The sequence below is a fragment of the Paroedura picta genome, chromosome 7 (genome assembly GCF_049243985.1).
Source record: "Paroedura picta isolate Pp20150507F chromosome 7, Ppicta_v3.0, whole genome shotgun sequence".
In the NCBI taxonomy this organism is placed as follows: domain Eukaryota; kingdom Metazoa; phylum Chordata; class Lepidosauria; order Squamata; family Gekkonidae; genus Paroedura; species Paroedura picta.
In genome coordinates, this window is record NC_135375.1 from 18363535 (window position 1) to 18578572 (window position 215038).

Consider the following 215038-nt stretch of genomic DNA (forward strand, 5'->3'; position numbering starts at 1 on the left):
CTTTTGCAAAGCAGGGAGTGAACTGTGTTCTAGTCACAAAGTCTAGAAGTAGCTGGGCTGTTGCATGAGAGAAGATGAGTGGAGTAGAAGGGCACCCCATCCTACTCCAGGCTCAGTTTTCTAGTGGCTGTACCAGACTTCCAACCAAGGTATAATCCTTGAAGCAGCTTCATGTGTTGGGTTGGCTGCCATATGATTTTTCTACAAGGTGAGGCAGGAGCTATTGCGTTTTACTCCATGTCTGGCAGCAGCCATTTTGTGGTGGCATCCGCTACCCCTTCTCAAAATTTTTAAGGTGACTGCAGGCTTTAAAAAGTTGGAGACCACTACTCTAGAGCTCCCATTATCACAATGTGTGTATTCCAACATGAGGCGCAGTCCTGACAGAGCCTTTCTCTGAGAGATGAGTGCCACGGCTGGGGCTTATGGCAGACTTATTTAAACAGTATGTTTGGCTACAGATTTTGTGGTTATCTTTCACTGTGCTGTGGCTGTGTTTCTGGCAGGAGGCTGGGCAGCCGAGGAAATCTGGCTTTGTTTAGTTCCGTGGGAGTACTTAATACTTGCTTTTTTGCTGGCATTAGGAACCGCATATGGGCAGAGAAGGTATTAGACCAGCTAATCTCTACTTCTTCTCTGGCATAAACTCAGTACTCATAATTTCTGGCTCCCATGCCAGTACAGGTACTCTGGCACTGGGTAATACACAGGTGAACTGGCATCCCTCTGTGTTACACTGCCCTCAAGGTTTGATTGCCAGCCTAGGCAGTTTGCCTAAAGGCTTTGGGACTACACCCTGGATTAATTTAGCTATATAAGGATTATATAAGGATTATAGCACACAGAAGCTTGTGAATGATGTTTTGAAAGCTATCATAATTGTGAAACATCGCTGTCAAAAGAAACGTTGGGTGCCTGGCAATGTGACATACCGAGTAATAATAGCTGGCTTTGTATGGGAATGAGTACCTACTTCCACAATACTGGGGCATTCTTTTATTGTGTTGTTTTGCAGTAGTTTAGGGTGCTCCTCTTGTCAAATTTAGCCCCCATAAAAATACAATTCATTCCTGAGTTTGTGGGGCTTTATTTCCAAGCAACTGTGTATAATGCAGGTATCCCTGTTTTATCTCCTAGAGTTAGTAGTTTGACCCAGTCAATTTTTGTTGGGAAAAGATTGAGTGTCTACCTTGAGAGCCAGTTTGGTGTAGTGGTGTAGCACCACAGAGAGGAAGCTGGGCTAGAACCATTCTACGTAATATGTTTGTTTTCTACTCTCAGATCAGGGATTCCTAACCAGGCTCCCTGGGGCTCCATATCCTGCCTTAATGAAACTCAGCCGCAAGCCATTCCTAGCACTGCCATGAAAACAAGGAACTGGCTACTTCCATTGACCTGGGGGTATCATTCTCACATGGTTGCAGCCCCTGGGAAGGGAGAGGGGGTGAATGCTGGACAGCTACAGTATTTGCTGGCTTCCCCCCTGAAAAACATGCCTCCAAGTGTGGGGAGGGGTCGTCCTATACGCTGGGTGCACTTCAGTTGGGATAGACATAGCTGCCCATAGTGGCCTCCCAATGCCGGTCCACCTCATTCTACATACCATCCAGTATCGCGCGGTATCCAGCGAGGCCGCGGTGGGTCATCAGCGTGGCTGTGGTGAGCATCAGCAGCAAGACAGGGGTGCCAGCCTTTTCGGCGTGACCGGCCCATTCTGCTTGGTGGGAAGCAGCGGTGCTCCGGACCGCCCCTTGTCTACGCAGAGTTCGCACATGTGCATTTGCGCACTAGTGCCGGTCATAGGGAGATGCAGGGGCGGGCCGGAGGCGCTGAAGTCGCACTGCAGCCATACAATGGTGACAATGACAAGTACTGTAATGTAATGTAACAAACTCTATATTTTGAGTGGAAATGTTGGGGGGTCGTCTTATACGCCCGGTCGTCTTATACGACAAATATGGTACTTCTGCCTCAAACTGCCTCCTTTCTGTCCTTGCTCATCCTCTTCGGACATGGCAGGGAGGTATTGCCAGCTGACATCACTTCCAGCCTGGTTCTGGGGCTCCTTGAAGCCTGAACATTTTTTAGGGGCTCCTCCACAGTCAATAAGTTGGGGGGGGGCAGTTGAAAAAGGCTCTCTCACGGAGATTCTTATGTTTTTTTTTTTTAATGAAGATTTTGTAAAATGAAAATAGCTTTGGGAATGCGATCCCTATTTGCAATCTGATGAAGTCTCTTCAACCATCAGGACATGGCCTACTCATTTCCACTTTTTTCTGCCTCATGTCTAGGTCAAAGTTCATTCAAGGGAGGATGGGTTCAAACATAGTCCTTTGTATTAGGAGTAATAATTCAAGAAATGTTTGATCAATGCTGGTTACCATTTGAAGTGAACAAATACAGATCTTTGGGTCAGGAAGGAAAAGACGCCAGGCATTTCATAAACTTTACATACTATGTAACACACTCAGCCACAAAGCTCTTGTTCTCTTTACGCCCATTATCTGATATAGAATTTAAATATTTTTGAAAAATGGGAACCATCCCAAGAAATAAAAGCAGCCTATTTCCAAACCTGAAGGTTAACTCTGACTCCTGGCTCAGATTCCAGCAAATAAATCCCAGACTTTCTTTCAGGAATTGTTTAATCCTGGTCGAGTTGGTTTTAATCCAGGGCTGCCGTCTGTCAGACAACAAAAGAGAAGACCCTGAAATGGAATTTGACAAGCTAGAGGACAACAGCCTCCTACTGTGTCTTGGTGTTTATTTATTATATACCACATGCTCTTCCGATACAATTCCTGGGAACTGTAGACACAGCCTTGCACACTGGAGAGGGTGAAGCAAATTGATGGTGACCCTTTGGTGGAAGATGATGACACATGACTTCAATTATCCTAAACCTCAGTTCCCAGGGAACAGCAGCCAGACCAGGGAACTCTTCCCTGTCAACCTGTTGATGGCCATTATAATTCCGTGAAAATTCTTTGCAAGTGTCTTTGCTTATTATTGCTATGGTCATGCAGCATATTTCTTGTGTATTGTACTTTGTTTTACAAAGCCGCCCAACACATTCCTTATGCTATTCATCAAAGGCCTCGGTCTGTGTGCCTCCACCAGCTGAATGGATGTGGTCATTCGACAGGGCCTTTTTGGTTACAGCACCACAATTATGGAATAGTTTTTCCCAGGAGGTTTGCTTGGAGGCTGGAGCCATCTCGGCTGTCATGTCATCGGTAGACAAAAATATTTGTATTTCAGATGACTAAAGTGAGCACCTTTATTCTACGCCCTGGTGTTGATTGGGAAAGAAGTTATGTAGTACTGCTTGACAGGATCAGCCCTCTGATCTCTGCCATGATTTGTGATTGACCAGAGAAACGCCATGTTGGTTTGATGTGTGTAACCTTTTTAAACCTTTTTTACAACCCTGAACTATTTCACACTGCTTTGTGTATTCTCTCCTGCTGTGATACTTACTTGCAAATGTTGCTCTGTACTTTGTTATCTACAAAGAAGCTGATTCCACCAAGGACAGCTGGGCCAGAGATGGTCTGGCAGGAAGCCTGGGATGGCACCTGGAAGCGGTGGTCATTCCACCCTGGGAAAGAGAGGACATTTGGGTGGGAAGAATGCATTGATAACTGCTTGCTTGCCATGTATTGATCAGATTCAACTTCAGACGTTAGAGTGTTCAGATCTACTTCCGATAAAGCTTTCTATTAATCCAGAAGCCTAGTTGTGAGTCTGTCTGCCTTTGACACTGCTATGGTAGCGCTTTACTAAGCAAATGCTAACCTTTCCATGATGTTTGTGCAAGCTTCTCCCAGTGGTCTTAGCTATTATCCTGCTTCTCTTCATGATAGAACATCCTTTTATCTGATTGTGTTTTTTTTCTTTTTGGTCCATTGGCACATTTATTCAGATGTGCTCCATTTTGAAACTGATAACTAAGTGACTGCTATGTGGTGAAGTATTTATAGCACGATAAAATCATAGCTGTGGGTTGGTTTTGCTCAAGTGAGCTCAGTGCTTCTGCTATGGGTGTGTTTCGGCATTCAAATTACAGGTTTTCCTCATTGCGGAAAACTTTGTTTTGCTTTTAACATCTGTGCTTACGTGGTGTCTAAAGAACTGAGCATGCACATGAAAACTTACCCCCCCAAATTAAACTTGGTTGGTCTTACAGGTGTCACTGGACTCAAACTTTGTTCTCCTGCTTCACACCAACATGGCTACCCCCTCCTGAATGGCAACAGTGAGCTCAGGACAGACTATTGCTGCACAAGTGTCAGGGGCACCACCTGGTCAGCGCTTGTGCTGTAGCTGTGGACAAGCAACACACCTCGCTCCATTCCTGGATAGACTCAGCTCTTATTAATATTGTGGAGCAGCGGTCCCCAACCTTCTTGTAGTCAGGGACCACCTCTGAGGGTGGGAGAGAGCCGGCGGCCCGGCCACAGCAGCTGCACGTAAACGCGCACGCGCAGTTGCAGCACATGCACGTTTTCGCCACTAGGTGGCGCTAACGTGCATACGCAGAACAGCCGCACGTGCGCGTTTTCGCCAGCAGGGGCGCAAACATGCATGTGCGGCGGCTCCGCGCGTGCGCGTTTGCGTTGCTGGCGTGCCAGCGGCCGCGCCTGCCTCTTCCCCCCCTCGCTTCGGGGGGAGTGGAAGGCAGGCGTGGCCGCCCAGTACCATGGCCTTAACGGCCCGGTACCGGATCGCAGACCGGGGGTTGGAGACCTCTGTTGTGGAGAAACTGGGAAAATGTTGCTTCTTTTCCATTTTACCGAGACACAATTCCCAATATCTCTTGATACCCTCATCAGCAGCTGGTTTTCCCATGAGTCACTTAGAAAGCAGAAGGAGTTGGGCCTTGTGCTGGGTCTTGTTTCCCCAGGTGTTGGTATCGACCGTTAAGGCCATTTGTGGTCTGGGCCCAGTGTATCTGGGGGACCCTTTAATCCCCTATGTCCATTACAGGGCCTTGCACTCTGCGGATACAAATAGGTTGGTGACATCCTTGTGAGGTGTGCCTGGCTTCAATCAGGGCTCCTGCCTGGTGGAATGAGCTCCCAGAAGAGCTGAGGGCCCTGATAGATCTAGTTCATTTCCACAGGGCCTGTAAAATGGAGCTCTTCCACCTGGCATTTCGTTCAGGCCAGACTGAGCTGGAGGAAGGTCTCCCCTGCCCCTTGATAGCCTATTACATTGCCCCTGGATTGACTGCAGAAATTATTTGGGTTAAGGGATGGGGGGGGGGGTTCCTTTTAAATTAATGTTTTATGAATAAGGATATTATATTGTATTGCAGGGGTAGTCAACCTGTGGTCCTCCAGATTTTCATGGACTACAAATCCCATGAGCCCTTGCCATCGTTTGCTGGCAGGCTCATGGGAATTGTAGTCCATGAACATCTGGAGAACCACAGGTTGACTACCCCTGTTGTATTGGACTTTAGTGATTATTGTTAGCTGCCGTGAGCTAGCTGATGGTTTAGAAATCAGATAAATAAAGGACAAAGTCCTCTTCTATCTCTCTCTCATAATCTGGGCCACCATAAGAAACTGATTGGCAGATTTAGGACCGAGGTTGACACTTGTGGAACTCACTGTTATGAGATGGGATAATTGCTGCTGGTTTAGATTGATCTTAAAAAGGCCTGGGCCAATTCAGGAAGGACAGGTTTGTCACTGGAGTTTCTGGATTCAGAGCTGGAAGGCTTGTCAGGTGCTAGGGAGCAGGCAGGAGGTGGGGTGGTTTGTGGGCTTCCCTGACATGTCTGGCTTTTAGAAACTGGATGGCTGGCGTTCACGCTTCTTGTTTTTTTGGCTCAGAATTGGGAATTTATTGGAAAGGAAAGAACACCCTGCAGGAGAACAGAGCCGAGGGACTCTAGCTGTTGATCGCTAACATTTACAGGTTAAATTTGCAGACAGACGTTCATGAATACTTGAGCTAGAACAGGAACCCTGTATAGCTATAATAATCGTAATTGGGGTGGGGAGGAGAGAAGCAAGCCATTTTTACCATTGCTCAATTCTCTAGCTGGCTAATTAAATTAAGGCTGGACGACAGCCTAGTGAGAAAGGGGGAGAAAAGAGGCTATGGAGAGAGACCAACAGAACACGGCGCAAGAAAGTTGGCAAAGCCCAAGCAGTAGAAAAACCCCCAAGAGTAAGCGGTTGGCACAGGAGGAAAGGCAGGTGGTCAAAGGCTTTTGAAATGCCCCAGGACAGTAGGGAGACTGGCCTAGTGAGTTTCTTTTTTTTTAAAGTGTGAGGCAAGGATGCAAAGAATAGTGCCCCTTGAGACTGCTGTTCCCATCACTGTTTCACAGCTGCAGGAGAAGCTGGGATTGGAGGCATTTGCCCATCTCTGCAAAACTGAATGGTACATGGAGATTTAAAGGAGATCTAGAAGGAAGTGATTCCAAAAGGGCCAAATGTGAGTCCCTTAGGGCAGGGGTAATCAACCTGTGGTCCTCCAGATGCCCATGGACTGCAATTCCCATGAGCCCCTGCCAGCATTTGTAGTCCATTGGACAACAATGTAGTCCATTGGACAACAATGCTACAGCATTTGTAGTCCATTTGTAGTCACTGGCAGTCTTCAAGCAAAGGTTGGATACACACTTTTCTTGGATGCTTTAGGATGCTTAGGGCTGATCCTGCATTGAGCAGGGGGTTGGACTAGATGGCCTGTATGGCCCCTTCCAACTCTATGATTCTATGATTCTATGATTCTATGACATCTGGAGGACCACAGGTTGACTACCCCTGCCTTAGGGCACCTTTAGAGGTAGCCTTGTACCCTGTCAGTAGGAGCATAAGAAATGCATGGAAAACCTCAAATGAGTAGGGACCTTTTGTTAGACTTTGCCTGTAAGCACTTTTTCTCCTTGATTTGCTACCTGAGGTCTGGGTAGATGTTTTCGCTGTCCAACTAGGAGTGCCTAGGGCAAACAAAGGATCCACGGTGATAGCCAAGTGACCTTATCAGGGTTCTTTTGCCCAGTGTATGGATCCCAATTGATCCCAAAGCCTTTTAAAATTATGTATTTACTGCAGCAAATGGACACAGTGGAGTTCCCAAATCTGTGTGTGAACAATAGGAGTACATAGTGTTAAATACCCTTTTCTTGGAGGCTGGGAGAGATTATGCCCTTACGGGTCAGGCCAATAACCTGGGGTCTGTTCCCCTATGTCATCTCATGGGACCACCATGCAGCCTCCAAGCCTGCCCCTATAAACTGCTGACAAGGTCTAAAAAGCTGTTTGCATGCATTCTCCCTCAACCTCCAATTGTTATATAAGCAGTAGCGACAAATACTTCTTCCATTCTTCATCCAGCCTTGTGATAAGGATAGTTCGACTCCAGCTATAACAAACTTTGCTTCTGTGTGCGAGTTTATCAGAAACCACATTCACAGGGAATTCAACGGACAAGGAATTCCTTCAAGAAAGAATGGGGAAAATATAATCGACAGTTGAAAAGATTCAGTCTGTTTTGTTTGTGTGAGTTATGGATCTTAACATCTCACAGAAAACTGGGAGTTGGTGGGTTCTCCATCTTTGGCTGGATAGCCATCTGACGGAGAGGCTGATTCTGTGAAGGCTTAACGGGGTGGCAGGTTACAGTGGGTGAGCGATAGGGTTGGGAGTGTCCTGCATAGTGCAGGGGGTTGGACTAGATGACCCAGGAGGTCCCTTCCAACTCTATGGTTCTATGATGCTGAGTTGCTTATAATACTTGTACTGAGGAGTGCTGCCCAAGCTTCTCCACTAACATCACTGAAGAGATTGGTCCTAAACTGGCAAGGCCAGCCCTCCCACAGACAAGGTAGGGGTCTCTGTGTTCAGGAGGCCTCCCAGGTATGCAGAAAAATGTGACTTTGTACATCAATCAAATAAGGGGGGACCCCAAAATGTCCTGATGACTGCTTCAGGGGGTCATGCTCACAATAGCTAAACTTAGCTTGTGGCGCTTCCTTAATAAGTTGAAGTTAATAAGAATAAGAAGAATTAATAAGAATAGAAGAATTACTGAAGAGAGAAGACTCTATATAAGTCCAATTTGGATATTTTATTGCCATATTGGTTTCCCAGTGTGTCTGTATATTTTTCTATATCAGTGTTCTGGCAAGCATGCTAAAGATAACCAGCATCCATTCCCAGCTTGAGAGATTTTGAAGGGCGATGAACTTGCTTCAGTAATGCTTGTCACTCCCTAGCAGATGCTCAACATACTAGTAAATCGCTCTTGCAAATGCTGAACATAATATAAGGCATGTGATGTATTGGGGGACCCTAAATAAATGAGTAAATACAGGTTGTCCCTGATGTGGCCTACAATCATTTTAAAGAAAATGGTTACTTTTTTAACAAGCTGAGACCCTCTGCTTTTAAACTGCAGCATAAAAAGCAGAAATCAGCAGGAGAAACTTTTTCTATCATAGCATTTTTATTCCGGGAAAACTTTCCTGGTATGTTGATTCTGGCCATTTTGCAGCTGTTCACGCATGGCGCCTCTGGCTCTTTAAAAATTCTACATTGAAGAATTTACAGGTTGGAAATACCATAACAGCTGTTGCTACATTACTAGTCGACTTTTCAAAATGGGAAGGTAAATTAATTCTCCATATCAGAAGCAGGCAGTCTGTAACCCTTAATGTTTAATTGTGTGATTAGCCCGTTTATTTTTGGGAGAAGAGCTTCTAACAGTTACCCAACCATAATATTTAACAATTGTAGGAGAGGGGCAATTATAATGGATCCCAGTCGAATTTCTGTTGGCGTCCGTAGGATTGTAATCTGTTCATAACAGGGAGCATTCTATAAATATTAAAATACGTATTATACAAACTTGGGAAACTCCAGCTGTAATAATTAGAGATGTGACCATTGACAAAATTTGTCAGTATAGAGTTGTGCTACTGAAGAAAAGTGAGAGAAATATGTTTGAGGGAAAAGAAGGACTCCTAGAGGCAGCAACTGGGAACTGCAAGCATTTTGGGGAAGGAACGAAGAAACGGGTAACAGTGCCTGCAGACAAAAGGTTGAGGAGTGACAAGCCCCCACTAAAGTAACTCTCAGTAACTTCTGGCCATAATTCTCTCTCAGGTGAGTGTCACCTGTATGGTGAAAACCCAACGTATCTTGCATTGGAACTCAGTACAGGCTTAATGAGGAACACCACGGACTGTGATACTGTTTTGTTGAAATCAACCACAATTTCAGTTTGCCGCAACAGGCCTAAACTCTTTGCCCGCATGTTCGCCTCCCTCCTCTCTTCTCATGCATAGCGTGAAAACAAACTCTAGTTGCCCCTAACATTTGAATACAAACGCATGGGCATGGGCAAAGCAGAGATTGTTTGCCTTTCAGTTTAGCTTATTCTGTTTTTATACTTCCCATCCTGGAAACCGGCTCACAAACCAGGATTCTACGCTGGGGGTTCCTGTTGTGTCTGTAGACCTTCCGAGGACCGAGCTTGAGGTCCAAGGCAGGGGGGGGGGGCTCATAGTGTAATTCAGGGGTAGTCAACCTGTGGTCCTCCAGATGTTCATGGACTTCAATTCCCATGAGCCCCTGCCAGCATTTGCTGGCAGGGGCTCATGGGAATTGTAGTCCATGAACATCTGGAGGACCACAGGTTGACCACCCCTGGTGTAATTGACCAATATACGGCTAGGTCCTGTCTGCTGAATCAGAATCACAGGAAGCAGATCCAGTCAGTTTAAAATGAAATTGACCAATAGTTCACCGGTGGGGGGGGGGGAGAGATCTATTAGTTGCCTGTGAATATGTTGGAGATTTGAGGGGGGGGAGTTAGTCAGTTTTTAGTTCCTCTTGTACCATGCTGGGGTCCTAATAAAGAGCTCAGATCTCCAACGGTGTCCAGGTCTACTTCTGACGCCATGATCAACTTGAGTTTATTTCTGTCCTCTGCCTGAGGAAAGGAGGAGTGAAGAGAGATCATGCGGATAACAAACAGCCCCTGCCTTAGTAGACTTTAATGGCAACTTAGTGTGAGGGATGCATGCAGGCTTAGGCTCCATTTGAACACGACAAACCAGCCAGAATTATGTTCGTGAGGGAAACGAGCCTGGCTTATGCGTGGCCTTGCGTCCTCCCTCCCTCCCTCCTCCTTTCAGAGCTACCATTAAAATTGTCCGAGGTTAAATCAGCCTGTGTAGTGGTTAGAGCAGGGGTAGTCAAACTGAGGCTCTCCAGATGTCCATAGACTACAATTCCCATGAGCCCCTGCCAGAATTCGCTGGCAGGGGCTCATGGGAATTGTAGTCCATGGACATCTGGAGGGCCACAGTTTGACTCCCCCTGGGTTAGAGGGATGGACTAGAGCAGTGGTACCCAACCTTTTTGAGTCTCTGGGCACCCACAGAATTCCGATAGAACAAGGTAAACACAGCCAGAAAATGGCTACTGCAGGAAGCGGAGCCAGCCACAAAATGGCTGGCACACACCGAAGATCCTTGTGCTGGGATGACCCACAGGCTCCACTGTAGGCCTGAGACACCCAGGTTTGAATCCCTCCACCTTACCCTAAAATCTTGCTGAGTGACCTTGGGATGAAATGGAGGCAAGGAGAGTAAAGTAAGCCATTTTGGGTATCCATGGGGAAGAAAGACAAGATATAATTGGAATGAGCTGTTATGTCTGTGGGCAGTACGTGAATGTTATAAGGATATGAACTTGAGGCCTAGGCATGGATTCTAGGCCCTCTGTTGGGATTCACCAATAAGACTAAAGCCTCTTGTGGCGCAGAGTGGTAAGGCAGCAGAAATGCTGTCTGAAGCTGTCTGCCCATGAGGCTGGGAGTTCGATCCCAGCAGCCGGTTCATGGTTGACTCAGCCTCGGTAAAATGAGTACCCAGCTTGCTGGGGGGTAAATGGTAATGACTGGGGAAGGCACTGGCAAACCACCCCGTATTGAGTCTGCCAAGAAAACGCTAGAGGGCGTCACCCCAAAGGTCAGACATGACCTGGTGCTTGCAGAGGGGATACCTTTACCTTTACCTTTACATTAACCAATCATTTGATGGTTGTTATGGTCTAATCACAAGCATACGTTAACAACCAATGGTGTGTCTCAGGGTGTGGTTTAAGCAAGTATTTAAGGCCTAGCAGTTCTGCGTCTTGCTGCTCAGTTCAACAAATTTGCCTTGTTGTTTGGGACTGAAATATCTATGTTTGACTCAACCCTCAGACTGAATATGAGCAAATATACAAACGGAACTCCACAGGGTTGTGATGTCCCACTGCGGTTCCTTTAAACTGGGGTTTATTAATTTATTCTCTGTAACTGGTTTCATTAAGCATTTGGAGAAGAATTGTCACTCAAAAGCATATTCACTGGTCACTGATGTTTTAAGTTGTTTCTAATAAAAGTTAGATTTTAGTCCAGGAGCGCCTTAGAGACCAACAAGAGTTTCAGGGTTGTAAACTTGCAAGAGTAAAAAAATAAATAAATTTTTTTTTTGTTAAATGAGAGCTCTGGCTCAAGAGTTTATATCAGAAATATTTTTGGTCTCTAAGGTGCCACTGGACTCGAATCTAATTGTTTCACTGCAAACCAACACAGCTATCCACTTAAACTAATAAACGCATTATCTTGCTGTTATGCCCCATTCTCAACTTTTTTACTATTGAGGAACCTCTGAAACATTCTTCAGGCTTCAAGAAACCGCAGAAGTGGCACAATCATGCAGAATACAGTTAAATGTTTAACAAATTGTAAAAATATATGTAAACAATAATTCCCACGCATTCGGGAAACCCTTTTAGGGTCGTCAAGAAACCCCAGGGTTTCATGGAACCCTGGCTGAGAAAGCCTACCCTAATGGATCAATACCTAATTCGCTATTATATTCTGGATATTTCAGATTTCCAGAGGGACGTCCCCCTCCCTTTCTTTCCATATGTCATCTTTCAACAGGACATGCTTTTTGAAAATATATACACGAGAGCCGATCGCTTGATTTAGATTACAACGTTAATTGCAGGAGACAAATGGACAATGGATCCTGTGTCATAATTCATTTGCCCAATATTTACTCAGTTAATTTGTTCAGGACAGATTAAGTCAGGGCTGGAGAAGTGGGCCAAGGAAAAGTTGAGTGACAGGGGCATTCTCAAGGGGTCCGGCCTCTCGTCGGGGGAATTCGGCTCGGCTCTGAAAGAGACGCCTTCAGGGATCATGTATTTTGAATTCCCTGTGAATTAAGTGTCATCTCAGCTTGACCAGCTCTGGAAGAACATATTAACCTCCTCTTGTGATTTTTAGAAAACCATTCTAATTTAGCAAGTAATTAAGGGTCACATGTAGGATAAAGAGCTAGATAATCTTGGATTACGCGCAGGAAGCTTTGTTCCCAAGGCAACCCGGCGGAGGGGGGTGTTAATGCCGAGGTCAGTCAGTTAATGAACTGGGAATGGCGACTGGCTACAGAACATGTTAGAGGCATGGACATTGAAATAACAATTACATTGCCATTGAATGATTGGATCATGGGGAAACAAAAGCGTACAAAGCCCGTTGCCACAGGGGGGAAAAAAACCCTGATTGACAAAAAGGTTACAGTCCAAAGGGGAGAGATCTGCTGAGCCAGGTCAAGGGAAACTGAACGCTGTGACGCTGGATGAGGCTCATGTTTTGGAACACAACTCCCTTCATTCGTCATTCGTGGATTTTACTATAGCTTTGGCGTGAACATGGGGAGAAGGCATGCCTACGTAAGCCCTTGCTTTCTGGTGCCTTGAGCCCTGTGGGATCTTTCTTATCTTAAGGTGAGTTTTTTTTGGATGAAGGGTACAGTAAAGCAGTAGGTGTTTACGCCAAGGAGAGTAAATGAAGAAGAAAAGCTAGTTTTTTGTACCCTGCCGCTTATTACCCGAAAAAGTCTCAAAACGGCTTATGATCACCTACCCTTCCTCTCCCCACAACAGACACCTTGTGAGGTAGGTGAGGCTGAAAGAGCTCTGAGAGAACTGTGACTGGCCCAAGGTCACCCAGCTGGCTGTATGTGAAGGAGTGGGAAATAAAACCTGGTTTCTCCAGATTCTCCAGAGGCCACTGCCCTTAACCAGTACACCAAGAAGAGCCCTGCTGGATCCGACCAATGGTCCATCTAGCCCAGCATTCTGTCTTACACAATGGTCAACCAGTTCCCCTGGAGGGCCAACAAAAAATCTTAACAGGCTGAGGCCTTGTGGCACTGAGATTAAGAGGCTGACTGCCTTTGAACATGGAGGTTCCCTTTAGTCATGGCTAGTAGCCACTGATAGACCTCTCCTCTATGAATCTAATCCCCTTTTACCTAGAGGTCAGTTGTAATCCCAGGAGATGTCCTGTTACCACCTGGAGGTTGGCAACTGTATTCATCCCCCTCCCTTTAACTTATTCTCATTTGTTCTCATCATTCTGGAGCATATTCAGTCCTCATCAAGATTGTCTTTGTACATCTGCGTAAATTTACAAATTTGTGTTTTTCGGCATACTTGGGAAATCTGCAAATGCAACATGCCCTGCCTTGTCTGGAGCTGGGCCTGGCATTGTTGCCTCAGTGACTGCTCCATGGTGGACTAGATCAGGGGTAGTCAACCTGTGGTCCTCCAGATGTCCATGGACTACAGTTACCATGAGCCCCTGCCAGCGTTTGCTGGCAGGAGCTCATGGGAACTGTAATCCATGAACATCTGGAGGACCACAGGTTGACTACCCCTGGACTAGATGACCCATGAGGTCCCTTCCAACTCTATGATTCCAAGAGGCAGCCTCTTTATTAAATGTAGTGATTCCTAGATCCATTTACTTCATGTATACCCTGCTTTTCTCCCCAGTGGGGACCCAAAGTGCTCAAGTTGTCCTTCCCTCCTCTTTTTTATCCTCGCAAGAGCCCTCTGGGGTAGTTTAGGCTGAGAATGTGACTGGCCCAAGGTCACCCAGCAAGCTTCCACAGCAGACTGAGGATTCGAACAGAGTTTCCCAGTTCCTAGTTTGTCGCTTTAACTACTGCATGCTCTAACCCTTGCATACACTTTGGAAAGCCATGCATATATTTATCTTTGCTGCTTCATAAATTATAACAGGAGCCCTGTGGAATTGGTCCCCTTTGAGGCTTGAGTTCAGCACCTGTATGATGCTTGGGGCAGAGTGTAGTGAGGGGGCGGGGGGGGGGGGCAGGAGGCATTTGTATCCAGCAAATGGTGAAGGATGAAAGGGTCAAATCCCTTCCCCCTCAGTGCCATGGCCTCAATCCTGATTTGACCACAAAATGCTTAATATTTAAGTAAAAAATCCAAAACGTTCATTTTTGCCCTGGTGTCTACAGCAAATCGCCTCCATTAGCCACGTGGAAAATAAGAACATTACAGATTCCCTCTCCCCCCCCCCCCACAGCTAACAAAACTGCAAGATGGTTTACGTTGTGAAGCACGCTGTGTCCTGGGGATCACAAATGCCAAAAATGCTCTCAGAGAGGCTGGTTTGTCACAGACCGGGTTGTGTAATGGCCCTGGTCCGAATTGGAAAGTGGGACTGTCCATCAATTCCCAAACATTTGTCGACACAAAAATGACAGGGGTATCTTTGAGAAAACATTTAATTAAATCCCAGTGAAGGGGAAGACCGGTCGTGTAATTCAGAGAAGATTGTAATTTAATTATGTCCTCAGATGCTTACAAAGAGACCGAATTCCAGCTATTGGGCCACCCTAATTGCTTATAATTGGGCAAGACTGGAGAACAACTTGTATGCCGCTGGCAATTCCTTCAGGTCAGCCTCTAGCTGCAGTTCTCCTGTTGTGAAGAGCTTCATCCAGCAACTATTTTAACTGTGAAGACAGGCAAATGCTCAGGGTTGCAATCTCCAGGTGGCAGCTGGAAATCTCCCAGAATTACAACAGTTCTCCAAGTTTGAGATCAGTTCCCCAGGTGAAAATAGCTGCAAGATTTGTTGAGTGCATGATTCAAGAGCATAAGAAGGATATCGTACAGGAGCCATTGGATAATTATATTTAGCATTTTCAGATCAGGAATTTCCTGATATTTTTCAAATAGTCTCTTCTAGTGTCCTGACTGGCTCGAAAACCTTTGAGTACACTTTCTCCCTGATTGCCTCCAGAAGAACCAGCTGTTTTTCGTACCCCACTTTTCTCTAACCTAAGGAGTCTTAATGCAGCTTCTCCCCATAACAGACCCTGGTGAGGTAGGCGAGGCTGAGAGAGCCATGAGGGAACCATGACTGGCCCCAGGTTACCTAGCTGGCTGCATGTAGAGGAGTAGGGAACAAACTCAGTACTCCAGATTAGAGGCAGACGCTTTTGACCATTATACCAAGCTAACTTTTAGTCCGTTAGACAGTCAGGACTCGCTCTTTCCTCTCTTTCATTACAAAGTTTTTTTTTCAGTTTTCAGGAAAGCTATTCATTCTTTAAGATGGCAGTGCTGCACCCCATTGCATTGTTAAACTCTGCCCACACTTTGGAAGGTGAGGTTTTATTCAAGGTGTAAGCTTCCGTGTGCATTTGACAAAGTGAGCATGCACAGACATATACCTTGAATAAAACAATTGGTCTTAAATGTGCCTCTCACCTCCATCTTTGTTCTGCTACTTCAGACCAACACCTGAATCTAATCTGAAGCATGTAAAACAACACTGGAGCACAATCCATGTTTTAAATATGCATAAACTCTCTTGTTTGCAGTATAAAATCAAAGCATCTGTTTCCTTCTCTGCCATATAAATGATCAGGACTTGCATGTCAGGTTACCAACCTCCAGGGGGTAGCTGGAAATCTCCTGGGTATACAGGTCAAGGTCAACAGGTGACCTCCAGACAACAGAGATCTGTTACCCTGGAGAAAATGGCCACTTTGGAAGGTAGACTCTGTGGCATTATACCTTATTGCAGTCCCTCTGCTCCCTAAATCATTCCCCCCTCAGGTTCCATCCCCAAATATTTAGGCATTTCCCAGCCTAGAGCTGAGAATCCGACTTACATATGATTCATTAGGACTAGAGTTCACCTCTGCACTTTATTACAGCGGTGCTGAAGGTGTAGGGGTCTCCAGGAACCTCCAACCTTTCTGGAATTCTGATAGCACATGATAACCAGAGCCACAAAATGGCTGCTGCAGGAGGTGGAGCCAGCTACAAAATGGCAGCCAAATGCTTACCTTTCAGTCACCCTGTGAAGATCCTTGTGTACTGGTGGCAGCTGCTGCCAAAGCAACATTAAAAAAAATCTGCACTACCAGTTAAATCTCTTATGATCCAACAGATGCTACAGCTGGTCTTGCCCACCCTCTCAAAATCTTTGGAAGACCTCATGTTGGGAGCAACTGAACACGCCTTCTTCTAGAAGCTAAAGAATTCCATTCCATCCTTTGGTTTCTTGGAGTTTATGTCTTGGGGAAGCTATTCAAAGACCAGGTTGCTGCAGCCATTCACTTTGGTGGGTCCTGCATTAGATTCACCTCATTTGCATCAGTTAATCGTAACTCTGTAGTAACTCATTCATTAGGAAGTCTTGGTTTCCCCCACCCCCAGCCACCTAGCCCATAGGAGGAAATCCTCAATTTTCCATGACAATTAGAAAGAAAAGCAAGCACACCAGCTTCAAAGGCACCTGGAGACGAGGAGCTTCCAGGATGAAGGCATGAATAGAGAGTTACAAATGGCACAATAAACATTTAGCCCAAACACTTGGCGGTTGGCCAGCAGGCCTTCTGTGCCAAGTCAGATTATGAGAACGGATTCTTTAAATGGGTACTTTGCAATCAAAGTCCAATCAATTGCTCTGAGAAGAGACTGAGACAGATAACACAAGCTCTCCTGTCGAAGTTGCTGGCACTGTGGGTTGCTGTTTTATATTTGCGGTGATGCATTTTATGGCTTAGATCCAAAGTTGCATGAGCAGCGCTAAGTGAGAGGAAAGGACTCCTCCCTCTCTTCTGGCCCACTGCGGCTCTCCCCCACAGGCCTGCTACGAAGGGTAGAGTCTGTGGCCTTAGACCAGGGGTAGTCAAACTGCGGCCCTCCAGATGTCCATGGACTACAATTCCCAACGAACGCTGGCAGGGGGCTCATGGGAATTGTAGTCCATGGACATCTGGAGGGCCGCAGTTTGACTACCCCTGCCTTAGACCCTGCTGAGGCAGCTCCCTTCCCAAAATATCACTGTCTCTAGGCTCCAGCTCCAAATTTCCAGGAATTTTCTGACCGGGAGTCTGTTGCTCTATAGGAGACCCACCCCACAAGGTTGCATGCAATGAGGTGATGTAGGGACCTGAGGATCCCTGGTTCTGCAGCTCATCTCCAGGCGACAGAGTTCAGTTCCCCTGGAGAAAATAGCATTCTACGACACTGAGGTCTCTCCTGACCTCAAATCCTGCCCACTCCCTGTTCTACCCCCCCCCCCCAAATTTCTATGTATTTCCCAACTCAAAGCTGGCAGCTCTAGAAGGGGAACTGGTAAAAATTTCTCCCTCTCCACTAGTAAATACCAAGTTTGGCTCAAGCCCATATAGGGATGCCAACCTCCAGGTGGGACCTGGGGATCCCCTGGAATTATAGCTTATCTCCAGACTGCAGAGATTTATTTATTTTATTTCCCCACTTCTATGTTGCCCTTCCCCAGAGGGCTCAAGGTGGCTCACCACAGTCATAAATGACATAAAATCAATAAAATCGTCAGTCTTAAAAATGACTAATATCAAAAGCAAATCTCAGTGTTTCAGATAAGCCTCTTTCTCTTTTGATAGAGGGGGGCACATAAAGTGCGTCCATATCATTGGAGGTAGATGTTAACATGTACGTTGGGTACTTTAAGTAGATCTATCCCCCCTGGAGAAAATGAAGGTTTTGGAGGGTGAGCGCTGTAACATTGCACCCCACTGAAGTCCCTTTCCTGCCCAGGCTCCATCCCCAAATCTCTAGGACTTTCCCAGTCCTAGAGCCAGTTTGGTGTAGTGGTTAGGAGTGCAGACTTCTAATCTGGCGAGCCGGGTTCGATTCTGCGCTCCCCCACATGCATCCAGCTGGGTGACCTTGGGCTCGCCACGGCACTGATAAAACTGTTCTGACTGAGCAGTGATATCAGGGCTCTCTCAGCCTCACCCACCTCGCAGGGTGTCTGTTGTGGGGAGAGGAAAGGGAAGGCGACTGTAAGCCGCTTTGAGCCTCCTTCGGGGAGGGAAAAGCGGCATATAAGAACCAACTCTTCTTCTTCTTCAATCTAGAAACGCCTGGAGGATGTCAGAATAACCCCACAGATTCTTTTCAGAGTTCCATTATGGATAGAGGCATTTAATACACAGTATTCCCTTCTTAGACAATTATCAGCAGTTCCAAATTGTGTAGCAAACCACCCTTCCATTGCAGAGCTTGGCCAACAAGAATGAGAAACCAGAGCTTGGTTGCAGTTCTGTAAGTACTGCTTAAAGATCCATTTCCACACCCAACTAATCAGTTTACTGATTAAGCTCTTGGGGGATCACTATTCACCCAACTGGCTTAATAAAGCTATTTACAAACTACAGACAACCGGTCTGGATATTCCATTACTGATTGACCAAAAGGAAGCGGTTATTGCAAAGCGAATAATGCAGAGACTGGAAGACATGGATGCCTAGTTATTGGGATCCCCTTCTCACCTCGATTTTGGGACATCCCTATATCATATAAGAGCCTCTTGTGGCGCAGAGTAGTAGGGCAGCAGACATGCTGTCTGAAGCTCTGCCCATGAGGCTGGGAGTTCGATCCCAGCAGCCTTCTCAAGGTTGACTCAGCCTTCCATCCTTCCGAGGTCGGTAAAATGAGTACCCGGCTTGCTGGGGGGTAAATGGTAATGACTGGGGAAGGCACTGGCAAACCACCCCGTATTGAGTCTGCCATGAAAACGCTGGAGGACGTCACCCCAAGGGTCAGACATGACTCGGTGCTTGCACAGGGGATACCTTTACTGTTAGGTTTGTTCAACTTTGTTGTCCTTTAGTTACTTTAAGGAAATTAATTTTTTCTGTGTGGATGAGAAGCATTTGATTAATGTAATATCAGGTAATATAGACCCTGCATTTATTGTGATGATAATCAAGCTATTGTTCACTGTTCTAAATTATACTCATGATTTCATGAATTCTGTAACCCTTTAAATGTCTTTTTTTTTTTTTACTATGTTGTCTTATATATGCCAATAAAGGTCTTCTGATTCTAATCCTGTGTTAGATTTCTGGGGGGGGTTAGTGGGTTATACTAACCGCCATGGTTTTAAAAAGTTTTTAGGAGTCTGTTATTGTTATGGATGGATGTCCGGAGTTGTTTTAATGGGGTTTTAATGGGGCTTTTAATATGGCCAGTTGTAACCCGCCATGAGCCAGTTTGGGAGTGGCGGGCAATACGTCTAAACAACAAATAAATAAATTCTGAAACCAGTCTGGATCTGGCTAGCCAACACCCACGCACCCCCAATCCCCTGCTGATGCCCAAGGGGGAGTTGGCGACCCAGTCTTTTGGGTTCCTCTTATCTAAACGATTGCAGACAACAAACAACATTCAAATGAAGTCATCGGTTATCAATTAAATCCACATATTACTCATACAATAGAATTAAAATTTAGCTCACGTACCTGCTTGCCTTTGCAAGGACTGTTTGAACCCAAACGGACCTGCCTGGTACCTGGGCTCTCCTTTAGAATCTCTGCTCCATACCCTTCAGCCCACAGAAGCATGGTGGGTGGTCACTGAAGTCACGGCAGTGGTGGCACTGAAATCATGGAATGCCCTTTCCATCAGCCGTCCATCTGGCGCCTAGCCTTTACCACTTTAGATGCCCAATGAAAACTTGCTTGTTTTCTCAGGAGCTTTCGTTACTCTTGATTTGTACATCTCTGTCCTTGATTGTTTTTAACTCTGGGTTGTGCCAGCACTTTTGTGATAATGGATGTTCTACGGATCGATGCTTGTGTTCTGTGTAAACTTTCCCCTGTCTACATTGTTTTCCATCTTACAGGAGCATCCTCATAAGATTACCCAGGAGGTCCCTTCCAACTCTATGATTCTACGGCTCACAGAATATAGTTTCTGAGAACTGAACAGGAACAGCTGCAACTTCCCAGCCTTAGATGACAAGCCATGACGGAAGCTATTTTACATTGGTGTCCATTTAGAAGAAGAAGAAGAAGAGTTGGTTCTTATATGCCACGTTTCCCTACCCGAAGGAGGCTCATAGCGGCTTACATTCGCCTTCCCATTCCTCTCCCCACAACAGACATCCTGTGGGGTGGGTGAGGCTGAGAGAGCCCTGATATCACTGCCCGGTCAGAACAATTTTATCAGTGCCGTGGCAAGCCCAAGGTCACCCAGCTGGTTGCATGTGGGGGAGCGCAGAATCGAACCTGGCATGCCAGATTAGAAGTCCGCACTCCTCACCACTACACCAAACTGGCTCTCAGGCTCTGGCTCTTTAGGGTTGCCAACCTCTTGGTGGTGGCTGGAGATCTTCCTCTATTACGGCTGATTTCAGCTGAGATAGATCAGTTCGCTTGGAGAAAAAGGCCACACGGAAGTGGGCTTTAGGACATTATGCCCCACTGAGGTACCTTCCCTCCCCAAATTCCACCCTCCTCCGGCTCTACTCCTGGGACCTCCAGCTCTTTCCTGGCCTGGAGCTGGCAACCCGATGCCCGTTCCTCATTCTCACAATTGCAAAATGCTCACAAGACCAGGAACCCTTGTTCAAGCGTTGCAGAAAAGGGAGAGGAGAGCATTTGGAAAAATGGGTACAAACCAGGGGACCCAGAGACAAAATCAGTGGAAAAGGTACCCTTGCTGTTTCAGGTAAATGGAGAAAACCTTTTTTTCGTTGCCAGAAGCATGCAAAGAGAGCAACTGGGCCTGCTTCGCAACATCTGTATGCTGTCAAAGGCAGGAGTGTGTTTTTGGGACCAGGGGCTGGCGCTTCGCCTCCATCGCAGCTTCAAGCATGGAAAGAAAACCACGCTTCCAGGCTCCGTGTAGCTTCTCCCCCATTTTCCGGGGACATCAAAAGCCGGCCGTGCCCTATCCCTTACCTAATTCCACCACCCCCCAAAGCAACTGTGTTGAAAACATGTTCCCCGTCAGCCAGCCCCGGTCCCTTTTCTCCTCACACAAATACACACTTTCTGTACTTCTGGTTTTTGTTTGCAAGATTCCTTTCTCTCCCCTTTTCCCCCTCTCAATCCCCTCCCTCCCTCCCGCCTGCTTTCTTCCCTTCTTTTTGGGGCTAAACCCTCATTAACTCCACTCACTCTGTCTCGCTCTGTTTGCCCATGCTTAAGTAGCACTTAGATTTCCCCCCTTCTTCTCCCCCCCCCTCCGAAAAAAAGCAACCAATTAGCACCTCATCAGCTTCAATTAGAGGAGACAAAAGCTGTGTGGGGATAACTCAATGAGAGGGGGAGGCACAACATCATGTAATCGCTCAAGACAGCGTGGGCTATTCAGGGCTCCAAGAGAGCCGGGCCTATTCACCCTTTTCTTGCTTCCCAAGGGGTGCATTTAGGACGGCTTTTCTGGGAAGACAGGCCCCCCAGAAGTCTCAGAGGGCCTCATTCAGGCCCTACCTGTTTACAGCTCCGGGAGCAGAAGGGCCGAAACAATCCTATATTGTACGCTCCGTGCTTCCTTAAACCTAGGCCTCCGCACAAAAAAAAAAAACCCAACAACAACAGAGTTTTCGGTGGTCGGGACAAGTTAAAGGCCTCCTTTCTCCTCATTAAGTGCCCTCCTTGTACTGTCTTCTAATTACAGGGGAAGGACAACAATGTGTTTTCCCCCTAAAGGAGAGTTCTTTGGAGCAGTTAATTTGGTGACTGTACTAAATGCCTTTAAACATTAATTAGTGTGGAAGGAACCCTAATTTCCTGCACGGCTTTTCCCTTCCCCCCCCCCTCCACCCTTGTTTTCACATAGGCTTGGATGAATCTCCATAATGAAATTACCTCATTAATGCCTTTCTTCTTGCACAGGAACTCATTCAGGAGCTCCCATTTAAGTTTTAATTTGATGCTGTCAAAAGCAAAAAAAAAAAAAGGGGGGGGTGAGTCTTCATGGTTTGATTACTGCTTTCCCCTTTCCCCCCTGCCCCTACCCCTCTCTCTCTCTCTCTAGCGAGCGGACAGATTTAAATTATTAAGATGGAAAGTTATAATTGGATACAAGCAGCACTTCAGAGAATATTAGGAGCTTTCCAAGGCCGGCCTATGTAGTTTACCGACTATTAACTGCATACACCGTGTTAACTTGGTGGGTTTGCTTCTCTTCTAGAATTAAGTGCGCTTTCGGGTCTGGGAAGCGAAGAGGTGGTTTGGATAAACAAGAATTAAATAGACTTGCAATTAAATCAACGTGGCCTCCATGGGTTCCGACCCTCCTTTTGTCTCGGCCTCATCATTTGCAACTGTTGTTAAACTGGGGCGCCGTCTTCTGTTAGCCGACTCAAGGGCTGGCCTCCCGTTGAATGGGCGGCAAAGGACATAGCTGGCTAGTTCTAATGCCCTCCTGGACTTAGGGTGGCCCTGTTATCTCTGCTTAGAAAGAGATAATTTTATTTAAAGGAGGTATGTCCCGGCTTTCTGCTTCATGTCCTGACTGCCCGCATTAAAAAGATACCTAAAGAGGTAAACAGTAAATATAAAACTGCTCAATGGACAATACACCAGAGAGCGCCAAACTGCTCACTGACATCAGTAGCACCCATAAAAGAGCACTCACAGTTGGGAAGCAAATCTCAACAGTAAAAGGTAAAGGTAAAGGTATCCCCTGTGCAAGCACCAAGTCATGTCTGACCCTTGGGGTGATGCCCTCCAGCATTTTCATGGCAGACTCAATACGGGGTGGTTTGCCAGTGCCTTCCCCAGTCATTACCGTTTACCCCCCAGCAAGCAAGCTGAGTACTCATTTTACCGACCTCGGAAGGATGGAAGGCTGAGTCAACCTTGAGCCGGCTGCTGGGATTGAACTCCCAGCCTCATGGGCAAAGCTTTCAGGCAGTTGCCTTACCACTCTGCGCCACAAGAGGCTCTTATCTCAACAGAGCAACAGCCAATTTTCTGCCGAGGGCCTCTGGAGCAAATGTGTAAGAACATCCAAAGGTCCCCAAGGATGAAGGTAGACAGAGATCTTAAAGTCATTGAGAAGTCTTTGTTGCGGAGTTCTTCCATAAGTCAGGTAACAACGTATTTTGGCACCCCGATAAGTTCTTGTTGGGGTTGCCCTCAAGTTTCTTGTCCAGAGGGGAGGCTCAAAGAAGCGGGGGAAGATCGAAAAATGTGGTGACTACGGACCCATAGTATCACCAAGGCCCATTCCACACACAGTGGATAATGCACTTTCAGTGTGCTTTTGCAACTGGGTTTTCCAGTGCAGAACAGGAAAATCTACTTTGAAAGTGCATTGAAAGCACATTATCTAGCATGTGCAGAATGGGCCCAAGAGTTGGACACGACTGAATGGCTAACATCTTCATCATTATCATTCTTGTCCATGCTGTGGGACACATCCCTGTTTTAGATTTTACCTCTCCAGCGTGGTATAGTAGTTAAGAGCAGCAACCCCTAACCCAGCAAACCGGGTTTGATTCTCTGCTCCTCCACATGCAGCCAGTTGGGTGACCATGGGCAGTTCTGTTAAAGCTGTTCTTGGAGAACAATTCTGTCAGAGCTCTCTCAGCTTCACTCCCTCACAGGGTGTCTGTTGTGGGGAGAGGAAGGGAAGGCAATTGGAAGCTGCTCTGAGACTCCTTTGGGTAATGAGAAGCAGGATATAATAACCAAGTCTTCTTCTTCTTCCTTGTGTTAATGAAACCCCATGAGTCAGGCTTAATTTTCCTGTTCAGCTGATCTATTTGTCTATGTTGTTTGTAATATATCACACATAAAAGCTGTTTAAAAAGCGATACAAGTGATTTTAAAATGCAATGAAGAAAATCAAATGAATAGACTGACAGAATGGAAGTGCCCTGGATTTTGGGTCTGGAATGGACTCAGAAGGGAAATGGGAAATTTTGAGGATGGTTACTGGGGAAGATGGAGTTTCAGGGACATGTGATGTCACTTCCAGGTGAAATTCTAGGAATGTCCCCAGTTTCTATGGTCTTTGGAGATCAGGGAAATTCCTAGAGCAGCGTGGATGATGCGACATCACTTCTAGCTGAAAGGTTGATGGATGTGACGTCACTTCCAGGTGATGCTTTAGGAATCTAATCTTGATGATCTTGGCTAGAGAGATGCAGGGAGGAGTGTAACTAGCAGTGCTCTTCCCTCCCAGTTTTCCTCCCACTGCTCCCAGTAGCAAAGGCAGGACTGGGAGTGGAGAACGGGAGATTGCCCACTGTCACCAGGCCAATGGTAAACCTATGTAACTTTTTCAGATTGCACTGCAATAGCTTGATTAAGCATAAGACAAGTAAGTTCATGCATGTCCTTTGGATCCTTGATGGATCAAAGTAGCAGCCCATCTAGTTGTGTGTCCCTCAGTGAATACCATGCGCTCCAGAAGATTTACAGATTTACAGCATGAGCACAGAGGCCAAACAGCCCTCACTGTTGGCCCCACATTAACAAACATTCAGAATTTGTAAAAGGGAAAAATCATCCCTACTTTTTCATTCCAGGGCTAACAACAGTAGGGTGGGACCTTTTAATGTGCAAAACCATGCAGGTGTGTGCGTGCCTGTGGATGAAATTCTCTCTCCCCTCCCCATGCAGCTGTGGTGTAGTGGTTAAGAGCGGCAGTTTCTAATCTGGCCAGCCAGATTTGATTCCTTGCTCCTCCTCCACATGCAGGCAGCTGAATGACCTTGGGTTCATCACAGCCCCGATAGTGCTGCTCTCACAGAGCAGTAACATCAGAACTCTCTGAGTCCCACCTACCCCACAGGGTGTCTGTTGTGGGGAGAGGAAGGGAAGGCGACCATAAGCCGCTTTGAGACTCCTTTGGGTAGAGAAAAGCAAGGTATAAAAACCAGCTCTTCTTTCTTCATATGGAGCCAGAACAACAGCAGCTTAGCTTGAAAAGACGGTTGTAATCTTTCAAAGATACCCCAGTGCCTCAAGGCCTGTTCCAGCTGCTACAATTTTTTGTACTCTGGCTTCGTCTGTAGTGGGAGAGCAACAGCAGCTGTAGGATCACCTGCTTGTTGCTCCTGGTTTTCCCCAGCAGGCAGCTGCCTGATGCTTGGATCCTGACCTATGCTGTGCCAAAATCTTTAGCTCCAATCTTCCATTGTTGTGTTTATTCGTTGTCATTCCTGCTTCCTTCCTCGCTCGGTGCTCCACGCTGTCCTTGGGAACGCAACCACCGGAGTTTCCCGCATCCTAGAAAGGGTCTCTCGAAAGAGTTGGATGCCCTCCGAGGCCTTTCGATTCGCAGTCACGTGGCTCCAAAGAGTCTTGCCGCAATCTCTGTTTCTTCTTCGCCGGTATGAAAAAGAACGACCCTCTCTGCTTTTTAAAAACTTGACTCAACTAGCGCAGTGCATATTTTCCATATCGAATGGTGTTATCAAGAAACATAGGCTATAAATTCCTCCCAAAGCATATTTGTTAAGGCAAACCTGATAAGCTTTTGGCTGCAAGGCTATCGACCAATAAGTGAATCCATATGCACCTGGCATTTTTTTGGCAGCGTATACCAAACATGCTGCTTTTCAGGCCTTGACGTTGAAACAAGATACTGGCGCTGTTGAGGGGGGGGGGTCATATGCAGGCTGCAGCTTCTGGATGTGCAACTTCAATACTAAATGGGTAGGGAGGGAAGGTTGCATGGTATAGCCCAATCTTGTCTTATCTCAGAAGCTAAGCAGGGCAGTACTTGGAAGGGAGGCCTGGCTGAGGAAGGCAATGGTAAACCACTTCTGCTTCTCCCTTGCTGGAGTCGCCATAAATCTAAGTTAAGCAGGATTGGTACTTGCATGGGAGTTAAGCAGGGTCAGTACATGGGGGAGACCACCAAGCAATACTCTGTGGAGGAAGGAAACAACAAATCACCTCTGCTTCTGCCTCGCCCTGGAAGCCCCTTGCTGGGGTCACTATAAATCTAAGTTGAGCAGGATTGGTACTCGGATGGGAGTTAAGCAGAGTCAAGTACTTGGATGAGTCCACCAAGGAAAACTCTGCAGAGGAAGGAAACTGAAAGCTAACTCTGCTTCTTACTTGCCTTGAAAGCTCCTTGCTGGGGTCACCATAAATCTAAGCTGAGCAGGATTGGAACTTGTATGAGAGTTAAGCAGGGTCAGTACTTGGTGGGAGAGACCACCAAGGAATACTCTGTGGAAGAAAGGAAGCAACAAATCACTTCTGCTTCTTACTTGCCTTGGAAACTCCTTGGAAGCTCTATCTAAGCTAAGCAGGATTGGAACTTGCATGGGAGTTAAGCAGGGTCAGTACTTGGCAGAGACCACCAAGCAATACTCTGCAGAGGAAGGAAACACCATAAATTTGAGCTGAGCAGGATTGGTACTTGGATGGGAGTTAAGCAGGGGTGGGATTGTCATTCACACAATTGGGATTGCACGTCACATAAGCATGCACACACACATGCACATGAAAATGCTGAATCAGAATTTCCAGGGAATCTGGCACTATCAATTAGTTATCAAGTCCCACAGTGAAAAATCATAAGCTTTTTTCACTTGGCATAAAACCCTATACCTCTTGCGTTTCATTTGATGGCTTGACCATGCAGTTTGCCTCTTCTTTCTCTCTGTGCTGATAACGGCTGTCTATATCTGCCCGCAGGGAGCTCACGGACATGGTGACAGCCTGTCAAAAGACCTCTTAAACATCTAAGGCAGCCCCAAACTCCATACCTGTCATCAGTCAGCTCACATTTAGGAGTCTTGGAGGAGAATGAATTTTCTGTCTTCCCAAATCTACAACTTGCTAGTGCCATCTTGTGGACAAGGAAGGGATACAACCGTTCTGGAGGCATTCAGGTGCAATCAGGTGTCACATCAAACCAATACTAAGCTATCCTGGCTTGCTGCCATGTGGGTGTGAAGTGCTGTATGGCTGCTTCCAGCTTCCGGCAATCCCAAGGATGAATGACCCCCCAAATGTCCTTGCTTAAGTCTTGCAGGCGGAGGGCCGAGACTTCCTTGATAGAGTCTGTCCATCCCATGTCAGGTCTTCCTGTTTTCCTAGCACAGTTGTCTTTCCCAGTGACTCTTTTTCTTCTCCTAATGTGACTGAACTATGATAGTTTGGTTATTTGAACTTTTAGGGAGCGTTCAGGCTTGTTGCCTTACCCATAATCATATGGCACATGTCTTGCTTATCTCTCTTCTGCCTCCCTTTCTGGACAAACCAGGATAAGGAATGCCAGTTTAAAAACAACATGCTGGACAGACAGGATGGCATAGCATTCAGAAGGTTGGAGGGGGGCATGGCTCAGTGGAAGAGCATCTGCTTGGCATGCAGAGAGCTCCAGGGTAAATCCCGGGCACCTCCAGCTAGAAAAGTTCAGGTGATGCAAATAACCTCCGCGTGGGGACGTGGAGTGCAGCTGCCAGTCTGAGTAGACAATACTGACTTTGATGGGCCAAGGGTCTGACTCAGGATAAGGCAGCTCCATGTGCACTAAAACCTGGGGAACCAAACATGCTGCTTTCCAGGCCTTGACGTTGAAAGAAGATCCTGGCGCTGTTGGGGGAGGGGGGGTCATCTGGAACTGTTCATCCGGGTGAACAGCCTGAGTCATGGAAGGTCACTGGGTCAATTGGTGCTCATCTCTCTTTCAGGTTAACATACCTTGCAAGGTGGTTGTGAGGACAAAATGAAAGAGAGAAGAGGATAGAGTCATGAAAATAGTCAGCCATGAAATCCACCAGCAGTGGGGGGAAAGATGAATTCTCTCACAATTAAGGTGTTGTGTGTGTGTGTGTGTGTGTGTGTGTGTAGCGGGGAGAAATATGTAAGACCTTTTGATCCAGAAATTGAAACCAGAGAATATGTGGCACAGCCTTGCCATACATTCCTGCAGAGTTTTCTTTCCATTTTATTTACTAAAGCTAGGGCTTTCCACACCATCTTTCAATGGGGGTGTTATTGAATGGAATCTGCCCAGTGTTCTCCAAAGAACCATTTCTATCGAGTTTAAAATCGGGATATCCCATTCCCGCCTCATCCCCAGCAACCAGACGCTGTTTTGAGTTGCGGAGATAATGTGGTTCTTCATCCATGAAGCCCAAGATAAATATGAATGGGAGTTGGCTAGGATGCCGTTCCAAACACACCATCGTATCTGTGAATTTCGACATCACACGGAATGCCCAAATAGCTGATACATGGATTTCATCCCTGATTGGATCTCTTTGTTAAATAAAATATGGATGCCATTAAAGGTTTTTGTATTGCATTTTATTGTATTGTATTGTAAATAAAATAGATAGCGATAAGGAATTTTCCACATGCAAGGCCCTGATTCAAGTAACATCCAGTTGTCAGAATATAGGATGCTGTTCTGTCTTAAGGGCTTAGTCTAAAACAGCACACCTGAGGGGGTGGGCACGGTGGGGGGGAGAGCAGAATGTATGACAAGAGGATCGTAAGCATTTTCTGTGGTGGAGCTTAATTGTTAAGGAAATGGCCCTGTCAAAACACTCATCAGAGCTCAGATTAGATAGGGTTGCCAATCTCCAGGTGAGCACTGGAGATCTCCGGAAATTACAACGGTTCTCCAGATGACGGAGATCACTTCCCTGGGGGAAATGGCTGCTTTGGTGAGTGGACTCTAGAGCAGGGGTCGTCAACCTGTGGTCCTCCATATGTTCGTGGACTACAATTCCCATGAGCCCCTGCCAGCAAACACTGGCAGGGGCTCATGGGAATTGTAGTCCATTAACATATGGAGGACCACAGGTTGACGACCCCTGCTCTAGAGAATTAACTGTGTTTGTCTTTGTTAATGTAATAGTTTGTCCATGGACTACAATTCCCATGAGCAAGCCAGGGAGGAAATGCCCGCCGGGAGTCCCAGCTTGGATAAAAGGCTTGCAATGTATTTTTCACACCACTAGAGGTCACAAAAGAGCAATGTCAAGCACGCTGCTGTGAAAAGATTCTTTCTACCCTCATTGGCCTATGACTCACGCACAGCGATGGCCGATTTTGTAATCAGAACTATAATCAATTTTGTAGCCTGCCCTTCCTGGGTAGCTCAGGGTGAATAACGCCATGGTTTAAAAATAATTCAATCACATAATAAAAGCAGCCCCTAAGGCAGGGGTAGTCAAACTGCGGCCCTCCAGATGTCCATGGACTACAATTCCCAGGAGCCCCCTGCCAGCAAACGCTGGCAGGGGCTCCTGGGAATTGTAGTCCATGGACATTTGGAGGGCCGCAGTTTGACTACCCCTGCCTAAGGCAATAAAACGTGTGTGTGTGTGTATTTCCACCTGCTTTCTCGAAACCCCCAAAGCAGGGGCAGCAACGCCCAAGCAGCTGTCCCCCTGGCCCTGGTGCGGTGGTGGGGCAGTCTGGCATCCCTAATGCTGCTGACTCCTCCAGGGGAGCTGGTATCTGTAGCCTGGAGATCGTTTCAGAGGGCAGTCATACCGATCTACGGCAGAAGAGCGAGATTCGAGACCAGCAGCAGCTTTGTGAAATTCTTGCTGGTCTTTAAGGGGCTGCCGGCCTCACCTTTCACTCTTCTACACTCTGCAGACCAGCAGGACTCCAGACCCCACCTGGAAGCATGCCGTTTACATTGTCGACTTACTTGGTCCCAAGCCGGCTGAAATCCCAAGGGCTGCAGTCCTGGGGATACGTCACAGCTCTATATACTGGGATGAGCCCCCTGCGCCCATAACGCCTTTCCCGGCCCCAAGGATCTTTGCAGACTACCTGGCCCAGGAATGCCGCCTCATTAAAAGGCCCCTGGCACAATTGCGAGCGTTTCGCTGAAGGAGCCATTCACTCCTGAATGGCACAAATATTTGCACTCGAGTGTGGTCAGCAGATATCCTGGACAATGAAAGACCCCGTGGGAACCAAACGGGTATAAAAGAGAGGGGCGCCATGTATGGTGGGGGGGGGGAGACGCGAGTCATATGAAAATGACCGGAGAAGAGAGCGTCATCCCTGTCTTTCTGAGCACAGCAGGATGGCCCATTGAGAACGGAGGCTCATTAGCCTGAAAGGGTTGCACTAGAGGAAGAATCAAGTTGCCGGGTTGGCTTCGTTGTGGCCGCCGTGATTGCAGCTTGTCCCAGGCGGCTTTCGTTTCAAAGGCTGGCTGGGAGTGGTGCCCGCCCCTCAGGGATCAAAATACAAAGTCAAAAATAAGCCGAGGTCTCAGAGGTAGGTAATGCAAAGCAGAGAACGGCAAACTCTGTGAGAATGCAGGGATGCAGTGGTAACACCTAAACATGGGCAGAACGTGTGCAAATGTACCAGGAAGGACTACTCTGCTCTGGTTAGGCCTCACTTGGAGTCCTGTGTTCAGTTTGGGGCACCCCAGTTGAAGAGGGATGTTGACAAACTGGAGCGTGTCCAGAGAAGGGCAGCAAAGATGGTGAGGGGTTTGGAGACCAAGACGTATGAGGAAAGGTTGGGGGAGCTTGGTCTGTTTAGCGTAGAGAGGAGACGACTGAGAGGGGATCTGATAGCCATCCTCAAGTATGCCATATAGAGGATGGAGCAGAGTTGTTCTCTCTTGCCCCAAAAGGATGGACCAGAACCAATGGGTTGAAATTAATGCAAAAGAAATTCCGTCTAAACATCCGGAAGAAGTTCCTGACAGTTAGAGCGGTTTCTCAGTGGAACAGGCTTCCTCGGGAGGTGGTGGGTTCTCCTTCTTTGGAAAGTTTTAAACAGAGGCTGGATAGCCATCTGATGGAGAGGACGATTCTGTGAAGGCTTAAGGGGGTGGCAGGTGACAGTGGATGAGCGATAGGGTTGTGAGTGTCCTGCATTGTGCAGGGGGTTGGACTAGATGACCCCTGAGATCTCTTCCAACTCTATGATTCTATAATTGCATAATACAGAACCACCAAATGTAGAAAATTCCTTTTAATGTGATGTCATCGTTTGCAAAAGCCTGCTCTTAAACAGTTAGAATAAATTACTCCAGCTCCAACATACAGGTACCAGGCGGCACAAAACCCAACAGTTACAATATAGTAAAAAATGGGGAGTTACCGGACAGCCATTTCATCTTTATTTAGCAGCACTGCACCTGTATCAACTACCATTGCTGATGAACATATTTTGTCTGGCGACTGTGCTGTTGTTTGACTATATAGCAGGGGTAGTCAAACTGCGGCCCTCCAGATGTCCATGGACTACAATTCCCAGGAGCCCCTGCCAACGTTCGCTCATGGGAATTGTAGTCCATGGACATCTGGAGGGCCGCAGTTTGACTACCCCTGGTATATAGCATTGGTTGGGTTTTGAGCCATTTGGTAGCAATGCACTGGAACGGGAGACGTTTGTTGGAAAGGTATCAGCCCCTTCCCATTGTTGGGTAACAATGCTGCGAGAATCAAAAATAGTCAAGCAGGGCCCATTAAAAACAGCTGTCATGTTTGGCTGGAGAAGAGTCCGTTTATTTGAGTTCCGGTCATTTTATTTTAATTTTTCTAAGGTGCTGTTTTGGCACGCCGTCGTTTGGCAGCCTTGTGTTACGGGCCTTGTTTTGGAGTCTGGCACCCAGGAAACTGAAGTTGGCTTCCAGGCTCAGCTGAGCCAATTGATCTGAAGGCGCCGTCATTGTAAATTTAGGGGAGAGACATTTGTGTTGGGAAAGAGACAATGTAAGATTTATCGGCTTGTGCAAAAAATATTCTTGAGTATAATCTTCTGTGTGTTTTGCGACAACGTGGACGTTCCAGTCCGTTTACAGCAATCTTCTGTGACTTGCCAAGCAGCATGGACACACTGAGATGTGCTGATCGCATGCTCATAGACCACTACTGTGAAGTTATCTCATTTGACATGTCCAATTAACCCTGACGCTCCAGTTCTGTTTTCGGGACCTCTGGTTGGCTCTGCAACCCAAACCCCATTTTGTTGTTCATTGTGTGTCCCCTCCCCTGGTTGCTTGTATTGACTCACTCTGGGGAAAGCATCTGGAGTCCCAGGGAGAAAGGTGGGCTGGAAATCGGAAGGAAGGAAGGAAGGAAGGAAGGGAGTGAGGGAGTGAGGGAGGGAGGGAGGAAGGAAGGAAGGAAGGAAGGAAGGAAGGAAGGGAGGGAGGGAGGGAGGGAGGGAGGGAAGGAGGGAGGGAGGGAGGGAGGAAGGAAGGAAGGAAGGAAGGAAGGAAGGAATGCATTAAATACCCACAAAGCCACAGAAGCTAGCTAGGTGACCTACCTTACAGGGTTGTTGTACAGGTGGAGGACCTAAGGGCAAGCTGCTTTGGGTCACAGATGAAGTAATTGGAATAAATGAAACCCTTCCCTTCCCCTCCCTGCACTCTTAACCTGCACTGCCCCTGGCTCCCCTGATCTCATCAGATTTCAGAAGTGAAGTAGGGTCAGCCCTTCCCAGAGGTTGCGCTGAAAGGGGGTCGCACAGGGAAAAGAGCAAAAATGTTACCTGGGGACTAAGTCTTTGGGAGACAAACAAGCTCGGTTGTTTGTCTCCGTCCATTTGCCAACCTGACTCATCCTCCCGTGGTGTTTTCATCTCTCCCAGAGAGGGGAACTCTGCCCAGGACTGAACGCTGGAATCGCCTCCCAAATTCCTTTCAGGCTTAATCCGGAGCTGTGAAAAAAAACCCACCACCAAAGATCCAGTCTCACTTAAATCACAGCATACCGAGAAGTCCCAGGATGGGAGCCAGGAGCTGTGAAGAAATGAGGCACGACCTTTGCTGAAGGGCCGGAATCTTGCTAAGGATATCTATTTGGGGTGGGTGGGATTTAGGGTTGCCAGGTCCCCCTGGATACCTGTGGAGGATGGGGGAGGTAGGCCAGCCAGATGCTGTTTGGGAAACTGCTGGAGATTGGGGAGTGGAGCCTTGGGAGGACAGGGACCCCAGTGGGACACCATGGAATCAAGCCCCCCTTCCTATGAAGTCATTTTCTCCAGGGGAACTGATTTCTGTCGTGTGGAGATGAGCTGTAATGCCAGGGCTTGAGGGCATTGGATGCTACCCTGCAGAGGTCCCTTCCCTCCCCAGGCCCCATCCTCTCCAGGTATTTCCCAACCCAGAGTTGGCAAGCCCAGCCAACTATCAGAAGGTTCCAAGCCAGAGGTCCCTCCCTCCGGATGCCTCCTGGACTCTTCTGCAGCACCTGCCACCATGAGGAAGTGGAGGACAGCCAGGATTCACCGTTGGCTTCGGGGGAACAGATGCGGTTGGGTTTCAGTTCCCTGAGAAGGGAAAACCTGCTCCCTGTGCAGCGAGAGGCTGCCAAGCCCAGAAGGACAAGGAAGTCTTTGTTTATGCCAAGCAGCTGGTGCCTGTCTGTGACTTGCCAACAAGGCTTGCTTGGCCAGATAGCTGGTAAGAAGTGACTTGCAACTCCTTGTTCTTTTCTGCTAGAAGAAGAAGAGTTGGTTTTTATTTATACCCATCTTTTCACTTTCAGAAGGAGTCTCAAAGCAGCTTACAGTTGCTTTCCCTTTCCTCTCCCCACAACAGACACCCTGTGAGGGAGGCGAGGTTGACAGAGCCCTGAGTTTACTGAAGAAGAAGAGTTGGTTCGTATATGCCGCTTTTCTCTCCCAGAAGGAGGCTCAAAGCAGCTTCCAATCGCCTTCCCTCCCTCTCTCCACAACAGACACCCTGTGAGGCAGATGTGGCTGAGAGAGCTCTGATAGAACTGCTCTTGTGAGAACAGCTCTAGGAGGACTGTGACTGGTCCAAGGTCGCCCAGCTGATTGCATGCAGAGGAGGAGGAGGGAATCAAACCTGGCTTGCCAGATCATAAGCCACTGCTCTTCCCCACCACACCATGCTGGCTCTCGGCTTTCAAAATCCTTTGGGTAAACTGAGGAAGCTGCCTGATACCAAATCGGACCCCTGGTCCATCAAGGTCAGTGTTGTCTACTCTGACCGGCACCAGCTCTCCAGAGTCGCAGGGAGAGAGACCTTCCCCATCACCTCCTGCCTGGTCCTTTTAGCTGGAGTTGCCTGGAATTTAATCCTCAAGAGTCAAGCTAGCGCTGGGAAGCGCATTGGTGGACTCAAATGCTCTAAATCAGGGGTGGTCAAACCGTGGTCCTCCAGATGTCCATGGACTACAATTCCCATGAGCCCCTGCCAGCGAACGCTGGCAGGAGCTCATGGGAATTGTTGTCCATGGACATCTGGAGGACCACGGTTTGACCACCCCTGCTCTAGAGACTAATCCAGTAGTTAATCAGCTGTAGGACTGTGTGTCCAGATGTGTCTGTGTCTCTGCAGGCATGGCTGGATCCAGGGGAGGGGTCGGGCGGGGTGACTCTCTGATCCCTTCCAGACAGAGCTGCGTCTCTCCTCCAGGCCGTCCTCCCCCCCAGGCAAGAGCTGGACGGACGGATGCCATGAAGATTCTTGGAAGCCACGCACTGGGCTTTGACCTTGGGACTGCAGGAGGACTCTCGTGGCCTGGTGGTTAATGTGATGTGGCAGAAATCTGCAAAGAGTTTTCGCATGGCTCGGGAAGCAGAGGAGAAGGAGCCGTTCTGTTTGCAGAATGCTTTCCAGCTGTTGTTTGCTTTTCCGATTGCCTAGATCTAATTCGGAGTGTGCAATATCAGGCGCTGCTGGCCCTTTGAGAGGCAAATCACTGACAGATGTTCCTCTCCGCTGCTATGGACAGGACAGACATTTAAAGCGGTGACCCCAGAGAGCTTCACGGTCAAGGAAAGGGCAAAGCGGGGGGGATGCAGTGGGTGGGGGGACCAGCAAGTGGGAAAGACCTGGAGTAACCCAAGCTGAGTGGTACCCGGGCTGTGATAAGCTGGCACTGTGGGGTCACTCAACAATGGGCATTGGCTCACCCGTTGTCTTCTCAAGTTGGGGCCTGGGGATCTTTCTTTCTTTCTTTCTTTCTTTCTTTCTTTCTTTCTTTCTTTCTTTCTTTCTTTCTTTCTTTCTTTCTTTCTTTCTTTCTTTCTTTCTTTCTTTCTTTCTTTCTTTCTTTCTTTCTTTCTTTCTTTCTTTCTTTCATCTCTCTATCTCTATCTCTATCTTTATATACCGCCGCTCTCAAAAGTCTCACGGCGGTTTAGAGATTCATAAAAACAATAAAACCCCATAAACCCCCACTAAAACATAATTAAAACAATATCACAATGGCGGATAATAACCCACTCCCCTCCCCCTATCTAGCAAAAGTCTATTACTCTCTATCTGGGAGTGAGGGACTCTGGTTTGGAGCCCCTCTCCCCATTCTCGGGCTCTCAGAAACTGGGGAAATTGACCAGGCACCGAGAGGGATGAAACAGGAAGTAAATGTGATGTGCTGAGGTCACCTGGAAGTGACACAGGCACATTGGTGAGGTCAGGGGCCAATGCTCTGAGTTGGGGGCGAAACTCTACGGTAAGTAGCTAGTTCTACCATACAGTTTTTGCTGAAAAGCCAGAGCATCGCCTTGGGCATCGTCCATGTGCCAACATCACTTCCGGGTGACATCAGCACATTGTGTTAATTTCCGGCGCTCCTCCCCATGCTGGAATGTGCACCACCATTCCACCAGCAACTCAACTGTGAACAGCTGCCATTTAGCAAAATCTACATCCAGACTGACCCTCATTCTAAAAGGACTTGGTGGGCACCAGGAAAGGTGCTGACAGATCTACCTGTTGGGGAAGCTGGTGCTCACTAGGGATGCCAGCATCTCCCGGTGGTAGAGATCAGTCCCCCTGTAGAAAATGGCTGCTTTGGAGGGTGGACCCCATAGCATTATCCTCCAATGTGGTCCCTTCCTTGCCCCAAATCTCACCCACTCCCAAAATCTCCAGGTATTTCCCAACCCAGATAGCGATGCCACGCACCACGTGGGACCTGAAGATCCCCCAGTTTTACAGCTCATCTAAGCAACGAAGGTCAGCTCCCCTGGAGAAAATGGCTGTTTTGAAGGCGGGATTCCGTAGCCTTATACTCCACCCAGGTCCCTCCCCGTCCCAAATCCCGCCCACTCCTGGCTCCACCCCCAAAGCTTCCAGCTATTTCCCAACCCAGAACTGTCAACTCTACGACAAGTGATCTGACAACATGAGGTCTGTACTGTGGGTTTCCTCTGCTCGCAAAACCTGCTTTTATTATGAGTCCAATCCCCGGGCCCTTAAATTTTCTTGGATGCTTTAGGATGCTTAGGGCTGATCCTGCGTTGAGCAGGGGGTTGGACTAGATGGCCTGTATGGCCCCTTCCAACTCTAGGATTCTATGATTCTAAATTCTGTCTATTTGCTGAACTCTGAGCATGTGCCAACAGCCGCTTCCTACCCTCTCAGCCCTTGAAAGGTATAAGTCGGAAAGATAACAAACAAGGCAATGCGGGTGTTAAGAAAAAATAACTCTTTTTTAATTGCAAATACACGGCATAATCACATTCACTTTTACACCCTCTCTAGTACTTCATATAATTCTTATAAATAACTGTGTGCTGTTATAGCTTTCTAAATGTGCACAAAGCTGCAGAGCCATGGGCTTTTAAGAAAGACATGAAACGCAGGGGGGCAAAATCATGAGAAGTGTCATCGTGAACCCCCCATGGCTCATTTCCCGTGAAAGATGATCTGGAAAGTAAGAGCGGGAGAGCTTACTGGGGATTGCCGGGGCCGTTGCTCTGGTTCCACTCAATCCAAGCAGGAATGCAGAGATGGAATTCCTTGCAAATTGCCCGCATTGTTTGTTCCTGGCTGGCTCAGGCAGGGATTGCACCAAGATCTCCAGGGCTTACTTTAAGGCCATCTAATATTATGTCTTCCTTTTAGTGTTTGTTGATTCATTGCAAACGGGAGGTCTTCGGGTAAGAGCCCGTTCAGGTTTAGAGGGAAGCGTCCTCTCTCCTCCGACTCCAACTGCACAAGCTTTTTTTTTTTGTATCATAAAGTTTGAGTCTGGTGGCACTTTGAAGACCAACAAAGTTCGGTGGTGAGTAGAAGCTTTCATGTGCCTGCATGCTTCTTCAGATACATTGAAACAAGAAGCGTGCATGCACGTGCAAGTTTATAGGCAGCATTAAACTTTGCTTGTCTTAAACGGTGCAACTGGACTCAAACTTTGTTCTGGCACTTCAGACCAACACGGCTACAACCCCCTGAATCTATTTTTCACTTACTCAACTCAATCACTCAATTCACTCACTCAACTCACCCTCTCTCTCTCTCTTTTAAGATGGGTCATTATATTCAAATGAATTGGACTTCTTTTACTCATCGTGTTAGGTCAGCATAATGTATTGGGTCACATTTAACATGTTCTAGTAAATCTATTTTACTGCAAACACATTTGTGAGCAACAAATGCACTACACTAATAAGTGGACAGACCAGAACCAATGGGTTGAAGTTAATTCAAAAGAAATTCCGTCTCAACATCCGGAAGAAGTTCCCGACAGTCAAAGCGGTTCCTCAGGGGAACAGGCTTCTTCGGGAGGTGATGGGTTCTCCATCTTTAGAAATTTTTAAACAGAGGCTGGATAGCCATCTGACGGAGAGGCTGATTCTGTGAAGGCTCAAGGGGTGGCAGGTTACAGTGGAGGAGCGATAGGTTTGTGAGCGTCCTGCATAGTGCAGGGGGTTGGACTAGATGACCCAGGAGGTCCCTTCCTACTCTATGATTCTATGAGTGACTCGTGTTTAAGCAGTCGCAGCTGTTTTTTGACTCTGAGACCTTGAAAGGGATAGTGTCTCATATTTAACTTTTGATTAATGCACCAAAACTGGATCATAGTGACTTTTATCACAGAATAGAACATTGGGTGAATGCTGAATTAAATCCTGCATAATTTTAGGGTCAACTGGCACATTCTGTTTTCCAGATGACACAATATGTGCGCATACCAAAACTGAACTTTGTTGGCTGGGTGTTTGCGTGTGCCTTTAAATTGCTTGGCTATGATTTCAACTTCTCTTGATTACCGGGGGTAGGGCCAGTCCTGTGTTCTGTTTTGCTTTGCTGACCCAAGCGTGGCTTGACAAGCTCAGAAAACCAACCTCCCCAGCTGTTGGGGATGCATCAGAGCGCAAGGAAAACGCCACATGTTTGCTGTTTGAATTTGGAGACAGAGAAAATGGAGAGCTTTCCCCCTGGCGACCGTGACAGCCTCTGAGGTTGCAGGAAGCAGCTCTTTAGCCGTCTGATATACAGCAGAACTTTTACTGCCTCTCTGCAGGAGCGCACTTGGTTCTGCACATGTGTGGGTCTGGGCGCATTATGTGCCATCAAGCTGCTTCCCTAGCAATGAATAACCTCCAAAACGTCCTATCATGAATTGCCTTGCTGGGATCTTGCAAAGGGGGGGCCCTTGCGGCTTCCTTGATTGAGCCAACCCATCTCATGCTGGGTCTTCCTCTTTTCCTGCTGTTTTTCACTCTACCTAGCATTATTGCTTTTTCCAGTGACTCTGGTCTTCTCATGATTTGACCAAAGTACAATAGCCTCAGGTTAGTCGTTTTAGCTTCCAGGGAGAGTTTAGGCTCGATTTGATCTAGAACCCACTGACTGGTCTGCACATATATTTGCAAAGAAAGCAAATATTGTGGGGAAAAAACGCTCTAAGAACTCAGCAGTTTCCCAAAGGAAACTGGATCCTGTGGTGTCTCCACTGGATTTCTCACTGCTTGGGGAAGCAGGAAGCACTTCACCATCTGTGAAGTGCTTCCTGCCCTGACCTGCATGGCTCAAGCTAGCCAGGTTGGTCTCAGAAGCTAAGTAGAGTTGGTCCCTGCTAGTACTGGGATAGGAAACCAGGAGGAAATCCTTAAATTGCTAGGTCGAGGAAGGCAACCGCAAGCCACCTCTGAACATCTCTTGCTTTGAAACCCCTACAGGGTCCCCATAAGTCTGCCGAGACTTGAAAGCACTTTTTCTCACCATAAATAAAGGTAAAGGTATCCCCTGTGCAAGCACCGGGTCATGTCTGACCCTTGGGGTGACGCCCTCTAGCGTTTTCATGGCAGACTCAATACGGGGTGGTTTGCCAGTGCCTTCCCCAGTCATTACCGTTTACCCCCCAGCAAGCTGGGTACTCATTTTACTGACCTCGGAAGGATGGAAGGCTGAGTCAACCTTGAGCTGGTTGCTGGGATCGAACCCCCAGCCTCATGGGCAGAGCTTTCAGACTGCATGTCTGCTGCCTTACCGCTCGGCGCCACAAGAGGCTCCCTTTCACCATAAATACACTGACACAATTGTCAACATCCAGCAAAGGCAACTGATGTGCAAAAGGAGAGTTCCATGTGAACATCCACACTTGATCCGGTGTGTGCTTGTGAGTGGATTCAGTTTCTACCCATAAGGGACACATCCCTGCAACGTAAACCCTGCAGATCGTAACCGGTACCTGTTGGGGCAGATGGAATTTTGTAACACCTTCTTCTCCCACCCAATAAGTGATCAGTATTTTAGAGCTGACTCATTATATATTTGACAGGGGAATTCTCACACATAGCGGTCGGTAGGTTCTCTGTGTGAGAACCATACTGTCCACAGGTTCATTGCATATAAAATGAGAATAATTCATAGCTAGAAAATACAACCTGTACATTTGCTGTTTGATTGTGAAGACTAATACCTGGCCAGTTAAAATGCTTATCAGCTCCCTTTTTTGCTGAGCAACTGAGAAAGGCCTCATTTGTGATGGTTTGCAAATTGTTAAAGTTGGAAGCCTCAGAATGTAAGGCTCTCCAGATCCATGTGCAAGTACAGATTTAGGGCTACTTCTTATTCAGAAATGTACACCTGGATTGGGTTTACTGCCTGTAAATATCTCTGCAAGGAAGAAAATGGAGCAACCTGGACAATAAAATATATATATATATATATACCTTTATACAATATCAGTGCATTTCTAAAATAGCATGTTATCTTTAACACTGCAATCTACAATGCACTCAAGCCATTGTACTCAGACTTAATGCAGTTTACAGAGCACAGGACCCCAGCAAGTTAGGCAGATGCCAGCTGATCAGGCAAATTTCCTGCACTACACGCCCAAGAACACTGAGGCAAGAGAAGAAGCAGCATAGTATAGTTCTTCCAACAGAAGAAAACGAAATAGGCTTTTTGCCTTCTCATTTTCCTTGCTTGTGTGTTCCGGCATATCTCCCTGCAGTTTTCAACCTCAGGTTTTTATGTGGACACAAAGCCATGTAATATCGAATCACCCACTAGAGGGAGCAGAACACGAGTGGAACAAAATAAGAACTCTGATGCAACAGGAACACACACAAGCACGAAAATAAGGATGCAGAGAAGTCCAATGCTCTCTGGAATGCCGATAACTTTAGAGGATGCTAACGGATAGCAGAATGTTTACGTGGCAGAACGACCTGTGGGGAGGATGAAAAGAGAGGCTGTGTGTCTTCGTGGGCACCTATAGCTGCATTCACACAGCCCTTCTCCTGGAGAGCCTGCAAATTAGTATAAGGGACTTATAGACTTACTGAGGCAAGTGAAGGCTCAGCCTCAGAATACACTTTAGCACCGGTGCCCCTTGGTGACTCGTACCGTGAGCAAACATATAAGATTTATCTATGGTTGGACCTCGCCACTTCAGAATGCAGACAGGGGATGAAATGTTTCATTAAGAAAAAAACCCTCCCAACGTATTAGAAAAACTAGCACGGCTTTAAAAAGGCTAATATAAAACCTTTGCTTTCCTGTCTTCTAGATGCAAAGGTTTCTTAAATAAGAGGCATGGGGACATGCAGACATTCTGAAGTGGTGTATCCTAGCAGCATACACTGGGCAGGAATCTGTTGATTGTGTAGTTTGGCTCTACACTTCTCCTCATCTGCAAGGCTTAGGGAAAGGGACGGCTAGATTCAAGTCCAGCAGCTCCCTAGAGACCGTCATGGTCTTCAGGGTACATCTTTCCCAAGTTAAAGCTCTGATTCCCTAAAAATTATACCCAGAGTAGCCTGCAAGGGGCTACTCGGCTTAAATGTAACTCTTTTGCTGCAAACCAGCATAGCTACCCTCTGAAACCAGGAGAAGGAAGGTAGTAGTCCCGATGAAGTACACAAGCTTAGTTTCTGTTGATTCCATAGATGTAAACTGGGGTAGGCGTAAGTATGCTGGCTTAAGTGCCTTGTGGATCACCATCCTTTAAATGTGTATTCTTTCTCCCAACACCAGTTCTGTTTAACGTTGGCTTTCTCTGTGCGTTCTGGAGCTCTTTGACGTAGTCCTTTGCTTATAGTCTTCTCCAGATCCCAGATCCACCACGTCCTGATAGTTTGGGAATTCCTGAGGTAGTGGAAACTCTTCTGCTGACGAGTGAGTCCTGTGCCCAAACACCCTTTCTTGCAGCTCGGCAATGTCGTTCCGGATGTCTGCCATCATCAGCAACAGGAAGTCAAAGGAACCAGGCGGCCCCTGCAACAGGTCCCAAGCATTATAATCAAGTGACTAGTCCTTCGTGGCCCTGTGGACTTCACATTTTCAGAGCTCCACTTTCAAAGGGTGTCATCAAAGAAGCATGCAAAGACTATTTAATTTTTAAAAAGAAGGAGGAGAAGAAGAGTTGTTTTCTGTACCCATTTTTTCACTTTCAGAAGGAGTCTCAAAGCGGCTTATATTCTCCTTCCCTTTCTCTCACTCCAAGACACCCTGTGAGGGAGGAGAGGCTGAGAGAGCCCTGAGATTACTGAGGAAGAAGAGTTGGTTCTTAGATGCCACTACCTGAAGGAGTCTCACAACAGACATCCTGTGAGGTGGGTGAGGCTGAGAGAGCCCTGATATTACTGAAGAAGGTTCTTAGATGCCGCTTTTCTCTACCCAAAGGAGTCTCAAAGCAGCTTACAGTCGCCTTCCCTTTCTTCTCCCCACAACAGACACCTTGTGAGGTGGGTGAGGATAAGAGAGCCCTGATATTACTGAAGAAGAAGAAGAAGAGTTGGTTCTTCTATGCCGCTTTTCTCTACCCGAAGAAATCTCAAAGTGGCTTACATTCAACTTCCTCTCCCCACAATAGACACAGTGCTGTGGTGAGCCTTAAGTCACCCAGCTGGCTGCATGTGAAGTAGAAGTGGGGAATCAAACCCAGCTACCCAGATTAGAAGTCCACGCTCCTCACCACTACACCATGCTGGCTCCATGAAATAAAAGCCTGAAATAAAAATATCCTGACCTGAATCATCAGCGCTAGCCCTGTGCATATATTGACAGAATCATGGCTATTCATTTGACTCTGGCTTGCTAATGAATCCCCAGTAACCATCAGTCTCTGTAAGGGTTATGGGATCTGCCCATGTCAATTCCTGCCTGTCTGAAAAGAGATCAAAATTGAATAAGGTACTTACAGGGGACCCTTTTTCTCCTGGTGCGCCTCTCTCACCCTGTAACAAACACCGTTCTGTTAAACCTGCATGGAAGCACCACATGTAGACTTATTCCACAAAGAGAGTTTTGTTTGCATACGCAAGGATCTCTCGCCTTCAGGCCATGGGTTTTTGCATACAGCCGTCTCTCTAGGAAAGGGCTCTCATTCTCACGAAACAAACCCTGTTTCCTGCTGCTTGGCTACTTTTTCAGCCGAATCCTACAGCCAACGTGTTTCCGCCACAAACGTAACTGGGAAGCTAGTGGTATTCAGCTCAGTGGGACTTGCTTTCCAGAAAGGGAATTTAGCACTGCAGCCTTGATTTCATTTAAGTATCACATTTATTACTCCAATCTGCAACCCTTTTAGAATAATAGAGTTGGAAGGGACCTCATGGGTCATCTAGTCCAACCCCCTGCACTATCCAGGACACTCACAATCCTTTTGCTCATCCACTGCAACCTGCCACCCCCTTAAGCCTTCACAGAATCAGCCTCTCTGTCAGATGGCTATCCAGCCTCTATTTTGCAAGATTTCAGATCGCTAAAGCAGGCTTAGAGACTAGCAAGAGTTTCAGGGTATATGCTTTTGAGCATCAAAGTTCCCTTCACAAGACACAGCAGAGTGGAAATATAGATCCACTGATCCTAGTCAAAAGGCGTTCCTTAGTGTTTTACAAGAAATGAAAAGATCCTTTCTGGGGTGAGGGGGAATAAGATTAGTTTACTGACCTTTGCCCCGTCTCTCCCTGGTGCCCCCGGAGGGCCCTGTAAAACAGAAACAGAGTCCTCAAAATCACACAGTGTACAAGCAACAAGATCTCTCTGTCTCTCTGTCTCTCTCTGTCTCTCTCTGTCTCTCTCTGTCTCTCTCTGTCTCTCTCTGTCTCTCTCTGTATCTCTCTCTATCTCCATCTCTCTCTCTCTCTATTTCTCTCTCTCTCTCTCTCTCTCTCTCTCTCTCTCTCTCTCTCTTTATTGAATTGATATGGATAATTCCAGGGAGATACAATACTGACCACAGGGCCCCTCCTGCCTTGCTTGATATGGGATAAGTCTGGAGACGGCCCCATAGGCCCCATTGGTCCTCTAGGGCCCGGCAGACCTGAAGGTCCAGGAGAGCCAGGAAATCCAGGGTTCCCTTTTGGCCCCGGGGCCCCTGCAATCAAAAAGAAACAGTCAAATTGGTCAGGGGAGGTAGTCAGACAGTTTTGGATTAGACAGCGTTTTGTAGGTTGGTAAAAGCCAAGCGTTGTGAGTCGAAGTGAAAAGTAGGTTCAGCAAAAGCAGAGACTGAAAACAGGCATAAAGGACCCAAGTCTAATGAAGGCAAGAGTCTAAGTCTCATTAAGTTGCCATTAAGTCTCATCAATCCTACGGTGACCCTTTAGGGCAGGGGTAGTCAACCTGTGGTCCTCCAGATGTTCACAGACTACAATTCCCACGAACATCTGGAGGACCACAGGTTGACTACCCCTGCTTTAGGGTTTTCAAGGCACTTCTAGAGTTCCTCAAGGCCTGAACAAAATATTCAGTAGGTTGGAAAAGGCTGGCCTACAGCTTATTATCCTACTGGTCAGTCCGGCCCTGAATTGGTGACACCTGTGGCTGATGAACGGGGTTGTATGAAAGCAATACCTCTGATTTAATTCCCATCTCGCTCCAAGATCGATTGCTGGGAAATGCTAAAAGAGGCTCACACCTGGCTAGCTGGATTTGGATTAGTGCAGGACCTCTTGGAACCGAAAGCAGAGATACTTATTAGCTGGGCACAGCCCTCAATCCAGGAGGCCTGTTAATTGCAGCTGAGAAACTTTTCTTGCAGCCCCCCCCCCCCCAGCCCCTTTAAACCATTAATCACACAGTGAGCTGTAGCTTGGGATGTATGGCTGCTTTCAGTTAGGAGAGCAGAACTCAAGGCCTTCAGCACCCTGGACAGCTCATACAATGGAGGGGGGGGGGAGCAGATGGAAGACGTCAAGTTCTGAGGGCAACCCTGTCTGGTAAAGGAGATGTATGATGTGAAGCATTCGGCATTCCCATGCACTTCTCAAGGACCAGGTTCTTTACTGCAGTATGGAAATGCTCAAGGTGATGACACTGCCCATTTCTTCTTAACATCTTCTTGGAGAGCTGCATACATGGGCATGCACCGTACCTTGCAAACAGGGCTTCCGACTGGCCCTCCTTCTTGTTGGTGTTTTATAGTAACACATATTGCTCTCAAGCTTGACCTTTTTTGCCTTGCCAGCACCACAATTCAGTGGTTGAAAAGAATGCTTGGCATCGCTGTGTGCGTCTTCTCGTCATGGGCAAGGACTGTGTGCACTTGCTTGCTCTTTATACGTGTGTGGATAATTCTCATATTATATTCAGCCCGTGTACAGCTCATGGGTATTATTTGGGGCCTAGTCCCTGGTTTCAGTTGTAAAGTGAAGAGGGGCTGGTTCTTGTAACGTGTGAACAAGGCTACGGAACAAGGCTAAGAAACAGAAAGAGCCTTCAACTGCTAGCAGAGGACAATGACCAAAGAGGGTAGGACAGATCTCCCCAAACAGGGAATCTGGAGGGGGATGAACAGGGATGATTCTGGAGCCAAGGCGGTTGCTTCCCACCTAACCTCAGAAGGCAAGGGCACTAAAAGTGATTGCAATGATCAGGTAAACTCACATGGGGGTAGACAGTCCTTAAGGCAGGGGTGGTCAAACAGTGGCCCTCCATATGTCCATGAACTACAATTCCCATGAGCCCCTACCAGCTTTGCACCAGTACCATGTTTTGAATACATTCAACACTCAAAGCTGCCTTACACCTGGATGATGCTCTGCTGTTTTTTTCCAGACATTCTGCTAACCTCCCCTTAGGGGCAGGGCCGGTATTAGACTGTGCCCGAGCCATCATGTGATCAGCCCCTTCTGATATATTTCCGTTCCTTGAGATCTGCCTGATTCTAGACCGACCCTGTGTGGGAAATGAGGTTAGTTGTTAATTATTACCGCCGTTGTAATATTGTAGAGTTTTAGAGTTATTTAATGGGGAGATTGTTTTATACTGTTGATAGCTCTCTACTGCCGATATTGTTGTTTTATTGTTATGGATTGGATCCGCATTTTACATGCTTGTAAACCGCTGTGAGCCAGTTTGCTGAGTGTGGCGGTCATATAAATCCAAATAATGAATGAATGAATGAATGAATGAATGAATGAATGAATGAATGAATAATTTGATTGATGGTTGTTTCTGTGGGTAGCAGCTTCAGTCATTTCTGTTTTTAATGCTTTCTGCTCAGAGACTGTTTAAGACAGGGGTAGTCAAACTGCGGCCCTCCAGATGTCCATGGACTAAAATTCCCAGGAGCCCCCTGCCAGCATTTGCTGGCAGGGGGCTCCTGGGAATTGTAGTCCATGGACATCTGGAGGGCCGCAGTTTGACTACCCCTGGTTTAAGATATATATAATTTTTAACACTGCTGCTTTAAAATCTTTTCAAAGGCTACTGTTTTTTTTAATATGTATTTCCACTGACTGGTAAAACAGTAAGCTGCCTTGAGTGATAAATCTGATTGGGACTGAGAGATCTAAATGGCTGGGCTAACTGATAAGCCACTTAAATGACAGAACAATGCTTCTTAAAGGGGGAATCTCTTGCAAAACACAGGAGTACATTCCGCGTGTTCCACTTCATAACATTGTCCCCATGGAATCTTGTGCAGCCTTTAAGAAACAGATGCTGGTTATTAGCCATTTAATCTTGGAGAAAGGTGCTATGGCATGGTGGGAGGGCATCTGCTTGGCATGCAGAAGGTCCCTGTTTCAATCCCAGGCATCTCCGGTTAGTAGGGCCAAGCAGTTGGTGATGCAGAAGAGCTGAACTTGAGACCTCCAAGAGTGGCTGCCAGTCTGAATGGATGGTACTGAATGTAATGGACCAACAGTGACTCAGTAAAGGGCAGCTTCCTGTGTCTAAACTTCCTACTGCCCATCTGAACTAAGGGCCAAATTACATGAGTCGACTCCCACACATACCCAAGTCTGAGAGAGAAGTAGAAGAAGAAGAGTTGGCTTTTATACCATGCTTTACTATGCCCAAAGGAGTCTCAGTCGCCTTCCCTTTCCTCTCCCCACAATGGACACCCTGTGAGGGAGGTGGGGCTCAGAGGAGGAGCCAGGGAATCAAGCTAGGCTCGCCAGATTAGAAGCTGCCGCTCTTAGCCACCACGCCACACTGACATTCTTTCTTTTGATGCATCTGTGCATTTCCGATCTGGATTGGAACAGGGGTGCTGGGGAAGGGGGGCTCCAGCCTCCCCTGCCCCATCTTCCTGAAGTATTTAAGAGTGCAGGCAGCCCCTGAACCAGGAACTGTAGTGGGACCACATCCCAATGTACCCAAAAAATCTAAACAATATGACGAATGCTGACCATGTTGTGGCCCCACTACTGTTCTTGACTTTCCGTGTGCCCTCATCTTCTGATTAGTCCCTGAAACAGGCCAGAAATCTCCCTTGAGGTTGTTTTGGTTTGTCTTCACTATGCCAGAATCCTAATACAGATGGCTTGAATTTCTGTTCATGCCCATGGTCTGTCTATCACTGAGACCAGTTGGGTGTCGTGGTTAAAGGACTGGGCCTGGTGTCGTGGTTAAGAGCGGCGGCTTCTAATCTGGCGAGCTCGGTTTGATTCCCCACTCCTCCTTCACATGCAGCCAGCTGGGTGACCTTGGGCTAGTCACAGTCCCGTTAGAGCTGTTCTCACGGAGCAGTTCGGTCAGAGTTCTCGCAACCGCACCTACTTCACAGGAGAGAGGAAGGGAAGGCGATTGTAAGCCACTTTGAGACTCCTTCGAGCCATGAAAAGCAGGGTATAAAATCCAACTCTTCTTCTTGGGAGACTCAACCCTCTCTGCCATGAGTGAGCCACTGACTCTCAGTCTAACCAACATCACAGGGTTGTTGTAAAATCAAGTGGAATAATTCCGCCTTGTCCATCCTGAGCTCTTTGGCTCTCCCCGCCCTCAAACCTTCTTAAATCTAGGAGCAATCGGCTCTGTTGCCTTACCTGGAGGGCCTCGATCACCTGGCTGTCCCGGGGGCCCTGCTATGTAGGCATTGGATGCAAGCACCTTTTCGCCAGTGATCGGTTTGCTAAGGTCAGCAGCATTGTTCGGCAGCAAAGCAACCTGGAAAGAAGAGAGGAAAATGCAGCCTCAAAGGGCATTGATCCAAGGGGGTGAAATTTGGAAGAAGAAGAAGAAGAAGAAGAGTTGGTTCTTATATGCCGCTTTTCCCTACCCGAAGGAGGCTCAAAGCGGCTTACAGTCGCCTTCCCATTCCTCCCCCCACAACAGACACCCTGTGGGGTGGGTGAGGCTGAGAGAGCCCTGATATCACTGCCCGGTCAGAACAGTTTTATCAGTGCCGTGGCGAGCCCAAGGTCACCCAGCTGGCTGCATGTGGGGGAGCGCAGAATCGAACCCGGCTCGCCAGATTAGAAGTCTGCACTCCTCACCACTACACCAAGCTGGCTCTCCAAACTGGAACTCACAGTGGTTGTACAAAACTGCCTTCCCATCACAGCTGACATGGCGACCCCCATAGGGTTTTCTAGGCAAGAGGCAGGCAGAGACAGGTTGCCGTTGCTTACTTCTGCAGAGTGACTCTGGGCTTCCTTGGAGGTCTCCCATCCAAGTAGTAACCAGGGCTGACCCTGCTTAGCTTCTGAGACCTGACAAAACCAGGCTGCTCTGAGCCACCGTAGGTCAGGGTAGACCTGCATAAAGTCTCTCTGGAATATTCCCCCATCTAGGTTTTGAGTGTTGGACTGGCTGGCAATTGGGGAGAGGGAAGTACAGCCAGGGCAGTACAGCAGTGAAGTCAGCTGCCCAAGGAAGTGGGGAGCTCCCCCTCACCAGCAGTTTTCAAGCAGTGGCTGGACAGATCCTTATCCTGGATGCTTTAGGCTGGTCCTGCATTGAGCAGGGGGTTGGATTAGAGGACCTCTATGGTCACTTCCAACTCTAGGATTCTATGATTCTAAGCAGCAGCTGGACAGATCATGCTTTAGGCTGGTCCTGCGTTGAGCAGGGGGTTGGACTAGAGGACCTCTATGGTCCCTTCCAACTCTAGGATTCTATTATTCTAAGCAGCAGCTGGACAGATCCTTCTCCTGAATGCTTTAGGCCGATCCTACCTTGAGCAGGGGGTTGGACTATATGGCCTCCATGTACCCTTCCAACTCTACAATTCTATGTTCAGGATGGTTTTCATCTTCAAATCGTTGGAATGCTTGGAGCATGAGAAGACTTCCCCTCCCCCCCATGGCATGCACACAGATGCATTCTTAGCTGCACAGCCAACTCACTTATCTGTACCAGATAGCGCCGATGCTCTGACCAAGGTCACCCAGCTGCCAACCCCTTGAGTCAGCCTGGCCTGGAAGCACATGAAATGTGTGCACAGCCACCCACTCCCTCCCTCTCCCTCCTGGAAGCAAGCTCTTCAATATCTCTTGGAAAGAAGAATCTGCCTCTTGTGCCAAGCCTCGGCTTTGGACGCCGAGTGCGGTCCTCTTCAGCGGAAAGCAACAGCGGGCTCAGATTCGACTCCTGCCCCGTCCTGCTTTCTTCATTGTGGTGTGGAGCTGCTGTCTAAAATGACCTGCCTTTCATCATACCCTAATTTCCCCCCGTAAGGTTGCAAACCTTCATAAGGGACAGGCGCGAAGGGACGACGCAGAAGCAAGAGAGGATCCTTGCCTTGGTCGGCCATCTTGCACCGTAATCCCCCAAAAAATCAGAGTCCAGTAGCACCTTTAAGACCAACAAAGATTTATTCAAGGCATGAGCTTTCAAGTTTGAATAGATCTTTGTTGGTCTTAAAGGTCTACGGGACTCTGATTTTATTGTGCTGCTTCAGACCAACACGGCTACCCATTGGAACGTAATCCCAAAGATATTCTAAGAGGAAAGTTGCTGACTAGGCTGAGGGGTGGGATGCCCAGGGTCTGGCTTCAGTGCCGACTTCTAATTAGAGGCTTGCTGACGTTCGTCTAAGTGTTTGCATGTGCATGGGGGTACTCGCTTTTCCCACACATGGTGTTGCTTGCGCGGACGGATTGCTTGGCTCTTTATTTCTTTTGGCAAGGGGTTCCTTCAGCTTCGTTGAGCAACTCTGTCAAGGGAACGGTGGAAAAGGAGGAGGAAAACCAGAGGTTTTCGTTAACTGCCCACCTTTGGGGAATGCGATCCCTGTTTTTCTTCGTTTCCCCAGTGAGGAAAATGTTCGTGCCTGCCATGGAATTCCTGTGCGCTTCACTGAATCTTGCAAGCATTTTCTAGGACTGAAGTTCATTTCACACAAGAGGGCCCAGATCTACTAGGCATCACTGTGACCTTGCGTGAAGTCACCCAACGCTCCTGAGCAGCTCTGGGTATGCTGCAGGAAATGATGGGCAAGCGCTAGAAAACTTTCAAAGAACCTCAGGGATTTCCAGAACACTGTTTGGAAAACTACAGAATCCTAGAATCATAGAGTTGGAAGGGACCTCCTGGGTCATCTAGTTCAACTTCTAATCTGGCAAGCAGGGTTTGATTCCACGCTCTCCCACATGCAGCCAGCTGGGTGACCTTGGGCTTGCCACAGCACTGATAAAGCTGTTCTGACTGAGCAGTAATATCAGGGCTCTCTCTCAGCCTCACCTCCCTCACAGGGTGTCTGTTGCGGGGAGAGGAAAGGAAAGGTGATTCTAAGCCACTCTGAGACTCCTTTGGGTAGAGAAAAGCGGCATATAAGAACCAACTTCTTCAGTAATATCAGGGCTCTCTCACCTTCACCTCCCTCACAGGGTGCCTGGTGTGGGGAGAAGAAAGAGAACGCGATTGTAAGCCACTTTGAGACTCCATAAGATTCTCCCCCTCCTCCATTGAGCACAGGGTTGGACTAGATGGCCTGTATGGCCCCTTCCAACTCTATGTTTCTGTGGTTCTAAGGTTCCTGTTTTATAGCAGTAGATGCATTTCTGGCCATCAGTGCTATACAGTTTCCATTATTTAGTCATTTTTTAAAAAACACACACGCCAAGTGACTCTTGTACCTTCTGTTTCAGCTGCAACACTGTCTGCTTAATTTGGTAGAACTCCTTGCAGGAGGCACAGCAGGCCCCCTGTTTCACCACGTTATCGGTCTTCTCGGGAAACCCTGTTTGAAAAGGAAGAAGAAAAAGCTAATCATTAAAAAAAAAAAGACGGAAGGAAACAGAGCATAGAAAAGAGGGTGGCAAAGAAAACCGAGCACAGGGAAACCTTTGAAGTTTTCTTTCTGGCCTTTCAGTGAGAGGAAGAGGTGCCCCTGGTAGAAACAGCCTTTCTTGGTAGTGAATCACTGTGAAAGGCCAGACAAATCCCCAGCAAGAAACTGGCTTAAGAACAGCTGTTACCACTTAGCGAGTCTTAAATGCCTTTTTAAAAAACACCTTTTATATTTCAGGGGAGAGAAATGTGTGTACCTCTACACTTTTTTATCCGAGCTTTTACTGTACAGGAACAAGGACGGGTCCAGAAGTGATTTATAATCCCCCCTCCAAGGGCCAATTTTCACACGCTATAAATTGGGCCAATCTATATCCCATGCAAGGGGGCCTCTTGTTTTGCTCGCAATCTGCACAAAAGCCGCTTTTATCACCGTTGATTATTTTGATTGGAGGGGGGGGGATGCGTGGGGAGGCTCTCAGAGTGGAGTAAGGTTCAGAGACTTGTTTTCAAAGAAGATCCTTGTAATCTCCGGCAATGCAGTGCTGGAGCCTGCGGAATGTGGAGTGTGCCCTGAAAACAAGGAAGGTTGCACTGGTTCCAGCAATTGGGGACAAGAGTATACAATTACACATTCTTTTGTGGAACAAATTGGGAGTCCAGAGGCACCTTTAAGACCAGCAAAGTTTTCTTCAAGGCACAGGCTTTTGTGTGCATGCACACTTTGAGACGGTATGCATACACACAAGAGCTTATACCTTGAATAACACTTTTTAAAATTATTATTATTATTTATTATTGTTTGATTTCTAGCCTGCCACTCCCAAAGGCTCGTGGCGGGTTACAACACATATAAAATCCCCTATAAGTGGCAGATAAGAACCAACTCTCCTCCTCCTCTTCCTCCTCCTCCTCTCCAAGATGGGTGCAGGATGTGGCCAGATGAGAAACGAAATCACAGCTCAGGAGAAATAGAATGGCCCGCCCCTCAAAACTGTTCTGACTGGTAACCAACAGCAGTACCCAGTTTGCTGGGGGGTAAATGGTAATGACTGGGGAAGGCACTGGCAAACCACCCCGTATTGAGTCTGCCATGAAAACGCTAGAGGGCGTCACCCCAAGGGTCAGACATGACTCGGTGCTTGCACAGGGGATACCTTTACCTTTACCTTTATTCCACCTTGGAGGGATGAAAATGAGCTGCTCTTTCTTATTTCCTGGGGATTAGGGATCAGGCTAAATTCTGCCTTTACCACTCCAGAAGAACCACTGAGCTCGATTCAGGACAGTTCATGCTGGCACGAGCGTTATTAGTCTGTTAGGTAGCCTGGACTTTAGTTCTATTTTCAAACACAGCTACCCCTCTGGGCTTTGCTTGTTTGTCTAGGCTCCTTTCCCCCAAAGCCAGCCAGAGATACCAGCATCCTCTGATAAGAACACATCAGCTTGGTTGGGCAGTTTGCTCGCTTAGCATAAAGCACGAAGATCTGGCCTTGCTTATGCCGGGTGCTCTGGGCCGGAGGTAATTTGCGTGCATTCCCCCCCTTCCTTCCTCGGTGCTGTACAACTCATCATCTGTCTTCTATTATCTGCAGAATGTTCTTCTCGGACTATGTGGCTGCTGCACCGTCTTGGAAACACGCAAGACGACCCCTCAAGTCACAAAGATGCTACGCCACTCGGGCGCTCCCCCCCCCCGCAAAAAAAAAAATAAATCAAGAAAACACGCAACATCCTGAATCTGCAGATCAAAATTCAGTCTCTGAAAGCCAAAGGGAGGTGGGCGGACTTCGTGCCTTTGGAACTGAGGGATATGCGCAGGCTGATTCATTTCTCTCCAGCGCCGCTTGTTATCTTTGGAAACAGCCAAGATGTTAGGGAGAAGGGATATCAGGGCCTTATGGATGTTCTCTATAAAGGGAAATTAATCAGCTGATCAGTGTCAGTGACCTCATTCCGGGAAAGCTATTGCTCTCCAGCGCACCTCGAGACCTGGAAAGGTTGGAGGCCTGCAGGTCCTCATGTTTGACACAAGATGGCGCTCCTCTGTTGAGGGTTTCTGAATTGTTCACCAAGGTAAGAGTAGGAAGGTGTTGGGCATTGCATTTCAAAGCTAGGAGCCATTCACACATTGCCGTTTCTGCCTCCTATTCCCGGGGGATCCATGTCCACATGTGTTGCTCTTAGTGGTTTGTGTTCATGGTTTCCCCTGATAATCCCACCTTCTAGCTCCGCCTTTCTCAACTTTTTGACCATTGAGAAACCCCTGAAGCATTCTCCAGGCTTTGAGAAGCCTCAGAAGTGGCGTCATCGTGCAGAATATGGTTGGGAAGGAGAGCTGTGGACACGCCCACCCGGGGCCCCTCCCCTTCCCACCCTCTCCAGGCCCATCATTGGCCACTTGGGGTATGGGTCAACGTGACCATATATGGTCATATCACCCAATATCACCAACAATTTGCCGAGCTGGGTTATAAATGGGGAAGAGGATTTTCAGGATTCCAAATTTAGGGAAACCAAGGCGAACAAACCAGTCAGTCCTAGAGGAGATCAGCCCTGACTGCTCCTTAGAAGGCCAGATTCTGAAGATGAAGCTCAAATACTTTGGCCACCTCATGAGCAGGAAGGACTCCCTGGAGAAGAGCCTGATGCTGGGAGCGATTGAGGGCAAAAGAAGAAGGGGACGACAGAGAGTGAGGTGGCTGGATGGAGTCACTGAAGCAGTCGGTGTGAACTTAAATGGACTCTGGGGAATGGTAGAGGACAGGAAGGCCTGGAGGATCATTGTCCATGGGGTCGCGATCGGTCGTTCACGACTTCGCGCCTAACAACAACAACAACCTTCCTGCAAAGCTCCTGTCTCCTTGCACTTTTACGACATGCTAGGTAAAGTGTATGTAAGTCCATGGTTATGCATTAAGACAAATATTTAGAATCATAGAATCATAGAGTTGGAAGGGACCTCATGGGTCATCTAGTCCAACCTCCTGCACTATGCAGGACTGACGGGAAGATTTCTAGTTTGCTTCTGAGCCCCAGGGTCCCTATTACCGGTGGGCTTCGATTTAGTGCAGTCGGGCAGCTTCTGGGTCCGTGGCGGCTCACTAAAGCAAAGCCAGGCGAATACCTTTCTCTCCTTTGGTGCACGTCCTGCCGTCGTCTTCACGGATGAAGCCTGCGTGGCACTCGCATCGGTAGCTTCCGACGGTATTGATGCAGATGTGGGGGCAGGGGGGCTCTGTGCTCGTGGCGCACTCATCGATATCTGAGAGGGGCGGGTGATGGGTGGGGAGAACAAGAGGAGAAAGAGTGATCAGAAACAAACATTTCCCTCCAGGGCAGGAGCGGTCAACCTGTGGTCCTCCAGATATCCATGGACTACAATTCCCATGAGCCCCTGCCAGCATTTGCTGGCAGGGGCTCATGGGAATTGTAGTCCATGGACATCTGGAGGACCACAGGCTGACTACCCCTGCCCTAGGCGACTCAAGACCCAGCTTCCTGAACTCCCTGGAAGCATAAATATCAACAGGACAATGGAGCCCAGGTGTCACCTTTTTAAAAGCCACTAGAATTACAGGTTTTTTTGGGGGGGGAAGTTTCAGTCCAGTTCCATCTTTAAGACCAAGAAGTTTAATTCTGGGTATAAATTTTGTTTGCACACACACTTCTTCAGCCAGCGTGGTGTCGTGGCTGAGAGTGTCAACTGCTAATCTGGTGAGCCGGGTTTGATTCCCTGCTCCCCCACATGCAACCAGCTGGGTGACCTTGGGCTCGTCACAGCCCTGATGGTGCTGTTCCCGCAGAGCAGTCCGGTCATTTTGCTTTGCCAAAATTGTGCAAAATCCAAGTCCGGCCAGTTGCATATCTGAGTTTTATTATTTCGGTTGTAGGGCTTTGTCTTCCACTCACCCAGGCAATAGGGCTTCTCTCTGTTTCTGTGTCTTTCACGGTCGTACCGATAACCAGGGTAGCAGGTGCACAAAACACGCCCAAAGTTATCTGTGCATTGCTGTTCGCAAGGAGCCTCTGCACAGACGTCATAGTCTGGAAAGAGAGGGAGAGAAAGAGAAATGTGAAATGTGCTGAAAATATCAACTAGTGTACAGGTTGTTAAACAGCGGCTCATCAATTTGGTATTCGTCCTCACATTTTAATATCTGAAGTTATTAATCAAGGGAAGTTTGTTTTTTCTCAACGGCATGAATTCAACCAGGCAGCTTCCAAGATGGAACAATATTTTCATTTGCAGGGGATTGGGGGATGTTCCTACAAATGTCCTCTCAAATAGGGATTATAAAATAATACAGACTGGCCATGCTTGGCAAAGGGTGAAAGAAGAGGAAGAAGAGTTGTTTTTACGTGCCGCTTTTCTCTACCAGAAGGCATCTCAAAGCGGCTCACGTTTGCCTTCCCTTTCCTCTCCCCACAACAGACACCCTGTGAGGGAGGTGAGACTGAGAGAGCCCTGAGATTACTGAAGAAGAAGAGTTGGTTTTTATATGCCGCTTTTCCCTACCCGAAGGAGGCTCAAAGCGGCTTACAGTCCCTTCCCATTCCTCTTCCCACAACAGACACCCTGTGAGGGAGGTGAGGCTGAGAGAGCCCTGATATTACTGCTCAGTCAGAACAGCTTTATCTGTGCTGTGATGAGCCCAAGGTCACCCAGCTGGCTGCATGTGGAGGAAGAAGGGGGGAATCAAACCCAGCTGGTCATATTAGAAGTCCACACTCCTAACCACTGCACCAAGCTGGTATAGTGGGAGGAGACAAAGGTATGATCCTTTCAGCAGCTGCCAAGGCTCTCTAGCAACATCTGTCTCTGCCTCAGTGGTTACTGCTGCTTCTCAGCTGTTGTATTGTTGAGGCTTTCCTTAGAAGGGGGTTTCCACTGTTGTTTTCCATGGGGCTACTGGACTACAATTCCCTTTTTGAGCCATTAGCAGTGGCTGCCATCCACGTATTCCTTTTCTTCCCATGTGCAGCCACACAGTTTTAGAGGGTGGCACCGACGTTTACTTTCCCTGCATGGACCCACAGCTGGAATTAGCTTCTGGGCATGCAGCCTAAGCCCCATTGGTTTCAAATTAGCTGCAATCATGCGGCCTGTCCCTGACGTAAGTGCAGCCCGCTCTGTCAGAGTCTCCTCACCTTACAACTATTTCCTGCCCCGTTTCAGGGATCAGTTTTGCAGGGCTGATGATCCCCGAGTTTTTCTCGGTACAACCTGACTCACGGACGACGGAGCCAAACCTAGGTGTAATCGCTGAAGGGATTTGTCACCTGCTAAGTTTCCAATCCATATTTTCTGGTCCGGTCCCAGTTCATTATCAGGCTGGCGTTCGGGATGCCAAAGTTCCCAAAGGACTTTGTTGCTAGACCGGCACATCTGCCGACAATAAATCAACCTGATAAAATCAAGGTGAGTCCTTGTGCTGCCTTCAGCCTGCTTTGGCTCATATCAGCACCGCGTCAAGTTAAGTACATGCATCTGTCTTGGCAGGACCGTGCTCTTAATGGTATACGAGCGGCTCTCGACTGCCAAAGCGGGGAACAGATGACTCGTAAAACACTACTGTTCCAAGCAACACACAGTAAGTGTAAAGCCTTATTTGAGGAGGAGCCTCAGACTGGGGTCATTTGCATAAGGTAAAAAAAGGATGCAGAAAACGAGCGGCACAAATCTGCAATTTAGAGACAACACACACTTGGTTCTCTTAAAAATTATCTCGGGGGGCATTTTACTTTTTGTGCAGCGCTGTGAGTTCAAAATACTGAAATACTTACATCGGCCTTTCCCCGCAAGGTAGATTCAGGTGTTGGTCTGAAGCAACAGAACCAAATTTGGGTCCAGTGGCACCTTGGAGCGCAACAAAGTTTAAGCTTTTGTGTGCATGCATGCTTCTTCACAGGGTTCTTAAGGGTTCTACTGGACTCAAGCTCTCCCCTGCAAGGGTTGCAAAGTGGCTTACAAAACATGCTTCAATTGTTGTTGTTGTTGTTGTTGTTGTTGTTGTTGTTGTTGTTGTTGTTGTTGTTGTTGTTGTTGTTGTTAGGTGCAAAGTCGTGACCGACCCATCGCGACCCCATTGACAATGATCCTCTAGGCCTTCCTGTCCTCTACCATTCCCCGGAGTCCATTTAAGTTTGCACCGACTGCTTCAGGGACTCCATCCAGCCACCTCATTCTCTGTCGTCCCCTTCTTCTTTTGCCCTCGATCGCTCCCAGCATTAGGCTCTTCTCCAGGGAGTCCTTCCTTCTCATGAGGTGGCCGAAGTAATGTTAGGGGCATGCAAAAAATAAGTTAGGGGCATGCAAAAAAATGAAATGAAATGAAATGAAACGAAACGAAACATTTTGAGACTCCTGGTAGAGAAAAGGGGTATATAAGAACCAACTCTTCTTCTTCAGTAATCTCAGGGCTCTCTCAGCCTCTCCTCCCTCACAGGGTGTCTGTTGTGAGGAGGAAAGGGAAGGTGACTGTAAGCCACTTTGAGATTCCTTCAGGTAGAGAAAAGCGGCATATAAGAACCAACCATTCTTCAATTCTTCTTCTTCTTCTTTGGGAGGAGATGCTGAAAAATTACTTCATTTACTTTCAAAGAAGATGACTGTCTCCTAAAAGTACTATATAGACAAAAAGTAACTAATTTGTATGGAAATGTTAGATACCCTCCCACCCCCTGGAAAAAAAAATACTAGCCTTACATACAATGAAATATGTGGGTTCTCCAGTAGATTGTTTTCATTTGTATCTTGAGTAAAAAATACAGTTTGCCTGTGCCCTTTATAATGTGTATATCTCCAGTACTTGACATTACATTTTATGGCACACACATGGCCAGGCTCGGCAAACTAAAATTTATGTCAGGTCTGGCCCTCATAACATATGACTTCAACACCTCCGGTCAACTGTGTGGCAACTGTCAACAGCCAGGGAAATCTGAGGATCCCACACACATCTCCTGAAAAGTTGAAACGGTGGAAACAAAGTCCGAAAGGCCAGCAGGGCATGTTTGTGGGAAGAAAAAGAAAGAAACCAGGGAGCCTGTGGCACATTTATCGCTGACACATTTTAATTCTGGCACAAGTTTCAAGCCTCTTGTAAAATGGGCTCTTTGCACAAATGCCTGTGCTGGAGTGGAACGTTTGACGATAACACAACACTCCTCACAATCGTGAAACTCCAATCGTGGATGTGGACCTGTCTTTATTACCAGCCCAGGAAACCAGAGCTGCTGTAGTAGCCGGCACAGGAAAAAGGAAACAATTCAATCACGTACCTTCAGGGATGCATTGTCCAAGAACAAATTTATAACCCCTACAGCACTTTTTCCTGAAAGACAAAAGAGAGAGAGAGAGAGAGAGAGAGAGAGATAATAATTATACTTTAAAGCAGTTCAAACGTGTTATAGTTTAAGTAGACCAAACATCATTTCCTTCACCAGATGAGGTTAATAAACCTAGCAATTTATTTTACACTATTTATATTCCTTCCTCTTCTCCAGAGACGGAGGGAGCTTACCTTAGTGATAAGAACCATCAAAATGCAATAAAACATATACAACCCTAAACTTTTTAACCTTTCTTCATTTGGAACCCCCCCTATTCATTTTAGTTGTCCTTTTCTGCACCTTTCCCTGGTGCTAGAATATCCTTCTGGAGGTGCAATGACCCTGCATAAAGCTGTGGTGGGGCTCCACTGGGATTACTGAATCATAGAATCATAGAATCATAGAGTTGGAAGGGGCCATACAGGCCATCTAGTCCAACCCCCTGCTCAACGCAGGATTAGCCCAAAGCATCCTAAAGCATCCAAGAAAAGTGTGTATCCAACTTACAGTTCTGTACACAGTAGTCCCAGGGGAGCCCCACCACAGCTTTATGCAGGGTCATCATGATACAGGCTGACCTGTTTTCAATCACCTTCAGAATAATCAACAACAGCATCTACAGTGAGTTTATCTTCCATGACTCCAGTCTCTGTCCCAGGGAGCTACCACCAGGCCCCATCCACTTCTGTTTAGAGCTAGGATTTTGGACTCCAATGTGCATTCCTTTGCACTTGGCAGTGCTGAACCTCATTTTCCACACTGACACCCACTCAGCAGATCCCTCCGGAGCACCCCACCAGTCTCCCTTGGTTCTCACCACCCTGATCAACTTAGTGTCACCCGCAGACCTGGCCACTTCACGGCTCACTCTCAGCTCCAGATCATTAATGACCAAGATAAAAAGCACTGGAACTAGTCCTGTAGGATGGTGAGTAAATTTCCCCCAGGCCAGGCTGGATTCGGGAGATTTTTGGTAGTGGTGGGGGATCACTTAGGCATGAAATTGGAGCCACTGTGGATGGGCAGGTGGTTTTGAGTTCCTGCATTGTGCAGGGGGTTCGGATTGATGACCCTGGGGTTCCTTCCAAGTCAATAATCCTATGATTCTATATCCAAGAATCATGTATCCCGCTGATTATCCTCATCCCACCAAGTTTCTGGAAAGCCTACGTTCTCCTCTGACACTAGGTATTTTGAGGGCTTTAATCACTATTTGGTGATTATTTGGTGTAGTTTGGTGTAGTGGTTAGGAGTGCGGACTTCTAATCTGGCATGCTGGGTTTGATTCTGCACTCCCCCACATGCAGCCAGCTGGGTGACCTTGGGCTCACCACAGCACTGATTAAAACTGTTCTGACCAAGCAAGGATATCAAGGCTCTCTCAGCCTCACCCACCTCACAGGGTGTCTGTTGTGGGGAGAGGAAAGGGAAGGCGACTGTAAGCCGCTTTGAGCCTCCTTTGGGTAGGGAAAAGCGGCTTCCAATATAAGAACCAACCCCTCCCCCTCCCCCTTCTTCTGGAAATCCATAGACAACTTTAAAGAGGTGGACAGCTCTCTGTGACTACTACCCACATGACTAGGGAGAACTTCCAGTTTCAAAGGCAGTCAACCTCTGAATCCAAGTGCCAGAAGACAACACCAATCAACCTTCCAAAGCAGCCATTTTCTCCAGGGGGACTGATCTCTGGAGACTGGAGATCAGTTGTAATTCTGGGAAAGCTCCAGCTGTCACCTGGAGCCTGGCAACCCCACCAGACACCCTGTAGCTGGAGGAGGGAGCTCCCCCCCCCCCCCCAGCCAGGCTCACTAGCAGTTTCAGAGTCTGCTCAAGCTAGAGAAAGCATTCTCTGTGTGCTCCCCTGGTCACTTGTTGAAATGGTTTAAGAGTGTTGGCCTCTCACTGGAGAACTGGGCTTGATTCCCCACTCCTCCACATGCAACCAGCTGAGTTATCTCGGGCTAGTCACAGTTTTCTTAGGGCTGTTTTGGGGAGAGGAAGGCAAGGCAATTGTAAGCTGCTTTGAGACTCCTTTGGGTAGTGAAAAGCAAGGTATAAAAACCAACATTTGTTCTTCTTGAGTTTGATAAACATGATACTGATGGAGGGGGTGCAGAAGCACTGCCTGGGTCAAGAGAGCTTTGTACGGTGCAGATGTAGAGTGGAGGAGCTTGGAGCAACATCAGTTTTGTGGGAGACCAGCCACCCCTGTTCATTTGTTAAAAAATAAACTTGTTATTTCTGTGATAAAAGGAAGCCCTTCTTCTTTTAGCAATTTGGGACGGGGAGGAGGGAAGCCAGCGTGCTAGGCCGTGTTCTTCATTGCCTGCTGACCCCACCCTGCCTAATTTGACGAAGGATACTTGAAAGCTGGCTGACTGGAAAAACAAATTAACATTTCAGCTACTAGGACATGCAAGAGTCAACGCTGTAATTTCGCGTCCATAATTTAAAGGGAATGGAAAATAAACGAGAAGAAATGAATAACATATTTGAACCCCCAGGGGGGATCCACGTAGCAAGCAGTCCTGATGTTCTGGAAAAAGGCTCCTCTAGATGTGAGCAGGACTCTAAATGGTTTGAGATTTTTCATTCAGCACGAGATACGAAACGGTTCTGGGGGAGGGCGGGGGGGCGCCATGTGTTTCTAATACCCTGCATTCTGAAACATGTGTTTTTGTTTGTCCATTTCTGTTTTGCAGGGCGCATCCAGGAGAAAGCTGTGATGCATGGTCACATTTTTAAAGCACACATTAACTCGGTGCGTTACCTAGACTTCTGATAAGCAGGGCGCATTTTGGTTTCTTTTGTGAATTTCTGTAGGGAAGGGCGGCATGTAAATGAAAACTCAGGGTGTGTTTCACTCATATTCCCTGAAGAGTTGACTTCCATAGTATGCATGCAACTAAGCATGACCTGCCTTAGAGAAGGCCACTATCATGGCTCTGCATGGCTCTGGGCACATCATGCATGATGGGAAAGCAGCAAACCCTGAACACTGACTCATCCAGAAATACACAGCAAGGCAAACAATTTGGCACAGCTGTATTTCTGGATTAGGGGTGATGGAATCCTCAGAGCAGAGCTGATGGAAAGACGAAATGGATACCTACTTCCAGCAGTGGTTGATTAAGTGGAGGCAAGCTGAGAACAAGCCGAGGACCGTAGATCATGCAGGGAAGCAGTGGGCAGCCTCATTGAGAATGTTTTTAAATTACTTTGCTTTTAATTATTTGATATCTTCATTCGCGAGCCGCAAGGGAGTGGCGGGGAATAAATCTAATAATAATAATAATAATAATAATAATAATAATAATAATAATAATAATAATAATAATAATTCCTCTTTTTTAAAAAAACTTTTACTGGTAGGCTTTTTAAGATACAAACCAGACCAAGACAAAAACAAAAACCCAACAACCGAGAAAGTTTACAAATAGACAAGAAAGATGTAAAAGAAGAAATAAAGAAGCTTCCGATCTTATTTATGATGATTGTAAATCAAATTGTTATCTGTTACACTGTCGTAATAATATATCCCAAAACTCTAAAATATTCTCCCCCCCTATATTTTCATATTCACCCCTCCATTCCTCAAAATCACAAACCATCATTTCATTTTTTATTTCCATTACATAGAAAGTCCATAAAAGTTTTCCATCTATCTTTAAAAACTGCAATTGTCTCTTCTTTAGTTAAGGCAGTAAGTTTAGCCATTTCAGCCAGTCCTACCATCTTTATCCACCATTCTTTGCTTTTAATTATTTAATATCTTCATTCCTCGTGGCTCACTAGTGGCTCTCTCATCACACACAGCTTGGGCATGCCTGTGTTAATGGATTTAAAACCTTGTTCTCTCCATTTTGTGATGGTGAATGCATCGGCGGGGGGACCTCCAGCTTGTGGATGTAAACCAAAAACAACCTCTTAAGTTCAGCTTTGTCTAAAATTACATTTAAAGTGAATGGCTGATGTCCCACCCCCCCTTTTTTCTTTGCGTTTGCAGGTTTGCCGATTCCAGAACACTTTGCAGATGTGGTTAAATATATCAGATGTTTAAACTAAGAACTGGCCAATTCCTTTCTCCCCCTGGGGTCTCAGGACTGATTCATACATCATTTTTTAAAATACATACAGAGAAAAACTTGTACATTTTCTTTTCATTCTCAGCAAACTGGATCATCCTGCCTAGTATGTACGCTTGTGGCAAATGTGTGGTGGTGGTGGTGGTAGTGGTAGTAGTAGTAGTAGTAGTAGTAGTAGTAGTAGTAGTAGTAGTAGTAGAAGAAGAAGAAGAAGAAGAAGAACCACCTAACGACTACACCAAGCTGGCTCTCCCTAACGCACATGTATAGTGATCACTGGAGTATAGGAATAACCCCAGGTGTAAAATGGCCTTCAAATGTTGACATAAACATGAACACAGGAAACTGCCTTATACTGAGTCTGTTTGCCCCATGGTCCATCAAAGTCAGTATTGCCTACCCAGACTGGCAGCAGCTCTCCAGGGCTGAATCTGCATGGAGCTTTTATTCCTATCCAAGGTCGATTAAATCCCTGCTGTCTACACTGAATGCGATTTCCATTTTGAGTTTGGGCAATTTAAATTTTCCCTCTGCAACAAGCATGATTGATCCAGAGACCCTACCTTTCCCACGCAATATCCTGGAGTGGGTATAAGCCTCAATATTTGAAAAATTGGCATTAGTAAAGGTGCAGCGCTTCCCCGAACTAACTTGCTACCTCTAGCCTCCAACGCTGTAGAAAAGCCCTGATTGGCCAGGGCATCAGTTCAAAGGCTTCCGCATTGCAAGGCTTCCCTTAAAGGGGGACCCCTAATTTCTCTCAGCAGAAGCTCCAGACGCCCAACTTCTCTCGGCAGAGATTTCCCTTTTTGATTTATTGTCCCCTCCTCTGCTGTCTCCAATCCCCCCCCTTCAAGAAAAGAAAGAGGCTTCTGTTGTGCTTGGCTCCACCCCTCTGAGCTTCCCTAATCATGTGCAGAACACTTTTCTGTTTCAATTGGAGTGGGGGGGGGAATACAGGAAGACCCAAGTTCAAATTGATGTGAATTCAGCAGGATCCACAACGGAATAAACAAAGTAAGTGTAAAATCACCCCAGGTCTTCCACATCACCTGCTTCATGGTCCTTTCAAGTAGAGATACCAGGGACTGAACCTGGGACCATATACATGCCAAGCAAATGTTCTACCACTGAGTCACAGCCCCCTCCAAACAAGATCAGTCCAATTGAAGGAGGATTTCAATGCTGCTATTTCCCTCACCCATTTATTTTCAAATGTATATTCGCTCATATAACCTAGGCCCTCGAAGATGCTCACAAAAATACTCTACAAAATACAATAAAATCCTCTAGTGCCTGTTAAAACGATAAGAACAACATAACAACGGCAACCAAACCCTATTGCACCATTATAAACACAAAACGGGCCCGCGGAGCATAAAAATAAACAGCCAATTTCTGTTTTTTAAACAAACTTTATTAAGATGACGAACTACACTGAGAGCCACTTAATCTGCAGGAAGGCTTGAGCCAAAAGGAAAGACAGAGGATAGACAGATGTGTGGGATAACACGATGCATGCCTGCAGAATCCAACCATATAGGCCCAGTTCACGTGGTCAATTCTCCAGCCAAAATCCAGGAATCAAGCTATGTGCACTGGATACTATACGTGTGCCTGAGTCCTATGCAGCTCTGCAAACCTGGTGGGGTGGGCCCATGTTTGTTACTGATCCTGCTGTCCACAATACTCCAGGAAGCAAACAGGGTGATCTTGATAGGCTCGAGAAGTGGGCTAAACTGAATATAATGAAATCCAATTGGGACAAATGTAAACTCCTGCATTTAGGTAGGGAAAACCATCGGCACCAATATAGGATGGGGGAGACTTTCGGTTTGGAGACCAAGACGTATGAAGAAAGGTTGGGGGAGCTTGGGCTGTGCAGCCTAGAGAGGAGACAACCGAGAGGGGATCTGACAACCATCTTCAAGTATGCCATATAGAGGATGGAGCAGAGTTGTTCTCTCTTGCCCCGGAGGGACAGACCAGAATGAATGGGATGAAATTAATTCTATCTAAACATCCGGAAGAAGTTCCTGTCAGTTAGAGCGGTTCCTCAGTCGAACAGGCTTCCTCGGAAGGTGGTGGGTTCTCCATCTTTGGAACTTTTTAAACAAAGACTGGAGAGCCATCTGACAGAGAGGCTGATTCTGTGAACGCTCCAGGGGGTGGCAGGACACAGTGGATGAGCAATAGTGTTGTGAGTGTCCTGCATACTACAGGGGGTTGGACTAGATGACCTAGGAGGTCCCTTCCAACTCTATGATTCTATGAGGGTGTTTGTTTCTCATGCTAGAGGTTAAAGTCCAGGAGTCAAGGTAAGAGTCAAGCTACTAGGTTTGGTGCCTGCAGTACAAAAGTTTCGGTGCCATTTCAGAAAAGCAACTGAATCCCTCTCCCCCAGTGACTAAACGCAGCAGATGACTTGACTGCAGAAGGAGTTCATTTGACAAGTCACTGATTCAGATGCACAGGAATGATGGTGTGGCTGCCTTGAAATGAAACGCATCTATAGTTCTAAATTACAAGCCCTAAAATGACCTCCGGCATTTTTCCTGCCAATTACACATTGCAGTAGTGATTGTGGTGCTGGAGGGGGTTGTTAGCAGACAAGCCCCCATTGTCAGACCAGCAGAAACAGGTGGGCAGGTGGCCTCACATCAAATGACATGATGACAGGTCCAATGGGCTGCTACTGATCTCTTTAAATGGATCCAAAGAATAATCCTTATTGTCTTGACCCATTTAAGTAGTCCTGGAGTTCCTTCATGCACAGGAACCATTAAGCCAACTCTTAAGGTATTTCAAGTGAACCACTTCAAAAATGTGAAGTGCAAAAGGGACACATCTGTCAGGATGAAGCCAAAAGACTGCCATGCTCTGTTGTGTATGCAATTGAGCCCAAAATCAGGTTTGTTGCGAAAATAGTTCAAGTGATATTTCTGGAACTGGGGACAGAATAAGGCCATCCTGGCCACTTTCCTTTGGAGTACGGTGCCAAAAAGTACAACGATATAGGCTAGATATCAGGAAAAAAACTTTTCACAGTCAGAGTAGTTCAGCAGTGGAATCGGCTGACTAAGGAGGTGGTGAGCTCCCCCTCACTGGCAGTCTTCAAGCCAAGGTTGGATGCACACTTTTCTTGGATGCTTTAGGATGCTTAGGGCTGATCCTGCGTTGAGCAGGGGGTTGGACTAGATGGCCTGTATGGCCCCTTCCAACTCTGTGATTCTATGATTCTATGAAAAAAGAAACTGGCAAAGAATAAGTTCCATTCCTCTCCACTTTTACAAAAGCCACACATCTCAGTTTCCAAAAACCATAGGTAGCTGTGTAGCAGAGCAATCCTAAACAGACTGTACCCTTGTCATGAAGTTAATGGGTTTAAGCAGATATGGCTCTTGTTAGTCCATTTAGGACAGATTACATACAGTCCATTAAGCAACTGGGAAATCAAAGCAGAAATTCCAGCCAAGGTAATAATCCAGAATTGTTTCCATATGAAGGTTTCACTCTGTTCCCTGGGCAAATGGGAGCAGGTTCAGAGCCATACCTCCCTGAACACAATCAGTCCCATGTTCATTTTTGATGTCCCTTCAGGTCCGCTGCCCCCACCCCTGCCCCTGTGAACTTTTTACATTTAAGAAATATCAGCAGTAAGCATAGCATTGCAGCGGCATCACACTGTCATGATATGTCTGCTACCTATTTATTTTTAGAATGCCAGGGGGAAAACAGATTGTAAAGATGCAAAAAAAAATGATCTCAGAAAGAGATTGATCTGGACTGATGACCTATATCAGGGGCAGTCAAACTGTGGCCCTCCAGATGTCCATGGACTACAATTCCCAGAAGCCCCTGCCAGCGAATGCTGGCAGGGGCTTCTGGGAATTGTAGTTCATGGACATCTGGAGGGACGCAGTTTGACTACCCCTGATCTATATCCATCAGTACAGAAGTATGGGCACAATGAAAGCGTTCCAGACTGCAAACTGGACAGGGGAGGAGATGGGGGGTTAATTTTAATGAACTGCCACCTTTTATGTCTGGGGATTTTAAGGGTTGTTGTTTTATTCTTTTATTGTAAACCGCTGCGATTCTTTGCGAACAGTGGTATACAAGTTAAAATATAAACAAACAAACAAAATGTTTCAGCATCTCTCTCTCTCTGGGTCTCAGTTAATTACTCTCAGCATTCCACAATTAAGAAGGGCATATCTGCCCATCTGTCCCCAAAATGATACATTTATTTTCCTTCACTATGTTTCCTCCCAGAATTAAACCCAGACAAATGGTGATCATATGAACTCAGCTTGTTGTTCCAGTTTGGTTCTTGTATCTGTTTTATTATGCTTATATTAGGCTTTTATTATGCTTATATTATTTTATTATGCTTATATTATGCTTTTATTATGCTTAGAGCCAGTTTGGTGTAGTGGTTAGGAGTGCGGACTTCTAATCTGGCATGCCAGGTTCGATTCTGCGCTCCCCCACATGCAACCAGCTGGGTGACCTTGGGCTCGCCACGGCACTGATAAAGCTGTTCTGACCGAGCAGTGATATCAGGGCTCTCTCAGCCTCACCCACCCCACAGGGTGTCTGTTGTGGGGAGAGGAATGGGAAGGCGACTGTAAGCCGCTTTGAGCCTCCTTCGGGTAGGGAAAAGCGGCATATAAGAACCAACTCTTCTTCTTCTTCTTCATATAAGCTCATTTGTTCCTCACCCTCTACCTGTATGGTGACTTCCATATAAATGTATGTGAAAAATTGTGTGCATATGAAAGTATGTGCATACGAAAGCTCATACCTCAAATGAAACTTGGTGCCCCTGGATTTTTCTGGTCCACAGTTAGAGGAAATTAATGCAAAGACTTCATTTGCTCTCAATGATGTCCCTTGTTTTCACTGTCCAGCCAAATCAGTGTGGCACCTTTATGTCATTACACTAACTGTATGGTCCCTGACTGGTTGGGAGCGCATAGTCAATGGGAAACTCTAAATGAAGCACGAAAAACTAAGGAAAGGAACTTTCCGATCTCCCCAAAGGAACTTTTTGTCCCAGAATATTTTAGTTTTTTTGGTGTTGCACAGATCTTTATAAAGCCATTATGACATATTTTAAAGGACCATTTAGCTACCTAAGCCAACCAGTAAGGGACGGGCTATTAAAAAGTTATTACAGTATTATGTCCAAGCAATATAAATATATGATTTGGGCAACCTGACCTACAGGGGTTGATGGAAGGCCTTTCATGCAGCGGAATTTTAGGAACACCGTACAATAAAAATAAAGCTAACTTAGAATAAACTAGTAAACCATCCAGTGAACTAACAAGTCAAAACAATGCTTATTTATTTTAACCACACATTTCAAATGAAACCCCACTGGGGCCTTTCTCGCCTTGCCAAAAAGCTTATGTGGACAAATAGCGACCATCTGGGATGCAAGTTTGTCAAGTAACCCAGTAGCTAGCCGGAGTTCAGCAATAATTCACACACCAGAAGATTTAAACATTTCTTCCCATTTGGAACGGCGTGATTGAAAGCTGAAGCATTTTTTTTCCTTTGCTGGATGTTTCCTGGGATACGGACCAAAATTCTGAATCAACTACTGTCCTTCTTGGGTTACATTTCACCATTGTTTGAGTCAGGGGTCTGTGGAAGGACTGTCAGGAGACCAGCAGCTTCTCAAAACAGTTTACTGGCAACCATAAAGCTGAAGAATAAATACTTATTTACACAATGAGTGATTAAAACATAGGATTCGCTGCCAGAGAATGTCTTGATGGCCACAGGCATAGACAGCTTTATAAAGGGGTTGGACAGATTCATGGAGGACAGTTGTATCAGTGGCTATTAGCCATAGGGGCTCATGGGAACCTTCACATTCAGAGACTGTAAAAGTTCTGGATCCCGGAGCCAGGAAGCAACATCAGGGGAAGCCTCTGTGTCCTGATGTTGGCCCTCCAGAAGAACCAGTTGGCCTGCGTAAGATGGAATGCTGGACCAGATGGACCACTGGTCTGATCCAGCAGGGCTCTTGTTAAGTTCTTATGGGACCTACAGCTATTTCTCAAGTCGAAATCTGTCTTTCAGTTGTCACATGGTCTTTGTTAAGGCACAGCTATTTGCTACTCCCCATGTTCCTTCCATTATCACTGTGAATGAAGAGGAATTTGCAGTGGGAATGGAACATCGGCTGAGTCGGCTGAGAGAGGGCAGAACAGAAGTTCAAGTAAGTAAGTAAATAAATATATCCAAATTCCGGCACCTGATGGCCACCAATTCGAGACTTTTTTCAGCTGGCAATGGACATAAATCAGGAACTGACGTATCTTGATAATTCCACAGCAGGAGCTTTTACAAGTCACTGCTCACTGCTTCCCTTGTTTGAAACTGATTATGGACTACTCTGATGTATTTCCTTCACTGTTTCCCCCCTGGAATTAAACCCAAATAAATAGTGACCACATAAACTCAGTTAATCTCAATATTCCACAGTTAAGAAGGGTACATCTATGAACTGATTTATTTATTTCCTGCACTATGTTTCCCCTGGAATTAAACCCAAACAAATGGTGATCATATAAACTAAAGTTAGGGCCATTCCGCACCCCATTAATGTAGCATTATTCTTACCATATGACGACGCTACATTTTTGGGGTTTCACATGACGTCGCCAACCTCCCGCATCCGGACAGCAAAGCTAACGTCACATCTGTTTTTAAAGTGCTAGTTGGGGAATTGCATAAAGTGGATTTCCCAACCTAAAAAATGCGAGCTACAGAAGAGCAACCAGAAAGACACACACTAAAGAAATGTATGGAGGCAAAAAAGTGTTATTTCCGCCTCCAATGTCCCGCCCTCGCACCCTCCTCCCTCTCCCTTCTCCTGGGGACTTTTTTTTTTTTTAGAGCAAATTGCCTGGAACAACGAATAGGCATTCAATCATGCAGGCAAAGCCAAAAAGAATTTTTTCCCACAGTTGAAACACAAAGCATGCCTCGCTAAGGCCCCCCCTTCCCAAATCAGTAAAGAGATTAATGTCTAAGAGATTCAAGACTCATGAAAGGGGTGGCTTTCAAAAAGCACTATGCATGATTAGATGCATAGGTGTTTCAACAGAGAAGGATTGAATTAAAAAAAAATTAGTGGGCATCATGGGCCTTTTAAAATGTTGAGAAGGGGGACTGATTGCCTGGCTTGATTGACAGGTGGAAGAGAATCACATGTAAAGTTTGTTGCTCTCTTCCTCCATTTCAAGAAGGAATGTGGGGTGTAAGAAGCATGAAAACGTGACAGATGGAAATAAGACAGGAAGAAGGTGCAAAATGGCTGGAGGCATGATAATTTTTAGTGCTATGCCATTACGCTGGCGTAACGCTATTTTTTTCTATGTGCGGAAATGCCCTTATTATTTCAGTTTGGTCCTTGCATCTGTTAAGCACCCTTTGTTATGTTTATGCTAAACTGCTGCTCACCCTCCTCCTATATGCACGAAGTGGTAACCTCCATCTCGATGCATCCGACAAAGTGTGTGTGCACACAAAAGCTTATCCCTTGAATGAAACTTGGTTGGTCTTCAAGGTGCTCCTGGATGCCAACTTCCTTCTACAAACACAAGGTTATTCAGACAGTCCATAAATTCAGCCCAGCAAGGGGCATGCCTTTCTTTGCTTCAAGACAACCATCCATCTTGTCTACCTAATTTGAACATTTTTCAAAGAAGACGCCATTTCGCTTTTAAAAATGAGCCGGGCTGGAAATCCATCGAGCCTTCAAAACACGGAGAGACGATGCAAATGTTCTTTCCACCGTGTTCCAGCTCCCAATCAGTCCGAAAGCCAAGTTTCCTTCCAGGCCTGCAAGCAGACTATTTTGTGGATGGCTCTCAGTGTCCGCTGTTTGTCTAAACAAAAGGTGATGCAGAACAGCATTAATCACTGCCCGTCTGTCCGGCCTCTCTTGGATTTCTTAACTTCCCCGAGTCCCCGTTTGTGCCTCTGGTTTCACACACACACACACACACACACACACACACACACACACACACACACAAATGCAAGCTAGATAGAAAGCCATAAATTCCATTTCACTAACGAAGGAAGTGCCAGAGCAGGAATTCGGATCTCATTAGATGGCTGAGGCTCTCGGTTGCTAGGTCACCGGAGTCAAACAGTAACAAGTCGCTGGCGTGTTGTTAGATTTATTGAATCTGCTCTGGTCCAGTTTCATATGGACTCTTTCATCAACAAGATCACAGAAGAGCTGTGTAAGCAACAGCTAATAAATGCCCTTTCAAACTGAAATGAAAAGCAGACGACACCGAAGGGCACACTCGCGTCAACACGCAGGCCCCCGTCATGGAGTGGCACGAGGAATTCATACATGTGGGAAGCATAGTTTTGTTTCCCCAAATCAATGATAAACGTCTAATGCAGTCAAATCGCATTATCTAAAGTTATTGGGGGATTGTGTCATGAAAGTTATATGGAGCCCATGAGAATCCGTGGCAAGCAACAGAGTCTTGTTGAAGCCACGTTTGTCCTGAATCAAGACTGTGGTAATGCATACCAATTGAACACTTTGCATTCCCGTGTGTTTATGGAACTCCTCTGCTTGTAAAGAATTCTCCCTCTGCTTTGAAAGGAAGAAGCATTCTTCCTGCATTCTGCAGGAGGTTGGACTAGATGACCCTGGAGGAGCCTTCCGGTCCTATGATTCAATGATTTTAAGCAGTTCTGTGAGGCTGCAATGAGATGCCTCTATGAAGCAAGGTCTGTAGGATTAACACATATACCAAAGTTGATAAAAGTTATGGCAGGGGCAGTCCATGGAACCCCCCTTCTCCAACACAGAGTTCAAAAGCATTCTTATCCTGTCCACATTCTAGACCAGGGGTAGTCAAACTGCAGCCCTCCAGATGTCCATGGACTACAATTCCCAGAAGCCCCTGCCAGTATTCGCTTCTGGGAATTGTGGTCCATGGACATCTGGAGGGCCACAGTTTGACTACCCCTGGTCTAGACACCCTGCCTAAATCCCACCTTCCCAGTGTCCATCCTCAAATCTCCAGGTGTTTCCAAACCCGAAGCTGGCAACCCTAAAAGAAGGACAGAGGGGAAAGTATTCTAAATAAATAACACACAAGGTATCTGTATGCTTTCCACAGAAGGGCAAATAATGCATGATTTGGAAGGTGGGCTCTCTGACATTGGACCCCAATGAGGTTTCTGTCCTCCCTGGGATCCGTCCTCAAATCTCAAAGACTTTCCCAATCTGGATCCAGCCGCCCTACTCCCTCATCCGCTCCTGGTCGCCACTGGCAACTGGGCGACTCTCGCCACTTGGCTAGAAGGCCATCGAGGGAAGCCACCTTGTGTTCTGTGACTGAAGAAAGGGGAGCTCCACAAGACCACAAACCAATAAGCAATCTGGGCCAGGGATCACAGCATCCCTGGAACACGTTTCCCCGTCCATCGCGCTGGTCTGGCTCAATTTGGAAAAGCAAGCTGTGAGGCTATATCGTTTTGAAACGTTAACTAGAACATACCAAACCAATGAGGTCTGGTTAAAAATTTGTAGGGTTATTATTATTTTTTTTGCACATTTGCTAACATCAACAGCAGTAAGTGGGGCTGAGTTTTTAATGAGAGCCATCCGAACCCTCTATAAATGAAAAGTTAAGAAAACATTTCATGTGTGGCTCTTCATGTTTAAGTAGAGATCCAGATGTCTCTCTCTCTCTCTCTCTCCTGTTTCATTGTTTTAAGGGAGGGCATCATTAAAGCTGGACTATTTTGAAATTAAGTGTGGTGACTTAATAAACTGGACAATAGAGCTATGGAGGGAAGGGGAAACAAAGGAATGGGTAAGAGCTCTCTTTGAGCGAACAAACATTTCTTCTAAGGCCAGACGGAGATCTGTTTATTACTCAGGGGGAGGATCGCAACATATGCTGCACATCGAAAAGTCATTAAGAAGATGCTTGAGTACATCCCGGCCCTAAGAGATGATATTGTAGGAAGATAGCACGGCAGAGAATTATGGGGTGTTACTCAATTGTCGTGATGAAGACAGGGTTATATTTAGAGGTGAGCAACCACAGGGTGCATGTTAGGAAAAATGCTGGAGGAAAGAAATGGGGCCAGAGACAGCTTTTTTTCACTCTTTCTCACCTAATTCCACTCTATCCTGTTGCCCCCACAGCTCAAAAAAATTGGGTGGCTCCACCCCATTGATTTACTCTTTATTAAGAAGAGAAGAAGAAGAGTTGGTTCTTGTATGCTGCTTTTCTCTACCCGAAGGAGTCTCAAAGTGGCTTACAGTCACCTTCCCTTTCCTCTCCCCACAACAGACATCCTGTGAGGTGGGGGAGGCTGAGAGAGCCCTGATGTTATTGCTCAGTCAGGACAGCTTTACCAGTCCTGTGGTGAGCCCAAGGTCACCCAAGCTGGCTGCATGTGGGGGAGCCCGGAATCAAGCCCAGCTCGCCAGATTAGAAGTCGGCGCTCCTAACCACTACACCAAACTGGCTTTTTAGGGTTGTACCTGGAAGTGACATGGTGATGTTAGCAACATTATTGATGTCACATACTCCCCCTTTTCACCACCCAACCTTCCCACTGGAGAGGCCTTTCAACCCTATGAGCATCTAGGGGGAGAAAATCAAAACTGCACTCCTTCCCACCAATTAACATGGGACAAAATCCACCAGACATTCCCTTGTTAGGTTCCGTCAAGTTGTTTTCAACTCAAGGTGACTTTCTGAACAAAGGCCCACCATCCAACTCCGTCTACAGTCACGTCTTAAGTTTTTGTAAGGACAATCCACTTGCGTCTTTGACTCTCTCCATCCATCTTATTCTTTGTCCATCTCTTCTTCTGCTTCCTTCAATCTTACCAAGAATAATTTATTTTTTTCTAAGCTGATCATTTGCACGCGTGATGCACACTTTGCACAGAAAGTATGAGAATTTTCGTTTACAGATCCTGAATTCAAGAGAGCAGTTGGGCTGAATTCGGTCCAGAGTAGATCGATTTGTTCTTCCTGCAGTCCATGGTATGTTCAGTAATTGTCGTCAGGTCCATAATTCAAAAGCATCTATCTTCTTTCCCGCATACGTTACTGCAATAAATCTCCAAAAATATAGGACTCCTGGGGGTCTCTCGCTTAGAAATATGGAGCGTTCTGCTAGTGAAAGGCAATGAATCAGGGTTAGCATAACCTCCAGTTATGCCAGGTAGAGTCTGGATATCTCCATACAATAGAGATTTATTCATCAGGAGAAAATAGCTATATTGGAGTGTGTGCTCTATGGCAGGGGTAGTCAACCTGTGGTCCTCCAGATGTCCATGGACTACAATTCCCATGAATGCCATAGAGGTCCCTCTTTTCATCAAACCTTGTTGTTGTTATGTGCGAAGTCATGTCCGACCCATCGCGACCCCATGGACAATGATCCTCCAGGCCTTCCTGTCCTCTACCATTCCCCAGAGTCCATTTAAGTTTGCACCTACTGCTTCAGTGACTCCATCCAGCCACCTCATTCTCTGTCGTCCCCTTCTTCTTTTGCCCTCGATCGCTCCCAGCATTAGGCTCTTCTCCACCCTGCTCCACCCTAAAAATCTCCAGCTATTTCTCAATCAAGAGTTGGCAAGTCTAACTCCAGATGTGATTTAGAGATCTTCCAGGATGATCTCCAAACTACAGAAATCATTTCCCCTGGATAAAAGGGCTGCTTTAGAGGGCAGAGTTTATGGCATTATCCCCTGCTGAGGTCCCTCCTTTCCCCAAATAGGGTTGCAACTCTGGGCTGGCAAATCTCTCCTCCAGAGTGGCCGTTTCCTCCAGGTGTACTGCAGGAAACAGGCTCTGCAAGATGAAAGGCGTAACAACTCTCTGTGAAACAGAAATAAAGGCAGAGAGAGAGAGCGGAACAAGGACACCTAGACCAGCAAGAGAATGGGGAGCCAGCTTGGTGTAGCAGTTAAGAGTGTAGACTTCTAATCTGGAGAGCCAGGTTTGATTCCCCATTCCTCCACATGCAGCCAGCTGGGTGACCTTGGGCTCACCATGTCACTGATAAAGCTTTTCTGACCGAGCAGTAATATCAGGGGTCTCTCAGCCTCATCTTCCTCACAGGGCGTCTGTTGTGGGGAGAGGAAAGGGAAGGCAACTGCAAGCTGCTTTGAGACTCCTTCGGATAGAGAAAAGCGGCATATAAGTACTAAGTCTTCTCCTTCTTCTATCTCACAGGGTGTCTGTTGTGGGGAGAGAGGAAGAGAAGGCGATTGGAGGCTGTTCTGAGACTCCTTCGGGTAGAGAAACGTGGCCTGTAAGAACCCATTTTTCTTCTTCTTCAAAGGGTGCCAACTGGCTGGGGACAACCAAAAGGCTAGGTATGTATCAAAAGAAAGGGAACCATAAACAATCGCATAATTCATGTATCGTTGACTAGTTTTAATGTAAACCGCCCTGAGCCTTCAGGGAGGGCAGTATATAAATCTAAATTAAATAAATAAATAAATAAAATAAAGAAATGCATGACACCTGAAAGAATACATGGCAGAATCTACTACTTCTGACAATGCCCTGGCATCCCCCACACTCCCACTCCAAATCCCCAGACATTTCCCAACCCAGAGCTGTCAGTCCTGAGCTGAATAGATTCTGGCTGGTGCTTGTGTCATTTCTCGTTCCGTCGTTGCTAGTTTCTAGTTTTAATTTTGCTGCTAGCTTGGCTGATTTGCAAGTCGCCCTGATGGGACTCAGTGGAAGGCTCTCTCGAGCAGCATCATGATTTAAACAGGCAAACAAAACAAAAGAAATCCCACTTGATTAAATGCACACCGAGCAGGGCTGCAGTCAAAGAGCAGAACGATGCGCAGGCGATGGGCACGATGAGCGGATTGTTTTCCAGGCTGCGCTCGTCCAGGAATTTTTAAATGTCAACGCAAACCATGACAAGAGGCCAGTCCGACTCGCTTTAAAGACGTTGGCTGCCTTTCCGTTGGCAGGGATGATTCAGCCCGTTTCAAATGCTTCAGAAAGCCTGAGTCAGCCGTCCTAAAAATATACCGAGACAACAACTTGGAAATAACAAGCCATTCTTTAATAAACCAAGTATGTGCTAGGGTTCCTATAATCTGCTTTCTTGGCTTCGGGGAGGTCAACACAAATTCCACTGGGGGCCTTTGTGGGGGGAGGTCAAGTTTTATTTCCCAACCTCGAGTAATAGAGAGACATTTGAAGACAATTAAACACACATCATGCTCACACACACACACACACCCCATGACTAGAGGCAAGCAGCTGAGACTCAAAGGTGTTCACACTTAAAAGTGGCTGCAAAACCATTCAGAGAGCTCCATGCCAGCGTTGCCTTCTGCCAACACTTGACTTTCGACACCTGCTATGTTTTGTTACCCTGCCGAAACTGTTCCGGAAAGCCTGTAAAAATAGTTATTTGTGCAGCTGCGGTGGCTGAGGAGCCATAGGTGAGAGGCCTGGGGTGCTCAAGGGCAGGACTATGTTTATTTAATCCATTTGAACCCTGCGTTTCTCCCCAATGGGCAGCCAAAGTGGCTGACGTTGTTCTTCTCTCCTCCATTTTATCTTCACAACAACCCTGTGAGGTAGGTTAGGCTGAGAAAGCGTGACTGGCTCAGGGTCACCCAGAGAGATTCCGAAGAAGAAGAAGAAGAAGAAGAGGAAGAAGAAGAGGAAGAAGAAGAGGAAGAAGAAGAAGACGAAGAAGAAGAAGAAGAAGAAGAAGAAGAAGAAGACGAAGACGAAGACGAAGAAGAAGAAGACGACGAAGAAGACGAAGAAGACGAAGAAGACGAAGAAGACGACGAAGACGAAGACGAAGACGACGACTTGGTTTTTATTGTTCACTCCCTGTGGAGTCTCAAAGACCCTTACAATCACCTTCCCTTCTTCTGAGAGAGGGCTGAGAGAACTCTGATAGGGCAGCTCCATCAGAACAGCACCACCAGGGCTGTGACAAGTCCAAGGTCACCCAGCTGGTTGCATGTAGGGGAGTGGGGTATAAATTAGAAGCAGCTGCTCCTAACGACTATAGCAGCTGTTGATTGGAACCCAGATCTCCCGTATACAAGCCCAACATTCTTAATCACCACACCACAATGGCTCTCTAGAGCAGGGGTAGTCAACCTGTGGTCCTTCAGATATCCATGGACTACAATTCCCATGAGCCCATGCCAACAAATGCTGGCAGGGGCTCATGGGAATTGTAGTTCATGGGCATCTGGAGGACCACAGGTTGACTACCCCTGCTCTAGAGCGAGGCCACTGCATAGGGGAGGGGCTTTAGCCTCCTTCTAACACTTAAAACAGTCCTGGGGGACTTTAATTTGCCCAATTGGAAATCTGCATACAGAGCACTCTTAGCCTTGCCTTAATCTTGCGCTGGGCTTCAGATTAAGTCCTGATATCTATTTTCAAAGACAGAACTAGAAGAGAGCTTCTGAGCATGTGTAAAGCATCTTTCCCTTCCCACTTCACCATATAACTAAACTGTGCAAAAAGGTTGTAGGACCGCAATATTATTTTGTTTTGGTGGTGACGGAAAGCCCTTTCCGTCACCCCATAAAGTCACCCCATAAAGCCAACCTTGATGTAGGCTTTAAGAGCGGTGGCTTCTAATCTGGTGAGCCAGGTTTGATTCCCCACTCCTCCACAGACAACCAGCTGGATGACCTTGGGCTAATCGCAGTCTGGTTGGATCTGTTCTCACAGGGCAGTTCTCTCAGAGCTCTCCCTGCCTCACCTACCGCACAGGGTTTCGGTTGTGGGGAGAGGAAGGGAAGCTGATTGCAAGCCGCTTTGAGACACCTTTACATAGTGAAAAACAAGGTGCAAAAAAAATCAACTCTCTTTGTGGGTGGAGCTAGAAGTGGGCGGGATTTAGAGTAGGGCGGGGCGTCAGTGGAGGACCATGCCATAGAGTCCACCCTCCAAAGCAGCCATTTTCTCCAGGGGAACTGATCTCTGTAGTCTGGAGATGAGCTATGATTCCCGGGGATCCCCACGTCCCACCTGGAGGCTAGCACCTCTAGGAACATAACAAAGAACGTATGTGGGGGTATTCTCGGAGTCAGGGGCTACGCGGGGAGCATGGGCTTGTCCACGGACCACCCAGATGATCAATCTCTTTTCTTTAATCTACAACACAGGCAAACATTATGTAAATATTAGCGCCGTTCCTCAGCAAGGTCTTAAAACGTAAACAGAATTTATTGCAGGAATTATTCATGGTATTTACATCTGGAAGACGCAGGGAGCTGATGCGGTGCGATTCCCTATCCCAGGGGCAGTCAAACTGCGGCCCTCCAGATGTCCATGGACTACAATTCCCATGAGCACCTGCCAGCGAATGCTGGCAGGGGCTCATGGGAATTGTAGTCCATGGACATCTGGAGGGCCACAGTTTGACTGCCTCTGCGATCTGTTCAGCCTGCTCAGCTTCAAGATGACACGGGGGATGACTCTAAGCAGGTCTGCTCAGATGTAGGCCCCATTTCTTACTCGCAAGAAAGTGACTACAAGACTGCACCCCCCCACACACCCAGGACGCTCACGGATTCCTACTTCTCCGCTGGAGGCATGATTTAAGAAAGTCATACGTCCTTAAATGAAAGAATGGCCTTCGTTTTAGATTCTTCTCAACACAAATCACAGTGACTGAAATTGGACGGGGGGGGGGGGGGCTTGTGCTTTTAGGCATGTGGGAGATATTCTGAACACCATCCAAAACTTTAATTATAGATATGCACTCAGAAGACTAGGATTTGGACTTCTTGCATCTTGGAGGGACGTGTATTTTGGTTGGACCAGGTCTTTTTGAATGATTTGATGAACTTAGAATAAAACTGACCAGAAAATTTATCCAGGGGAGTATTTAATTGCTAGACATTACGGGCAGCGCACAATGTTCCTTCAAACGAGCATTTACTGAAAGGAAATACTTGAATGAAATAAGACAGTGGAGAGGAAGATGAACATTAGCAGAAGGTGAGTTCAAAATATGCCCTGAAAAAACATTAATTTACAGCCTCAGTTCAGCGCCTGCTAAAATGGCAATGGAAGTATGAAATTGGAGTTAATCTTCCAGATCTGAATTGGACATTCATAAAAAGAACCTGGCCCAGCCTTTCTGGAGCCTTTGCAAATGTCCAGAAATGTCCTGTTCTCCTGGAATTACAGCTGATCTACAGACAACGAAGGTTGCCAACTCTGGTTTCGGAAACACTTGGGAGGTTTGAGGATGAAACCCAAGAGAGGGGGGGGGGCTTTAGGAAGGGGGAGAAACCTCAGGAGGGTATAATGCCAAACTGTCCATGTTCCAAAGCAGCCATTTTCTAAAGGAGATGTGGGATAAATGTATTAAATAAATAGCAAGCTAACCCTAAAGTTTGGGGATCAGTTGTAATTCTGGGGAATCGCCAGCCCCCACCTGGAGGTTGGCAACTCTGTACACAGATCAGTTCTGGAGAAAACGACAGCTCTGGAGCATGGGCTGTATGGCGTTGTATCCAGATGAGGTCCCTTCCCTCCCCAAACCAAGACCAATCCAGGCTCTCCTCCCTCAAAACTCTATGAAATTTCCAGCCAAGTGTTGGCAGCCCTAAACTATAGCATTTCCAAAGGGAGATTTCACATTTCAGTTATTCCCCACAGAAAGCTTTCCCCTTCTGCCTAACTATGGGCTGACAGGGAGGCTACAGAAAAGCCCCTTCTTGTTTCTTATACTGCCGCCGCAACCCTTGCTGCTGGAGGGAAGACCCAGCCAAGCCATGCGTATCTCTTCTCCACCACTCTGAACATTTGAGACCTACAGCACAAGGTTGTTGTGAAGATGAAACTGCGTGCTATTGTGGGGGTTCTTTGCCTCCTGTTTCATCTGCACAACAACCCTGTGCAGTAGGCCTCAAGTGTTTCATCTCCACAACAACCTGGGTGGGAGGCCTCAATGGTTTCTTTTGCACCACAGCCCTGTCCACCCTCTAAATTAGTGGCTCTCAACCTTTCTGTGGTCAGTGACCGCCTCCGGGATGAGGGGAGAGCCGATGGCCCAGGCGCCGCGTGGCAGCTGTGCACAAACGCTCACGTGAAGTTACGTGCATGTGTGTTTTTGCCACCAGGGGTGCAAACACATGCGCAGTTTATTTATTTATTTATTTATTTATTTTATTTATTTATTTATTTATTTATCATACTTATATACCGCCCTCCCCGGAGGCTCAGGGCGGTTTACATCATAACAGAGAACAATACATAAAACAGTCTGTAACCATCAGGGGCGCAACGTGCATGCACGGCAACTATGCATGTGCGTTTGCGTCACCGGCGTGCCGGCGGCCGTGCCTGCCTCTTCCCCGAGCTTCTTGCTGGAGGGGAGGCAGGCACGGCTGCCGACAGCCCGGTCCAGTGACCTTCGCGGACCGGTATGGAGCCGCGGACCGGGGGTTGATGACCCCTGCTCTAAAGCAGCCATTTCTGTTTGGGAAGCTGATCTTTATAGTCTGGAGAAGAACAGTAATTCTAGGAGACCTCCAGGCCCCACCTGGAGGTTGGCTATTCCTGGACTGGAAATATTCCTTGAGGTTTAAAAGTGGGGCCTCAAAAGGGTTTAATGCCTCCATAGCCACCCAACCAGCTACATAGTAGGATGCTTTGGGCTGATCCTGCGTTGAGCAGGGGGTTGGACTAGATGGCCTGTATGGCCCCTTCCAATTCTATGATTCTATAGTGCCCTGGGCGTATTTCAGGTCAAGAAAATATCACAGAGAGTAGGTAAAGTAGCCAGATAGGTGTAGGTTCATGTTCTGGAATTCCACACTTGCTAGGTGTGCTTGAACCTGCCTTGGGTCAGGACTATGGTGCACAGAGAGACTTCCTCTTAGGGTTGCCAGCTTCCAAGGGAGAGCCAGCTTGGAGTAGTGGTTAGGAGTGCGGACTTCTAATCTGGCATGCCAGGGTTGATTCTGCACTCCCCCACATGCAGCCACCTGGGTGACCTTGGGCTCATCACGGCACTGATAAAGCTGTTCTGACCAAGCAGTAATATCAGGGCTCTCTCAGCCTTACCTCACAGGGTCTCTGTTGTGGGGAGAGGAAAGGAAATGTGATTCTAAGCCACTCTGAGACTCCTTTGGGTAGTGAAAAGTGGCATATAAGAACCTCCTCTTCTTCAAGTGAGGCCAAAAACCCACACCAAACCATGAGCTAGCACCCGTTACATTACAGCATGTAACGGGCTTTACTACTAGTCCATATATACAGCTGGAACAAAATGAGCTAGCTTGCAGAGTGTTGACAGATGGTCGGTTTTAGTCAAAAGATTTTCAGCAGTAAACCGAAGAGTGAGAAACTACGAAGCCAATCAGTAAGATCAGGCTGCCATTCACAGTGATCAAGCCAGACGCAAGGCACACTTAAAAGAGCTGTGGATGTTCAGTGTCATCGATATGTTTACCATTCTCATGCCAGGGGTCACCAAGGTGAGGCGGAGAGATAAGATCCCTGGCTTCTGACCTCCTGGAATGTGTGTTATGAAACTCTGAAAGTAATTAAGCTTATTGAATTGGGTCCTGTTTCATTATCAATAGTCATGTGTTAGCCTTTAAGGAGCATTTGGGTAAACCAGGTTTCCCTTTGATATACAAGGTTGGGGATATTGTTGGTTCTGAGGCACGCTGTTCGGTCTTTGTCTCTGGCATCCATATGTGCAAGAAAAACATTTAGCTTCAAAAGCAGAACAAGCAAACAAAAAGCCACAAATATTTGCATTATTTCTGATGGCTTTGGGGGGGGGGTTATTATTTATGCAAACTGCTGCAAAAGGATGCTTATCTGAAAAGAAACATTTGATCAATGTCTTCGTTATGTGTTTGCCACTGGCAATTTTTTCCCCTTCTGGACCCACCCACTCTACAAATTTCTATCAGATTTATCCTAGTTTATCAAGATTTCTTCCAAAGGATCCTGGGAAATGCACTTTAATGAGAGCTCTCTGCTCGGGGGTGGTAATACACTGCCCCCGAAATGGAGAGTTCTGTGTAGTTCACATGCAGGGGAAATGTCTACAAAAAGTTTTAAAGTATATAAATCCATTATCACCCAGAGTTCAGGATCCTGGTTGCCCTAAAGTATAAAGAGGAGATGGCAGGACAGAACTTTGGAAACAGAGTTATATACAGAAGGTCTTCAGCATCCGGTAATCTAGTAATACTAAACCAAGGGCTGATTTGGTTTGTTCAAGCTTGTCCGACTCCCCTCCTTATAGCAGCCTTTTGATCCCCCAGCATAGCCTTTTTGGTAGCCAAAGGGACCCCCCACCTCCTTTTTGACTAGTGGGAAAGCTGGCTGCATCCAACCCCAACTCTATATGGCAAATCAGGCCCCACAGCCTCACTATCATACTGTTTCTGTTTAAATAATAACGTGGGATTAAAAACAGATGGGCATTATTACGGAATATTCTGGGCATTAACGGCTGCACAGTTTTTGAAAACTCTGGCGAGAATTATCTGTTCAGTTGCAGTGACTTGGTTAGGAGAGGAATGCTTTTCTGAATCCCTTGTAGTCAATGGGTTCAGAAGGACGAAATTGTGCTTAGGATGGGGGTTGTCAGCTATTGGTTGGGAAATATATTGGGGGTGGAGCCTGGTGAGGACAGGGACCGGGAAAGGGAATTCAGCGGGGTACAATGCTATAGAGCAGGGGTAGTCAACCTGTGGTTCTCCAGAGGTTCATGGACTACAATTCCCATGAGCCCCTGCCAGCAGGTGCTGGCAGGGGCTCATGGGAATTGTAGTCCATGAACCTCTGGAGGACCACAGGTTGACTACCCCTGCTATAGAGGTCACCTTCCAAAGCAGCCATCTTCTCCAGTGGAACTAAACTCTTTTGGCTGGAAATCATTTGGAAATATAGATCTCTAGCTACCACCTAGTGCAGTGGTTCTCAGCCTTCCTAATGCCGCGACCCTTTAATACAAAAATCTAGGCCTGATTGGAACTATAAGCGGTCACGGAATATAATAATACACCAAGGCAAATCATTTCCACATGGTGTGTAAAGCAGTAATGGCAATCTCAATGCCACTTTGAAAACTATGGGGCTTACTATTAAGTAGAACTGCTTGGGATCGCTCCCCCTCTTCTCTTATTAACATTCTTGAACTAAACGAAGTGTCTTCGGACATCCATGCTGCCCACCCCCCTCCTGTGTGTCATTATGTGTCAGTCCAGATGGCCACACAGTACATTTACCATACCGGTAATAACGGGTCAGGTATAGTTATTTCTAAATAAGCAGTTCAAACATCACCCACTCAGTGGAATAATATAGGCTGTATATTTTCATTGCATGATCACACTCAAAACTTTTAACAACCTTACAGTCCATGCACACTGTCAGCAGATATTGCATAAAGGTAAAGGTAAAGGTATCCCCTGTGCAAGCACCGAGTCATGTCTGACCCTTGGGGTGACGCCCTCTAGCGTTTTCATGGCAGACTCAATATGGGGTGGTTTGCCAGTGCCTTCCCCAGTCATTACCGTTTACCCCCCAGCAAGCTGGGTACTCATTTTACCGACCTCAGAAGGATGGAAGGCTGAGTCAACCTTGAGCCGGCTGCTGGGATCGAACTCCCAACCTCATGGGCAAAGCTTTCAGGCGGCTGCCTTACCACTCTGCGCCACAAGAGGCTCTAGATATTGCATACCTGAAGTTAAATCTCCCAGAAAATGTCTCATTTTAGAAAAGGGTGCATTGCAAAGGGGTGTGGGGGAGATGTACATAAATATTTTTAATGGTGATATCCAGGTTATTTTTGTATACCGATTCTACTTAAAAATTTGTAGTTCTTTGGGGGTGTGGCTAAAGATGTCGTCCTGAGAGGGTGGCAGGGCATCTGCTCTGCTATCTCTGAAGCCTGACAGGGGTCAATTGTGCAAGCAATTGGCAGAAAAGAGGAGGGGTACGCAAACCCCACCTCACCTTTCTACCCAGGAAGTTCTTGGGGCCGTCTCCAATCCTTTAGGGAGTATATCTCCCTGGATTATAGGCTGTCAGCGTTCCAGGTCCAGAGGACGACTGCCATTTTCTACCTCGGACTTTCTTTTCTTTCTTTAATCTTAAAGTATCTGCTTCAACCCTACATGTTGATTTACCCCAAATGAACGCTTTGAACTGAGGGGAGGACATCGGCTGAGTTCCAAAACATCATTTACTGCAAGTATCTCTCGCTTTTTTTTTTCTCTGTCTCTCTTCCTGCATCAAAGCCCTTTGTTTCCCCCCTCCTCTTACTCTGCTCTGCCCGAAGCCACCTCGTTAAGAGGCAGGCTAATTCTCCTAACTAAGCAGAAGAAGGACTCAAATCAACTCGAATTAATTGGCAAAAGCTCTTATTGTAATTGTTTTGGTTTTCGAAGATAAGATAAGCTGTGAATGGGAAAATCTCACGAGAACTCTGTGCCAGCACGAGAATCTCTGCCTTCAATACGTCATATGCCTGTACCGGAACATTAGAGGATAAAACAGAGGACCTCTACTGGCCACTTGTAAAATTGTTTGGGGCCGTTTTTTTTTTAAAGTCAAAATCATGTCTATGTTAAAAAGATTGGCTCATCTAATAGAGATACAAACCCAAGATTACAAAGTATTTTTAGATGGATTGATCAAAAATATCTCCAAGGAGATCCAAGATGGCAAGGAAGAAGTCTTCAATAGGAATGATGGATCAATAACAGTGACTGATGACAGCTTTAAACAAGGTGGAAAACCAACAGCAGAAGAGAAATCTGAAATTCATATCTTCAAGGAGATCCAAGATGCCAAGGAAGACGTCTTTAACAGGAATAATGGATCAATAACAGTGGCTGATGACAGCTCTAAACAAGGTGGAAAACCAACAGTAGAAGAGAAATCTGAAATTCTGGAGACGGAAAATGGGATGCCGGAGTTCTGCAGCCCAGATAAGGACACCCTTTTTAAAAAGACATACAGCCATCTCAAAGCAACAGTGTACAAAAATCAATCAAAAGAAATATGGATCTGCAGTGAAAGTAACCGATTTAAAGGATCTCTCTGGGGGGGAAATTGTATTGATACTGGAGTCCAGGAGGTGCAACGGCCTCAAGATTTATCGATGCATATTCTGCGGGAAAGAGTACAACTGCACTTTCTACGCCAAAGGCCAATGGGACAGAATATAATTTTACGGGAACGACAAGATGTAGCAAGCCTCGAGATGAGACCCCCTTAAGAAGACCGAAAGCTCATATTGTTTTATGTTTAATGTTATACTGTATTCTATATTTCCATTTTTATGAAAAAGGGGAAGCAGTGTCTCTTTCTCTCTTGTTTTTTTTTGTCTCTTTTCTTTTGTAGGCATATAGGTAATATAATCATTAGTGCTGAAAATGTAAAATGGGGTTCCCGCCCCCTTATTTTTTCTTTCTTCTATTAGGGTATTGTCCTAGGACTAAAGCCTACACTGACTTGTAGAAAATGTTTAATGTTAAGCTTTCAACTTAAATCTGAAAATATATCTGTCAGGATGGTTCTTAGAATGGGTCAAGCATAAATTGTTTTGTAGATGTATCAGAACCAAGGATAAGGAGAAGCTATAGAAGACTGAAAGCTTATATTGTTCTATGTTTAATGTTAAGCATTTAATCTAAACCTGGAAATCTTATTATTCTCTGTATTAACTACATATACTGTATCCTACATTGCTATTTTTATGAAAAAGGGGAAGCAGTGCCTTTTTTCTCTCTTGTTTCTTTTTCTTAGTAGGCATATAGGTAATATAATCGTTAGCGTTGGAAATATAAAATGGGGCTTTCCCCCCTTATTATTATTTTTTTTTATTGGTGTATTGTTATAGGGCCAAAGCTCATATTGATCTGTAGAAAATGCAAAGCTCTCAACTTATACCTGTCAGGATGGCTCTTAGAATGGGTCAAGTATAAATGGTTTGTAGATGTATCTGTATTAAGGATAAGGAGAAATTATGAAATCCTTTTGTAATTTTTTTTCTTTGTACATCTTTAAGGCAAAGCCCTACTTTCCTCTCCCTTCATCAGGGTATTGATACAGGGCCAAAACTCATACTGTGCTATAAGAAATGTTTAATGTTAAGCATCTAACTCAAACCTAGAAATATCTGCTAGGATAGCTCTTAGATTGTATCAAGCAGTTAATGTGAGGTCTACGATCTCTCAAGTAAGTTGACTAATAATAACTTTTCTTTTGTATATCTAAACAGGCCTTTTTTTAATGTAGTGGAAATGTGGATGGCTCTTAGACTCATGGCTCTTAGAGTTTTGGGCAAAAGTTTATATCACTGTGGAGTCAGTGTGGGGTCGTATATTCTCAAATGATGATTATATTTCTATCTTTATGAAAATAAAAAAAATCATTATAAAAAAAAAAAAAAATTTGTAGTTCTTTGACCTTTTAATTTATCTGATTCCCTTAAATCAGTGGTCCGCAACCTTTTTAAGGCTGCGGACCGGTGGGGGGGGGGCGATCCGGCAGCCGCGCATGCATGTTTGCACCATGCGTGGCCGCAAATGCGCGTGCGCGGACCTGCCGCGCATGCGCGTTTGCGCCAGCGGCTGTGCTTCCCTCTCCCTCCGTTCCCGTCGTCTACCATTCGCCGGAGTCCATTTAAGCTGGCACCTACTGCTTCAGTGACTCCATCCAGCCACCTCATTCTCTATTGTCCCTAAATGGTGTTTTCCATTTACTGCCTACTCCAGTTTTTGTTTGTTTGTAATATTCTAACTGGAGGTTGGCAACCCCTAGGCTGCCAGACTAATCTCCATCACATTCCAATCTCCATAAGATGTTTGCAGTCATAAACAACTTTGTTTTTTTCGCGTCTGGATGATGTCTTCCATAAAAAAGGCAAGGGAGGATGAAATGGCTGTTTTCGTTTACATTCGTTAATGAAAACATGCAATATAGTTTAGGCTCATTGGGAACTGGCATCAAATGGTTTTGTGATGTATTAATTTTAAAGTCTCCAGGGACAGGGAGCTCTGTCTTGCTCCTGGTTTCTTCTTATGCACGATACTTAAAACCCCTTAGCGTTTTGGACCCAGTGACTTCCACCCCATATTGGAATTCTAGACAGCAAAAGGAAGGTCGGCTGTTTGTTCTTTTTTCAAAATGACAAAACCAAAGTTTCTTTTTTAGATGCTTCCTACAAAAATGTGCAGTCCGTCCCAAATGTGTAGGCAGGTTTTTGTTGCTGCGTTCGGACAGCTATGGAAAAGGGCTGTAAAACTGTTTAGATGTCCCTCATTAAAACTGGGCAGTAAAATTTCATATTTTGCTCTGTCCGTGTTTATCGTTAGCTGCCAAAGCATACAAGAGCCTCACAGTCTCCCCCTCCCCACCCTGCCACCCCCATCTTAATCTTCATCCTTGCAAGCCATCGATTAAGCCATTAGCCCTCAAGATGACTCCCTCTGAATAAACACATGTTGTAAACAGTCCCACTGATATCACAGAAAAGGGGACAGCACTTATTCCAAAGAAGTCAGAATGGCAGCAGCCACACAGCCTTTTAGGCCTACGCAAACTCATTCTTCATGGCCATATATTTCCATCTGCATAAGCTGCCTTGAGTCCTATCATCTGCGCTGCTACATTCCAGCTTGTCCATAATATCTCTGAAGAGAGATTCAGAGGGCATTTCCGCACCCTTTAAATGTAGTGAAATGCTTACCTTAAGGTAGTTGTTATATTCCAGCCTTCAACATGCAGCATCTGAACAATAACGGGTCAGCTGCATCATCTATTTTAAAGCGCTAGTTGATTGAATCCCCAAAAGTTGATTCCCCAACCTATGTGGCGCTTGCTAAGGGAGAGCAACCAGGAGGCAACCAGCAGAGGGAAGTTATGGAGGCTAAAATGCACTAAAGGCACCTGCCTCATCCCACCCTCGCACCCACCCCCTTCTCCCTTGTTCCCAGGGACAGGAACATACATCCCTTTAAAAATGCCTAACACCCTGCAGCAACGAATAGGCGGACAAGCGTGCAGGTGATACCAGAAATATTTTTTTCTCAGCGTTGTAGCACAAAGCATGCCTCTCTAAAGCACTCTCCCCCCCCCCAAAAAAAATATCAGGAACAAGATTAATTTTTGAAATTATCAAGATTGGTGATTCCATAAAAGGTAGTGTTCAAAAAGCACTATGCATCTATAATATGAACCTCGCCCTGTTTTCCCTGAGTAAACTTGAATCATATAAACCTAAATGGCGGAGAACTATTTTAAAAGGGCGGGGGGGAGAGCAATGTTTGATCTCTGAATACTAACAAGGTTGAACCATGGCTTAAACATAGGCATAACCGCATCGTGGCAAATGGAGCCAAAGAAAACCCTGCTTGAGGAGGAAGGAGTTCTTTCTACTGTTAGAAAGCTGGAAGCATTAAAATTGACCCCACAGGTAGCTGGCAACTCCTTTCCAGCAGTTTCAAATTTCAGGTGGTGTTTGTTATTCTTGTGCTTCTTACCTTGTTAGATCGCTTCAGTTAAGTTGAAAATTCTCTACAGCCCAATACAATTCAGAAATTAAGTCATGACTTCGCAAGAAAGAGTGGCTTGGGCCACCAGAGATTAAGGACACACACATGAAGCTAGCTTACGCTGAATCAGGTCATTGGTCTACCTAATTCAGTATTGTCCACGCAGATAGGCAGCAGAGGTGCCATGAATTGGGATTCATTCCCATGAATTCATTCCCATGAATTGGGAATTGCTGGCAGGGGCTCACGGGAATTGTAGTCCATGAACATTTGGAGGCCCACAGGTTGACTACCCCTGATCTAGAATAGGGATGCTCAACCAGTGTACCATTGTTGGTACAGTGTTGCATTGTTGTACTGCCTATATTATTTATACTGTTACATTGTTATACGGTTACACCCATCAGTTATTATTGTAAAGTTGTTCACATGTTTATAGATTGTTTTATGTACTGTTGTTGCTCTTATGTAAACAGCCCTGAACCCCCGGGGAGGGCGGTATATAAATATAATAAATAAATAAATAAATAAAATTGGTGCTCCCAAGGTGTACTACGGCATATTGAGGTGTGTTTTTTTTAATTAATTAATAATTTGGGCAGTTTGACTTGCTCCCTCCCAAAGTGGCCAATGATGGTTTAAGAGTTGGTGGGAAGGAGAGGGGCTTGGGCCATTCAAACCTTTGCTTGCAGAGGGGTCTGTCTGTCTGTCTGTCTATCTATCATGATTTTTAGCAAGCCACTCCTTCAAGCAGCTTGTCTCACTGGTAGTGGCTGGAGTCAAACAAGGTGAGCCTTTCGGTGGGCTTGGTGGTATCTTTGGGGAGGGGGTTGTTTTAACTCAGGGAGTTGGCAAAGGGGACTTCTGCGAACTATGAGATTTGGGTGTCTCAGGGAGTTTTAAAAAATACTTTTGTTTGGCATTTACCAGGATTTGGGCATGAGTGTGAATTCTGAATCACCCTCTCCGTCAGATGGCTATCCAGCTTCTGTTTAAAAATCTCCAAAGAAGGAGAACCCACCACCTCCCGAGGAAGCCTGTTCCACTGAGGAACCGCTCTGACCGACAGGAACTTCTTTTGGAGGTTTAGACGGAATTTCTTTTGAATTAATTTAATCCCATTGATTCTGGTGCATTCCTCCGGGGCAAGAGAGAACAACTCTGCTCCATCCTCTATATGGCACCCTTTTAAATACTTGAAGATGGTTATCAGATGTCTATCAATGGCTCCTAGCCATGGTGACCTAGAGAACCTCCACATTCAGAGGCACTAATCCTCTGAATCCCAGAGCCAGGGGGCAACATCAGGGGAAAGCATTGGCCTCTATGTCCTCTTGTTGACCCTCCAGAGGAACTGGTTGGCCACTGTGTGAGACAGGATGCTGGACTAGATGGACCACTGCTTTGATCCAGCAGAGCTCTTCTGATGTTCTTATCAGGGGAAGGCCTCAACCACTATGCCCTCTTGTTGGCTGTCCAAAGGAACTGGGGCAGGATCCATATGAGGCAGGATCCTGGACTAGTTGGAGCATTGGTCTGATCGAACAGGGCTGTTCTTACGTTCTTAAACCTAGGTACACCTTGCTGAGCACCATATTGAGAAAAAGATGGGTTAACAATAAGAAAAAATAATTCCTGGTGTGCATGTGAGCAGGTATATCTCCATATGTGTGGGTGGATCAGCAGTAGAGACTGCAGCTGTTTTCTGGATCAGAAACAGGTAGATATGAGTATAAAAAACACACTGCCCTAAGGAGCTACTGAAAAAAGCAGGTCTAATCAGTGTAATCTCTAAATTTGTGCACTGTACCATTTCCTGTAACTTCCAAGAAAGCAAAAATAATGTAAAAATACTTTAAAACTTGGAGCCATTTGGCAAAAAATTAGTTCAAGCATAGTAATTAATGATGTTTCCCCATTTTTATACAAATAGAGTGAGAATGATTAAATTCTGTGCTATGTAGTTTGTTTAAAAATAATTTGCTGTTGCCCAGTAGACAGGAAATTACAGAAGAATGTTTGTGTTTTTTTGGGGGGGAAATCTGAGAAATCATAAAGGACGTGAAGAAAATAAAACCCAAGATTTATGTGTTATGGAAACTAGACAATCCAGAGGACAGCCCTTTTAGCTGTTTTTAGGAAAGATGACTGATGATTAAAAGGTGGTCCAAGCAATAAAAGCACATCAGTTCATGAAAACGTTTCTGCATATTGTTTGGTGGATAAACTAATAGAGAGACTTGCTAAGGGGGAGAGTAGTTTCTTCCCCATAAATTGTTTTGATCCCTGACGAAAATAAGGTCTGTTCCAGATTTTCCTTTCTGTTTTAGTCATTCTGATCAATCGCTTTAGAGCAGGGGTGGGCAAACTGCGGCCCTCCAGATGTCCATGGACTACAATTCCCATGAGCCCCTACCAGCTCATGAGAATTGTAGTCCATGGACATCTGGAGGGCCATAGTTTGCCCACCCCTGCTCTAGCCAGAGTCTTGGAATATACCCCAATCAGCAATGGCCAGGGTCTTGGAATACACCCCAATCAGCTATGGCCGGAATCATGGAATGCACCCCAATCAGCAATGGCCGGAATCATGGAATACACCCCAATCAGCAATGGGCAGAGTCTTGGAATATACCCCAATCAGCAATGGCCGGAATCATGGAATACACCCCAATCAGCAATGGCTGGAATCATGGAATACACCCCAATCAGCAATGGCCAGAGTCTTGGACTACTGCAGTCTGAGCCAAAGCCAAGAGACCAGGGAGGGAGGTAAAGAGCAAGAAAACAGCAATGGGGTAAAGAAGAGCAAGCAAGAGACAAAGCAATGATGGGAGGGGGAGCAAAGAAGACAGGAGGGGGTAGTAGCAGCAGGGGTGGGATATTCTCTCATCTGATCTGAAGATAAATTAAAGATAATTTTTTATGAATGTTTGAAGACTTTATCAATCACAACTAGCTCTTCCTGGCAACTAACCTCCTCCTACCTCTATGTAACATTTAAGGAAATCTGTTCCAATATGAAGGAGGGTGCATCTAGACATACCTTCTCTCCCAGTGACTGCTGACAAGCTGAATTTAGTCGATCTTTGGGCTGACGTTGGATGGCTGTTTCTTAACTTTTGTATTTGTATGCTTCACAAATCTTGAGCATTGCTTTAACCCAATGTCAGCTACTCCCTCTTTTGTATCTTCAAACTAGCCAGTCCTTCCCGGCAATTACCCACCCACCCGTTTAGCCCAGATGGATATTCTGTTCACTATATCGGACAAAAGATTGAAGTGGGTAGCTGTGTTGGTCTGAAGCAGCACAATAAAATCAGAGTCCAGTAGCACCTTTAAGACCAGCAAAGATTTATTCAGGGTATGAGCTTTCAAGTGCATGCACTCAAAAGTGTCTGATGAAGAGTGCTTGAACTCGAAAGCTCACGCCCTGAATAAATCTTTGTTGGTCTTAAAGGTGCTACCAGACTCTGATTTTATTATATCTGACAAAGTGGTCTTAAAAGTGCCCCTGGACTCCAATTTTGTTCTGCTGCTTTAGACCAACATGGCAACACATTTCAGTCCAAAAAAAATGTGTTTCTTGTTGAAAACAGTCTAAACAAAAGACAGCTGTGTCCAAAACTACTGGCCGTTTGGTGCCATTTCAGACTACAAGGGAAGATTCATATGATGAACGTTTCTCGCCTTGTATCAAAGCTGTGGAAAGCCAGCTTGTTTGAGACCAGATCTGAGACCCACTGTCAGTTATCTATTATTTATATTTATGTTTTAAGTTCTATTTTATATGGCAGAATGTTTGAACGTGCAGTACACCATGTAGGCTGAAACTGTACAAACCAGAAACAGCTGTTAACTGTGATAGTTTGTTGTGTGGTTTTGCTCAGGAAAAAAGCAGCATATTGAATTTCACGGGAGAGCTAATGTGCTGTACTGATTAACATTTCGGGCCATGATTAGGGGAGTGCGGGCTCAAATACCTGCTTTCTGTGGAATTCACTAGGCTGGTTACTAGCATGATTGGCCAAACTTGGCTAACCAGCCCATTCTCTCAGCCATTTTAAGTTGCTGTGAGAGAGAGATAAAAGTCCTCCTGTGAGATCAAATACTTTGTCAGAGTAACCAGAATCTATTCAGATCTATTAAAATAATTTAGGCCTACCTAGGCTAGCCTGATCTTATAGTCACCTTCCCTTTCCTCTCCCCACAACAGAAACCATGTGAGGTGGGTGAGACTGAGAGAGCCCTGATATTTCTGCTTGGTCAGAGCAGCTTTATCAGTGCTGTGGCGAGCCCAAGGTCACCCAGCTGGTTGCATGTGGGGGAGTGCAGAATTGAACCTGGTATGCCAGATTAGAAGTCTGCACTCCTAACCACTACACCAAACTGGCTCTCCCTTGGAAGCGGGCAACCCTAAGAGGAAGTCTCTCTGTGTACCATAGTCCTGACCCAAGGCAGGTTCACGCACACCCAGGAAGTGTGGAATTCCAGAACATGATCCTACACTTATCTGGCTACCTTACCTTGCTGTGGCAAGTCCAAGGTCACCTAGCTGGCTGCACATGGGGGAGCACAGAATCAAACCCGGCTCGCCAGATTAGAAGTCTGAGCTCCCAACCACTACACCAAGCTGCCCCCATCCACTTGGGAGTTGCAGCTGGAGGCTCCTTGATTTAGAGGTGAGGTTTCTGAGTAAAACTTGAGACTTAGAATCATAGAGTTGGAAGGTGGCCATACAGGCTATCTAGTCCAACCCCCTGCTCAATGCAGGATCAGCCCTAAAGCAATTTAGGTATGCTACTCAGGATAAGGCACAACAGAAAGATGTTGCAATAGAAATTAAAAGGCATACGTCTAGCGCTAGAGTTTTGCTTTATCAAGGAAGACAGCAGCCCTTAACTGCATTCCACAGAATCACCTCTACTGTGGCCTTCCTCTCCCTTAAAACTAGGAGGTAAATAGGAGATGGGGATGAAAATTAAAACCAGACACTTAGATACAAGGAAACAAATGTTGTTCTCTGGTGGATGCTGACAGCAATATCGTGCCTTCCCTGCATGAGTGCATCTCCCATCGCCAGCACATCCTGCCACAGAAATGAGAAGTCTTGGCTGGTGACCCAAGTATTTTTGATGCGGAATGAAAGCCAAGGCTAACAATGAAGGTCCACGGGAGTCCTCTGCATATGGGGGAAGTAATGTGTCAAGCTGGGACCACAGGGGGACGACAAGGTTATCTTCCTATCTGGAATTAAGTTTCATTACAAATAAATGCAAAAAGAGTTTGCAAACGTGGCTCGTCCTCTAAATCAGCACTTGGCACTTTTGGAAATAAGTTACAGTATTTGCTGGCGTATAAGACTACTTTTTCCCCCTGAAAAATATGCCTCCAAGTGGGGGGGTCGTCTTATACGCCGGGTGCCCTTCAGTTGGGATAGACATAGCTTCCCATAGTGGCCCATAGTAGTGTAATGTAATGTAACAAAACTCTATATTTTGAGTGGAAATGTTGGGGGGTTGTCTTATACGCCCAGTCGTCTTATACGCCGGCAAATACGGTACTTAAAATGGCTGCCCACTGATCTTGAGGCAATTTAGCCTTTAAAAAAAAAACTCAGAAAAGGTCGAATTGCATTCTTAATCTTTTTCATCACCTATATGGTATTTTTAGTGGGCAGCGTGATTCATGCAATTTTAAAGTTAATCTCCATTGAAACTAGGCTGCTTCTCTTGTCGTATAGCAATGGTAGGTTCACCGCATGGATCAAAAAACCTGCACAACGGGGCCAACCCACAAGTGGGGTCCCAATTTCTGAAAACTCATGGTATCCTCACATCAAGCATCTTCCCTGCCCTATTCAGATTCGTTGGTTGCCTCTGGCAGCAGCACACAAATGAATGGGGGAAAATGTTAGAGGAAGAAGATGGCACGAGACTATAGGGGAATAAATGAAAACCGAAATCTGATGCATTTTCTGCAGGCATTCTGGATTGCCTAGGCAACCATCACTGCTTTTTTTGTGGTTTCCTAAGCAACCACAAATAGTTTGAGATCTCATTAGAAAGCAAAGAGATCTAGCAAGGATATTTTGGGGGCTTTTTAAAACCCTTTCTCCTTTTAATGTTATTATTTTCCTACAACAACCCATGTTAACCTCTCATGGGTATCCCCCCCCCCCCTTTCCCTGAAAGCCTAGCTGGTCTGCTTCACCCATGGAATTCACTGCTGCAGGACGTGGTGGCAGCTACAAGCATATGAAAACGTATGAAGCTGAGTGACATTGACATGTTGGGGTTATTGGGAGGGAGGGAGGATGACACTGGTTTTGGGGCAAAACTCTATGGTTTGCAGAAATTTTTACCATGGAGCTTTGGCCAAAAGCCAGGTCTTCGCCCCTGACATCTCCGATTTGCTGACGTCATTTCCAGAAGCTTTCCAGGTGAAGTCAGCACATTGGAAATCTCCTGGAAAGTGCTCCTCCCCATCCCCTACCACCAGCTGCTCTAGACCTGGCTATCCTGAGCCCGGGTAAGTCTAGGAGAAAGTCCCATCTCAGACAGGCAAAGTATAGTCCACCAAATGAAAGAAAGACACATTCTTTTGCTCAAAGATCTTCTCTGCCTCCATGAGCCCCTATGACCTCCAGAAAAAAAATCAGGCAGCCTCCAAGGTATGGGGGCATTATGAAGCATTTGATTAATATCATCTGTTATGGATAACCTTCCTCTCTTGGCAGGAGAAACCTTGTTAAAGAAACAAAAGAGAGGCTTCCTTTTTGTCTTATTAGCGAAAGCGCCTGATGATGAAAAATGTCATCCCACTAATAGGAAATTGGCATGCCAAATTCTCGCAGAAGCTTACAAGATGGTGTTCTGGGGCCAAGCAAGAACTAAGGGCTTGTGCTGAAGCTGGAAAAGGGAAAAGGGAAGAGGTGGGCGATTGGAACAAGCTCTCTTACTATGAAAGCAATGGGAAGGGGTTGCCTGGAAGCGCTCATAGTTGTAATCTTAACGGCAGGTTAGACAAATATTTGGTTGGATACTTGATACTGGAGGCAGCATCAGAGACCCAAGTCTCAGAATGTATTTCTTCCTCTACTACTTTGACCCTGTGTCAGCTTTTCCTTTTCTTTTTTTTTGTAGCAGAAATCCCTGCGCCGCACAACAAGCTAGGAGAAATACACGCTGCACGCAAAAAAAAAAAGGGAGCCACAGCAAATCACAAAATGTTGAAAACTCCTAAAGCTTAAAAGCCAGTAAGATTCAGCATTAGGGCTAGCACTGAGTTTTAGGGGTTTACTGCCTCTGAATAGGGAGGTTCACTTTACTCACCATGTCTATAGCCATTGATGGACATATCAATGACAGCCTGGTTGAAAGGGGCAGATTCTAATTCTGAGAACCGGGTTTGGTTCCTCACTCCTCTACATGCAGCCAGCCGGGTGACTCTGGGCCAATTACAGTTCTCTTAGAGCTCTCTCAGCCCCACCAACCTCACAGGGATAGGGGAGAGGAAGCGTTTGGAAGACACTTTTGGACTTTTTTTGGAAAAACAGGGTATAAAAGACCTGTTGTTGTTGTTCCATCCATTACTAACTCTCTTTAAAGGTGTATATTCTTGTGGCACATCCGCTGGCAGCAAATTCCGCAATTTAATTACTGGTGGAGCAAAGTAGTAGTAAAGGCAAGTAAAGTGGACTAAACGCTAGGGAGACCTTGCACCCTGGATCCACTCTGCCCCTCCCTGGGCAGTGGGGGGAAATATTGGGAGAAACAGGGGGGTCAGTGTTGAGTTTTGGTACATGCTATGCTATCACCTGGCATCATGGCACCAATGAGATGGCAAAACTCTTAGTCCCCAGCCGTGCAATCTCTTGCTGGTCCTAGTAAAAGCAATCTATAATAATACATATAAATTCCACTATGTGACAATTTAGAAAAACCACGTAACATAGAAGGATCAAACAAAATCCAAACCAGCAAAGCGTTAAAGCTTTTCACTGAAAAAGACCATGAGAGTTCACCTCCAAATGCCCTATCTTGACATCTTGCATCAAGTATCAGGAGGACAGAAGAGGTCAGGTAAGTGCCCGAAAGAATGCCCTAAGGAATGTAAGTCTTGGCACGATAACGGAGAAAGTCATCCGGTACATTCATTTTCCCTGTTTCTCTCATTGTAGGCACGCTCAGCAGGGCCCTCAGAAGATGCAAGGTCATGGGAAGGTGGAAGGATCAGGAGGAGGTGGTCCTTCAGATCTGGTCATAAGCTGTTTAGAGCTTTCTATATAATCCCCAGACTTCTGAACCATGCCCAGGAAGAAATGAAGCTGGCATACTGCTGCGATTATATGTACTTCCACAGGCGGGTTCCTGTTAAGGAGTTGATTTTTATACCCCCACTGTTCACTATCTGAAAGAGTCTCAAAGTGGCTTACAATCGCTTTCCCTTCCTCTCTCCACAGCAGACACCCTATGAGGTAGATGAGAGAGCTCTGACAGAATTGCTCTGTGAGAACAGCTCTAACAGGACTGTGACTAGGCCAGCGTTACCCAGCAGGCTGCAAGTGGAGGAGTGGGGAATCAAACCCAGCTTGCCAGATTAGAAGATGCTGCTATTAACCACTATACCAAGACTGTCTTTTCCTACAGTGGGGATGCCAGCGGGGGAGCGGGGTGCTCTCTAGGAGCTTTGTGGGAGTTCCTGGATGCACTGATGTTACAGCCCCCTGATGAGGAGGTCCTACACTTATCGGAATCCCAGAACAGCATCAGGCATGCTGATGTCACTTCCATGTGACGTCAGCACATCAAAGGTATCTAGGGGCAACACTCTGGCTCTTGGGAAAACTCTATGGTAATGATGTTAATTTACCATAGAGTTTTGCCCCAACACCAGAGCACCCCCCCCCCCAATGACCCCAGAATGCCAACGTCACTTCTTGGTGATGTCAGCATGCAGAACACTCATCCTGGTCCCGGTGAGCATGTGGGGGGGGGGGGGGGGGAGGATTGTCTCAAAAGCAGTTTTTTTTAGGGGGGGGGATTTCAGCCTTGTTTCTGAAAGCCTGAAGTGGGGGGAGCCATACCAAAATGGGGATTCCCCTGGCCCCAGCGGGGACCTGGCAGTCCTACCTGCAAGCTCTTCAACCCCTTCCTTAGCTTTTGCCTTTCCTTTTGCGTGAGACTAGAAAGTGCCACACGCCGACAAGCTCCTCATTTGCAATAACAGATGGGCGACGTCGGCAGCGTAGGAAACATTCAAGCTGTTTGTGCAGCAGGGCACAGCTGCATCATGTCTCTGGGCAACGATAAAGCAGGAGTTGTGATTCCATGCCAAACCGTGCAAACAACTCATATCAGCAAACACAAGTGAAAATGAACTGTAACCTACCCTCTAATTTTCTCCCTCTGTCAGTCTGATTAACGAACCGTTGCTGTTAGATATTTTCCTGTTGCAGCCAAGAGGATAGGTCCGCAAAGCTAGCACAGGAAAGAATTTGCAAATGCAACTTGTCCTAGCTGAACAATGATCACTCTGGCATAGTTACCATCCAGTAGTAGCCAGTTGTATTTCAGAACGAGGAGACCCGACGATGGGTGGTCTGGAAATGTTTGTAGAAATCAGTAAATGGGGCATAAGAAATAGTTCAGGGAATGAGTGGAAAGAAGCCAACACAATTAGCACATTAGCCTTAAAGTCTTCAGGGCATAAGAAGATCCCTAGGGAGAAGGCAAGAAACGCATGGAGCGTTGCTGGCAAGGTGAGGGGCTTTTCCTTCTTTTTTGCCTCCTCTAACTGAAGAGCCTCTTGTGGCGCAGAGTGGTAAGGCAGCAGACATGCAGTCTGAAAGCTCTGCCCATGAGGCTGGGAGTTCGATCCCAGCAGCCGGCTCAAGGTCGACTCAGCCTTCCATCCTTCCGAGGTCGGTAAAATGAGTACCCAGCTTGCTGGGGGGTAAATGGTAATGACTGGGGAAGGCACTGGCAAACCACCCCATATTGAGTCTGCCATGAAAACACTAGAGGGTATCAACCCAAGGGTCAGACATGACCTGGTGCTTGCACAGGGGATACCTTTACCTTTACTGAAGCAGCTGTGTGGGTGGTGTGGGGGAGGGAGGACAGTATTTATGGGTAATTGGGTGTTTTGTACCTGCTAGAGAGTGCTTTCTGCTAAGTAGTGTTAAGTGCTTTTGTTTGTGGTTGATTGAGGAAGCTTGGGGGGGGGTTGGTGGTATGCAACAAAGGAATAACAAGCCCTACCCTATACTGGGCTGTGACCCTGTGATCTTAAAGGCCACAGGTGTGGCTCTTTGCCTGGGGATCACCCTAACAATGCTTGTTGCCAAATAGAAGAGCTGGTTGTTGGAGAGATGCATTCGTGTCTTGCTGAACCCACAATTTAATAGAAGCAATATCAAGGGTGGACGAGGTGCATCCGGCCAAATGCTCCCCCCCCCCCCCATGCAGGAGCATGAAGAGGCGGGGCAACCTTCCCTGGCTCAAACTCCAGCCTGCACAAAGCCTCCAGTGTGGAAACGATCCATGGGATGTAATCTCATAGCATGTGGTTAAAGTTTAGTATATGCATAGTCTATAAAAGATGGCTCCCATGCAAGTAACACTGAAATATATGAGGACAGAATCAGATAAGTATACTTTATATTGCATTCTTGCTTTCTGGAACCATTTAATGTCATTTCCCTTGCACGTGCCTGCTGGATTGATAAGCCGTGGTTTACTGCAGCCAATTAAATTAAGAAAAACTTTTTCGTCTCAAGTTTCTACCGAGCATTGACTTATTTTTCCCCTCTGTTTCTAGACAAAATAATTACCATGTTGACTTTATTCCAATTAATCTGAGCAGATTTTCTGGAGGAACAAAACAATGTCCTTTTTTCCTTCTAGACACACACACACAAAAAAAACTTTCCGTATTTGCTTCCAAGAAGTAGGCAAGAAAGCCGCACAGCCAACAGAAATATTACTGTTTATTATTTTATTTGATAATAGATGCTCTCATTCCCCCCCCCCCTCTTATTTTTGGTACACTATGTTATGTGTCCATTCTAATTCTGCAAAAGCTCACTAAGGTTAATCACTTATATGACCATATAAGGTTTAAGGTCAACCACTCATAGGACTATCTGCCAGTTGGACAGAAGTCACCAGCATGTGCTCGGTGCAGGGAGCTCCTGGTTCTCAGGGAACGGGTTCACACCCTCAAGGCCAAGGTGGCTGACCTGGAGCAGCAAAGACGTCAAGGCGCACAGATAAGACTCTTGAGGACTTATTGCAGCCCTACGGCTGTCAGGGAGCGTGAGGGTCAAGGGAAAACAGGGCACTGTGTTGAAGACAGGGGGGATGTTTCTCAGAAGGAACCCCCTTCTATATTTGGTGAACAGGTATCCTTTCCTACCAAGGAACCATCTCTAGGGAGGGAGGGAGGAGGGCTCTTCGTAGTTGCTGATTCAATCCTTAGGAAGGTAGGTATACAGATTATGAAACCATGTACTGACCACATGGTGACTTGCCTGCTGTCATGACTCTGAGATACACGCTCATGAAAACACCAAAGCCGACTCAAGACTCTTAGCAGTCAAGAGTAAAATGTAGCTTTATTGGGTCTCAGGGAGCAACTACAGGGACTTGCCATGACAGAGAAACATTGCTGAAGATGCCTCATAGAGAATTTCAGGAACATTTTAACATTGTAAATAAAACCCTACATAATATAGGGTTGTAGTTTTTTGTTACAATACCTGTAGATGAGGAGAGTGGGGAGAATGAAGAAACAATAAAACTGCTACCCAACAAAAGAAAGGAAATGCCGTACAGACTCACATATAAGCCGAGGCACCTAATTTTACCATAAAATCTTGGCAAATTTATTGATTCGTATATAAGCTGAAGGTGGGAAATGTTCCATCATCACAGGCTCTCCCATCCAGCATTGCCATTGAAGGCAAAAAAGATCAGAGTCCCTCAGTCAAACCATTGATGTCCTACAAGCTGCCAGAGCAAGTTCAGCTTGCAGTACACATTTGCAAAAGGCAATGCAATGACTGGCTGGCTGGAGCAGGCTTTTATCTCAATTACCGTATATACCCGTGTATAAGCCAAGGAGGGCTTTTTCAGTGCGAAAACTAGGCTTATACGCAAGTATATAAGGTAAATGGAATTTTATGGACTGGTAATTCAACAGAGAAGGCTACATGAAACCTTGCTGCCTGTTTTGTCCCAACATTATATCTAATTTTCTTTGGAAGGGGGGTAACTTGGACCCCATAAATCCAATCCTCACCAAACTTGGAGGGCAAGTAGAAGAGAGTTTTCTGGAGATCCACCGTCAATTTGATATCTCTAGCACACCAAGGAGGCATCAAAAACTTCCTGAACAAGTTCAGCTTTTTTTGCCCTTGACAGTCCATGGTTCATTTCATAGGTGTACCATGAACAGCAAACTGAACTGAACTACATTATCCTAGTTCAGGGGTAGTCAAAACTGCGGCCCTCCAGATGTCCATGGACTACAATTCCCATGAGCCCCTGTCAGCAAATGCTAGCAGGGGATCATGGGAATTGTAGTCCATGGACATCTGGAGGGCCGCAGTTTGACTACCCCTGTCCTAGTTCATGCTTATCTCTAAAGATAGTATGCACATTGAGGAACAAAAGCTATTGAGGAAGAATATATGTATTATGTAAGGGAAAGTCTTGTCTCTCTAACCTTTTAGGAAATAAACAAACGTGTACTTGGGTGACCCAGTAGATGTTGTTTACCTAAACTTCATGAACGCCTTTGATAAAGTTCCTCATCCAAAGCTCCTAAGTAAACTCAGCAGCCAGGGGATAAGAGGACAAGTCCTCTTGTGGATCAAAAACTGGTTAATTAACAGGAAACAGAGAGTGTATGAACTGACAGTTTTCACAGTGGAAGGTGGTAAGCAGGGCTTGGTCCTTGGTCTGGTGCTTTTAATCTTGCTCATTAGTGACTTGGAGTTGAAATTAAGCAGAGAAGTATCTAAGTTCGCCGATGACACTACATTGTTAGGGGCCGTGAGAACCAGGAAGGACTGTGAGGAGCTCCTGAGGGATCTGCTGAAACTGGGCAAGTGGGTATCATTGTGGCAAATGAGGTTCAACACAGGCAAGTGAATAGTAATGCACACTGGAGCCAAAACCCCTTATTATAAAATATGCACGGATGGGGTCTGAAGCAGTGGAAAGTGACAAGAACATATTCTGCACACATTGGATAATACACTTTAGAAGTAGATTATCCTGTTCCACAAAGGAAAATCCAGCTGCAAAAGGACTTTGAAAGTGCATTATCCTATGTGTGCGGAATGGGCCCAGGAGAGAGATGGGCCAGGCCCATTGCATTCAGGATTGCAATGGGTGCTAGATTAGGGGGGTGGAGTGGAAGAACTCTGCAGATGGCCTCCCCCTCCCCCCAGGAGCTGGAAAGGCTGCAGGCAGCTGTTAGGGAATTAACTGGCAAGGGCAGCTCTCATGCGACAGGGATCTGCAGCCTCCAAGCCTCCGAGGGAAGTGGAAGGAGGAGGGGGTGGTCAGGGGTGGGGGACAGAAGGTAATTCGCTGGCCACTGGACAGACAGGCAAGCTGGATGGAGGAGGCGGCACTCAGGGGCGGGGCAGCCACCCTGAGTGGGTGTTAAGCGCTGAGTGGCACTTAAGACATAAGGCATGCTCCTCCTCCAAGTCCTTACCAGAAATATTAAGTGGAACAGACGGGTCTAAATCTATAGTGCAGCCTCATTTGGAATACTGTGTACAGTTCTGGTCACTGCACCTCAAAAAAGATATTGTAGTACTGAGAAAGGTGCAGAAAGAATACCTAAATGTTTCACTAAATAATAGAGAAAAATCACTCCAGACATAAACTTTCTCTGTGCACTACCAGTTCAGGAAATGACAACTGGATCAGGATTTTAAGATGCTAACCTATTGGCCTCCAAATCTGACATCTTTGAGAAGATGGATGTGTAAAGTACAAAGCAGCAATATGGATGCATAACTCACAGGCTGCTATCCAAACTGCCACTACGGAATAAAACAGACATTGTAAACAGTCTGCAAGGGTTCCTGTTTTTTAACATAATAAATTTTAAACGGTCCCTGGCTTCCATTTACCATATATATATTCTGGCTATTCTGCTTCTCAATATAAACACAGGCAAATATGAAATATATTGCAGATTATGAAAGGCAGAGACCATGGGATACGTTTCAGAAACCAATATGGTTTTGTCAAAGTATCTCTTTGTACCCTCCTTGGAAGAAATGCTTCTGCAGGCTGTCCAAGTCCTCGGTCTTAGAACTAGCGCATACTGCTAAAGAAAGACATTTTTAAAAGGTCACTTGCCAGGCAGATGCTCAAGTACAGATAGAGCACTCAGCTAATACCAAACATTTTAACAAAAGAAAGCGTTCTAAATATAATAAAATCAGAGTCCAGTAGTACCTTTAAGACCAACAAAGATTTATTCAAGGCGTGAGCTTTTGAGTGCAAGCACTCTTCGTCAGACTGTGATCTTCTTACATGACAGGGAATAAGAAGACCATAATCTGATGAAGGGTGCTTGCACTCGAAAGCTTACGCATTGAATAAATCTTTGTTGGTCTTAAAGGTGCTACTAGACTCTGATTTTATTGTGCTACTTCAGACCAACACGGCTACACATTTGAATCGTTCCAAATGCAGAAGTTGTACAAGACTATTATTTCCAGTGGAATTACTTGGGAGGAAGAAGTCGTCTAGTAGCCAAATTTTTTTCCCCAGAAAAATGTATGGTTAATATCAAACCCAATAGGAGGAGGGAATGCAAAAAGCAAGAGGGAGATGAGAAGAGTTTCAAACCCGCTGCGTTCGGGACGCTGTCCTCTTGCAAAAACAGCTTGAAAAGTGGTTAGTTTAGCAAACCTCACTGCTGTCACTTAAAAACGTCGTCCCGTTCCAGACGGCTTCAGCCGCTAGTTCAAATGTGTCATATAAAAAGAAATTTTCCCAAGCCAGGAAAGTAGTTTACGGAAAGACGATATTTGTATACATGATGTAAGAAAGAGGGATGTGGCAGGTGATGGACTTAGGCGGTGCCTTCTTCCAAAACCGCACCGTTTACTAGTTATGACTTGCTGATGGCAATCGACCTCATACCCTTTATACATGTCAGTTCCCATTTTGTCTCTGTGTGAATTATGCCCCCTGTTGCTTCCAAGACGAAGGGACTCTTGTTCTCTGCTATCCTTGGTGCTGCAGTGCATGGAGGGCATCCCTAAGGGAACTGATAATGAACCCCAGACCGCTGTGAGCACAGAGAATTGGTCGACATAGGCTCAGGTTGCATAGAGAATGGGCTGTATTAGGAATAATGCAAGGGTAAAGACATGCCTTTCTCTTGACATTATGGCTGCCTCTTGACTCCTGCCCCCCTAATTCACTGCCGATCCTTCTCCTTTGGGTAAGCCAGCCCTAGCTGTTGTCTTCCTACTTTCTCCTACAGAAGAGTTATTGCATGGAGGCTATAGAGGTGTGACTGCCATCCATGCAAAGCCAGCATGGTGTAGTGGATCAAGTGTCAGACTTGGACCTGGGAGACCCAAGTTCAAATCCTCAGTCTGCCATGGAAGTTTGTTGAGCGGCTACGGGCCATTCACTCTCTCTCTCTCTTTCTCTCTCTCTCTTGGCCTAAGCAACCTCATAGAGCTGTTGTGAGGATGAAATGGAGGACAGGAGCAAGTTGTAAGCCCAGTTCCACAGGGCCTGAAAGACTGAGCTTTTCTGCCAGGCATATGGTATTTCATGGGCCTCCTTGACAGGCAAGCTGGGGAAGATATTTGACAGGGTAAGATCTCTTCCTACATCTCTCCAGTATGGCAAAAGCTCTGTAGGCATTTAATGTTAGCTTTTAATAATTTGTTAATTTAAAATTATGTATATGTTTATTGGACATATTTTCCATAATGATGTATGCTGCCCCAAGATGACAGGCCCATGAGGGGCAAGTTATAAACTAAAATAATAAGTAACTAGAGAGAAAGGCAGGGTATAAATGAAATAAATACAGGGTGGTAAGGCAGCCAACATGCTGTCTGAAGCTGTGACCATGAGGCTGGGAGTTCGATCCCAGCAGCCGGTTCAAGGTTGACTCAGTGTTCCATCCTTCCGAGGTCGGTAAAATGAGTACCCAGCTTGCTGGGGGGTGAACGGTAATGACTGGGGAAGGCACTGGCAAACCACCCTGTATTGAGTCTGCCATGAAAACGCTAGAGGGCATCACCCCAAGAGTCAGACATGACTCGGTGCTTGCACAGGGGATACCTTTATGTAAATTAACAAACCCACATTTCCCTGCAGCAGTAATGTTACCATACCTGTTGTTCCCCCGGCTTTTAAGGTACTGAAATGGCTTGTTTGCTGTAATGAAAGGGGAGACAGGGTCATAATTTCCTGTTCCTGCAGACTGGCTTTTGCAATTTTAGGCTAATTTCAGTTCTTTCCCTCCACACCCCCTCCCACGTTGCAATTAATCACAGAGGAATTGTGCATTCTTTCCAGTTTGGGACAATGGCTTTCCTGAGGTTGTTTGGACAATGGTTTCCAATGAGCTCTTTCTCATTAGGCGAAAGAACGTAAGCCGGCCCTACTCCCCAAGTCATGCTCCTGGAATGATATCATATATCACACCAATTCCCTCTTCCAGAAATATTATGTGAGAAATGTCAAAATATGTAACTCCCTAGATCATTTTAATCTTGCTCAGTTTCGTCCAGTTGAGGACAAATTTATTGCTGGCAAAAAAAATATTATTTTTTTACCATAGATGAAGCAATTGGTAACATGAGTCTTAAATGTATTCTGTACAGTTAAAGGAAAGAAAAGGGGAAAGCAAATCAGAACTGACTTAAGGACAGTGTAAAAATACATTACAAATAAACCCATCTTCTTAGACCAGCCACCTGAATTGGGAAATGCTTAAGACGGTAAAAAGAACAGTACCTTTCCTATATAACTTTGTTTTATAAAAAGGTAAAGGTAAAGGTATCCCCTGTGCAAGCACCAGGTCATGTCTGACCCTTGGGGTGACGCCCTCCAGCGTTTTCATGGCAGACTCAATACGGGGTGGTTTGCCAGTGCCTTCCCCAGTCATTACCGTTTACCCCCCAGCAAGCTCATTTTACTACAAAGTGGTCTCAAAGCAGCTTACAATCACCTTCCCTTCCCCCAACAGGAAATTTGTGAGGTAAAAGGTAAAGGTAAAGGTATCCCCTGTGTAAACAAAAAGCTACCTTTCCCCCCCAAGCTGAAGATCTGGTATTTTGGTTTATTATTTCAGTGTTACCTACCTGGAGTCCATCATAGTGAAAAGCTGAAAGTAAATATAATAAATATTAATCACAGCCATATAAACATATGTTTAACCTGTTACTAATGTATGAATTGTTCTTGAGGGACAAGTAATTAACTGTAGGAAGGTTACAACAGTTCTGAGCTTTAAATAATGCCTTCCGCTGAAAGAAGAAATCAATGCCCATTAGGCCTCTGTTGTAGTTAGATACACATTTATTTGTGTTATTGCCTTTTTAAATTCAGTTGTTATGACTTATGGGTATGAAGGAAGGAAGGAAGGAAGGAAGGAAGGAAGGAAGGAAGGAAGGAAGGAAGGAAGGAAGGAAGGGGGGAAAGGAGGAGGGGGAAGGGAGGGAGGGAGGGAGGAAGGAAGGTACCTCTCCCCACAACAGACACCCTGTGGGGTGGGTGAGGCTGAGAGAGCCCTGATATTACCGAAGAAGAAGAAGAGTTGGTTCTTATATGCCGTTTTTCTCTACCTGAAGGAGTCTCAAAGTGGCTTCCAATTGCCTTCCCTTTTCTCTCCCCACAACAGACACCCTGTGAGGTGGGTGAGGCTGAGAGAGCCCTGAGATTACTGAAGAAGAAGAAGAGTTGGTTCTTTTATGCCGCTTTTCTCTACCCGAAGGAGTCTCAAAGCAGCTTAAAGTTGCCTTCCCTTTCCTCTCCCCACAACAGACCCCCTGTGGGGTGGGTGAGGCTGAGAGAGCCCTGATATTACTGAAGAAGAAGAAGAGTTGGTTCTTTTATGCCGCTTTTCTCTACCCGAAGGAGGCTCAAAGCGGCCTACAGTTGCCTTCCCTTTCCTCTCCCCACAACAGACACCCTGTGGGGTGGGTGAGGCTGAGAGAGCCCTGATATCATTGCCCGGTCAGAACAGTTTTATCAGTGCTGTGGCGAGCCCAAGGTCACCCAGCTGGCTGCATGTGGGGGAGTGCAGAATCGAACCCAGCATGCCAGATAAGAAGTCCGCACTCCTAACCATACACAAAACTGGAAGGAAGGGATAAAGGGATGGATGGATGGATGGATGGACGGAGCCAAGCATACCTTCAATCAGAGATGCTCAGGCTAGTGTGTTGAGAGGGCTGTGTGGAAAAGTTCTAAAATAAAGTCATTTCTGTTGCAATTCAGGCCTCTTGTGGCTTTTCAAGAAAACTGAGGTCTACAATAAATCTAACAATTTGATGTTCTGGAAGAGGAAAGGCTAGGCTTTAGTAAGTAGTGCACTGGCATCATGCATAGTGGAGGAGGTGAAATGTGTGGAAGAAGCTCTAGTATATGAAGCAGTTTTAGATTACCAGTGGGTTTTTTTAAAAACACTTGCACAAACAGAATGGAAAGTGGTCAGGTAAACTACCCATCTCTTCCACAGACAACCCATTTCGTTGGGCACCCTCCAGCAGAAAACTGCATTGGACCACAAAGAAGCAAAAAGGGACTGGGACTAGGAACAGCCCCTTTGTATCTCTCCTGTTGCTTTTATTCAAGCTAGGATAGAGTATCTTTTATTACCTCCCTCCGGAGAGATTAATAAATAACCACTCAGCCTTTCAGTAAGAGCCGTAGCTTAAATCTTCACCTTGACTAAGGCATCCTCCTACAACCCAACCCCTCCTCAACCTCCCCCCCCTCCACATCCTTTACTTTCTCCTTTTGTGTTTCTTTTTGTGTCTGAATGAATGAATGTTCATTCAGGCTTCAAAGCACATCACTGTATTGGAAGGGGAAGGGATGTGTATGTTCAACCTTGCCAGCTGGCTGTAGGGAATTTCTTACAAAAGCAGGTTTTCCCTTGGAGGGGGATTATATGCTGACTTGGAAGACTTTTTGCCAGCAATTAATTCTGAAGTCTCACTATACAACTCTCTGAAGTCAGTGACCTGCCACAGGGACATAAAGCAGTAACTTGTTCAAGCTCATATGGAAACAGTGCCATTCTGTTTTAGAATGTCTTCTCAATTTTCCATATGAACCAAGAGATCAGAGTTATGCAAAATGGACAGCAGCCCGGTAGGAATAGTCCAAATCTAGACAACCTTAAGGATCTGCACCAAGAACACAGATCATCCCTGCCATAGACAGAGTGTTCCAGGTCTACCTTGTGGCTAACAGCCATTGAGGGATCTCTGTTCTGTATGTCTGTCCAATCCCCTCTTGAAATTGTCTCTGCGTCTAGCCACCACCACTTTCTGCAGCTGTGAATTCCACATGTTAATTACTTTTTAGGGGAAGAAGTACTTCCTTTTTATCTGTTCTGAGCCTACTGCTCATTATTTTCATTGCGTGCCCATGAGTTCTTTTACTGTGAGAAAGGGAGAAGCATAGTTCTTTCTCTACATTCTCTGTCGCATGTATAGTTTTGTAAAGTTTGGTGTAGTGGTTAGGAGTGCGGACTTCTAATCTGGCATGCCAGGTTCGATTCTGCACTCCCCCACATGCAGCCAGCTGGGTGACCTTGGGCTCGCCACGGCACTGATAAAACTGTTCTGACCAAGGAGTAATATCAGCGCTCTCTCAGCCTCACCCACCCCACAGGGTGTCTGTTGTGGGGAGAGGAAAGGGAAGGCGAATGTAAGCCACTTTGAGACTCCTTTGGGTAGGGAAAAGCGGCATATAAGAACCAACTTCTTCTTCTAAACCTCTATCGTGACACCCCTCAAACCCTGTGCTGATCTCCCAGCCAATCGGAGTCCAAAGCCAAACTCCATGTAAAGTCAACTTGCCTATACCAAGCTGGTTCTTGAAGATCGACTGGCAAGCTACAGGCTCAAGTTTGGGGCTGAGCAGAGAGAACAAAACAAATATCTTCACCTTGACAGAGGTTTTCATTGCTTTTGTTCCTCCCTTACTTGTTAATGGAAGCCTCTTTCTCTCGCTATCCACATTGCACAGAAGAAGACCCTTGCTGGATCAGACCAGTTGTCCATCTAGTCCACACCTCTGCTGGGGGAATGAAATCCCTATCATCTGAGCCAAACTGAATCAGACCAATTTGCATGCCCATCATACATGAAATCAGAGTATCTGAGCCAATGTACAATGTACAACCAAGAGTGCTTGCCCTCGAAAGCTCATGCCCTGAATAAATCTTTGTTGATCTTAAGGGTGCTACTGGACTCTGATTTTATTGTGCTACTTCAAACCAACACAGCTACTCATTTGAATCTAACCTGAGAATCAGTAATGTCAAACTCAAGAATCCACAGCAAAAACAAACCCAACTTGAAGCAGCTCACGTAAGGAACACGAGACCAACAAAATCAATTTTTAAAGACAGAAGCAAAGCAAAACCATCCTGGCAACGGACATTAAACTCCAGAAGACAAAGACACTGGGGGGGGGGGGGGGAGAAAAGAAAGGCAGTCCCTGGGCACCTGAAAAAACTAGCTTCTATTTCTTATCAGTCTTAAATATTTCCTGCATTTTTCAGAACCCATTTCCCAACCACCCTGAAAATCCCAGGTACCATCTGCAGACTTGAACAGACCTGGAGAATACTGATAAGTTATTTCTCAAATACATCTCCAGCCCAAATGCACATCTCCAGTTCCAACAGCTGCTATAACCTCTAGTTCCAACTGCCATCAGTTAATTCAGATCACCCTTCCTGTTCCCCACTCTTATGTAGAGGCACGCAGTCTCCAGAATATACCTGGCTGGCACGTAGCAGCTCAAAGCTATTAACACTGAAATTATTTATTCAAAGCAGGCCTTCACCTAGCGTCGGCCAGCCAAGTCTTTTCTCACGAGCTCTGCAAAACCCATAACATCCGTAACCAAAAATAGTAACAGGAGACACATAAATCTTCCGTGGGAAGAAGAAAGTGGGAAGTTTTAGCACCTGGAATATAAGCATTCCATTTCCTCGAGTACACAGTAGCCTGTCCACGGTAGCAGCATTAATAGACTGAAGGTGTCCCAGCCAGCAGCAGCTGCTAATCCCATTTAGAGGGGAAGGGAATCCTGCGTATTCCCCAATGCCCTTTTAGGAAGCATATCAGGAAACAAGGCTCAGTGACTTAGGCCCCCCTTGCTCTGACACCTACATGATTCAGAATGCCTTGAATGCATGGTAATTACCTTGCAATTCGCAGTGAGATGTGAGAAACTCAGATGCCTTCACTCATGGTTAACCTGCATGTACTTCTTTGGTCACTAAAGCAGTGGTCAGAGCAACCCCCTGAGACATAAAGAGGTTTTATCAACAGCAGCCAAAGCAGAAATGTGCTCAAAGCATGACCAGATGATTAGGGGAAATCAACAATGGCAACAAGGAAGGTTAAAAACAGACATGAACATAAGATAATTAACACAGCGTATTGTTGGTCTTAAAGGTGCCATTGGATTCAAATTATGTTGTGTTACTTCAGACCAACAGGGCTATTCACTTGAATCTATAAGAAAATTAAATTAGGGAGAGGGAATTTGATTGCCTTAGAATCACTGCTTAGACATCAGTCACTACGTAGAAATCAATCCCATTAGTTTGCTTCTAATTTTTTTAATCACCCCCAAACAGAAAAAAATTTAAATGTAACAAGCTAGTGATACTACAAGGAGATGAAGAAGAGCTGTTCTTTTTGTTCCCCACCTGGAGGAGTCTCAAAGCAGCTCATAATTGCCTTCCTTTCCTCTCCCCACAAGTGAGGTAGGTAAGGCTGAGAGAGCTCTGAGAGAACTGTGACTGGCTCAAAGCCACCAAGCTAGCAGCATGTGGAAGAGTGGGAATCAAACCCAGTTCTCCAGATTAGAGGCTGCCACTCTTAACCACCACATCAACAGTGCCAAGATAAGCATCTATAAAAGGTTCCAAAATATTATAAACTAGGGGCCAAGCCCGTTGCATTCAAGAACACAATGGGTGCTAGATTAGAGGGGTGGGGTGGAAGAACACTGCGGACAGTCTCTCCCTCCCCCCCAGGACCTGGAAAGGATGTAGGCAGCTGTTAGGGAACTCACCAGCAGGGGCAGCTCTCACGTAGCAGGGATCTGCAGCCTCTGAGCCTCAGAAGGAAGTGGAAGGAGGAGGGGGTGGTCAGGGGGGGATGGAAGGTGATTGGCTGGCTGCTGGACAGACAGGCAAGCCAGTTGGAAGAGGAGGCACTCAAGGGTGGCCTGAGTGGGTGTTAAGCACTGAGTGGCACTTAAGCCATGGAACCAGCTCCTCCTCCAAGGCCTTACCAGAAATATTGTGAACATATAGGTCCATGTGTAATTGTCATCTACATACCATTATGTTCAAATATCAATAAAGCCGTATGGTCCCCACTCCAGGAGATTACTGCAGGTGGGCATTAATCTTTCCACAGTTTTGTAGTATAATTTACTTCTAATAGGAGGCCTGAAATAGTAGGTCGCATGCAGCCTAGTTCTTGGCCCTAGAGAAACTCACCTGGCCTCGGCTAGGGCCTTTTTGGTCCTGGCCCCCACCTGATGTAGTGAGCTCCCGGGAGAGCTGTGGGCACTGCAGGAGCTTTCAGCATACCGCAAGGCCTGTAAGACTGAGCTCTTCTACCAGGTTTATGGTTCAGGCCTTAATTTGAGTGGTAGATCTGGATAGTTGATTACACCGCCATGTTTCTCCTTAAGTTGTAAATTTAATGTCCTATTTTTAATTTTAACAGGGTTTTATTGGGTTTTCTAATCCAGGGGTAGTCAACCTGTGGTCCTCCAGATGTCCATGGACTACAATTCTCATGGGAATTGTAGTCCATGGACATCTGAAGACCACAGGTTGACTACCCCTGTTTTAATGGACTGTTGTAACCTGCCATGAGCTGGCTCCGGAAGTAAAAATCTAAATAATCATAATCATTGTTTTCATTTCAGCTTCCTCCAAGTTGCTCAGGGAGATATACCTGGTTCTCTCCTCCTTATTTTATCCTCTCAGCAGCCCAGCAAACTACTTGAGGCTGAGACGTACAACTGGGCTCAGGGTTATTTATTTAGCATGCAACATAGCAGAACGAGGATTTGGACAGGTCCCTCTTGCTCTAATTCAACTGCTACAGCACACTTGCCCAGTGATCATGCCTTTACTGAAGGACAGATTTAGGCCACGACTATTTACAGTAGCAAATTGATGTTTGTTTGATGTCATTTTGTGACTCACAGTCTGCCTTTCTCATTGGGACTCAAGGCAGATTGCACAGAGTGAGTCAATGCAATCAACAAGGTGGGGCAATCAGTAAAGGGTCAAACAAGGCCATATGTGTTATGGGCCAAGGGGACCCGAAGGACTGCCTCTCTGCCTATGCTCCTCAAAGAACGTTATGCTCTGCCAGCTCCAACTGGCTGGTGAGCCCTGACCCCAAGGAAGCACATCTGGCCTCAACCATAGAATCATAGAGTTGGAAGGGGCCGTACAGGCTATCTAGCCCAACCCCCTGCTCAATGCAGGATCAACCCAAAGCATCCAAGAAAAGTGTGCATTCAACCTTTGCTTGAAGACTGCCAGTGAGGAGGAGCTCACCACCTCCTTAGGCAGCCTATTCCACTGCTGATCTACTCTGACTGTGAAAATTTTTTTCCTGATATCTAGCCTATATCATTGTAGTTTAAACCCATTACTGCGTGCCCTTTCCTCTGCAGCCAATGGAAACAGCATCCTGCCCTCCTCCGTGACAACCTTTCAAATACTTAAAGAGGGCTATCATGTCCCCTCTCAACCTCCTTTTCTCCAGGCTAAACATTCCCAAGTCCCTCAACCTATCTTCATAGGGCTTGGTCTCTTGGCCCCAGATCACCCTCGTCACTCTCCTCTGTACCCTTTCAATTTTATCCACATCCATCTTGAAGTGAGGCCTCTAGAACTGCACACAATACTCCAGGACCAGCCCTGTGCTAATATATGTGTGTTGTGTGTGGGGTAACACTGAGGGGGTGACGTTAAATAGTGCAAAATCGCATATGATCCAACTTAGAGCAAACATCACAGCCGTAATAATTTATCCAAGTAGATTTGTGAAGCCTTTTGTACCTATTGCTTGTGCAGAAAAGCCTTCTGGCAAAATTAAAGTTTTGCATCGTTTGCAGAAAGCCAAAAAGGGGGAGCAATTTTGACCTCAGGCAAGCTGCTCTTCCAGGAGGGAGCTGCAACGGAGCAGGCACATGTACAGGCAGCTGTTGCTTTTGCTCATTTGCAGGCTGGCACCTGCTCAGGTAACCTGCACAAGCCATGGTAACATTCCTTCAAGGGTGGAAAAGACATTTATAGCGGGAAAAATCAGCAGAAGCACTAAAACCCTTCCAGAGCCTGATGGATCTTCCCTCTCAGTGTGTCCTTTCAACCAGACTGACTCTACTGTCAAAGGCTGGTTATGAGCATTAAGGATTAAAAGACAAAAGGGATCATTTTAAGGGTGGTAAAGCAGCTGACATGCTGTCTGAAGCTCTGACCATGAGGCTGGGAGTTCTATCCCAGCAGCCAGCTCAAGGTTGACTCAGCCTTCCATCCTTCCAAGGTCGGTAAAATTAGTACCCAGCTTGCTTGCTGGGGGGTAAACGGTAATGACTGGGGAAGGCACTGGCAAACCACCCCGTATTGAGTCTGCCATGAAAACACTAGAGTGCATCACCTCAAGGGTCAGACATGACCTAGTGCTTGCACAGGGGATACCTTTACCTTTTTGCTAGATGTAAGAAGGCCCGAGAGCCCAATTCCAGTCCTGTGATTCTGCACTGCAAACGCCCTCTCATCTCTATCCTTATCTTTGGAGAAAACACACACAGCTAGGAGCAGAAGGCTCAATCCTGCACAAGAGCTTTAATTCTCCAGCAAGCTGCCTGCAGAGCCCGCTTTCTGCAGGGGAGCATGGATCCAGCATGGGAAAGTCACGCCACAAAAGCTAACAAACTCAGCTGGCTCAGAGCAGCACTTATCCAGGTCATGCTTGGTTAGAGATAACTTATAAGTTCTCTGGAAAAGGGCCTATTGCTAGCTGGCTTCGTTCTTAAAGAACACCATCCATGCCGTCAAACCATGATGGATAGTTATGTGCAGATGACAGATAGTTCCATATAACCTCAGGCAACAAAGTGCACCAGAAGCAGGGCTTGCCCTCCATCCACGGCATCTTACAGTCTATATTGGGTGCTCTTCATTCTGCCAAAGGAACTGGGATTATTTTTATTTGACAGCCATTAGCAGGGAAAGTGGAAAGGGTGCACAGTGTATCTTATACACAGCACATAGCCCCGCTGTTCCAACTTTAACCAAAGAAAAACATATTTGTTCAAAGAAAGCGCTCCCCCAGCTACCGCAACTCACAACCTCTTTGTGCACGTCTGACATTCTTTTGTTATTGTGTGTGGTGTTAATTTCACTGCTTTTGTCTGGTTAGGAGGTGGCCAAGTTCTCTTTCTTTTGGTTGTCATAACTCTAAATCTCTCTCAACTTTATTGTGGTTACCGGTTTCAACATTAACAGAGCGTTTGGCACGGACTCTCCTCCGGGCTTTCTGGGTTTTGGTTTGTTTGTTTCAAGAACTGTTTGGTTAAGGCGGAATCGTGTGCTAATATATGTGTGTTGTGACATGGGAGAGGGGGAAAGAATGAAAGCAGAGCCACTGTGATGGTACTCGAGACCACAGAATTGGGGAAGGGGCTGGCACATCTGCAAAGCAGGGAATCTTTACTGAACTGTACGCAGACGGCAGCTGCTGAGCCAAACATCTGATGATTAACTTCACTTTCGGAGAGCAGAGGACGGTTTGCAAATGAAGAAGCATGCCACTGTCAAGAAACTGGGCCAGGTGAAAGTCTTTTTTAAACCTAGAACCATATCATTAGGTTCTGCCTTGTGAAGGGGGATAACTAGGGAACAGTATAAACTTCCCAATTCAGAAGGTAGCCAGGTTGGTCTGTGGTAGAGAAGCTAGATTCGAGTCCAGCACCACCCTAGGCACCAACAAGATTTGCATTTTCAAGAGTCAAAAGCACCATGGTTTGACTCTCCTAAAGCTTTGACTTTCAAAAGCTCATTCCCTTAATATCTTGTTGATCTCAAAGCAGGTACTGGACCCAAATCCAGCTGTTTCTATGTCAACTGTTGGTGGAAAAGCAGGTGTTTTCTGCATCCCTTTCCATCCTCCTCCTCTGAGCCCAGATATCAAGTTCAAGAAATGGGATTTATGCTCAACCTAGCTCGCTTCTATCACCTCTAGGCCAGACCTAAGCTGAATGTAGTGGAAATTACAGACCGGGCTTGCCTTCTGCTTTCTGAATGCTGTCCTGCATAAAAGGTTAGGTCAATAGTTATGACATAGGTCTTTCCAGGGAACAGCCATGGCTCAGTGGTAGAGCATCAGCTTGGAATGCAGAAAGGTCTCAGGTTCAACCCCTGGAACCTCCAATTAAAAGGATCAGGTAGGAGGTGATGTGAAGGAAAGCTTCCTGACACCCTGGAGAGCTGCTCCTGGTCTGAGTACGAAATACTGACCTCAATGGACCAAAAGTTCGAATCTGGTACAAGGCAGCTTCATGTGTTCTCATTGGATGATCTTTCACTGTGCACAGAGTGCAATAATCACATAGATCAGGGGTAGTCAAACTGCGGCCCTCCAGATGTCCATGGACTACAATTCCCAGGAGCCCCTGCCAGCGAATGCTGGCAGGGGCTCGTGGGAATTGTAGTCCATGGACATCTGGAAGGCCGCAGTTTGACTAGCCCTGATATAGATAAATCCTAACGTAATTGTTTTCCTGGCTTCAGCCTTGATATTTTTGACCCCTGATTCAATTATATTTCTGACCATTGATTCAATTATCAACTAAAAAAACCTACACAACAAATGCATAATCATAAAAGTTTAAACAATAAGTAATAAGCTCATGCTTAGTGTTTATATTGCAATCTTTGTAAGAGATCGAATTGCTTCACATTAATTATTTCTATAATTCTTACAGTCTGTTTTAACTGCCATCAAGTTGTTTCCAACTTATGACAACCCTATGAATTAATGTTCTCCAAAATGATAGATTCAAGTGTTGGGCTGAAGCAGAGCAAAATTTGAGTCCGATGGTACCTTTAACCCCAACACAGCTTTATTCAAGGCGTGAGCTTTCAGGTGCATGCACACTTCCTCAGACAATGGAACAGGAATCATAAGAGTACCAGTTTTCTCTCTCCTTTTGTAATTCCTTTTCCATTGAGGAAGTGTGCACACACATAGAAGCTCATACCATGAATAAAGCTGTGTTTGTCTTAAAGGTGCCATTAGACTCAATTTTTTGTCCTCCAAAATGTCCCATCCTTAACCCTGTCACTCAGGTCTTGTATACCAGTGGTCCCCAACCACCGGGGACCGGTCAATGCTTGTCAATTTTATTGAGGCCCGGGGGGGGGGGGGAGGTAGTCTTTTGCCGAGGGATGTTGCTGCCACCTGAACCCCTGCTCCGCTTGCTTTCCCACCGGAGCTCCTGACTTCCCACCAACCACTGGGGGGCACTGCCAGCAGCAGCTGTGCAGTGTAACACCAAGGGGGAACCCCAGCCATGGTGGCCGCCGGAGAGCACCAAAGGTGAGCCAGCAGCAGAGTGGCAGGGCAGCCCCCGAGGCAGCAGCTGGGGAGGAGGACGAGGAAGAGCTGCAGCCCGGTATTGACTGATCTATGGACTGCTACCAGTCCCCGGACCGGGGGTTGGGGACAGCTGTATACAGTTCTGTGGGGCCTGCAAAAGGAAGCTCCTCTGCCAGGCATTTGGTTGAGGTCAACCTAAATCACTACTTCTCATTGGCTCCTGAGCCTCCTTCCTCCTACGACAAATACAGCAGATCTGCCCAACCCACTGGGCCTTCAGTACGAGTTGATTCAATGTTCCCCCCTGTGTTCTACAGTTTTATAATGTTGTTTATTTGTATCACTATATTATTATTATAAATTGAGTTACCTGTATCATTCTTGTTCCATATGGACTGCCCTGAACCTTCAGGGAGGGCGATATATATAAATACAATAATAAAACCAAACTAAGAGCTGCTATCCTCATTAACTATACCAACAGCCTCCAAAAAACCCCTCGTGTTCCATGCTGCAGTGTGAAGGGACCAGCATCAGGCTTCTGGTGTTCTTAGTCCTGCACCAAGAGGTCATGTGAGAGGCCAATACAAGCTTCATCACTCATCTGTCAAGAAAACCCCAGTGACCCATCAGTGAAACCAACTCTCTTCCAAGCAGCATCAGAGAGGCCCAGAGAGGAACCAAAGAATGAAAAATGAAAGCATCTGGGAAGAGAAAAATGATTTACAGAAGGGTAATACGCAAGCGTAGGTGACTTAAGCAAGTGCTTGAAGACGCATGCCTGCAAATTCAAGAAGTTCTTCCAAGTTTATGATGGGTCTAAGTCATTGAAAGGGGCCTGCAGGTTTGAAAGGTTTGCCTGTTGTCTGACAGCTTTGGTCCTTCAGAGCCAAACGATAGAACAAAAAACCTATTTTTGGTAAATCGGAGCCAGAAACACTGGAGATTTTACGAGGGCTTTGACAAAACGTGGAATGGTGGGGTTTAAGCACTGGGGAAAGCTCTTGGGTTCTCGCCAGAGGCCCGAATCGCAAAAGCTGTATCTCTTTAATGGTCCTACATATAAAAAGGTATTTGTTAATTTAATTTAGTTCTTAGAAAAACTATATATATATATATTTGAAAGGTACACAGCATTTGAATTTGAAGTGCATCCAATCCCCTTCAACCGCTGGAAGACACTCAAAAATGATTCAAATTAAAAAGGGCAAGACTTCAGAAATATGTTAAGTGAGGATTGAAGGAGAATCATTTTGGCTTGCATAGGACGGCTTTTCCAGCTTACGGCATGCTCTGGCTTCTGAAAGCACACACACAAACTACACGTACATCTAGAGTCATTGCGCTGTGGTATTTCCACAGTGTACCTTACTACAGGGGTAGTCAACCTGTGGTCCTCCAGATGTCCATGGACTACAATTCCCATGAGCCCCTGCCAGCATTTGCTGGCAGGGGCTCATGGGAATTGTAGTCCACGGACATCTGGAGGACCACAGGTTGACTACCCCTGCCTTTCTGGGAAGGCAGCACTAATCGGTCTAACTAACTGGCATACTGTTGAACCATGTTTTTCTTTGATTGTCATTGCATGTAACATCTGAATACCAAAGCACTGGTTAAGAATGGCCTCAAACCCACAATTTTAAGCCATGTTTTCAAATGGGTTTGGGAGTCACGTCACTGCATATTATGAACGTAAGAGAAAAAAGAGGTTGGATCCAGACTAAATTGGCAATTTCCCCCCAATTCACCCATCCTGTTACAGATTCCGCTTCACAACATTTCTCAACACACACACCCCTCTTGAGAAAAGCTTTTTGTGGAGATCAAACTGGGCTGCAGTGAGAGTCAGAAAAGTTTCAATTCTGCCATTGGACAGTTTAGTCAGGATCCAACCCAAGAAGAGCCTTGCTGGATCAGACCAGTGGGCCAGTACCACACAGCGGCCAACCAGTTGCTCCTCAGAGAGCCAAAAAATAAGGCATGGATGTCCAGGCCCCTGATGCTGCCTTTTAGCACTGGTGTCCAGAGATGTACTGCTTCAACATATGGAAAATTGTTCTCTGTCACCATGGCTAATAGCCATCTAACCCCCTCTTAAAACTAATCTGTGCTTGTGGCTGTAACTACCCATCCCCCAGCTGTGAATTCTACAAGTTAATTACTAACTTAGTAAAGAATGTTTTTCTGTTCGTCAACTTAATTGGGTGCCCCCAAGTTACAGCATCATGGAGGGGGGTGGGTTTCTCTCAGCTTTCCCCACACCATGGATAAACTTCTATCAAGTACCACTTTAGTCTTGTTTTTTTTCTAAACTAAACAGTCCAAGGTCTCTAGCCCTTCCCAAACTCAGCAGCGAAAAGCTGACATGCAGCCCCTTCCCAGTCTGGCAGGCACTGTTATCACTAGCTGAAGGATGGAGTAAATCCTGGGCAGTTGATGGTCATCCTTTGGAGGCATCAAAATCTCTACCTCTGTATCTCAACCCCTGTTCTTGGGGGGCCCCCCTCTTCAGAGGTGAGGCAGGTGGCAACCAGAAGCAGGGCCTTTTATGGGGCATGCCCTCCCCTTTGAGACTCACCTACTCTACTCTGTTAGGTGCCAGGTGAAAACATGTCCTTTTAGAAGAAGACTTGGTTTTTATATCCTGCTTTTCAAAGCTCCAAGGGGTCTCAAATGGAGAGGTCCCTTCCTCTCCTCACAACAAGCATCCTGTGAGGTCAGTGGGGCTGAGAGAGCTCTGACAGAACAGCTCTATTCAGGTCTGTGGCAAGCCCCAGGTCACCCAGCTGGCTGCACATGGAGGAACTGGTAATCAAACCAGATTAGAAGCTGCCACTCTTAACCACTACACCAAGCTGGCTCTCCAAAAGCTTTTAATTAGGCATTCTATCTTGTCAATTTTTAATGGTCTGCTTCTGTTTTATGGTGAGCTTTTATTTTATGCTACTTGCATCCAACGGTGTGTTTTAATGGCTTTTTATGTTGTATTTTTAAATTGTAATCTGCCTCGAGCAGGACTCTGAGGGGGTGACACAGAAATATTCTCAATAAATAATAACTATTTGGGAAATATATTTGTCCTATTGTTTGTCTTCATCCACTATGAATAGATCCATAACTTTGTTTGGCTTGGCTATTAATAAGAGCTAGATGCAGCATGCATATCTCCATTGGCTGTCCAAGTCTGTTTAAAGGCCTGGCCTTAGCCCCTCTTATTTGCATGTCTGTTTCTCTCCCTAAATTCCACCACAACCTGTCTCTTTTCTCATCTACAATGTGTGACCACGTCTATTTTGGTTCCTTTGACAGGGTTACATGCCTAAATGCCTTACAACAGGAAACAAAGGCTGCTACAAGTCATAGAATGATAGAGTTGGAAGGCGCCATACAGGCCATCTAGTCCAACCCCCTGCTCTAGTCCAAGTCTCCCTTCCCACTCCAGTTTGTAACTTTGGTACCTGCAGAATGACTGTATTCTCCATATACATGATGAAGTAGGGTGTAACAGCAAGAAAACATGTGTTGAAATAGGTCTACAGTAGGTCTACAGACTTTTAGGTCTACAGTAAGAACACTTTCCTGGAAATAGCCCCATAGAATAAAATGGGATTTACTTTTATGTAGACCTGCTTAGGAGTGCTTCCCAAGGTTAAGGTGACCAGATTTTAACATTGGTAAAGCGGGACACCATTGACTGGGGGGGGGGGGTTCTTGATTAAAAATTTGGTCTATATGGAGCAACAAAAAGTTTCATAGAATGCATAGAACACAAAAATAGTATCGTAATATCCGTTTTTTAATGTCAACATCAGTACAATTTGCCAGGTATCCCCAGATGTCCTTCCAAAAGTGGGACAATCTGGTCACCTTACCCAAGGTGCTACAAGACTCACATATAGAAGACAGAACAGTGCCCTTATTTCAATAAGCAAGCAAATCAGCATAATTATTAAGATGACAACCTTCCTTGGCTGCGAGACAACTGTAGCATCTCTTGGCTATGCTATGCACATGGAAACAATCAATCAGAGAGACTTTCGCAGAACTACTTGACAAGAGATAAATGAGGCAGCATCCAACTCTGCCAGCTCAATACAATGAGAACATCAGCAGATATATTAAACCTACTCTGACCTAGTGGCTACCTACATGGAGCCGCATTGCTCCCCTGCTTCTCCAAAGACAAAATGTTCTTCTTTGTGAACATAGAGAATTGCCCATCCAGAAAGAAACGGCTGACAGGGGCCTATCCAGACTAAAGTCCCAACACCCAGCAATAAGATTTGCACAAATCCTGCAATCACTAGGAAATTAACCCAAACCCTGGTCCCATACTCACCTAAATGGGTCCTGAAGAATAGCCTAGCAAGGGCCTTGGAAGGGTGACCCCTTTTATGGGTTGGGCATCCCAAGAATTGGCTGTAGGATCACTTACTCTAGAAGAACACTCCAGAAGAGTTGGTGGCCAGGAAGGGCTTGCCACAGGCTCAGAGGAAAGAAGATGAGGAGCAGCTGGGAGAGGAAGGTGGGGCTGGGAAAAGGTTATGAAGAGGAAGGGGAGTGGTTAAAAGGAAGGGCTAAGGTGTAAAAGGAGGCTCATGCAAAGGCCAAGGAGCAAAAAGGATGCTGAATGCAGTATAGATTTACAGTCGGGGATTTGGGAGCCTTGGGCAAAATTACTCTCTCCCTTCCAATTCTAGCAGCAGGTGAGCAAGATGGCAGGTGGTGACAACCCCAGGGGGAAAGGAGCATTGTACTAGGAATGAATGGTTGCAAGCAGGGATGGAATCAGTCCCACCTGATGTCTATGACATGGGAAATGCCAGCCAGGTGCCTGCAGGAGCTGACTTGCCTTATAAAGTCTGGAAGATTGTTAATAAAATATGAACTGGTTTTGGCAGTTGTGCAGACTGGTTGCTTAAATGGGGCAAAATACCAGCCCTGAATGTGATTGAGGTGATGATGATGTTATCCGTTCAGTCGTGTCCAACCCTCGGTGATTCTATAGGAAAGTCTTTGCCATGCGCCCCTGTCTCTGACTGCTTCTTTTAGTTGGTTCATGGTCATCCCTGTATCAGGTTTGATCGTGTCGAGCCAGCGGATCCTTTGGCGGCCATGTTTCCTTGGTCAGCTGACCATGCTGAGCACTAATGATTTTTCTAGTGACTTCGATCGCATGATGTGTGCAGCCCACCAAACAATTCTCCATCTGTCACCAGAGTGTGAATTTCACACTTCCCAGGGAGATGTGATGGAGCATTGTACTCTCCCCAGCTGCAATGGAGTGGGTTGAAAGTTTAGATACTAATATTTAGAGAGATTGCCCGATCAGTCTGCATAACAGTTATATCCACTTGGTTGCATATTTAATATTATGCTTCCTGTGTGTAACTCTGCCTTATGATAAATAAATCCTTGCTCCCTTTATTTTTCCTGCACGGTTTGCATGTGCACTTCTGGAATCAATCTGTTCAGCAGTTTGCCAGCTGGTATTTTGACAGCTGTCACCTTGGCCAATAAAGCAAAGCCTGAAGTTTGGGCTCTCACTGAAGGAGGTCTGCCTTGGTGAAATCCAGCCTTCCTCCACAGCGTGTGAGAGATCCCATGTGCCATAACCCCAAATGTTAAGAGCAAAAGTGAAAGATGATTCTAGTTTTAAGGATTTTTCTCTCTACCTCCTAACCAACTTTACAATACCCATCAGTGTTCTGTGCCAGCTTCACATCGTCTAAAATATGCTGGATGCTGTAGCGCTGACTTCATAAAGCACTTTTAAAGGGCAACGCTTCTGAATGATCAAAGGATGGCAGTAAGTTTGCCACATTACCATTGGCTACCAGTGAGAGATTGGCGAAGGAGGGTTGCCTGCTCCAGATTTGGAATTGTAGCCCGAAAAGGACACAGACTTCGGTGGGGTACAATGCTGGGGGAGTCCACAATCCAAAACATCCAGTGCTTTTCTGCACATTGGGCATTGTAGCGTGAAGCCTGCTGTATTTAAAAGCACAAGAAATAATCCTGACTCATGGGCACTCCACACTTCTCGAGTTGCCTCGCATGTTTCTGGCTGCTTTTCCTGCTGTAGTCTTGTTGTGCTTTGGCCTGCCTGCCAGTGTCAATCACCTTGGCCAGCCAATCCTCTCCCGGCATGGCTGATTGACTGATGAACTTCCGGCAATTGCTGTTTTGTTTTGTTTTTTTGTAAATATGTATTCATTTAAATGCTTCTCTGCATATTCATAGAGGCAAAGACAATCTCAGCCAAGGTGCATGTCCGCCTATTAGTTGCTCCAGCTGGTTCTCCATTTTTAAAAAGCACTTCCCATCCTCCGGAAGATGGGAGAGGGAGGCAGGTGCAAGGGCGGGACACTGGAGGAGGTAGCACTTCTTCGCCTCCATATATTTCTTGTGCTGGTGGCCTGCTGGTTGTCCGCTGGGAGAAAGCGCTTTTAGTTTGGTGAATCCACTTTAAGCGATTCCCCAACTAGCACTTTAAAACGGTGGATGTAGCGAGCTGTTTGTTGGCCAGATGCGGAAGGTTGGCGACGTCATGCAGAGCAGCCAGAATACAGAAACTTCACAAGGTAAGCATTTCACTATGTTTACTGCATGCAGAAAAGCCCCCGTTTTCTCCAGAGGAACTGATGGAGATGAGTCATAATTCCTGGGGATCTCCAGGTTCCCCCTGAAGGCTGGCATGCGTAGAGGGCAGGAAAAGTAGTTCAGCAGATGAAGGAAAAGTGAAATGAAAAGCAAGCAGCCTACATGGGCAGAATCTTTCTGGCACAGCATGCATATTAACAGTGTCACACAAGGAGTAGGGCCAGGCAGGGTGCTGTGTTGGTCTGAAGCAGCAGCAAAGTTTGAGTCCAGGGGCCCTTTTAAAACCAACAGGGTTGTATTCAAGGTCTAAGCTTTTCTGTGCAAGCACACTTCTCCAGATATTCTCCATTGTATCTGAAGAAGTGTGTTGCACAGGAAAGCTCAACCCCTGAAAAAACTTTGTGGGTCTTAGAGGTACTGTTGGACTCAAACTTTGCCCTACTATGAGTATAACTTTTTGGAAAGAGATATGCAGACACGTACCCAGAATGATGCAAACCAACACTGAGGAATCCAAATCATTCCACACGCTTGTGCATTCCTTCTTAGGCAGAGACACTGCTGGGTGACAACGTTAAGGATTGCTTCCATATGACCCAGGTTTCCAGGGAGCAAAGCTCTTTTGCAACCGATCAACACAATGATTAGGTGACCTGACAGTCTGCAAGTCTGATATGAGTTGTGCCACCGTGGCAAATGTCTGTCCTTAGTCCAAATACATTTGCTGCAACCAGTAGAAGGAAACAGAAGTGATGTTGCTTTTTAAACAACCCTTTTAAAATAGCCCAGCAGAAGCAGTTCCAAATGCCTAGGTGAACAAGTACCTGCTTAGGAGATATATCCTGTTCTGCCTCTGGATTTGATTTGCACATGGCTAGAAAATGAAGAATCCCCAGGAAAGGCCGTTGTGACAGACAGCACCTGGAAAAGGAGGTTCTGAGTGATGAAACAACAGCTGTGGGTAATGAGAAGTTAACAAGCCTCATTAGCAGATAAGAGTCAGGGCTGAAGACAGGCTCTGAGGCCTGTGATTGGCTAGCCACAGCTGAGTGGGAGCTATTATACTGGCTGTAGGCTGGAGGGAAATTAGTTTTGTTCAGTCAAAGTTGCGTTTGAGATTGGTCAGAGAGAGAAAGTCTTACAGACTTGAAATTAGAACACACCTTTGAGGAGATTCTTTAGTGAAAAGACAGAGATGTTGGATCAGAGCTAACCACACCATGTCTGGTCAACATGAGCAGTCATGTGGTAGAGAAAGAATTTTGGTACACAGATGTTGGCTCTCAAATTAAGCCAAAGTGTGAGGTGAAACCTAAGAAAGAGAAGTTGGAACTCAGCTTAGTTAGAACAGATAATCAGGGGTGTATTTCCCAAGGTATGTGTGTCTTAGGTAGAGCTCTAGTCACCTCAGAAAGTAGTGGGATACTAATTTGTCCAGGAAGATAGAAAGTTTTGGCCCAAGCTGAGATTGTCCACTTTCTAGGAACTAGGGAAGTTCAGGTGAACTTCAAAGAGTTAAGATAAAAGTAAAAAAACAAAAAACAAGATGTTTGGAGAATAAACACAATAAGGAAACCTCTCGATGTAAAAGGAATTGACATCAATAAGAAAACATCTGAACAACTAAGAACAGCCTGTAACTTTAGGACTATAAACTGAACACCGGATTTGTCAAAAGGAAAGTGTTTCTTCCATTCCAACATCCCTCCTCTTTTTGTAAATAGAATCTCTGACTTGTTTGTTTGAAAGAGTCTCAGTGCCATTCTGGCTGAAGCGTTGCATTAAAAAGTAGCTTTACCCTTTTCCTGATGTTCCCAAGGCTGAAAAAAAGCCACATCAAATCAGTCAAGGACAGGGAGCTTTCTTTTGGGGAGGGAAAATTTATCTCACAATGGGAAAAGGTATAGAGAGGTTTCCATTACAGTCTTATTTTGGAACATTTGATTCTTCCAAAAAGTTCTCACAGCCATCAGAGCTGACCTGGTTTATATGCAGCTGTATAAGCTCAAGAGCCATAGTGGGAAAAGTCCAACCCCCTGTCTAGTTCAGGAAATCCAGAGGCATGGCATACCTGCAGATGGCTGCTCAGCTTCGGGGAGGGGCCATGGCACCGAAGAAGAAGAAAAAGAGTTGGTTCTTATGTGCCGCTTTTCCCTACCCGAAGGAGGCTCAAAGCGGCTTACAGTCGCCTTCCCTTTCTTCTCCCCACAACAGACACCCTGTGAGGTGGGTGAGGCTGAGAGAGCCCTGATATTACTGGAGAAGAAGAAGAAGAAGAGTTGGTTCTTATGTGCCACTTTTCCCTACCCGAAGGAGGCTCAAAGCGGCTTACAGTCGCCTTCCCTTTCTTCTCCCCACAACAGACACCCTGTGAGGTGGGTGAGGCTGAGAGAGCCCTGATATTACTGGAGAAGAAGAAGAAGAGTTGGTTCTTATGTGCCGCTTTTCCCTACCCGAAGGAGGCTCAAAGCGGCTTACAGTCGCCTTCCCTTTCCTCTCCCCACAACAGACACCCTATGGGGTGGGGTGAGGCTGAGAGAGCCCTGATATTCCTGCTCGGTCAGAACAGTTTTATCAGTGCCGTGGTGAGCCCAGAGGTAGAGCATCTGCTTGGCATGCAGAAAGTCCCAGGTTCAATCTTCAGTTAAGGACCAGATAGTAGGCGATATGAATCTATCCAGGAAATCTTCTATCTGCCTGAGTAGATGCTGCTGATTTCTATGGACAGATGGTCTGATTCAGCACATGACGGTTCAATGCTTGTTCATGTGTTCAGCTTCAGAGCTGCCGCTACAAACCAGTGGTTCCTCACAGGACATGTAGGACTCACTAATACAAGCCAATGGCCATCATCCTTTGGGGTGGGCTCTCTGGTGTCTCAGGGCCTCTTGTGGCGCAGAGTGGTAAGGCAGCCATCTGAAAACTTTGCCCATGAGGCTGGGAGTTCGATCCCAGCAGCCGGCTCAAGGTTAACTCAGCCTTCCATCCTTCCGAGGTCGGTAAAATGAGTACCCAGCTTGCTGGGGGGTAAAACGGTAATGACTGGGGAAGGCACTGGCAAACCACCCCGTATTGAGTCTGCCATGAAAACGCTAGAGGGCGTCACCCCAAGGGTCAGACATGACTCGGTGCTTGCACAGGGGGATACCTTTACCTTTACCTCTGGTGTCTCAGGCAGAAGTCTTTCACATCAAAAACTTCCTTGTCCTTTTGATTGGAAATGTCAGGGATTGTACTCTGGGCTTTCTGCAGGCCAAGCAGATGGTCTGCTACTGAGTTGGCCCCTCCCCTGATGACCTATCCTACTTCATATCTTACAAAGCAGGCAAAGTCAACAAAACTGCCCATAGGTGGCCTAACTCAAACCAGGAATGACGATGGCTCAAAAATACTGTACAATATTTATAACTTTAATTAAAAACTACCCTGAATGCTATATGTAGAGGCGGTTCTGATCTTTATCATCAATCTGCACTTCTTTTGACTTATTCTTGTTCAGATTTGAAGGGAACATAAACCAAGGATAAACAATGGAAGATAAGAGGGGAAGGGACAGGGTAATATGACAGATTTATTTGCTTTTTCTGAATTGTGTAATCCACTGATAAATCTGGATTTTTTTTCCCCCCGATTTAAGCCAAGGTTAGTAAAATACACAAATAAAAAGTGGGTGTAAAGCAGATGACACAGACTGAGTTAGTTAATCCAAAATTTTTAATCAAATCGCTGAGTGGTTTTCCACTACAATGGCTCTGTTTGAAATATGTTTCGACTGTTCACAAGGCATTTCCAGCATCTTTAAACAATTAGGACACAGAGATGGAACTTTCGAGGCTCCCTTGTACGAGAACACCATGAAGGGCTTTCCTTTTCTGTTTGAAATTGGAGTCTCGAGCCGAGGAGGAAAAACTGTGTTGGGCCCAGCATGAAATATCTGTTTGTGCTACAGCTCTTGCACAGATGGGGATGCAGGAAAAAGAATGCAGAAGCTACATGCATCGAGTCATCCTTATTGTACCCCCATTTGCACTTCCTCTTGTGCAACATTTTATACAACCTATTTCTGGGCACCGTGCTATATAGCAGGGGTAGTCAACCTGTGGTCCTCCAGATGTTCATGGACTACAATTCCCATGAGCCCCTGCCCGCAAATGGGAATTGTAGTCCATGGACATCTGGATGGCCACCGTTTGACCACCCCTGATATAGGATGAACAGTGCTAAGTACTGTGTAACATCTTGTGCATGAGGAACTGTGCTACATCCCATTAATGTTTCTTTTCTTTTCTTTTATTTATATATCACTTAGATAGACATAAAGAAAAAGAAGTTGTTGAATACATAGTTTTTCATTGATCCCTGAGCCCCCCTCTCCTCCCCCCCAATAGCAGTGTTAACCATCAGATTAACATTGTTCTAGCCTTCTATTTAGCAAGATAGTCAGTATAATGGTGCCATTGTTCCTAAAGATCTTCCAGAGATCCATGCCAATGCACACTGCTACCACCCTGTTTAATTTTTAGTCGATTAATCACTTGCCTTAAATGAAAAAAAATATTTGCATATAACCCAATCTTTAATGCTGAGAATTTTCTTTAGGATTGAGAAAGAACAGGGCTGCCAAATTTAGATTGGGAAATTCCTGAGATATTAGGGGTGGAACTAAAGTTGCTAACCTCCGTGGGGTTGCTTGGAGATCTCCTGCTATTACAACCGATTCCCAAGCAACGGTGATCCATTCATCGAGATAAAATGGCTGCTTTGGAAGGGGAACTGTTGCTTGGGGATCAGTCGTGATAGCAAGAGATCTCCAAGCAAGAAACCTCCAAGCCACCATGTGGAGGTTAGCAATTCTAGCTCCACCCCCAACATCTCCAGGAATGTCCCAGTATATCCCATTGAAAGCCCTCCCCTCCCCAAACCCCATCCTTCTCAGCCTCCATACCTGAAATCTCCAAGTACTTCTCAACCCAGAGCTGGCAACCTTAGGGAGTTCTTGGAGAGAACAGGGTTTAAGGAGAGTAGAAGATCGCAAGGTATGATACCTCAAAGGCCACCATTCAAAGCTGCCATTTCCTTCGGGGGAACTGATCCCTATAGGCTGGAGGTCAGTTTTAATTTTGGGAGATCTCTAGGCCCCACCTGGAGCTGCCAAGCCAAAGGAAGAACGGCAACAGCTCTCACTCTTGGCTACAAGGAAAACATTTTCAAACTTTTTCCTTCTCGTTCTCCGTTACAGTCACACGCAGAAGCCAAATTGACTCCAAGAGTTAAGCGATGGTGTATTTCAGCCTCACCGCCACCAATTAAAATATGCCTTCTCTAATTAATCCCCTAAAGCGGTGATAAAAAGGTTGGGGACTACTGCCCTAAAGCTTAATGTCCGACCTTCGAACTTCGTGACCACCAAGCTGAACAAAGTCCCCCAGCCATGGACATTGTGACCTGCCAAACGACGAACATTCCCACTGCCAATGTTCTCACGGAGCCAGACGAGGATGGAACGGAACCAGAGGGTTTTACTGGGCTTCTGGGGGACTGCCAGAGAGGCCTGGCAGGCTGTTTTCCTCCTGGTGGCTCACAAATAGCACTGGCTTGCTTTAAACAATCAGTGTACCCACAAACCTGATTAAAGAGTGCAGCTCTCCGTGCAAAGCAAGAGATCACGTTTTATCTCCGGAGCAAAAACTGAAGCATCGGATATCCCACTGAACTTTTCCACCCTGTCTTTCTGCAGCAATTTCTCATGCTCTGAGAATATCGATGCTGTTTTTAAAATTATATTGCCATGGTAAGCGTGCTGTGCCGCAGTGATCAGTGTAAGACAACCTGAGAAGATTCAGAAAAGGGTTAGTTACTGGGACGGAAGCAGAATGTGTAGTTGATGTCAATAATTTGAACTAGTAGTCCAGCACGAACCATATACAATAATGCCTATCCTTGTAGCAGCACTACTAATTCGTAGCAATCATGCCAAGATTACTTAGCCTGAATTTACATCAGTAAATACCACATGAAGCTGCCTGATACTGACTCAGAGCCGTGGTTTATGAAAGTCAATACTGTCTCCTCAGATGAGCATCGGCTCTCCACAGTCCTGGAAGGAGGTCTTCCGCAGCACCTACTGGCAAATCTAACTTGTGTTAAGAGCCAGCTTGGTTGTAGGGGTTAAGAGTGGCTGCTTCTAATCTGGAGAGCTGGGTTTGATTCCCCACTCCTCTTCCACATGCAGCCAACTGGGTGACCTCAGGCTAGTCACAGTCCTATTAAAACTGTTCTCACCGAGCAGGTTCTCTCAACCTCACCCACCTCACAGGGTGTCTGTTGTGGGGAGAAGAAAGGAAGGTGATGGTAAGCTGCTTCAAGTAATGAAAAGCGGGGTATAAAAAACAACTCCTCCTTTTCCTCCTCCTCCTTCTTCTTCATGGCGATGGCAGGGGTTGAACCTGGAACCTTCCACATGTCAAAAGGTGCTCTACCAACAAGCCACAGACTCTCTCTTCTGGATTAAACATTATTTTAATTATCCCAGAGAAGATCAGGGCCGTGACGGAGCTGGAACAGTTCCGCAGGGCCTGCAAAGGGTAGCTCCTCTGCCCGACATTTGATTGAGGTCGACCTAAACCAATCACCTTCCATTGACCCCCAAGCCTCCCTCTTACGATGACCACTACAAATCTGCCCAATTCACTGGGCCTCAGTATGAGTTGAGCTGATGCTCTTTGCAGTTTCCACCGTTCTTAAATGTTATTGTTGTTATTATGTTAATGTCATTGTTGTTATCACCTTTTTGTTACTACAAATGGAGTTACCTGTATCATTTTCTTGTTTCATTTTCTTGTTTCATTGTATCATTTTCTTCTTTCATGTAAAACGCCCTGAGCCTTCGGGAAGGGCGGTATATAAATACAATAAATAAATAAATAAATAAATAAATTTAAAGAAATACTCTCCAGAAGATACATGGAAGGACACTTTGAAGTGGGTGCCAATTGTATGTTATAGTCATATACTTAATCACTGTACAGAATACTTTCTCTCGTTCCAGTATATTTTTCACGCCACATCCTTCCATGCAACTGGACTATCGCGGCGCTCGATAGCTAGCAAAGGCTGTTATGACATCTTATGAATAATGGCCTTCAAGTACAGCAGTAAACATTCCCTGCTCCTGCACGATACATACCATATGCTGGCCCAAGCATACATTTTTCTGTGGTCAAATAAGTATTTGCCAAAGTCAATCCCCAGCGTCATGCAAGAGAATAACAAACAAAACTTTTACAGAGATAATTTATAGCGCAGTGTCATTGACAGATTTTTAAACTCTTATGGCCCAATCCCAAGAACTGTTTCACTTATTAGATGAAGAAGAACAGTTGGTTCTTATATGCCGCTTTTCTCTACCCGAAGGAGTCTCAAAGTGGCTTACATTCTCCTTCCCTTTCCTCTCCCCACAACAGACACCCTGTGAGGGAGGTGAGGCTGAGAGAGCCTTGATGTTACTGAAGAAGAAGAAGAGTTGGTTCTTATATGCCGCTTTTCTCTCCCTGAAGGAGGCTCAAAGTGGCTTACATTCTCCTTCCCTTTCCTCTCCCCACAACAGACACCCTGTGAGGTAGGTGAGGCTGAGAGAGCCCGGATATTCCTCCTCAGTCAGAACCGTTTTATCAGAGCCGTGGCGAGCCCAAGGTCACCCAGCTGGTTGCATGTGGGGGTGCGGGGAAATCAAACCCGGCTCGCCAGATTAGAAGTCCGCATTCCTAAACACTACACCAAACAGAGTGTCTGTATGCCAATATTCTGCATGCATGTGTAGTGCCCCTGTAATCTGTGACATCTATGCCTATCTTTTATGTACTGTGCTCACATGCAATGAGGAAAATTAGTTTACTCTGAGGCTTTGTTTTATATTTATTTAGAACACTTCCTACCACCTTTTGACCCAGTTTCATTTATTTCATTTATTTCATTTATTTTTACATTTATACCCCACCCTTCCCTGGAGGTAGTGATGCCAACCTCCAGGTAGGACCTGGGGATTCCCTGGAATTGCAGCTCATCTTTGGACTGCAGACATCCGGGTGTAGTCCGCACGAGGTTTTTACCTAGTCCCAGTTCGAATTCTACACTGAATTCGATTTCCATTTTGATTTGGGGCATTTTAAATTTTCCCTCTGCAACATCCATGATCGATCTGCAGTGACCCTACCTTTCCCCCGCAATATCCAGAAGTGGATATAACCCTCGATATTTGAAAACCCAGCATCAGCAAAACCCATTTGCAAGGCTTGTCTTGAAGCGACTGCACTCCAGAAGCCCTAATTTCTCTCAGCAGAGATTTGCCTCTTGGATTTATTCCCCCTCCTCTACTGTATCCCTCCCCACCCCCCATTCAAGAAAAGAAAGAGACTCCCGCTGCAACTGGCACCCCTCCCAATTTTGAGCTTCCCCAATCAAGTGCTGAACACTTTCTGTTTCAATTGGGAGGGAATAGAGGAAGACCCGGGTTCAAATTGATCTGAATTCAGCAATATCCACACTGAAGTCCCTGATTTCTCCAGGCTCAATCCCCAAATCTCCAGGAGTTTCCCTACATGGATCGCCAACCCTACCCCTCCCGACCCCCTACAGCAAGGGTAGTCAACCTGTGGTCCTCCAGATGTCCATGGACTACAATTCCCATGAGCCCCTGCCAGCATTTGCTGGCAGGGGCTCATGGGAATTGTAGTCCATGGACATCTGGAGGACCACAGGTTGACTACCCCTGCCGTACAGGTAGCCAGCGTGGGAGACATGAAATCTGAACAACTTGTGGCTTGAGGGCCGTTGGATCCATCCCTTGGCTTGATGCTGTTTTTCAACTGCAATTCTCCTCCTCCCCAAACTGCTATTCCCCATATAGAGGAAGACATACAATTACTACCATATATCTGTATGTTTCTCCCAAGACGGAAGACAGCAGTTTGGGGGAAGGGGCAACTTGCATCAGGAAACCATTAGGAGAAAGGGTTTAAAAACCCCTCTCCCAGCGCTCATCTCCAATAGAATCAACCTCCACCCCATGGCTTTTTTATTAAAAACAACAGCAACAACACAGTAAGGTCTGTGATTGGATTTCGCTGTGTCTCATCGTGTTTGGGCCAGAAATAACCACCCCCCCCCCCCACACACACACACACACAAACACGTTGTCCTTGCTAAAGGCCCTCTGCACACAGTTCAAGTGGAACCATGGGAAATTTATCCCCTAAAGTGAGTGTTACGAAAATAAGGCCCAGCATGGCAGGACATAACTACATGATACACAGATGTGTGTCTGCTAACCTCCAAAGCATGTGAAGCAGACCTCCGATTCACTGGTCCAGAAAATCTGGTTTGGATGTAATGCATCAATCACTTTGCCAAAGGAACACCGCAAAAGGCCTCTCCCAGGAATACTTGATACATCGTATTTCTCCCTTAAATTGCCAGCACTATTATATGCTGATGATACAGCATTGCTTGCGAGATCAGTAGTGGGAAAACGTAGACTCTTACATTCCTTCTCACATTACCGTTCTGAAGAAGGCCTGGTAATGAATTGCTCAAAATCTAGAGTGAGAAATGAAAGGACCAAAGGTACAAACGGTCCACGGCTAGTCATAATATTGATCAAGCAGAACCCTTTAGATCAGGGGTAGTCAAACTGTAGCCTTCCAGATGTCCATGGACATCTGGAGGGCCGCAGTTTGACCACCCCTGGGCCCATTCTGCACACGTTAGATAATGCACTTTCAATGCACTTTAGAAGTTCTGCACAGGAAAATCCAGCTGCAAAAGGACACCGAAAGTGCATTATCCAACGTGTGCGGAATCGGCCCTGGTTTAGATAGCTGGGGTTAATGTACCCGGCTTATCTTCCCCGGAGGATGCCTCTGAGTTCAACAATGAGAGCTCAGCTAAAGCCTCACCAGCGGATTTTTTAATACCACAGGAGAACAATCTGTCCTCGCTGCAACTCATGACTCCAGTGCTAAGCCTTCTGAAAACACATTGCATGTAGCCCACATGATACCGATTACGCATATACCTATGAAATTACAAATGTACACTCGCTATGGGGAATCCGGTGACTTAATAGAAGAAATGGAGAATGGCCAACAGAGTTACAGAGGATTAAAATGTTCTTAGGGGGTGGGAGAGAGATCCTTCCTAACCACAACGGCCCACTGTGGTTAGCACTATATTGAAAATAATACCGTAACCTTCATAAGAGACAATTATTCTCGAGCACTGAGAACTTGCTCAAGGTCCTTGGCCTCAGGGATATAACACTGGCTTCAGCCAGAGCCAGGGCATTTTTAGCCCTGGCGCCAGCCTTGTGGACGTCCTCCCAAGTGAGATCAGGGCCCTGAGAGGCTTAAAACCGCTCCGCAGGGCCTGTAAAACAGAACTGTCTCTGCCAGGCCTATGGCTGAGGGCGAAATGTAAACCATCAACAAAGCTGGCCTCCCACATAAACGGAGGATGCCTGGACATAATCAGAGATAACTGAGCATGCACTCGATGTACTAACGAGGCAATTCATTCTCCTTCCTCTCTGAATACAGAAATGGCAGTGAATTTTGGGAATGTTTTAAAATGTAAGTTATCCATTTTAAATGTTGGAATTTTAATTTATTGTAAAATGGAACTATTGTAAGCCACCCTGAGCCCTTGGGGAAGGACAGCATATAAATCTCGTCCCCCCACTGAAGTGTGTCCCCTGGGAAATGCAGTGGTGGCAAGCAGGTTCCGCCACATGGGGGGTTACTTTGCACCTTCCCAAAAAAATTTTTTAAGGCTCAGCTGACCGGGGCATTGTTTACCCCCTCCCTGTCTCCGTTAGGGGTTGGGGAAGTTGCTGGTCCTTGCAGACCTGGCTCTTCCCATTCAAATGGACCTGCCACGGGACTGGCCCCTTGACCCTCGCAGCAGGCTAAGGGAACACAGATTCTTCCGCATTCCCTTAGCCTGGGGCAAATGAGACCCAATTCATGGCAGGCCCAGGAGGAGGCCAGCCCAGTGGTTGCGTCATGTGGAAGCAGGGATTAGCCCCCCTTCCATATGAGTGTCCTTTCGGCCTTTTCTGCCCATGTGGAATCGGCCAGAGTGTTTTCAGAGTGCCTATACTTCGGGGAGTTTGTCTGCTGTCTTTTTTAAAAAGCAGGAATTCACCATCAAGTAAAGAAGTTTACCACAGACCAAAGGTGAAAATATCGGCCTTTAAAGCAGCAGCTATGGCTTTTCCCTCTAAAGTTGCTAGTTGTGTTTTCAGCTCTTGACTTTTATACCACTTCAGGGATTCCGCAAGCCCAGAATTCGGCTAGTTTTAGAAACACAAATAAATTATATAAATCTCACTAGTCCAGTAAAGTCTCTCAGGCTAACACTATTAGAAGTATAACTAGGTGGCAAATCTGAATGAGAAACCAAGACCTCATCTGCTCACAAGCAAATGCGCCAGGAATTAAGGTTATTTTAAAAACGCAGCTTTAACAAACCCTCCTAATTAGGCTTCCAAAAGGGAACCATATGACCTGTTTGAAAGCAAAATAATTGTCAAAATGAAGCTGGGATTTATTTAATCTTTCACAGTGAAATCCTTCTAAATTCTAAGCCTTGGAATTAACATTGTAAAACCCAAGCCTCCAATTAAGCCTTCTAAGTGGACTTTAATTACATTTTGAGATGTATCTACTTCCCTACTGGCCGCTTTTTTAAAAAATGACAAATCCCTACAAATTGCTGCGGGAATAGATTCCAAGCTTGAGTGATAGGTTCATCCTGACATTTCTTCTCATTTCCGGACTTCTGCACAATAACAAATCATTTAAGAATTTTAGTAATTTTAAAAACACACTGGGAAAGAGGAATGAAAGAGAACAAAAAACATCACTAAGATTGCTGCTGCTGAAATAGCGTTATTTTAATCAGATTTCCAATAGCCAATCAGAAGCCTTGCTTGGCAAGAGTTCCGCATGGGCCCCATTTCTGAAAATACTTGGGCCATTTCTGTTATCTGCCGGTGTGTTCTTGCCGCCTTGACTTCTGGGTGCCAAACTGGGTTTTGCACCTGGCATTCTACATTTGTGGTTTTCTCCAGCACCATCCAGGAGTCCGCTTGTGGCTTGTATTTTACACTTCCGTCAGGAGAGTCAGCATTCCTGGCTCCTGCCTTGCCTCCCTTCCATTTTGGAATAAAGTAATAACATAATGGCATCCATATGCTGTGCATCTCACCCCCTCCCCCTGTCCCTGCCCGGCCTTCTCGGGAGCAATGCAGATTCAAAGACAGTTTGGGGAAAATGCTACCTGCTTGCAGCTTTGTTTTAAGAGTGTCACTTCAGGCAAGCATTCTGTGTCATCAGAAATTTTTAATTTTTTTAAAGCCTCAGTTGTTACCTTAGGTCGGAGATTCCTGGAGAAAGCCATGAGAGGCTGCTGGATGAAATTAACAATGTTCTTAGCTTCCCTGCATGAAATTGACCAGGACTCTGTTTCCCTGCCTGAAATTTACAAAACGTTTTCTGTTGAAGGGTCAGTCTTGCTGAAGGGGAAGATTGGGGAGGCAGTGTGTTTGTGCGTGTTGTGCTTGTGCTGCTTTGGGACTGCATTTTAACGCAATCCTGTTCAGAAAGTAGAGAGGGGTGGAGACACAGCATCGGGCAGATCTCAACCATCATTTGGGGGGCAATAGTGGAAGAAGCCAATGTGACTTTTGAGCTTCCACTTTAGGTTACTGTGGATTCCCTCCCAAGGGGCGGGGGAGAGGGAATTGTGTTTTCTCAGGATTCACAAAATGTGCAGAAAATGGAACACATTCGACGCGGTGCCTGAATCACAAGATTTTAATGTAAAAGTAATGAAATTCTGTGGAGCTTTTGAGTGCTGCCACAAAGCGCAGAAACCTTATTGATGAGCTCTATGAAAGAGGTCAGAATGTGTCCTGTCACCCATGACCACCAAATTGGGGGACCCCTGGTTTAGTACCATATAGCAAGGGTCATTTTCTACACGAACATAGTCATGAGGTTCATTAACATACAAGGTTCATTAACATTCCTAAGAAAGACAGCAGCAACTTTTAGGTTAGGGCTAACATACGATGGGAACTGACTATATATTACTTAAGATAATAACAGATTATATTCTCATATGTATCAATAATTACTTTGCTAAGAAAGACAGCAGTAACTTTTAGGTTAGGACTAATATGTGATGGGAACTGATTATATACTTCTTAAGATAATAACAGACTATACCCTTACATGTATCAATAATTATTTTGCTAGCTGGTTGTTTCTTTTTCTTTTCATCTTTCTGTAAGCGCTTCATATACAATAAAAAACAAATAAATTATTAAAAAAAACATACAAGACTGACAGTTTTTTCATACATTTTATTCCAAATAATTTATTTTAAATACAATTTAGTGATATAAATCTATAATGAAGGAGAAAGAGTAGGTCTGAGAAAACACTGCAAACATATTGCTGCTCTCCTAAACATTACACTGCGGCCAACAGAATATCTGTCATCCCAGAAGACTCTCGTGGTTTTCCTAATTCTAGGGCAATTTGTGTAAGACTGCAAATGCATAACCATAATGAGGATCTAGGAGCAACAGGGTTTAATTCTCTTAATATTATTTAAAATAGGCCTGACAAATTCATTGTTCCGCAGGCCATATGCAGAATGCCACCCATGTGTTGAAGCCTGCTACGCCGTTAATAAACACTGGTTTACAGTATAATCCTTGACACAGTTATACCCTTTTAAACCCACTGAAGTCCCTGGAAAGGCAGGACTTTTTTAAAAGAGTTCATTAATAGTCAGCAGCAAATAACTGGAGATTTAGCAAACGTTTGGCTAACAGCAGTAATAAAAACATAGCCTTATGATTGGCAGCCCTAATTGGAAAGATTATAGTGCAGGCTACTTTTGAAAAGCCAACAGGGTTTCGCTGCTTCAACAGCATCACACTGACACTTATTTTGACGCGGAAGGAATGCATACCCAAGATTAAGGCATAACTAATCTTCCTTATGTGATCCTGAACATGCACTCTTGCTTTAAGAATGGAGGAGGGCTAATGAAATTTAATCCTGACAAAACAAAGGTGTTGGAGAGGGGGCCTGTCCCAGGAAATAGGCTATCCCCTTTTCTGGAAAGGCTTACACTCCTCCTAAGAGGAGCTCACATCTTGGGGCTGGATAAACAGCAGTGACCAGAAGTGTCTTTCACTAGTTTTGGGCTTCAGCCCTCCCTGGACACAAAACATCTTGCTACTGTGGTATATGCAACGGTAACCTCTAAATTAAATTACTACAATATGCTCGCTGTGGGGCTGCCCTTGAAGACTGTCCATAAGCTGCAGTTGGTACAGAATGCTGTGGTCAGATAGCTGCCTGGAGTGGGTTACAAGGACCATATTACTCCAGTCTTGTTTCATCTATGCTGGCTCCCAGTTTGCTTGCAGGATCAGATCAAGATGCTGGCATTGATACTGGGATCAACATACCTTAAGCTCGCCTTCTCCTATATGAACCTATCTGCTCACACCAGTCATCTATGGAGGCTCAACTTTAGTTGTTCCTAGGGTTGCCAGGACATCTCCCCCTGATGGAAGCAGGGATTCCTCATTGCCAGGCCCCACCTCCCCTCAGCCAAACGGTGAGGGAAGTCACCCAGAAAAAGAGGAAGATCCATTGTCACTAGCCATGTGACCCAAAAGTGATGTTATCACTTCTGGAGGTTGGGGTGACACTCTATGATTTGAGCAAAAACACTATGGTAGAAGCCAAATTTACCACAGAGTTTTTTGCCCAATCACCAGAGTGTCACCTCAACAATCTGGAAGTCACTTCCAGGTCATCTGGGCAGGGACATATACACATCTCTGTGTGTCATCTGGGCCTCCCTACTGTTCTCACTCCCCCCTCATTCCCTGCTGGTTGCCATGAGGGTCCTGGCTATCAGAGGCTAAACAGGCAGCAACTCAAAAAAGGGACTCTTACATCATGGTGCTAAAACTTTGGAAATCCCTCCCCAAAATGCTTCATCTATTTCCACCAATGGATGAAGACTTTATTTTGTTTGACATACCCCCAATAAAAGTTACTACCCCTCCTCCCTGGTGTTTTTGTGCTTTTTTACCGAATTATTTTATATTAAATAAAGGTTATGAGCACTCCTCCCTGGTTTGGGTGATTCTGTTTATGTGTTTTTATTGAATTGTTTTAAATTGATTGATGTTTTAATGTTTTAAAACTGTCTTGGGAGCCCTGATCAGGTGGGATGGCAGCATAAAAATGTTTTAAATGAATAAAAGTCATGCCTGGCAGGATCAGAACATGTTCCATCTTGTTTTTGACATAATCCCAGTATAAATGAACATTACATAATGTAAGGATATCATTTTGTTTCTTATTCTTCTCCTTTATGTAAATACAGGAACAGAACAAGCCTAATAAATATCAAGGACTAAATTTATTTCAATCAGAAGAAGTAACAAAAGAAAAAAACACAACTTCACAAAATAGAAGACATGTGAGTTTTAATAAGCAAACTATAACAAGGGGAATGCCAAAATGGGAGTGAGATGTGGATTGAGAAGAAAGAGAAATCAACTTTTGTTTTTTAAAAAGGAACGAAGAAGGAATACACTTAAAGGGAAGTAACATAACCATAAGGTGAACAAGAAAAGGTATAGATCAACACTATGCCATATGCCCTCTTTATAAACAGCTAATTTTTTAAAAGGAACTCTTAATCCCCAAATTTAATTAGAAACAGACAATAAATGCAAAGATTTTGAAAGGAAAGACAACAGACCATCTTCCTTTGCTGTTTTGGCAATTAAGAATTTACTGTTGCTTTTAGAGTTCAAGGCCCCACAATGAAACCATGAGTTGGGATTGGATAAGCAACAGGATTGCCAACTTCCAGGTGTCGGCTGGAGGTGTTGGCTCACCTGGAGATAAAAATAAACTCACCTGGAGAAGATGGCTGCTTTGGAAGGTGGACTCCTTGAAGCCCCACTCCTCGCCAAAACCCACCACCCTCAGGCTCTACCTACAAAATCTTTGAGTATTTGCCAACCTGAGCTGGTGACGCAAATGTGCAATAAACAATGAATGAATGAAACTTGGCAAAAAGAATGGATTCAAAGAGAACAGACAAGTGCCTGTAGCAAGACCACTGCAGAAGAATCTGACACTTCTCTTTCAGTTTAGTAAGAAAGTAGGTCTAGATCAGGGGTAGTCAACCTGTGGTCGTCGAGCTGTCCATGGACTACAATTCCCATGAGCCCCTGCCAGCAAACACTGGTAGGGGGTCATGGGAATTGTAGTCCATGGACATCTGGAGGACCACAGGTTGACTACCCCACAATCTCAGCGAGGAAACAACATGGAAAATGCACACTCACCACCAGAAGGAGTGAGTGTTATGCAGAATTGAAAACACAAAGGTGGAGCTTCCATGGGGAAAAACGTGCCAAATGCAGAAGTCCCCAAAAAAAACTGATGGTTTTTGTAGGGTAACAGCAAGGTTTTCTCCTGTGCATAATTTCCCCGGGCTTCTACTAAAGCCAAAAAGACATAAATGAACTTAGCAGAAACTCATGGAGCTGCAAAAACTGAAATAAAAAAATTAACATGCACAATGCTATTTCAGATTTATTGTTGTCTGCGAGACTGTTAGGAAGAGCCATTCAGAGACACTTCGAAATTGAGCAACACAACAATAAATACCAAGTAATTCAAAAAAATGTGTGTGTGTGTTTTGCATGCTTACTAAAACTGCTTATATTTGCTAAATGTATCATTCCAACTAGGACATTCCAAAGGCTGAGAAACACTAAACAGAGTAATCTGAAATAGGGGGAAGTAAGGGGGAGAAAAGAATCCGAACTTAACCACATTTATCTCCAAATGAGTAAAAGCTATGCACGTCTACTCCCGTCCATTCAACTCAGCTAACAATATCCTTCCCCAATTTCCTTTCTCGCCCACAATATACAAAAATTAGTAGAACCTTCCCATTTTACACAGTATAATGATGAGGGTGTCAGGGTTTCTGCAGCTATGGCCCTGGATTACAAGGGCTTTTCCTATCCACATGGCTACCTCTTTCTATGAACATACTCGGGACACGATACTCGGGAAACACTGATTTTGAAAGACTTCCTGAATTCAAATAGTTTCCTCTCAGGAATAATCTTTCTTCAGTGCCTGAAGTTAGCGTCCTCCTCCCACTTTCACACATGATACCCTTACCCCTCTATTTTCCATTTGTATCCAAAAAAAGAGAAAGAAATCTTGGACGATCCATGAATCTTTCAGAACCTCTAATAATGAGAAAAAGACTGCATCAGCACTCAACAAATGGCCTACAGAAGGTTAAGTAAACAAGGGGCGAGGGGAAAATAATAAAGAGGCTGACAGTTGTGAGGTTAGCTATAATTTTATGTCATTTCACCCCCCAAAAATCTTCATTAATGGTAAATTAGACTGAGACCTATGGCAGCAAGAATTTACCATGTCTGGAGAATGTTTGGATACTGAGTTGTCTGAAGGGGCTCGATGCCTTTTCATTGTTCCTGGTGAGCAGGTGACTAGACATTCAGTTATGTTGTACTGAGAAGAAGAGTTGGTTCTTAGATGCCGCTTTTCTCTACCCGAAGGAGGCTCCAAATGGCTTACAGTCGCCTTCCCTTTCCTCTCCCCACAACAGACACCCTGTGAGGTGGGTGAGGCTGAGAGAGCCCTGATATTACTGAAGAAGAAGAAGAGTTGGTTCTTATATGCCGCTTTTCTCTACCCGAAGGAGTCTCAAAGGGGCTTACATTCGCCTTCCCTTTCCTCTCCCCACGACAAAAACCCTGTGAGGGAGGTGAGGCTGAGAGAGCCCTGATATTCCTGCTCAGTCAGAACAGCTTTATCAGTGCTGTGGCGAGCCCAAGGTCACCGAGCTGGCTGCATGTGGGGAAGCACGGAATAAAACCCAGCTCTTCAGATTAGAAGTCACTGCTTTTAAGCACTATACCACGCTGGCTCAAATTGATGACTTAAAGAGAAGTGTACTGCTCTTCCTCCAGGTTACCAGCATGAGCACACCACTTTTAGACATCCTTGATTGTTTCCTGCCCAGGCTTCGAACGTGTTTTGTAATCACAGATGCTGTTTTAAAAGTCCCCTCCCACAATGATGTGCGTGACTTTCAGCCATTACCTTTTTTTTAAAAAAAAAATCATCTGCTTTCCATTAGGTGATTTGTTTTTTCAATTTAAAGGGGATTTGGTTTAATCATGCAAGCGCTATTGTTAGGGGTGTGGAACTTCGGTATTTTAAATTAACGATTGAAAACACTTCTCGTTATAAACAGGGTTATTACATCATAAACTCATCCAGTTCTTGGATTTACACAATAAAACTTTCCGTGTGTGCCTTAACCTCTCTGTCCTTGTCAAAAGATTCAGGTGAGTTCTTTTTTTTTTTCCCCACGCTGGTTTTGCCTTCTTGGCTGCACTCAGACACCCCTCATCAAAGCCAGTATAACTCCATCCAATCTACTTCTGCATCCAGTTGTGGGTTAACTCTTTCTTTCATTATTTTCCCTCACTTAATGAAACGACTGCAGTGTTTTCTCTATTTCATGGAATGAGGTGGTAATGACGCTTTGTATTTCCTTGCAAGGACTTACAAAGTGAAAAGTTGAAAGGAATCCTTTTCTCAAAGGACCATTGCTCTATAGGACATGACAGGTAAAACCTAGCCACACAGTCAAAACTCTCTATCCACATATAAAACCTTCATGGATTACTTTATTAGAATCACCAAATCATAGAGATAGAAGGACTCTCCAGGGTCATCTAGTCTTACCCCCTGCACAGTGCAGGAACTCACAACTACCTGCCTACCCACAGTGACCCAAATTTCATGCCAAAATGATCCTTTCCCCACACACCAAATATCTCCAGAATCTGGCCTGGAGGAAATTCACCTACCATCCCACGGTGGCAATCAGCAATTCTCTGGGTATGAAAGGAAGGGCCACAAGAGACAAAGATTGGTACATCCCTTCCTGCCCACCCACTCACAATCTGCCTAAATTCATAAAATCAGCATTTCTGTCAGATGGCTCTCCAGCCTCTGCTTAAAAACTCCCAAAGATGGAGAGCCCACCACCTCCTGAGGAAGCCTGTTCCACTGAGGAACTGCTCTAACTGTCAGGAACTTCTTCTGGATGTTTAGCTGAAAATTCTTTTGAATTAATTTTAACCCATTGGTTCTGGTCCAAACCTCTGGGGCAACAGAAAACAACTCTGCTCCATCTTCTATATGACAGCCCCTCTAGTATTTGATGACGATGATCATATTACCTCTTAGTCATCTTCTCTGTTGTTAAGGATTAGTTGTGGGTTCATGCTTTTATGATATTGTTTTAATGAGATTGTTTTATGTAACCCGCCTCGAGCCTCCGGGGGGAGGCAGGATATAAATAAAATGATAATAATAGTAATAATAAGAATACCACTTGGTTTCTAAACCCCTTGCCATCTTTGTAGCCCTTCTCTATACACACTCTTGTTTCTCAACATCTTTCTTCAGTTGTTATGCCCAAAACTGAGCACAGTTCCTTCATTCCTTCCTTCCCTCTCTCCCTCCCCCTCCCTCTCTCCCTTCCTATATCTCCTTCCCTCCTTCTTTCCCTCCACCTCTCCTTCCCTGTCTTCCTTCATCCTCCCTCCCTCCCTTGCTTCCTTCCTTGCTTCCTTCCTTCCTTCCTTGCTTCCTTCCTTCCTTCCTTCTTCCTGGCTCCCTCCTTCTCTTCCCCTGCCTCTCTCCCTCCTTCCTTTCCTTCTGACATAGTAAGCCTCTTGGAGGATTTTTTCTATGGAGGGGGTATTTTTTTAAATAAAAATAAACATTGAGATATGTGAAGCCAAGTTTATTTGTAGTGGTTAAAGCAATTCATCTTAGAAAAGCACTTAATGACAAGCCTCCCTTCTTGCATTTGTTCCTTTGACAAGAGCACAATAGCACAAGAAAGCTTACATCAATGATGGTATTAAACGAGCTGTTTCAATCCATATATTACTTATGGGCATAAGACGTCTCACAAAGAACAGCATGCATGTCCAGTATTAATTTTGGCAGTCTGAACTCTGATGAATATGTCAGATGCGTGAAAATGGCTTGTTGGTCAGGATTTTCCCTGATCCCAGCACTTCTGGAGAGGCACAACATTTATCTCCATCTTATTTTCTTTGAAAACCGCTTGTCTAGACTTAAACGGCTCACAACACATTATTTCCCATTTCTGCTTACTCCACAAATTTTTACTCAAAACAGAATTCTTTAGAACTATTGAAAAAAAGATGCCCTGTGATTTTTTTTTTTAACTAAAGGTAGCACATTGACGGATCCAAAATAAACTGCAAAGCAACTGTTGCCAGCCCACAATGAAAAAATCATGCAAAATACATTGTGAGCACAGACAATTTCAGTTTAGCCTCAAATAGTATCATGGCTCAGTGGTGTAGAGTCTGCTTAGCAAGGGGAAGGACCCAGGTTTAACCCTCAGCATCTCCAGGTACCCATAAGGTAATAAGTGATGGGAAAACCTGTGTTTGTTTGGAATTATTTGGAACGAGGAAGAGGAATGAGGGGCGGGTTCTAGTCTATTAAGCATGGAACTGTTGCCAGCTCTGGGCTAGAAAATATCTGGAGACTTTGGGGGTGGAGCTCAGAGTGTAGTATGCTATGGAATCCACTGTAAAAAAATCACAAGATGTCATAGTCCCATTGTATACGGCACTGGTCAGACCAAACCTGGAGAACTGTGTGCAGTTCTGGAGGCCTCACTTCAAGAAGGACGTAGATAGAATTGAAAGGATATAGAGGAGAGCAACGAGGATGATCTGGGGCCAAGGGACCAAGCCCTATGAAGATAGGTTGAGGGACTTGTGAATGTTCAGCCTGGAGAAAAGGAGGTTGAGAGGGGACATGATAGCCCTCTTTAAGTATTTGAAAGGTTGTCACTTGGAGGAGGGCAGGATGCTGTTCCTGTTGGCTGCAGAGGAAAGGACACGCAGTAATGGGTTTAAACTACAAGTTCAACGATACAGGCTAGATATCAGGAAAAAAATTTTCACAGTCAGAGTAGTTCAGCAGTGGAATAGGCTGCCTAAGGAGGTGGTGAGCTCCCCCTCACTGGCAGTCTTCAAGCAAAGGTTGGATACACACTTTTCTTGGATGCTTTAGGATGCTTTGGGCTGATTCTGCATTGAGCAGGGGGTTGGGCTAGATGGGTCTGAACTCGGTTTGTAACACAGAGAAATGTGCCACTTAGCCGGAATCCGAATAATTGTTTTGTTCTTATGAATCCAGCCATGATTCTTCATCAATATCTTATAGTTTTTGACAGGTCCTGTGACTGACTCACTTACAGTCCCTGATGTCAGCTTAACATTCAAACATGACGTCTTTCAGAAGCAACAGCCAGCCTTCCTCCCTCCTCACAAAATTATATTATTGTGCAACATATGCCATTATTCTTTTTCCACTGAGACCAACACATTCTTTGCTGCTTGCATGTGTTTGTTTTGTGCATTTCAAAGGCAGCAGTCCATGAATCCAAGCCCTGGATTAGCTCCCGTCTTTTTGTTACATTTTTATCTGATCATGTACGTCCTACATCACATGGAATTTGGCCCCAACAATATGAAGGAAAGAAGAGAACTCTTGGTATTCTCTGGGCTCCACAACTCAAGGTCCCCCTTGACTGATCTTCAGCATATAAGACTCGGGTTGTGAAAGATCTTTTGAAACCGTCTGACCAACATGCTAGCCTATTGGAAATTTCCACTACTTCATAAGTATCCGGGTCTCTGTGCCATTATTTATAAACAGTGCAGAAATGCTGACTACATAACTGCAGAACAGACACATTCTGCAAAGCCAAAGCCCTTTTTCCCCCACCTGGCCAAAAATAAAATTAGTTCAAAGGGTGTGCAGATATTGGCTGAATGATTTCAGAAACACAAAAACAAGTAGAACAAGGTTGTTTCTGTGGCTGGCTACAGGCAAGACATCTTAAGAAACCGGCAAGATTTCCTCCTTTTGCCAAGATCTGGACCTCAACATAAAAGGAAAAAGGAACCAGTATCCAAAAGGTACATTCTAGCAGCAAACTTGTGCTCACTTTTTCACTTAGCTATGCACCTGCCTGAGCTGCTACCCCTCCTCCATTCCGGTCTTCACTTTTGCAAAGAGAATCCACTTAAAAGGAAGAGTACATGAGTACTCCACATGAGTACATGAAGCTCCCTTATCCTGAATCAGACTCTTGGTCCATCAGTGTTGTCCACCCAGACTGGCAGCGACTCTCCATGCTCTCAGGCTGCGGTCTTTCACATCTTACTGTGCAGTTCTTTAAACTGGAGCTTCCAAGGATTAAACCTGGGACCTTCTGCATGGCAAGCAGATACTCTCCCAGTGAGCAGAGAGTGACAAGGATGATGCGGGGCCTGGGGACCAAGCCCTAGGAGGAATGGCTGAGGGACTTGTGAATGTTCAAACTGGAGAAGAGGAAGTTGTGAGGGGACATGATGGCTCTCTTGAAGTATTTGAAAAGTTGTCACTTAGAGGAGGGCACCGGGCGATTCCTGTTGGCAGCAGAGGATAGAACCCACAATAATGGCTTTAAATATGTGTAGAATGGTACTGGCTAGATATCAGGGGGAAAGCCACTGTTAGAGTAGTTCAGCAGGGGAACAGGCTGCCTAAGGACATAGTGATCTCCCCCTCACTGGTGGTCTTCAAGCAGCAGCTGGACAGTCAGAGAGATGGTTTAGGCTGATCCTGCATTGAGCAGGGGGTTGAACTAGATGGCCGGTATGGCCCCTTCCAATTCTATGATCCCTCCCTAAAGAACATTGCCTCCTAGTGATGTCTAGAGGTGGACTAAGTCATTCTGGGGCCATGAGGGAAAAATCCAACAGGGGGGGGACCCAGACTCCCTGCCCCACACCAGTTACAGAGATAGAGTGGACCCAGGCAGTCTTCTCTGTGGCAGGAGCCTTCTCTTTCTTTTCCGCCTTCTGTCAAAGCCCACCCCCTCAGTGTGGTGCTCCAGCTGCCGATTGGCTGAGACGACCTCTGGTGATATTTCACTTATTCAAAGAAAGATGGGTTCTCCTTTGGCCATTGTTCATCTCCATGTTAAACACTGTCATGCGCAGAGATGTAAGAGAATGAAATCAGAGTCCAGTGGCACCTTTAAGACCGACAAAGATTTATTCAAGGCGTGAGCTTTCGAGTGCAAGCACTCTTCCTCAGACTATGAACTACCCTCATAACTGTGGGAATATAAAGCAAAACTTAATTCTGTTAAATTAGTAAACTGTCACAACATCCAAATTCAAGGATATGATGATTCTTTGCTAAAACAGCCAATCAATCCCCTTGAATTAAGATGTAGTGCACAGAAAGATAGGAGAAATAAAACTGTTTATGTTAGTGATTAACGGCTGTCATTTTACCACTGAAACATGAGCTGCAATGTACAGTAATACACTGTGATGCACATGAAAACTTAATAAGAGAACAAATCTAGAAGCCCCTACATTCTTGAAGCAGAGCTGGTACATTTTCACCGCACTGGTCTCTCTAGGATCAGAGGAAATGATTTCTGCCAGTTTGCGGCTATGCACAACACTGATTGGCTAGTATCTTATGACATAATAAACTCATCTCTATCTGCTCACCGGTGTTATTCCTGATCCTTAACAGGGGCAATGGGGATAAAAAGAAACAAGGGCATGCAACAAGGGAAGTTATGGTTCCTTTATGCCATTCACAATTATCTGAAATGTTATTCTCTACCTCCACCACGGGTTAATTAGGGAATATGGGGAACATATATATATAAATAATCCTATCTTGAGAACAGGTTTGTATCTGGGGAACTTTTCCCCATCTCTAGTTCTAGAAGTAATAGTTGCCACCTATTTATCAGCATTAATGAGTTACTGGCAGGTTTGATTGGACACGTTATGGGAGATTAGTAGTCCTTTTTTAAGCATTAGCAAAAAATATTCCAGGAAATCTCAAGACTTCCATTGAATTAAAGCTTTGCCTCCCTCCAAACTCTTCCAATAAATTGGACTTTATAGACAACATGCCATTTTATGGGTGCCAAGTGAAGCCCCACCAGGGACTCATAAACTAGAGGGAGGAGGGAAAAGGACAAATACATATATATTGGAGCAAAGCCCGAATTATACAATCATTTTCAACTTTGTTATTTCCAGCCTGTGACTTTGTCCAAGTTCACAGATACAGACTCTGAGACTACTTTGGGATCTTCAGATGTTTATTTTAATACTGCTTTTTTTAAATACTGGATTTCCTCACAGAAAACCTGGAGGAGGGGGGGGAAAGGTATTCATATAGTTGATCATGTAATTTAATTCAGCATGCACCTGTCTAAGACCTCCTAAAATACTGCAAAGACTAGAAGTCCAATATCCCTTTTTTGTTTTTTTAATTTTTTTTGTGATATCTGTAAAAAGATTGGCATAAGCTTTAATGCGTTAGAGCCCACTGTTTCAAATGCAATAAATAATTTTGTAGATTTAGAAACCCTACATTCATGGTAGGGTTTCTAAACCAAGCCTGGCAACCAGCAGAAGACCAGAGGGGCAGGGATATGGGATGGCCATTGGCTAACATTGTGACCTCACTTCCAAGAAAACCTAGAAACCACATCACTCTAGGAATTAACATGAACTCTTAGGTGAAATCATAGAGTTTTTGTTGAGGCCTACAAAGGAGTCATGGTTTTACCCTAAAGTTTCAGCCAGCTCCAAAAGAGACATGACGTCACCTTCAGGTTTCCCAGGTTTCCCTGGAAATGATGTCACACAGTTGGATGACGGCTGCATCTTAAGCTTTTTTTTCTCCAGAAAATATCAGCTAGGAATACGGGATCACCCTCCCACCAGAGGCACCACCCTAGTTCATAACTATGCAGGAGGAACTGTGAACAGTAGTATTCGAAGGCCATGTAATGCAAGAAGCATAATCCTTACATTCATATGCAACACTCAAAAATATGAAACATATGCACAGCATGCATTCATAACAGCTGTGAATGGTGATTGTATTGTTTCCGTCATGTTACGGTAATTTAATTTAACCTCTGTAGATGTGCGATATGAGTCATATCTCTTTTAATCTTATAATTTACCAAACTTTACAAAGCCATAACACTCTCTTTTTATTTCTCTGCAACAGATTAAACATTAATATTCAGTCAAGGGGATATATACAGAAACGGGATGTTTGGGGACAACACACGTTTGTGAATAGCTCTTTTCTGTAATAAATGTCAATAAATCAAAAGCATGTTCTCAGCTTACAGACACCTACACAGCATAAGATTGCTACAGCACAGACGTCGACTCCAAATTTTGATGCAATAATTCAGAGCAAAATATGCCAATTATCAAAGACTGCCAAATAAAGACATACTGCAAGAGTGTGAATGTTTTAAGCATGTTTGTATTTTGATTAAAAAATAATATTGTTAATTGGATTTGCCTGTATACTTTATATCTCTGATATCGGGCATTACATTTTATGGCACATTTTGTTTAGACCAACAAAAAGAAAGGTATGTCAGATCAGGCCCTTATAACAAACCAGTTTGATACCTCTGCTCTAACGAGTTTGGTGTAGTGGTTAGGAGTGCAGACTTCTAATCTGGCATGCCGGGTTCGAATCTGCACTCCCCCACATGCAGCCAGCTGGGTGACCTTGGGCTCACCACAGCATTGATAAAACTGTTCTGATCGAGCAGGAATATCAGGGCTCTTTCAGCCTCACCTCCCTCACAGGGTGTCTGTGGTGGGGAGAGGAAAGGGAAGGCAACTGTAAGCCGCTTTGAGACTCCTTTGGGTAGAGAAAAGCAGCATATAAGAACCAAATCTTCTTCTTTTATATGTCACATGTATCTCATTGAATGCAGAAATCAAAAAATGCCTTCCTCCCTATATCTTTTACTATTGCAGCTAGGCAAAAGCCTACATTATTGGGGGGAGTGGGGAATGACAATATGTCAACCCACTGTTTTCCTGTTCTACACTTTCTCCCCCCACCCCACCCCGGCCTTAGCTCTACCACAGTTATTTTTACTGGAAACGTTACAAGCATTGTACCATTAACCTATTCCCACAGTAGAAATGGGCTGGATGGCTTTGCAACATAAGAAAACATTTCAAAAATCTACTGTGGATATGAAAAGTGCTCTAAAAGATTGCAATAAATATTTTTCTTTGCTATATCCAGAAGCAGTAGCTCACTGATTTGATATGACAGTGCCTTTTTACGCACAAAGAACGATTGACAAACTTGTTATGGGATCAACTCTGATACATAAAAAATGAGTCCCCTCTCCATTTCAAGGAATTAAGACTACTAAATTAGCACAGCAATCTTTAACAGCAGGTCACTGTTAAATAAAAGGCTAAGGCCTAAGTGGGCAGAGACTGGGCGGGGCCAGTCAGGGTGAGGGTCCAATCAGAAGGCGCGATTAGACCCTCACCAGGACAGAAGGTGCAGGGATCTCTTTCCTTGAAAACCCCGAGGTCACCATAAGTTGGCTGTAACTTGTCAGCAAAAAACAATAATACAATTCCTCTTCTCCTGAAACAACGTGACAGACAGTAGGTTTCAATTCCAGCAAGCTAGCAACTGAGCTATGTAGCTTGAGAGAAACGGGACAGCAATGTATCTTTCTGCAGCAGATGTTCAGGGGGTAGTGGGAGCAGTGAGAGAAAGACTCGAACCCTGAACACATGCACTATACTGAATCAGACCATTTGCCCACCAAGGACTGCATTGTCAATTCAAACTGGCAGCAGCTGCATAAAATGTAAAGCAGAAATCTTTCACATCACCTCCCACCTGATCTTTCTAGATAGAGATGCCAGGAATTGAACCTGGGACCTTCTGCATGCCAAGCAAAGGCTCTACCACTGAGCCACAGGCTCCATCCATGGCTCTCCAGAGTCTCAGGTAGAGGTCCTTCACATCACCTACTGCCCGGTCCTTTTAACTGGAGATACCTGGGACCTTCTGCATGCCAAGCAGATGATTTACCACTGAGTTGAAGCTCCTCCATTCTGTTGGTGCTGAAGGATGAAGGGAAATGACTTTGCCCCCAAGGTTTGTTTTATCTCTAAGGAAAATGCTTACACTTGTGCATTTATTAATTTGAGTGTGACTCATAAACAGTAACCCAAGCTGCCCTACGAACTAAGACAACAATTCAGAAATATTCACTGTCCTATCAACTATCCTGCTCACCACCTCTCATACATTTGCAAAAGCAGAAAGAAAACAAGAGCGTCTTCAGAGGGAAGGGAAGTGCCTCATGGACGTCAGGAAACATTATATACCAAAACAAACGGTGTTTATGCATCTTACTAAAATTATACCGGATTTTCCAGTTGGTTGAGGAATCTGCACAGATAAACAGAAAGTAAATTACCAGCATATGCCACAGTTTACGCTAGATGCAAAGGTACATTGGGGATAGAGAACAAGAACTCATCCAGGGATCTAAGTCACATAAGTTGCCCTCTTATGCAGCCAACAGAAAGGCTTTGAGTTCACAGAGGTACTCTAAAATAATTCCTTGTTCAGACACCTGTTCTGTTCACCTTGGATGGAAATATTATTAACCTCTTCCAAATTGCAACTGCTTTTGAACAATAAATAGATTTATTCGGTGATTCAGCAGTGAGTAGATCATCAGTGGTCTCAAAAGCATGTTCAGAGGGTTCCTGAGATCACAGGGGAAATAATAGGGGAGGTGTGCTATAAATTCCATGATTTCCCACTCCTGGAAGGGAAACTATATATTGTGTCTCTCAAAGATGCTGTTGAATAAAAGCATGAGACAGTCAGACAGCATATTTGCTGGTATTGTTGTTGGATCTACGATTGCAACGAGAACGTGATTCCAATCCATGTATAGCCCTGTCAGGATTTTTCATTAGGAATAGGAAGCTAATTGTTCATGCAATGGGCTATAGATCTGTACTTTGCCCCACATTTTTAAATGCAGAATGGAGGCACAGTAACTACTTGGATCCATTTCGCCTGGGGTGCCAGCATGCAGGGAAGCAGAAATGAAGAAATATCTGCAAAAATGAACCTTTTTTTGTTTATTACTCTTGAAAATCAGTATGGTTTCCAGAGCAAACAGTGATAAATCTGAGCTAAAGCACAAACCCTTCTGTAATCCACTAAATGTGAGGTATGAACAAAAAGGGAAGTATTGTTAAGCAGTAGGATAAATTTGGGGTCCACTGACATCTTGAAGGCCAATTAAGTCTTACTGAAGGTACGAGAGCAATGGATAAACTTTTGTGTGCTTCGGATACAATGAAATGGAAATTACCAGTATATATAGGTAGAAGATGAGCACTGAATTAGCATACAGCATAATGAAGCTGTAAAATCTGTGCAGGTTTCCTGTTAGAAGAAGGGGAAGAAGAGTTGGTTCTTATATGCTGCTTTTCTCTACCCAAAGGAGTCTCAAAGCGGCTTACAATCCCCTTCCCTTCCTCTCCCCACAACAGACACCCTGTGATGTGAGTGAGACTGAGAGAGCCCTGATATTCCTGCTCCATGAGGACAGCTTTCTCAATGCTGTGGTGAGCCCAGGTCACCCAGCTGGTTGCATGTGGGGGAGCAGGGAATAAAACCTGGCTCACCAGATTAGAAGTCTGCACTCCTAACACCTACACCAAGACAGATTCAAATGAGTAGCCGTCTTGGTCTGAAGTAGCACAACAAAATCAGAGTCCAGAAGCACCTTTAAGACCAACAAAGATTTATTCAAGGCGTGAACTTTTGAGTGCAAGCACTCTTTGTCAAACTAAGTGCTCGAAAGCTCACTCCTTGAATAAACCTACACCTAGGTGGTTCTCAATGGTTATTGGGACCATTATCAGGTAAGCCAAACAGGGAGGTTCCCAAGTCACCCCAAGCAAGCAGCAAGTAATTAAGAGCAGGGGATCTACCAAGGAGGGTCCACCCTGGAAGCATGTCACTTCCCTCTCTCACCCTTGCCTATGCCTCTCACTAACATGAACACAGGAGCTGTCATAGACTGAAGCAGTATACCCTGGGTCCATCAAGGTCAGCAATGTCAACACAAACTGGCAGAGGCTCTCCAGTGGATGTCTTTCACATCACCTTCACTGGCAGTCTTCAAACAGCAGCTGGACAGATACTTATCTTGGATGCTTGAGGCTGATCCTGCATTGAGCATGGGGTGGGACTAGATCGGCTGTCTGGCCCCTTCCAACTCTAGAATTCTATGATTCTAAACAGCAGCTGGACAGATCCTTATCCTGGATGCTCTGGGCTGATCCTGTGTTGAACAGGAGGTGGGACTAGATGGCCTGGATGGCTCCTTCCAACTCTAGGATTCTATATACTGTTTGGTCTTTGGAACTGGAGATGCTGTGGATTGAACCAGGGACTTTCTGCATGTCAATTAGATGTTTTGCCACTCTTCCACAGCCCCTCCCCTCCCAACCCCACCAATACTATGTTCTGCCCTTTCTGCTTTACAGAGCCCACTAAGCAGTGCCTCCTGAATATGGGGCAAGAATACATGAATTTCCACCCCCCAAGGGAGGTAAGATCCCCACCATGTTCTTGTAAAGCCAATGAGAAGCATAGCTGCCATTGTAAGTGAGCCGAAATACTCTATTCCAATTATCAGTACTACTAGCCAAACACTCATGACTCTCTGTCTCCTTGTAGAATCAGAGGTAAGAGAAAGATCAAACCTTACAGTATCTTGAAATAGTACCAACCAGTCTATAGGACTGGTATTGCCTTGATGGCCACCTCAATGGAGGAACTATCAAAACAGGAGCACCATTAATGGAGGCATGGAGCTGAATCATATTCTGCATGATGCTCCTTCGTACAGAGCTACCAAGCAGTTTCTGTTGCTGCCTTCTGTTGCAATGTCTATCCTTTCCTGCTCATTTGTCCCATTTCCTTGCACAGTCCTTACATACCTATCATGCAGTATGTTCACCAACTGTATGATCTTCCTACAAAGGCCACTGGCCACAGGCTCAGCAGGACGACCAAAGGACTGGGCTGTGGTACGCTGAACAGTGCATGGTTTTCTCTTCTTCTTCTTCTTCTTCTTCTTCTTCTTCTTCTTCTTCTTCTTCTTCTTCTTCTTCTTCTTCTTCTTCTTCTTCTTCTTCTTCTTCTTCTTCTTCTCCTCCTCCTCCTCACGCAAAGCCTTCACACTAAGCAATTCAATATCACCATACGGAGTCTGCATAGCTCTATTTTTTAAAAAGGCTCATAATCTGTCTTGTGTCTTCTGCTTCTCTGACGTCGCATCAGGAAAGATTTGCCGTCCGCTGAAGACACATGTGCTCTCAGACTAAACTCTGCTAATGCTCTTCTTTCCTTCGTGCTGTTTCCTAATGTTACTGCTGCCCAGACAGTATTTTTGAGCAATAACAGATTGCTTTCTAAGTTCAGTAGGCAAGCACATTTTAACGCAATGTTCAAGCAGGCAGTTTTCTCTTCAGTCATTTTAAATTAGATGTGTCATGAACTGTTTTAATCTGTTCTCTGTCAGGAGCAAGCGATGTCTAAATTAAATATTTTGTCAACTCAGTCATACAGGAGGTAATGCTCCTGTCTCTCCTCAAAGCTTTATGGCTCAGTAAAAGTGAGCGTTATTACGAAGCAGGGCAACTGGGGTGTAATTATCGGAATGAAGGGTTTGCACAGTGGGAATTACAGTATCTTCAGAAGGACCTTAAAGCTATGAACATTCCATTGACATACTAGTGAGCTCACAATGCTTCACTTTGAAATTATTTAATGTCTTGCTTCTTTCCCATATAGAGTGAAACGTCATGCATGCCCGGCTGTTACCAGAGAAAACAAAATGTTAAAGGCTTCCAAATTGCTGAACTTCTGTTTTAAAAAAAAGGCAAGAATGATGGACAAATCTAAAAAGGTCAAATGTAATTCCTGAGTACTTTACACCGTCATCTGCGTGTGAGGTTTAGAATCTCATTTTCCAGATGTGCATTATTTTAGGCTACATTTCTAAGCACAGCTGCTGCTCAGTCACTAGTTAGGAAATCCTTAGGATGGATGAGACGGACCTGAAATCAGTTCCTCTGGAGAGAATTCCTGCTTTGGAGCATGTAATCTATGGCAGTGGTCCCCAACCTTTTTATCACCGGGCACGCTTGACAATTTTACTGAGGCCCGGTGGGGGGGGGGGTAATTTACTCCTCTACTCTCAACCACTGCCCTAACGCTCTCTGATCGCTATGGTAATGTTTAAACATCCCTTCAAAATAAGATACAGACACGCCACAACAATGAACATAAGGAACATTTTATTTTCATGGAAATTTTAACTCATGACAATGACAAATCAATGGGAACCCTGAGCTTGTTTCTCTGCAACGAGATAGTCCCATCTGGAAGTGATGGGAGACAATGACACCCGAAGTGTGTTGTAAAGGGCCGGGGGGGGATGAAGTAAAGGACCGGGGGGGGGGGAGAGAAGGTGTCCTTCGCGGCCCACCTCCAATTAGTCGACGGACCACATGTGGTCCGTGGCCCACAGGTTGGGGATCGCTAATCTATGGCATTATAACCTGCTAAGGTCCTTTCCCTCCTCAAACCCTGCCCTCCCCAATCTCCGCTCTTGGAATTTCCTGATCCAGATCAGGCAATCCTAAATAAGAGCAAATAATACACACCTACCTTGCATGGGTGTTATAAAAATAACTTGCTTTGTTTGCATATGTCAGATATGCAAAGTATCTTTCCACCTAGCTTGGAGTAGGATGTAGTGATTAAAGTCTCCAATCTGGAGAACCTAGGTTTGATTCCCCACTCCTCCTTCACATGCAGCCAGCAGAGTGACCTTGGGCCAGTCACAGTTCTCTCGGAGCTCTCTCAGTCCCAGCTACTTCACAAGGTGTCTGTTGCGAGGAGAGGAGGGGTAGGTGATTGTAAACTGCTTTGAGACTCCTTCGGGTAGTAAAAAGCAGGGTACAAAGAAGAAGAGTTGGTTTTTGTATCCTGCTTTTCACCACCAGAAGTAGTCTAAAAGTGGCTTACAATCACCTTCCCTTCCTCTCCCCTGTGAGGTAGGAGGAGCTGAGAGAGCGCTAACAGAACTGCTCTGCAAAAACAGCTCTAACAGAACTGTGACTAGCCCAAGGCCACTCAGCTGGATGCATGTGGGGGAATCAAACCCAGCTCGCCAGATTAGAAGCTACCACCCTTAGCCACAACACCAACTTGGCTCACCAAACCCAGCTCTTCTTTTTCTTCTTCTTCCCATTACTTCTCCTTCCCATTATTGTGCTTAGTACACCTGCCATGTGGATGGTTTTAATGCCAAAGAACAAATGACGCTGCTGTGTTCTCATGAAATACAGCAAAATATATTTACTATTTAAAAAAAACACACACACATAGCAGCTTCTCAATAGATGTGTATCCAACAGCAATGTGTACAAACCCATAAATGCAATTTAAAATTGAATTCCAGCAAGGTGCACGGTCCCTTTGAAAACAGGATCTGAGGCTTGCCCCTTTGCAGGAAATTGCCTCGGTCCTTATCTTAATTGTTGGAACCTTTGCCAGTAGGGGATACAGTATTCCAGGCTCTTCATTCAGAGCATGAAAGAGATACTTCCAGCCTGATAACATAAGGGTAACTCCACATGCTCAGCAGAAAGTACTCTTGGGCTTTTGTCAACTGACTAATTGGGGAGCAAACAGGAGAAAGAATTCTTTCTTTTTTTTTACAAGAGAAAACAAATAGCTCTCCCATTATGTTCTTCTATTCAAGGTTGTTGCTCACAAAGTATATTGAAGCCCGTTCCGCTTTACACATTCCTAAAAGGTGAAAGCCACCGTAACTGGGCTGTACAACAACAGGTGTCAATTTGGCTGATAGTCTAAGCACGGTGGCTAGTTCTCAGAATCCTCCAAGAATAGGTTGTATCTCTTCCGCTTTGTTTGACTCCCAATGCTACTGTCCGCTCATACTGACTATAGTGCAGAAATCTCAGAAAGCTGTTGTGTGAATGATGAAACTACAAAGCAGAAGGAATTTTCAAGCTATAAACATTGGCATGATTGATGAAGTAGCCTGCATATACACTAGCATGAGCCTCTTGTGGCGCAGAGTGGTAAGGCAGCAGACATGCAGTCTGAAATCTCTGCCCATGAGGCTGGGAGTTCGATCCCAGCAGCCGGCTCAAGGTTGACTCAGCCTTCCATCCTTCTGAGGTCGGTAAGATGAGTACCCAGCTTGCTGCTGGGGGATAAACAGTAATGACTGGGGAAGGCACTGGCAAACCACCCCGTATTGAGTCTGCCATGAAAACGCTAGAGGGCGTCACCCCAAGGGTAAGACATGACCCGGTGCTTGCACAGGGGATACCTTTACCTTTACCTTATGTACACTAGCATATTTTGATGATCCCAGCAGCATGGGCCGCGTAATGCTCACAGCTGGACTGGCAGCTGGAAGAATTTGTGATGGGGAAGGATGGGGAAGGACTTCAGCAAGGTAGGCTGTCATAGAACCCACTCACCAATAGAGCCACCTTCTCCAGGGAAACTGTAGATTGAAGATCAGATGCAATTCCTAGGTATCTCCAGACCTCACCTGGAGGTCGTAGAAAGCCAGGGATCTCTTGTTGCAGAAAGAAAAACTCTGTTGATAAATAATTCTATAATCAAGCTGAATCCTGACTTCAAAGTTTATTTTTTAACTAGTGGAGAGGCCAATTTTAAAAACAGGCTGGGGTGAGGGTGGCTCTCTCAGCTCTCCCAGTGAGTTGCTGGCCAAAGGAAGGTCAGGGAGGGAGTGGGGGTGGCTGGGGAGTGGAGGTAGCCAGTATGGGGGCATGGCTGGGGCAGAGGGGATAGACAGGCAGCTAGAGCTGGGCAGCTTACCTTCTGCCTGCTCATCGTCCTTGTGGCCTGTGCTGGAAGAAGCACTAAAGAGGATGGGGGCAGGGAAGAGGCTCTGATTGGCCCTCACTGGGAGAAGGCCCTCCCAATGAAGGCCAATCAGAGCCCCCCCCCCCCCACATACCAGCTCCTCTGTTTGGCCATCAGTGCAAAGGGCCAACAGAGGGTTAGCACATTATCGGAAGTACCTTTCTCATTTTATGTGGTATGATTTTTCAACAAAAATTCCTGTTGATGCTAACAGCAAGCAGTAATTGAAAGCCAGTTTGGTGTAGTGGTTAGGAGTGCGGACTTCTAATCTGGCATGCCAGGTTCGATTCTACGCTCCCCCACATGCAGCCAGCTGGGTGACCTTGGGCTCGCCACGGCACTGATAAAACTGTTCTGACCGGGCAGTGATATCAGGGCTCTCTCAGCCTCACCCACCTCACAGGGTGTCTGTTGTGGGGAGAGGAATGGGAAGGCAACTGTAAGCCGCTTTGAGCCTCCTTCGGGTAGGGAAAAGCGGCATATAAGAACCAACTCTTCTTCTTCTTCTTCTTCTAATGAAGGCAATTCAGAAGAACTAGCAATCTGGTACTCAGTCAGTTTCGATCCAGAAAAAAAATCTTTTTCAACTTTTTTTTTTCTAATGGAAGATCAAACAAAGAAGCTGCATGTCATGAAACGTTTACAAACGTGGGAAGGAACAACACAAAACATAAGACAAGACATAATTACCCCATGACCTCGGCAGCTCAGATACAGAATATAGTCTGCTGCAAAGACTGAGGTCGTTAGGAAAACAGTGTGTGTCTCTGTGTTATCAAACACAGGACTGAGCTTGATAACAGAGTCACTTATCAAGAGGGTTTTCCCCCCTTTGCAATGAGAAATCACTGGCATTGTACAGCCCACATGGAATTCGGGTTTTTTTTTCATTGTTGTTTCTGTACGGTGCGTTTCTCTTTTTCTTCTATAGTCCCACCTGGAAGCTGGCAAGCCTGTATGCCAGTCCTGCCGAAGAATAACAGTAGAACGGAAAGAACTGTTGAATTTGGGTACATAACAATGTTATATCATATCTCATTCTGGCTGAGATTTCTTTTAGGGGGGGAAGTGTTTTCTTTTTCCTTCACTCGCCAAAATGTATTATTACAAACGTTTTGTGTGTTATTCCTGTATTTTATTTCAGAAAACACACGCACACACAATAGAGCTTGGCAAATAAGTCCTCCCTGAAGATTTTTTAAAATTGCTGTTATTGGTTTTAATGAATTCTTTCAGTGAAATATATTATTAGCTAGTTCTGTACAGAGAGCCAACTTAGTGTAACATTTCACTTTGACACTCAAGAAACAGCATGTACAAGACAGCCAGTGCAACATCAGGCGTATTTTTCTCTATTTATATTTTTAAATCAGCATTAGCAACTGTTCATATGCACTGAAATTCTCTGCTTTGACCAATTAAATTGCAGGCTCCGGTCCCTTAACTTCAAAATTAATGTTCTTGTGGGAACGCAAAAGGGTTATTTCATGGTAAAAACAGGGACTGCTGGTCTCATATGTCATTTTTTTTTCTATGGGAACAAACAGCAGGTCACCAGAAGTCAAAGTAATACGTCCAATGTTTTATCCCTAACAACGGCAGAAATCACTATAAAGAATTGCTGTGTGGCTTCAAAAGGAACTGTGAATTATCAGCCAAAGACTAAAGAAAAGGCTGTGTGCATTTGCAGTGAATGAGTTTATCAGCTATTCCAAGTCTGTAAACGAAAAACCACAGAGATGAAAGAGATCTTGAACAATACCTGGGTTTCCTGTGTGTGGGAAAGGTACTTTAATCAAAATATAACTGATCAGTTTCCCCCTAGCCTTCATTTTTAAACTATATCTCTCTTTACATACAAAAAGCTTTAAGTCTGTGGGTTCAGCAGACACAGTGGTAAGTTTCTTCGAAAACAATCAACTCTTTATTGACACCAAAACGAAACGTCAAATAGCAAAAAAACGAACCCAACAAACCTATATACCTACATTCCAGGGGGCCTGCCAAGGAACCTGATTGGCCCTTAACAAAGCGGTCCTATTGGACCATTGTCAGAGTCTCAGGCAAGTTAGTCATTGGCTCGTTTATGATCCTTCATTTGCATGCTGCCAATCCCAGGGTGTCCACATACATGACAGAAAGATCAGAGCATGCACGTCTTTCTGTAGCATTTAGACCCCTACTTCTTCCAACAAGGTTGCACTTCTTCCAGGATTAGGTTGGAGATCTTCTGGGATGGCGACAGAAGAAGAAGAAGAAGAAGAAGAAGAAGAAGAAGAAGAAGAAGAAGAAGAAGAGTTGGTTCTTATATGCCGCTTTTCCCTACCCGAAGGAGGCTCAAAGCGGCTTACAGTCGCCTTCCCCATTCCTCTCCAGACTGCAGAGATCAGCTCATCTGGAGAAAGTGGCCTCTTCGGAAGGTGGACTCTATGGCCTTATACCTCACTCTCTCTCTAAACCCTGACCTCATTAGGCTCCACACCCTCCCAAAAAAAATCTACAGGTATTTCCCAACTCAGAGCTGGCCACCCTATTTCCCAGAGAATCTGATCACGCAGGCAGAGCTCTAAGCGGAGATGCTAACAGCAGAATTGAAATCAACCAGCCTGGACTGGAGTAATTCTGCAAAGGATTACACCTCAAATGTCAGTAAAGCACTTACTAGAATCCGAATTCTGAAAATGTCACACAGACCCCTTACAGGACATGTTTAGCATTTGGTAGAGAAGTTACAAGCTCTCTCCTGGGCAGCTCCAGACATATATCCTGTGCATGTTTTCTTTGAAGAACTACCATGAGATACAGTGAGGTGGCAATTCCACTGCAGGTCCACTTTACTAAAGAAAGTAAATTACCACATAAAAATAGCTAGATTTGAGTCCAGTAACACTTTAGAGACCAAAAGATTATCAAGATATCAGCTTCAGGAGTCAAAGTTTTCTCCAAGTTTTACATGAATCTAGCTATTCTAGCACTCTGAAATAACCCACACAAGAATAGAAGGAGTCAAGGAAAATCAAAGGAATGTGTTTGATTATGTTGAGAACATGGGTTTAAATCTTCCTTCAGCAATGAAATCCTTTAGGGCACCTCATTTTGTCGGCCGTAACATGTCCCTCAAGAAATAAAGATTACATAATGAAATTTCCCCCCAAAACACGATATTGTTTATTAATATTACACCCATAATAAAGCATCAGCTCACATATGCAGATATGGCTGAATAATCTTAGGCAGAAGATGTTTATGTGCAACGTTATTGGTTTAAGAACTGTTAGGCAGTTCAAATATGCAGCGCAACCTGGATATTCATACCATGAGAAGGCCCTGCCCAGGCCCACAAGAGCTAACATGTGTTCTTCGGCATTCTTATATGAAAATAAAGGCAACATTCTAAAACAAAATACAAAGGAAACCAAGCCAGAGAGTTTCACATGAAAGAGGTGTGTATAAACATATATAGATTCGTGTATATTTGTGTACAAGATGATTATGAAAGCAAGTGAATGCAGATCAAGATGTTTTTAATAGCACGATCATGCTAGCTCTTATTCATAAACATGATTTCAAATCTTATCGGCAGGTTGTTTATCATTTCAGCATTAGAGTATGAGAACTCTTGGAAAAGCCAGACCACAAAAGACCTAGTTTAGTTCTGGCATTATTAGTTTCCCACATTGCTGTAGAATATGCTAACTATGTTACAGTAATTATTTCAAGGAATTTACCCATGACACTAGAGTTGCCAAACTCCAGGTGGAAACTGGAGCTCTCCAGGAATTAAATCTGGTCTACAAGGATCAGTTCCCCTGAAGGGAACGGCTGCATTGGAGGAATTGCACCCCTCCTTACCCTTCTCAATGAGCCTCTTGTGGCGCAGGGTGGTAAGGCAGCCAACATGTTGTCTGAAGCTCTGACCATGAGGCTGGGAGTTCACTCCCAGCAGCCGGCTCAAGGTTGACTCAGCCTTCCATCCTTCCGAGGTCAGTAAAATGAGTACCCAGCTTGCTGGGGGTAAACGGTAATGACTGGGGAAGGGAATGGCAAACCACCCCGTATTGAGTCTGCCATGAAAACGCTAGAGGGCATCACCCCAATGGTCAGACATGACTCGGTGCTTGTACAGGGGATACCTTTACCTTATCCTTCTCAAGCTTCATCCTCCCCAGATCTCCATGAATTTCTCAACCATAATTGAGAACCCTACATGACGGAGTCTGTTTTAACTTGTTTCGAAAGCTTTGATGTTTTCAGTAATCACCATCTGGTGTTTTCAGTAATCACCATCATAGCATATTTTTGAGTAAGAGCAGCAATACTCTAGCATGGAAATAGGCTCCACTATATACTCTGAGTATTACTTCCAAGCAGATATGAAAAGGGCCATGTTGTACTCCCGCAATTCTATGTACTTGTAGTTGGGAGAAATACCAAAAAGCACAATGGGACTTACTTATGAGTTGACAGGAACATGATCAGATTGCACAATTTATTCCTAGTTGTGGCAGAACAGCCCCACTGATTTGCAAGCCCCACTCTGTTTTGGCATTCTGAGGCATCTAGGCATGAGCAGTTGCCCAGAATCTCTGCTAGACAATGCTCCACTCTCCCAGCTGGTACAACTCTTGGGAGAGCCTCTCTTGTACTTCTCCCTCAGTGTGCTGCCACCAGATGTTCAACTTTGGAATTACCTACCAAGATGGTCAACACTTCCCCACAGCTTCCATTCTATGAAGCCCAGTTTGACATAGTGGTTAAGAGCACCAGCTTCTAATCTGGGGGACTGGTTTTGATTCCCCATGCCTCCACATGCAGCCAGCTGGGTAACCTTGAACAGGAGTATGCATAGAGCTGGAAGGGACATCCAGGGTCATCTGGCCCAACCATCTACATGATGCAAGAATGTAGCCAACCAATGTCCTCCCTTCCTCTAGTGCCCAGTTTGAACAGCACACTTGAACAGTGGAGTTCCAAGAGGTATAAAGAAGTTCTAACAGCATTTAAAATAGTAAGAGCATTGTGGGAGATAAGGTAAAGGTAAAGGTAAAGGTAAAGGTAAAGGTAAAGGTAAAGGTAAAGGTAAAGGTAAAGGTAAAGGTAAAGGTAAAGGTAAAGGTAAAGGTAAAGGTATCCCCTGTGCAAGCACCATGTCATGTCTGACGCCCTCCAGCATTTTCATGGCAGACTCAATACAGGGTGGCCTTGCCAGTGCCTTCCCCAGTCATTACCATTTTACCCCCCAGCAACAAGCTGGGGGCTCATTTTACTAACCTCGGAAGGATGGAAGGCTGAGTCAACCTTGAGCCGGCTGCTGGGATTGAACTCCCAACCTCATGGGAATCGCTTCAGACAGCATTTCTGCTGCTTACCACTCTGTGCCACAGGAGGCACATATTGTGGGAGATACTGGGGCGCAATTGACTTCTCCCTTCCTGCCTGTCAACTGCTGAGAGAGAAAAACTTAAAAAAAAAACCACAAGTGTGGGTTTGGGGCAAAGCCCAATGCATTATCTCCACAATGGTCAAAAGAGTTCACAGCTGGAATTAGTAGAATGTTGGGCAAATATGATGGTAAATGTTGGAGATGGAATGAGACAATTGGCTCATTCTTTCATATGTGGTGATGTGAAAAAAACCTTAAAAATTGGATTAATGTGCATAAGCTGTTAGAAGGAATGCTGTGTTGTAAATTCCTGACGTATCCCGATTATATGCCGTTAAGGGTATTTCCAGATGGAATACCAGTGAAGGGAAAATAATTTTGTTTTTCATACTACCACTGCTACGAAACTGTGGCATAGTGCTGGAAAGCACAGAACTTACCTACAAGGTCTGATTGGCTGGACAGAATTGGAGAGCTGTGCAAAATGGCTAAACTTACCAATCTGGTAAGTGGAAATGTCTGCTGAAAAATTTCAAGAACACTGGCATTCTTACATGGCCCGTAACCATATGGAGAATGGAGCAGAATTGTTCTCTCGTGCCCCAAAGGGACAGACCAGAACGAATGGGATTAAATTAATTCAGAAGAAATTCTATCTAAACATCCGGAAGAAGTTCCTGACAGAGTGGTTTCTCAGTGGAACAGGCTTCCTCGGGAGGTGGTGGGTTCTCCATCTTTGGACATTTTTAAACAGAGGCTAATCTGACAGAGAGGCTGATTCTGTGAAGGCAAAGGGATGGCAGGTTACAGTGGATGAGCGATAGGGTTGTGAGTGTCCTGCATAGTGCAGGGGGTTGGGCTAGATAACCCATGAGGTCCCTTCCAACTCTATGATTCTATGATTCTATGGTTCTATGTAACCATAAGTAGTTTTCTGAAAAGTATTAGATAAGAGAACAACTGAAATTGCAAAATGGTGAAGTTTAATAAGATTCTTAATTTGTCTTTCCTCTCTTTTCTTCCCCCCCCCTCTCCTTTCTGATCATTATAATAAGAAACATTCACAGCTTACCAGGGATTTCACTCCTTACCCCAGGAATCCCCAGGCATTCTAGCTACAAGGGCATAATTTTTGTCTCCAGTGTTCTGAGCTGAGCTGACAGTGTTTTGCTTTGTAAATAAATAAAAATAGCCCACACTGGCTCTTGACTCCAAATCACAGCACAACCAAGGATATTGCGGGTGGCCTTGGAAAAATCACACTTCATTTTTAAAACACGGATGGTAATGAACTATTGTGAGCTAAACTGGATGGGCTAATGCCATCAATACCACCCACCCCTGAACTTTCTGGCCAAAGATTTTTAAAAAATATTTCAAGTTTCAACTGAGGAGAAAAATTCAATAAGTCAACATAAGACAATACTTCACAGGAGGACTTCCAAATATGCTGTTCAAAGTATTTCCTTGGTCATGGCTATTTTGGCAGCCGTGCACAAGCCACTTTGAACCAACTGCATGGCTTAGTCCCAAGGGAATTAAGCTGCCTTAAATAGAGAAGATACAAATATAGAAGAATCAAAGGTCGAGTACAATCTTCAAGTAATTACTTCTGCATTATTCTTGGATACCCCCACCAAGAGACACTTAAATATAAAGCAGTTAGATCCACAGACTGATCAAGGTTGCAAGATGACATGCAATATTTTGTGTTTTTGCAGTACTTCCAGGAGCCCCTGGTGGGAGACACTATGACCAATTATGCACGGGGCTGATAATCCGGGATGGCTGCAGTAGGGCAGCCCCGATCATGCACCCTGCTGCCGCCATCCCAGCCCTGGCCCAGTGCAGCACCCCGGAAGACCCACAACATGGGAACATGGAATCTTCTGCGTTCCCTGGGATGCCACGGATGCTAGCAGGGCCTGGGTTGGGCCAGCCCCATGCATAAGTGGAAGAGCTGAGCCTTTCGGCCCGGCCCTTCCCTCAACCTACGGTGCCCCTGGAGAGACACTGCACACACCTGTCTGCTCCACAGAGCCACGGAGCTGACTGGGGAGTCCCCTCACCCCCACATTGGTGGGAGAGCAGCATGCCGCTCTCCACCATTGTGCGGTGGGGGCCCCATTTCCCCCCACTCACATTTTCGCTGTTGCTGCCTCCAGGCAGTGAGTCTGGCTTTCCAGCCCTGGCGCTGTGTGCATGCGTGTTCACACGCCCACGCTACACCGGGACAGCCCGCATACCCCACGGGATTCCTCCCCCGTGAGTACATGGGAAGCACCAGGGCAGTGCCTGGCAGCAGCCCAGTGTGGCTGCTGGCATGCATAATGGGTCTATGTGCCTCATCTCTCATTTGCAGCATCCTTCACTATATTTATGAAGAGGCAGATGGCTTTACTCAGCAACCTATTTGGATGGTAGCCTTTTGGCCTCTACTGGTCTCGCCTGAAGGGAGCCTGATACTTCGAAGAATGCCTTTGAGGACTGCTGTTTGCAAGAGAGCAATGTAGAATGGATTGAACCATATGAATACTGATAGCACTGTGCAACAGAGCCTATAGTGTGTTGACATTTGGGGTCTTTGAAACAGTGGGTGAATCTGGATGGAGCTTTTATTTCCAATCCCAGGTTGATTCAGTCCCTGCCGTCTACACAGAATGTGATTTCCATTTTGATTTTGGGTGATTTAAATTTTCCCTTTGCAACAAGCAGGATTGATCCAGAGTGACCCTACCTTTCCCTGCAATATCCTGGAGTGGATATAATCCTCAATATTTAAAAAAATCGGCATGAGTAAAGATGCAGCTCTCTGCTTGTCCCGAACTAACTTGCTGCCTCGAGCCTGCAATGCTGTAGAAAAGCCCTGATTGGCCAGGGCGTCAGTTCAAAGGCTTCCTCATTCCCAGGCTGCAAGGTTTCCCTTAAAGGGGAAGCCCTAACTTCTCTCAGCAAAAGCTCCAGAAGCCCTAACTTCTTTCGGCATCCTCTTGGATTTATTCCCCCTCCTCTGCTATCTACAGTCCTCTCCCCCCCCCTTCAAGAAAATTAAGAGGCTCCTGCTGCGCTTGGCTTCCCACCCCTTCTGAGCTTCCCTAATCACATGCAGAATACTTTTCTGTTTCAATGGGGAAGGGGGGATAGAGGAAGACCGGAGTTCCAATCCATCTGAATTCAGCAGGATCCACAACGGAATAAACAAAGTAAGTGCAGAATCAGCCAGTGTTACAACCCACGCATCACATCTCAATTGATATCTTCCATATTAGCAACATTCACAAGTGGCATCTAAACACCATGAGAAAGCGGCTTAAATGCACTCTGTTTTCATTCTTGTCTCAGCTCCAATCTCATTGGTGCAACTGCTAGGGTTCAAAATACCTCCCCCTCATTAAAAAGTCTTATCTACAGGGAAAGTGGATCAAGGGACTTAGAGCGGGAGAGTCATAGGATACCTTGTTTGCTATTTGTTCTGAAAAGTGTGTCCTAGTTCTATGACCCTATCCATTAATCTCCAGTACTTGGGAATTTAGCTGGATATAATTTGGGGTGGATTTCCCCTCCAAAAATACAAACACTGGCTCTAAAAACAATCCCTCACCCATCTGTCTTCCCAGTTTCCCTTATCAACCCCCAAGTAAGAATACAAGCTTATTCAAATCTATGGAGGGGGGGGATCAGAATCAAAGGCCAGAATACTGCAGGGAAGGCCTAGTCTGCACACCATAGATAATGCACTTTCAATGCACTTTAGAAGTAGATTTTCCTGTTCTGCACAGGAAAATCCAGCTGCCAAAGCACATTGAAAGTGCATTATCCTATGTGTGCAGAATGGGCCCTGGTCAGCAGTTGTTGTTGTTGTTAGGTGTGAAGTTGTGTACGACCCATCGCGACACCATGGACAATGATCCTCCAGACCTTCCTGTCCTCTACCATTCCCCAGAGTCCATTTAAGTTTGCACCGACTGCTTCAGTGACTCCATCCAGCCACCTCATTCTCTGTCGTCCCCTTCTTCTTTTCCCCTTAATCGCTCCCAGCATTAGGCTCTTCTCCAGGGAGTCCTTCCTTCTCATTGGTCAGGAGTAGACTAATGATAAGCAAGGTCCATGGTTATTGTTAATATTTGTTTGTTAATGGAAGTCCAGTCTCTTGCACTGTGAGGCTTCTTGCCAAAAAGTCATATTCAGACCCACTTCTTTCATTTCAAGGTCCCAAACTTCTCTGAAGCCTTAATTTACCCCTTGCTCTTCCATGCTCTACTAAAATGAATTCAAGTAGGTAGCCGTGTTGGTCAGAAGCAGCACAACAAAACAAAATCAGAGTTCAGTGGCACCTTTAAGACATACAAAGACCCAACAAACGCCTTGAATAAATCTTTGTTGGTCTTAAAGGTGCCACTGGACCCTGATTTTGTTTTGTTGTGCAACTAAAACGAAGCATAAGTACATGTAAATCCATTTACTTGCCATTGCTCCCCCTAGTTTTCTCCTTGCCCCTTCATTGGCTCTTAACCTGTGACCCAAGGGCCACCAGGTTTCCCTGGATGATTCCTTCGATGGTCCCCCAAACCACAATAAAAATAACAGACAGAATTGCTGGAGAAGCTGTGGGTTTTGTTAAGATTGCTATCATTTGCTGCACAGGCAATTCATTGTTTGGTTTCAATTGTAACAGAAAGGGGCAATTGCCCTTTTCCTTCTTCGGTAGTACAAGATGTTAGTTACAGTGAGTGCTTCCAAAAACTCCCCTGGCCTTGTGCATTACTCTTCTGTGCGTGTATGCGTGTGTGCGCACACATGCACGCACGTTTAACGTTACTGGATTATGGCCACAAAGACAAACACAGCAGCTGTATTTTGATATGGAAGCCTTGCGAAAGTTTTCCAGTGCGGTGATCAAGGTTAAAAGAAAGCGGGGTGGTCTCCGAGGAACAAGCAAACCAGAGGCGTCGTCTCTAATCAGAGCAACATTTAACGAGCTCTGCTTCAGTTCAGGTGCGCGAGCATACACTGTCGATCTGATTTCATTTACTGTACAAAATAACCTCGGCTCCGTTTAAACCCTGAGCATGCAGAGAGGCCACACATGACCAAACCTTTCCGACGTTAATCATTGCTGCCTGCCTGGGTTTATTTAACAAGTTTTATAAACAGCGTGCAAATAATTAAACCAGTCGTGCATCTTCTCGATCGGCCTGTGGCAAATGTTTACATGTGCGGTGCAACCGGCTTCTCTGAAGGCACACGCTGAGACCTGGAGAAATACAATATCCCCGCATTTTCTCTCCGACAGCATACAATACAGCACTTTGTTTGACAGCCGCCTAACACAAGCCATGAGTGGGAAAAAGAGCACCCAAGCTTCCCCACCTCGCCTTAGCATAGCAGGGAAACACCACCAGAAACCAAGTGCAAAGAGGGCCCAGGGGATAATGCTACTCTGGCCCAGTGGCAAACATGTTAGGAAACTTCACGCTGCCGTAATGTTCAACAGAAGCATGTTAATATTTCATATGCGAAGATGGCAGAAGAACAGTTCAGTCTTAAAGACAGCATGTTTCTCATTGGTATATTGAGGTGCTAGAATGCAACACAAGCATCTGAGGCACAAAGGGATATGTGACTTAATGGTTAGCCTGATTCCCTATTACAGCTCTGTTCTCACTTTATAGGACTGGTTCCCTACAATGTGTTGATATTCCAGCACAGTGGAGAGCCATCCTCGCAAAAGTAACTTCATCGCAAAAAAGCACATTCTCAAACAGGAATGAAGAAGAAGAAGAAGAAGAGTTGGTTCTTATATGCCGCTTTTCTCTACCCGAAGGAGGCTCAAAGTGGCTTACAGTCGCCTTCCCTTTCCTCTCCCCACAACAGACACCCTGTGGGGTGGGTGAGGCTGAGCAAGCCCTGATATTACTGCTTGGTCAGAACAGTTTTATCAGCGCCGTGGCGAGCCCAAGGTCATCCAGCTGGCTGCATGTCGGGGAGTGCAGAATCGAACCCGGCATGCCAGATTAGAACTCCGCACTCCTAACCACTACCCCAAACTGGCTTTTCTAAACCATATAACCACTGCTTCAAAGACCTCGTCCCTTAAATACCAGCACCTTCAAAACTACAAACGTCCAGGGTTATGATAGAGATGTCTGCTGTCTCGGTTAGAGAACCTCATGTCCACATCAGTTAAAAAGGCACACCTGCCAGCTATGCTTCAAAGTTAGGCACAAGTTCAAAAAAAATGATAAATCCACAAGGTAAACAGACAGACAGAGTTGTGCACAGAAGAGATGAAAATTGCACTTTCTCAGTATAGTATATGGCAGGGGTAGTCAAACTGCGGCCCTTCAGATGTCCATGGACTACAATTCCCATGAGCCCCTGCCAATGTTGGAAGTGGCTCATGGGAATTGTAGTCCATGTACATCTGGAGGGCCCCAGTTTGACTACCCCTGGTATATGGCATGCTGCAACAGAACATCATATAGAGAGAGCTGAAAAGCACCATCACACTGTATGTTATAATCACACCGGTTTCCCACAACAGTTTATTGGACCCCCAGAAGTCTCGCGCCAAACACATTTTGTCTTGCAGAAAGAATTTCCCCAGGTAGCAGTCATTTACAGCGCTCACTTCCGTAATTAACCCCCTTTACTTCTGCGGCATTTGCATGGATATTGCCACAGGGTTAAGGGAACTGTGACTTCTCCCCGATGCAGAGTATAAACAACTAACTCACAGCCTCTTGCATTGAGTGAGCCACGATAAAAGGGACGTTTTACTAGCCTGAAGAATTCCTCACTGTTCCAGAATGCCCCAAAGCCTGTTCTCGCACGATCCCAGGGGAAAGCCGTAATCCACTGCTTGCTGTTCCAGCGGCATTAATGCAACACCAGTCTCCGGAAGGTCAAGCATGAACTTCACAGCAATAAACTGGCAGTCTAAGTAGCAGCTTTAATCCCACGGATACTTGGGGCTAGGCAATGCTTAATGAAGGACAGACCTGGGTTTGTGCAACTGAGAAGAAATCAATTGAGGCTTACACTTTAAAACTTAACGTGAGAAGCGTCCCGACAGAGAAATGAACTCAGCTTAAATCAATGAATCTTGCCAGGACATTCCCCTCAATCAATCACAATTACCCAGAAATAAGCGACACTGATTTTTAGTACAACGTAACACACCAGGTGTTTATCTAGGGCTTCAGTCCGTCCACCAATGAAATGTGTAGAGGTTCTGAGCATAAATTCTCACCACATGCTAATGATTTCTCCAAGCTATTTGAGGGTTTTCGTACAAGCAATAATGGGGTTGCTGAACACATGGGCTGAATTCCTATAGGGGTTTGCCACAGAATGGAAGACCATCTCACCAGGTGGTAGGCAAAGGAGCTACCCAAAGCCAGCATCCGAAACGGAGTGAGAAGTACTTAAAGCTTTAAGCCTTCCTCCAGAGTCTTCTTTCAACTCCAGTAACTTTTCCGCCATTGGAACAGCCTCTTAAAATTGGACGAAGGCTGGAGAAACGTCCTCCTGTCTAAGGCAGGATGCATCCCAATATATTTTAAGACTTATGCCGTGATCATTTCCAATAGCAATATTATAGCTATAGGGAAAACAGCAGGGAACTATATTTGACAGAGAGAAACTCTTTATCGCTTAGTTGGGTAAATGACAGGAAATCCTGCTGTGTCATTTGGCCCTAAAAATCAACCACATGCATTGGGGGGGGGGGGGTATGGATCGAAGCCTCAGTTCTGGGGAAAGAAACCAAACTTTCTCCTGAGCTGCTTTTAGCACCCACATTAGCACCTGCATTGTGTCTGTCATAGTTACACACTATGCGGAAGCACACAGAACTGGCGGAGAATTGCAGGACATGAATGCTTAATTTTTTTTTTAATACAGTGAGCGGGACGAATATATAGAGATATTCCCGACTAGCAGCAACCTGGATCCGACATTTCTCCTGCCTGAAGGAGGAAAACTCAAGAGGAAGCCTGCCAGATGAGACCAGCGGTCCTTCTAATTCAACAGGGTGGCCCGCCAGCCGTCCACGGAGACCACCAAACAGAGCAGAGGAAGCAAGACCCCCGAGGTCGCCTCCTAGCACTAGGAACCAGCAGCCCACTGCTTCTGAACATGGAGGTTCTCTTTAGTCGAAAAACGAAGAGAGAGGCTAGGCGACAGCTTTATTATCAAAGTCCCCACATCTTTCTCCGAGGACGCTTCGGTCCACTCTGTTCCCAACCTTTGCTCGGCCATTAAGCGCCTGGGGCCGAACTTGCTCTCTCATAAAACTGTCGCCTGGCGTCTCTCTTCCTTTCTCTGCCTGCTGGCCCAGGGCTCGGCGCATCCCTTGGTCGGTGTCAAGCAGCCACGGGTCGCGCTCTCCTCCAGAAGGCGTGCAGCTCTGCTTCGCGAGCCCTCTGGGCCAGGGGGCGCCGCGGGCGTCGCCATGAACTTCTCCTCAGGCAGCGAAGGCCCCCGCCGTGACCTTACCGGATTCCGTGTGGCAAGCCCGCGCCCTGGCCCTGGCCCTGCAAATGCGGCCTCGGCCCCTCAGGCGGCGCCGCGCGCGGGAAGGAAAGGGCGCCAACTGACCTGAAGCAGGTGGTGAGCTCCCCGCCGGCCTTGAGGCACGCGTACCTGGTGGTGGCGACTTTGCTCTCGGAGCACACTTCCCTGCGAGGGGGGAGAAGAAGGCGACAGCGGTTGGGTGGCTGATTGGCGCTCCGTCCCCGCAGCCCCCCGCGGCCACAGGCTCTGCCCGCTCGCCCGCCCAGCCACCCACCTGTCGCTCTCCTCGGGCTCCTCGCGGTAGGTCCACGCGTGGCCCGCCGCCGCCGCCAGCAGCACGGGCAGCAGCAGCAGCCGCCAGAGGCGCAGGCTCCGCGCCGGCGAGGCGAGCGCGACGCACAGCAGCAGCAGCAGCAGCAGCGGCCGCCGCCGGGCACCTCCTCCTCCCCCGCCCGGCAGCACCATCGGGCGGCCCTGGCGCTGTGGCGCGCCCCGCGGCGACTGGCCGGCCGGCCGGCGCGCTGGCCTGAAAGAGGCTCACCCCCGACGACGGACGGACTGGGCGGGCGGGCGGGCGGGCGGGGGACGGCGGCGCGAAGGGCTCGGGGGAGGGGAGGGGAGGGGGCGGAGGAGCCGGCACGAGAGGAGCCTGGAGCCCGCACGGCCGAGCCCGCAGACCGGACCGGACTTGACGGGGCGGGGTGGGCGGCCAGCGAGAGGAGAGGAGCCGCTTCCCGAGACGGGACGGCCGGACGGGATCAGCTTTCCAGCAATGAGGAGCCGGGCGGTGGGGTGGGGTGGGGTGGGGAGGGGGGGGGCGGGCGAGCGCCAGATGCTGCGGCCGAAGGAGCGGAGTCGGGCCAGGCGGGAGCTTTAGGCACCGGCAGGGGGGTAGATCGGGGGGGGGGGCTGAGCCAGATGTTGCGCAGGGAGGATGCCGAGGCCGTCGGGGGTCGCGCAGGAGGTCGCCGGGGCGGTTGGAGAGGAGAGGCCGAGGACCCAGCCGGGGAGGCTGCAGCCGGACTGGGAAGAAGGGGCAGAGAGGTGGGGGAGAGACGCCCATGCCAGATGCCACTCTGATACGGCCGGGGGGGGGGGGGGGCTTTCTTGGTTCTTAGAGGTTGGGATCTGTTTCTCCACGAGGGAGTCGGACATCTGTCTCTTGTTGGGTGTGGCTTCGAGGCTTAGCGCGCCAAATACACGTGTCTTTTTTTTCCCCAGCCGTTGCCTTCCCTGTAGCCAAGGGGTAGTCAACCTGTGGTCTTCCAGGTGTTCATGGACTACAATTCCCATGAGCCCCTGCCAGCGTTTGCTGGCAGGGGCTCATGGGAATTGTCGTCCATGGACATCTGGAGGACCAGAGGTTGACTACCCCTGCTGTAGCCAATTCTGAACATAGCAGGCGTAGATCTCAGGGAGGCACTGACAGGCATAGGAACCTATGAAGCTGCCTTATGCTGTATCAGGCCTTTCCCTCCGCCGGAGTGGGTATTGTCTTCTCAGGCTGGCAGCAGCTTGGTGGAGGGTTTAAAAGTGGCCGTGGCTAATCTGGAGAAGCAGGTTTGATGCCCCACTCCTCCACATGCAGCCCCCTGGGTGACCTTGAGACAGTTCTCTCAGAACTCTCTCTACCTCACCTAGGCTAGGGTGACTAACTGTGGGTCACCCAGTGAGCTTCATGGCTGGACCGAGCTAAGGATGAGAAGCAGAAGACATTTTGGGTGCTGGTCCTGGAACTCATAAAATGGCAACAAAAGCCATGAACCCCCTTAGAGCCTGTAGAGCATAGCTGCTCAGAGAATTAGCTGTGATCCTGGTTCAAATGTCACCACTGCCAAGAACTCCCTAGGTGGCCTTGGACAGACACTGTCTCAACCATGGCCCTCCCATCTGTTCTGTGGGAAGGACGCTGATCTGCATTGTTGGCTGGTTTCGCAGATAATGAATTGGGAGAGAGGCCTGAACAAGGGAAGTGAGTGGCTTTGTTTTTAATTTCTTAGAAAGCACTAAAATATAAATATATTGATATATCATAGTAAGGAATGTTAAGCAGGCTCTATGAATTCCCAGCTTTCATTTGAAAAACAAAGAAGTATATCCCCCTCTATTGCGGAGATATGCCTTTTCCTTTATATCTCCTCAAGGAAAAGGGCTAGAGCTTTTTTTTTTTTAAATGAAAGCTGGGAATTCAGAGAACCTGTTCACCTTATTATTACAACAGTATATTGATATAACAATATTTGAGTGCTGTTTCTTATGAACAATGCAGCCATTATCTTTTCCACTATATATTTCTGGAAAGGCCTTGGAGGAGGAGCGTGTCTCGTGGCTTAAGTGCCCCTCAGCACTTAACACCCATTCAGAGCGGCTGTCCTGCCCCTGAGTGCCTCCTCCTCCAACCAGCTTGCCTGTCTGTCCAGCGGCCAGCCAATCAATCACCTTCCATCCCCCACCCCTGACCACCCCCCTCCTCCTTTCACTTCCCTCTGAGGCTTGGAGGCTGCAGATCACTGCCACGTGAGAGCTGTCCCTGCCAGTGAGTTCCCTAACCGCTGCCTGCAGCCTTTCCATGTCCTGGGAGGAGGGGGAGGCTGTCCGCGGAGTTCTTCCACTCCACCCCCCTAACCTAGCGCCCGTTGTATTCCTGAATGCAATGGTCTTGGCCCCTAGTATTGATATAAGTATGCATAAAAAAAATAAAATAAAGGAGGGTGTTGTGATGCCACTGATAACATCGCCCTCCCATGAAAATCCTGATTATTTAAGACGGATGTGAAAGAAAATTAATTGACTCCACAGCTGTGAGAATGCACAGGGTGGGCAGACATGTGGAAGAATCATGCCCAAACCAATTCCAGTGCTTGTGGATGGAGTGCCAAGAAAATAAGGCGTACACTGAGCATGTGGGAAAACCCCATGGTGAATTTGTTCCAAAAAGGTTTTCAAGGCAAGGGATGATCTTACACAGTCTCCAGCGTTTGTTCCAGTGAGGTATTCAGGGCAAGGGACGGGCTTACACAGTCTCCGGTGACATCAAACACAGAGGCGTTCTGGACAGATGGGAAAGAATCTTCCTCAAGCTGTAATTTCTTTGCTGCACATAACGTTTTTTCTTGCACGAGAGGGACCATCTCCGTCCTGCCAGGACTCCCAGCATGAACAAAGCCTTGCCTGGAAACGAACGAGGCAGTGGATGGAATAAACTTAGGATCAGCATGGCTGCCTTACCCGTGGCCAAAAACAACCCAAGGTGATGTGTTTACTTGGGATTGTCATCAGTGTCTTCAGATCAGTGGTTAATAAAAGCTAACAGCTGTTGGAACACACTTTTTTTTTTTAAGGAAAGGAAGAAGCAGGAAACAGATGCAGGAAACAATAATAATAACAACAACTGAATGAATGAATGATCAATTTAAAGCACAAAGCGAAGAAAAAAGCAGACCTGAGAATGTTGGGAGGGAGACCTTTAAGCAGATCCATCCCCACCTTGTCCAGTTCTCACGTGAGTACACAGGGGAAAAATTGATTGGAACCCTGTTTCATTGTGGCTATGCAAGAGCTTCTTTGGAAGGCTTCTGGGAGTGCAGAGTGGGCTTCCTTGGTGGGCTTTCAGAAAACAAATCCGAGAGGGGTGAGCAATGCATCTGCCACTTTTCACTTGGCTGCCAGGAGGGAAATCCTCGGAGATTTAAAAGTGGAACTAGGGTTGCCAGTTCTGGGTTGGGAAATACCTGGAGATGTTTGGGGTGGAGCCTGGGGAGGGTGAAGGTGGGTCTTAAGTGGGTGTGATGCCATAGAGTTGACCCTCCAAAGCAGTCATTTTCTCCAGGGGAGCTGGCTTATGTCAACTGGAGATCAGTTCTAATTACGGGAGATCTCCCTGCCCCACCTGGAGGTTGGCAACCCTAGGTGGAGTCTGGGAAGGGCAGGTTTTGGGTGGGGCAAGGACAGAGTAATGCTGTTGGGCATGCCCTCCAAAGGACTCTTTTCCACAGGGTAATGGAATTCTGCTATACTTCTTGAAGTTTCCCAGGTCTCACCTGGAGGCTAGCAACCCTAGCTCTGCTCTAACCATCCAGCTACAGCTTCCAAACATATGGCAAATTATCTGGGGGGAGTCCAGGTAGCTGTCTATTAGGAGATAGAGCTGAGTGTCATCTGCATATGAATGGACCAGCTGTACAGGAGAGCGAATAAAAATGGTAAATACTGTGGGGGAGAGTCCCGTGCCCTGTGGAACCCCACAAGGGAGTCCGTACAGGTGAGATAGTGTCTCCTCCCCTGCCACCCTCTATGTCCAGTTCCAGAAAAAGGAGCACAGGCATTGAAGGGCTGCTCCTTGAATCCCAGCCCTTGTGAGGTGATGGGCCAATAACTCGTGATCAACCACGTCAAATGCGGCTGATGGTTCAACCAGCATGAGTATGGCTGATCCACCCCGATCCAGTTGGTGTTGGAGACAATCCACCAAGGCGACCAACACTGTCTTCACCCCGTGGCCAGGACTGAAGCCCAACTGGTATGGATTGAGCACCAAAGTTTCTTACAAGTAAGCCAGGAGCTGGTCTGCCGTGGCCCTTTCAACTATCTTTCCCAGGAACACAAGATGTGAAACTGGGCAGTAGCTGGCTATGGTTTTTTCAGCAAGGGACAAACCGCTGCGTCCTTTAGAACCTCTGGGAATTCCTCTGTAGACAGGGAGAGGTTGACAATCTCACCCAGAGGGCCTCCTATCAGCTGGTAACCAAGATGACAGGGATCAAGGGGCAGGTGGTCGCCCTTATTGACCCCAGCAACTTTCCCACTTCAGTTCCCAAGAGCCGTCTGCAGCCATCAAACACATCCTCTCTTGGTGGCCAATTGGCCTCTAATTTCCTTTCTGTTTTAAAGGTGGCAGGAAGGTCCCGGCGGAGTGAAATGACCTTGTCCGGGGAAAAGCTCACTGTTGTCTCACAACCAAGTGCCAATTGACTACTATTTTGGCACCCTTCCACAAGGGCAGTCAGAGATCAAAGAACCCTAAATAATTGGGCTGGACGAGAGCTTGTGCATGTGACAGATGTGGCATAAAACTCTCATTTAGCCATCCTAACCGCCATCTCATACGCCTTCATAAGCATGTGATAGGATGTTCTTGTTGCTTCCTCATGAGTTTTCCGCTAGCTGTCTCAGCTCCGTCTTCTTCCCCCTTTGCTTCCCAGGATACCAGGGAGCCAATTTGAGGCGAGGGTGGAGAGGGTGTTTGAGAGCAATCTCGTCAGTGGCGGCAGCTAAGCGGGATTCCACTAACACTTGGAAATATGCTAATTTCCAGTCCTTTTGTCTACAAAATTACATTTTAAGGGAGAAGTAAATGCTAAAATTTCAGAAAATGGAGGGGGACATCAATATCCAGCGGACGTTTCACACCCATTATTGGAAAAACAATACAAGAATTCTTGGCCAGGCAGCACCCAAAACATTGTTGGTATTTAGACACAGAGGGTGCCTGGGCCAAAATTTTGTCTTCTGTTATGGCCAGTATCTAAGAACATGATGATGACAACTAAGCCCTCCAATTGGTTCCCTGCACCAAGTAATTAGATGTGCTTCATTCAAAGAAAGCCAGCATGTTGTATTGGTTAAAAGCAGTGGCCTCTAATCTGGAGATTGACCTTGGGCTAGTTCTGTGACCTTGGGCCAGTCACAGTCCTGTTAAAGCTCTCTCAGCCTCACTCACCTCGCAAGGTGCCTGTTAAGGGGAGTAGAAGGTGCTTGCCACTTCTTTGGGTAGTAGAATGTGGAATATAAACAACTCTTCTACTTCTTCTAAAAGTGGCTGGTGCTTGCGTGTCATCCACAGACACCCCAGCAATAAATGCAAAAGATCTCCTTGTCTACACACAGTTGAGTGAAGTCACTGAATGATACATGAGCAGGTGTGAATGGGGGAAAATTGTGAAGCCCTTACCCATGCGAGGCAATTGTTATTATGACAACCCTTAGTTGTAGGATGATTCCAGAGACTCAGAAATGGGATTAGATTTTATTTGGAAAACCTCAGCGGACTAGAGGAAGAGCCTGCAGGTCTCTCCCCTGCTCAGAGTTTTATCATCAGACAAATATAACCATTTCACCCAACACAGCCTTTCTCAATTTTTTTTTTACCATTGAGAAACCCCTGAAACATTCTTCAGGCTTTGAGAAACCCCCAAAATGGTATGATCGTGCAGAATGTGGTTGGGAAGCAGAGCTGTGGACATGCCCACCCAGGGGCTCTCCCTTTCCCACCCCCTCCAGGCCCATCACCAGCCATGTGGGGGGGGGGAGGAGGAGGAGAGCAGATCGACATGACCATATATGGTCATATTAGAATAATAGAATCATAGAGTTGGAAGGGGTCACACAGGCCATCTAGTCCAACCCCCTGCTCAACGCAGGATCAGCCCTAAGCATCCTAAAGCATCCAAGAAAAGTGTGTATCCAACCTTTGCTTGAAGACTGCCAGTGAGGGGGAGCTCACCACCTCTTTAGGCAGCCTATTCCACTGCTGAACTACTCTGACTGTGAAAAATTTTTTCCTGATATCTAGCCTATATTGTTGTACTTGTAGTTTAAACCCATTACTGCATGTCCTCTCCTCTGCAGCCAACAGAAACAGCATCCTGCCCTCCTCCAAGTGACAACATTTCAAATACTTAAAAATACTTATATTACCTGATAAATGTTTAAAAAAAATAAAATATGTAATAAAAATTAAGTCCTACCCGTTCAGGGCTGTCAAGAAATCCCAGGGTTTCACAAAATCCTGGCTGAGAAAGTTTGGGATAGAGTGTATGTGTGCGTGTTGCATAGATAGACAGTATGGCCATTTATGGTCATATCCAATAAATGTTTATCCAAATTTAAAAATATATGTAAAAAATTAATTCACTCCCACTCATTTGGGAAACTCTTCCAGTGCCCTCAAAAAACCACAGGGTTTCATGAAACCTGACAGCGTGGCCTAACAGATGAAATGTTCTGTGCAACTTCAAATACTACGGCGCATGGTGCTTTATCAGCATTTGCTTTCAGGAAAAAAATTAACTAAACTCCCGGGTTTGCTGATTAAATGAGCAACTCAAAAAGTCGCCCTGGCTCCAGATGGATGAGTGGAGGTAACCCTCAAACACTCTGCAGACACTTATCTTCTGACCCAGTGTCTCAGCTCAGGCGATATCATAAAAGCTGCCGCAGCGTGAAGAGCTAGGGCAGAAATAAATAAAACCCCCAGCCGTGTTGCATAACGTGACAGAACGCAACGGAATGTTTTGCAGTTGGTAATCGTATTTCTAACTAATACAGAAAAGATGTGGATACAGTCTTGCTGCATCTCTTTTGTAACTAGACAAACAGCAAAACCCATTAAAAGAACAGGGGGTTTCATCCCAAAAAGCAGGAGAAGGTGCCAAGAGTTAAAGAAACAGTCGGAGTCCCCGTTGCCCCAGGCAGGGATATTTTGGCTACGGTTTTCCTTGAACAAAATTTAATAGAGTGTGTGAAGATGCTCTCTGTGCTTCTCTCTCCACTGGGCTGCCTTCCTTTTGATTTAAACGACTCAAACGCAAAGAACTATGATAAAAGCTGCACGTGAAATTTGGGAGCATTTTCGGAGCGAAGCCACAAGGCGGGAGTCAGGCAAAAAGCTCTCGGGGATTGTTTAAACAGAAATCGAACGCATCACAGCTGCCTCATCAGTTTTGCGAAATAATAGTTTTTTGGGGGTGTTACATATCGCATGTTGTGGCTGCAGGGTTTGGAAACATTTGTCGGTTCTCCACTTGGCCACGGAGGTGGTTCCTGGTGCTAGTGTTGTTTAAGATCCAAATGGCCTCCAGGATTCACTCTTTGAATCTTACATGCCCAACATGCCCATTACTAGGAAAAACAACTGGCCCATGACTGATTCGTGCTCATCCTGACTCATTTAGATCAGCAACTGTTTCCTGTGATGGCTAAGAGAAACCTCCATGTTCAGAAGTGGAATATCTCTGAGAACTAGAACAAACACAAGCCACCTTCATTCCCTGCTAGGGGTAGGGGCACGGCTCAGAGCTCAAGCGTTTGTTTGGCATGCGGAAAGTCCCAGATTCAATGTCCAGCAGTTCCACTTGAAAGGATCAGGTAGGAAGTAATGTGAAAGCCCGAGACCCTAGAGAGCATCCAGACAAAGCACACAATGCTGAATATGGTAGAGCAATTTAATTTAGCTTGAGGCAAGTTCACGCTTTGGCCATGTTCAAACTGCCTTTGGATTCCATCTTAGTAACTGGTCACTAATGGATTTCTTCTGTCATTTCAGGCTCGCTTTAGTAACCAGCTGCTAGCAAAATCTGTCTGCCCATTCACACTGACCTGCTTGCATTGGGTCAGCAAAGGCATGGTTCGGCCACTTTTGAGGGAAACTGCTGCTCCCCATTTTCTGCTCCTTCGTTCTGAATTGATGTGGTGTGCTGTTTAAAATGCCCACAGCAATTCCTACCCCATGGCTTCTTCCGTGACCAATTTTGCCACAAGATCTGCCTCAGACTTTGAAAAAAATGTTCTAAGCACTAAACCAATATAGTAGCACCATTGAAATGTCTTGACTTCATTGAGACGCTGGAGTCAAACCTTATCAATAGTACTACTACAGCACTGGAGTGCTATATTGGTTTAGAACTACATGATTATCATTGACAAATATGATTTTGTTGCATAGCCTCCTTTTTATTTCCCTTTTCTGTATCCCTACTGTTTTCCTAAATTAAAAAAGAAGAAGAAGAAGAGTTGTTTTTTATATGCTGCTTTTCTCTACCAGAAGGCATCTCTAAGCATCTTACAGTCACCTTCTCTTCCTCTCCCCACAACAGACACCCTGTGAGGTGGGTGAGGCTGAGAGAGCCCTGATATTGCTGAAGAAGAAGAAGAGTTGGTTCTTATATGCTGCTTTTCTCTACCCGAAGGAGTCTCAAAGTGGCTTACAGTCACCTTCTCTTCCTCTCCCCATAACAGACACCCTGTGAGGTGGGTGAGGCTGAGAGAGCCCTGATATTACTGAAGAAGAAGAAGAGTTGGTTCTTATATGCTGCTTTTCTCTACCCAAAGGAGTCTCAAAACGGCTTATAGTCGCCTTCCCATTCCTCTCCCCACAACAGACACCCTGTGGGGTAGGTGAGGCTGAGAGAGCCCTGATATCACTGCTTGGTCAGAACAGCTTCATCAGTGTTGTGAGAAGCCCAAGGTCTCCCATCTGGCTGCATGTGGGAGAGTGGGGAATCAAACCCAGTTTGCTAGATTTGATGTCACCGCTCCTAACCACTGCACCTGACTCAAGGAAGGAAGGAAGGAAGGAAGGAAGGAAGGAAGGAAGGAAGGAAGGAAGGAAGGAAGGAAGGATCCTATATATTTGTGATTTCTCAAATTGTATCAAACAGAGCTATTCCAGAGAGCATTTTCATAAAGGAATAGAGATGTAGTTATTCAGAAAACGTGAGGCTGACAATGAAGAAACCGAAATCGTTAAAGTTTTTCTATTCCTTGGCTCCGTCATTTATCAAAATGGAGACTGCACCCAGGAGATCCGAAGATGGTTGCAACTGTGAAGGGAAGCCAAATCCTTAACTGTAAGAACATGTCACTGGTGACCCATATAAAGATAATTCATACAGTAGTATTCCCCATTTTTATGCATGGGCGAGGAAGTTGGACAAGGAAGAAAGCTGACAGGAAGCTGACATTTGAAATGTGGTGTTGAAAGAGAGTGGGCTGCCAAAAAGATAAATAAGTGGGTTCTAGAGGAGAGCAAGCCTGAACTCTCCCTGGAAGCTAAAATGAATGAACAGAGGCTGTCGGACTTTGGTCACATTCTGAGAAGACAAGAGCCACTGGAAAAGCAAACAATGCCGGGAGAAGATGAAAGCAGCAAGAAAAGAGGAAGACCTGGCCTGAGATGGACTGACATAGTAGAGAAAGTTTGCAAGACTGTTTGTAAGGCTATCAAGGCTAATATTTATTTATTATTTATATTTACATTTTTATACCGCTGCTCACGACAAATCGTCTTGGGGCAATTCACAACATAAAACCAATAAAATACAGCATAAAACGTCCCTTAAACATAAAACAGCTAAAAATAGGAACCAAAAGACAAGTGGTGGCGTATTTTCTCCAACCCAATAACTGTTCCAGCCAGGTCAGCATGGATGATCCTATAATCCTGTCTTTCTGGGATCATACACGGGGGGTGTGGGGGGGGGGATCCACTGGTACTAAGCAGAAGAGCTCCATCTTCCAGGCCATGCAGAACCGAGCAAGCTTCGTCAGGGCCATTAGCTTTTCCAGGAGCTCATTCAACCAGGTTGGAACCAGGTCCAAAAAGGCGAATGTCCCGGGGTCATTAATTTGGAGGTCATTATTTCATGGGATCACCATAGGACAGAAGCAACTTGACAGTACTGAACACACATAATTTAGCAGAAAGGATATTGAATTATGCCAATGAAGGCATTCTGTCTGTCTATCTTGATAATAAGGTGTTGGTTTAATTGCCCCCCCCAAATTGTTAAACACCTTTATTTTCATCCTCTTCCCCCTTTGTATTGCATTGTTTTCTGGATATATCATACTCTCTATACTTCAGCATTCTTTACTTCTGAAATCCAGTTTTTGCAATGGATTATACTGTTTCTATTTAATTGTTTTTAATTGGAGTAATCCAGCCTTATTGCACAGCCCTTTGTATGTTGCATACTTCCCCTGCATTGTCTTATATAATTTTGTAGTCTGTCTTGCATCTCTGTAGAAAAAAATGGACAAGAAATGAAGTATATAAATACACAAAGCCCCCACATTTAAGACAAAACCCATTCTAAATTTTTATGTATGAAATGTTTTTTTTATTACTGCTCCTAAGTATAACTTGTGCAAGAATTTAAGACAGTCCCTTTGTTGTGGCTATTGTTTTTGAAGACTTGTGGGGGGGGGACACCTAGTTGTGATGCTTTTCTGCACCTGTTATTTCATCACTCGTGTGTCTATCTGCATCTTTCTCCCCACCCCACTTGTTTGGCTCCCTATAGTGATTGCTGCCTCACCATCTTATTCCCGAGCACTTTAGCAGTGCAGAGAAATAACCTACAGATATAGCGATGAAATATTGAAGTAACCATTAGGGAGGACCAAGCACATGTAGAAAAGTACAATAAACTAGCAAGAATCAGATTGTTACAGATTGTGTGGAAACACATAATCTGCAACAATCTGATTGTCACTGGCAGCCAGTGACAGCTCCACAGCTATCTCCTTTGGTCAGAGGTGGGGGTGGCTGGAGGGCAAAGGAGCACAATGGCAGCTGGACAGGCCCGCGGCTAAACCCCACTCATACCACCACTACCTGTCTTTCGTGGCATTTGCTTTCTGGCCTCCTGTCAGGGGGCGGGAGTGATGGACGTCATATTCACTTCTGTTTCCTTGACAGCGCCAGTAGATGTGTTTCCACATTAAAAAAAACTAATGTACTTCAAGTAGTGAAAATTAAAAGTGCAGAGAAGCTCTTCCTTTTAGGTAAATAGGCATGTAACAATATGACAACAGCAGGGTAACAATATTGGAAGTTGCTCTCTAGAACTTTCAATGATGTTGCTCTTCAGGTCTTAAAAGAGGTACCTTTGTAAAAGCAGAAGGTCAGTAATGGCTGTAAGGGAACAGAATGAAGCAATAAATGCATTGGCACTCCATTGGCCGAGTAGTGAATGTTGATGCAGGCAACAGTGGTGGTGGCTCTTTATCATAGTGATTTTGACAGGTCTTGGGAGAGGGCGGGAGAGAAGGGTTTTTATGACCTAGTTCTCCATGAAGGGCAGTCTCTGACTGGCAGATCTGAAGAGGGGGGTGACTGATGCAAACCAATTCCCAGACATTGTGTCACGGGTTGGCAGCTTCATAGCTGCCTTTACAAAATTTCATTGGTGTGGTTTATTCCTTTTGTGCATGAAGAAGTCCACCTATTTCTTCCTTTTGAATATTCCTGTTGCCTTCACTTCACTATTGTATCAACACAGCAAATCAACAGAATGATAGCCTTGTAGATACTTCTTCTCAAATGGGAGATGGCAGGCAGAATAGTTCTAGGTATGTCTACTTAGAACTGTCCCGTTTTATTCCAGGCTATAGGGTCTTCAGCTCCCCCTCCCCAAGAAAAGTTTTGTGTGTGTGTATACATATACACACACATACTAATACAATAAATGGTTACTCAGGAATTATGAGAAAGTTCTCACACTGAAAAAATGGCCACATGGAAAACTTCCCACACAGAAAAAATGTGCACATATAGTAATTCATTTATTGAATATAATTTTGCAAAGCAATAAGGATATTAATTCATTGCTATACAAAAGCAGCCTGTGTATGAAGAGGGTTTTCACATTCTGGAGTGTAAATTTTTCAGAGGGAAAATACGGGAAATAAAACTGAACAAGTTTTTTTTTATCAACAGACTTTATGCAGAAGGGAAAACAACAATAGTCGAAATTTAAGTGACAAAATGGAATTGTCAAATCGTAAGAGAGATTCTCCCAGAGTGCACCACTCCTTCCACTATGAAGACCGCTTGTACACAAGGATGTAAAATCCAACAATCCTGCTTTCTCCCAACTGCTCCCTCAAAGTCTTCAGGTATTTTCCGACCCTGAACTGGCAACCTTACTTGGGTTTTTTGGGGGGAAACGTGATGGTTTTGTTCGCTGGGACAAAATACAGGGTTGCAGCCCAGGAAAAGACAGAAAATATTTTCTAGAATCAATCATACTTTTTTTTTTCATTCTCACTTAAAACTGATTAGTGGCCCAAGTACTACACCGTGAATTGTTGAGGTTTAGAACATTTCAAGTAGTGGTTTTGGACAGTCTGGAGAACTGGAAAAGTCAGTGAGACAAACATTTTTTAAAAAGACTAAGCCTGAAATATGTTCCAATAAGCAGTAGAGACTTCAAAGTTCACTGAGCCTAAAACAGGAAATGTTCTTCGATGGACAAGAGATTATTTTCCAAACTAAAATGTGAAATGTATATTTGAAACCCCCCTGCCCCCCATTACTTTCCTGACCACTAAGGTAAATATGGAATGTTTTCTGTCAAAAAGGTCTTTCCTACCTTCAAGTAGCCAGGTTCCATATTTTGCACTTACAGCTCCATAATACCAGCATTTACAAAACCTTTATCAGACTTCTGTAGCATATGGAAGACTAATAACAGTTTAGCAGATGCAAGGGGTGGGCGAGGGGCTGTATTTGCTGTAAACAAGCTCAGGCAAAGGGTCACTGTAGCAGGAGTCCCATATACAGTTGCCAACTGCCTGGAGAGAAAAAAATGTGCTGCACATTCAAAAGAGGTTTAATGTGTGGAAATGGGGAACAGAAGCTTTGCACGAAATGGAAGTAAATAACATCCCACTGAGCACACAGACACTTGAAACTGCCTCATACCAAGTCAGATCCTTATTCCAACCAAGCTGGTATTGTCAACTCAGACTGGGAAAAGTTCTCCAGGTCTTTCACATCACCTTTAGCCTGGACCTTTTAGCTGGAGATGCCTCGGTTAAAGGGACAGAATATCATTCTCCATGTCTGTCAGCATCCTTAGGCCCATGTGGTGTTACAACTCCTGCAGATCCCCAGAATGTATCAAGCTGATTGTTAATAGTAGGGTGGGGTGGTGGTTAAGAGTGTCAGACTAACGTATGAAAGACCCAGAATGGAATTTCCCACATGCCAGTCACACTTATCCTACCTCACAGGGTTGTTTTTCAGACTGCCTTAATGTTCTGTTTTCGTTCCCTGATGTTACTGTGTTTTTTGTCTTGTGTCCAGACAGCTTTGTCGACATCCCAGTGCTGTCCCAGTTTTTCCTCATTCTGCCCCCCACCTCATTGTTTATAAAATTTGTATTCCCCATAATTTTTAAAAATAATGAATTTGCAAGGCATCTTCTTTCTCGGAACCTGAACATTTTCCTCCATCTTGAGGATCGCTGCCCAAACCCACACAGAAATGGCAGGTTTAGGCACAGCATTTTCTTATAATTGCATGCCATTATTGTTTAAATCCATGGGTCCAGGGTGGACCTGGACACCGGAAGTAACCTGAGCTCTTTATTATGACCCCAGCATGTTATTGAACCAAAGAAACCCACAACCAACCCCCCAATCTATACACAAAAGCCCCACAAAAGATCTACACGCCAGTGCATGCTATTGGTCAGTTTCACTTTAAACTGACCGGATCTGGCTGATGGGATCTAGCCGCGCACTTGCGCTGAAGCCACTGGTCATTTTCACTGGGCGGCTCACACTGGCAATTGGTCCTTGCCCACCTTACGACTCTGCAGCAAATCCTAGCACATCCTTGGGCACTATTTTAGTGTCAAGCACACTCTTTAGTGTTCCTTGTGGAAATCTAGTAAATCTGGCAGAGGATACCTAGCACAGCTGGTTTGGAGGTGTAGGGTCAGAGGGAAAGGCCATGCGGTTTGGTTCATTCCCATGGAAAGCCCGGATTTAAATTTCACAGATCCTCACAAGTCACTAGCCAAAAAAACCCCCTCAGAGCCATTTTCATCATTTATTCAGAACTTGGAGCTAGTGGGAAGGACGGGCTTCCAATCCAGCTCTATTTCATAAATACCAACAAGCCAGGGAAGGGAGGTGTGATGTCTTTGGGTGCACAAGGGGTTTAAACATGCCAGCAGCCGGCTCAAGGTCGACTCAGCCTTCCATCCTTCCGAGGTCGGTAAAATGAGTACCCAGCTTGCTTGCTGGGGGGTAAACGGTAATGACTGGGGAAGGCACTGGCAAACCACCCCGTATTGAGTCTGCCATGAAAACGCTAGAGGGCGTCACCCCAAGGGTCAGACATGACTTGGTGCTGGCACAGGGGTTACCTTTACCTTTACCCTTAATGTCATTGGCTGGATTGGGTCTTTCTTTGCACCCACAGCCTGGATTTCGGAATGTTTCAGAGCTTACATGGATTACCTTGTCAGATGTGCTTATGCAGATTACACTCAATTGTAACAGGCTCCATGAACTCAACCTTCCCGTCCCCGCACACACATAAGCATTCTTGGTATGGAACCCTCCTAAATTTGCCACCCTGTTCAGTGGTGGTTAGAACATCTTGTCTTAGGAGAGTAAAAGCTCTCCCAAGGTCCAGATTGTCTAGGTGTTTTAGACAGAGCATTGGAGTAGCCCTATTAAGATTATTCTGGCCAGATAGCTGCTTCTTAACCCCATTTAGATCATGCTGTCTTTCAATATCTAAGATTTTTTGTTTAACAAAGATCTTGGCTTGTTTCTATTTCATGCTTAACAGAAATTGGTGGGATAAACTATAATAGGCCGATGTATTCTTTGCCAATCTCACCCATGGGGGGAGGGGAGGGCATGAGTATCCTTCAAAGTTAGGCCAACCAGACCCTTGGGGCAGATGTTCGGTTTCAGCCAATGGGCTGTAAGCACATCCAAGAAACCCTCAAAAATCCCTATGCAAAGTAAGCCCCAGGAGAGATAGAGGTTTTTATCTTTGCAGATTTTTAGAAGACAAGAACGAAGACATCACATGCAAAGGGGCTAAATATCGTAGTCTGATAATAAAACGATGGAAAGAATGGCTAAAATTTAAATGTATAGATCCAAGGTAGCCAAGAATATCTAAAAGTATGCACGAGGCTTTTTTAATGTATACGCGCTTTTATCTGACGTGCTGTATTATGTTTCACATTCTTCTGATGGTTTTAGACCGTAAACTAAATCTCTTAAGATTACCTTGTCCTTCAGGAATTTGGTGAGCATGATTGCTTCTCATTTTGCTCATATTATGGGGTTTCTTAAGAGAGAAGATAGTGCGGTTTAGCCTGATCTCAGAAGACAAGCTGGGTCTGTACTCTTTTATTATTATTATATTATTATATTTCTTAACCACCACTCTCAGCATTCCGGCACATGGTGGGTTGCAACATAAAATTTCCACAACAATAAAGCCACATTAAAACAAATAGAACAGTACAAAACCCCAGCTTGGTAGAAAAACAGTCCTTCCCCATTACGGGACACCTGCCCACATGGGCAGCAAAGGGCTATGTCAGCAATTAACACTCTGGTGGTCAAAGGGTGGCATACTATCTAAGGGAGGCCCCCACCAGGTCTTCCTCCGAGACCGGCCTCAACCATAGACCTGGCGGAAGAGCTCCGTCTTGCAGGCCCTGCGGAAAGTGGACAGCTCCCGCAGGGCCATAGCTCTTCTGGGAGCTCATTCCACCAGGTAGGGGCCAGGACTGAAAAGGCCTTACCCCTGGTTGAGGCAAAGCAAACTTCTCTAGGATTGGGAATGACCAACAAGTTGGTACCCACAGAGTGCAAGGCCCTGCAGGGGGCATAGGGTGACAAACGGTCCCTCAGATATGTGGGGAAGAGAGACCACCAAGGAAGGCTCTGTGGGGGAAGGCAACAGCAAACGACTTCCATTTCTCTCTTTCCTTGAAAACCTCTTACTGGGGTTTATTTATTAATTACATGTGCATACCACATGTGTATACCACCCAGAGTCTCTTGTGGTGCAGAGTGGTAAGGCAGCAGACATGCAATCTGAAAGCTCTGCCCATGAGGCTGATTGACTCAGCCTTCCATCCTTCCAAGGTTGGTAAAATGAGTATCCAGGTTTCGGGGGGGGGGGTAAACGGTAATGATTGGGGAAGGCACTGGCAAACCACCCCGTATTGAGTCTGCCATGAAAACACTAGAGGGCATCACCCCAAGGGTCAGACATGACTTGGTGCTTGCACAGGGGATACCTTTACCTTTACTTTTACCACCCTCCCCTTAAGGCTCAGGATGGTTCTGATGCTGATGGCAGTTTACACACATCCCCACGGGATTTCGAGACTGTGATTTTATGCCCACTGAAATTGGAGATAATATACATTTGGAGAAACTGGAATTTAGGTTCTATGCCAATTAGGAACATGCACTTCTTCTCTACAGCCCCATCCCTCTTAGGAGCAAATTGCCCGCCTCTCTTGAGCACCTACATTAAATCTGGTTAACTAGGGTTTCAAACTATACTGCAGTTTGAAACGGATTTCAAGAATTCTGAGATTCTCCTTGTCTCAATTAACTGAGGAGTTGCAGTTCCTAAGAAATAATATTCAGCGGTTTCAGTACCCTGCTTTTGTGTGCCTTCTGTTTTTCCGTGCATAACGTGCTGTCAAATCACTTCCGACTTAGGGCAACCCTATCGTTAACAACCTTGCTCAGTTCCTGCAAACTGAAGGCTGTGGTTGCCTTTATTGAGGGCCATTCCGCACAGTACCAATGTTGCTAAATGTTTGCAGTATGCAGAAACGCTATACTTAATAGTGGAATTTCATCATTCCGCACACCTTCAATTCTAGTAGAATATTGAAGTCCCAGTAGCGGTCTATTCATTCCCCACAGGTTCCCGGTCTCCCCGGAATCACAACAAAGGAGGCGATATTTTTCCGTGTTTCTTCTCGCCCCTGGCCGTCAATCAAACAGAACAGCCAATGAACTGTTGTGTTCGTGCTCCCCAAAAGCCCCTTTCCCTTTAAAAACTGTTTTTTTTTACCCAAAAACACCAGTAGCAATGAATATTTGTTCATTCAGTGTCTCAGAAAGACTGTTTTCACTGGCATAGGAGCTGGTGCTTAATTGTTTACACGCTCTTCAAGTAAAAAAAAATCCCCCTCCCCCGATGGGTGCAATTTCTGGCCGAAATTATGGGCAGTGTTGAACAGGAGGCTGTATTGTGCTCAGAAACGTTAAAGACAATTGCAGAAGGGAGCTTTGTTTTACTGTTGAGCACTTCTCTGGAGGGCCTTCAGCCGAAGAAGCCTCGCTTATTCCTTGCTTTCACCGGCTTAAGGGGGGGAAATGGCGATCACATCTCCAGAAGCTCAGTGACGAGAGCTAGGGAGGGACATTCTTTCTACCGCTATTTTGAGAATGCACGTGTCTTTCGCTGATGTGCTGTGGCTTGTGCTCAGAAGTGTAGCGGTTTTTCGGTGGGAATCCACTTTTCTGGATTTCCCCCTAAGCGCTATAAAATTCCGATTGTTGCTGGAGTTTTGTGGGAGTTTTGCAGTCTCTCTACAATGTCATGCGGAACGTTAAATTAAAGCATTTACGAAAGGTAAGACTTCGGCTACATTTAAGTTGTGCGGAATGGAATTTTTAGTCCATGGTTGATTATAGGGCTCCTGCCGTTCTATTGCTTTTTAAACTTCTGCAATCTTCCTTCAGCCCAAGTAAGAAAGACAGACTATAAATGAAGTTAATAGACACTGGGATCCTGAAGTGCCTCAACTTGATCCCATAAAAGACTCAAGATGTTAGAAATTCTCTGAAGCCCCCCCCCCTCCACGCATGCACACATTTTGTATGGGATGCTGTTCTGCCCTTCCCCCAGTTTTGCATCATGGCTATGCTTGTATGTTTGCCATATTTTTAATTTTTTTTTCATATCTCCCCACTGCAAATTATTAATCTGCATTGGTCAAACATGTGAATAAAAGCAATCGCAACATCATTGTGCACACAGCAATTGCACTGTGGAACAAGAACACATGCATAAAACATTACCCCCCAAAAATCTCAATGTTGTCATATAGATACGCACATGCACATGAGGAAGTGCGGAAGGGAGAATGAAAGATCCAAATGCATTTCAAGCCACCGCAAACGGGGCATCTTCCCTTTCCAAAATTCATTGCAGAACTTTTTCTAGCTCCACTGGAATTCAGTAGGAGCACAGACATTCTGGAACAATTAAGAAACAGAATGAGTGGCATCCCCCCAGCATTATGGCTAAATTACTCATTGTGACATTATTTCCTTTCTGGCTGATTTACTCATTTAACTGCAAGGCTGGAAGGAACCAGAAACCTCCCAGGTTCTATTTCCACCAAGAGCAGCCAGATGCCTTCAGAGGTTCAAGCCAGATAAGATGTCCATCTCCGTATGCTGTTTATTTGGGAACTCAGATTTTTATTTAGTGCCCAGGCAGGGTGATGTCCGTTCTGGTTAGGATTGTAGCATAAGCAGCAAGGAAATTTAATTTAGTTGCCATGGCAGCCATTGACAGATCTATCTTTTATTTTATATCTTTGGTGGAAATCGCTGCCAGGTCTCTGCTGACATACGGTGACCCCAACCAGGGGTGGCCAAACTGTGGCTCTCTAGAGCAGGGATCCTCAACCTGTGGTCCTCCAGATGTTCATGGACTACAATTCCCGTGAGCCCCTCCCAGCATTTGCTGGCAGGGGCTCACGGGAATTGTAGTCCATGAACATCTGGAGGACCACAGGTTGAGGATCCCTGCTCTAGAGGTCCAGCATGGCAGGGGCTCGTGGGAATTGTAGTCCATGAACATCTGGAGGACCACAGGTTGAGGATCCCTGCTCTAGAGGTCCAGCATGGCAGGGGCTCGTGGGAATTGTAGTCCATGAACATCTGGAGGACCACAGGTTGAGGATCCCTGCTCTAGAGGTCCAGCATGGCAGGGGCTCGTGGGAATTGTAGTCCATGGACCTCTGGAGAGCCAGAGTTTGGCCACCAATAGGCTTCTCAAGGCCAGAGACAATTTAGAATGGCTTGTCTTAGCCTCCCTGTGCATGGAGAGTCTGAATCTCCTTGGTGGTTTCCAGCCTGAGTACAAACTTTGGTGATTCTGAGGCCTGAGGAGATTGGGTCGGCCCAGTCAGACTTTATTTACCTCATCTTCCTCTCCAGTAGGGACAAAAAAGGCGGGTCACATCATCCTCCTCTCCTCGGTTTTATCCTGACGACACCCCTGTGAGGAACAATACGCTGTATGTCTGGCCCAAGGTCACCCAGCTAGTTTCCCTGGCAGAGTGGGGATTCGAATTGGGTTCTCCCAGATCCTAGCCTAATATGCTAACCACTGCTCCACTCTGGCTCTATCTGTTAGAGTTGCCAGCTTCCAGGTGGTAGGTGGAGCTCTGGGTTTACAACTGATCTCCTGGTGGAAGAGAAAATGGCCAATCTGGAAGGTGGACACTCCCCCGTTGAAATTTCTTCACTTCTCTAACACCTCCCTCCTCAGGCTGCACCCCCAACACTTCCAGGTGCTCCCCACCTCACAGCTGACAGCCCTACTGTCTACCTACTTCTGTCTATCTATGCCACATACGTACACACTCTATCCCAGGCTTACTCAACCAGGGTTTCATGAAAACCTGGGGTTTCTTGACAGCCCTAGAAGGGTTTCCTGAATGGGTGGGAGTTAATTAATTTTTAATACATATTTTAAAATGTGTTAAACATTTATTGAGTGATATTGAGTGGCCATATATGATCATGTTGACCCGACCACCCCCTCCCAAAATGGCCAGTGCTGGGCCTGGAGGAGGTGGGAAGGGCAGAGTCTCTGGTTGGGTGTGTACATAGTTATGTTTCCAAATTCTGCACAATTGTGCCATTTCTGGGGTTTCTCAAAATATGTAGAACGTTCCAGGGTTTCTCAAAGGTAAAAAAGTGGAGAAAGGCTGCTCTCTGCGGTCATTCTATACTCAGCATTGTCACGGAATTATACTGGGTAGCGGCTCCCACAGAATTGCATCCTGCAGGAACATGCCAAGTACTTTAAACAGCATTAGCAACCAGGGACCTTCTGCATTCTGTCACCTTCTGCATATGGTTGCTTGCGGTTTTTAAGGACATCTGGCAGAACGTCGGTCCAAAGCTGGTTGGACCACACTGGGCCTGACTCTTAATAGATTTCTAAACCAGATTACTCATAATGACATTATTTCCTTTCTGGCAAGGGACTGACTCATTGGATTGTCAAATCCGACCTTCTCCTTCCTCAGTGAGCACGCATGCAGAGGTTACTCCTTATGGTGCAACACGCACAGTGAACTGGAGCAGAAGAGATTCCCTTCCAAGATGCCTCCAGTTAATATCAATGAACGAGCCAAGCCACGTGTTAAAGAGAAACAGCAAAGCTTTGAGGGCTGTCAGCCATTCAGAAACAGTGAAAAGCTCAGTAAGAATATAAGAGCAGCCACTGTGGATCTGACCAATGGTTAAGCATGGTATGGTGTCACTGTGGAATCAGCATGGTGTAGTAGTTAAGAGTAGCAGTTTCTAATTTGATGAGCCAGGTTTGATCCCCCACTCCCCCACATGCAGCCAGCTGGGTGACCTTGGGCTAGTCGCAGCCCTGATGGTGCTGTTCTGACTGAGCAGTTCTCTCAGGGCTCTCTCAGCCCCACCTACTTCACAGGGTGTCTTTTGCGAGGAGAGGAAGAAAAGGCAATTGTCTAACAATCAGTACAAGTCTCCTCCCAGTCTTGCTCTCAGACTGACATTTGGAGGGTTACTGCCTTTGAATGTGGAGGCTCCATTTCACCAGTGCTTCTGATGAACTGGGAATTGGGAAACAAGTTGTTTTCTTCACATAAACAATCCCAAGCGGCCCTTAGAGATACCATAATGGATGAATTATATAGCCCGCAGCAATTCCTGCTGTTGCAACTTTCTGCAAACATCTTTCTACTTGTCGTCTCTGTCAAGGAATACCCAAGGACAAAACAGCTCTTATAGGGCTGATATAGCATCTGCTTTGCATGCAGAAGGTCCCATGTTCAATCCCAGGCATCTCCATTTCCAGTTAAAAATAATCAGTAAGTGATGTGAAAGACCTTGACCTAAGATCCAGGTAAGTCAACTTCTTGACAGACGCAGTATAAAGCAGCTTTATGTGTTTACACGGCCTAGCCTGAAAGTAAACCTAAACTGGATCCACAGAGCCTTCCTTTGTTATGAACATTTTTGAAAGGGGAAAAGACAAGAGGGACCTGAGAACTTGAAGGGACGGTAAATCCCCCCCCTTTAGAAATGCCAGACCCCCTACTGGGGTCGGGGGAACACCCAGTTTGGTGCTGCTCTTCCCACAAGGGCCTTCTGCTCTGGTGGCATCTTTTGCCAAGGCAATATGTTTAGAATCTGCACTGTCAAACGAATCTCCAGTGCTCTGTCAGAAACACAAATCTCCCAACTTGGCCATACCCACTTTCGGAAAACACTTGGCAGGCACCAGCAAAGCTATCAGCAGGCACCCGTTGGGGACCCCTGAATGGGAGAGTATTTTTGGATCTGCCCTTGCGGGTGGGACGACAGGCTGGCGTTGTAGCTAAAAGAGCTTTTTACCTCATTCCACGATTAAATTCTCTCTCGGACTCATCTGGTCCAACCATACTGGTACAGTCCACTGGTAAAACTCATTCTTCTGTACCTCACAGAATCACAGAATCACAGAGTTGGAAGGGGCCATACAGCCCATCTAGTCCAATCCCCTGCTCAACGCAGGATCAGCCCTAAGCATCCTAAAGCATCCAAGAAAAGTGTGTATCCAACCTTTGCTTGAAGACTGCCAGTGAGGGGGAGCTCACCACCTCCTTAGGCAGCCTATTCCACTGTTGAACTACTCTGACTGTGAAAACTTTTTCCTGATATCTAGCCTATATCGTTGTACTTGAAGTTTAAACCCATTACTGTGTGGCCTCTCCTCTGCAGCCAACAGAAACAGCATGCTGCCCTCCTCCAAGTGACAACCTTTCAAATACTTAAAGAGGGCTATCATGTCCCCTCTCAACCTCCTTTTCTCCAGGCTGAACATTCCTAAGTCCCTCAACCTATCTTCATAGCTATCTTCCGAACATAACACCCCTCCAGATCACGAAACCGCCTTATGAAATTGCCAACTAAACATGGACACTGGAACATCCTAGAACAAGCCCCCTGTTAGTTACTGTTTATGGTTCCCCTTTGGAAAGCCCCCAAATGCAAACTGAAACCTAATGACGTGTTATGCGTATTTAGAACATTAACAGCACTTTGTTCAAATATACTAGCCTTGTAAAGCATTAACACAAAGTTGCTTATATTTTTTTACATTTCTTAAGTGGGGGGGCTGCATTTTAAGAACAACCTAGGAACACTTCCTTGAAATAAGGAATGCCTGGATAAGCCTATTATTACCGTTCCTCATCAAATAAAAGAAGGAACACTCCAATAAAACCTAATGTCTCATGGCTTGGCATGTAGAACTCAGCCTGCCTTTCCTTGCTCCTTTTTTCAAGGCAGATCTGCCAAGTCATTTCCCTGGAACACATTAGATGCCCATTATATATAATTTGACAAACCAGTTTGTGATGTAGAAATATGCCCAGGTAAGCCAACAAAATCACGCTCAAGCTCAGGGTGTTTTCTTAAAAGAACCGTTCACAAGGGGAGCTGTCCAAAGGGCTTTGCATCTTTGTTACCTAGGGGGATTGCAGGGGGTGTGTGTCTGTGCCTCTCTCCTCTGCCCTGCCCCCTCTCTCAGTTTGGCATCTGTCCTCGGTGTCCCCTGAGTCCTGCTTCAGCTTGCTGGACTAACCTCTACACTAGTCTGGAGTCTGTAAGTGGCTTGTGAGGTCTCCTTTGGTTTCATGAGAGCTTTCTTTGGCAGGGCCTGTTGCCTTTAGCCTGGAACTTGACCTTCTCCTTTAGTTGGGCTGCTTGGACTGAGCTAACTTGTTTCCTCTATGCTATGATAGTGGAGATCACACATAGGGACTGGGCCAGATGCTGTGTTTCCGGCTGCCTGATCCAACGGTGCCGCTGTAGAGCACACATGCTCATGCCCACCTAAAGCACACCCTTCCAGCTGTCACATCCCCACCAGCTTCTCAATGAACCAGGTGTGGTGTATCAGCAAAAGTCGTTTATTGATAAAGCGGAACAGGGCTTATGATGCTTCTTGCTGAAACTGATTTGCTAGGTACATACAGATCAATATATTTCCCAATCAGGATTCTGTATGCATCAAGATGCAAGAAGGAAACTCTGCCAGATCTTAGGGACTGGTCAAATAAGATGGTTGAATATGCAATGATGGCAAAACTTCCGTATCTGATGCACAGCAGACTAACATCAGACTTCAGAAGAAAATGGAGTCCTATTCTGGGCTGTATAGATGAGTAAGATGTGACAGGATGAAAAAAATGATTTATAAAACGGAAATCACTTTTTTTCTCTCTCTAAAAGCTGTTTTCTAGGGTGGGGGGGGAATATTTCACAATCATCTCTGACAGGCCGGATTTACATGAAAAGAGGCCCTAGGCTATTCCACTTATGTGGCCCTTTCACCTCCCATTTTTAAGTTTGTAAATTACATGGGAGATAATAAAATACATCATCACTGTGATATATATCAATATGTTAAATGAAACATGTTGTGATTGGTACTAACCTTTATAAAAAATGTGGAATATAGGCCCCTCTTGATCTTGAGGCCCTAGGCTGAAGCCTAGCTAGCCTATAGGAAAATCCGGCCCTGCTAACATGCCCCAACTTAGAAAAGGTGGGTTTAAGATTTTCCCAAGAGAACAGCCAGCCCAGTTACACTCAGGTGCCCCTCTCAGCACCCAAGGCCAAACTGCAGATAACATGTCCGCTTCCTCCGTCTTCTGGTGCCATCCTTTCAACACAACCCTAACAGTGTGATTCGATGAATTAGTCTACCCCACAAATCAAAGGGCAAGAAACGAAACAGCACAGATGAGCAAAAGAACGTAACCTTCCCAGACTGGAGGAACAGAACCCCCCCCACACACATACGTACACTGAGCCCATGGTGAGACACTGCTAGGCTAGCAGATCCAGACACCAGCTATTGTTGTTTTCTAGTGGTACAATCCTAGGCAGAGTTAGGGTTGCCACATCTCTGGCTGCACAGAAATCGTGAGCGCTCTTTTGCAGTGCCTGGCTTCACTACACCAGCTAGCGTGGCAGGATCTTGCCGAAGTGTGGCCATGAAACCCACAAGGGTGTGGGCCGCAGGAACCGAGAAGTTCCTTGTTGGATGATTCGGCAAACGAGTTAAGCCACATTATAGTTGGTAATGTCCCCTTCCAATTCTCGGTGGTCCAATCAAAGGGGAGCCTTGTTATCAGTGGCACGATTCCTTTCTCCTTAGACATCCTGCCCCCAAAATAGTCCTCATTTCTGCAACCCAGGGACTCTAAAGTGAAAGAGCTTTGCTTTGATTCCTGGTCTATACCACGCTGGCACTGGATTAGAAAGGTGATTTAGCTCACTTCCACACACACTGAATAATGCACTTTAAATCCACTTCCAATGCACTTTAGTGATCATTTGCAAGTGCATTTTGCCCTTTCACACAAAATGCACTGAGAGTGGCCTGAAAGTGCATTATTCCGTGGGTGTGAAAGGTCAGAGACAGTTGCAGACTCATGCACACAGAACAGCACCCATGCAGGTTCTCCGTGTAGGAATGCCACTTGATCCATAAGAGAAGATGGAAGCTCAGGCCTCAGTTGGTGGCTTATCAGCTGTGCTGCATCCTAAAGAAGCAAAATCTGGTCATAGGTATTGATGCTTTGTTCTCCTCTGGGTTAGACTGCTGCAAAATGCTTTCTGGGGGGCTGCCCCTGAAGACTGTCTGGAAACTGCAGCTGGTTGAGAAAACGCATCAGCAAGATTTCTGAATACAGAATACACAAGGTTAGGCTATTTTTAATGGCTGGCCCAGGATCTAGCAGGCTTCCTTTAAGCACCAGACTACATGGGCTACTAGGAGTAAGACGTTTTTTTCTAGTCTGTCATCCCACCTACTTGGTGTAATGGTTAAGAGCGGTGGCTTCTAATCTGGAGAATCAGGTTTGATTCCCCACTCCTCCAAATGTAGCCGGCTTGGTGTAGCGGTTAGGGGTGTGGACTTCTAATCTGGCAAACTGGGTTCAATTTTGCACTCCCCCACATGCAGCCTGCTGGGTGACCCTGGGCTAGCCACAGCACTGATAAAGCTGTTCTGACCGAGCAGGAATATCAGGGCTCTCTCAGCCTCACCTCCCTTACAGGGTGTCTGTTGTGGGGAGAGGAAAGGGAAGGCCAATGTAAGCCACTGTGAGACTCCTTCGGGTAGAGAAAAGGAGCATATAAGAAATAACTCTTCTTCTTCTTCTTCTTCTTCTTCTTCTTCTTCTTCTTCTTCTTCTTCTAGTCCTGTTAGAGCTATTCTCATAGCACAGTTCTATCAGAGCCTCACCTACCGCACAGTGTGTCTGTTGGGGGGAAAAGAAGGGAAGGCGATTGTAAGCCACTTTGAGACTTTTGGATAGTAAAAAGCGGAGTACAAAAAAACCCAACTCCTCTTATGCAGTATCAGTTCACCTGGCATCCTTCTTTTAAGCTCCTAGAAGAATGATTTTATTTCCCCTGCTTTTTGCTAATGTGTGTTTTTTTAACCTCTGCTCCCAGCACTTGGTTGCTCTCCCCCAGAAAACCAAAATAAATAAATCACCAAATCCTTGCACTTAGAAATCTAGCAAGACAAGAAGGCGGGGACGCTAGACACTTTCTGCCCTGAGATCAAGCTGTCCATAAGCAGGAACCTTTGTTTGCACTGAGGAGCACCGAACCAGAAATTCCTCCCACCTGACTCTTCATACAGCTGGTGCGTTTCTGCTGTTGCCTTCATCAATTGTTTAATGGGTATTTTATGGCTGTTTTACAAGATTTTAAAGCGGTCATAACCTGCCTTGAGTGTACAGGTGGGATATAAGTGTAAAAGAACAACAGGCAATGGCTTTCGACAGCTGGGGGAATTCTGTGCTCCAGGGATCTGTCAGCAAAGGTGAAATTATGATTCCAACGCAGCTTTTATTCCGCCAAGACAATTCCAAACCCATGCATTCACCGATTCCGCCTCCCCTTGTTTTATGGAGGACAGGCAGCAGCTGTGCATGCAGCCCAAGTGCTATTATCAGCCGTCTGAGTAGCCGGCAAGATAATGTTACGTTCCGTCTCTTACGATCTCCTTTGGGATGACTGAATGGAAGAGATAGAAAAATGTTCAAAGAGAAATGAAATTGGGATGCCAGCGGTCTAGAGATGAGTCCCCCCCCCCTTTACCAGTAACAAAGCCATTACTTGGATCACAGTTCAAGTTTGCAAAGTACTACTTTCCTGTGAGTAAGCCTTATTTACTAGATCTGAGTAGGATTCTGAGTAGACCTACTTAGGAGTCTGCTTTGGCATTCTAGACCAGCTGCAGTTGTCCTCTTAAAGCAAGTCTGTCCAGCATCCTGCATGGGAGTATTCAGACCACACTGTCATGGATCACGCATAAGCATGTCTACTCAGAATTCAGTCTCATTTTATTCAACGGGGTTTACTCCCAGGAAAGTATTCCTAGGATTGCTTACTCTTCATTGGACAGGCCACCCAAAATGGGATCAGGCTCTCTTGAGGCTGTATTATTGGGAGGGGCTGTGGCTCAGTGGCAGAGCATCTGCTTGGCCTACAGAAGGTCGCAGGTTCAATCCCCGGCATCTCCAGTTAAAAAGGTCAGGCAGGAGGTGATGTGCAAGACTGTGGAGTCTGAGCAGACAGTGCTGACCTTGATGGACCATTGGCCTGATCCGCCATAAGACAAGCTCACTTCTTCAGACAACAAAATGGGAATCAACAGACTACATATTTAAGGAGTTCATTTATTTATTTTTCAATCTACACCCTGACCCTCCTGGCATGCCAGCTCGGGGCAGCTTTCAATATTCAAATCATACATGCTTAGATCTCATCTTGGTTTCCTGGGGGCGAATCCATATAGAAGGAGCTTGGTCAATGTTAGTTCAGAGTTGTCTTGAAGTTCATTGGCCCCAAACAAATGCCCTGGCCCTGGTTGAGGCCAAACTTACTTCTTTAGGGCCAGGGATCACCAGTTTGTTAGAACTGGGCGATATTAATGTCCTTTGGGGCGTTAAGGTTATCAGCTTTATAAGTCTATCAGGTTATTAACTCAGCTTGTTATTCTAGCAAGGCTCTTGAAACTGCCAAACATCTTGGTGTAGTGATTAGGAGTGCGGACTTCTAATCGGGCGAGATGGGTTTTATTCCCCACTCCCCCATGTGCAGCCAGCTAGGTGACCTTGGGCTCACTGCTTTGAGACTCCTTCGGGGAGAGGAAAGGGAAGGGGAGTGTAAGCCACTTTAAGACTCTTTCGGGTAGAGAAAAGCGGCATTAAGAACCGACTCTTCTTCTTCTTCTTCTTCTTCTTCTTCTTCTTCTTCTTCTTCTTCTTCTTCTTCTTCTTCTTCTTCTTCTTCTTCAGTAATATCAGGGCTCTCTCAGCCTCACCTCCCTCACAGGGTGTCTGTTATGGGGAGAGGAAAGGGAGGGCGAATGGGAGCCACTTTGAGACTCCTTCGGGTAGAGAAAAGCGGCATATAAGAACCAACTCTTCTCCTTCATTATACAGAACGTTGTTTTTTTCATGATGCTGCTTACTAGGGTCACTGCTCATTTACTCTCTCCTTATATAGATAACCTGGTGATTTCCATTTCATTGTCTGCAGTAATGTGCCTGCACTTGAAAGCTCACCCATTGAAAAAAAAACTTTATTGGTCTTAACGGTGTCCCTAGACTCAAACTTTGTTCTTCTACTTCAGGCCAACAAGGTGACCCACCTGACTCACCATGGGGCTATTCCTCCTGCAGTCTTCATAATGATTTTAAAAGCCAAAGCTTCAGAGAGAAGAACAAACAGGTGTTGGTTAGAGATGAAAGACAAGCACTCCCCCCCCCCCAAGCTCACAATTGCTTTGAATAGCCTTTTAAAAGTTTGGTTGAGCTAAGACTCAGTAAAAGTAATTGATGACTTCCCCTGCAAATGGTTTAATTGCCTTCCATCTCAGTCTAACAAAAAAAAAACAGGGAACGTTGTGGAAAAATTCAGAAGGGATAAATAAATGGACCACAAAAAAACCTCAAATACAAAAAAATATGCACATTGAAAAAGTATACAAACAATTTTAATAACAATATACAAACTCTACAAAACTATTCTCAAATACAATATACACTGTGAATTGTCAAAGGATCATATGATATGTGAAGAAGTCAGAGAAAATTATACAAAAATTCATAATACAACATTTCAAAAAGTCACAAAAATGCAAGATTACATAATGTTTCCTCACAACCAATCACAATATATGTATATAACTTCCATCCCAGTCTGGCAAATTCAAGCCTGCCAAATTTCTGACCTCTGGTAAAAATTTCTATCCCTCGGTCCGCCATTTCTCATTTTAGTTTCTCGCGGATTCCAGGTGTGTTCAATCAACTGCAGCAGGAGAAAGGCATGAAGTCAGTAATATCTTTTCAAACTTATTTATTTATTTTAGCCATCTGGGTTCCCGATATTGAGGATTAGGAGCTGTTTGCACCTTTCCCCCATCTTATGATATTGATATTCAGCGGGTGGGTCACGACACACAACAGAGGTTCCACGTGCACATGAATCAGGAAACTTTGCTCTCTCTCCCCTAGTGCAAAAGTTCTCAAGGATTTTTCATCAGGCATTCAGGAAGATACTTTGCCAGGTCAGAATATCAAAAACAGAACCAAAAACCCACCCCAAATTGGAAGCAGGAACACTATTAGAGCTATTCCCCACAACTGAAGATCTAGATCAGGGGTAGTCAACCTGTGGTCCTCCAGATGTTCATTGACTACAATTCCCATCAGCCCCTGCCAGCGTTAGTCCATGAACATCTGGAGGACCACAGGTTGACTACCCCTGATCTGGAGGGCCTCTTTTTTTCCTTGGGATCTTTCCAGAAGTTGGAAACCCTGGAGAAATTGAAGAATGAAGTCCAGAAAGCTAAGCAGAATTGCCAACTCTGGTTGGGAAATTCCTGGGAATGGTGTGGTTTGGGAGGAAGAAGGAGCTCAGCAGATATCATGCTGCCCTATAAAGCAGGGATTCCCATTCAGGGTTGTCTGGAATCCTGGAGTTCCCTGAAGGTTCCCCAGGAGTTCTACAGCCGTTCTGAGATGTTCACGTGGCCGCTGGTGTCACTAGATGTCACTGGAGCCAACTTCAGCTGAGAGACCGCTTGGTGTAAGTGGTTAAATATGCAGGGCCCAGACCTTTTTCTTCTTTACCAGGCACTATTTTCTCCTCTGAGCTAATCACCATCAAGGAGACCTTGCAGCACTTGATCTACGTGACTGCAGCTGTTACTACCTTTCGTGAAAAGGAGAGCATCATGTCCTTGCGCTAGTGAGAACGCCATTTGTAGGGGCGGAGGATAGAAGAGAGCAAGCCCCTCCCAACTGCCTTAGCATTTCCCTGAGTCCAACATAGGGATTGAACATTGTTCTTCTCTGTTCAATTCCCCAGAAAGAGCATTGGAAGAAGACATTATGTCTTCTGCTCTCCCATGCTGAGCGCAGATAGGCCTTGACTAGGCTGAGGTCCCTAGCCCAAACCCTGGGTCCCTGCCAAACCATCACTATCTTTCTCATCATCAAAAACTCGCCCCAAATCCACACTGGGGACTCAAGATGAATACTTGCAGAGAGGCTACACCATGCCTCAAATCTGTTATTCCCCTCCTTCCATTTCTAGAACAGTTTCGGCTGCAGAACACGGTTCAAATTCTTTTCTCTCCCCCCCCCCCCGCCCCTGCCCACATCAAATCGTGATTTAATCAATTTAATTTATGCCTGTAGAAAATATGAACCTTCTCCATCCCTCCAGGGGGCCAATCAAAACCTTAGAACGTACGGACAGCCTAATATTTCAGCAGATGTCATATTAAAGCGAAGTTTTATGGGTCTTTGGAGAGAGGAAGGGTTCATGATGATAAATGATCGGTCTTTTTTCTTCTTCTAAGGGGCCTGTTTCTAGAAGGTTGCCACCAAGTACACGGCTGTGCTGGTCTTCGTCTCGTTTGATTTTGACGGGAAATGTTCTGGGTCAGATACGTGAGGTTTATAAAATGCCCGCTGGCTAGGCCCTGGGGATAAAAGCTGTTTACATAACGCTAAGGCATTATCATCTGTAAAGATAGCAATGCAGTGAAAAAAACAGGCAGTGAGCTGCACTTTCCCAGCTATTTGATCTATGATATGCCTCTTGGTGGTTCATCTTCTCTGAAAGAAAACTCACTTTGCAATAGCAGGCAAAACCAATGAAAATATTCAATGCTGCACATAGACGTTGTTTTCTTATTCCAATATGCAACAGGGTTCCGGTATTGAATACCTGGTTTCACTTTTGCTTTTTCACAGCATATTACATCAGCACAGACCAAAATTGCAGCTCTCAAGTGGTAGGCCAGTGGTTCTCAACCTTCCCAATGCCACGACCCTTTAATACAGTTCCTCATGTGGTGGTGACCCCCAACCATAAAATTCTGCAAGGGTTCCTTCCCAGAAATTAAACCAAAACTGACCAATGGCGTGAAGACCCATTGTTCATGATTGTATATAAATTGTTTTTTTTTTTCCTGGGGTTGCTCAGTTCAGTTCTGCCTCTTGTCCCACCATGCTGATCTCTCTCTTTTCTGCTGCTCCAGACAGACAAACGCTCTACCTCAATCTACCCTGCAAGGCTGTTGTGTGGATGGCACCCCCCCCGGCCAAGCTGCTCGCCCTGCCGCAACCCCTGTGAAAGGGTCATTTGACCCCCCCCCAAGGGGTCCCGACCCCCAGGTTGAGAACCACTGCTCTCAGCACTTGCACAACAAAGTTTTTGTTGGGGTCCACTAATCTCAGCACGAAACAAGAAAAGAAAGGGAAGCACAGGCGAAAAATAAATTTATCCCTGATGGTTCTCAGTGTCCATTCGTATCCATCCATGCATCAGGTTGAGAGCATTGCCAAAAATGACTGGATTATGCAAAAATAAGGTAGCCAAAACGGGGTCCGGATTAAGAATACCCGTTTTCAAGGTAAGCACCCTTCCTTCAATGGCTATTCCCTCTTTAAAGATTTTCATGAATGGTAGTCACCATAAATCATGCCTTATAATAGTCTTCAAGCAAATAGTCTTCAAGCAAAGGTTGGATGCACACTTTTCTTGGATGCTTTAGGATGCTTAGGGCTGATCCTGCGTTGAGCAGGGGGTTGGACTAGATGGCCTGTATGGCCCCTTCCAACTCTATGATTCTATGATTCTATGATAATATAATTTGGCCAACCGGCTCTCCAGTTTCTATAAATGCTAGAGCCAATCTCTTTACAAAGTGGATTTTGTTCTTTTGTATACCTGTCATTTGTATATTTGGGACAGAAATGGTGGCAGCAATTTTGTTTCCGCTTTTTTGTGGCGGCCATTTTGTGCCTGCATCCACCATGCTGTATCAGCAAATCTAAAGGTGCACAAAGGCTCAGAAAGGTCGGGGCCTGCGGTGTAGGAAATAGGTCACAGCACACTTGTGGATCGTCCTGTGTGACTGTTGCTACACGTGTGTGATTGGCTGCCTGAGCGTATTGTGTATGAATAGGCTATCATTCTTTGGGACCAAGTTCTAGGGATGCAAGGGATTTTGAAAACGGGCTGGTTTGATTAGAATCTCCTTTCCCACTTGTACAAAATGAACCCGTAACTTTTCATTTCCCTGTCAGCTTATTTAATCTTCTAAGAAGGGTTGGTTTTTAGACCCCGCCTTTCGTTCTCCGAAGGAGTCTCAAAGCGGCTTACAGTCGCCTTCCTCTCCCCACAACAGACACCCTGTGAGACAGGTGAGGCTGAGAGCGCTTTGACAGGACTGCTTTTTGAGAACAGCTCTAACAGGACTGCGACCAGCCCACAGCCTGCTTGGAGAGGAGGAGTGCGGAATCAAGCCCAGTTCTCCAGATGAGCGGCCACCGATCTCATCCACAGCACCAAACGGGCTCTTGGAAAGAACCGACAGGGTCGTCTTTGTCCACCCCTCTGCCAGTTCCCCTGACAACCTGGCATCCAACCAACACTTAGAACAGGGGTGGGCAAACTGTAGCCCTCCAGATGTCCGTGGACTACAATTCCCATGAGCCCCTGCCAGCGAATGCTGGCAGGGGCTCATGGGAATTGTAGTCCATGGACATCTGGAGGGCCACAGAAGCTCCAGCAATGAAGCATCCCCCGCTCTGTTTCTGGTTACATATGAATGGTATGTCCTTATAAATGAGGTCGAAGAATCGCACAAGAAGCAGAAATGATGAAGGAATCCCAAGACAGATAGCATCGTCCTCCTCTGTGGTCCATAACTAATGAAAATCTCCAGCCTGGATGGTTTCCTTCCTTTGTTTTCTTTCTTGGTGCTAAGCCTTCACTTCCTGAAAACAAGACCCGGCTGGAGTGCTTTCATGCAGACTTGGTCAGGATAAAATTAAAAGGACGTGTTGCCTGGCCAAACTGTCCTCCAACTTAAGTCTGCTGCCTTTTGAACAAAGGCATGCTTTCAGGATGTGGATGCTGCAGCGCATAATTCCAGATGTGTCTTCCCCCTACCTTAGATTATCACATTACTCGGAGAGGGACTAGCTAGGGGAATATTTGGGGCTTGGGGGGAAAGATCATAGCCTTTCCCCCCTCCTTCTCTCTTCCCTCTCCTCTTTCTTCACTCCCTCCTCTTTGCTTTAACTCCTAAAATACAGCTCCTGTGTCTGGCTCCAAGCAGCCACTTTCTTTTCCGTGTTCCTCTCTCCTCATTTTGTCTGGAAGCACAAGATTTCAAGAAAGGGCTGGGTGCCAGGATGGCAGAGGTGGGGGAAAGCCCAATCAAGGTGCAACTGACTGAGAGCAGCCCCCAAGGATTTCCAAGGCATGGGACAAAAAGAAGGGCTCTTCCATTTATCATTGCTTGCCTCTCTGCAGCAACCCTAAACTTCCATCCAAGTACAAACCTGGGCCAGTCCTTGACCCCTCAACCTGGGGGCCGGGACCCCTTTGGGGGTCGAATGACCCTTTCGCAGGGGTTGCAGCAGGGCGAGCAGCCTGGCCGGTAGGGGGGGGAATGCCATCTACACAACAGCCTTGCGGGGTAGATCGAGATAGAGCGTTCGTCTGTCTGGAGCAGCGGAAAAGAGCGAGATCGGCATAGTGGGACGAGAGGCAGAACTGAACTGAAAAAGCCAATTTATATACAGTCATGAACAATGGATCTTCACACCATTGGTCAGTTTGGGTTTAATTTCTATGAAAGAACCCTTGCATAGTTTTATGGTTGAGGGTCACCACAACATGAGGAACTGTATTAAAGGGTCGCGGCATTAGGAAGGTTGAAAACCACTGGTCTAGAGGCATCTAGATAATATTCACAACCCTAACATGTTTCTTCATATTTTCATGCCAGAGCGACAACTTCTCAAGCTATAAAAGACTGTAAGGAATCATTCTGGATTTACCGGGTCCTCATTTACATTTCGGGATTTCCTGTGACATCCCTACAGCTTGCTTGCTTGCTTGCTTGCTTGCTTGCTTATTTATTTATTTATTTATTTATTTATTTATTTATTTATTTATTTATTTATTTATTTTTATATACCACCCTTCCCCGGGGGCTCAGGGATGCTTGTACTCCCAGGGCGCTTGTTATCATTTTCATGTATGGCTTGTGCTTTCAAAGCATTTGATATCAGCTTTTCTTCACACTGCAGCAATTCTTTGTGTGTTGTCTTGACATGGTGGATTTTGTTCTTTTGTAGAACCACGTCTGTTCAGTCACACAATAAAGAGCGCTGGGGGGGGGGGGGGGGGATGGCAGCTTCTGTCCAAGCAGTGCTGGTGAAAATTGTACAGCCAGTCATATCTCCAACAGCCAATCAAAAGCCTTGCTGGGCAAAAGACATACCTTGCCCCACCCGCTTGATTTAAAATAAAAACGCTTGGTGGGTGTCAACAGGTGCCATGTGCCCAAGGCAACTAAGAGGGAGACCCCTGTACTGCACGGAAGTGCTTTCCATGGTAGCACACATGAACCCACAGCCTGGAGAATCCTTTAGTAGAGTAAATGTAAAGGTATCCCCTGTGCATGTCTGACCCTTGGGGTGACACCCTCCAGCGTTTTCTTGGCAGACTCAATACGGGGTGGTTTGCCATTCTCTTCCCCAGTCATTACCATTTCACCCCCCAGCAAGCTGGGTACTCTTTTTACTGACCTCGGAAGGATGGAAGGCTGAGTCAACCTTGAGCCGGCTGCTGGGATCGAACTCCCATCCTCATGGCCAGAGCTTCAGACAGCATGTCGGCTGCCCTACCACCCTGTGCCACAAGAGGCACAAGATTATACAAAGTTCTAAAACATTTCTGGAACTCCTGCCCTCCAGGGCTGCTCAGGGTATGCTGTAAATCCTTTAAAAAATTCTTCCAATGAGTTGTTTTGGGTGGAAGGAAATGCAGGGAGTCTGGCTCTTTGTTATCCTTCTCCTGAACTGGGGGTGGGGCACATGTGGTGGAGGAATTTTACCTTTTAAAAAGAGTTCCCCATGCACAGCCTCAGCCGAAATACCAGGCCAGATTTTCACCAGCACAAGCAAACGCCACTAGATGGCAGCACAGCCCTAATTACTCATGGCAGGTGTCTCTCCATCTGCAACAGGGGAAAGCTATGTCCTGGATAGTAATAGAGCAGAAGTGGCCAAACTCTAGATGTGCCCCCCAGGGGCTCATGGGAATTGTAGTCCGTGGACATCTGGAGGATCACAGTTTGGCCACCCTTATACTAGAGGAACGTCACTGAGAGCTCATGCTTAATCTGTAAATTGCTGGCCCAACTTCTCCGCATTAGAAAAACAGCATGTATTATGAGCATGTTTCTGTTTGGAAAGACAAGACAGGACAGGCCACAACCTCCACCCAACACCTTCAACATTTCTCCTAAATCACTCCCACCCCACCCACCCACCCCCAAAAAACACCCCAGCTTCAGAATTATGACTGAAGACTTTGCAACTTTCTATTCTTATCAGTTGCCCTTGGGACACTACAAATCCGGACCATAAATCTGTCAAAATAATAATAAGTCGCAGCTGGCATAAAGGTTTCCAGGCAAGAGACACTCAGAGATGGTTTTATTCCTTTTATTTATATTGGAACTTACATGCCTCCCTCTCTTCAGACGCTCAGGGTGGATTACAATGATGCAAAATAATAGAACATTTCAAAGAGAGTATCCATCCAGCAAAATTGTTCTCATATCCCAGCCTTGCCTGTTCTGCATGTTCGGGGGATTGGGTCACAGATATTATGTGTGTTTTTGCAGTGCTGTCTGGCAACCATAATTTAGGCAAACCATGGGCTGATATGAGGAATGCTAGTGTGGCTGATGAAAGCAGCCGACAGTACAAGCACAAAGCAGCACAGGTAGTATTAGTGTGGTAACTAATTAATTACATTTATCTGCACCCATATAATATGAGCCTCTTGTGGCGCAGAGTGGTAAGACAGCAGACATGCAGTCTGAATATCTGGCCATGAGGCTGGGAGTTCAATTCCAGCAGCTAGTTCAAGGTTGACTCAGCCTTCCATCCTTCCGGGGTCGGTAAAATGAGTGCCCAGCTTGCTGGGGGGTAAACGGTGATGATTGGGGAAGGCACTGGCAAACCGCCCCTTATTGAGTCTGCCATGAAAACACTGGAGGGCGTCATTCCAAGGGTCAGACATGACCCGGTGCTTGCACAGGGGATACCTTTACCTTTATCTGCACCCAGCCTTTCTCCCCAATGGAGGCTCAAAGCACTATGTTGGAGTGGTTAACCGTTAAAGAGGGGCAGACTCTAATCTGGAGAGCTGGCTTTGATTCCCCACTCCTCCACATGCAGCCAGCTGGGTGACCTTTGACTAGTCACAGTCCTGTTAGAGCAATTCTCACAAAGCAGTTCTGTGAGAGGTCTACCGAGCCCCACCTACCTCACAGAGTGTCTGCTGTGGGGAGAGGAAAGCGATTGTAGGCCGCTTTCAGTCTCCTTTGCGTAAGGAAAAGTGGGATATAAAGAACAGCCCTCCTCCTTCTTACATCTTTCTCCTGTCCTCCGTTTTATCCTTACAACAACCCTGTGAGGTAGGTCAGGGTGAGAGAGTACGACTGGCCCAAGTGATCTTCCACAACACAAGTGGCAATTCGAACCTGGGTCATCCGGATACTAGCCCACCACTCTTCACCACTGCACCACAGCAGCTCCCACTAAACTGCGTTAAATAGCATGCAATGCACCCACAATGGCTCAAGGGCATACCGAAGGCTGGCAAGCCAGTAAACTGTGAGTGTGAGTCAATGCTGGCAACTCAGCCAGTTGTCCTGCCGAATGCTCCCATCCGGGCTGAGGCAAAACTGTGTGCAGTGCTGCTTTGTAAAGCTGCCAACAAGGACCGTTCCATCCAAAAACGTCTCCCTCACACAAACCGAACCCCCCCTTGTTCCAGAAACATGGACCATTCGAGTGTCAGGTGAGCCCAGGCTACACGAACGCCCACTGGAGCCTTTTTGCAGCCAGAGAACTGTGAAAATGTCATTCTGCAAGCAGAACAAAGAAACAGGTGGATATGAGTCGTTTATACCAGGGGTAGTCAACCTGTGGTCCTCCAGATGTCCATGGACTACAATTCCCACGAGCCCCTGCCAGCGAATGCTGGCAGGGGCTCGTGGGAATTGTAGTCCATGGACATCTGGAGGACCACAGGTTGACTACCCCTGGTTTATACGACACTAGCAATTATTATAAGGGGGAGTGCTATGGGGAGTGCTATGATAATAAATGTAATTAATTTGTTTAATTATTACATGTGTATCATATGTAATACATGTGTAATTACATGTGTATCATATGTTTGATCTGTTGCTACCTGCCCTGACTCAACTGAGAAGAGTGGATATAAAACTATATTATTATTATTATTATTATTATTATTATTATTATTATTATTATTATTATTATTATTATTTCATTTGAAGGATTGAAGCGGCAGGTGGGTGGCAGGAAACACATGGAAGATAAAATTCTTTGCTTCCGTGACCTCTGTGCATACAGACAGAGGTCTACAATAGACCCCACATTTATACAATGGGGCATTCATCCTGCTCGGTGACCTCAGCATGTGATCAGGGAACCTGCCTTTTGCAAGTTTCTCCATCATGCGTACACACAGCTGAGTTCAGCGGTGAGCCCCCACCTCCCCCCGCAGGTAGCGTCTCTATTTGGGGTCACTGTGGGTGGACAGGTAGTTGTGAGTTTCCTGCATGGTGCAGGGGGGTGGACTAGATGACCCTGGAAGTCCCTTCCAGTGTCATGACCAAGGAAGAGCAAAGGAGGGAGAGTGCCAGAGAATGAAGCAGGATTGAAGGGAAGTATAATTTGTGCATGGCTTCTAGCATATTTATTTATTTACTGAATGAGTTACTTTCTTCCTTCATAGTCTGCCTTCCTTATTGAGACGTAACAGGCTACCCAATTAAAACAATGCAATAATAACTGTGTAACCCTTCTGTTTAAATGGAATAACAACAACAACAACAACAACAACAACAACATTTATAGCCTCCCCACCCCTAGGGCTCAGGGCGAGTAGCAACATTTTATAAAACAATATAACAGTAGAAGAAGGGGACGACAGAGAATGAGGTGGCTGGATGGAGTCACTGAAGCAGTCGGTGCAAACTTAAGTGGACTCCTGGGAATGGTAGAGGACAGGAAGGCCTGGAGGATCATTGTCCATGGGGTCGCGATGGGTCGGACACGACTTCGCACCTAACAACAACAACAACAATAATACTTTATATATCAAAAGCCTCTTGTGGCGCAGAGTGGTAAGGCAGCTGTCTGAAAGCTTTGCCCATGAGGCTGGGGGTTCAATCCCAGCAGCCGGCTCAAGGTTGACTCAGCCTTCCATCCTTCCGAGGTCGGTAAAATGAGTACCCAGCTTGCTGGGGGGTAAACGGTAATGACTGGGGAAGGCACTGGCAAACCACCCCGTATTGAGTCTGCCATGAAAACGCTGGAGGGCGTCACCCCAAGGGTCAGACATGACTCGGTGCTTGCACAGGGGATACCTTTACCTTTACCTTTATATCAAAAACATAATGTATCTCTTTAAACAGTTCTATCCGCTTCTGTTCTATAGCAGGCAGGCTGACAGAGCTCAAACGTTCAGGCTCAGGTGCAATTTGGCTGGTGTTTTGAGCAGGATTTCAAGAACTCTTTTTCGGCCTCAGCCATGGGCCTGGTGGGACAGCTGGGCCTCACAGGCCTTGAGGAACTGTCCGTGGTCCTGCAGGGCCCAGATCTTGCCAGGGAGCGTATTCCACCAGGCTGGGGCCAGGGATTAAAAGGCCCTGCTCCTCGTTGGACTAGATGACCTCTATGGTCACGCCCAAGTCTAGGATTCTATGATTTATTAATTGCAATAATAGACTGCCCTTATTGAACTAGTCCTCTTGGGGTGGTTTACATCTACTGGTATAGAATACACCTGTTAATATAAATAAATAGTTAATATTCAGTTAAAATCGCTAGGGCTGCTGCTACTCTATGAATGGTTTTCCCCACCGTACCTTCTTCTTCCTTTGGGATCTGATTACTGATTGTAATTTTCATCGGGGTTTTTAATTAGGGTTCTATGGGTTTTTATCCTAATCTATGTAACCCGCCACGAGCCATCAGGGAGTGGCAGGTAATAAATCAAATAATAATAATAATGATAATAATCCCTATGATCCTATGACTCCCATACTGTTTCATCCTTTAAATGTGACTGGGAATAATCAGCACACCCATACCAGTTTGGAACTGGTCATATGAATGGGGCCTTGGAGAAAGAGTGAGAAAGAAGGAGAAGGAGAAGGAGAAGGAGAAGGAGAAGGAGAAGGAGAAGGAGAAGGAGAAGGAGAAGGAGAAGGAGAAGGAGAAGGAGAAGGAGAAGGAGAAGGAGAAGGAGAGGAAGAGGAAGAGGAAGAAGAAGAAGAAGAGTTGGTTCTTAGATGCCGCTTTTCTCTACCCAAAGGAGGCTCAAAGCGGCTTACAGTCGCCTTCCCTTTCCTCTCCCCACAACAGACACCCTGTGACGTGGGTGAGGCTGAAAGAGCCCTGATATCACTGCTCGGTCAGAACAGTTTTATCAGTGCTGTGGTGAGCCCAAGGTCACCCAGCTGGTCGCATGTGGGGGAGCGCAGAATCGAACCAGGCATGCCAGATTAGAAGTCCGCACTCCTAACCACTACACCAAACTGTTCAAGAACATGAACAGAAAAGAAACAGACAAGAGAAAAAAAGAAGAGTCTGGAAATGAAAATGGGGGACAAAACAAGAAAGGCCAAGGGAGACAAAAATGAGACGGACAGCCACCACCAGACTTCCAGTTCAAATCTGATAGGGTCAGAAGGGGTCAAATGCGAATTTCCTCAGAGGGTTCACAGTTCTAAATTGGTCCCTATCAGCCCCTCTCGCCAATCGCCTTGGGGAGCCTAGCTAAGAAACAGCTCCGTAACACATAGAAATGCAGAAATGCTACGTACTTATAAATAGCTTGAAAGCTACGGGCTCCCGAGCCAAGTCCGCTCAACTATGCAATATGAAATCACTCAAAATGGGAACGCCGAGCGTCTTCATTCCCACGTCCAGGACCAATCCTTGTGTTCCTGATTTATTTGCTATAAACAGCTTGCTTCAAGTGGGCCTATCTTGCCTGATTCCCAGCTCCACAAAAGCTCGGCAAGATTCCCCCCACCCAATCTACCCCCGTGAGCACAACCGCAGACAAATCAATGCCATCTCTTTTGCAGAAATCAAAACCAGAGCCCGGGACTTCCAGCCCACGAAATAAAGAAGATCCAAGGGTATCCACTCCGTCCCCACCCCCCTACATTCTACACAGTCTGGAGATTACACCCACTACTTTTGGACTTCAGCGATATTGGCATTCACTCGAGTGGGGTAAAAGCACACTCCGAAATGTTCCCACAGAAAGGGGAAACATCTGCTGTAACGACAAACAGCTTGGCTGCTGAGCCCAGCCGCAGGAATGACAACGGCCAACCAGGTTTGGATGAAACCCGCAAACAGCAGTGCTGTTCCTGGCGAAAGACAGAGAAGCCGTTTCGAAGCGGCGACTATCTCCCAGCTTGGCTGGTGGCAAAAAGAGCAGCGAGGTCATGTAGAAGCGGCACCCGTGTGAACGTGTCGGAGTGTGTGCGTGGCTGGAAGAAGAAGAAGAAGAAGAAGAAGAAGAAGAAGAAGAAGAAGAAGAAGAAGAAGAAGAAGAAGAAGAAGAAGAAGAAGAAGAAGAAGAAGAAGAAGAGTTGGTTCTTAGATACCGCCTTTCTCTACCCTTTCTCTGCTCCCACGGAGTTCCCAGATTTGCCCTCTATGTAACTCATTACAGCTCGGTCAGAACAGCTTTATCAATGCTGTGGTGAGACCAAGGACACTCTATGTGCAAATCTCCAGTCTAGAGCTGGCAATCCCCTACCTAAGCAGTGCTCACAATATTTTCAGTCCTGGCCCCGACCTGGTGGAATGAGCTCCGGGAAAAGCTGAGGGCCCTTCAGGAACTTTCTCAGTTCCGCAGGGCTTGCAAGACGGAGCTCTTCCACCAGGTATTTGGTTGAGGCCACTGCAATGATGATATACTAGAATTGAAGCCTGTTGTAGCTGATACAACGGGCGCTAGAATGGGGGAGGGGGAAATAGCAAAGAGAGAGGGAGGTAGAAAGGAAGAGAGTGATGAAGATAGAGAGATACAAAGAGAGAGAAAAGGAGAAAGGGGAAAAGAAAGAAAAAGGAAAGAAATGAAAGAGGGAAAGGGGGGAGGAGAGAGGCCCTGATCCATAGGGGGAAGGCAGAAGAAGAATATGCCACTTTACCTGAAGGAGGCTCAAAGCAGCTTACAGTCACCTTCCCTTTCCTCTCCCCACAACAGACACCCTGTGGGGTGGGTGAGGCTGAGAGAACCCAGATATTACTACTCGGTCAGAACAGCTTTATCAATGCTGTGGTGAGCCCAAGGTCACCCAGCTGGCTGCACATGGGGGAAGAGCAGCGAATCAAACCCAGTTCACCAGATTAGAAGTCTGCCCTCCTAACCACCACACCAGACTGGCTAGGGAATGTTCAGGTGGGTGGGGCCAGAGCCCCATGGTGTGGCATCTGTTTAGCAGACAGGAGGTCCCGGGTTCCGTCCCCAGCATCAGTGCTTAAAAAGATCAGGAAGAAGCAGCTGTTGAACGACCTCGGACCGAGACACCGGGGAATTATTGCCGGTCAGAATAATCCAGGGGCCACCAATGTGCCACAGCCCCCACCAACCCCTTTTCTGATGTTTGATACAAATATCCCAGAATGAATAACAAAAAGGGGGGGGGAAATAAGGAGTATATCTGTAAAACAGAGTGTGGGAGAAAGGAATCATTCTCTGTTGGCATCCAAACACATTCTAGGGGAGCGGTAAGCCTCCCCACGAACTAATTTATACCAGTAATTTCTTTTTGTCAGCTCTGAGAAAGTTAAGCTGTGGTGAAGTTTTCCAAAATCCTCTGCTTTTCAAAGAACACAAGGTGGAGAACAAGGGGGGGGGGGTTGCAAACAAATCTTCAAAACGATTTCACATCCTTGCCAGTTCCTTGACGCTAGCCTCTACTCCTCGTGTTCTTGGACTCTATGAAGAAGACAACACAACTGTGGCTTTAAAGGGCGGGCCCAATTAGCACCACAGCCATGCCATTGCCAGGCAACCGTCACATTACTGACCTCTTAAAGCCTTGTTTTGATCGGTATCTAGCTAGCAATGACATTTATATACAATAATTCATATGCAATCAAATGTACTTACGTGCTCTTTTTTTTTATCATGCTCAAAGGATTTTGGATACGTTCATCAGTCCTTTCACAACCACATAAAGCTAGTCTGTGTTATGGTCCCCTGATTGCAGATGGGGAGCTGAGGCAGTGGCTTGCTAAGACCACCTGGTAGCAGATTTGTGGCAGAGATGGGAGTGGAACCAGGGGAAGGGCGGGTTATAAGAATATTATTGTTAGCATCATTGTTATCATCATCATCCTCATGTTCAATAGTCCAGGGACCATTGTTCCGGTCCCGAAACACTTATGGACACTCCCAGAGGCTGTCATTCCCTCTGGGGTCACCATTCCAGACCCAGTGTATTGATTCTGTTCCTGGAACCATCAATCTACTGGGGCGGGGGTCTCCAGATCCCTGACAAAGGGAGCTTTGACTCTTGAAAGCTCACAGTCCCAACATCTTGCTGGCCTCTACAAGTGCTACAGACTTCCATTCTACCTGCTCTGCAACCACAGGGCTACCATCTGAAACTCTCTTGTGCTCAAGTCCCTAGTCTGCCCCAATGGTCAATGCTTGGCCTACTCCCCATAGGCAAACCTATCCAATTTTTAAGGTTGCAATGTGGGTTAAAAGGGGAGGGGAAATAATATGGTGGCCAGCTTCCAGGTGGTGGCTGGAGATCTCCTGGAATTACAACGGATCTCTAGGCAACAGAGGTCCATTCAACTAAAGAAAATGGGTTGCTGTGGAAGGTGGACTCTAGGGCAGGGGTAGTCAACCTGTGGTCCTCCAGATGCCCATGGACTACAATTCCCATGAGCCTCTGCCAGTGTTTGCTGGCAGGGGCTCATGGGAATTGTAGTCCATGGACATCTGGAGGACCACAGGTTGACTACCCCTGCTCTAGGGCACTAAACCCCATTGAAGTCCTCCCTTCCCCAAGCCCTGCCCTCCTTAGTCTCTAGTCACTACCTCTCAAGATTCTGTTCTGTAAACCACTGTGAGCCCAAAGGGAACGGCGGTATATAAATTCAACAATTAAATAAATAATAAATAAAGATATTTCCCAACCCAGAATTGTCAGCCATAGGAGAAAGCAAATATACTGCTCTCAGACGGCAAAGTTGAGAGATAGTATTTTGTATGGGGGTGCTGGAAGGGAGAACTGGGTCAGCCTGAGGGCTTTTGAGTGCCCCAGGCCAGCTGGTCCAAGGATGCCCCCTCCAGTCTAGCCACATGCAATAGACATTTCAGAACACCCTTTCGGGTAGGCGAGGCTGAGCAATGGCAACTGAATGGAGATTTCTATCCAGTGCCTGGCATGGCTGTCAATGAGCACTGCAAATTTTACAGCTAATATGTTCAATAGTTGAACGTACCTCATTTAGTGTTGTTAGGTCCCACCTGGCAACTGGCAGAGGAGGGCAGCTTGCTGAGAGAAGCAGGGAGCCCACCTGATGTGTAGAAATGTGACTACATCGCTGCACACATGATCTAGAAGTCTGGGACATCACGGTGATGCTCTGGCATTTGGGCAAAAACTCTATGGTCAATTTGGCTTCTGACATAGAGTTTTCGCCCAAGTGCCAGAGCGTCACCCTGACATCCCGAATGGGATGATGTGTGAGCAGGAACGTAGACATGTCCCTGCACATTAGATGGGTCTCCCTCTTTTTCAAGGTAAGTTTCCCCCAAGTTCTTTGGTGCTGATCGACTGACCAGCTGTTTGCCGGCGGTGATGGGGAGCCTGTCAGCGGGATGTGGCAACACTAACCAAATTCGATTGAGACAATCAGGTGTGAACTGATCTCCAGGCCTGTTCAGCAACGAGCAACTCAAAATGCCTGCCAAACAGTTTGGCGTCGGGGCTTGTTTCTTGCACAACTGCACATGTACCCCAAAATGCTGCCAATTCAAACAGAAATGCAGCCACTAGTGCGGCTAAGGCAAACATACAAGAGTTGTATTTAACCGCATTTATTTGTGACTGATTTATGCGATCTGTGGCTGAGTTGAGTACGAATGCGCAAATGCACAACGCTGATTCCCTGGGAGTGCACTATTGAAACAGCTACCTGCCAAGCAGCTACAA

The 215038-nt window shown here is 45.8% G+C and overlaps 1 protein-coding gene and 1 long non-coding RNA gene across 8 annotated transcripts; one reads left to right on the forward strand and one right to left on the reverse strand.

Moving 5' to 3' along the window:
* Window positions 1-36504: 36504 nt before the first annotated feature.
* Window positions 36505-170837, reverse strand: CCBE1 (collagen and calcium binding EGF domains 1). 3 transcript variants are annotated; one of them, XM_077346907.1, is made up of 11 exons: window positions 170549-170837; window positions 170359-170439; window positions 58020-58072; window positions 54648-54782; window positions 53863-54000; window positions 50582-50685; window positions 47549-47669; window positions 43511-43650; window positions 43224-43259; window positions 42473-42508; window positions 36505-41546 (listed from the first exon to the last, which is right to left on the reverse strand). In XM_077346907.1, the coding sequence occupies exons 1-11, from the start codon at window positions 170737-170739 to the stop codon at window positions 41313-41315; spliced, it is 1269 nt and encodes a 422-aa protein (XP_077203022.1). In that variant the 5' UTR covers window positions 170740-170837; the 3' UTR covers window positions 36505-41312. The 3 variants fall into 3 exon arrangements, with proteins under 3 accessions (XP_077203022.1, XP_077203023.1, XP_077203024.1); XM_077346908.1 differs by lacking the exons at window positions 170359-170439; window positions 170549-170837 and adding exons at window positions 69638-70065; window positions 123063-123579; XM_077346909.1 differs by lacking the exons at window positions 170359-170439; window positions 170549-170837 and adding exons at window positions 69638-70065; window positions 119975-120140.
* A 549-nt stretch (window positions 170838-171386) lies between these two features.
* On the forward strand, window positions 171387-211902 carry LOC143842136 (uncharacterized). Of its 5 annotated transcripts, none has more exons than XR_013232995.1 (4): window positions 171387-173524; window positions 173616-173776; window positions 182774-182952; window positions 210932-211902. It is a non-coding gene; the product is annotated as an uncharacterized LOC143842136 (long non-coding RNA). The 5 variants fall into 5 exon arrangements; XR_013232996.1 differs by lacking the exon at window positions 210932-211902 and adding an exon at window positions 198830-198922; XR_013232997.1 differs by lacking the exon at window positions 210932-211902 and adding an exon at window positions 192886-194006.
* The last annotated feature ends 3136 nt before the right edge of the window (window positions 211903-215038 follow it).

Bases quoted from the DNA above. Each gene is read 5' to 3' on its own strand.
- CCBE1 (XM_077346907.1), bottom strand. From the start codon at position 170,739: ATGGTGCTGCCGGGCGGGGGAGGAGGAGGTGCCCGGCGGCGGCCGCTG. The intron at 58,073-170,358 runs GTCAGTTGGCGC...TTTGTCTTTCAG, and splicing joins GAGCTCACCACCTGCTTCAG to GAAAAAGTGCTGTAGGGGTT. The intron at 43,651-47,548 runs GTAAGGCAACAG...TTTTGATTGCAG, and splicing joins AGGTGATCGAGGCCCTCCAG to GGGCCCCGGGGCCAAAAGGG.